The 288,358-nt window shown below is 36.4% G+C and overlaps 1 protein-coding gene and 2 long non-coding RNA genes across 7 annotated transcripts; 2 read left to right on the top strand and 1 right to left on the bottom strand.

Annotated features, from left to right (window-relative positions):
* The first annotated feature begins 63,485 nt into the window (after positions 1 to 63,485).
* On the top strand, positions 63,486 to 106,200 carry LOC148052173 (uncharacterized). Its single transcript, XR_015699015.1, has 4 exons — positions 63,486 to 63,725; positions 95,702 to 95,780; positions 97,426 to 97,508; positions 105,046 to 106,200. It is a non-coding gene; the product is annotated as an uncharacterized LOC148052173 (long non-coding RNA).
* A 62,443-nt stretch (positions 106,201 to 168,643) lies between these two features.
* On the bottom strand, positions 168,644 to 170,452 carry LOC148052172 (uncharacterized). Its single transcript, XR_015698920.1, has 3 exons — positions 170,408 to 170,452; positions 169,581 to 169,739; positions 168,644 to 168,772 (listed from the first exon to the last, which is right to left on the bottom strand). It is a non-coding gene; the product is annotated as an uncharacterized LOC148052172 (long non-coding RNA).
* Positions 170,453 to 172,520: 2,068 nt separating this feature from the next.
* Positions 172,521 to 285,021, top strand: LOC148052171 (uncharacterized). Of its 5 annotated transcripts, XM_087733725.1 has the most exons (6): positions 172,525 to 174,788; positions 175,267 to 175,821; positions 181,290 to 181,403; positions 255,896 to 256,038; positions 279,073 to 279,224; positions 284,428 to 285,021. In XM_087733725.1, exons 3-6 carry the CDS (start codon positions 181,333 to 181,335, stop codon positions 284,443 to 284,445), a joined length of 384 nt encoding a protein of 127 aa, XP_087589851.1. In that variant the 5' UTR covers positions 172,525 to 174,788; positions 175,267 to 175,821; positions 181,290 to 181,332; the 3' UTR covers positions 284,446 to 285,021. The 5 variants fall into 5 exon arrangements, 1 of the variants encoding a protein (XP_087589851.1); XR_015699096.1 differs by lacking the exons at positions 181,290 to 181,403; positions 255,896 to 256,038; positions 279,073 to 279,224; positions 284,428 to 285,021 and adding exons at positions 176,214 to 176,431; positions 177,468 to 178,341 and having other exon boundaries at positions 172,532 to 174,788; XR_015699098.1 differs by lacking the exons at positions 181,290 to 181,403; positions 255,896 to 256,038; positions 279,073 to 279,224; positions 284,428 to 285,021 and adding exons at positions 176,214 to 176,431; positions 177,566 to 178,340 and having other exon boundaries at positions 172,532 to 174,788.
* The last annotated feature ends 3,337 nt before the right edge of the window (positions 285,022 to 288,358 follow it).

The following is a 288,358-nucleotide window of genomic DNA, read 5'->3' as shown; positions in this document are numbered from 1 at the left end:
GAAGTTCAGTGAGTCTTAGACACGTGAATAATTACAGTAAGTTCTTACAGGGATTACAACTGCACCATAAAGTAAACCATGTATTGGTTAATTCTCTGCTCTAATGTGATCTGGGCTGATCTGGTTGACTTGTATGTAGTTAACTGCTTTAATTATCACGCTATAGGAAATTCTATAGATTGTGGTAAATCTTTTTTCCAAGGCAAAGCCAAGATTGACTTTGAACTATAGTGGTTAAATCACTTCCCTGAGCTAGTGGAAACTGGATTTCCATCCATGTGCCAATGAATATTTATACAAAGTGGAACAGAATCAACAGGAGTAAACTTAATACTTTCCATTTTGGGATATGCTTGTGTGTGTGGTTAAGACAAGTACATTCGTATAACATCCGAAGAGAGAAGATGCAAGGTACAGGGCTCAAGAGGATCTAAGGTTTGACTCTCATACCAAGTGACAAGAACATATATCTCTCTTTGTGAATCGAAAATTAATGATTTAGAAATTGATGTCTCAAGTTTCTAGCTGGAGAACTTAGAAGCCCAAATCCCACTTACCTGAAAAGAAAATGAGGATCCTAGGAGATGAAGTTTCTTGAAAATGGTATTTACATGTGTAACTCGCCTTATATTTCTATAATACTCTACCGGCATGATAATTTACCTTGAAGTAAATTTGTTGTCTATGCATGAGACTAGAGAAGACATGCAAAGATGGTGACTCTGGAAGCCTTGAGAACTGACAGTATGTAAAGAATTTTTTTAACAAAATTGTATATATCCTGAACTTAAATTTCTTTAAAATGTATTCAGAATTACAAATCACTGCTAGAGGACATTGAATCTGTTCTATCAGTGCTAGCTCCCATAAAACATACAATAAATTGTGAGTGCCTAGGTATTTATTTAGAATCGTTTTTGTTGATGTCACACTGAGAAAGGCTATAAGGAATGAAATAGAATGCAGACACGTATACCTAGCAGTTCAACAGGCAATGCTATTGGCTATAAAGGAGGATAAAATGAAATGTTGTGACCTCTTATGAAGCTTTACCACCACTTCAAGTGATGGACATAGTTCATTCAGCAGTTCAGAAATTCAGCCACAAAGTAGGAGATGGGTAAGCAAAGTTCAGTAGGCACTCCATATTATGAAGGAAAAGGTGAAAAAGTTATTCTCAGTGGTATTTAGGACTGCTATTTGTACGTCGCCTTTCCCTTTCAAAGCTCTGCAGCTTTGCAGCATCTGGAGTAGTCGCAATATAGACTACCCTACTATGAAATAAATAAATAAATCATAAGGGAGTTTTTCACTGCATATGGTTTGCCAGAGGAAATTGTCTCAGTCAATGGCCCACAGTTTATTTCAGAAGAATTTGACATGTTGTTAGGTCTAAATGCAGTGAAGTATGACAAAGTTGCTTCATTTCATGAAGCATCAAATGGAGCAGCAGAACATTTTTTTTCAAACCATTAACCAGACAATCACACTAACAATACGTTATCAGAAAACTGGTGTCTGTTTGGTTCTTTTTTTTTTTTTTTTTCCCTTTTTTTGATACAAAAAATCCTCTGTATGTCACAACAAAGGAAACATTTAGTTAGTAGTTTTTAAATGCTCTGAGAAGTCCTAAGGCTTGTGCTGTTACCGTACCACAATGCTTGTGGCCTATTACAAGCAGTGGTAACACTGTATTTACTGCGTAACCAGGGTATGTAGGGTTAGAAGCTGGAGTCACAAAATACTGGCCTTCTTGTTAAAGCTCAGCACCACCTGAATGGAGAAGGGGTGGTTTTCTTCCCTTTCTCCACTCATGCAGGTTAGAAAATGCTTAAGAATTTGAAATTCTGAGTAAAGCAGAGAGGAAGCTGAGCTGAGAGCAACAAGTCTAATGAGCAAGTGTGTCAGCCAAGTGATTTCTTACAAGGCTCTGAAGAGTTTGCTTTGCTGCTTTTTCATTCTGACCTGGGAAAGTGCATTGGCATTGCTGTTAAAAGCTATCACAAAGACTAAAATGAATGAGGAGTAACGATTACTATTTCATATTGAGAACAATAGGCTTTTGGTGTCCTATAGGGATGAATTGCTCGAGTGAAGATCAGGGTATCAATATGTGACTTACTTCTCTACCACTGATATATTATGTGGCTGTTTCTATTAGCCATATAATAAATATTTCGATCTTTTCTCTTATTCTTGGTATTATCTAATTAGATTGAATGGCAACAAAGATTGGTTTTTACTGTGTGCCCACATGCTGCACAGTACTATGGCATTACAAAGAGCCCCTAACAATACAGTAAATAACAAAATAAAGATTAATACTCTAAGCTGTCCAAATATGCATGCAAGGTGTGACAAAATTTTAATCAACTCACTTAGGGCTTTTTAAATTGTAAATTTGCTTGGGAATAAATTTTGAGTAGTTAGACTTCTGAAAGTGACTAGTTAGACTTCTGAAAATGAGAAAGTAGGCCTCACAATGTGAACTATAATCAATGGCTAATAAATCTTTCAGAGCTACAATTTCAAATGTGAAGTTTTATTTTATTTTCAAGCCTTCCAGTGCTTTTTAATAACTTTTTTTCTTTTTAGGTTTTACTTTACTTGTGATTGGATTTTTCCTTGTATTTTGGAATTGTTTATGACTTGCATGACTCAGCAGTGAAAGAAAAAAGTCTGTTGATCAATTTTAGAACGTTGCAGCTGGGAGATTCTCATCTGGTGTAGTTTGTCATAACTATACGGAAGTAAACATATCTGAGATAATTTATACTGAGACCTACCCCCTGTGTTTCAAAGGTAACATTTTCCTGCGTATTAAGGCGTAGGTTTGCTGAGGGGAGGGTATCAGAGAGGCCAGCCTCCTCTCCCTTTCTCCCAGGAGTGGCACATCTGTTCCTCATCACACAATATAGCTGCACAGCTCTGCACAATCTCCTTTCTCCTCTGCCTTCATACCTCTCATTCACGTTGTGGCTGCATGTGTCTGATATATTGAAAGCACTGAAAAGCTTAGGATATTATTAAAAGCTTTTTGCCGAATGATGGTTTTGAAAATCATCTCAGTGTATCTGTATTCTGACTACAGACAAATCGGTCAAAGAATAGTCTCTGAGTTCTTTGGGGAGAACTATCACTGTCAAGTTCAGTGCTGCTGGTAAGGTCACCAAGGAGATGGTCTTAAATGACAGTGTCATGAACTTGCCAACTGATTCTTGCCAGCTTGCTGGGATTCTGGCCAAACCCTTCAGCATGATGGACAGGACAAGTACAGATGAAGCCTTTGCCCTGTTGCAGCTAGAGAATGGCTGATGATGAATAGAAATGACTCCCAATACAATGTATTACATTATGTTTTATAAGCACGACTGAGCTGTCTCCAACTTACTCGTGGGCCTGAATGACTTTCCTTTAAATAAGTGTTCTTAGCAGACATCCATACTGATGAATGTGTATTTTTTGCCCACAGGCTCCTATTCACCAAATATGCAGATTCTGTGTTTGCTTTGATGCTATTTGGTTTGGTCTGTGTGTTTTTTGTTTTTTTGGTTTTTTTATACGTTACTCACTATTTGTGGTCACTTCAGCTTTTGTGCGTTTAGTTCTATTGGATTGTCTGTTTTCATGGTACATAATTTTAACACATATTCCTCTCCGTATTTTGAATATAGAAAAAATCCAGTTTACAAAGGCCATTTCAGGATACACTTACTCAGGCCAAATAGTTCTAAATTTGAATCACGAAATTTCAAAAGAAATCCTATTCTCTGTTGTTGAAGTAGTTCAGGTAAACAAACTCAGAAGAATAGAGCCCTACTGTAGGATAACATTTAAGAATTTGTAAAGAAACAGTCATAATTTTATAGTACATCTTGAACTCCATTTAATCGAAGTAATTCGTTGGGAAAAAATACGGACAGTCATACTCAGGAGATTTATTTCTAGAGAACCTAATTTAATACAATGCTGAGACTAAAGCTACCCTCTCTCTTAACGTGGGCATGTATTTTTTGTTAATATTAACGAGTTGTGTGTGCATGAACCAAAGATGCCTGTATCCCTAAGTGCTTAACTGCTGTATTCAAAATCATTCTTCTCCTTACAAAGGATTTAATATTAGGATTGTTCAGAATTATATATAGCTTGACTTTAGAAAATAACGTTGGATATGACTTGGCTGTTATTTAGAAAAAGAAAGTTACAAGAAGTGGTTGAATAAATAAAAGACAGTCATTATATATGTAGGATCCCTGTTAGCTTCCTTCCTTGCAATATTCTCTAAACTTACACTAAACAGTGTATGCTGTGGAAGAATCAGTTTATCCATGTTTTTTCTATTTTTTCAGGAATTAGATTTTTAAGGATTTCTTATTATTCTCCGATACTGAAAAGTCAGAAGATAATTCAGGTTGGAAAGGACATTGGGAGGTCTCTTGTCGAAGCCCTTGCTCAAAGCAGGGTCAGCTGTGGGCTCAGACTAGGTTTCCTGGGGCTTTATCCAGACAGATTTGGAAAACTTTCAAGGATGGAGACTGCAACAGTATACACAGAAATGTCCAGATGCAGTAATTTCAGTATGATAAATATATGCTCCAACTGCTACAGGCTCCCCAGATTAACTGTACCTTTGGAGCCCCACCTTGAAAGGTTCTTGCCTGCTCTGAGGCAGGTCCATTGGAAAGCGGTTAAAATTTACATCAGTTGGTATCTCCTAGGTGCTACAGGTTATCTGAGCAATGTGAAATCCTGGCTACTTAGCTGGATCCTCTCAGGATGTGGTTGTACTGAAATGCGAGGAATTGGACATCTTTATTCCCATTAAAGATCAGATCAATTAGCATGTGGTTAGGCTTTTAAGTCAAGAAGTACATGCAGTTTAGCAAAGTGCCAAGTGATTGAATTGATTGGGTTTGGCACTTAAACTGCTGGGAGGAAGAGATGACTTTCTTATGTGCCTGATGAGGACATATTATACTTGACAAGCAAATGTCAGTACCAGTATAACTACCAAAACAATCCTTGCACAGAAGATGTTTATACAATATATTTACATTAATGCTAGTAACAGTAAAAATGAGGATAGTGATGAATACAAGCTCCATCTGTAACTGTAAAGCAGTGGCTATATAGATTGGCACTAGTTCAGCTGTCTTCAGAAATTTTAGTCCTTTCATTAAGAATGCCAGAAGCAGCCTCAGTAGAAATGTTTACATTTTTATTTCAGAGCAAGGTAGCCTCACATTGAAGATGCTTTTGTTCCCACCAAAGTGTGAGGAGCAGCAGAAGTTATTGAAACTTGCTCATTTCTAGAAATGAACTACCAAATATTGGAGATATTTGAAGCTCTTGTTAGGAAAAGTTCCAAAGCTAAAGATTTCAGTACTGGGTTCTGCAAATCTTAGTCTCTATGTCTTCATCCTCTTACTGCTTAACCTGATAAAGATTTGGGTCAAACATTTGTCTCATTTACAGTAATGGAGTTCATGACTGTTTGTTTTATAGGAAACTAGCAAAACCCTAGTATAGCATCCAGAAAGAAAGTTAAATAGGTAGAAATAGTAGAAAATGAAAATGCCTGCTATGTGCGGCATTGGAAAGATACAGAGCAATGGTTTAACATTCTGACTGGATTATGACTAGCAGCCATTATGGTGTATTATTAGACTGGTCTTTGAAGCAACTATGGATTTTTCAAGCTCTGTTTATTTTGCTTTGTCATAAGCTAAGGTTTAGCTCTTACATTTTCATAAAGGAAGTTGCAGTCCACTTGAAAGTAAATAAAATTATGAAATAGGTTTTCTATGAGGGGAAGAAAGCAGGAATGTAATCACCAGTACCTGACATATACACATATACTCTGTGTTTCTCAGCAGATGTGTTACTGAATTGAATGGCCAGACATTAGCATTTTTAATGTCTTCTAACAGCATACGACAAATGTGTCATGAATAATTAGATATTACTAACTACTGAACAGTGCTTAATTCACTTACCTGCCGGTACATTTGCCCTTTCTATCTGACAGCTCAAGTTGAATAAATGCTATCTCTGGCTCTGAACCACCAGCTGCATAGGGCAGAAAGGTCAGTCTTTCACATCATAGAGTGAAAGCTCTTTACACTGAATAGTAATGCAGCTCCTGAGTCTGTACTATTTGAATGAAACTGCCTGGCTGGTCAGTGGTATGAACTGGTACTGGACTTTGCTCTCTGATTAGATGGTTTGCTAGCTTCATGATTTTAATGCAGGTGAGGTGTGAATTAACTTCAATGAACTAAGAAAAGAATTCCTCAAGATACATATCTATAACTATATGTCAGGAAACTTCTTCTTGCATATTAAACAATGCAGTGGCCAGGTCCTCAGCTATTGAAGACTCCCTTTCATTGAAGTAAAAAATCTCTGCTCTTTTCTGCTATCTATAGCCTTATTTGACTGCATTGTTTGGAATAGCGTCCTGAACTTCAAGTCTTTAGATATACTAAAGCCTACAAGCTCCTGTAAAAATGTTGATGTGACTATAGTGGATGTGTGTGTGTTTTTAAAGATTTTGCTGTATTTGTTTTAAATTTGTAAGGTTAGGTTTACAATATTGCGCTGGCTTAGAATATTCTTCACACATATCTCTAAGGCTACACTAGCCAATAAAATAAAATTTACAGCTGGAACAGAATTGATTACCTTAGCATCCTTTGCCAATGTTGTCAACAATTTACATTTTAGGCAGAAAATAAGGTCACATTAAGGGCCAAGACCCTGCTTCAAATGCCATTGAAATCAATGGGAACTTTCACACTGACTGCAGAATACTTAAAGGTCAGGCTCTGAAATCCAAATTCTCATGCTGGAAAGCTGCCCAGTGCTCAGGGTTAGCCACTGAACAAATAGGCATGAAAAGAAACTCACATCCTGTACCAAGCAGTAGTACTTTAACTGTAAGGCTTAGAAGGAGGCAGCATTTGCTGTAAACAGTGGAAAAAAGGGCAGAGAAAGTTTTTTATTTAAAAAAAAAAGAGATTAATGCCATTTTAAAAACCAGCACCTAAGTATTATAGTGATATTTGGATTTACTATGCTAAGACAAAAATCAATTAACATAACTTTTGTTTGTTTCCCCCATTTTGCATAAAATAGCATAGTTTTTCTTTTAACATAAACTTCTAAGCATACAAGACAATAAATATATTTGAGTGTATTTGAACAAAAATACATAAACATTACAAAAATGAGCAAACAGCAGTTGGATAAGAAAAGGAACAATGAAATTTTTCAATGATCCAGTGTGTTTGCTGTGATTAAAGGGAAAACTGGAAAAAAGAAATATTTTAGGGGAAAAAAAAAAGCATAGGTGATTTAGACTGCGGAACATCTCAATGTGTAGCTCAAATTGCTGAATTCCATGAATGAAAACAGAGGTTGCTAAATAGGAGGAACAGTTAAAGAGAAAGTGAGATGGCAGGATCTTCCACATGAAGGCCATAGTAGAGATTTTGTGATGTCACATCTTCCATGTCTGTGAGAAAGCAATTCGTAGTCCTTCCTAAAGTTAAACCTAATTTAAAGCACAGTGAAGTTGATGTAGTGGTAGAAAGGTCATTTTTCTTTTACGAAGCTGTCTGTTAAACTTTGCCTTTCTCAGCATGTACTATCTAGTCTCTGTCATTGCTTCTTAGCACAAATGCTTTGTGTATATGCTTGAAAGATGCATTTTGACAATAAGATGGGATGGGAGCTTTTGCATCTGAACTGAGGAAACAGGAATTAAAGAAGCATTAGAATGTGCTTCTGTGCTGTCCTTTCTGCTGCTGAGATGCAGTAGAGGTGTTTCTCTTCAGGGGAGCAGGTACATAATAAGAGAAAACATAGTGACTTTGCAGAAATAAGTTGCCTTTTTGTCACGGGAAGATGTGACAATGGGGGACGAATGAGCAATTATTGTTCATTCACATCAAGAGAAGTATTAACCAAATTAGAAGATTACTTGTTTTCTAACTGCTGTGAATGCAGTTAGCACACGTATATAAATATATTTATGTTATACGGCACAACTCATGTTGTGTTGGTCTTGATCTGTAAAGGAGAAATCCTGAGTTTTCCTTCCCATCCATTTGGTGATTGGCTGTCTCTGTATTTAAAAAATTGGAAAAAATACTACTTTTTTTTTTTTTTTCTTAAGTCGGAATTTTCTTAAGGGTCAGAAGGAGGATCCGGGAAACTACAGGTCTGTCAGCCTGACCTCGGTGCCGGGGAAGGTCATGGAGCAGATCATCTTGAGTGCAATCATGCAGCATATACGGGACAACCAGGGGATCAGGCCCAGCCAGCATGGGTTTATGAAAGGGAGTACTGCTTCGCTAACCTGATCTCCTTCTATGACAAGGTGACCCACTTAGTGGACGAGGGAAAGGCTGTGGATGCTGTCTACTTGGACTTTAGTAAGGCCTTTGACACTGTCTCCCACAGCATTCTCCTGGAGAAGCTGGCTGCTCACGGCTTGGATAAGTGCACTCTGCGCTGGATTAAAAACTGGCTGGATGGCCGAGCCCAGAGAGTGGTGGTGAATGGAGTCAAATCCAGTTGGCAGCCGGTCACAAGTGGTGTTCCCCAGGGCTCAGTGCTGGGGCCGGTCCTGTTCAATATCTTCATTGATGATCTGGATGAGGGGATTGAGTGTACCCTCAGTAAGTTTGCAGATGTCACCAAGCTGGGTGCGAGTGTTGATCTGCTGGAGGGTAGGAAGGCCCTACAGAGGGACCTGGACAGGCTGGATCGATGGGCTGAGGCCAACTCTATGAGATTCAACAAGGCTCAGTGCCGGGTCCTGCACTTGGGTCACAACAACCCCATGCAATGCTACAGGCTTGGGGAAGAGTGGCTGGAGAGCTGCCCGGTGGCAGAAAAGGACCTGGGGGTGTTGGTTGACAGCTGAACATGAGCCAGCAGTGTGCTCAGGTGGCCAAGAGGGCCAATGGCATCCTGGCTTGTATCAGGAACAGTGTGGTGAGCAGGACCAGGGAGGTGATAGTGCCCCTGTACTCGGCACTGGTGAGGCCACACCTTGAATACTGTGTTCAGTTTTGGGCCCCTCACTGCAAGAAGGACATTGAGGGGCTGGAGCATGTCCAAAGAAGGGCAACGAAGTTGGTGAAGGGCCTAGAGAACAAGTCATAGGAGGAGCGGCTGAGGGAGCTGGGATTGTTTAGTTTGGAGAAGAGGAGGCTGAGGGGAGACGTTATTGCTCTCTCCGACTACCTGAAAGGAGGTTGTAGGGAGGTGGGGGTTGGTCTCTTCTCCCTAGTAACAAGCGATAGGACGAGAGGAAGCAGCCTCAAGCTGCGCCAGGGGAGGTTTAGGTTGGACATTAGGAAAAACTTCTTCCCTGAAAGGGTAGTCAGGCACTGGAACAGGCTGCCCAGGGAGGTGGTTGAGTCTCCATCCCTGGAGGTATTTAAAAGACGGGTAGACGTGGTGCTTACGGACATGGTTTAGTGGTGGCCTTGGCAGTGCTAGGTTAACATTTGGACTCGATGATCTTAAGGGTCTTTTCCAACCTTAATGATTCTATGATTCTATGACTCTGTAAGTCTGTGGGAGTCATCTACCCACAGGATTATGTGGTGCATATATTTTTTTTTTGTTTGATCTGCAGTGGGAAATGGGGAGATACTATATTTATATTATGAATGCATGAAGTTCAGAGGCTAACTGTAAAAACTATTTCCTATCTTTTTATATAAAAAATCATTTCAAAATTTTTGTCATTCACTGTATCTCACAGGGTATATTAATTCATAAGATGGTCTTAAAATTGCCTATTGTGAGTTTGTGTATGTATATGATGATGTATTGATGATAAAGCAACTTACCCATTTCACTAATTGTAAACTGCATGCTGTAACTAAGCATAATTAAAAAGGAGCAAAGATAAGGAGTTTCTTTCAACATCACTCACATGTCTATTGGGTTGGTAAACTCTTCAAGACTGGGATTATACCTGCTCTGTTGGTTCATTCCTGTGCTTTTCAGTGATAAATGATATTTTTACAGTTAAATAATTCATTTTTTTATTTCTGTGAATATGTACAGGACTCTGATCCAAACTGGTTGCTCAGCATTTTCATCGTCATTATTATCTGGAACATAACTTTTAACATATGTTTTAACCACTCTTGGCTCTTAAAAAATGTGAAGTCCATCCAGTGACCATTACATTGGGTAGTTTTTGTGCATTCACTGCTTCTGTTGGATATAGTACCAGCCGGGCTAATGTGTGGGTGATCGTGTCCTCTAGATGTTTCCTAATGACACTGTATGCATAGGCTATCCGTAGGAGTGATTCAGCTAAAGCTTAAGATCTATTGCCTGTTTTACTTACAGAACTTATAACTGGAAAGATCTCTTGTTTCTTTCCAAACAGCAGCTGCTCTTTTCTGCTCAGGTATGTGTCTGCTAGTCAACTTGCTGTGTTGGTTTCCATATGCCTGAAGCTTTTGTAGGGCTTCATTATCATTAGGATTTCCAGAATCCTCTCTGTCTCTTGCAAGGAGGTAACAACGTCAATATTTTCTCTTCACGATATAAAGGTAGTCTTCCTTTTTCGGTAGCATGAAATGATGAAAGGGCTTTCAGACAGTCTGTGTATTCAGTCTCATAAATTATTTAGACATATTTGTGTGTTATTTTACCACGCAAATACTGGGCTCTTAGCGTATTTATCATTATATTTTTTTAAATTTTCTGATGTATATTGTGGTATCATTAAAACTTTTCAGCAGCGTTGAAGGAACTCATGCCTGTAGCTAAATGGAAAAGTAATATGGTCATTTCTTTGCATTCACAATAAATTTTCTATGCTGTTCACCCCAAGGCTCTTAGTATTGAGTGAAATGCACTCCTTAATCAGACATGAGACCTCATTGTAATTGTAAATCTGCAGTCAAAACAAAGCCTTGAGAGTACTTGCAATATAACTGTAATATGTTCCAAGTTGAACAGTTACAGCTCAGTGTTTAGATTAATATGGAGTGGAAAGGCTTGATCCATACCTGCAGTACACAGAACCTCAAACTTGGTAATTGGAATGGGCATATTACTGTGGATTGATCTTACAAATTTTTAAGCTAGCCATTTTCTTTGCTTACATATACATTACAAACTACGCATATAAACAGTCATGCACGTGAATTTAAATGAGGTGGCTATCTCCCAAATGTGTTGGATAAAATACATATTTTAAGCCTCCAAAATTAATGTTGCGAAGGATTGAGAAGTTTGGCTGGTCAAGTGACCAAGTCACGTAAGTTTCTCATCGCAGGGAAACAATTTCTTCTGTAAAATGGTCTCTGGAAACTTGAGGAGTGTGTTTGGAGTTTGGATAAGATGAGTTTTGAGGAAAGATGGCTGGCTGACAGTTAAGAAAACATTTGTTGTCTTCTGTGTTTGAGTACTGCACAAGGTGGTTTCTTAACACTCTGGCACTGCTGCATGTACAGAATATTTTTTTTTAAAAATTAGATAAAGATTTGTTAGTAATTGTTGCATTGTGTTAGTAGGAATGTTAAAGTTACCAATACCTTGTCTGAGGAAAACCTAGATCAAAAATACCACCCTCAGAGCAGGAGAACTGTAGTTGCAGGCAGGCTTCAGAACAGACAGTTTTCTATTTTATATTTTGCTGTAGGCATTCACAGGTGCACTTTGACATGAATTGAGATCTTGAAATTTCTCATCAGGTTATTTGCTCCAGTTCTCCTTTGGCCTCATTTTATTCAGCGTAGTTGTTAACCTGTGTGCAAAGGGAACATGATCTATTTGCAAAGCAGCAACAAGAAAGAATGATAGCATTGCACAACTAATCCATTTTTCACACATGAAAAATACATGGTATCATGATGAAGACTGGGCCTGGATGAAGCAAGGAGGTTCATCAGCAGTCAGGTTTCTATGCCAGGTTAAAACATGGGTAGTAATAGCTTAAAATCACAGACACCCCGATGTTCACCAAATTCATGTTCCTCATCTGTTTCCATTTATTATAAGGAACACGGATGTCTTGATTAGACAGGTATATAGGTCTTGGTAACTACATACAATTTTACCAATGCCTTAAACACAAGCATGCATTACCTGAAAAGTATGAAAAGTAAGAAAATGGGCCTTCAGCCCAGTGCTAAAACTCTGTTTGTGGCTTTACCTGTGTTGTCTCCATGGCTACCCAAACCTACTATCAACAATGTTAGCGTTCTCCATACATATTTATTTTGAGGAAAGCCAAAATTCACAAGAACCATTCTGGTTTGTGTTCTTCATCCATCTCAGATTTTATTTTAGAGCAAACAGCCTCCAAGTAGAAGAACCAGTATCCCTTGAGAAAGAAAGCAGAGAAAGGGAATAGGAAAATATAAGCAAATGGAAATTGCCAACAATGGGGGGAAGCACTTGGTGAGAGCTAGGGAAAAATAAAAGGAAAATAAGAAGCAGTAATTCCTCAAATCTTGGCTCAGTGATGCTTTCTGGATCAAAGGATATTACAGAAATCCATCTCCTGTGATTAAAAAGACTATACTAAGATAAGGAGCATTTGGGGGCGCAGTTGGTGCTGCCGAATATTGCTGACTAAATCTTTTCTCCTAAGAATGAGAACAGTAGGCACTGATGGTTTCCAAGAACTTGAAAAAATAACCTTTTGTTTAATTAAATGGGGAAAGTTCCTCAATGAAGCTTTCTTATTTGATCTGAGCTTTTCTGTGGAAGAACTGACTATTCAAATGACTGTCATTATTCACAACTATGAATGGTGATGATCTATACAGTCTTCACCTCACTGTGGTCAGATAATCACAGAAGGATGCAAGTTTGAAAACTCTGGAGGTTTCTAACTCGATATTTCTATTTTTTGTGGTTTATATTTTTTCTTACCTTAATTCTTCTTTTTTGAATATATTTCAGATTTCCAAATTATGACAAAAAGGTGGCGTACCTGTAATGACTGCTTATAAGAGCAGTATAGTTTTAAAATGCTTTATAGAAGAACTCTAAGTAGTGCCACATGGTCTAACATCATTGAAATTAATTGTCTGTATTTCTTGTAAAGCAGTTCTACCATGCTTTTCCAGATGCACCTGCAGAAGTTAATGACGCATTCATGAGATTCCATTACACTGCTGTAGATTTCTGTCATGAATGCAGCAGAAAATGAACCAGCCCTGAGTAACAGGGGGGCACATTTGCTGACAATCTTTTGCACTCTTAATGAAATACTCATCTGCTGCTTACTGACCTGTTTCCTACATCCTTTCTTATCTGTAGCCCTGTAGCATTTACTATGGGTTACTGTGTGAATTTACTAGTTGCTTCTCTAACAAATGTAGTGGTCAAGCTCTAGCTTCACACTCTTGTCTCCCATTATTTCCCTTTTTACACTTTAAAAGATCAACGGCACCATTTATACTGTTCATACTTCTCTTCTGTACTTCACTTGCTCTGTAATTCCTATATTTACAATAATTCAACAAAAACATTCACTGCAGAAGCACAGAGGTCCCTCTGTCAATTACTGTGTGGTTTATATTGATTTACGCCAGCTGAAGTCTTGGACTAATATTTTAAATGTACAAAATGTGTGTATCAAGATAATGGAGCATATTGTAGCTGGTCTGTGAAGGTGGATAGCACAGTGAATATCGCTCAAAGAAACCTCTACATCTCTCTTGCTGAGGACCAACAACAGTGAAACCCAAAAGCCCTTAAATTCAGAAAGCGCTAATCTCTCACTGATCTCGAAGCACAGTGGGATACACACTTTCATCGAGTGTTCTGAATACTGGTAAAATAGTTGGGAAAAGGAAAGCTTCCTTATTTTACAATAAGCCACACAGCAAACACTGCCCTAAAACCTGGGTTAGAGGCAAAGAATGGTCTGTGGAGTAAAAATAGATTTTAATTTTGTAGAAATACCTTTGCTCCACAGAATCCCCAGTCATATGCGCTGTCTCTGCAGATCTACAGCCACTATGGATGTACGCGCCCTACAAGATCTCTAGCGCAAGGCTAGTGTGGCTGCCAAAGACTGAACCGTAACATCAGTCAGTCACTTCAATGGCAACATAATTAAGTTGATATGAAGCACTTAACAACAGAAGTCCAGACCCCATGTTTGCAGGGATAATAGTCCAGTTCCACCACTTAGAATTTCTAATTTCACATTGTTGTTATGCTTTCAGTCTGTTACTATTACAGGACAAATCGATCCAGTTTACAATCCACATATAAACACATGTAAAGAATAGAACACATCTAAGCACATTAAATAGAGCTAGATTTTAAAGATAAGATTTGGCTGCATTAAATGTATTTCAGTACCTACGTGCCATGCTTTTATCCTGTAGCACCTTGTGGTATATGTTATTTCATGCAAACATAAAATAGACTGTGCATGCATCATAGCATTAAGGTCTGAGGAATTATCTGTAGGTTTGACAGCTTTTCAAAACTTAAGATAGTATAATTCAAATTTTAATTGGTTTGCAATGAAGTAGTTGTTTTGAAATCTTCTTCCTTCTTAATAAATCTGTAGCACAGCTCTCATGAGGAGGCTTAAGGAAAAGTACTTCGTGGCTTTTTCCTTATCCCCAGAATCTTCATGCATAGATGTACATCTGCATCAATTGTCTCATCTCCAGACTAATTATCTCATTTACATATTTCATGCTTTCTGCTTAGAATGCTCCATGGGACAGCCAAGATTTAAATTGTGTGCTGTCAGACACAACCGGTTAAGGGGGGGATGCATTTTTATTTTATTAAATATTATTATGAATTGCATGGTACATTTAGTATTAACAGTATAATATATTATGTAGTGTTTCATATTAAATATTATGCTAAAGAATTGTTGCAAGGTAAAGCTCCCAGAACTTAAAAACTGCTAAAATTAAGGTTTTTGTGCAATCTTCCCTGGTCACCTCTTCCACCCTCCGGGTATTACTCCCCCTGCATTTTGAGAGTCTTGAGTTAATGAACTCTTTTTTTTTCCTATTTCATTTAAGATAATAGAAAGACTGTCACTCTCACACCAGTTACGTTTTGCAGATGCCGTGCCATAGAACTAAAAAATTGCTCACAGTAGAATGGCACATAACAAGTGAAAATACAGCAAGCAAGTTCTCATAGCTGTAGGTCAGTCACACCGCATTGAAGATGTAACTGGCTCCTTTCGTGGTCTGATGCTTAAGAAGATAATATAGTTGAAGATTGCCTCAATACATAAATTTCAGTGTGATTCTGGGACCCTTGATACCACCAAAATGCCTAATACAAGTCTCCCCTTAAAAAATAGTGAGCCCTTGAGGTTTCCAGGTAAGCGGGCATGTTGCTGTTGTATCCCCTTAAGATTATGCGTCCTAGTACCTTGAGTGCAGGTAGGCTGCTTTCTGAGGTTCCCTCAGGAAATCACGTACTCCTAACTATACTGCAAGGTAGAAGCCTTGGTAGTCTGCTCGGTGCAGGCTGTGTGACTGTTAGACATTCTTCTTTACAGGCTTCTGTAGAGTGAGTTATTTTACATGCAGAGTGCAGAAATGTCATGGTTCACTGACCATACTGCTAGCCCACTTCCTTGTATAGCATGATTAATTTGCTATAGGATGAAGCAAATAAGCACCCTTGACAGGCAGGATGTGTGTCCTTTCAGTGACTGAAACAAATAGTTATGCCAGTTAGTACTGACCTTTCAGTTTTACTGAAAGGCAGCTTACTATTGTTCCTTCATTAGAGGACAGATATTGGTACTCTTCCTCTGCTAAGTACTGCTAAAGAACAGCAGAATATGGCCTGTAATAAAGCGTAGACCTCCACAGAGATGGTAGGTGATCCTTTGTGGTCCTTTTCTCCCCTGAATTGTACTGTCAGTCATTTTTTGTTTGATCTTACTTTGTACTTTACAACTGACCCATAAAAAATAGTTTGACGATAAGTGAGCAGAGACATTTCTGAAGACCACCTGTCTGCAGACATGATGCATGGATTGCTGTCCTTAAAAAGAAAGCCCCATCTGAACTGCTTCTAATAAGGAAATCTCAGATTCACATAGACGGATGAGATCTATATGAAATCAATAGGCAGCCCCTGAAGCCACTGCACAGAAGAGGCCAACTATTATGCATATTTATCTGCAGCTCTGGAAAAAGAATTCTGCTCAAAACAGCATCAGTCTGAATAACAGAGGTAATGAAGAAAAAAGCCCAAAACAACCAAACAGCCCCCCAATCCCCAAAACAAATCACAAAAACATTTTGCAACATGTAGCTCATCAAAATTTTGAGAACTATTTTCCTTTACTCGTCAGCACTATGTATAATGCTTTATACTGCCCATGATAACAAAGAGGGCGCTCAACTGCTCTTTAGTGCACTCTCAGATTCAAGGTGTGTGGAATTCAAGTATTTCATAGTGCTTATTTATGGTACCTTCACATAGAGCAGCTTTTTCACATTAAAAAAAAAAAAAAGTGTTGAAACACAAACACTAAATATTTCACATCCATAAAATTGCAATCAATAAGTTAGTAAGATCACAAAATGATATTTAATAGCTCAGCTATTGAAATCAGTATTTTCATTCCCTTCCACATTCAGAAGAGCTTATACTGTGCTCATCCCCAACCAACTGAAACTATAAATATATTAAACACAAAATCAGCTAGTTATTATCTAGGGTGTATTTTCTTTTAACATATATAGGGCCTTAATAGCCACAATATGCATTACTTCTGGTATTCACTCTATTTCAGTAATTCTACCCAGCAACCATGTTTTCTCCATCTACATTTTAACCTCACGGTTGCCTTATTCAGACTTCTTATGTGCTCAGTAATTTCCATCAAGAAAGAAACAAGAATTGCCAGGGCCTAATGGCTTTAACTTTAAATGTCCTGTTTAATTACAGTTTCCTTAGACATTTACACTGTTTCATATGTATTTTTGGCAGCTCTAAGAAAAAGGAATTCATCTAGTAATAGCACTGAAAGGGTATCTATTTTTAGACTGAATTTTGTGGATTCCAGTATTTGAACCTGTGAAAGGCTCTCTCTGTCCTCATAAATTCCCATCTCTATATTTTAGTTGTTATTTTTCAGTTATAAAAAGAATACTTTCTATACGGCATTTTACCCTTAAGGGAGTATGTGCCTAATAGACAAAGGATTTTAGACATTATGATGTTCAAATCTTAAATGCAAATATAAATACTTTTTAAATTACCTAACGTTTCTTTGTACACTTTGTGAAACATGCCAGGTTTCCCTCTGTAGTCCTAGACATACTGCAAATTATATTCCTGAAACTGAAGGCTTCTAGACAACAAAGTAATATTTTTTCTTATTTTTTCTTCAATCAGAGGGTCGAATCCCCAGATCCTTAATCAATTCATTGATTGTATTCAGGTACAGTTTCCATTTAAATGAGTGGAAACTAAGTCTAGATAAGGATGTTAAAATTTGGCCTGGCACTATCTGCCCCTCTCCTGAAGGGAGTAAACAGTAAATCCATATTGTTTCTGAAAGGAAATTACTTGCCACTAGTTTAGCTCTATCTTCTTAGAAGTCAATAGTAAATCTTGTATTGATTTTAATGGGAACAATTAGGTCAGTTCTGAAATTCTGAGAATCTAGAGTAACTAGCCTCTGTAATGCACTTTAGTGTCTTCCAAAATAAGCACAAAATGCATTGTGAGTCTTCCAAATGCAGTGATTCTTCAGGCTGGATGGAGCTAGCTCTTGTTAAAGCTCAGTAATTCACAACTTTGTAATTAGTACAAACTTGGAGTTCCCTGAAGTGAATGCAGAGAATATGGTTTTAGATTACGTCCTGAGCTGCTATGCTCTGCTAATTTGGAAGCACATGATAATCATTCCTATTTTAAAAGTTAATATTCTTATCATTCTAAGCAATTGAATAAAATCACATTACTTGTAAGAAGAGCTTTCTAAGATAGGAGCTGGGATGCCGCAGTAATAATGAGCTTAGTAAAAATGCTTAGACTAAACGTGATCTCACAAAAGCAAAATGTGGCATAAGGCTAATTTATAAAACTGCCTCGTTAACTGAAATTATTTGTAGTTTGTCAAATGTTAAGTTGCTCAAATCAGTTCTTTGTAATTGAATTTCACAAAAATTAACTTAGTCTGTTGTAGTAAAGAATTTAGTAGATTGTATGTTTTGTGTATTTTCTCCAAATTAAAATTAAGTCAATACGTGGCTAAGTCTTTTGACAAATTTTGCTTTTTTTAATATCTAAAAAAATTGAAAAGTTAAACTTCTCTCTTATTTGCATTACACTTAAAATTAATTTAAAGCTTAAGTGAGCTTGAGAAAACCAGAAGTCATCAGAAACAAATTTTGTAGGATGGTATGTATTGTCATGCTCATTTTGAAAATGAAACAGCTCTGCCTGATAATGGTTTTGTGCTATTTGCTCAGAGTTTGTTTAAATTGTATTTACTCTGTTTTTCCAGTCTTAAATGAATCCACACATTTATTTTCTGCCTGACCTATAAAACTTTTATAATAGAAAGAAAACCCAGTTTTATCACTGTCCTACAAGACAAGCTTCAGTAAATTTCATTATAACTGTATAGCAAAAATGATGGCTAGTCACAGACCTGTGCGCAATAAAGATTTTCCTGTGTAGTGCATAGGTGACTTTTAAAAAGCACTTAGGATTCTAATACTCGCTAATGTCCTAACTTGCTATTAATTCATAAATATACTTTTGCCAATGGTATCTGTTTCTCAAACACGCATAAAATGTTGCTTCTAGGCATGTGTATGAGCATCTTCACTTCTCTATGATGCCTAAGAAAACTGTGTTTGTGAGATCCGTACCTTTTTGAGATGTCCCTAGGGTTCCTGTAATGAGTTTGCCTCCCTTATTATGTCTGCCGCAGAGCCACACTATGGGAAGGAAATTTCAGACATCTACTGTAAAAAGCACATCACAGTGTCTGGATTAAGGAGCTTTATGCAACATATAAAGTTGTACTGCAGTACAGCATCTTTTAAATAAAAGTAATCTGAAAGTAAAAAGACAGAGGTTGAGGAATTTGAAATTTTTTCCCAGTGTAAGATGTCACTACCCTATAAAAGATACTGTGTTATCAATAACGCGGTCCCTTACTACTGATGGTTTTTGTTAGCATTAGTAAGAATAATAATATTATCAGATATAATGCTTATTATTACATGATTTATTATGTAATATGGGGCTTTAGTTATAAAATCTAATCTTGTTCAAATATGACTATGTCTAGACTACCATCAATACCACTAGACAGAAAGAAAAAACAAAACAAAACAAAAAAACACTTCTAAATAAACAGTTCATGTGAAATGAGAAAATACAAAAGGTAATTGAAATTGATGTTTAGTTGTCTGGGTGATGAAGTGGAACAAGTTCCTCATCAGGGAATGTAGTGATAGGACAAGGGGTAACAGTTTTCAACTGAAAGAGGGTAGATTTAAATTAGATAGTAGGAAGAAATTCTTTACTGTGAGGGTGGTGAGGCCCTGGAACAGGTTGCCCAGAGAAGCTGTGGATGCCCCATCCCTGGAAATGTTCAAGGCCAGGCTGGGATGGGGCTTTGAGGAACCTGGTCTAGTGAAAGATGTCCCTGCCCATGGCAGAGGGGTGGGACTAGATGATCTTTAAGGTCCCTTCCAACCCAAACCATTCTATGATTCAGTGCTATCACTGAGAGGAACCGTAGGCCTTTGTGGGTAACCAACCATCCTGCACACACACTCGGTGCACTAAGCTCCTTCACAGAGTCTCTAAGGGTACAGCAGGTATCATTCAGGACACTGTTCTGTCCCTAATTGCATCATGGGTGACATTTGTGGTCTGGGAGCCTTGAAAAAAAACGTTTATTTTATATCTCGTAAGTTTAAATCACACTAGGAAGATCAGTAGTAACGTTTTTGCAGAAGTCGGTTCAAATCTTTTCTTTACTGTTGAACACTGTAGCACAGGGTTCAGTTTTGGACAATTTTTTAATAGTGGTTGATGTTCTACCCAATAGATACGATTGGCTTGCTCACCCAATTACAGCATCATCAAGTTGTTGTATGCAAAGTTGTTAGGCTTTGTAAGCATTTGGTAAAAACTGTAGCCCCGTATTTTGTAGCAATATTTTTCTAATTGTACTCTTGCCTAAGTGTCCATGAAAGATGTAAATATCTGTGATTGCTTCTGCAAGTAAATAAAACATGCCTAAATAATAACCATGAGCAATAGAGGGGTGATAATTTAACGGCTGTTTCTTTAATAACCTACAGTGCACAAGCAAAAATATTTTTGTTCCTGGGTACAGCTGCTTAGTCAAATCATGGGACTTTTGTGCATTGTAAGACAAAATTGAGAGTTGTGTGGTGCTGATTCCCAAGTGGTGAGTGCAAGAGCCTCTTGTGAGAGACAGCAAGAAGCGGGAGACAGGGGTGGGGAGCACAGGGGTTTGGAGTCCTAAGACAATATTAAAAAAGCAGATAGGACAGCTTTGATAAAACAAAAAATTTCATTGCTGCTTTGAGGCTGTTTTGAAAAACTTTGCTGTCACCTCAATGGAATTCAAATAATGCGGAAATAGGACTTTTTGGGATTTAATATTTCATGTGGAGTTTCCTCTGCACTTCATTGTGAAGTAGAGACTATAGAATCATAGAAATAGTGGAAAATGTACATCTAGAGTTATATTCTTCAAAGAAAGATATTTCAAAAACTATCAAAATAATTTTAGATCAGCTGAAAACTTGCACATGCATAAGTAAATAACATTACTGAACTTTATCTTGATGACTTTTTTTTTTTCCTGTAGGTCTACTGTTCCCTCTTGTATATATGATTAAACAAGTAATCAATTATATTTTTGTCAGGTGAATCTGTGTTTTATGTGCGTTCTTCCAGGCAATTTAGGCAATAGTTAACATTTCTTGTTCACTTCTTTGCATGAAAAATGGGCTAAATCTCTGATCTAAAAATGATAAGCACAATGTTGGAATGAAATAGGATCCTTAAACAGATATTTAATGAACTAGCAAGATTAGGTAGTAACAACAGCAACATTTTTGGTAACAGTGGTGCTCTTCCAGAGGCTGTAGTACCTCTTTAGGTCACTGAGTGAATGTAGTAGTGCGTTGATGCACAGTGCTGTTACCACGTACCCACGGTAGCTCAGCTCATTCTGCCCCGAATGACTTTTGCATGCAAGAGTCTGACGCTTTCCAGTTCAAGAGGGAACTGTGGTTTGCAACAAAAATAAAGGACTGAAACTTCGGTGGGAAGAACGCTTGACAAACAAAAGCAAAGGATTGCTTTTTGTAGCCATAAATAATAATAAGATACATAAACAATAAAATGTAGTTCAGTATCATTTCTGTTTTGAGCAGGACATTAGTGGCCATCTCAGATGGACAGCCTGGCCAGTGTGTGTCACTGGTGTAGATGGTACTACCTGTTTTCTATACCATATTCAACAAGGGAAAAATGCCTTTTAGAAAGAAATGCTGCTATTCTGAATTCTGCAAACTGTCAGCCTCTGCTAGCTATCTCTAAGTAATTATCACAGTCTCACAGAGAACACGTGGGATCTGTGGTGCAGCAGTAGAAATTGGGAGATAAGATGATTATGTGCACTTGATTCGATAGACTAACCTGTATAGAGTTTCTAAGAGAAGGGTCAAACAGCTGTTTCTTTATAGATCGTCATATTACATCAAGTGCTGTAGCAATAACTTTTACATTTTTCTCCTTCACTTCTAATAGTACTGCTTACAGAAAATTCCAGAAAAACAAAACCCAACTCCTTCTCACTGGCTATACATTTATTGTAAATCCTTATTGCACAGTGAGATTTTGTAATAATAATTATTCACCATGAGATTTTTTTCTCCTCGTCTGTTTTTCAGTTTTCTGCATTAGACTAAACTGTGATATTACATTTCACAAGTGACTGAATTCACTGACAATTTACCTCTGAAAGCAGGATAATGGGAGCTACAAATGAACTGAACAATGACATTGTTAAAGGGAGGAACAAAGTATTTTATAGCATCATTTGTTTGAGATGAAAATTCTGGAACAGAAAACGTTACACTGTAAATTAAAAAACTATTATCAGGGTAGGAACTGATATTAAATGCAGTAATTTGATTTGCATTTTTTTTTTCCTGGGGAGAAAGTAATCTGAAACGTATGATTTGAAGACTGCTATTAAGCAATTTCGCTTACATTACAGAATATCCCATCTTCAACTCAGAAGAACCCAAATGCATTTACTCACTGCAAATTTTATATAATAGAAAATACTGATTAAAGGAAGGTAGTATGTGCTAATGTATGGTCACTGAGATTTATGAAAATTGAAGTGGGTGGCTTCAGATTAGACAAGAGTTCTATTTCATAAGATGTTTTTTATGTTTATTTTTATCGTGACAATTCAGCTGCTACGTCAGAGCTCTGCAGTCTGTCTGAAGGCAGAAATGCACAGATGGATCTACAGTTTTGAGTTTCATGTAAATGATATTCAGGTCTGACAGTGTCCTTCTGTTATCAAACAGTGTACAAGGAAGCTTAACTCCCCCCCCCCCCCCCGAAGTTGCTGACTACTAATGACCCTCATTTCTGAATTCCCATGTTAAATTCTCTTTAAAAAACCAAACGAAAACAAAAAAAAAAAAAGCAAACAATAAAAGTAGGTCAGATACTTTAAAATTTCTCAGGAAACCCTTTCAATTTAAAGGTTTTACATAAGTATATCTCTAAATGCCATAAAGATAGATGGACCGTACTAATATATTCCTTACTTGCAAGTATATTCTGTCATAGTGTATTGACCTTCTGCTGTCTCAGGTCAGGCCTCCGTTGGGGACTTTAATAATCTTTATTGGTGAGAGTGTTTGTATCCCCATGAGGCTAGTTTTGAGGTCAGCATTTATAAGGAAAGGCTGCTGAAGGAGGAATAAAAATAATCATTTTTTCATCAAACCAACACTCTAGTGAGTATGAATAAATAGGGGCTGAACATTGTTCTACAGCTCATTAGGAGAAGGGGAAAATAGGTGAATGACAGAATTTGAGAGTTCTAAACTGTAGACTGTGCAATTTACTATTTCATCTACCTTTCAAATCTAGATGGAATGGAGATTAGATAATAACTGGGAATAGTTCTTTCTGTCCATCTTGGGACTTCCTGCCAATGCTGCAGAGTGCAGTCATTCCAGTAAAACTGTATGTAATGGTTTTAATCTATTCTGTATGGAACTTCACTTTAAACAGATTCTTCTCTTTAAAATATTTAAATAATATTCGGCGTGTTCATCTGGGTGCCTGATTAGGAAGAACCTTTTCTTTTCAATGTAAATAGTCTTCGTATCAGTGTTAGAGAAAACTAAATGTTTCACTAACTAATTATTAAAATGTATTGCATCTGTAGTTACTTCATCAGGATTATACATTATCTGATAATTCCTGAAAAAAAAAAGTTGTCAGCGTCCTTTTTTTTTCCCCATGACTGTGTGAGATTCAATGTCAGATGTCAACAAATGCTGATGATGACTAAGAAAACAGCAGAAAGATTATAGTGAAGTGTAGGTCTGGGATATCAAATGAGACTGAAGGAGCAAAAGGTCATAGTTATAAGCAATTGGAGATGAACTACAAAAGAGTAAATTACAAAAAAAAAAGTATTTACATTTGATAGTGGAAACAATTCATATTACAGACTTATTGATGTGGAATCAATTTATTTAAAATAGTTTTACAATTAAAGGGTAAATTTGAAGCAAAACTATAGACTAAATTAGTTGAGAACTCACACATCTAGATCGCAAACATGACTCCAGATGGTTGGGATATGAGTATGGCTTACCTAATGTGTATGTATGGAAAAAGAGTCTGTTTTAATAAATTTTCAAAGGACACAGCATAGTCACTGGAAGAAAAGGAAACAATGTTAAGAGAAACAAACATAGAAATTAAATACCTTTGATTAAGCTTTCTTAATCAGTCGATTCACTATAGTTCTTAGTGAACTTGCCTTTTTTTCAGGCAACACAAAATTTGCAACTAAAACTGCTTTGTGAAATTATGGGCTTAAGTAAAATGCATCCTATATTGATGACAGAGGAGCAAAAAGTGAAGGACTTCCAGGCCAGACCCCCAACCTATAAAGATCTATGTCCTTAAGCTTGATGAAGCTCGTGTACCACTGCTGTGGCTGTTTCATGACTGATTCCAATCTGTGGTCCCCAAAAGTAACAAATGCGAACTACTGCAAGGTAGCCAGGGCTTACTGCCAGGGCTAAAACGTGAGATTTGTTCGTGAAGCACAGGCCCTGACATGCAAAGCAAGAGGAGTAATTCCATTTTACTCTGCAGGTAGCTGGTCAGTAAGGGGACGTAGGTCTCACTCCTACAGCAAATGATTTCATGGCATAAAATATGTAGAAGTCTTAGTCTCATCCCTTCCACATCCTATACTCAAGACCTAAACCTACCCAAAGCAAGCCTACCACCTTTTTTTCCAGTGCCTAAACCAACAACCAGTCTTTAACTTGTTTTTAGTTCTAGATGAGCCCTTGTGTTGTGACTAGCAATGAAATAAAGTGAACTCTGGATCTAAGGGCACAATATTTTCAGAAATGAAATCATGGCTATCTGATAAAATCTCTGTTTCTCCATAAGAATTACTGGTGGAAGAAATGCTGCTGTTCAGTGGTGGATTTAGTTTGTTAACCTTAGTCTTTGTCTCCTCTGTAATTACAAGTATATTGTTTGAGCTAGAGTTGAGGAGGGATTGCTAGTTGCTTCTTGGCTGAACTTTCTGCAGTTACAAGTGTTTTTGCTGAAGACTGTCCATTAAATGATAGAAGACATTGTAGTGGATGAAAAACAACAGCATAATTCTATGGTTCTGAAGTAAGTTTTTAGTCAGTTGGAGTTAAATCCCAATAGGTCTTCCAGATTACTTGGCTTGCTGTAAGTGAAACCAAAAAGAAATGCATGTAGAATTTTCTTTTGCTCAAGTGCAAAACAAGCAAGAGTTGGCCTATTTATTAAAAAAATAATGGCTATTTCCAAGAAATATGAAAATGTTCTATAAACATTATATTTTGTTATGTAATGTTATTGGCAATAAATAAAAATACTGTATAATTATCCTAAGCTGAAAGCACAGAGGTAAGAGATCCCTGACGAAAACATGGATTACTGGTGCAAATTGCCCAAATAGGTATTTGGTTTTGCTAAAACAAAACCTCCGGTAAGACCTGCAAGTAATGAAAATAATATTTGTTCTCGGACTAAAAATAGCACTGCTATGCATGTATCATGCATCCACGATAAGCTATGAAAAGACTTTTACTCTTGTACTATGCTATGTCTATTTATCTTCACTATTTGTTTCTACAGGAACATAGATTATGGTTCAAAATTCTTTTGAATAGATAGCATTTTATAAAATATTTAAATGTTATGCAGAACGTGGAAAAAGTAGGAAATAAATATTTTGTGAAATTTTGTATTTTAAGATGAGCTAGAGTTCTTTGCAGCTGGATTTTTTTTCTTAAATGGATGATTGTCTTTATGATCTTTTCACATGAATCATAGCAGTTGTCATCTGGATACACCACTTTCATGAGCTTTTGATCAGGTCTGTGAATATTCTCAGCCTGTCTTGAGTTCAGATGTCATGTATTACTGAGAACCTTGTCCAAGCAGATAACTGCCACTGCATATTTGGTTAAAAATGTGATGTGTTAAGAGGCAAGATTCCACCCCCCCCCCCCAATAAAGTGATGGCTTTTTCTGTTCAGATGCATCATCTCAGTTATTCTGTGCTTACAGACAGTACAGGCAGTTTGAAGTTCACATATACCAAATGTCTAATATTTTTCCTTTTCCACTAGTAAGAAAAAAGACAGGAGCACAAATAAGATCAGTCTGTATTTTACAAAAAGAAATATGTTACAGGGTGTCTGTTTCATCATTTAGTTCCTTTTGCTTGTAGAGTTCTGGATTGCTGAGTGTTTGCAGAATACTTTTATCTATTAGAATTGTTATCGCCAGTGATGATATCTGCTTTCCTAAATATTTCCCAGGTCCTGGTGTAATTTTGTTTGTTTTTCTGGGGAACCTTTGTAAAATGGTTCAAGCAAACTAGTAGTCTCTCAAAAATTTTATATTTGATGTTTCCAATTTTCTTTTTGCTACTTACATCTTACTTTTTAAAAGAATCAGATGCTGAGACACAGTCTTGTATTATTCTCCCAAACTTCAATTTACCATTGAATAAATGAGTACAGAATTGACTACTGTAAATGTATTGATATTTAGCCAAGCTTTATCATGTAAAGATCTAAATTTGGGGGTCTAGAGATAGAAAGAAGCATTATATATGCTTAACTACGTTTTGACACTCTTTCTAAGGTATCTGCTTTTACCTGCTCTTTATGCAGGATATTGGTTAGATTGATCTTATGGATTATCTTCTGTACTTGTTATTACATTTTTATATTTAAAAACATTTGAAACAGAAACCAAAATCCTAGTGTTTCTAGTAGTCTTCTTTTGGTAATAACTATTGGCATAAACCAAATATGTAGGTATTACATACATATAAGCCCCTAGAAGAAATAAATTATTGTTGTACATCAGTAATGGAAGCCAACTTTGAAATATGAGAAGAAATCTCTGTTACTGATGTATAGTTGTTCTCTGAAACATAGGAAGAAGGCAAATGAGGATGATCTCCTTTGGCTCCGTACAAAAAAGGATTAAATAAAGTAGGAATCTTCAGTGTAGAAAAGAACTGACTGTGGGGTCACAGAGTGTAATAAGATGTGGAACTGTTTTCCAGAAGACATTAGGGATGCTGAAAGTTCCACGGAATGATAGTGGCTGGGAGAGCACTAGCTGCTGGGCCCTGGTCATATGCTGCTGTTCGTTCCTAGAGACAGAATGATGGTCTAGAAGGATCTTAGGGAATCACTAAAATCGTTCTCAGGTTTTTAAAACAGAATCACTAATGCAAAAAATTGCTCACCCCAAAGTCACCAAAAAAAAAGAAGAAAAGCCCCAAAAACCCAGCAGCAGAAAAATTTGTCACTCTTTTGGAGGTGTTACAAAATTAAGCAATATGTGGACATTATGACCAGCTTGATTTATATATTCTAGGAAACATTGGGCAGAAAAGTCACAGAGACAACACATTACTCGAAAAAAATTTCTGACCATTCAAAATATTTCTGTCTTAAGATACTGAAATGCAAGAAATCTGAAATACATTGTTGACTTTATCAGGTTTTACACATCTGTGCCCCAAGCTATTCTCTTTGCTATATGAATATAATCTCGCAAACATATTTCTTAGGAAAATCAATGTATCTGAAAACAACCTATTTGATTATTTAATGTTGCAAATCCCCAAAGATATCACTGGTGTGTGTATCGTTCTAATTCTCTCTAAACATAATGTTCACACGATTAACATTTTCACAGCTGAGGTTTAATCTTGTGTACACCCATTGCATACATGGACATGACCACCTGCAACTCACTGTGGAAAATGATGAGGAAGTTCTTACTGAGAAAAATATTCTTGAGAATACGATATTCTGTGTACCAAGTATCAATGAGGCTAATCACATAGTCAAAAGAATTGGTTAAAGTGTTTCTTGTTCTTGCCGTGATCTTTAAAAGGTAGAATTAGTGTACTTTAGAAGAGGTATTTTTCCCCACTGCTTATATTGGGAAATGCTTATAGTAAGTCACGGGTAAGCAATTAAGGATTGCAGTAAAACACTGAAAAAAACACATTCATCATACAAACACCACATAGTTATCAACATACTGCTAAATAGTTGCAGATAGTTAAAGCTATCAAGTTTTACTGAATGATGTTTGATCATTGAGTTAAATTCAGTGAAATCAGTGTTATAAAATTTCTGCCTTTCTAGAAATAACATGATTCTTCATTGATGAAGTTTTTTCAAAATCATGCCCAGTTTTTCGAATGCTTTAGTTAGTGACAATGAGTAATAATGCTTTTGGTTATATTCATTAATACAGTTAGTCTACTCTTAATCTAATGAAGTACAGCATTAGAACAGAAGCAATAATTTCTATAGGTTTAAAAGTATAAAATTACAAAATGTTGATTGACAAGAATTCTGACAGCAGAAAATAAAGTGACAAACATGCATATAAATCCAAGAAAATTCAAAGTCTCCTGCAGTATCAAGTGCCATGGAATTCCTGAAACAAAAAAACAAACAGTTCCATAAGATAGTAAATCCGGATCAATGTGCAGTGAGAAGTCAGACTTTTTTCCAACCAATTATCAGTCTTTTAAATAATACTTATTTCTGGCTTGGGAACAGAAGTTGCAATGAGCAACTGAAAGGTAACATCTGTCATCTGAGTAGGTTCTGAACCTGGAGGCTGGTCTGTTACTTGGAGAAAATAATGCACCTCCACAAGAAAGAACCAGAATTGGTTTAGATTCACCCATTTTACTGCCTCAATGGCAAATTGAGGTCTTCAGGTGGAAAAGCATGCAGAGTGTTCCATGGCCCACACCTAACAAATACTTCTATTGTTACTTTAATAATTCCAGTAATCACTTGAATATATGAATATGTATTGTGATTAGTTTTGTGATCATATTTAAGAGCAAAGATGCATTATTCTCAAGATTATTGTAGAAGTATTCAGCGCTTTGGAACAGTGGGAATGGATTAAATTGCCTATGTGTTAAACAAGAATTATAAGATACTTCAGACAAATATGAATAATAAAATATGAAGTAGAACTATTCATTCCTGCATGCTCTGAAAATTTAATTGTGAAGTCTACAAGTTATGACTTCTGTATTTTATTCCTTGCTTTGCTATCAAATTGATACATAGTGCCAATAGCCGTAGAGTCTAATTCAGGAAAATGCCTAAAAGCATTTCTACATTTAATGTCACGCTAAAGCATAGTGCTAGGCTGAAGTGAAATCCAAAACTTCTTTTATGCCTCCTCTACAGCTTTTTCCTGTGCATATTTGGTAAGAAAGGTACCTTAAAAGCATATAGTCTGAAATTTAGGAAAAAGCTGTGGGTTTGCCTCTCTAAAACTTACTCAAGTTCCTTCAGAAAATGGATATCTACTACTGCTCATTGCCAAAATCTACTTCTAATGATAATCCTAGTAATTACACAATATGAAAAGTAATGGAAAAACCTTGAAATGTGGACAAAAATAATTAAGAAACATTTGTCTAACTTCTAATCTTCCATCTAGTAACTTCCTCACTTAACCTGGGAGCTGTATAATGTGGTACAGCCAAGAAGTGCTTCAATAGTCCAATATAGGAAAAGTAGCAGTAAGGCACATGGAAACTTCATGGAGATTCAATGCAGCAGGCTACGTGTGATCATTCCTGCTTCCTGGCTGAGGGACAGTGGCTTATCAAAACAGTATAACGTGCTCACAGGCGAATATCTGGCACTGCCTTTGGAACAGTTACCAGCTAAATGTCTGCTGGCCACCAATGATTTATATGGCCCACTGATTATCTGACAAAATAAGGAGTGATTTCCTGTCTGGGAGAACAAAAAAAGTACAAAAGTACACTCCAAAAGTACACTGCTCTTGCCGGGAGTGAGATAGGTAAATGAAAGATGAAAATTTTTCTCCACTTAAAGATACTTAAATAGAAAGGCAGAATTTGGGGGAGAGTCATCTGATTCAGGCAAGACTCAAGAGAAAGAAAGCGTAGTGAGCACATTCATTGTGAAGATATTTATTTCTGTTATCCAGCATGGGGAGCAGATTGCTTTTTCAAGCTCAGACTCCTTCTTTATTGGCTATCGGTAACTCAGGAGTGGAAACAGCTGAAATATAATTCACCCTACAAATTAAATAATGATTCCTTTTCTTGTAGCTTAATGCTTTTCTGTACTGAGATTTCGACGTTGGTGCCCAGTGAATGAAAACTGTATCAGTATGAGTTATGTTCCTTTGTAAACAAGGTTTGTCAAGGCAGCCTATCTAAGTAATAGACAATATACAGCACAGAAGAAAGAGAGTACTGTTTTTACTGTGTTTAGAGGTATTCTGAAGTGCGCTATGCAGTGTAACTCTTCTGATTCTGCTCACCATTGATATCACGCCAGATCTCAACAACATCTCCAAAATCTTAAGTTAAATAAAATATTTCAGCCCTAAAAAATAACAATACCTGTGTAAGGTAAAGAAGAGAGAAACTAGGCTTTAATTAATTTATAAAGCCTCCACAATGACAGTAAATTTTGGGCAAGAAATGTAGGTAGTCAAATCACGGTACACAGAAAAACAAACTGATCTGCAGCTAAGCTCATTTGACCTGGAGAAGGTTCCTTTTAAATTCAGACCTAGTGATTGTGTGATCTTTAGCATACAGGCCAACTCCAGCCAGGTGGTGAGAGAATTTGATGTGCAGCTTTAGCGGTTCTTACTTACTCACGTAAAGCTTCTCATAGAAACACATAATTACATAGTTTAACTTTTCATGGCTGCAAAGAAAAGCTTGGTAATATAATCTTAGGCCTAAAGATAAATGAGAAAGAAATCTTACCTGTGCTATTTTAAAACCAGTCTCATGATAAGAGTATTTGCAGTTTTGGAAAGCTTTGGGGAAGCTGACTTGTCACTTTTTTGACTGTCACATCTTAGAAACCTCTAACTACACACTTGTGACTTCCATTGCTGTAAATGTTCTGCACATCTCACCAATATAACGATGGAACACTCGTTTACAGCTTAGTGCAGTGTGTCTAAGAAGAGAGAAAAAAATCTTAATATCACAGGAATTTATTCAAGAGTTTCTTACAAGGAACTAAGTTTTTCACAAAAGGGTCCAGCTGTCTGGTCACTTATGCTTAAGCCTAATCGATATATTAACCAAGCAGCCAAGTATCTTAGATATGTCCTAATTATAAAGTAGATGATATCTCTTACTTGTAACTGTTTTCCTGTAAACCATGTTTATAATAGACTCCAAGCTTTGTTTATCACAATGTAGCATGAATCACACAATAATAAGGATGATTCTCAAAATGAATTGTCTACGTTATAAAACTGGATGGTACATGTAGGCCAACTTATTAAAAACTGAAAGAAAATACTCATCTATTAATCTGGGGAGCTATAAGTAACCCTCTGTCCAGTTACTACATTCATATGGTAGTGTGACCCCAAGAGAATTATTGCCTGCCTTAATCTGTTCTGAAGAAGGAGATTATAAAGGTAATTAAAAAATCCTAATGATAAATTCCGTCACAGGTTTTTTTTGTTCTCATAACAAGGTGCCCCCAATGCCAATTTCTGTAACATAGAAAATCTGTTAATAAGTGCAAAACATTAGCAGAATTGAGTGCAGACAGTTAGAGGCAAACAAATTTCAAATGGCAATGTATTTGTAAGACAGATCATGGCAAGAGATCCATGCGTGTATTTCTTTTTCTACTTGCTTATGTATCCTTTCACTGGGAGTCAAAACAATATTGCAGTTCATGCTGTATTAGCAGTTGCATCTTAGTTCTTGGATCATATATTTTCTGTTCTTTCATCCCTTTATAAAATGAGTTAGTTTAAATGATTTGAATAAAGAATACAAAGAACTTTGCAAATTAAGCAAAACAAAAAAATTTACCAAGACCAGGTAATCAAAAAGCCATTTTGATGTGAAATGATAACAGTTACTTATTTGGAATGCTACTAGATCAGCTGTCTTTAAGAGTGTATTTAGACTTTTTAGAAATTAAATCATTTAAAATTAGTAATGATATTTAGTTAAATGCATTGCAGGCATGAAAATGAGGCAGCACGTTATTTCTCAAAAAACCCAAATTTTTCAGCTATTCAGAGTCTTAATGCTCATATAATGTGCTAAAACCCTGTTACCTTCATTTTATTATATTGTAGAAACATTGAATTGGAACATCCAGTCATAATCATTTTTCTTTCAAATTGATCACAGCTTTGAAATTTGTGCTGTGAAAGTAATCACATCATAAGAAAGACAAAAAATTAGGTCATTTGAATAAAAAGGAAATTATCATACAACTAGAACACATTCATATCTCTTCTTGCATACAGCCTTTCAGGCGAAGTTGCACATATAGCATTTTTGTATTCACTTGAATGTCTTAAGTTTTAATGAATTATGAATGATATTATAGCTGCTATTGCCTTACACAGCACTTTGAAAAATGTTTCTGATTACGGTGACCTGTGACAGTCCTCATTAGTTTGTCACTGGGTACTCTCTTGAAATTAGGGATGTGACAGGGTTCAAATAAATATTAGTAATACATAATAGAAAGTATTTGCTGTCAAATGACATAAAATAATCTTTTCTAAGTGAATAATTTATTTCTGATAAAAGCACAGAAAGATAGCTTTTCTGAAAATCAGAACTGATGACATTGCAAACCAGGGATCTGATAATAGAAACGCTTAGGTCCAATCGGCCTATAGCAGCCCCTAGGAGGAGTACATAGAAAAAGAATGATGTCAAAAGAAACTACATCCCTCATTCTGTGTGATGCTTTCTCTTCAGAGCTGGCACAAAAGAGAGCTCCTCTGTACAGCCCCCGTTAAATCAAGGGTGAGATCCCTATAGCCTGGTCCCTCAGTAAAATGAGAAGACAAGATAAAGCCAAAGATAAAAGTGCAGAGCAATTTATATCTATCAAGATCTGGTAAGAAGAGTCACTTTACTCCGAGAGAGGTTTCAAAACTTTACTTTTTGCTAGCTAATTTTGCAACATAGGGAATAGATATAATTAGAACCCATTTTGTTGCACTGTCTCACTGCGAAGCATACTAGGTGGTGTGCACTATATTTCTGCAGGCTTGAGGGCACATGCTGTTGATGTTCTGAAAAATAGGTGCTAACTTTTGACAGGTTCTCGTCAAAACATTTACAGTTTTTCTGCAGCAACAGGTTATGTTAAGGCTCTCAAACCTCGTATACACATATAATGTGAATGCCTATATACTTAAAAAAAAGAAAAATTTAAAGGTAGCCAGCTAAAAAGAAAAAAGAAAGCCCCCAAAATGCAAAAAAAACCCTCCCCCCAAGTCCTCAACTCTAACTAGTTCTCTGTAAAGTGTAAAAAGGAGGAGCAAATCTAGCAAAATTTTAAATTTGCAAATATCTTTCTTTCAGAGATTTTTCTGAGAATACATTTTAAGGGGAAAGATCCTCCAATGCAGAAGGAAGATTCATAATGAAGTTTCCCAGTTATTTGTTCTTCCATTCCTTGGATAGCTGTGATGAATGGATCGTTTTCAGCTCTTTCTTGTTAGTAAACCATCACTAAAAGCAGTTCTTCTATTTAGGAACATAGGTGCTTACTCTGTGGTCTTTTTAATATATGTACAATGGTCTGCTCTGATTTGCTAAGCATTTTGGTTTAGGATTGAGCTCAAGGAAAGTTTGATTTTTCCCAGTGAATTACAAAGGAAGTTTGAAGGCTAATCAGTAATATTTTTCTGCATTCTGATAAAACAGAGGCTTTGTGCTTTTATTTCTGGTTAGTAAGGGCTCTTTAATATTATTGCAAATTTTGAGCACCACATTTTATACTGAGCATTTGGAATTAATCCAGGGAGAAGAATAAGAACTGTCAGTAAAAACATGACTTCTGGGGAAAGATTTGGAGACCTAGGTTTTAAGGAGGAGGAAAGCATGTTAACAGCCACTGATAACCTGAGAGTTTATTATAACATTTGTTATACCATTATTTTTGGCAACATTATTTATAACATGAGTTTATTGTACTCACCTGAGAATGAACTTTTCAAGCAATGAGGAAAGCCACCAAGACCCAGTGTATTTACAGCCCTTTTTTGAGGGTTGAGAGATACAAAGAACAAGTGAAGCAGTATCTGAAGTGTTAGTACCAACCTGGAAAAAAAATAGACAAACTGCTGTTACAAAGGATAAGAGCTGCGTGAAATGCCCAAGAGGTGGGAGAAGAGAGAAAAGAGAGATGTACTCTTCCATGTCCTTTGACCGGCTCCTATTGCCCTAAAGGCCCCTGCTGCCTGCCTCATTAGCAGTAAAGTGTCTTCTCCAGGGCCAGGCTGGGTAGGAGTAACCTGCAGACATGACATTGCATATTATTTGGTTGTCTTTTCTTACCTGGTGGTTCTTTTGTTTTACTTTCTAGACTATTTTTAAATGCTTTTAAACTAGTAGAAAGCCTTTCATTATCTCCTTGCTCTGAATTGTGAGACAGAAAAATGGACTCATATGAACTCCATAGGAGATTTATAAATCTAGTACGAAATTAACTATTTAAGCTATGTGGCAGAGCATTAAAAAAAGCATGAAACTAATGGTGTCTGTTTGGAAGAAAACCCAATCCAATTCCCTTGTTTATGTGCTCGTCCTAAGCAAATTTCATTTTCTCTCTACAACTCACCTTTTCATGTAAAGACTAGTAGTACTACTGTGGTAAGACGCTTTGAGATCTAAGCAGTCACCTGTAGGTTGTCATAACTGCACACTGTTCACTGCAGGCTATATCCTGACCAGGTAGAAGCCAGCATACCTTCCCTGAAGTCAGTGGCTTTATACTCACGCGTGCTACTCGAAGTTTCTGTCTATCAAAAATCATAGGAAGCTGAGAAGAGCTGATAAGCATTGCATTCATTCAATGTACTCATACTCAATTGCTGAATTTTAAGGTAGTCAAAAGGATATGAACAAGGCATCTGTTCAGTGAAACTTCAGCAAGAGATCAGGATACTATATGGTAGAATAATATCAACACTTTATATTAATTTGTGTTTTTTTTAAAAATTACACCTGTTTCTAGATCGAATTATCATTCACATTTCATTTTAAATATGCTTTATTATGTAATATTGCTTTAGCTTAAAGAAACTGGCTGAAGATAGTCCAAAACAAAATTCAAGTGTTGCAAACTTTTTGTATTATCAATACATAATTCAGCTGTATCCAGATCTGTTGTGCCATTGCTCCTGCCTTCTCATCATCACCTTCTCTGGTTAGACAGAAATGTCCAATGAGGATGAAATGTACCAGTGTTCCAAGTATTCCCCATTGCATGCTTGCTGAGTCATCTCATAAGCTGACTGTCTAAAGGGGGAGATCTTCAATTAAGACACCACTATGGACAGCTGTCATGAAAGGTAAAGTTAAACTTTAAAACTGAATAGCTACAGCTTAAAATAATACTCAAGTCCTCATACTGAGAAGTTAAGCCATTCATAAATTTCACTGACATATAAAAATAAACATATTAGCATATTATTTTAAGATGCTTTGGTTTATCCCATTGAAGGAATCAGAGCAATGACTTTAGAACAGCTTGAACTACCTCTTCTACCTAAGGAGCCTTGACTGCTATGTTTTGAAGCTGACTATGTTTTTTCTTCAGAACATCATTTCCTGGTTGCAACAAAACTTACTGGCATTCTCAAAATTCTCCTTCTGCTGTATTTATTGTTGTCTTTCATTTTAGCCATTCTTCTATTAATTAAGTTGTACCTGTCCTGCCAAATAAAATGGGCTAGGAACCACTCACTGGCTTTAAGACCAAGTAGCATGGACATACCTACATCCAGCTGGCCTACAGCCAGCTTCTTTTACTGAAGATTTCTCTTTGCTCTGATTAGAATATGCTAAAAGAGAGGTAAGGGCTGTGCTAGCAGGTTAGCAATGCCACTAATAAGAGGCCCAGAAACTGGACTATTTTACTGGCCTTCTTTTAGTTAGTGGTGGCCATGTGGACTTAGTTACCCTTTACCTCCCGGAGTAGCCCATATTTCTACCAGTAATCACTTGAAAACTTCTCAGCTGTGTCTGCTTTTCCTTTCCACCAAATACAAACCCCTTTCTTTAAAAGACCTCTGCTCAGAGCAGGACTATTTCTTAGAAAGGCATAGAATCAAAAAATAGTAGAAAGAATTTTTTCACAGTCAGTTTGGGAGTCTGGAGGGTTTTTTTCATTTTTTTTGTTTTATGTACACTAACTTCTCATCATTAAACAGGTTAACAAAATTCAGAAATGGGGAAGTAAGAATTTGTCCTATTGATGGGTAGTATTTACTCAATAGTTCAGATTAATAGGATGTTTATCTGTCTGTTTTCCATTTCAAATTCTTACTATAAATATATTTTATATCTACAGACCTTAGAAGGGCCTTCTGGTTATTACATTTTTCCAAAACAGAAGCCTAATGGTATTATTCCATTCACCCATGCTGCCAAAATACACAAATTAAAAATCTTCCTGCTTGTCTCCCGTGACAGCGCCAGCTTAAGATAAGAATAGGACTGCAGAAATAAGCCCTACTGTCATCAGTATTTGATTTTTTGTCACTCTATACTGTCCCATTTCCCACATCAAAATACCAGGAATATTAAGTGTATACCAATTATGTGGAAAATGCATAATGCCATGTTGCCTTTGTGTAACATACCTTTACTTCAAACTGTGTAAAAATTCTGCTACATTTCGATATGGCATCTGTTGCACAAAAGGGCCGGAGGCTTTTGTCTGTTTGCTCCACACTGGCTACATAGATGGGGAAATCCTTGCAATGTGGGAACATGCTGAGAGATGAGAGATCTCACCCTGAACGTATTTCCTCTATATAAATCATGTGCAACTTGGCTCGTGTTTTAGTTCAGCCATCTAGAGAATAACATCCTTTTATTTTTCAGTCTTCCACTTCAAGAAATGAAGTGACAAAGAGATCAAATGCACATGATTCTTAGCTTCCTCGTGTTCCTTCCTCTCAAATCCCAAAAGCCTTTTATCTTGCTTTCAGAACAAGAAGGAAATAGCTCTATTTTACTTAATCCCTCGTGTACCTAAAGTGGCGAAGAGTAATTCACCTGAAAAATTATGAATGGGCTATTCACATTAGAAAAGACACCTACAAAGACGTAAGAGATACCTTGCTTAACTTCCCGCTGAGGTCAGCTTTTAGACTACAGCTTTGTGGTTGCAGGTGAAAATAATACTCTGTTCTGAAAAATGTTTTACTTGTGCAGTAATGACGATTGCTTTTTACAGGTCCAACCTGAGGACAGGTTGGCATCTATAACTCTGGGAACAGAAATCAGTTTTGCAGATTGTTCTCACAATTAATAAATTATAACCTTCCTTTTATTTTCCTACCTTTCTTGCACTTCAGATGAAGTGTGCAGAAATCAACCTTGGTAAACTTAAGCCACTGTCATATGCTGCATAGATCTGAAGCTGAAGCAAACCACCTTTTGCTAGGAGCCTTTTAGAAATAAAATAGGAATTAAAATAGAATTAAAATGCTCTTCTGAGAAGAGCATCTCTCATCTAGAAATGTAAATAAGAGTCAGATCCCTGATATGCAGTCTGTGTCACGGATTTTCTACTAAACAGATGGTGAACAAGCTTTTCCTAGCAGGAGATACTTTCATTGAGCCTCATAGTATAAATAAAATATTTTGTAATAAAATAAAAGATTTAACATAAGAAAAAGACCGAAGTATTCTTTCTGTTTAATAATGAAAAAGAATTATTATTTTCAAAAAATATTTGAAGAAACCTCTTGGTTGAATCTGTACGTATTCTGTTGCACAGTGTTAACTAGTGCATTTTCTACTTCTCTTTGCTTTATGGCAGGATGTCTGTTACCGTATATTGGTTATTCCTGTTTCTTCACTAATAAATTAAATTTCTGTTTGTGCTACATCCTGATCAGTAGGAGTGTATGTGTGTAGGGTGGAATTCATTTTTTCCCCTACCGGATCTTCTAGTACCACCAGTCTCTCTACTGTATAAATGACTGTATTTGCAAATGTGTTTGCTGAGAGTGGAATATAGGAGGTGTGGGCTCACAATGTGTTAGGAAAAGACAAAGATACTTCTAGAAATGGCTGTACAAGATCAAGATACTAATGGTCTCCAAGTGTTTGATATTGTTTCTCTGCTCAAAATTGCTGATACTACAGCTGAATTAGCAGAAAAAAAATTATGTGTGGACTCCCCATCTACTTCAGTGAAAAGTGAGGCAGCCTAATCCACCAACAAATATTATTTAAGGCTTTCCATCTCCATGTGTGAAGAAATTTGTAAGACAATAAGAAATGCCTCTTGTTGCTCTTCTAACAGGACAAATTAAAAGAAAAGCAGGTATTTTATTTTGAGAGAGCTTGTTTTGTTTCTTTTTATGCCCAGTTTTATGTGATAACATTTCAGAGGGGTTGAGTGCATAGCTAATTTTAAGCAACCAAATTATGAATTTCCAGGCCGCTGACATATAATTGCAGTTTGCTTTTTGAGCATTGTATGATCAAGGATTAACATGTGTGACTGGAAATACATTTTCATTCTCCAAAGTGTAATCAATGATCCTTAGACTTTTTCTTCGAATCAGAAAACCTGTGCGAATTCCAAACGCTGTGTGGAAGTGCTGGTCAGCATTTGCATTCTGTGAATTTGATAAATAAACATAAATCAGTAAGAATGCGTAAAATCAATTAACTAAACAAACCATGCATAGCACTCCAAAGATGTGATTCTCAGTGCTGCAAATGCAGCCATCTGCATCTCCAGTTATGTTTACCAAGATAAGGAAAGTTATTTATACGTTTTAATGTGCAAGGTATTTGCCAAAGAGTAAATTTAAGTTTCTGTTGAAATTAATGAGAGAATTCTTGTTCATAATCACTCATGTATGTTTTGACTAGTGAGAAGTCCACCATTTCCTGGTACTAACATCTACAGTAACGCATAGTTCAAATTTTCAAATGCAATTAGAGAAATTTGATTGGGGAAACAAGTATAACATTAATTGACTTTTCTGTGTGCATTATCTGGTTTCCATAAATAGAACCGGTAAATCTGTCTGTTTGAAGACCATTTTAAATTTAAACCTATACAAATGTAGGGAAGGAAAAGTAAAACGTGGGAAGGCTTACAAAGCAGTAGATACTTCACTGTGTTTTTTTGGTTCGCTGAAAAGAACAGGCATAAGACATTGATTTCAAAGCATCATATCCTCTTTCTGTATCTATTGGCATTCTTTGGACTTGATTCACTGTTGTCCTGCATCTTAAATGAAAATTTTGTGGTGCAGCTGCATAGAAATAGTACTTTACATCTGTTTAACTCTAATGTAAATGATTAAACAAGCAACTGGTTAAACACAGATTGCAGATACTCTGTCAGTCTGGAACTGAGGACATGAGGAGATGATCATCTTTTGACTTAGGCACGGAGTTGCTAGTGATTGTGACAGATGTTCCTGAGGACCTGAGATGGAAAAAGTGAAGTGTCCGTCTCATCTGGCTTCAAATCCTGGTGACCTTCTTTCATTTGACCCTGACTTTGTGAGCTGGTGAAGTAACTGCTGTGAGAAAGCAGCAGTTGTCTGCGTGTGTCTTCCATGCGTGCCTGCGACAGAAATTACCCAGCAGCTGGGGCAGGCCCTAGGCTAACCACACTTCGGGGTAATGGCGCAATCAGAGCACAGCGGAGGTTGCCCACCAGTTTGTTGCAGCACCACAGTGGTGAGCAGCAGCTGAGAAGAGTGGTGAGCTCCCGGGCTGCCTCACAGCTCGTCGTCTGCCATAGGGGAACCAGAGAGAAGCTGCAGTCCTGTGCAGCATCTGGGGAACTCAGCCGAGGAAGCCTGCCTAGCATGCCCTCAGGAGCTCTGAGCCTCATGGCACTGCATAGAAACAAAGTAATAAGTGTTTAGGATAGTTAAACCTCCTTTTTGAAGATTCTTGTCTGTAGCTCATGATAGTGTTACCAAAGGAATGATTTCTCAAAATCTAGATAGTGTAGTTTCACTGAACCCTCTATGCATAGCGAAGCTATAATTTAGCTTAGCTCTTTCAGAGGTAAAGATGAGGACATATGGAGATTCAGATTTTAGAGTTTCAAAAAGGAACTTACTGTCAACAAGACAAAGATACTAAATGGCTATCTTTATAGTTTTAACCTTTTTCTTCCCTTAAAAAACTCCTAACTCCTTCTAAGCAAATAGTCATTACAGTAGGACTTCTAGAATCTTTCATGTTTTTCTCATTTGACCATTTACTCTCTACCAGAGAACTGAACACAAGAAGTCTCTAGAAGGCATATCTTTATTTTTTAAGTATTAAAAGCATGCAAGGGTGTAGTGACAGGGAGAAGTCTATTACTTAGATTATTCAATGCATTTTGGTAACAGTTCATTGCCAATGTCATTTTCAGCCAGTATTTTCAAACATTTTAGTATAATTCTTTCTTATTTCTAAAGTGGTCTAATTATGTTTACATCAAAACTTTGTGCAGAAATTAAATATACTTCTTAAACCTTCAACCTTTTTTCAAAATCAAATCTCTAATAGTCTTACGTTGCTGAAGCAGTATACAGATGATGTGAACCCTTTCTGAATAAGTGTAAAACTGTCAGAGTGACCATTTAATTAGGAAGGGGACCCAGCATACTTCCAAATTCATAGAAGTATAAATATTCAAACTTCTAGAAGCAGCACAGAAATCTGTGTGTCAATGTAATCTTAATTTCCCTAGATATCAGGGTTTGAAATAATTTAGAGCCTACAGTAAAACTGAGTTTTGAGAAGTACCTTAGAATCCTTCTTGCATGCATTCAAACCAGTAATGTTTTGGTTTAAACTTTTGTTTATTTTTATAGGCACGCTGAAAAATTGTTTATGTTTCTGTAAATGCTGTGTTTTACAGGTAATGAAGATATGCCATACAAGTATAAAATAGAGTACAGTACAAGTAATTTACTTAACATAAAATGTTTCAACACAGAGCCATAAGAATAAACACGAGGCTTTTTTTTTTTTTTTTTTTTTTTTAAAGTCACAAGGCTAACTTACAGGAGTAGTTACAGTTAATAGATTTTAAGATTAGTCAGGTACATCTCCATCATCCACTCACACTCCCAGTAACGATCTGGATAAAATGTCTTGTTCAAAGATATGACAATCCTCAAGTATGCACTTGTTTCTTTTTTTTTTTTTTTTTGCATTATAATTAGATAATATATCATGCCTACAACAGAGTAATATTGCAGGAGAATAGAGTAGGTAGAGGTATAGGAAAATACTCATTCACTGATTTTTGTTAGGTTTTTTTAAAGTAGTAAATCTGCAGTAAATTAGGGCCCAGCATTGGCATTATGATCTCTTTGCTGTTTTGACTTGAATTTGGAAATCCAAATAATGGAGCATTTTAATTAGTGTAGTAGTCTATACTTAAACACAGCAATTATTATTGTTGTTGTTAACCTTCATTATAGCCCTTGTGACAATGTAGGCAAGGCCTGTGGAACAAAAAGAAATATCACTGTCTTCTTGATAATTGAGTATCCTTGTACATTAGAAACAAAGGACATTTCAATAAATGGTAAGGAATCAACATTGGGGAAAGTCTACAAGAAAAATACATCTTTTTTTTTTTCATGGGGAAAGGAGTATTAAGTGTTTACATCTACTTTTCTATTGGTTATGCTTTGTTCATGCATCTCTCAGAAGGAAGGTAGCAAAGTGTGCCACATGTACTTTACCAAGGAATGCTTTAAAACTGGTTTCTAATACATGTAGGGCATTTCACTGGCCTTTGGGGGGAGTTGGATTAAGAGAGGGGCTGTGGCTTGTCTGGAAGCGGGTGTTTCATATAATGACATTTCCCTTTAAAGTATTACGGTTTTTTTACTTGATTCACTAGGCACTTCTCCTTAATAGCAAAGGGATTTTTAACATGCTAAAAAGGATGTCTTGACTTGGAACATTTCACACAGACATTTATTGGGGGGCGAGGGGGAGGAGGAGGAGGGGCTGCAAAATAAAATATGCTTTAAAAGCAAAATAAAACAGTCAACCAGTCAACACAGTACAAGTGAAAGAGCAAATTATGTATATATGTGAAAGAGTCATGCCTGGGTTTTTTTGGGTGAGTGCCTTTTTAAAGGATTAACTCATATGTTCTTATGGGCTGGTTTACCATTGCTTTGAATAATTTTAATCACATGCAGGGATGAAAAGCATGCATAAACCACAACTTTTCTGTTTTGGTTTATGTGGACTCTCCAACAGTTATGCTTCTTGGAGGTTATTGTAAACGTTTTCTTGAACTGTTTGTTTTTTCTGTGTCAGACACCCTGCTGTTCTGTATCAGACATCATTTCTCAATTTCAGATAAATAACTGCATGACAGAATTTGATCAGGCATTGCAGTTCTCTCCTCTGTTGCTATGTATCTAAAGCACAGTATGCTATTAGCATTAATAAGCCATAGTGTTAGATCATTTATTAATAAATAGCTACATATCAGTAAATAATAGCTTCAGTCAGAAAGAGCTGAATCGATGAGAGTTTTTTCATGTATTTAAAAAAAAAATCTTATTACGTGTTTTGTATATGGGAAGTCTCTTGAGCAAGCTTGCTTACCTGATTATCTTATATGAGTGGTTTAGGTGGCTATTTCAAAAGCACTGTAAATGCCGAGTATATTACCCTTCATCTATGGAGTTAATCCTCATAATTCTGGAATTTTATTAAAGTCTTGATCTTGAAGAGACCCTTGTGTCCTTGAAATCTGAGCAAGCTATTCAACATTTTTTCCCACCAAATATGGGTTCATTTTGCTGATCCACACAGAGATAAGCCAAGCCTATGGATCTGAAGTCTTTAGGCCCCTGGTGTGACAGTCTGAACCACTCCTTGTGCTCACCATTATTATGCATGGGGCATGAGAGTAATGAAGTGTTTTGTATCCTCTTTCTACATAAATGTAGATATGACTGAAAAGGTTTGTAACATTTTGAATCTTTTCCTTCTCACACTAAATTAGGAGAAAGTCAGTGCTGAAGCTCTTAACGTATTAAAATTGCTCTTTTGTAATCAATCATCCGGTTCAGGAAAAATCTTTGACATCAGAGGTGTGATGTAGGTGTGCTAAGAAGGTAAGCATCAGTGTAACTAAGCACTATTCACCCCCCAGTTTTTTCAACTTGCTGTATGTGACAGGTCTTTTTTATTTCTGGAATTCATGAGGCATCTTATATGAATGCTGGGGGCAAAGAGTGTCCTCATATTAAAGGAAGAACACAATCTACTGGTTGCATCTTGCCCTCTGCTTAAGAGGTCTGAAACAATCATTCCCTACTTACTCAGTACTCCCACTAATGCCAGCTAGAATTATTATTCTGTCTCACATACTCATCACATGATTACAGTACGCAGTGAATGATCATAGTTTGCTAGCAGTAACAAGGTAGTCAAGCCAGATACCCTTTATGAATGTGCTGCATCTTACAAACAGTGAATATCCCTGTATCACTTTCTCTCCTTTAGTATTCTCTATAAAAAGTCATCTATCCTGCTATTTCAAATTGTAATTATTAGGAAAGAATTGGCTTGAATAATGCATGACCTTATTAGCTGTAAAGGGTAAAAGATACAGGATGCATAGTTACCATTTTCCAGAAATGTGTTTAACTTAAGGTTTATGTGGAAATAATGTTGCTTGTTTTGTTTTGATTCTGGCATCAAAAATTCATTTATTATTGAGCTTTGTTTGACATTCCTTCAGGTTCAAACTTCTTGGGATTCTGAATATAATCACAGCAGATATGTGTACATCTCTTATTGCTTGGCTGAGCACAGAAGACTTAGAAGCAACCCTAGAGGAAAAAATCCGCTCCCTTGATGCATTCTTTAAAATCATTAATGCTTTCTGGCTGCAGCATGGAAGCGGGTCGTGCTAGCACAGCAATGTAATTAACCTTCTTCATAAATTAAATGTGCAAATGTGTTATGTAGTACACAGAATTTGGATAGAATTATTTCTACTTCAATGTAGGTTTAGTTGGGAAAAAATAATTTTCTAACAGCTGCTCTGTGGCTTGAGAATTTGAAACAGCTTTTACTCTCCTTAAACCAGCTATCAAGTACCTGGGGCTAAGAATAGCTAAATGTGAAATGTAGTCATATATTATTATATACAGGATCAATATTTCAAAAGGCCATCTAAGCTCTTTGAGAAAAGAAGGATTTGCCATTTTTTCTGTAAACTACAAAAGAAGCATGGCTGGAAATACTTATTTTTCTCGTCACTTAGAGCTTAGCAGACAGGCTTCTGTGTAATGCAAAGATGGCAAAGGAATAACTAAATTATTCATGTAGCCATCATTAATTGGGAAGGCTCTTTAGCAATTGTGGAAGGGGAAAAAGTCTTGTGTAATCCATAAAAGTAAAATATACCATAAAACACAAAATAAAATAAAATTAATAGCTTATATGAAAGGTGAGAATTTGCTAACCATTTGTGCATAAATTTGTGAAAAGCATTCCCTTTTCTTCCTTTCCTTAACGACAAGGGTGAGCACATTCCATATCTTTTGGAGAGAAAAAGAGTTATTTCCTTTATTAAAGAAATGTGGTTGTTCCTTTGTCTTACCTATTTAAAGCACAGAAACATGATGTAAAGGCAACGGATTGAAATTCAAGGAGCTTTACTAAAGAAGTAACACACGGTGCTAGCTATAGATGCCATTAGACTGCTTGCGTACCAGGAAACCACTGCAGGTCGTGAACGCGTGCTAAAACTCTCAAAGCAATGAACTCTGATCTGAAAGATCCCTACGGCTTCTGTAGGTGGTTTTGCCCGAAGGGATACATAGGACCCAAAAGATGGGGAGGAGTTTCTGGGAAACAAAAGCTCATTTATAACATGCCAAAAATTACTCCAAAATAATTCGGTATGCTTGTTATCACTTACGTTGTCCTGAGGTGTGGGCTGGCCAGGCTCCCATATGGGATCATTTGTAGTTCAGCCTTCATGTAAGTTGCCTGAACGCTTTCTTGTTTGCAAAGAAAAAAGGAAATAATTTGAGGAGTTTGTGGCAGAAGCAAAAGTACAGCTGGAAGTGTGGCAACGTAAATAGTTGTATGAGAGACTTAATCAGCAATTGATAACCAAGTAGGAAATCAATGTAGCTGATGGTGTGAAAATTCATATGGCAACATTTTGACTGACTTCTGTAGAAATCAACAATGTGACATGAAAAATCATTAATTATTGCTTCTCTTATAATGGGAAATAAACACCATTTTCTTGAAAAATCCCTCCAACAGCCTTGTTTAATTTGATATGTTAAATGAAAGCTGTTGTGGGCTTTTATAAAAGAAAGAAGTGCAGTGCACACTTAAAGGGAAAGCATTTAAATACTTCCATCATTGAATGTAGAGGTAAAAATTTCCCCTAAAAGGGTCATGCAGTAATTTTTTACTTTGTGGGGCATGATAAAAACAGGGGAAGGTTTGCAGGAGAGAAAATACTAAGTGCTGGATGCCATACCATGTTAAGATCATTTTTCTTCCCGTTACTGAACATTTAAAAATTTCCTTATTCTTTCTTTTCACTTTTCTTTCTTTTCCTTCCTGTAGATTTGTTCTGCTGTGTGCATGTTGCTTTTTAGAAATCAGTGATTTTTCTCACCTATACTCATATATTTTACAAACTAATTACCTGTATTGTGGGACACAGAATTTACTGTTTCTTGAGTTTATGACTAACGTCAGAAAACATGTACAGCTTGCCAAAACAGAGAATGAATCGAAAGTTGTGTTACGAATCGAAAGTTGATTGACACTGACAGCAAGTTTAGGAATACTCGGGTTTGTAGTTTTTATACTACAACAGTCTTAGATTTTTGTTAAACATCAAATTAACTGAAAACTAATTCCAAAGAAGTCCAATTAGCTTGCTGCATTTTAAAAATAAATCCTAATACTACACTAATCTCTATTGCTGTAGTATTTCTTACGGAATTGTCTTAGTAGTTTCTGAAATGAAGAAATAAGGAACAAGTAGTAAACCCCAGCTGTCTTGGCCTTCTGAATGAGCAAATTAATATTTTGGAACTAATAATTTTGTAAGAATCCAACATAAAATACTACTCTCAAAATTTAAAAGTTATCCCCTTTTATGTTACAAACACCTAATTCATGACTGATGTGGAGGCACAACTTTTGTCTATGTGTCTTCTATATAGTCATTCATGGTGGGGCATGGGATTGGTATTTACGTGCCTGAATTTTCCTCCTGCATACGTAAGACAAATAAGATGTACTGAAGTGTTTTCAATGGAAAATATTCTCCTCCCCATCTGCTTAGGCAAGCTCTTTGCCCTAGAACTTTGATTTCTAGGTTTAACACTTTAGTCAGGATGTGTTAACTGTGAATTCAAATACATGAATCTTCCTCTTGACTAGTTTTTATAGGAAGCCTGGACAACGCAGATGGTATCTGGTCATCCATTCAGGAGAATTAAAAGGGATCGAGTACGATGGTTTGCATTGGCTACAGAAACTGGCTTACTTAAAAATTGGCTTACTGTCCCAATAATGATTTTTTCATTACATAGTGAACAGCATTGCAAAATAAAGAATGATAGTTTGGTAATTGTATGTGTGTGCAAGCAGGATGTTATCACTGTTGAATGTTACAGGCAAAAGGTAGATCAAGAAAAATCAAGGGACCGCATGCTTATTGCTTTTATCCTTGCAGGGAAGCAAGTCATACCTAATAAAGTATTTCTGGCTTCTTAGAAGGGCTATTTAGCATAGGCAGAACACCTGTGTCTAGTTGCATCTGCTGCCTCTGACACGTATACCTGTATTCATCTATGTGCATTTATACCACACTGATACTGTTGGGTACTACAGTATCACGAACGACACTTCATCATGCTGTCAGGATAGTAAATACACCCAAACTAACCGTGATTAAGATGTGTCAATATTTGAATGATAAATGTCATAGGAATTGCAAATTATTACCCCCTGAGGTATTTACCTACTGTCTCAGCGTGATTTCAGAGAGCTCTGAGCCTCTGTTTATGCTGTCTCTTGGATCAGTTAGTCTGTATCAATTCAAAAGGTCTGTATCACCTGTGATCCCATGATACCTTTTGTAAATAGGATCACTAACCCCGATATGCTGCCCAAATAACAAGTTCTAATAACAGTCAGTCAAGCCAAATTCTCCCTATATTCCAATGTCAGGTATAACATTCTTCACTTCCTCCTGTGCTGTTTTCCTTTTAAACCTCATGAAAATGAAAGCATTCAGGACTCTAAGAAATCAAACCTTATTCCAAGCATTGTTTTTCCTCCTTTTCCCTGGTCTTCCAAGAGGTGTTGCAAAAGCCAACTTGAAGCTCACTGCAGACTGATTTGCTGTCTGCCTAGACTGAGATTTCAAAGTCATTAAGTTACTTAGCCCTCTTATCCATCACAATTAGAGTTAGACACCCAAATATCTTCATGTCTAGACATATTGATGGGAGATATAGTCGCTATTCTTTCATGGAAGATTATAGTTAATTATTAGGATTAAGGCATTAGCATGCGTATTAGAAATCACTGCAGTCGAAGAACCCCTTTATCATCTGAATTTGTAGTAGATGCATAGACAACTCGTCAGTAGCTGTGTTTGCTCCTATGAAAAACTGCTTCCTTTTCTTAAAATGAGGCATGTAGGACACAGCAGCTGATAACAAATGTCACTCTCACAGCAGAGCAGGAGAGATACATTCCAGGTCTGACTGTAAAGGTGGAAAAGCAGCTGAAAACAATAGCTCAGTCAGGCTAAACGGAAAATGAGCAGGTCTGGTTCTGAGTTTTGAGCATATCTGGATGTTGTAATACCAATTCTGCATTTATGCATTAGTATGTGTATTAACATAAGGGCATTGCTCTCCTTCCCAGAATCTCAGATGCATTACTTCCATTCTATGTTCCTCTCTGTATGGCTTTGCATCATGGAGTTGAATAAAATCACACAGTTTAAGGGCCAAGATCCAGATCAGTTCCTGCTCACTTGGAAAGCAGATAGTCTGAGACCATTTAAAAATCCGTCACAGGAAAAATAGCCTTCTTTCAAAAGCAACAACTGAGAGTTAACTTTCTGAGCTGCTCTGCAGGCAGAAAATCTGTGAGGGAGTTGACAAGAAGAAAGAATGGGGCAGTTTACATGTTGCAGGGCTTCCATCACTCCACAGACTCTTTAGAACAGGCCGGCGACTGGAGGCAAGGACAAGAGAAGGCTGAGAAAAATGGCCAGTGGTATAAGTAGATTAAGAGCCACCTAGTAAAGACAGACATCAACATTCTGTGAGAATGAGCATGAGTCCTAGTTGCAAAATGTAAGGTAAGAAATGATCCTGTGCATGTGCAACATGGAGCAGGCCATGGGATGATTACAATGGTAATCAGATCTTGTAAGCAGGAGTGAAGAGCTCTGCGGAAAAGAAAATCAATTTACAGGGATTTTGTAAAGTTTTCAGTGTTCTTAATGTTTGTTAAAAATATGTTTCAATAACAGCATGTTTTATTGTCAATATCTTGTTGTAGGATTTTGCTGGAGTACTCTATTCATCTCTGAGTTAAATATATATTAAATTTTCAGCGTTTGGTGCCAGTGTATGATATAACAGCCGCTTTGAAAGGTATCATTGCTGTATATACAGTCTGAACCAACAAGCTGTATGCATTTAAAAAACAAACAAACAAACACACAAAGAAACAAAAAAAAACGCTTCCTGGTGTTGGCGGGAATTTCTTAGCCTTTCCAGCCAGGTCTTTAGTACATGTAGCCAAGTGTTTCTGCATGTACTGTGGCTCATGCTCTAATTCATTCCTGTGTGAAGGATTTTCATTAATTGTAGTGCTTCATGACTTGCTTCTCCTTCATTTTTTTCAGGACGGCACTTTCTTACTTTGTTTTGCCTGGGTTCTGTCTTTGATAGTGGTGTGACTTTAAATTAGTCTCTGGCCTGATTTAGAAGCATCACTTTCTGAGTTCTTCAGTTTTTATTTAATGCATGCTGTATGAAATACTGAAGTATAAAAGGGATAGTATAATGGTATATTACTGGCTTTTCTTAAACCTTACACAATTACATCTTATATCTGTACTTTCTCTATGAAAGGAAGCTGAATTCCTGTAGAATATGTTACGTCAAAGTTCATTAGCATTTTTGCTCTTTCAACATTTTATTATCCATTTTAATCACCAACTTTCATGTTCTTAGTTTGATTACCACAAAAAGCAAAGCCACTTTTAAAATTGTCATGTCTGTAATGGAAACTGATATTCTTGAATAAATATTCACAAAATGTTTGTTGCGTAAAATGTACTAAATATAAACCAAATGTAATGGCAGTCTGAAGTGTCAAAGAATGAACTACATAAAGGGGCTGTATTTTGCGAAAAAATCCAGGCCATTCAGATATTAACAGCCCCAACAGTAAACAAGCGGTACCATGTTTCTTGTCCTTATAAAATTACAAAATTCGTTAGATTAAAAAACTGCTGTTATCTATGAAACTCTTAAACATTTACTAAAACGCTGCCTTTACAGATATTGCACATCTGTGTTAAAAAAAAGAAAACAAAGACTGGTGTCGTTGTGAGAGAATGGGAAACAAAAATACCAAGCAGTACTCTGTTTTTAACTATGAGCTTATTCACAGTTACGAAGTTTAGCAATCTATAAAAGGTTTAAATCATAGTGATACCCTAAACACTTTTGTTATACTCGGTCATGTTCCTCTACAAAGAAGTTATGTTGTATCCCCCTCACATATCACCCTGCAAATTTCAATGAAAGCCATCTGTACCAAAAGATCTTCAAGCATAATAGAGGCAAAATAAAATTTAATAAAGTGTATAGTACAAACATGAATAATGAAAAACTTATGAGCTTTGTTTATATTTGGGCACTTTGAGATGTTAAAATAATCTGTATTTAATATATATAACTTCTTAAAATATCACAATGGGCATTCAGAGGGAAAACATCTTGGTATCATTAGCTGTTCTTGAAAGAAAAGATATTTTCTTAGGTGCATGATTCATATCTATAAGTAACTTGAAATCGGAGGGGGATGGGCATATTTATTAAGATAACAATGAAACTCCTAATTTTCTTTGGTGCTTTGAAGAACTTTCAAGCAATATGGTAATAGGGAGTACAAAGTTTTTACTTCATGCTTGTTTGCAGCTATAACTCTTTCGTGAGATATAATGAGGTAGAATAAAAAGGAAAACAACTGCTGATACTTTAATAACCTGTCCTGTAGGACAGCTGGAATTTCAGAGCTTTAATTCTGTATATTATGCAAAGTGTGAAATTCATGAAGAATCTGCCTTTCTGCCCTATTCTTGTATTCCTCTATTTTTTTCTTCTTATATTTTCTTCCTGTACCTTTCCCATCAGGCACAGTCCACGTGAAAGATTGGAAATTATCCTCCCTCCCTTAAAGAGAATATTATGTAGTATGCTGTTGTGCTGGTCATAAAGTCCTTTGCTTAGATTGTCGTCTACAGAGGTTTGTGTAGCTTTTGAAGTTCTCTTAGATGTGGAAATGCTTCACGTATCCTGCATACCTAAGGTAAAAGCATTGGATTTCCACTCTCATCTCAGCATTTATTATCATTTCATACTTGCAGAATAAATATGTCCACAATCTACCAGGCAAGCTCTAGCTGCAGGTATGTCAGTCAAAACCAAGAAAATAAAAACTGTAATAGAAAAGATTTGTTCAACTATATTGGTGTTCCTTTGATACTCTAAGACCTTTAATATGTGGCCAAATTAGCATCAACGGAAGTGGCTCTTGAGTGCATTCTGCATTTTCTCCGTGAATGTGATATGGATGTCATTTGACATGTGAACTCGAACTAGTGAAATGATTCTATATTCTTGTATTTCTGTAAGAAGTAAAATCAGTCTAATGAAAAATTAAAAGGCAGAGGAGTCATTACAAATGGGTTATTTGGGGTTGTCCTTTGAAACAAGGATTAGGAAAGCAGATTGGCACAGAACACAAATACATTAGTCACAATGTAATTTTGGGGATAGGCTTTTCATTGTTTATAAAAAGATGCCTTGTTTAATAGCAAAAGTGAAGACGCAGTCTTGCTTATGGCAGACAGTTTGCTTCTATAAAGCTCATCAGTACAAACAGCCACAAGGGCCAGTACTCTAGAGAGCCAAATGAAAAAAAAAAAAAAGGAAGTGGAATAAGAAGACAACCTGGGATTGCCAGGTAAAATTGACCTGGACGCATCATTTTACAGCACAACCCCTAACAACCAATTTCTATGGTTTCCCCCTCAGTTCAAAATAGCGCTCAGAGCACAGAGTTGCAGGGAAGATCCAATGTTATCGTTTCCAACATCTGCTATAGTAAACCCAGTTCAATAACTCTTAAGGGTTCATTCTGATTTGGATGTAAAGCACACACATTCAGGGAATTCAGAGTGCACTAGTGAGTCCTTAGAATGTCGAAGCAAGTTTTACAGGAGAAAAGAAAGGTTCTAAAAAAATGTGAAACAAAAAAGAATCAAAACTTTTAATTTCAACTGACTTTTGTGTTGTATATATGATCTCATTTTGTATCTGCATAGCAAGGTTATTATTATACTGCAATACATTAGTGTATGAGATCACATTAAAGCTGCAAAAATTAAAGGTACAAAGAAAGATGCCACGTAGATTCCATCCGCAAGGGAAGAACAGTCTAAGTAGGACCAGTATAACTAGAAGTGACTGGAAAACTCCAGTAAAGGTTTACATCTGACAAATATAAATGTAACAAAATGAAGAAAGGAAGAACTAAAGAAAGAGAGAATTGTACTCAGCTGTATGAAAAATTACAAAACTTGAGAGAGAAGCCTGTTTTGGGAACTCGGATGTACAGAGCTGACAGAGTTCCTCACTTGATTTCTTTCTCCACTATGATATCTGCCCTTTGAGCTTCTGCATATCCTTGGGCTTTCAGAGGTTCAGTTTATTCAATAAAATAAATAATATGGTGCATTTCTAACTAGGAAAATTACAAGGATGTAAGCGTATATTTACAGCACTGAAGAGAGAGATATTAAAGGGACAAAGTGGTAGAAGTTTCAGGAGCTTTATAACAAAAATTGACATGTGCTACTTGTAGTCCTGATGTTATCTTGCTGTTTCAAATTCAAGTAGAGATAGCAGCTGTAAGAAAATGTGAGAACACGCTCATTCTTACACAGAGATGGCATTGTTTTCCTGTAGTAAATATGAACTTACTAAACAAGATCATTTTAAAATTAGTACAAGATGATGTTGCAGATACAATCTTTAATAGAATAAAAAGAGATTAAATGTTTTGCTGAGAATCTGAAAATGCTCTAGGGACAATTTCTGTCCTTATTCTGCACACACAAAAAATAGTTGGCAGAATGTAATAGGGGGTTATTTTTCATTTTATAAACAACACATTAGATCTTGTGTTGTTTAAGAAAAAGTATATTGTAAAGTAATGCTGTAAATATTGCATGGTGTTATTCTGATCCAGTGTGACAATGTAGATGCTATGAAAAGGAACAAGAAAAACTGCCTTTTTAAGCACTATTTATCTTCCTGCTTTTGAATTTTTTTAATATTTAAAGCAATATAAAGCCATTTTCTCATCCTTTAATCAACTTTCTAGCTTTGAATATTTGTTTTTGTTTTTTCCAGATTTATATTTCTAATATTTTACTATTGTTTTAGGTTGTCCACTGATTCTGCAGCTACTTGTGCAATAATAGAAAAGAGCTTTTTTCTTAAAAAAGAAAAAAATCCTTCATCTGGGTCTGAGATTGTCTCTTTAGGTGGTATTTCTTTCCTTCTGCTCTCATGAGCATCCATTGAGATGGATTATGAAAAATACCTTGCTACAGTAGCAAGACTTTTTATAATGAAGGTAATTTTATTTATAACAAGAAGAGAAAGCTTCTGTTTAGTACACCTAACTTTTTTTGGTCCAAGATCAGGTTTAAAGTATCAGATTTAACCTCTCTCTGAGGTTAAAATCTCTGTCAGTCTCTTTATCTATGTAAATAATTCTCCTTGCCAACATAGTCAAGTCTATTTATACCAAATCAGAGACATTCAACAGATAGAAACAGTGTTATTCCATTGTCACTTTATAATTGTTGAGACTTTCTGGTTGTCTATTAAGAATATACTTGTAAGTGTGTGACATACTCACTTTTGTCCCTTACGCGGATACTTACATGTATGGGTATGGTCTCATTTACAATACAGGTCTCTTTTTTAATACTTTGCTGTGGTGCACATAGATATATGAGGTGATATAAACATTTTTACATCAAATTTTGCTTCTATTCTTCACCACGTAAGTACCTGAAAGTCTGTGTGCATGTGCGCACACATTACAGATATCTTTTCTTTTCTTACAAGGAATTAGATAACATATTGGTGTTTTGAAGTAGTACTTGTGATTTATAATCAGTCAAGAAATCGTAGTCCGTTAGTCCGTGTTAAACCATTAACGTTATATCATTACATCAACAACAGTTGTTCTGTTTTTAACAGCAGATATTTGAGTAGACTTGAACACTTTTCATTTTCATTTCCTTTTTTTTCCCTGAGTTAATGAAATATTTTGCATGCAATCTTCTAATTTAACAAAAAATCTAGCTATAGAATAATTTCATACATATATCTTTTTAGAGTTTACCAAGACTTCATAATAAATTCAGGGTAATGTATAAATCACTTTCACAAGAATGTGTGTACAGCATTTTATTCTTACACCTAGAAATATTTAATGTGCCCTCTACTAGCTGTTTTGGTTTTTTTCATGCTTCTTAACACCAAATTATATTGCAGATTGACAGAAAACCTCTAATCAATTTTGTATGTAACCAGCCATTCTTTTTATTGTGTTATGTATATTATACATCTGAATTTAAATAATAGTCAAGAATATCATCAGGTGATAATGATGTCTGCTCATCCTTAGTTATTACTTTACTTTCAGAGACAAAGGAGAAATAGATGTTTGGATTTGTGGTATTGACTCGTTTAATTGGAAAATTGGATGAGTACCTTAAAGTTCACATTTTTTCTGTATATAAAACAGCTTTAAAATGTCTTCATAAAATGCCCAATGATCCTGAACCTCTTCTTGTTTCTATGACAACCTGACCATGTTATAGTAGTAGGCTAGAGATCCTCTGAAGCTGCCAGTGACTTTATTAAATATTTTGTTTTAAGCAGGGAGGATGACACTGATTTCTACTGGATGAGCTCTTGGACCACTTTTGTAGTCTTTGGTTTTAAATATGCTGCTTTGTAGCATCTTGGCTATTTCAGTATCAAACATCAAGGAAGAGAAAATACAAAATTAATAAGGCTCAGCTCATGATACTTTATGCACAGAAAAAGTAGTATATTCAACTGTTTTTAACTAACAGAAAATCAGTTGCCCGGACACTAATAGTTGTTTATTTCTTCACATTAGCAAAATACTTGTCTAAAAGATACAGCTACTTTTAATTAAATTTCATTTTGTGAGAAATAGGTACTGATTCTTCAAGAAGAATGAATACCTGCAGACAAATTTGGCAATAACAGGTTTTCTACTTGTTTTAGTATGGCTTTACTCCAAAATATTTTTGTTTTCTGTTTTTTTTTTTTCTTTTAATCTTCCTTTTATGAACAATTTGCATCAGTCGAAGAGGTTGATATTATTACGCAATAGTGAATCTGCAGTCTGTATGAAGAGGCAATGGAAGAAAGAGATATTGGGAAGCCATATAGCTGCCAGGCCTCTAATGATAGCATTGTTTTTATCAGAAGCATAGTTTGAAGGCTCAGGACAGGTGAATGATGGCACAGCACCATGTCAGCTAAGCATTCGTTCTTTACATTAAATGCTGCAAAATGGAATAAAGAGTGAAATTGATGGATAGTTCCATTGGAATTTACTGTCACTTCCACTCATTTTGAATTAGTAAATCATTCCCGTTACATTTTTTCCCCCCACTCTCTCAGTGCAGAAGTGAACTGACTGAGAAGTGTTTGTGTTTCATTCCGTCTATTGACGCATTTTTGAGACATAGTAGTAATACTAATAATATACGCCAACTTAAATGCATACATGACACATGCAGAGAGAGAATCAGATCCACAGTAGGTGAAAAATGAGAAAACTTTATTGCATTTACAGATGAGTGTTCCCAAGACATAAGTCCTACAAAATAGCAAATTTTCCCAAATTGTAAGAACCTAAAAAACCTAGCTCCTTTAGCAGGAACAGAAGAGTATTGCTATTCTTTTTTTTTTTTTTTTTTTTTTTTTTTTTTTTTTTTTCTTCCCTCTTCCAAATTGAGCTTCATTTTTGCCAGATTGGCTTGGGTCAATCTATATTCGCACTAGATCATTACAAACTGGACCTCATTTCAGTAAAATGAAAAAAAAAAAAAATGTTCAGAAAATACAGGAGATTTCTGCTACCAGTTCAGCAGGTCTGGTTCTGATGAATAGCATTTCTATTTTAGAAGGTAAATTAAAGGCTGAGCTCTAAACAGGTAGCCATAATACTTGTACATATCCTAGGTAATTAAAATGTACCAAAGTTTGCTGTTCAGAATATCACATGAAGGACGTTGGGTTATAATCTGGTATACAGGCTACTCTAATTATAAAAGGTTGTAAACAAGACATTTTAAAAAATTATTGGTATTATGTGTAGTTTCATGACCCATATTAATTTCCTTGAATGCAGCTACTGAACATAATTTCTGTTGTTCCACATTAATCAAAATATGCCTGCAGTTAAATTGGTGAAGTGTGCAAATAAATGTTCATATTAGTAAGGGTGTTAGTCACTGTTTTCAGTCTCTCAATCCATTGAGAACAGGTAGTTTTATCTATGATAATGGGTTGCAGAGGGTACCAAATTCACTCTCTAATTGACACAAAGTTATGGGAGCAGAGACAAGGAAATAGCATTTTGTTAAGACAATAAATGTAGATGGTGACAGAAGTTATAAATATTTAGAGCTCTGGCCTAGTCCCAAACAGCATCTCCATGTTGCTAATGGCTAGCTAATTCAGTACTTTGTCTGTGCTGCCAAAGAATGACAATTGAAGGGAAAATTAAAATAAGAACAGGCTCATCCAGTTATGTAAAGATGATTTGGCCAAAGAACGGCCAAATAAAAATGTTTTCCTAGTTTATTAGAAATAAGAGTAAAGGTGTCTGACAGAGATGGAATCCCCATACAATCTGTGTAATATCAAGAAAACTGAATTAAATGGTTCAGACCATGGATCTCTAAAATCTAACAGTCCTTCAGATTAATCAGAAATTCTTAGAATCAGAAGGCCAAATTTCTACAGAATACTTTCATTTTCATTCTCCAGTCCAGTCCTACCCTCTCTCTTTAACTTCACAAATATGTCAAGGAGCTCTTAAGAGCTGAAGAAAAACGGAGCAGTACTATTGCTTCAGACAAGAGTGCTCATTGCTGGCTGCTAGCAGCTTTCCAGGGTTTTAGAGATGCTCTTCCCAAAGAAGGATAGAGCAGCTTTGTTCCTTCAGGGTACAGCCTAAGCATATTTGTGTACTGTTTTTACTTATTGTCAGTAAACAGGTATAATTCACCATATGGTGAACCATATAATTGACAGGGTACAACACAGCACTATCACTTGTAAAACAGATTTAGTTGTCAGAACAAAAGTCCTCCAAGATAAAATAAAAAATAATAGTAGTAAAAGATTTTCTATAGGATTTTCAAATATAACATGCATGTTGCTACTTTCTCTCAGACACTTAGATAAAGTCAAAGTTAGGAGTGGAAAAAAATCCCAAAACATACCATTCTTCTAATTTTTCTCAGTGTTCCAAAGTCCTCTTTCTCAGGAACAGGGCAAACGTCTCTTGCCAAACTGAATTTAGATTCATCACACTAAACAAGATTAGGCATATGAAAAGAAATTTTCATGTGACTTCCAACATACTAAAGCAACCCATACAGTCAAGGTTACCACAGCGTAGAACGCTTCATGATGATAGAACTAGGAAAAAGAGAAGATAAGGAAAGAAGAAATACAAGAACTACTCCAGGAACTAGTAATGGAAATGGACATGCATGCATAAAATTGTTCAAGGATCAATTTGGATTTGTAGGACTGGGGATACATCTTTTGGAGAGTAACATTTTTGCTTATTTCTTTAATAATCCTGTCACTGTGGAGTGAGCTGTGTCTCAGGACTTTGGTTCTGCTGACATCAAGGATAATGACAAACATTTAAATTGCATAAACGCTGCACGCGGAAAGCAGTTTGTAGGATATCCAACATAGTAGGGGAAGGTGAATTCTGGCTTGCTGAAGTGAATGGCAGAGCTTCCAGTGGCTTCAGCTAAAGTTCATTTTCACCTTTGACTTTTCTACAGCTTTCACAAAAAAAAAAAAAATCCAATATAATTGCTTTTGTTTCTTAAAAGAACCAGCAGAAATCTTAGTTTCCTTCCTGTGTTTTCTCAAGAGGCAGAATGGAAAATTCAGTTATACTTGAAAAGCTATTTTTGTTTCCAGAGAAGAAGAAGAAAGAAGGGATAAATATTTTTCCAAGAGCAGTGAGGAGCAATGAATGTCCAAGCCTCAAAACACTAAATAAAATTGGGGGGGGGGGGGGGGGGGGGCGGGTGTTGTTTGTGGGCTTGGGTTTTGGAGGTTTTGTTCTTTTTTTTTTTATTTAGCTTTTTGTTAAGGTCATATTTTCAGCAGGATCAGAGAAGAGAAGCAAGATAGAACTTCTTTATTCACAGATTAAAAACAGCTGCAAAAAACTGATAGTTTTAAATTGGCATTTAAAGCATGAAACAGATAAGACTTAAATTCTGTGGTTATGCTGAAATTCACGGAAAGGACTTTCTTTAATTGTCTGAAATGATGAAATAGGGATTGCTGACACTGACAATAGATTATGTTTTCCTCCAGATATAAACGTGGCTCATTTCTGCCCATTTGGCTTTTGTTCAATCTTTATTGCAGAATAACTCAGTCATTTTAAAAACACTGAAGTGCTTGTTAAATTAATCTAAACCATCTGAATGTTGTTTTGTTAGACCAGAGTTCTAAGCATGCAAGCACCATGTTTGAGGGGGAGGCATTGTAGTCTTTTGAGCTTATGCAGCTGTGCTATTCCTACTACAATTACCAGCAATTCATTTCAAGGAAAACAATGTTTTTGTGTGATATGGACATAAGTCATCTCAGGAGTGGAGCTCTTCGTCAGGAGGAAGGTGCTATTGGATGGCCTTTACTTTCAGTTATTATTTGTTATTTACCTGGTCTGAATTTGTAACCGGGCCCTAAAGATATGAGAATATGTAAAGAGGGGTTTTAGAGCTCTCAGCAGGGTAAGTAAAGTTATTATAAGAATGATAATAACAGATATTATAAGAGGGTTGTATTGTAAGAATTGTAACAGCCCTATTAGCTGTTACTGTTCCTCACATCCTGAGTCCTTCCTTGGTGGCAGCTACAGCAGCAGGGCCAGCTATGCATGAAGCTGTGCAAATGAGATCAGCTGCTTGGACATCACCTTTCTTGAACAGCTGGTGTGCATTGCCACTGGGAGAAGACATAATCAAAGTGGGTAACGGGGCCATAGCTGTCCTTCATTGAGACAGTTTTCCTGCTTGATTTTTCTGTTCCAAAAGCCTGTTCCTGCCATAATGATCACACATTGTTCCAAGAACTGCTAGCACTATGCATTGGCATAAATTGAGTAAGAGAGTAGTAATATTAGTACACAAATACTTTTAATAATGCGTTTTTAAAGCCATCCTTTAAACTTTTATATTCTTAGGAACACATCATTTTATAAGGTATGTATGTGTTTAGTGATTTCTAAGATGACTTCATGATTTTGGGAGTTTAATTCATTATTTTTGTCATGTGGGAACATACAAGAGCGGGTGAACCTAGTTATGCATGTTTTTATCAGCCACGAAGCTCAGCTAAAGAATGCAATTGCAGTACAGATTGGCATAAGTATACTAAAGTGGAGCTAGGTAGCGTGGTTAATAGCAGTAGTAAAGGTGTTACTGATCAAGCTTCAGACTGGTGACTTGGGATGCTTGGTTTTGCCTAGGCTGCATGGGATGTATCTAGTTGATTTTGTTATTACCTGTACTAGCTAAATGAATGCTAGTATGAGTGTGACTGATTGCCCTATATTTGTTGTATGATTATAGCTTAAGATACAGAAACTTGTTTATAGTCCTAGAAAGGCAAAACTCAAACATGCAATAAAGTAAAAGAAAATTGAATCCTACAAAGAGTAAAGATACACAGAAGCAATTTTGCAAGTTAGTTATAAGGAGTAATACCTGTCATTACAAACCAACAAACATCTTATTTTAGCTTTTTTCCACCTGTTCATTTGGCATTTGCTCTGGTTTCACTTTCCCTTACTACACTGGCAATGTCTGGGCTCAGTGTTCCAAGGCTGCCTTTTCACTTCATTGTCTCAAATGAGCCAATTGTAAGCTTTCTTTTCATGGCTTTTGAACTTTTTAACAGGAGAGAAAAAAAAAAAACAGCCAACCAAACAAACAAAAAAACAAAAAACACCCTTAAAAATCTTTGTAACAGGCTGATGTGATGAATATACGGTGGTACAAAAATGTTTACAAAGATCTGCCTACTATAAAATGAGCATTCTTGAGCTTCTGTTCAAACCAAAGCAATTTTGCATTGTGATCATACTTAGAGAGGCAGTTAGAATATAAAAATACTGAATGAAGTATTTAACAGAGGGCTTGGGCAATATAGGCATGCTTGGATTTAGGGAAGTGAATGATCCAATTGATTTCAAAGTGTCATGAACCTGTACCTTCAGAGTGTGATATAAGGTCTTTTGAAGTCAATGTAAGGGAAAAAAAGGCCAAAGAAGGGGCAATCCAACTTCTGTAACTCCTATTTATACATATACCTATGTGTACCATATTTTATTTTAAAATATACATTACCTAAATATTTATACTCTTCTCTAGATAGTAGGTGTATTTTACCAGCAGCATTATACTCTCTGGCCTTTACTGGTTCTCCAGAGAGTTTTGTAATATTCACAGCTGTCAGTTTTTTAGGCTATCTGTTATTTTACAGCATTTTAACACAGACTTTAAAACAACAGTTAAAGCTTTGATTTTTGCACTTCAGATAAACAGCAGCTGTATTTTTAATTGACAGGAGCCATTATCTCCTGAATTGCAGGGAAAAGCACCTATGTTACATGCTATACAACTAGAGGGCAAGGTGAATTTAAATGTCACCCCCTCTAAAGAGATACCTTTGATTTCACACATTTTACAAGATATAATCATATAAGATACCTGACATGAGAGCAAGTCTTAATTTTAAAATGTAAATCTACAAAGTTTAGTGTGAAACACTCCTCCTATTCTTTATTCCAAAGAAAGCTATCTTAGTAGAGCAAAGTAAAATGAAACCTGTGAATTACTTCCTTTCTTAATACCACACATAATTCATATTTGAGACAGATTGCTGAACAACATAATTGAATTGGAGAGCTCTAGAGTATTCATAAAAGAAATGCATGAGAACTTCCACAGTTACATTAGATATATAAAATTTGCATAAACCTGCACACTCAAGATCATGCACTGCTTGAAATTAAAATTACCTTTTTCCTAAGCTGGTTATTTCATAGCTGATAGTTCAGAAGTAAAAATATGTTTTGTCTTCAAGAGCTGACTTTCCAAATGTCCTCAAGTGGTTCGTTTACTAACATAATCTGGTACAATCCTTCCTATTATTCAGCCAAATAAAAAGTTTACAGGAATAAGGACTAAGATGTAGGGGGAGCTTTGAAACTGAAAGTTGTGAACTTAAAACCCCTCTCACCTTGGATCTGAATACAACAGTTGGTGAAATTCTGACTCTTTGACATAAATTCCAGAATTCTTTTATTTTACTAGGACCAGGAGATTTTCATGAACTGTGTGACTGGGTTCATAATTTTACAGACCATTTCAATTCTTTCATCTTTATTATAGTATTTGTATTGCAGATAATGTAAGTATTAAAAAAAACCCAAACTCCTGACCCCTTAACTGAGACTAAAGCTTGTAATGAATTTACGTTAGTATTGCAAGCATGTTTCCACATCAAAAAAACTCAAGATACTGACATGTTGAGTATGTTGCATATGGAGCTATGGCTTTATGAAACTCTAGTAATTTTGTAAGAATTGTTTGTCTACTTTATTGATTTAAAACAGGGGAGAATGTAGTTTGCCCATCAAAATGGGGATCCAGCTAGCCTATTATCCTCTGTGAGAAACCCATGGTGCACCGCTTTTTATAACAGCTGGTTTAGAGAACAGTATCACATCCTATAAAAGAAATGCTTTAAGAGAAATTTTCTATATATGAACGGTTTCAAGTAATACCATTTCTTACATTATGTTCCATATATTAGCATTCTATAAACTTATGCAGCTTTTTATAAACAGCCTTAGCATGTAGAACCAAAATCTAAACACTCTGCTCAGCATTCTTTCTGCCAAAATTAAGCCATTACAAGTTGAACTTCTGCATTTACTGTTGCATTTTCAGTTCAAAGGTTATTATTTCTTTGGTAATTGAGTTTTACTGGGTTTGCATAATTTGCATTAATTACAGTAGTTAATGGTAATATTACTCTGCTAAGCATATCTTCTCTGTCATGTACCCAAAAGCTGAGCTAGTGACAATTCATTATGAGTATTGGAGAGGACAGATAATAAAATATGAATAGCTTATAAAAACTGCTCTTAAGTTTGTCAGTGATAAATTTTAATGGGGACAAATAATTAGAGCTGCTATTGCGGCAAAAAGGGTTTTACAATTCCGTTTGCTTCTGCCTTCTACATTGAAAAATAATTGAATTTTTTCATAATCCATAATACTTTGGCTGCCCAAGATCTATATTGAATACTGATAGATAGAGCTAGAATTGGAGAGACAGCATGTGTTTTCCATATGTTTTTTCTCCACAGTGTGTTCACAAAGGCTTAAGAAAGTAGTAGGGTAATACAGATATAAGCATGGCTTACCCAACATCTTGTTGGATTGGCATGTAGCAATAAAGGTGGCGTGTATGCACTGACATGTCTTCATCCTTGTTTACATGTACCAAGTCTACCATACCTAAGTATTTCCAAAGTAATAAACTCTCTGACAGCACAGTCATATCAAAATGCTCTTGCATGCAGTCAGATAGAAGGTATTTCTTAAAATCCAACAAACCTTTTGAACATATCCACACAGCACAGTTGCAATTTTGTAGTCTACACTGCCACGGTGTATTCAGATTCACACCTAAATACATATTTACTTTTGCTTTTTGCTGTCTAAGGCATCTTTAAATCCCTCCCATTTGCAATTTCATAAAACAAAAAGAGAGAGACTAATTGGAATATTTAGATGTTGATGGTTTGTACTAGGATCCTGAGTGGGCAGAGGAACGTTGAAAAAAATTGAAAATGGAACATATGAAGATAATGAAAAAAACAGAATGTAAATGAAGCAGCTGAGGAGATAGGGAAAGAGTACAGGATCTGTGCAGCTGGTCTGAGTGACTAATAGTAATTAGACTAAAGGAGACAGGTAGTGAGGTAAGTCAGAGGCTCATAGACAGAAGAGTCAAAGATTTTAAGCAGGTAATGAAAGTTGAATTGAAGTCACCCATACAAGTCCAGAGCCTTGTTTTCTTTTTTAAGTCAGTTAATATTTTTTGGCTGTTTTTTTGGGGAGCAGAATATACTGCCCATGGATCCAGAGAGGGTATGAAATGCCATTAATTCAAAGAATTCTTTGTTAAATTTCTCCATGGCTTCTCTAAAATTTGCTAAGCTACTACATGGGTGGACTGTGCTAGGGGAATTTGGGTCTCTTGACTACATTTTTCTGTTACTTTTCTGTTATTCTATTATAAAGTCATAATAGTATCTTGTTTACTGTGTTTCATTTTCTTGATTTTCCTATGGGTTCCTTCTGCTGCTTTAAATATTTAAAACAAACACACTACCTTGGACATATTTTATGTGATTGCTTTATTCCTTTCAAGAGAAAAACTATTGTGTGTAAAAATTTTGTGAAGCTGGGTCTGGCAGCTAGAGCCAAGCACGATGGGAGCAGGTGCTCTACAAGCTTTTGCATACAGCTCTGCCAACAGAGCTCACTTCAGTCCAGCCAAGCTCTTGTCATCTCATTACTGGCTCTCTCCTGGGCAGCCTGACAATTAGGCCAGCTTTCCTTTATGTTGATAAAGAACAAATTGGACTAGATTGGAACTATTTAACTCATTACACTTCTGAAACACATTCACCTGAACTTTTAAAGGGTATTGTCATAGCCCTGAGGGCAGCAGTAGGCCTTAAATGCCCTGACCAGCCTCACCTGGACCTACCTCCCCTTCCATACACCCTGCCCTTCATCTAGAGGGTATCCATTTGAGCTCAGGTTCTTCTCTTGTCTGTGTCATAGGTGTGTCTGTCTCCTGCATGGATCACAGACCTATGCTGTAGCCTTGTCTCTAGCCTTGCCTCCTACTGCTTCTGGCTAGGCTCCCTGGGGAGCCCTGGTCCATTCCCTCACTGTGTCTGGGACTGCCTGCCATGCTCAGGCTCTGTGGAATGGTGCCAGCTGGTGAGGGCACAGCCTGTGCTGCAGTCACCCTTGGCCCCTGCTCGTCCTCCTTCATGGAGCTACCCTGTTTATGATGCTTCTTGAGAGGTATGTCTTTAGAGGGTCTCCAAAAGTTTGCTATAGTATACAGAAAGCTCAGAAATGCTAGAGAATTTATACAGCCATCACTGTGATCTGAAAAAGTGGAAGAAACTTTCTACAGACAAATAATTGCTGCATTTTAATTTAATTTGTAATCCCTTAGGTAATTTTGAATGCATAAGCTTAAGCGACCAACTCGGCATTGTGGAAGAGCCCTGTGGCTCAGGGCAGAAACTTAACCCTAATCCCCTTGTTCCTAATCTGCTTAATTTGTGAAGTGGGTTCTTATGAGATAACAGGCAATTAAAAGTTGTTAGTGTTGATTTTATAGATGATACCTAGAACTCATGCAATATCTGTCTAGTTCAAGTTATCTGTGTTCACATCTACTGAGAAAACAGGCATTGTAATGCAAGAAGGAAAAATATTTCTATGATACTTGGTCATATGTTTCAGTGCCTTTAATGTAAAATAAACTTGCCTCATCTTTTCTCATCAAACTCTTGTGAAAACTAAAAAAAACAATTACTAGAAGAAAAATCTCTTAAGTCTTTACTGCTAAGGTAAGCTTGCATTTGTCTTTTGGCTGCAGAAGGACAGAGGCTGTAAATGATACACATTCACACTTTCTGTCTCCTCTTTCTCCAGTAATACTTGCTTCCTGCAGCACGCTTCCTTTAAACTTGGTATATTTTGTGCTTGGCAATTATACCCTCAAGAAATTAAAAGCCTTGGAATCTGAATATGCACTTTTTGCTCAGTCTTACAAAAGTTCATGTGCTCAAGAAGGGAATAAAAAATTAGGGCAGTACTTCACAGCTAATAGTTTTGGCATTGCTACATATGTCTACTTAGTCTCACCTTTTAATATGAATATGCTTAGTCCTTGCAACAAAAAGAAAATGGTGAAATAAAACTAATCCTCATGTTTATGTGGCCTTCCTGTATCCCTTCTCAACATTGCTGGAGAGACTGGTACTTCATAAACTGAATTCACTTTCATTCTCTGTAAAATTGTACATTATTTGTTTAAGAAAACACAGAGAAAATCTGAAATGGTAGCAAATCCACACCTGCTATCCCAGACCGAAGTTTGTTAATTAGCACAAAAACAATGTTTCCAAACTCAAGTGTTCAGAAGTGCACTGTGCAGAGTCTCTAGCAGGTGTTCATCACAGGAGGTGCCTTAATGATATTTCTTAACTAGGTTCTTTTAAACCATTATATTTTGAAATTTCTTACCATTATTGATTTCATTTCTGACAGTACAGTTTATTGTAGTTCATATGAACCAGTGTATAGATGTAAATGCAGTCAATTTTTTTTTGTCTTAATTTCCTCTTGAAGATTTCATTTCTAATCAAAACTATCCTTTGTAAACCTTACCTATCTTCCATTTCTTTCCCCAGAGGCCTCATCTGAGGTCCACTGAACTCAAAAGGAACTGTTTCACTGAATTGTAAAGGCTTTTAATCAGCTTTAAAATGCTGCTTTTAATGTAGAAAAATAAACATCAGTATTTTTTCCTTTTTTTTTTTTTTTTTTTTCTCCAAACAGCCCTGCAGTTACTTTGGATGTGCATTCACTGAGACCATACAGTGCCCTGTTGAATTCAGTTGTATGTTGAGTAATTGAAGACAATTATTTCTGTCAGGTCAGAAAATAACCTTCAGTGGATCTCTGCTGTTCTATGTTGAACTGCTGAAAGTGAAATACAATAATTTTGGTATTTCAGTAGCATTTTACTGTAGCATAAATGAGAGCAAAACTGTTTTTCAGTAGGAGGTTTTTTGTTTTGTTTTTTAAAAAAACAACCCTTGGAGTTGCTTATAGACCCTGAGAAAAGAAACTGCACTTGTAACGTTTTAAAAACCATTGCACTATACTACAATCTCTGTTGCAGCATAGTGGATCTGCAGTTGTCTTTTGTGCTACAAATGTTTAATTTGGAGCAGCTGGCATGCTAGAACCATGATTGCACAGAGAAAGCCCTATGTAAAAGTATAAATAAATAAGACCTGGTGCATTTGCAAATACTATTATCCCAACTTTATGTCAGAAAAATCCAATTCATAACACTTTTGCATGGTCCCAACAACTAGGATGTAGCTGGCTTGGGCAGTCTTTCTTTATACGCTTTTTATCCAAATCATTTTTTCAGGTCTAGCTCCGTTATGTGGGAATGCAGTGCCCTACATGTTCAAGAGGATTCTACAGCACGCACAAAAAAACTAGGGAAGAGACACAGAAAAAGCAGTGAAAACCCATTCAGAACAAAACTCTGCAAGCTTAATTTAAGATGTAAATAGTTTGCCTTCCTTTTATGTCCAAAAGAGTATAATTACTAGTTCATTTAGAAGGCTGCTGCCACTTAATTGCCTACTCACAAAGTCATGGTTAGTATTGTGTACTGCTGCTTACCTGACACCTGCATCTCTTGCTGGAAGAAAATGGAAAAATAAATCTGAAACATCTAGAGAGACTGCAGAAGTCATAGTAACAAAGAATGTGCCTTTAAAGAACTCTGCTGAGTTCACTGGCGTGCTTGAAAAGGAAGAATACTGCATGCATTTACAACATTATTTGATCTGCGTTTCAAGGGCAGAACTACCTATCATCTGTTATTTACAGTGAGATCAAATGTTCAGTGTGGCTGGTAACAGTAGTAGGCAGAGACCATTTTTAGTCTTAAGAGCGTTTTTCTTTCTTTTTCTTTTGCCTTTTTTTTTTTTTTTTTTAATCTGTTGGGTTTTGGAAAAAAGACAGTAGGGGTTGGAGGGTGAAGAAGATAATGATGACCGTTATATCAACTGTTTTAACAGGGATTGAAACCTAAAGCTTTTTTGTTAAACTAAAATAAAATTATTTTGCTAGCCTTATGGAGGTGGGGCGGGGGGAGAATCTTGAAAATGCCAGTGCCTGCCTACAGATATCCTGCTGTTAGCCCTTCTGCAAAACATAATATGCACACTATTAGGATTATCTACAATGAAGTGAAAGTGGAATAATTTAAAAATATTAATCAGTCCCCTACCAAGTGAGGTCTTGCTCCGCTTCATTCTCTTTGTTTTGAGCTCCTTCATAGTCTATTCTACACCAACTATTAAACTTTAAATTGGAAGACAATTTATTGAGTAATTGTTAACAGATTGTTATTAGAATTCATTGATTTGAGGATTCCAGGTCTATTTCAGACTGGAATTTTCAACTGAATTGGAAAAGGAATACCTAGTTCATATAAGCCCATCTAAACATTTGTACCTTAATGCCATTTATGCATGATGAATATTGACTCTTTATTTGCTCTGTTATTTTACATAGCATATCTGTGAAGCATTGGCAGAAAAAAAATTGACTTGTTTCTAGCCTGCTGTCAAGATTTGGGTTTTGCTGTTTTAAGACATTACTAAACCTAGATCTTTTTTCTCTTCTCTCTCTTTTTTCTCTTCTCTCTCTTTTTTCTCTTCTCTCTCTTTTTTCTCTTCTCTCTCTTTTTTCTCTACTCTGTCTTTTTTCTCTTCTCTCTCTTTTTTCTCTTCTCTCTCTTTTTTCTCTTCTCTCTCTTTTTTCTCTTCTCTCTCTTTTTTCTCTTCTCTCTCTTTTTCTCTTCTCTCTCTTTTTCTCTTCTCTCTCTTTTTTCTCTTCTCTCTCTTTTTTCTCTTCTCTCTCTTTTTTCTCTTCTCTCTCTTTTTTCTCTTCTCTCTCTTTTTCTCTTCTCTCTCTTTTTCTCTTCTCTCTCTTTTTTCTCTTCTCTCTCTTTTTCTCTTCTCTCTCTTTTTTCTCTTCTCTCTCTTTTTTCTCTTCTCTCTCTTTTTCTCTTCTCTCTCTTTTTTCTCTTCTCTCTCTTTTTTCTCTTCTCTCTCTTTTTTCTCTTCTCTCTCTTTTTTCTCTTCTCTCTCTTTTTTCTCTTCTCTCTCTTTTTCTCTTCTCTCTCTTTTTTCTCTTCTCTCTCTTTTTCTCTTCTCTCTCTTTTTTCTCTTCTCTCTCTTTTTTCTCTTCTCTCTCTTTTTTCTCTTCTCTCTCTTTTTCTCTTCTCTCTCTTTTTTCTCTTCTCTCTCTTTTTTCTCTTCTCTCTCTTTTTTCTCTTCTCTCTCTTTTTTCTCTTCTCTCTCTTTTTCTCTTCTCTCTCTTTTTCTCTTCTCTCTCTTTTTCTCTTCTCTCTCTTTTTTCTCTTCTCTCTCTTTTTCTCTTCTCTCTCTTTTTTCTCTTCTCTCTCTTTTTCTCTTCTCTCTCTTTTTCTCTTCTCTCTCTTTTTCTCTTCTCTCTCTTTTTTCTCTTCTCTCTCTTTTTTCTCTTCTCTCTCTTTTTTCTCTTCTCTCTCTTTTTTCTCTTCTCTCTCTTTTTTCTCTTCTCTCTCTTCTCTCTCTTCTCTCTCTTCTCTCTCTTCTCTCTCTTTTTGAGAACTTACAGAACCAGAAACATTACTAAAGAGAAATCTTTTCTCTATAAAGATAAGTTGATTGCCTCTGAGGTTTATGAGGCAAATCTTCCTGTTTTAACATGAAATTATTGAAAGAGCAGTGCTGGCTTTCTCATGTGGGGCTTGTCTTGCTTTTGTGGCGCTGATGGTCCCTGATCCTGGCTGGTGGTGCTTCCCAGATGGTGTTCATGTAGATATGAATCAAATGCTTTTGCTTGCTGCTTTATCTGTTGGTATCATCAGGTTTGGAGATGCATATATTCCTTGTTCTCTCTGTTTCCCTTTCATGTATACAGAAAGAAGTAATGAGCATTTTGGGGTCTGCTTGACAAAATCCAATACACATTCTGGGATGAAACTGTAGGATGTATAGAACACTTAAGAGTGTGTCTGTACAGCTATTTGATTTGAATTCAGAATTTTAGGGGTCCATAAGGGAGAATCAGAAATGCTTTGCGGAGACAGCCTTGCATCTTATGATCCTTTATGTGTGCAGGCCGGATTTGAAGTTGATTTAATGTGCAATAGAGAGCAAGAGGAAAACCTGACCTAGTTACAGAAGAACAAAGAAGAAATTAAAAAAAGTTTCCTGATGCTTCCTGGCTCTAATGCTTACACTTACGGGTGTGACTTGCCTGAAGCAATTAGCTTTAACAGGCTAGAATCCAGAACGATACTGCCAACTGGACATAGGTGGTTATTTGTAACTCTGAAAATTAGGCAATCAGAAAATCTTATGAGTAAGCCTAAGGGTGTAAGTTACCTCTTCCAGAGTAGGTCCATGAAACTTGGCAAATCAGGAGGAGGGAAGAACAAAACAAATAAGCAAAGAAACCACAGAGAAACCACTCTGCTTGTCAGAGATTCAGAAAAATGCATTTTATCCCTCCCCAACTCAATCTTTGATGTTCTTGTCAAATACCATTTTCCCCATCATTTGTTACTTTTGTCTTATCCTAAGCTCATCTGCCTTTCACATTCTTCAGTATAATATTACTTTCAGCATTATTTTGATTTTGTGAGGAAGGCCAAGAATTTCTATGTGTGAATAACTTCAGACATGTAGAAAAAATGCTTTTCACGTTATAAAAAGTTGTAACAGGATATACTGGAGGTGGAATTGATTTCTTTAAAAACTTCCACTGAAATGAACATCTCTTAAAAATTGACATGGTCACATGTGTGCCCAGATCCATTAGCACTGGTGCTTAGCTCAGGTAGGAAGCAAACCCATTTTAGATAAAGCAAGTTACTAGCAAGCTTTGTCACTATTGACTGGATCTTTTAAGGTGAATCTATGCCAACTTTTACATGTAAGGTAGCTGCAGAATGCATAAATGACATTAGAAATGCCATTTCCCATCGCAAAATAAAGGCTCTGCAGAATCATTAGCCTCAATACTGTAAAAGGAATAGAAGGGTAAATTCTTCACTGCTCTTAAATGACAGTTGTTGTGAAAACCTAGCAGATTCTGACATTTTTTAATTCCGCTATTTTTGAAGCTTGCATTTTGTGACTTAACCTCTTTCCTGACAACCCCACAGGGTCATTTTAAAGTGCATATGTTAACTTTGCAGTCCCTGTTCAAAATAAAAGCTACTGATCAGTACTACTTTTACTCTGATAAGCAAAACAAGTCAGCTTACTCCTTTGTAAGATTCTCCAGTCTAAAGGTTATCTTTTTAGCTTATTCTAGTTCCTCCAACAACCAGCTGAAGAAAAAAGTTTAAACTATTTCAGCTAAAGGGTAATTCTTATTTAGTCCAAAGCCCTTAGTCCTTTTTGCCTTTTTTAAAGGTGCATCTTATTAATGGTTCATAACCTTCACATGACGAGCCGGTCACTCAAAGACAACTTTCTCCTTTGTTCTTTCAGGTTACAAAGTTCCTGGATTATTGCTGAAGCTTTTGTCACAGCATGTTTTTTTTATCAGTTGCTGTTATTAATTTTGTTGTTAGTACGTGACCTCATTTTGCACTGTTGAATTTCATTCGTTATCTTTAGTCCAGCTGCCAAAGTCATCCAGTTCTTGCCATGTGATATCATTATGATGTTCTATATCGAGCTTGCCTTTTCCTAGCTTGAGCAACATAGTAATCATGTAATCATACTGGCTGTTGGGGACAGCTGCCTTACTTTAGATAAGGCTTTTGCTTGCTGTGACTCACAGGTGGCCCTGGCTTGGGGTAGGGATGGTTTATGACTGCACGTTACTTCCTTCTCTTTTGTTTCACGTTACAGTGTGTATTTTTCTGCAGGAATGGAAGATGGAAGCTGATGTTCTGGGTTATTGTATAGAAATCAGAATTTAATGGAGATAAATGCAGAAGAATGAATTCTTAGAAAAATCTGAAAAAGGAGGAAGTGCTAGAATACAATGACTACATAAACCCTTGAGAACACTAAGCAGCAAAAGCCCTTAAGGTGTCAGCACTTCACAGAAGGAACAGGATGTTGGCATGAATCCCAGATGCGTAAAAACAAAATTAAAGGAATTACAAGGTACTGGTTGGATCTCAGCAAGAGCATTGCATGCACTAATAGCTGTGTGAGAAAAGCTGTAATTGCTCATGGTATCTAACCAGTATGCTCTTTGGCTCAAAGACTTAAATTATGAGCAGTATAGAAATCGAGCTTTTTTCTTGGAAGTAGTGGTGAGTGGGGAAAGTCTTGGAATTTGTCTACTTAACTGGAGTTTTAAAATGATCAGTGGGGTTCCAATAAACTTAATCCAAGCAAACTCTTTGTATTTGTAAGAAATGAGTAAGATGACAAAACTACAGACATTCAGACACACATAATTAAAAAAAAAAAAAAAATCCTTCACCAATAAAGAAGCAAAAGTCATGTGGAATTGATTAATATTAGTCTGTCAAAGTTGCTCCTGTATGCTGTGGAATTCTGCTCCCTTACCAAGGGCTCAAATGTTGGCAGTGAGATGTTGAAGTATGTTTGAGAATCTGGGCTTCTGTGCTTCAGACTCATAGGAATTAATTGTCTATAATGAAATCTACATTTTCAGGTGGGTGACATTTAAAGACATACATTTCCACCAACTGCAGTGAGAGTATCCAATCTGGGTTTAAGTTAGCTAGTGAAATACAGCAACACTTAATTCTGGATGAGGGAGCTTAATGCCTCCTATTGGGAAATCTGCTCAGAATCTGAATGAAGGCAGGTGGCTAGTCTGCATGGAGGGACTACAGTGTATGCAGTAAATGAATCTGTGGATTAAGCTAGTTCTGGAGTTTACTTGAAGTGTAGTCTTCACAGTGAACTCTAATATGGTAACTTTCTTGGCTTTTCTAAAAATCTGATGTATGAGAGCATGTGGTCTACCTCTTAAATACTAAAAGCATGAAAGCCCAGGGATCAATTCGTAGCTCTCAAGCCTTGTAGCACGGGACTGGGTTGTGTCTTCGCTGTTCAGTGTTGGTTTCTTCTAGGCTGTGTACACATTGTGTAGCACTTGGTTTTTTAGTGTTCTTGGGATATAGATCATCCTGAGGCAGTTGCTTTTATTGTGTGTTTGCAGTTCAGAGTCCCTGAAAAGTGAGGACTGTGCTGCAGCACAAGGTGTCTTTAGGGCATGATCCCAAGGTTGTGTTAAATGCTGTGGGGTATGCTATGAGGACATCTAAGCATCTGTTGGAAGAACCTCACGCATGTCAACAAGGGGAAGTGCAAAGTTCTCCACCTGGGGAGGAAATAACCCCTTGCCACCAGTACATGCTGGAAAGCACTTTTGCAGGGGAGGATGCAGAGGTCTTGGTGGACAAGTTGAAAATGAGCCAGCAATGGGCCCTTGCAGAAAAAAGGCTAGCTGTCCTGGACTGCATTAGGAGGAGCGCTGCCTGCAGGTTGAGGGTGGTGTTCCTTCTCCTCTACTCAGCACTGGTGGGACCACACCTGGAGTACTGTGTCTAGTTCTGGGCTCAACAGCGCAAGAGAGACAGGGCTACTGGAGAGAGTCCAGGTACAAAGAAAGTCAGATATTTGCCTGGGGTGATAGGACCAATAAGGCCATTGGTGGCTTATGCCAATCATCAACATTAAAAGCAATAAATAGTGAAAACAACAGCACTTTGAGAAAAACATATCCATGAACATCCAACACAGTGCGGAAGGCTGCACCCAAGGTGCACCTGCTATGTGTAGAAACCAGGCTGCTAGCCAGGACTCTGATGCCTCAACCATCTAGAGTAGTTTCCTGGTCTCCTGAGTTCATAGTACTCGTTACGATGTGACTGGAGGCCTGTATTGCTACCACCTCCTATACTGATCTTGCTTAGTAAATAGTCATAGATTTTTGTCAGTAAGTGGTGTGGTTCTGTCCTTGCAGCTACCTCAGCCCAAAATTCCTACGTGACAGATACCATGCTGACAGAAATGTAACTCAAGACTAAACATTGTTTTACTGTGTATATAATGTTCATACTGAGGTCTCTGGGAAATTCAGTTCCATAGGACAAGAAAATAATTTCCTGCCTAGCTCTATGGAGTCTGTTCATGTTTAGATTTAACAATAAAATATGACTGTAGCAATTAAGTTATCCTTAGAGCATTTTAGAAGCATGCTGTTATGTCTAGCAGAGCACTTCGACTTTCTTTTCTTTTTCTACAATTTTTTAAATTTTGAATTTGGATTTGTTAGGACATGACTGATATAGTATAGCAAGAGCAAGTCTATTATCTGTAGTATGAACGTATTTACGCTTTCTTCTTGTAGCATTTCTCTGTCATAAGTGTGTTATGGGCACACATTACAGAACAGATTGGAACCAACAGATCTCGGTTGATTCCAGCAAGTCATCTTTATCATGTATGTTGTGCTTGTAACAGCAAGTACTTTTTTGTAAAGAACACTCACATTCTAAGAAGAAAGGGGTGGAAAGTAGTTTTAGGTACTTTTTCAGTTGCCGAACTGACCAATTAACAGATAGATGATGACTTTCAATGCCATTAATTTGGAACTTGTTGGATACTTATAGCAAGCAATATTAATTAAGAATCATTCCCATTTTCTGTTTACAAATCTTACATACGTAAGCCTTTTCAGTTTCCTCTGTAGTACTCACATTTCTTTTAAGATTAATTTTTAACAAATATCTTTTCCTCTTTATTTGTAAACTGCTTGCTATAATAAATGAGTCGTGTTCATTGCTGGTATTATGGGATATTGATTTTGCTTCTGGAGTGGTTTACTCAGGTTTTTTTTGAGTAATAGAAAAATGATTAATCTGTGATAACAGATCATCCTTAAATGAATGATTGAAAATAACAATAAAAAAAATCAGTAGCTTTTTGGATATCTGCTCTTATTCTCAACATTGCTAAAGTCCATAGTATGAAGAATATGGACCACATGAAATTATCTGTGCCTGTAAACACTGGCAGAGTCTACTAGTGTCTTCAGATTACATTCTTAGCATCTGGTTTAATCAAAGTTAACTTGGAACAAATACCATGGGAAGATAAAAGCCATCATTACAGTTGACCTTTGTGTAATTTCATTTCATGATGACTTTTTATTCCTTCAGTTCTAACTATGCAATTAAAAGTAAAAGAGAGAAAGGGCAATCGGTTTCCTGCCAATAACCTGGGGGTCAGAATTTGAGGCAAATTAAATAATGAACAAAGTCCCAAAAGCAGACCCGCATTGGAAATGGAATTTAAGAACTAATAGAAAATATTCATACAAATATGCACAGGAAATGGAGGTACTTTGGAAAAAACAGCAGTCTTTCAAATAAAGGTACTGGCACTATTAGAAGACATAAATGGTAACGTAAGCCCATCTTCAGATGTTCCACATGTAGTTTGGATTATAGTTTTTAAAATCACAATCAAACATCAAGAAAGAAGGATTTTTGTAACAAATCACAGTTCATGTGTTTTTCCATAAAATCAAGAGTTAGATATTATCAAGGTCTGTAACTTGCAGCTACAAGCCCTATGCGCTTGATAATTTCCTTATATAGGGTAAACAGAGATAAATACAGTTGCTTAGCTTGAGTCCTAGGAAATCATGACCTCAGTTTTAGGCTATACAATATGACAATGGAAGAATGTTGGGAAAATACCAATATATTCACTACCTGTTTTGTGTGTGTGGTGTGTGTTTATTTTTCAGAATATGTTCCCTTTTGTGTGATTACCAGGGTTTACAGTGCAAAGAATAGCTGGTAGCAAATAAAGGTGTGTTACTTCTTAAGTAAAAATAAACTGAGAGAAGACAAGGTATGTAGCAAAATGTGTTTATATGGCCATGACAAAATAATCTTAATGATCAAGTTTTTAACATACATGAAAGAGAACAGCTCTGTTATCTTCAATGAAAATATATGAGTTTAACTGTCTGACTTGATTTTTGTAACTCTAAAATATGACCACATACATGTAAGTTTGATTTTTAGTGAAGTTTCAGAAAACTTAAGCATGTGTATTCAAAATCAGCTCAGATCCTAGGAAGTATCAGCTCAGATCCTGGAGATCAGTAACGAGTGGCATTCCTCAGGGGTTGGTATTGGGACTGGCACTGTTTAACATTTTTGTCGGTGACATGGACAGTGGGATTGAGTGCACCCTCAGCAAGTTTGCTCATGACACCAAGCTGTGTGGTATGGTCGACACGCTGGAGGGTAGGGATGCCATCCAGAGGGACCTTGACAGGCTGGAGGGGTGGGCCCATGCGAAGCTCATGAAGTTCAATGAGGCCAAGTGCAAGGTCCTGCACATGGGTCGGGGCAATCCCAAGCACAAATCCAGGCTGGGCAGAGAATGGATTGAGAGCAGCCCTGAGAAGAAGGACTTGAGGGGTGTTGGTTGATGAGAAACTCAGCGTGACCCAGCAATGTGCGCTTGCAGCCCAGAAAGCCAACCATATCCTGGGCTGCATCAAAAGAAGCTTGACCAGCAGGTCAAGGGAGGTGATTCTCCCCTCTACTCTGCTCTTGTGAGGCCCCATCTGGAGTATTGTATTCAGCTCTGGAGCCCCCAACATACATGGGGGACATGGACCTGTTGGAGTGAGTCCAGAGGAGGGCCGCAAAGATGATAAGAGGGCTGGAGCACCTTTCCTATGAAGACAGGCTGAGAGAGTTGGGGTTGTTCAGCCTGGAGAAGAGAAGGCTCCGGGGAGACCTTATGGCAGCCTTCCAGTACCTGAAGGGGGCCTACAAGAAAGCTGGAGAGGGACTTTTTACAAGGGCATGTAGTGATAGGACAAGGGGTAATGGCTTTAAATTCAAAGAGGGTAGATTTAGACTAGATATAAGGAAGAAGTACTTTAGTATGAGGGTGGCAAGGCACTGGAACAGGTTGCCCGGAGAAGTTGTGGATGCCCCATCCCAAGGCCAGGTTGGATGGGGCTTTGAGCAACCTGGTCTAGTGAAGGGTGTCCCTGCCCATGGCAGGGGGGTTGGAACCAGATGATCTTTAAGGTCTCTTCCAACCCAAACCATTCTATGATTCTATGATAAGTAGTACATCTCAACTGAAACTAAATTAGCTAATGCTGAGATACGTTCTGTTAGATTTCCTGAAACTCTATGCTAAATGGCTTTAATGCTTCTGATGTCCAAGTTGGTTTTCTATAGAAGTTGCTGTGTACCTGTACTTTGAAATGCATTTTGCCTGCTAGAGTCACAGATGCACTTAAGCACTTTGGAGCTGATTCTCACTAAAATTTAGTGGATTGCATATTCATATGACAGCTTGACAATTTATTTACATTTTCAAAACATTTAAATTCAAATCCTTTAAAAGATTTAGGTAGTTAAGTGTCTTTCAGAATTTGTCATAGGTTGCTCAGGTACTTAAACTTCTAATTTTTGCCTATAGAAACAAGTATGTCAGAGTAATGCTCATGTTACCTTTTTGGCAGACATCAAGGCATGAAAGAGCATAACAAGCTGTCAGTTCTTTGGAACACCAGAAATTCTCAGGACTGAAAGATCAGTATGGCCTTGGTAGAGACTGTCTTGACTATGCTGTTTATTTTTATAGTAAAGTGGGGGTATCCAGCATGAGAGCCTCGCAGCAGCAATCTTAGCATGAGTACCTTTTCTGTGGAGTTTTTTTATGCTGGATTGGCTATTACAGAAAATTTGTATCTATAATACAGATATGCTGGGAATTCAGGTCCTCAGAATGGCCTTGATCAGATTGCTCTGACTGTGTATATGTTCCTTAAGTCTAGTATCCAATTTCCAAATTAAGTCTTCCTCTGTTGAACTTGTATTTTATTTCAAGATATTTTCTATGTGTAACCTAACATTTGGTTAAGGGGAACAATACACTATATTATGTATATTATATTCCAGGCATTGTTGAAGACTGATGCATCTCCTTCATGGAGACACTTAAAGAAAGTGCCACAGTGCAGTTAGCTGGACCACACCAAAGGGAGCATGAAATAGTAAAGGGTGTGAGCATCCAAGTCCTTGGGCCACTACCTGCAGAGGTGTGCTAGAAGCAGAAGTGGACTACCGTGCAGATGCTGCTGGACAATTATTATTCCTAGCCTTTGTAGTGAATGTTCTTACAGCTATAATGCTTAGTTCTGTATAATAATCAAAAATTTTAGCTTGCATTTAGGAAAAAGAATTAATTTTCCATAGTCAGCAAGGGAATAAAAGCTTGGAAATGTAATAGCTTCCTAATGGTTCAGAAGTAAGGTAAAGAAAAAAAAATAATGTTTTTTTATTCATCAAGGCTTAGCAGCCTGAGTTATGATTTCCTAACATTCAAAGTTGACAAAACTTATTTAAACTAAAACTTATGGTATAGTAACTGGTATAATAGCTAGTCAAAGCTTGATTAAACCTAGTAACATCACTATGAATTCTGTCTGGAATGCAATAAACATTTGTGGTCTCAATCATCATCACGCTACAAAAGCTTCTGGGGTGTCCGATACAGAATTTATGAAGACCTTATTGAACAGGATTTAACTAATAATTCTTGCAATGACTTGGGCACAAATTTTCAAAGTATGTCTAAAACTAAAGCCTGCTCACAGCCTTACTTAAAACTAGGATAGTTCAATCTCAAACGGATTGAGTACAGAAGGCAGCATGCCACTCTCTTTATCTTGCAAAAACTATGAGGCATAACAGATGGAAAAAGCTGAAGTACTAGATACTCTTTGACTTCAATATGGCAGAAAAAATGGTGTTAGCTTGTCAGTAAAAGGGTGAATTACCATACGGCAAAAATTTACCAGTGGTGTATGTGTATTCATCTTGAGAGGGACTGGGGTAGAAGAGGTTGCAGCTGAAGAACAATTGGGGGATGGAATAAGAGAAAAGGAAGAGAAATTCACTTACTGTTGGCTGACTTTTTCCCTGGTAGATCAGAATATGGCTTTGAGTATGGCTGTATTTTATTTTCCAATGATAAAGAAAATATACTGTATAATGCCCTCCTGATTTCTGGGATACCAGCATTTGTGACTGTGCTCTTGCAGAAGAGGTTTTTGAAGGTCATAAACTGGAAAATAATGCTGGATTTTTTTTTTTTCCAAAATATTTGTAGCTTTCTCCAAAGGTTTTCAATTATTCTGATAACGATGCTCTTTCTGTCTACCAAACCCTGTCTCTAATTAGAGATTCAAATATTCTAAATTCCTGATTGCCTGTTGGTCATTCCACTATTACAAGGAAATGTAGTCTCTGATAGCCGTTCATAAATAATAGAGGGAACATTAATATATTTTTATTGTAAAAAGACATTTAAATGCAGTCATACCGCTACCCAAATTTGATTGGTAATCATGCCCACTAGCCTTTTAAGTTTGTTAACTGAAATAAGTGTGGTCGGTGTGCTTATTTATTTGGTGCAGCTAGTATAATGGAAGAATACAGCTGATGTCGTCAAGAAATACTCATAACCTTCTCTATCACTATCCTTAAATGAACTGATGCAATTATTAAAAAAAAAACCTGAAAATATTAATTATTGCATTTTTCCACTTTGGATAAACAGGGCAGATTGATCAGGTGATTTTAGTTATCATATTTTGGATTAATTTTTTTTTCTAGTAGATAGCACGTGACCAAAAGTATACAGTAACATTAACAGTTCTATAGCAATGTACCATATGCAAAGGAGGAGGATATATTAAATTTTCTTCTTGGTTCCTCTGATAGCATATTTGCTCTGGCGTAATGGAACATTATCATTAGTAGTGTGATACTCTGATGATGAGCACATTACATGATGTGAAGGTTAGAAATTGTCCTTATACTCCAGATCAAATAAAGGAAATAGAAAATGTACCAAACTTCAGGTGACTGTTTCCACTATTCAGACATACAATAATATTCTACAGTCTCCCAGTGACTAGAAATGGGTTTTTCTTTGTCTAACGCTTTGTTTCTTGAGCATTTTGGGATTACTTTGAACATCCATGGTATATTGGTCATTCCAGCATAAAATTTTGGGTCTTCTACCTAACTCAAATGAAAATGAAAAATTCAGTCATTGTGTGAATTTACTTTCCTCAGATGAGTCTTTCCATAAAGCAGCTCAGTTACTCAATTGTACTGGATCAGTCTCTGCTTATCTAAGACAGCTACACAGTGAACCACACCTCAGATAAGCAAAAAATAAGCAAAAACTGGTTACATGGCAAACAACAGTGACCAAAATTATTCATAATTTAATGTACTTTCATGTGTTTATTTAAAGGAAGAGATTACAAAGCATTTGTGACGGCCGGGATTTCACAAGAAAGAGATGCTTTTGTGTGTTACAGATTCTGGTGCCCTTATTCAGACTGAAAAACTCATTACTGGTGATGGAGGGAGTCAAAATGCACATCAGAAGAATTTGGTCCTTTAATCAAAGTTTAATTCAATGGAAGGCTATACAATGACACGTAACATTAACTATGTAAAATGTACAGTAATAAAGGACACTCAAATCTTGAGACTATACTTCACTGGCATAAGGTGAGGTTTTTTCAGTTGTTTTCTTAATATAGTAGTTAAACTGCTTCTGACTTGTGCCACTGTAACTGAGACTAGAATACTTCAGCTTTCCAAGCAACCATAATTTGACATCACTGCATGGGTTATCTCACGATTTTTGAGTAGACCATGTGGTCTTTGTTATGGGTTGTCAGAGTACTGTGGTCCTAATCCACTTTATGTTAGTGCAGCTAAATGTAAATTAATTTTGAAGTATTAATCTAGACCTTAAGGTCGTTCCAAAGAGAAATTATACAGAAGGTGCAATTCCGTTAAGTGGCTGCATGTAATGTACTAAAAAACTAACATTTTGTTTATGTAAGTATCAATTATTCTGTTTATTACAGCAAACTAAACAGGATCAGAATAGCATTTGTTTGCAGAATAATATGATATCTGGTCTACTAAATTACCTGGGGCAAGCTGGTGTAAGTCTTTTCAATTCTGCTCTTTTACCAGCAGAGAAGATATCAGTGGGAAGTACAGTTTTGTCATAATTACGTGACATGGCACTGCTATAACATAAAGTTCAAACACACCACCAGGGATGAGTCTGATTATCCAAGCCCTAAATAATTTCATTTAGATTCAGTTCAGACTAAGTCATGTTATCAGATTTCTAACAAATGATAGGATGGGAGGTTTCTTTCAAGTACCTGACAATTGAAGGTCAGCTGTTGTCCTTTTGTTTTATACGTCTATGAAACACTTTACAGTATGTTGCCATAATCCCAAGTGAAGAAAACTTGTGCCTGGGCCTAAACGCAGGTCCCTTTTCCTACTGTGGAAAGGGAACAAGGTAGAAGGGAGAAAAAGAACACCTCTACGCTGTCCTGAGACCAGGAAATGAAGTTTTACTTGGTTTTTATGCTTCATCCACCACTCATTGACATCTGCAATGGCCAGAACACTGCATTAACACTTGCATTTACTGCCTGAGCTGAATGCTGTGCACCATGGGAAACTCACAGAACTTAATCAGCAATCAAGATGTATAGCAAATATGTGGAAAGCAATTACCTTACAATAATGCAATATAATAAATTAAGGTCATATTGACTACAATGAATTTGAATAATTTAATGCCACTGAAAACCAATATCACATACCTATTGAAACATTCATTACAATAAATTGTTTAGGCTATGTAAAAAGCTTATAATTCAGTTGTAAGTATTAACAGCCTCTATTTCCCAGACAGACAATGATTAGAACTGACAATTTTGTATGTAATATGGAAATTATATTCTTAATTGCAGTGAAGATATAGAAAACAGATTTATACTAGCAATTATGTATTACAATAAGGTATAGCATACAGGACAGTTTCTAAGTTAATATTGTTAACAAAATTGAATTCAATATTTTTTTTTGGAGCAGCAGTGATGTTTTTTATAGCCTGTTTCTGTTTGTTTTGCTGTAAAAGTAAATAAATAAAAAACCCATAGTTGGCTTTAACACAAAAGCAAGCAAGAACGAACAGTGATAGTATGGTTAGTGACCTAAACAAAGAGGTTTGTATTCAGTTGAGGTTTTTGATAAAAGTTTTGTATTTCTAAGGGTCTTACTGTGTTTGGGCCTCAGGCCCTCATCTGAAAAAAGGGAATGGTACAGTTTCTTTCTTTCTTTCTTTCTTTTTTTTATTATGGGCTGCTTTGGATAGAGCTTGTCTTTGTGCAGTATAGCTACAGAGTGGTCCAATGTTGGCTGTTATACTCTAATAAAAAATGAAATATGCTTTCTTCAAACTTATTTAAACTTTAGATACAAGTAAAGAAAATGTTTTTTTTCAAATGTTCTAGAAGGGATAAGGTAAGTCCTATTTCCTGGACTGACCTTGTTGTAGCATGACACTTTTTTAAAGTTACTGACACATTGTACTGACTCATTTTTATATTGTGTTCTCAAGAATTTCTGGTGATATGTGGACAACAGTAGATATTTCCTTCATTAAGCACTTCAGAAAGTTTATCAGGATACTTAGTTCCTTGATTTCTTGGTCACCTTTAATGGCTTTATAATTGCAGATATTATAATGGTCAACGGGTTGCCCTTTGTCATCCCAGGAGTAGATAAATGTTTAATGTTGGTTCTACTCCAACTAGAGTTAAAGTAGAAAATTGATATAGTTTCAAACCTAGGCAGACATTGATTCTTGAGCATTTGGGTGATTTATAAGGTTTGCTAGATATGGCTTAGTAAGGCATAACATCAAAAGAATACATTCTGTATATATGTTTCACTTCTGGTATTAACGTATGGAAACCAGCATAACAAAATGCAGTTCAAGACGTGAATCTTAGTTACTTTTTACAGCTGCATGGCATGTAGTGCAGAGGATCAGAACAGTTGTTGTAAGCTGTGAGTTCCATACATATCCCAATAAGTCAAAGTGAGCACAGCTTATGTTTCTGAAAGGCACAGAGAATTTTGGAAACTCTGAGATTATATGAAAGGAATATTACTTCTAAATATATGATGTCTCTAAATTATTCCATTATAAAAACAAAAAAGAAAAACAACTAGAAAGATAATCTGTCTCACTGCCTTAGCACTTACGTTATGTTTGTAGTTGGACTATGCAGAAATCAGTCTTTATGTTCATTTTAAGCACAACTGGCACTTATAATTTGTTATTACTTTTGTGCCTTTGTATTGTTCAGGATGCAAATGTATAAAACACGACAGTATCTCAAAGAGCATAACAGTCTAAATATGTAAGAGAATATTTCAAAAATTAAATTAATGCACAGAAAAATTAGCTGACTTAACACATTTGAACTCTAATCTTCTGGACTCCAGCCTACACTTCACCACAGTGCTTTCATCCTCAGAGTTTTTGGAGGTATTACCATCTGATGGTTATGATATGTTCAGACAATGCAAGTAAACCCAAGTATGAAATGGGGGCCTTACAATCCCGAAGTATAAGTCTGCTTCTGGTGTAGGCCACCTGTAAAATTCAGAGGATTTGGGGAATGCTTGTCCCATTTCAGACTACATTCTGAACTACAATATGAAGTATTTCCCACAGATATTTGAATTCCTGTATTTATTGCTCTTAAAAAGTATTGCGGTGTTTAAATTGACTTTGGAACTTTACTATAATAAAGTGCAATAACTAGGAGTTAAAAGTATATTAAAAAAATAATTACAAATTTGATGTTGATGGAGACAGTGTGAGATCTTGAGGGCTTTTTCTGTGCTTTCTAGATGCTAAGGTTTTTGAGGGACAGAAACTGACCAGTTAAAGCAGAGATTTAGATTCCTGTTTAAAAAAGCAGATGTTACTTAAGCAGAGATTCTAGTGTATTCACATGTCAGGGTCTAGAAATGTAAAAATGCCAGATGTCATAGCTGAAACTCTTATACTGATAGTATCATTTGCAGGAGAGGAAGAATAAAAGAATGTCAAAGTGGGTCAAAGAGCACCCGACTCTAAAGGCAGGTTCTCTCAGAGAAAGATTAATTGAAGCAAGACAATTGGAAAGATTCTCAGCCTTGTTATGTTGCCTTTTCTAATATAATGATCAGCCAGTTTCACCTCCCTTTTCCATACTAGATTTTCTGTAGGGACAATCCTTTGGGGAGCAGCACAGGCTGGTGTATCTCTGCAAGGGAAAGTTATTCAGGAACTGAGATCATAGGGAGCCAGGCAGAGCAGTGCCCTCACTGACAGGGACAAAGTCCCACAGTACCTGAGCAAGGCAAAGAGCAGACATGGTGAGGGTAGCCAGGTACAGCAAAGATTTCAGGGATCACCAGATAAGTCTCTGGTGATAAGGCAACTCTGAGTTTAAGCCTGAAAGTAGTCCATGGGTCAAGATCAACAAAGTACGTAGTACAGGATCCCAGGTAGCCAAACCTTCAGGAAGTGGAAGATGCCCTGACACTAGATTGTACAAAGTTGACACATATGCTATGTTTGTTTGGTCACTATATAATTTTTTTTTTTCTTGTACCTTAAGAACTCATGTGCAAGTGCAGGAAAAATAATATTTTTATTAACAAGTTCACAATCCTGTTAGCCAGCCAACCTACTATTTCCTTATAACTGATTGCCTAACAAATCTTACTTTTGTTTTGCCCCTTTTTTTTTTTTTTTAAATCAGTATTATTATTATGAATAAATAGTGGAGTAGAAATTCTGAGATTTTCATAGCTGAAGCTGACTATGGATTGTTGAGAATAACACTTATTTTAATGGAGGTGTCAGCCAATATGACATTGTCATGAAGAGTAAATGTGTTTATGCATCATCAAACTGTCATTTTGACAATGTGGGGTTTTTTTTTGCCAAAGAGACACTTAAATGTCATCGTAAGAAAATATATGAAATGTATCTGAAGTAGCTCTGCATGATGTAATTTTCAAATGGAGGCACTTAGCAGACTCATCAAAACTTACAAAAACACTGCAAGCTTTTTCGGGAACCTTGAACTTGCACAATGTTTTTCTATGTCTATATGCCCAAAACATACCTACACACATGTGCGTGTGTGTACATGTATATATACATACATGTATTAAACTCAAATAGATGACACACAGATCTGAAGACAATTTGTTTCCCAGGTTAGAGGTTTTTAGATCTCTCTGTTATATTAGATGACCCTTTCATGTTTCATCTCATTTGTCATTATTTTCATTTTACTAACAATATCTTCATTTTCTGTACTAGGAATATTATTGCTATAACAACAATCTCCACTAGTGTTTATGATGGACATATACCGTAATAACACGATTCCCATTCCCTTTTTAATTATTTAGTCCTTAATTACTTTTAAAAAATCTTTCCACAGTAATAATTGTATACAAATCCATTACTTTGTGTAGCCACATTAAAACACAGTTCTGGTATAGATTACACTTTTTCTTTTTTCTTTAATTAAAAGCAAGATAAAGAGTACATCTAGTAGACAACTTTGGGTAAAGGCAAGAAACAAAAAAAATTATGTCCTAGGTAAAAAGCAATCATCTCCTCTGGATTTTTTTTTTTTAACTTTTCTACTAGAAAAGTTTTACTTCTCAAGGAAAAGTAACTGCGCTATGTGCTGATCTCTTTAATATGCATTAGAGGGTTTGGAATGATCCAGCAATAGAAGCAGTTACTTAAGTGAAGAAAGAGCATGTTTAATTTATCATCTGATCTTATGAAATTTTGAGATCCATATCAATGCTGACAGTCTGACAGCACTATAACCTACTTTAAGATTGGAGGGAAACTGTCAGATAACACTGTCTGTCATCTATCACTTACTATAATCGCTGTAGTAGAGAATCTTCCCAAAACCTAGGACACTTATATTTTTTGTAGTATCTGCCATTATTTGGCAAAAGTCACAGAAGTTCTTTGCAGATACGCATGAATTTTAATCTTGTTGCATTAGAAGCACTCTTTTACCACTTTCAAATTCTTCTGTTTAAGATGTGGTGAATGACACATATTGGTGCATCAGACTTGCTTCTTGAGTGTGTATGTATTACAATATTTAAAACAGACGTTAATTTGGATACCATTTACAATTATTGGAATTTAAGTTACTATTTTCATTGCTTTTTGCACTTCATTGTGCTGGATACAAACCCCAAATACCTAACAATTGCAGAATAGCAAACATGAACAGCAAACAAGATGTGGAGTTTTGTAGATTAGGAATACACAACAAATGACAGCCACTATCCTTGTAGCGTAAAGTAGGAAAAAAGTACAAGTAAACAAACTGAAAGTCATTTGGTCAATGCCACACAGCTATTAAGTACAAATGAAGTGACCTGGGAAACTCTGTAGCTGTGTGTCATTCACTGTCTAAAATGCAACATTTGGTGATTAAATGTGACTTGAACTTTTTTGGCCAAATCCTCAAACACAAATTTTCTTAAATCCAGAAAAGCATTTTGGCACAACCCACTGTGCCTCATTAGCCCAGTGATTAAAGGAACCCAAGCAAGATATGACAAAGATGAGAACTGAAGCTGACTTCAGTGTTGTGCTCTCAATATAGGTCTGTTCTGGAGTTGATCAGTCACGGCTTTAACAAAGAACAATATTTGGGATCTTGAGATTTTTATTTTCTTAGTGACTTTAAGATTGTGCTTCTTTCATCATACCTTAGGATAAAACTGAATGGGTGTTTATTAATAACATCCCTATTTTATGAGTTAGGAAATAATTTTGGAAATTCTGATGTTTTCAGTTCACAGAACAAAATAATTCCCAAATATTCCTGAATATCTGAGCACACCTTTTTTATTAAGTATTTACTTCATTTTAAGAATCTGCTCAGTGCTTTAAAATATACTCTGAAAGTGCTTCCCAATAAAAATATCAGTCAGAATAGGTTATTCTCTTCCATTGTGATCTTCTGAATAATGTAGGTCATCACAGGTGATACCAGCATGTGATCTATAGGTTGTGGCTGAAGTAGTAGATACATTGTTTTAAAAGGGGCAGCTATCCCAGAAAGGGGATGAACTTTTACTCTTCATGCAAGAATCTGATACTCTTGATGCAAGAGGCTCATGTTTTCATTTGAGCCAATGAGGTCTGTTTAAAGGTTACTTAAAGCTCTTGTCTAAAGATATTGCCTTATACTGTGGTGACATACTTATGCAAATATAACTGAGCTGAACGAAGACTTAATTTTGCTATATCATAGGAGTCATATAAATGGTAATAAAGGGAACATATTGTGCTTTATTTTTCTGGAGTATGTCTTGGAGTTTTCACACAAAAATAATGAAGATGTCCCAAAAAAGACAATTTCATATTGAAAATTAGTTCAGTAAAACAAGATCTCCTTAAGCACAAATAAAGTTAAATAAAATTAAATATGAATGGAATTTGATTAACACTTGTCAGATAGGGAAAGGAAAAAAAAAAGAAAAATTTCTTCATTTACAGGAAGTACTAAACATATGGACAATGAGACGATTCCAGTAAATTAGCAGCCTGGTTAATTCATTAAGAAGTCATCTCTTGGGTAATTGCTGAAACTGAAAATGTTGACAGCCTATTATTGAAATCTCCATAGGAAGCTAATGTAGAGTTGAGGAATTTTTCTGTTAAGCTGAATGACTCCCTAGAGTCAGAGAAAAGAAGAATGTTGGCTGCTACCCTGTAGTTTTCCAGGAAAGTGATCTTTACCATTAAATTATCTGAATATAAGGAAGAAGTTTAATTTATAAAAGGCTATGTTGACATCAGCCTGAGATCTAAGTTTCTGAGCAATGGGATGCTAGAAATCTATAAAGCTTTGTCTTTGAAAAGTTAAATTGGATTCTATGTCTATTGCCAGGAATAATCACATGTATCTTTGGTTTGTTTGTTTTGGTTTTTTTTCTAAAAAAAAAAGATATCTGTGAGATAACTACATGATAACAAATGCTGGGATTGCGCAAAATAGGCCTCTCTATGAGTAATGTGAAATCCAGCTATGCTCTTAATACAGCTAATTTTTATTGTTACCATTTGCATTAAGCAGCATCTAGCAGCCAAAGCCACTGTGATAGATACTGTATAACAGAAAAAATACTACAGGGAGGGGTTTTATATTGTGTTATTGATATCTATCACAGCTACGTGTTTCAGTTTTGTGTTCATCTGATTCTTTGTATTGTTGCTATATATCTTTTGGATTGCAACCTTGACAGTAAACCACAATGTAGGAACCAACTCCTTAATTGGAGTCCATTTGAATTTGGAATTGGAGTCCAATTTAAATTTCCAGATCCATAAGTACAGTAGTTGTCAGAACAAAGTTTGAAAATCAATATATTTTTCTGTAAACAATGCAGTTCTATCTGATACTGTAATCTTCCATAGTATTAATCTTTAATGATCTACTGTGTCCACATTTCTCTTAACCATAGGTCTATTCAGAAAAAATAACAAAATAGTTACAAACAGTATCCAGTATCACATACGCACACACAGAGCCTTTTTTTTTTTTTTTTTTTTTAACACCTACCAAATGTCTTCAATGTCTAGGAAGATGCTTTGTGGATTTAAAAAAAAAATCAGTAAATTGGAATTAAAAATATGATTAAATAACATCTAGTATTGCAGTTTAAACAGGAATTTCTTGTGTATGTGCATTACAGGATGATCAGGTTTAAGAGACTAAACACATGAAGACTTACTGCTAGGGTTTTTTTCTTCTGAAGTTATTCAGCCCACTGGAAGGTAATCTCCCCAAGAGGTCAATATTTCCCTCAGTGTGCTGATTGAGTTAGCCTTCCAAACATAAATAGAAGGAAATAAAAACCACAGACAACTTGCAAATCCAACTAGGCCATAAATGAGTCAACATGTCCATTAAGATGCATTGACTTTCCATCTATTTACATTTATAGGTAAGTAGAGATTACAAACAGGGAATTGTTAAACAGGTGACACTATGCACCACACTACCGTACGGTAAGCTATTCTTGCATACTACTTCCTGAGACTTCATTTTTGGTACTATTGCCATGAAACAAATACAATTGTATCTTAGATGATGTTTCACGAAACTAGCATCTTGCCAGGAAGAGTACTATTAGTAAATTGAATGTATAATTCAGAGTATGAACTTCATAAGATTGTATATCCTTATTTCTGTACATAAGCGTGATTATCCAAGCCTTTTCCATCTGTAATTGCTATTAGCTCATGGTTCTAAAACCTGTATTTGTGGAAAAAAACTTAGGAATCTAACTAACTCCATGGGAATTATTTCACAACTTCAATGATAATGTTTTGAGAAAAACTGTGGCCTTGACAATCAATGGTTCTTTCCTATTCAATGACTACACATAGCAAGGCCTTACTCTTACAATGGCACACTGACTACATGACATTCCATCTAGTCAGAATTGGTACCCTCTATACTTGTCATGTTGGGTCCAAAATCCAAAAGCCATATGTGTGTAACATGTGACATTAACAAATAGACATATTGCTCTCAGAAGGCCTTGGTAGGTGAAGGAAAAAAAAGTCATATGTAACACTTCTGAGCCTCAGCTCTTGACCACATGTAGGTATTTCTGGTGTCTCTGTACCATTTTTACAGGTAATTAGAAGAACTGTCTGGTTGTCTTCTCATGTTACAGCCCTGAGTCATTCTGAACTATATACAGAAGGCAGGGATTTGTTACCTGACCTGATGTGGCTGACGTACAGCATTCCCAAACTTAGCATCAGTCCTAATGCCTGATGTAGGAACTGAATCTTGTCCCATAGCTTAAAGTAGGATGTGTTCCCTTCCTTTTTAATGAAAGCTGGCTATCCTAGCTGAATGGATAGTGATTAAATATTACATTCCATGAAATAACCAGTGAAGTGATTTCAAATGCCTTAATTCGAATGGTGAATTATTTAATTCCTAAGAAAATGAGTAATGAATTGGCTGTCTATGTATGCTCAATTACCATCCAAAATTCAGAATAAGATCTTGTTAATGATTTCCTCACCTCCTTGCTATTCACATTTAGCAAAGGAGTGAAATACGAGTTGTAAGTTGAAATGAGTAGCACATACCCAAGTTGCACGTGCCCTCCTGGACACTGCTGTACTGAATCTACTCTGATGTGAAGGAGAGGAAATAAAACAGAGTGGGAAGAGGCACACATCTGAACTGAGTGATGTACATGAATGATGCAGTGATTTCCTAGTCAAATAACAACAGAAATAAGAACATTATCTAGTAATTATTGCTAACATGCTACTAACAAAATACAATTCTTATATCTTGCCTTATAGCTCATTATATTCTAATCTAGTACCTTCTGGATCACTATGTGAAATTCACCGCAGGAATAACTTCCATGGATTGCACTTAGGTATTTTGAACTTGATTGCGGGATGTTGCTTTCTAGTTCGGGATTTAGTGGTTTAAGTGGTTTTAAGTGATTAACATTTCTTCCAAATAGTACAATATCTTAATTTTTACAGGGAAGAAATATTAGGAATTAACAACTGCGATACAACCTTAAGAGGATCCAATCTCTCCTGGATATAGATTTTACTGAAATATGCTGAGCTTGAAAAACTAAATAGAGGGGAAAAAGTACTACTTCTTCCTTAAAAAACAAATATGATTTTAACTGTATGCCTTGTGTTAGAAATCGTGAACCTGTATCATACTTCTACTGAAAAAGCTTTTACAATAACTTTATATATGTTACTGGCTTTGCTACGAGTAGAAACACTACAGCTATCCATAAGCTACTATCAGACAATCCATCTGCTGCATACATGTAAAAATCTTCGAATGAGAAAAGCAGCACAGCTTTTAAATGGGAGGCAATGTAATGCTTGCTTAACTGCACTCTGTGGATTTTCTGTTACAAAATGTCCTGTAGTGCAATACTGTCAATCAGTACTTAAATGGGGACATTAATTAGCTCAGAATAGCTGCTCATTTTTGGTTGATTATTGTTCCAAATGTTTTATCTTTAGATAAATTATTCATGAATTATTGTGGTCATCCTTTCTTTGGTTCTAAGGAATTAATAATATCTGACAAGTGACTGATCTTATGAGTTTTCTGCATTGATCATTGTGTAGTGTTTTGTATTCCACCAACTCATTTCACCTTTTCTTGAAGGAGATGCTGACATATCTGGGCAGGTCATTGTAAATAATCATTACACAGTAAATGCTTTACACTTGACAGTGTCAGCTTGAATACTTTACAGGATCACTGTCATCTCACCAGGAAATGTGAGAGAAAGAAGATAAGTTTCCGATAAAGTATGCCTGAAATGATATATTTTCTTGGATTTCTGCTACTATGCCTGAAGATCTCTTCTAACGGGACATTTTGACCTTCCCACTTAAGAGGGGAAAAAAGTGTTGCAGTTATATATTTAGATCTGTGTGGATCAGGTACGTAATTTCCTTAATGGGTCCACTAGCCAAAAGCAACATGAAATTTTTGTAATGCAGACATAAGTTTTGAATACAGCATAACATTGTGTCATGATAACATAGGGAAAGAGTATAAGCACATCCTGCTTTTAAGAAGTGGCTCTGTTTAGTACGCTAGTTAGGGAGCATGCGTTAATTAAAATTAGAATTTTGCAGTCCCTCATTTAACTAAGGAGAAAAAAAAAAAAGAAAACACACAAAATCCCTCAGAGCTTGGTTTGCTCTAAGCAGCTCTATGTGGAGTGTGTTCAGGTTAGCTACCTGTCCGTTATGTTTTGGATCATATCCTGCATTCTAAATGGGCTGTAAACACCTGATTTGTGTTCTTTCACCAGTCTAGAAGCAGCTCACTCTGATCATTACTAAGAAGTGATAGTTCTTTTTATGTATACTAATACAACTGGGTTTCTCGTATCAGTGTGAAGACAACACATAAATTTTTTCTACTATTTTCTATAAATATGTTTATAAATTAATATAGATGGTGATAGATACAAACTAATATAACAAAAGAACCTGGCAGGGAAAATAAAAATATTGTCTAAATGCTAAACAGTGAGTAAAGATTTCTTACCCAAACATTGTACTTTGATCCTACAATTTAATTAACAAAATTTTTCTCTAACCTTCCTGCATTAATTAGTGTACTGGCATAAAATAGTCTTCCTAGGTATCTTGTAGATTACAATCAAGAACTCACATCTGTTGCTCAGAAAAATGTAAGACAATATCTTGGTTTTATATACCTTTTCTCCTGAGGTTATTTCTACCAGCTAGCTCACTATATGTAATGGGGTGGAAGGTGCAGGTAACATTAGTTAGACCACAACAACACACACAAGTACAACTAGGGTTTTGCATGTCTAGTCAAATAGGAACATTAATCCATTAAATTTTCTTCCAAGTAAAGAAATTAAATAACTACATAATTCCCTTAACTCAGTCTCACTATGAGATAATTTTGTCTTCTCTGGAACTGAATAAGGAAATGCAGTAAATGCTTTGCACTGAGTTAGAAGGTAAGTTGATCAAAAATAATTGGCTACATGCATGACTTCAGTATTTCTTGGCTGTAGAATACGTAGTGAATTCTGTGCCTTTCCATAACACTGTGCTCCAAAAGCTGAGCTTTAATTTTCTTCTAGCCCATTTGGTTCTAGAATAAATGTTTCTAGGCTGGGTGGCTCTGTTTTTTTCAGAAATTCTTTAATATATTTTAGAGCATCTCATGGATAGATACAGACTTGAGCTCATTTTGGAAGGCATGATGCTGTGCTAATGATACTTTAGCATAATAGTGTGCTAATGTGACTACTATTTGTGGATTAGAACTCGCTTTTGTCTGATCAGCTTGGATGATGGTTGGTAAAGTACTGATCTGTTCAGTTTCATTCATGTCCTTACTCAAAACATGATTGTAGAAATTTCTTCAGTGAAAAATCACTAATTTAGGAATAAGGGTGGCTAGAAAATAAGTCTTCCTTTCAAGGAAAAGTCAGTGTTCTCATATTTATTTTTATTAGAACAAAAATGAGTCTTTGACAGCCTTCTTGGGCATCAGGCACACAGGATAATTAAGAATTCTGTCTAGACAATAGGGACATTGCCAGTTCAGGGTTGTGCTCCAGTTGATTCAGCACAGGACCTTGAATCTGGATCTCAGGTGTAAAGGTGTACTAACTAAGAAACTTTATTTCCAACAAAGTGACTTATTCCAACTGAACAGAAAGCTTTAGGCGACCAGATCTAGTGAGTCCAAGAGCAGAAAGGTTTTTAGGTTACCAGTTTAGCCCCGACAGCCAATTGTCTCCTTGGCTAGTTTAAAATGGAGAACATCATGTTTTTCTCCATCGGTCCTGAGCTCACAGCAAAAGAGGTCTGACCTACATTTACCCCAGTAATATATAAGTGGCCTTTTTTGCTGAAGTTCTTGGCACACAGAGGAATAAAATGACTATTCTTTTGAGGCAGCTTACTTTTAAATTCTGAAAGCTGCTCTTTCTCTCTTCTGCCTTTTATTACCATTTTCTGCATTTTAAAGGGCAAAGCCTCATCTAGGAATAGTTAGACAAGAAAGTGAACTTTCTATCATAATGCAAGTAGTCAAATTCACACCCCCCCCTTTTTTTTAAACTGGAGATAAAGGCCATTTATTAAGGACATGGAAGACCAAATCTGACTGTTAATGTGGCTTTCAATCCCTAAGATTATATTTAGATGTCTTTTTAATCTAGCTTCACACCTAGGTACCACTTAAAGTTTTGAAGTCTTACTTGGAATTTTAGTAAATAGCCCTAATGCTGGTCTGTTCAGTGTATTCACATTGTGTTCCAAGTAGCCTTGTCCAAACATGGGTTTGAGGAAGCCATGAAAGACTTCCCTGCATGTAATGCACAGGTACACGTTACGCAGATTAACTGGCTGTTACCATCTGGAGGACTTCTTTACTTGAGTTTCTGCCTTCAGATTTCAGCCTGTTGCAAATGCTTGTGTAATGATGCAGTTATTTCTATAATTTGTATTGGAGCATACATTTTTCACTCCCAAGTGCCCCCAAATCTTATTAGTTGTTTAATAAAATTGATGGGAAACCTAGGTTACAAATAGTGTTGATTTAAAGAGTTTCTAGAATGAAGAGACAGAACAATTCAGTTTTATTGAAGTTCATGCTAGACAGTGCTTACTGGATGAAGTAGGCCTATGCAAGCTTGGTTGATTGCCAGTACATAGAAAATGAATTATAAGTTGGAGAACAAGAAGACTTCAAGTCTGCATGTGAAATTAGTTACTTTAGCTTGTGTTATTTCTTTAAAGTTACCTAAGGAAAGTGAAGCATGAGTCTTTTCTAGTTTTAATGCAATGTTGACATCTGTAATGTTAAAGTTTGCTTAAATGTAAAGGTCTGGTGTGAATCCATAACAGTGTCATTCCACACATACTTCAACTAGGCACTGACGGTTCAGCCTCCAAGGAGGAAAAACTTAGGGAGTACTCTGTGGTTTGAGATGATCAGAGCATTGTGATCTGTTAGATAAGAGATGGCCTAAGAGAATATGAGAAGGAATCTTGTGAAATTAGGAAAAGGTTGGGGGATGGGGAATCGGATAGGCAAAGTTTGAGAAAGGATTGGACAGGTGACTGATGAGTTTCCATTGTTGGATGTCAGTAGAGACTCTACAGACTGAATGTACACTTGTAAAAGCTGTACTTCTTTTTATTACGTGAACCTGCTCTTATCTTGATGTTTCTGGTTTGGGAGAAAGAAGGCATACCTAACTTCCTTACACCAACAGGAATGAAATGTAGTTTGGGGGAATGAATGAATGGCTTGACTCCCAAAGGAAAAAAAGTACTGTGCTATAGAGAAGAAATGACCTTGTATTAGAAGAGTATATATATTTTTTTTATTTTGTTATTAATAAGATATTTTTTGACCAGGGATAAGTAAATTGCTAGATGACACTGAACAAATATTTTGCCCTGCTTGAACAGCGTAAATACACTTCAGTGGAAAGTCAATTCATAAACATCTAGCCTGATAGCAGAAAGATGCACAGCATTTTCACATAGGTCTGCCTTTCTACCTTTCTGCCTGAAGATAGGAAGGCTCTACAGAGGGACCTGGACAGGCTGGATTGATGAGCCGAGGCCAACTGTATAAGATTCAAGGCCAAGTGCTGGGTCCTGCACTTGGGTCACAACAACCCCATGCAACACTACAGGCTTGGAGAGGAGTGCCTGGAGAGCTGCCTGGCTGAAAAGGACCTGGGGGTGTTGGCTGACAGCCGCCTGAACATGAGCCAGCAGTGTGCTCAGGTGGCCAAGAGGGCCAATGGCATCCTGGCTTGTATCAGGAACAGTGTGGTGAGCAGGACCAGGGAGGTGATAGTGCCCCTGTACTCGGCACTGGTGAGGCCACACCTCGAGTGCTGTGTTCAGTTTTGGGCCCCTCACTACAAGAAGGACATTGAGGGGCTGGAGCATGTCCAAAGAAGGGCAGCAAAACTGGTGAAGGGTCTGGAGGACAAGTCTGATGAGGAGTGGCTGAGGGAGCTGGGGTTGTTTAGTTTGGAGAAGAGGAGGCTGAGGGGAGACCTTCTCACTCTCTCCAACTACCTGAAAGGAGGTTGTAGCGAGGTGGGGGTTGGTCTCTTCTCCCTAGTAATGAGTGATAGGACGAGAGGAAACGGCCTCAAGCTGCGCCAGGGGAGGTTTAGGTTAGACATTAGGAAAAACTTCTTCACAGAGAGAGTGGTTAGGCGTTGGAACAGACTACTGCCCAGGGAAGTGGTGCAATCACAGTCCCTGGAAGTATTAAAAAAATGTGTGGATGTGGTGCTTAGGAACATGTTTTAGAGGTGGACCAGGCATTTGGGTTAACAGGTTGGACTCGATGATCTTAAGGGTCTTTTCCAACCTTAACAATTCTATGATTCTATGATAGGTCAAGAAACCAAACGAAACTGAAGTGGGATGGGATTTCAAACTTGTGGTTTTTTTAGTTTGGAGGACAGGTGTAGTTCTTGAATGAAAACAAGCAAATAGTCACTTGGAACAGTCCTACATTTAAGTCACTGTCAAAGAGGATGTTCTACACTCAGTTCTAGAAGCAGATTGCATGTTGTTTTGTGGATAATGTTGCTGCCAGAAACACCAACCCTTATGCTATGTTGCCAAAAGTGCTAATCGACTGTAAGTATGATATTTTGCTTGGGATGTAGTGCTAGCTTCTGTTACTTGTACCTCAAGGAGGTTTGTCAAGAAGTCTTCTCGACACAACCACCTGCTGTTAGTCTATTTAGAACGCTGGAAGTGTCACCTACTTTCAGTCAAGTCCAGCTTTGATGATAAAACAAACTATATGGCAAGAACAGTAAGGTACTGTCAGATTAACATTAAAACTGTGGTATATTAGTTTTTGCATGGAAATCTTGATGTAATTTCCATTCAAACAATGGATTTGTTTCCCCTGGGGACTCTATATCCAAAATGTTTTTCATGGATCTTTGCACAGAAGTTGAAGTTATATTATATGCTGTAAAACAACAAGCACATTTGCAGTTATTTCAAACAGAAAACATTTGGAGAGCCTGCTAAAATACAACATTTTGTCCTTTGGGATTTAATTTGCTTAGAAACAAAACATTCCCTTGAAGATAAATAGCAAGAGGCATGGATTCTACTAACCGGAACAACACTTCCAAATTAATTGAAAATGATTTCCTAAAACTACTGTAACACTTCTACCAATTAAAAATATGTCCTGATTGGAAAGTTTGGTGCTGAAGAATTATAGTTCTGAAAACTTATTAAATTAACTTTTAATTAAGCTATTTTATATCAAACTACTTTATATCAAAGACAAATGCAGCATTACTTCAAAGAGTTCATGCTGAACATGAAAATCATTAACATTTAAATAAAGATGTGCCATATGGTTAGGCAGAAACTGGAATGCTCTCAGACATGGGGGCCTTCTGCTTGCAGCCTCAGAATTTGGAGTCTGTTATAGTCTGGAAGGAAAAAAAGCTTAAACCTTCCTGGTTTTTAAATCAGAAGGTACTTCCTAATAACTTAGAGTGACTGCATTTTCATAATATTTTAATGATAAAATATTTTCATACTAATAGCAATAGGAAAAGCAGTACTAAAAGCAGGTATGTTTTCCCACAGAATATATATGGAAGATGAGAAACTACTTTAAAGAACGTTAGAGACCAAACCCCTGCGGAGTTGGATGTAGGAATCTCAGGTGAGATTGCTACCGTAAATAAACCCAGATTCCCATAAGATAGACTAGAGGGAGAAATATTAAATCCCTGTTTTGTTTAGTCAAACATGATTTAGCTGCTCATAATAAACATAGTGCAATCGAATGAATATAGTTCATGGTCATTTTTATTTTGACCATCTGTCAGTTGTGCTGCTAGGTTTTCCAGGAGTGAAAAGGTGGTTTAATCATTCTCAAAAAAAGTTGTGTTACAAGTCTTGACCTTATGGTTGTTTCACATTCTGCTAACAAATCAGCTGAAGAGGGTAGAGCTATATTTCAATTCTTTGCATGTAAAGATTTTGCTAAATACAGACACAGTCATGTAACTGTAAGCCTGTCTTCTCAAAATGGGATATAATGGTGTTGATGATCATGCACACATAGTATCCAGTTCTTCAGAGAGTAACCTATCTTCACAAATGGAGAGTTGAGGAAAAACAGTGTATTGATCTCAATTTAAATTACAGTAGTGTCTAGATTATTTTAGAAATTGATTCTATAATGTTACAGATTTTAATCAAACATTTCAATATAAATCTATTATAACAGGATCGGTTTCCTGTTTTGAAACTGCTTTCCAATTTTTCCTGTAGCAGAAATGATAAAACTGGAATTAATTATTCTGAGGAAACCTACAATGATTTTTTTTCCTTCCTGAGTATTGTTTTAAGAGCAACTTCTTTTTTTGTGTGTCTTTTTTTCTGATGCCAGAGCTTAAATTTTTTGGAGTGCATAATTTCCTGGTACAGTAAAGAAATCATTTAAAGTATAGAAAAATAAGCTGTGAGGAGATGCAGAAGCAGGTGTTGTAACTAATAGCATTTAACTTCTGGCAAATCACATGGCAGACCTGTGACTGAGGATAGCATGGCAGTTGAGGGCCCCCAAAATAAAAACAATAATAGTCCTCTAAAATCAAATAACTGTTTAAGGTATAAATATACCCAATATTTTTATTTATTTTTATTTATGTTAAGTCACTTTTTTTTTACTTGTGCACGGCTTTGCATTTGCAGGATTTAGCTGGAGTCTGCAGAGACAGCAGTGCCAACATACAAAGATAAAAACAATTTTCCTGGTATTCCTGAACTGTCTGGAATTCGGAAGAACTGTAGATCTTATGAGACTGACTGGTCTCAGGAAGTATGGGCAATTCAGATAAGCTTTGAATAAGCATCAAACATTTTGCTGCTCACTGCTTATCTTCAGTTTCAAACTCTGAAATTTTTTAGGCTTGTCTGTCACAATAAAAAGGGAAAGGAGGCAAGGTGCTATCATGGTCAAAAATTTGTACAACCATCAACAATAAGAGGTTTCTCAGTGCTCTTAGACTTTTCCTGGCACTTGCACCCTGAGGGTACAACTGAAAGTAGAGAGAAGTTTGGTCTGTGTTAAATTAACAAAAGCATCTAAAAATATCAGCTCTTATCTCTATAAGTCTTAGTCGGTGGGAGGAAAAGGTAAGATTTCAATTAACTGGAGGTGGAATGTTGGTCCACTCTGTTTTCTTCCTTGTTTTTGATTGCTTCGTGTTTTCAGGATAGTTAAACGTATTTAGTAGTGGTTACCTGAGTATTAAGCAATTACTTTGAAGTGGTCCTAAACTGAACTTTCTTCCTGACAGCTCTACTTTGACATTTTGTAATACGGGAATCTGTCTGAGTTGACGCTTTGTCAGAAGCAAGTGCTGTAATATTTAGTTCTCAGGTAAGCTGCAGTGATGTTATTTTCATGATGCTTCTTTCTTATATCAGCTAAACTCCTGTTAAACCAAATTATGAACCATTTTCATTATTTTATTTTTGGTGTACCTCTCAATTGTAGTGAATGTGTTTAAAAAACAACAAACAGTATCACAATCTGTTCGGAGTTACTTGTCGGCTTAAAAAAAAGCAATGTAAACAGTTCAATGATATTTATGGTAAAATTGTTGTGGTTGTGTTTTCCTGGTTTTGTGGTTTGTTTGTTTTTGGTTTGGTTTGGTTTTGTTTTGTTTTTTTAAATGTTTCCTAAATAGCACAACAGGTATTTGAACTTCAGGTTGTTTATTGGTACAGATGCTTTTCCATGAGTGTACTCACTGATGAGTCTACTTCCTTCACAACAGTTTCACTGATGATAATTATGGTGGACTCAAACTGATCAATAACTTGTAGGCATGTTTTTAGTGGTCATTATTCTAAATCCATTTAGACCATACTTCCATGATGGTTGTTTTTCCACGTGTGCTGTAGAGTCACAATTATGAATGGATAACTCAGGATATTATGCCAGAGGTAGGGAATTTTCAGAGAGGTCCATACTTAAAGATCATCTGAAATTCTATTAAAGCAAATCCTTTTGTTTTATGAAGTCCTCCTACATATGTCTGTTGTCAAGTTTCGCTACATGAAGAACATGCAGCATTTGTTACTTTCTTTCATGTTACATGGCTGCAATAATTTTAATTTCAATTTAATTTTATTCTAGTTTGTTTTTATTTTTTGTAGAACTGCTGCTATGGGTCTGAGCCTTATTCTTTCTTCCACGCTTTGCCTCATGTTTTACATACTAGCTTAAACTCTTACAAAATCCAGGTCAGCAATTAGACTATGGAGTCATGAAGACAGATAAATCCCTGTCAACAAAAACTTTAAAATCATTGTTCTGGAGAATATTTTGGAGAATAGGGTCCTATATCTAATCTTCATAAATTTTATAATTTCTACAATTCGTTTTCTCTAGTTTTCTAAGTCTCTGAAATTACAAGGGTTAAAGTTGATTTTATTCCTGTAAGGTGATGAAACAGGGATCCAAGGGATATTTTAATAATAAGGAACAAAATTTACATCTTTTGAGGTTCTTAAATGCAATTTTACAGTAATTTTCCAAACATATTTTACACTATATTTTTCTATGTAGATTAGATTTATTTCACTAAGTCTAAATAAAACCTATTCATCCTTGAAAGCAGGCAGTAATATGTATTTATAGATAAATATATAAATGAAGAACTCATCTGTATGTAACAAGTGTTATGCTGAATATGATTAAGTTCAGTTTCCTTTGTAGAAATAAGCATATTATTAAAAAATGCACTGTTTTTCTTGCACTTGCTGTGGAAGAGTAATTTAAATCTCCATCATAAAGACAAAGTGCAGTAATATGTGTATTATTACTACAGTATCAGAGGAGTTATACCAAAAAGTCAATGTATGAACTGTACTACTAGCATTAATCCATCCCTCCCTCTTGCCCTATAAAAAAAGGAGAAAAACAAAATGTTTAGATGTTAACTTTAAATAACATAAAGTGAGAACTCTTGGAAGTTAAATTCCTTCACCTTTTACTCCTCCATATTATTTATACATTATTATTATTATGTTAGTCTTTCATCTTTTCTTGAGTAAAATAAATAGACCAAAATGCTTCAGTCTTACAGGTTTTCCAAACCGTCAGTAACATCTGCAGTTGAACCCTTCCAATTTCTGCAACATTTTCTTCATTGTGGACATTGGACACTATTCCAATAGCAATTATATCATGGTAAATAAAGACACAAGATAGCTGTTTTAAATATACAGCAAAAGCTTACATTTAGCACCTTCTACTGCCTTGTCACATTGTGAATTTAGGCTCGTGACTCCCAGGGCTCGTTCTGGTGTTACTTCTTCCCAGTACCATCTCCTATCCCTAAAGAACATAAACTATTTTTTTTATTATGTATAAGACTATATATTTAGCCATTAAGAAAGATTAATGTTTTTTGCTTGTGCCTGGTTTACCAAATAGTAAAGATTGCATTTCATCGTGATTGTTCCATTACAGTAATCTCTGTCTCAATCTTTATGTATCTGCAAATATGATAGTTAGTTATTTCATTTATTTCTAGTGAGAAAGTCACTGATCAGAGTATTAGTTTGGCCATCGTCAAAATCCAAACTTCAGGGAACTTGTTAAGCGACATCTAATGAAAAGTAATATCAAAGTCTTTAGGGACCTTAAGGGATTCATGATATCCTAAAGCAAATGTTTTGCTTGAGGTATTTTTTTGTCTCAATTGGTTTGTTGTATACATTCAGACACCATTCCAAGAGATTGGTGTTTACAGTATGACAATGTTAGTGATCGGGGTGTCATTGAGAAAGTTCTTCTAGCATAATGTAAAAGACAACTGTCAAAGACTGCGCAGCTACTCACTATTGCAAGTTTATGTCATAACTGGATCCCCCTTAAATTTAAATGCTTATATCTAGTGTGGGTTTTTTTCTGTACGTGGTTCTTGCAGATGAAATTTGTAGCAACTGGCTGACATAAGTTACTTATTCCTCTCTAAGTAACAAATAAAGTAATAATAATAAAATAAATAAGAAAGTAATCAAAAGCTGTCCAGACTTAGTGGAACACTAATAACATTGGGGAAAAAGACTAACAAATCACATACAGACTTAATACACAGCAGTATTAACTGATATAACGCAAGTTATAATATATTTTGCAAATTCAAAGTTAGTGACTCCTATATTAAATTACAATAAATATTAAATAGAATTGATTTTTTTGTCTGAATTACATTTTCTCATTATTTAATTTCTTTTGAACTGATTTCATCCTATTTCCAACATTTCATGAAAATGTGATTATAAACACTGCATATTTATAACCTTCTAGTTAAAATATAATTAAGCTTGAGGAAAAAACCTCTTCTGCATAGCAAAGAGAACAGTATTAGCAGTGGTAATGTAATGTAGAAGGTAAAGTATTAGGCAGGTGGCTATATTCCAAGATCTAAAGGATCGTTATGACTGACCTATATTATTTATGTCAAGAATATTTCACCTTAACTCCATTACTTCTTGTTTGGTTAGAGAATTACTTTTAGTTAAACGCAAAGTCTTCACTGAAACAGTACAAATGGTGAACAATATACCACAGCTGTGGTGCCAGTAGTTATTCTGCCCTGATTTTGTCAGGTTATTATTAGAGTATTTTTTTTTTTAAGTGCCGCCGTTTGTGAATTCAGTTAGCTTCATGTACTAGCAGTTTAAATCAGTGTAAAGGTCTCTTTTGGTAGATTAAATAAATTTTACTAAAATAAATCCCTCTCCTTTTCTCTTTGTAGGTGATCTCAGTTCTCTATTTTGTCCTCTGAAGATAGTAATCTATTTACCCTGGCGACAAGTCCTGTCAGAACCTCCTTTGCTTAGAGCTTAATTGCTCTAAGGAGCACTTGAAAGAACTTGAAGGGCTCCTCTATATGCTCATTCCTTTTCTTATTTAACTTCAGCAGCAGATAGCTGTGAGTATGCTGACAAGTTTAGAAGCAAGTACAGAGCTCTAAGGTCTACTAGCACAGTTTTCAAGCCAGGATAAATACCTGTAGTAGGGAGAGGTGGTAGTAGAGGTATCTTTCCTTTCCACTCTGCTATGTCATATGGCTATTCTGGGCATGTGCGCAGAACAAAGCTTTGTATATAATAAAAATGAGAGGTAGGCTGTCACAGGGAAAAACTGCTCAACTCGTGGTTTACAACAAATAAGAATTGGAGCAGCTTAATGATTTATTAATGACATGTTATTAACTGTCTATCAGTGAGCCAGTCATTCAGGATAGCTACAGTAGCACACACAAAATGTTAATGAAGACCTACAATTTTCTAAACGCTTTATAACTACTCCTCAAATGTTCTAGTCACACACTGACTACTATGTGCAGGCTCCCTCTCTTGCAGGCCATGTGAGTTGCAAGCACCTCTCTCCGCTTTTGGGGGTGCAGGTTCTCCTATTTACATCCGTCTCCTGTTAGAGCTGTGGGTGCCCCAGCTTTGTGTACCCTGCTGCTCCCTAAAACCTGCTAATCCACATGCTGATAAGAAAGGCACCACGGTCATGTACACAAACCCAGGTTTGGGTCCCTGGTGCCTGCACCCTGCATTGTCACTCCTCTAGCTGGATGTAGGCTGCTTATGGTTTTCGAGGGGGAGGATGCTCTTCCTGGCCTAATTGGAGGTTGTGGTGTCAGTGGGGTGACTTCTGCCAGTGCCAAACCAGGTTTAGATGGCTGCTCTGGTATCCTTTTCTCACTCTAAGATTCCTCACGACTCTTGCAAATTTTGATGCTTCTAACTCCATTTTATTTAGTCAAGCCAAGGTGAGAAATAACAAGGTTTAAGTTTGCAACTAAGCATGGTTTAATTCCAGAGAAAAGAATTTGTACTCTCCTGACGGAAAGTAATTTCATTTGTAAACTATCTGTAGGATGTCAAGCTCTCAAAATCATGTATCACTACTAAACCTTTTACAGCAGAGACAGTAGCCCTGTGGGTGTTCACCTCAGAAAGCTCAGCTTTATTCACTGTGTGAAAAGTTTAAGGAAATAATAGTAACTGGACATGTCAAAGCATGACTCCATTCCAGAAAATGACAGTAAACCAGGCCACTGGGCTGTAACGAAGCATGGCTCCCAGGGTGTTTCTTTGTAAGGGAGTGGGGGGAGGATGGGAACAGGCTGACTGAAAAATCAGAAAGCATTAGAAACATTATATGGAAATAAACAACAAAGGAAGTATTTGCTAAATCATAGTGTCTTTCCTCAATGGTACTTAATATCACTCTGGGAAGCAGTCTTCCCGCTTTCTTCCCTGGTGTACTAATAAACAAGACTGACAATTCTTGGAATTGTTCTTTATAATAATACTTAAGCTTATTTATATAGCTTTTGTGGCTCTGCAGTCCAGTAGCATTGATAACGTGGGGCTGAACCCATAGTATTTCAATAACTGTCTGCCTTCTGCTAAATATGTTCTGCCACCTATATGTTCTGAAAATTTAAGGTATTCACTGAAATAGGAGGTTATAAAATAAACTATTTCTTTCACTTAAAAAAAGAAATCCAGAAACTTGCACCAGATCGTTTATTTTCCAAAGAATGTAGTCTCATACCTCACTTGTAGAATGAGAGGTAGAAAGACTCCAAGGGACATACTTTGAGTTCAGCGGTCTTTCTGCATATAATCAGTTACAAGATTGGAGGCTTAATTAAATGAGAGATGTAACAGGTTAAGTGAAACACCAGGAGAAAAGAGAAAGACAGCTGTAATGTAAACACATTTAATTTCCAGTAAAAAGTTTAAGAAAATTCTAAATGTTGCAATTGTATATTCCTTAGAATAAAGGCATGACTACTCATGAGTAGCAAATATTTGTCCAAGAGTGTGTTGTTGCAGCAGCTAATTACTCTTAAGTTTTAGCTTGTTCTATACCCATGATGTTTTTGATTAGCAAGCCTCTGGAACGTTCCCAATAGAGAGGACTGTCAATACTGCTGACATGTACCTTGTATTTTTCTTACTGTTTGCAGTTCTCTTAGTAATAATATGAAGAGACTAGAAAACGTATGCATGTATGCTAGAACATGCTCTGTTTGGCACTTTTTTCTCTACTATATACCAAGCGTTTGAAAAAGGTTATTAATTTTTTGGGGGCTGGCATGCTTCTTTTGTCTCTGAAACTATTCATTTTAACCTGAGAAGACAGAATGGTTTTAGCAGCTTCCTTAAAACTGTCGTAACTATTACACTCTCCAGAATTTGATAAATCTAACCAATTTTTTTCTTTTGTGATAAAACTGTCTGCCTATGTCTATTCTTTCTTCTGCAAATCTTGAGCTGCCATTTTTCATTTGCCTTTCATTGGTGATGTTACAAAATTGCTTATTAAAAACGATTCAGAAATAAATTTGTGTAATAAAAATTCTAAAGTGTAATCACAGATAATATTAGCAGGGATGTGAAAAATGCAATTTTTTTTTCTGTCCTTTCATATCTTCCTTTCTAAAGTGCAGTAAATTGTTGACCTTTACTACTTCAAAAGACGAATTTGGTTTTATTGTGTACCTTTTATCTTGATATCTTGTTGACTATAGTACAGCATGAATCTTACTGGATAACATAGTCTGGCTTCCTACCAAGAACAAGCTATACCTTACTACAGTTCATTGCAATGTCTGACTGCTTTGGAATAGAGGAAAAGTCTCTTGACAGATGTCCTGACAAAGCAATAATGAAAAGGTCATACCACATTTCCTGCAGCATTTATCTTGTTTCTTTAGTGGCTGTGTACCGAAAACTAGATCCAATTATATCTAATTAGGAACACCAAGTTCTGCAATAAAGTTAAGAAACTATTAAACACTTTTATCAAAATTATTACACATTACATTTGAAAATTCTAAAACTGTTAAATAGCATCTTGTCAATATTACTATTCAGATACTGTCTTAAAACTTTTTCCCTTTTCTAAAGATCAAGGTCACAGAGCTCAGCAGTTCTTGTTTTATGGGGCCTTGGGGCCATTTTGAACTATTACTGCTTCAAGAATTGTTGATTATGATTGAATACTGGAACAAAAGCACATCATAGACATTCTCAGCAAGTCTTCCCTGACAACATTGTCAGCATATGGAATAACAAATGCCCAATCTTCAGTGACAATTGTGAACATGCTTGCTTATCAATTATTTTGTCTTCCCTTAATAAGCCATAAATGATTAAAGACTAAATCTAAAAATACTGCATATTTGAGTAAGTACAGCAATTATGTTTCATTGGTCATAATGATTCTATGATTTTAGACAGCAAAGTAAAAATAACTGATGATGATAAAGAAAATATTTTCTGTGTTGATATACAAGAGTAATTTGGGTAAGTTTTCCAAAAGCTATTTTGAAAGGTCACAGAAGTCTACAGAAGTCTTTCAGATGACTTAATGAGTTTTGTTAGACCCATAGCTGTTAATTACACTGGTAACAGTGTCATCGTTGTTATGGCACCAGTAAAATAAGGTGCTTAATTGTGTGGTTTTTACACTGCTTAAAAATTGACTTATTTTGCTTTGTCAGACCTTTTCTGCATAAGCAATATCAACAATAAACTTTTGTTACATTCCAGCCAGCTCCATATTTTAAAATGTTTAGATAGAAAATTTGGTCCGAAGTCAAGCAGGAGTCAGAAGTCACTAAGATTGTTCCCATCACATTTCTTCTAAATTGGAAACATGGGTTCTGATTAGTACATTTGGAGAGAACCTATGTACAGTAGATCTTATTTTCCCTCTGCATTTTGTAACAAGAAGAGGTGAGTCAAAGTACAGTGTTGTATATTTTGTAAACCTTAATTGCACAGTTGCAAAAACTGGCTCAAAAATAACTTTAGTAATTGTTCGACTAAATGCTTACAATTTTCTTTCCCTCTGTTTTGTCTTCTAGTGATTAATGTGTGATATACACAAGTGGATGACAGAAGTTCTTCCTGGGCTCAGCTAGCTTTTTTAAAAAAATCCAATCAAAATACACCAACTGAAGGAACAAAAAGACCTTTCAGTCCAAATCTGTCCTCAAAGGCCAAGTTATCAGAGTCAATATCCCTCATACAAATTACTGTCTTGTATATTCTTATATGTTCTATACTTAATATAGTATACACTTAAATCCTACCCACTTATATCTAGTGAGAAAACTTTTTGTTACTGAAATAGCATTCCTCTAATAACACAGATGACATAGCACCAGGACTGATGAACTTGACTTCCATTAAGAAGCCCGCTGGAGTGGAATAGTTATACACGCAACAAAAAACAAAGCTGGTGAAAAGACGAAAGTGTAATGAATGCAGCTTTGATACAGTCTCTTAGTTGTTCTTATTATTCTTGATAAAAAGCTTATTTGGTTTATTTACAAAGTGCTTTTACTTTTAGTGATGTGTTTTTATAATCTGAATCACTAACGATTTAATTATAAATAATTTATATTTGATATGTTTAATTATAAGAAGAAACTGAATTTTAGGACTGAATGATTCAATGTAGGTGAGCCTTATACGCATATCTATTTTTATGGTTTTTGATCTACTTAATTGCTTTCCTTATTTCACTTTGTTTCCCGAATAGTTTTTCCTCTCATATTGTGCTTGTTCCATCTTTTGTCTAAATACTGATATGCACTGTTGGGGGCAGGGGAGGAGGGCTGCACAGCAGCCTGGGTAACAACAGCTGACAAGAAGTGATGTGAGGGGTAACTGTGTGACTAGAACAACCAAAACTGCCTGAGAGGATTTGCCCAAACAGTGATTCTGCTGAAGATGATGACGACCATCATCCAGATTGAAAAGCAATTAGGGAATTACAAAAAGACTTTTGAAACAACGAAGAAGTATCTTGCAAAGAAATATGAAAGATGCATGGAAAGTATAAAACAATTGTGAGGGAGCTTGGAGTGAGAAGAGGATAGCAGAGCAGCTGTTCAAATCCATTTTGACACTGGCAGAAGTCGCCCCAGCATGTGACTTCTGGGGCACCCACAGGCATTGTGTGTAAATATGGGAACCTGCACTGCCAGGAGTGGAGGAGTTTTACAGCTGTGAGTGTGTGTATGTGTAATTAAAACTTTTTATCATTATTTATAAAAGGATGTTTAGAAATTTGTAGATCTTTATTTTTAACATTTTTAACATCTTTATTTTAACATTTTTTCAGTGTGTTACTGTTTTATCTGCTTTATTGCTGAAATTGTGATCCTTGGTGATCGGTTCACTGTTTACCAGTTAATGATGTATCATTAATAAATCAATAAACCACTTCAATCCCAATCTGATTTATGCCATATGAATTGAGTGGGTGTTGTGGTTTAACCCCAGCCAGCAACTATGCACCACACAGCCGCTCACTCTCACTCACTCCCCCCCAGTGGGGTGGGGGAGAGAATTGAAAGGGTGAAAGTCAGAAAACTCCTGGGTTGAGATAAGAACAGTTTAATAATTGAAGTAAAATAAAATAGAATGGTGGTAGTAGTAGTAATAAAAATATAATACAATAATAATATACAAAGCAAGTGATACACAACACAATTGCTCACCACCCCCTGACTGATGCCCAGCCTGTTCCCGAGCAGCAATGCCTTCCCCCCCCCCGGCCAACTCGCCCTAGTTATATACTGAGCATGACGTCATACGGTATGGCATAGCCCTGTGGCCAGTCTGGGTCAGCTGTTCTGGCTGTGCCCCCTCCCAGCTTCTTGTGCACCGGGCAGAGCATGGGAAGCTGAAAAGTCCTTGACTGGTGTAAGCACTACTTAGCAACAACTAAAACATCAGTGTGTTATCAACATTATTCTCATACTAAATCCAAAACACAGCACTATACCAGCTACTAAGAAGAAAATTAACTCTATCCCAGCTGAAACCAGGACAGTGGGGTTTTTTTGCTGGTACATATTGTATGTAGAAGCTTTCTTTGAGCAAATCAAAAATTACAATAATTAAATTATAGATGATTTGAGCTTTGCAGTATAGTGACATTTTTTTCTATTTGTTAGAAATCATGAGGTATACCTTGTGGAAGAGAAAAAAAAAAGTCATTCTAAAAAAATTTCTCCCTCCTCAGACATCTTAATTATTTGACTTGCCTTTTCTGAAAGTCATGATTTTCATTATTGTAACTGTTACAAAGTCTATTCCTAGAGGAATAAGTACGAGGGTTATAAAAATGCTAATTTAAGCTAGAAAGTATAAATAAATAATAGATAAAGTATAAATAATTCTATTATTATTTTTTTCTCTAATGCTGCAAAATAGGGACTAGATTCTTAGTAGGGAAATTGCTTAATCCAGGCTCATTTTATACAATTGAGGGTCTAGCCTCATATACTTCAGTGCTTTTCTGAGTCAGGTCCTTGAAAGTCTTCCAGTTCTCCAATACAGGTGTTCATTGTGCTCTACTGAGGTATAAACAATTGAAGAAACAAATCATATAATGGTACATAGGCTTATTACACGTCAAGATGAATTACAAGAGAGTATGATGACACCAAAGTGATGAAGGATTATGACTTTATATGCTGCTAGTGCTGAACCACAATTATCTTAGCCAAGAACAAGCAATTATTCAGAATAAAACACAATTTGCTATAAATGCAGAATACTCAGAATATATGGGGTGTAAGTCTTTCACTGATGTAAAATAGTTTGCCTCAAAGGGTAAGTTTTCGGAATCAGTGTGACCTTTTCATTTTCCTGAGTTATCATTCTGTTCCTGTAGCATGGATAATTTTTTCAAGCACTTTAAAAATGAGTCTGTAGAGACAGAAACTGTCTTGAAATTTTACTGTAAGCCCCTCTACTTTCAATAGTTGCGATTTTTTTGTGTCATGCAATTTTTTTTGTGTTGTACTCTCCTGCGAATTAGAAGGCAATGATTTAGACTCAGTGGGAAGGGCCTGGCTAGACTGTTCCCCTCAACGGTCTGGTCTCAGGTGTGTTTGGCAAGGCTGCCACAGGTGGCTGGTGATGGGCTGGCCATGAACTGCTACATACCAGTTACAATAGCTTCCAGCTGGCCCTGTGACAGAGAGAACCAGGAGAGAAAAAAAAAATTACTCACCAGAGAAGTATATGGTGCCCTGTATTGAAGGAGACTGCAGCCATTGAATGCTCTCCATACAGAAGGAATGGTTCTCTTCTGAGGGAAGTGACGCCAGAGTGGGAACTCCCCTGAGGGAAGTGCTGCCACAGCAGAGCAGGGACACTCCTGAGGGATTGCCGCTAGAAGTGCTACCGTGCCAGAGTGGGAACTCGCCTGAGGGAACTGCCACTAAAACTGCTACTATGCCAGAGCGGGAACGCTCTTGAGGGAAGTGCTGCCAAGACCACTACCATGCCAGAGCGAGGATACTCCTGAGGGAAGTGCCTCCAAAACTACTACCATGCTGAGGGAAGTGCTGCCACAGCTGCTGCCACAGCAGAGCAGGGATGCTCCTGAGGGAAGTGCTGCTAAAACTGCTACCATGCCAGAGCGGGAATGCTCCTGAGGGAAGTGCTGCCACAGCTGCTGCCATGCCAGAGCATGGATGTTCCTGAGGGAGGTGCTGCCATGCTGGAGCAGTGACACTTGTGAGGGGGCCATGGCGCACTGCTGAATACACCAGTAACAGAGCAGTAGAAACCTTTAGGCATCTGTCTCAACTGCTACACCATCTGTCGCCTCATCAGAGGAATTTTCAGTGGACTGGCAGCAAAAACGAGGTAATTGGAGAATGGGCAGATGGGAGGATAAGGTTTTGTCTAATCATGTTCTGGTTTTCCTCAATACTTGAATCAGTTTGTGTTGGTGGGCAGTGAATTAACTGACGTAAAACTCCTCAACTTTGGATGGATTGCCTTGTGATACTTGGATGAGACTTGATACAGACTTGATCTAAGCATTACCTCTTACGCAAACTCCCTGTTTGGATTGTCCTGGCAGACACTAAGTAGAATGATCCAACTGCAGTTACTGGGCACTAAGAATTTTCCTTGAGAACTTGCATGGAGCTGTCAGGGTGCTGTGAATGCACATCCCAGCCCTTTCTAGAAAAACAAAACTAAAATTGTATACATAGCAAAAATAACTTACCTATCTCTAGATGTGGCATTGTCAATAGAAGAAGTAGTGATCACCTGGATTTGTGATGGGACCAGAACACCTCAGCAGAAGATGGAGGGCTCCTGTAAACCTGGGGTCTGCAGAAGTCCGAGGTGCAATGTGTCCTATCTCACAGATACTGCTAGAGAGCCATTTTGCAAGTTCCTCTCCAGTCAATAACACAGTGCATATAACTAAAATGCCATCACTTGTGGTGCCTGTTAGCTCCAGGTGAAAAGTGGGTGTACTCTTTACCTCTGTTTGTCTTTAGGTGTGAGCATTAGAGGTTATGACTTAAGAATAAAGGGTAATTCAAGCAGTGGTTCTCAGAACCTTAGAAGCACTAAGCATCCACTAAGTCAGGTGAAAATCTATAGAAATAGGAAGTTAGAAATCACGCTTTAGGAATACCAAATCAGCTTGATAGGTTCATGATAGACACACCAGAAATTTTTTTTCTTCCTCAGTGAATTTTGTATTGGGAGTGCATGGAATTTGCATCAGCTGCTTAACTTCAGCATACTGTGTAAACAGCTGTCACAGTGTTACTGCAGTGCTACTCCATGATTGCAGGTAGCAGGTAAGAGAAAATAATATTTCTGAAGTGGCATTCTCGTGGCATGTGTAATTTGATAAAATGTTATGCTGGAATGAAAATAAGTCCTGTGGTTGAACTAAATAAACCCTTTGTCAATGTATGGTTCAGGTATCCTAGTCATACGTATGAGTTACATGGTTGATACATAAGACAATACAAATATTATTTCAAAGGAAATAAAGTCCTAAGGAATAATATACTAATAGAAGAACTTACTCTGGACAGGATTTTGTTGGCGTATGAAGTTATGCTTGTATAAAATAATACTTTAATGGCTTGTCTATTGTTTTTATTTTCTTAAATTGGATGGTTAAAACTGAAAGTACCTGTAATGACTGTACAAGAAAAATCCCCAGAATTTGTAAAGTGATTTTTTTTCCCCAGGTGAAAAAAGATGTATAGAATAAATTTACCATTTACAGTTAGCGTTATACTGTCTAGAACAATATTATATGGCAGCAGTTCAAGTACTTCATCATAGTAAAAAGAACTCTTTGGGGACATATATATGTATTATGAAACCTATGAAATTTTGATGTCCACAGAGCCACAGTGATTTTGAGATGGGACTAGGCCCAGATGTCTAACTTGTATTAATATTCACTGAACACAGAAATAACTTTAGTTTCAAAACCAAATGGTAATAAATTGTTCATACTGTAGCTGTCACTGTAAGTGGTCTCCACAAATAGAGTAGCCTCTCATTAAGGGTAATATCTGTTACAGCTTAAGGTACGTTTAGAATAATTGGTAGGGCAGTTCTATTCCATTACTGCAGATATGTATGTGGACTGAACATCTTTGATCTTTTGCAGTGATTTAAACACAGTTGTGCTGACTTCAGAGAAGTTCTAGTGTTGAAGTTGGAAAGGGATTAAGGCTTATTATTAATAGTCTTTAAAATATTTTAATGAAACTCAGATTGACTGTTGTATTTTTATAACCTTTTCATCCCTTAACATATGGAAGGAGCACTACAAATCAATCTTCTATTCAGACATTATAAGTAATCAAAATAGTTTTAAATGGGTCCTCCCCCTGCCCCGCCTTGATCATGTGAATGAATTCTGAGTGCAGGCATGGGAGAAAAATGCAAAGTACACTTGTCTTTCATTCTAATGCTTCCTGACCAGAATATTTAGGTGGTGTGCTTATTTGTATGGTATCCCATTTTTCATGTCGTGACAATTTACTATATTGTCTCAAAATAGAGGTTTTAGCAAAAGGAGCTCTTTGCTTACTCAAATATTATTAGCTATATACTTCAGGTCACGGTGCCAACTGGATTTTAAATATGCTGGATTACAGTGGAACTCATGTGGAAGTACCTGTGATGGTCACATGAATACCACATGAATTCTTAATCATCTGCAGGTTATAGTTGAATACTAAATGAATTATTAAGATAAATGTAACTGTATTGCATCTTTGTGATCAGGGCAGCTGTGTGAGTAGAAAAGTAGATGCGTCCTTGATAAAAAAAGTCAGAGAACTTACAAAACCACAATACAGCATATGTGCTGAAGGAAGAGCTAGACTAGCACATTCACTAAGCAATTGTGGGGAAAATGAAAGCATGCAGGCATGCTGCTGGCATATTTTGTGTGTGTGTGTGTGTCTGTAGGTAATAGAATGAGATATGGAATATCACTTTAAAATTTAAACATGCCATCCCTAAAAATGTTCATCAAGGACAGAGAGCTTATGTTGTCATTTATTTGTACATTGTAAGTACATCATCACTGCAGGGTACAGAGAGAACAAAATGAGAAGAAGAACAATTAGTCTTGCCTGGTTTTAGAATTATGTCGCTAATGAATTTGTTCAGGACAGCACTTGTGGGGGAAAAAGAATGGAAGCCATGGTCAAGGCGCTAGGTGGTGAAAATATAGGGAGTGTTAGTCAGCATTACATGATGCCAAGTGGGGGGAATTCTGGCTCTGCCAAAAAGCTTGGAGACTTCCTATTAATTTATTTTATTTTTGGTGTTCGTTACATAAACCAAAGCTCACTGGTGTAACTGAGAAACCTCCTACTGCAGGGTAGATCGGACTTGTCTCATGGATGAAATCCCACTGTGCCGATGCATTGTCCTTTTCCAAGCAAGTGGAACAAAAAAGATAAAAACATTTTCACTGAAGAAAACACAATGAAACCATAAAAATACTATCTTGCTGTTAGTGTATTTTTCTGCCTATTTTATAAACTCTCATAACCCTTCTCCTATGCACAACAATGAAACTTAATGTCCAAGGAGACACTAAACTCTGTTTCGTTTTTGTAAGAGAAACAGGTTCACATTTACTTTCAAGTGATCTTGGTTGCTAGTAGTGTTTGGTGATTGTATGTATTTAAAACTGCTAAGGTTCTTTTGCTTTGAAACGAGCATTTGTGGAGAGTTTTGTGTATTCCAGCTCATCAAAGGAATTTCTCATTAACATATGTTGTACCTGAACCTTTGAAGATACAATGCTTATTAGATCGGCGTTGTATACACATTTCATTTTTCCTTCAACTACCTTTATGTTATATTAAACTGTTATTCATGAAAGTGATGTTCTGTACTTTCAGATTTGGGAGCAGGACTGATTCTGAGGAGAAATTTGGGACTTTCACATTTCATTTCTTTAAATATTTTTTGAAGAAGAAAAGTTTATTTTTAATGCTTGCCTTACGATCAGGTTCAAAGCTGTAGTTGAAATACCAGCAACTTAAACATATATCTGAAATATCCATGGGTAATCCAATAAGCTGCCTTTCCACCCCTACAAGGAGGTCGAAAGTTCAGCTTTCCTTATTACCATAAAAAGAAAATTAATGATACTTATTGAGTGCTTAACTGATCAATATTACAATAACTTTAATACTGTCTTTATCAGGATAAAGTTGCAATGTTAATAGTAGCAAGAGTTACACACTTTCATCTATTACATAGATAGAAACGAGTAATTAACGTGCGGCTGTGTTTTGCGACTTTTTTCAGATAAAACATATTACAATTAAAGAGTACCCATAGCTACTCTAAATTGTTATAGCTCCATCGGCTTTGACAGAACAAATGTTTTGTAGATTTTCTGTCTCAAGCCCTGTAACATCAATTTGGCAAGCTCTTCCTAATACAGCCTGCAAAACAAAGATCACATTAATGTTTATTCTTTTCAAATGGATTAAAGAGACTCCTTGAAGTTATTATTGGAAACAGATCTTCATTAGGTGTAAATTGCTTTAACTGTAGAGGTTTTATGGACTTCAGCATTCTATATCAGCATTGTATCTTGTTCTTAACACAGAAATTTCAAGCCTGCTGCAAGTTTTGGAAAGTTGAGTTGCTGATGTACTAAAAGATGCTACAAAGATTCCTGAACGCATTTGTTTAGCCAGTTATTGTACATACTTTATACAGTGAATTAGAAGGGAAATTTCTGTATATTATTGCAGTTCTTATCCATGTTTTTTGAGGAAACTTGAAACTGAACACGCAAATTTATAGATTATTTTAGATTGATAACATATTGATTGGCAGAAGAAGTTTTGTGCCTTTAATAAATTGACTTTATCTGTTAGTCTGTCCTTACCCTGAGTTACACTGTTGCACCAAGTTTTATTAGTATTTCCGTAAGGTGCTTTTGACTTGTTTTTAAAAGCCACCTCTGTTAGGCATTTAACTCTACTAGCCTGAATTTGTATTGCTAGTTCCTGTAGAGTGCCATAGTGTAGTATGTGAATGTCACGTGAATAAATGTATAGCATATATGCTCTCTATAATGATTAGGATTTTCCAGAGTTTTAAATTTTATTTTCTCTGTGATTTTAAAAGGACAAGATTTTTCAGAAGTGCAGAATATTTATCCCCTGAAAATTGTTTCCTCCAGGAATTTTTATTTAACTGTTTTTTAAAATCTTGACCCGAATGTATAGAGTTAGCTTGTACCTTAACATTGTATATCTGAACATAAAGTAGCAGCAACATAGCAGATCAGATCAAGTACGAGTGCTCTTAATAGTAAAGATATGTGGTGATTCTCTTGTTATCTGGTTTTGCTCTTAATCTGTATTATCAGACCTGGCAGTTGCTGCTCCTTAGGTTGTAATATCTCCAAGAAACTCCCTCTTTTAAAAAATAAATTAGCATAAAATAAAATTGAACTTTTTAATGATTTGCAAGTTTATGTAAATGACCAATTTAAAAAAGAACTTTATGTAATCGGACACATTCACTACTCAAGCCTAACATTAAGTGTTCTCTGCAAATCTTATTATATGCAATTCATGAGAGTGTAATTAACATATTAATTCATATGCAGAGAGCCATCTAAATGCCAAAGTATTTTTATTCAGCAAATTCCTTTCCACTTTTGAATTGGTATTGGAAAAAAATGTGAAAGAAAACTTCATAGGGTCAGAATGAGAGGCATTCAGACTCTCATGAATAACATTTTTTTGACTGCTTTTAGCAGATGCACTTTCAGTTGTTTCTGTTTTCAGGACTATCTGTAGAAACAAATGCAGATTTTTTTTCTTTTCTTTTAGTATCTCTGTTTTAGCATGACTGTTGAGTGGAAAATATGTATGATTAAAACAACTTAGTTCTGAATTTAGCTGGACTTTGCAAAGAGAATAAATTTCAGTTAAAATTTATTGGTCTAGTCTCTGCTTCTAATCCTGTACTGTAAAGGTATCTATACAGCCTTGCATTATTTTAAGAGCACACTTAAGGCATGAGCATAAGAATAAAATCAACCTGAAGTAGATCCCCTGATATCTTTGATCCCTTTGCAATCAAAGCTATAAATCGAAACCCTGAGAGTAGACTCCAGCTAGAAAAGAGGAAGGAGTCAGATAAAGGACGGAATTTTTATGTAAAGAAAAGTATAGTATGCTTCTGTATCCAGTTCAATGATTATTGTTAGTTCAGATAATACAAAAATGAAGAGGGGATCTATGCTAAAATTCTCTGTATTTTCAAATTACTTTGTTTTATAAGGTTCTAACTACTTTTTTTGTTTTTCTGCAAAATTACAAAAACTGCTGTAAAATGCAAACAGAAAATGTTTTGAGAAATGTTTGTCAAAATAAGAATAGATTATATTAGACTGATACAATCTATTTTAAAACTTTGATTTTCAAATCACTTTTCTAAAGTCTGAACATACAATGCTTAAACCTGTTGCGTTATCTAGCTATGACTAATAACTAAGAAAAAATAACTCCACCTGAGATTGCAGTATCATGTGAAATAAATATCTACAATATTTTCTACTACTTAATTAGCTTAAGTCATATATTTAGACAGATCATAAGACAGACAACTGGAGAGGGACAGCAGACTCACATATTCATGAATTTTAAACCTCAAGTCTGTAGATATTTGCACACTAATTTGTTCACATTTCTGGTTTGTAATATTAAAAACAACACTTTAAAAGTTTCAGTGTTTGTACAAATCCAAATATTTTGGCCTAAAAGAAGGTGTCAGAACATGAAAAACAAACAAAAAACCCAAAGTGCTTGGAATTTCCTTCTGTAACCCTTCAAACAAAAGGAAGTACACTTCTCTCGGTCTTTGGTAGACTTATTTTTGTGTTTATATAAGACATTGCTATTTGAAGTCTATTATTTTCTTTTTGCTTTTACCTTGAGTGACTGGGATAGTTTTTTCCCAAGTGACCAGCAAACATTCTCTTTATTTCCTGTTTTTTAACATGCATGTAAGAGCAAATTTTAAGGCATGTTTCCAGAGACTTGAACAACCAGATAACTGTTCTTTGAGTATTTTTTTCTTTTATTCCTGTTTTCCCTTTGACAATTGGTTTCTTATCACTATTGAGAATATAAGATTTTTCAATGCAATTTCTAATCAATTTTTTTCCCCGCAGTCTTCCTTGTTGTTTCTGTACACTACAGGTTAATACTTAATTACAACTTCATGCATTAATTTTCCAGAAGTTTCACATACATGTAATAAAGGTGTAGGAATAGGTACAGGAAGCCATATTTTCTAAGTTTAAATTGTAAAATTAAATATTTCAAGGATTTGAATAAGGTATTGAGGACAAAATGATGGGGTTTTTTAATATATATATATTTTATTGTAGTTTTCATTAGAAAGATAACTGTGCACAACGTTCTTGCAAAGTCCTGTATTTAAAGATGAAGATTCTGGTGTTGAAAGTATACATTTTAACTACCAGGAGGTTCTGTTAAACTGTGACTAAAAGGGACTGAGGGGAGCATGGAAATATCATCTTGTATTTTTTGTTGTTATTCCTTTAGCCAATACTTTTCCGATTTTACATATTCATACAAACCCAGTAGCTGAAGAGGAACATACTATAAATGGGGCTGTCAAAAGTAGTTTGTCAAGCAACCTGATTATTTAAATGCTTTGATCTATTCTCTTACCATTCAGAGTTTTATAACCTTATAACCTTTTAACCTTATAAGTTAACCTTAGAAGTTATCTATCTAAATCACTGATCATTTTTGGGTAAAGGGATTTCCTGGAATTAATATTGACAAATAAAATTATTAACTAGTGTTACAGTGATCTTGGTGAGCGACAGGAATATTATACGTTGGTTAAAATTGGAATCTATTTGCTATGCATTCTGAACAGATCAACAAGCATAATCTGACCTCTGAATAAGCAGGGAGTCAAATATGTGGGGGTTTTGTTTGTTTTTTCTCAAGGCAGCCAGTCTGGGTGACTAGTTTTATCTTCTGTGTAGTCATAAATGTCTATTGTGTAGTCCAATGATTTACATTGGACTACATGATAGAAAAAAGGGCCACTGATAATTTTGGAAAGAACACCTGATCACAATGTTATAAAAATTTTCCACTTGTTATTTGGTGTATGATGATCTGGATTAACACATAATTTAGTTTGATATTCTTTTAAAATCCTTTTGAATTTGTGAGTGATTATTTTGAGCGAGCTGTCCATACACAATTTTGTGTCATTTTTCCATTTCTCTAATGTCCATTATACTTGGTCTTTATGGATTAACTTTTAGAAATCCAGGTCACTATTTACCAGTCACTATCAGCTGGAGTACTAAATGAAGGTGAGAATAGACTTTGGCTTGAGAGCTATTGAAATATATTTCAGTGCTGGATAACAGACCATCTATTGAGGCTGCTTGATGTCATAGTTTACCGTAGCTTCAGCACTGACATGTTTCTGTTGCCTTCTTTCCCTTCATTCCTCCCCTTTGGTCTGCAGAAATTGTATTTGGATTTTTTTGGGACAGGCTTTGAAAACTTGCTCTTTCTTTTTTGTATTACTGTTGTTACCCACGCTTGTTGCCCTCAAAAAAATTTAGAAAGGAACCGAATATGAACATGTCATGTAGCGGCAACAGGCAGCAGATCATTGAACTTTAAATGCCAGAAAGGAGAGAGAGGGAATCCTGATTGTTCATTAACACAAGGTCAGACTGCTAAAATGACTCTTTCATTCCTTTCTTCTTGCTACTGTGGATGGTCAGGAAGCTTAGCTAGTAAATGCTTTTGACATTACATGCTTCAAACTCTGCTGCTCTTGAAAGCAAAAACTGTAATAAGCATCTTATCATCCTTCCTCCTTCCATCCTCAAATTACATATAATATTCAGGGTCAAAATTGAGAAATGCCAGATATAAATTAGTGTTAATTTATTGTGCCCCCTTAACGCATGCTTTAGTTGCATTCCACACTTTACTCCTTAGCAAGCCCCTGCCTCATTCAGCACACAAAATAGATGTAGTGTGGGAAAGAATGAAAGGTAGAGTACTTTAAATTGATTGGTTAAAATTTCTCTAATGCTTTGCACTGAAGAAGTGAAATAATAAAATGGAAAAGGTTAATTTGGCCTAGTAGAAATATTTAGCTTTGAATAAAGGAAAAAGTTGCATGCAATTTGAAATAACATTCCTGGAGTTAATGGGAGACAAATATTTGTGAATAATCAGTGACTTCAATTAACCATGTGCAGCAAAATTCTTGAATGTATATGTTTCTATGATGCTAAAACTACTTAGCTGATGGTTGTATAATTTTTATGGTTCTTTAGTGACTAGCTCTGGACTAAAGAATTGCAGTTCTAATTATTATTTCTACCAGAAAGCCACTGTGTCTGATAACAAGTGTATGCAGAATTGTCTGTTACTTATCTGAGAGTTTGTGTGTGGCATTCCTAATATGCACACATCAGTTTACATACATACTAAACATCTGCATTTCAGTTTTTCCCAACTGTCTTTTAAAAAATTCTTTTAGTATTGGTACTTTTGCACTACTCTCTTGGTCAGTTTTGTCATCATTTGAGAAAAAAAAAAAAAAAAATCCCCCAAAAAAACAAACCGCTTGGTGATTTCAATAACATACTACTTGAAGAAATGATATCTAACTTTTAGCTATTAAATCGCCTTGTAATACATGGCAACTGTTGACCCATAAAATCGCCTTTATAACAATTTATTTATAAAATAGCAGGCATAAAAATACCTGTGTCATTTTCAAAAAGTTTCTTAAATGCTATGTAAGCTAGAACCTGAAGACTGCACTCATTTGGATGTTGTGAAGATGTTGTTGTTACTATACCTGCTCTAGCTGTGCCTAAATCTAATTCAAAAATGGTGGCTAATGTCTGTTCTAATTCTTCACTTTATCCACATATCTCTTACAGCATTCATCAATAAGTGTGTTGATTTGTTTGTGTCCACTAAGTAATGAAGTTAATGTTTTGATTTAAATCAAAACATTGGCAAATTTAATTATTGCATCCTCTTTTAAACTTTTTTCTTAAGTTTCATGTATCATTTTCTGGAGAAGGTATTTCCATATGTTTGGGGTGGTATAAGGAAAAATTGAAATATTTTAATACATATAATAGCATCTCCAACCCTAACTTGAGTAAACAAGCAATAAGAGGAAAATTCTTAGAGCAAATATTGTGTCAAATGTAGCTATTGAAAAGCAGAAGTTGCAGGAAGTTCAGCTATTAAATGTCTTTTTGAAAATTACCCAAGTAAACCTTATATTTAGATGACATATTTACTTTTTAAAGTGTATGGGGTTTTTTCTGCCACTTTCTAAAAGGACAAATTACTGTCTTTCAGGACATAGTGAGAGCCTGATTATAAATCAATCCATTTCTTTCACATTTTAAAGCAGGCCAGAAGGAGAAAAGACCAGCTGGGTGAATGTATCAGTTCAGTTTAATTCCTAGGCTTCTGCTTCCTTACTGTTGCAAGCAATGTATGTTACAGGAAGCATGAAGGAAACTTATTCTGCTCTTGCAAAGAATAGCTCTACCCTTCAAAAAATAATCCCAATAAAATCCCTTCTGGGGTGTGTCATGATGTATATAGTGATTTTATACATAAGTATTAGAAGTCTGTGGAAATACTATCTTTTCTAAAAACTTGTGCAATTGTTGTTGAGGATATCAACAGCTGCTGGTTTGAACTTTGTGGAAGAAAACGTTTTCTTCCACTTAAACTGCATTTGGCTATTTCAACTTTCCACTTATTTCACTGTGTAAAAATATTTGGTCAGTAGTATTTATGATTCATATGGTGACTTTCTCCTTTACCCTATCCATGGATATTGTATGGGTAAATAATGTTCTTCTGTTTACTAGCCTCCACTCACGTTATTTAAATTATTAAGGTTAATTTAAATTAAAGCAGATTGCTCAGGACCTTGACTATTCAAGTTTTTAATATCTCCAAGTGTGGATACTCAACAGCCTCTGATCAACCTGTTCCATTGTGGAGCACACATGCTAACAATTTTTTTTCCTTCCTTAAACCAAACTGGAATACCTCATTTTCCAACATGTTTCTGTTGTTTCTTGTCCTTCCACTCTGCACTGCTAAGAAGTCTGGCTCCATCTCTTTGTAACTTCCAACAGCAGTAGAGAGCATTAGGATTGCACCCTTAGCTGCCTTTTCTGAAGGCTGAACAAATCTTTCTCAGATTTTCCTTGCGTGTTATGTGCCCCGTGGTCTATTGTAAAACTCCATCACAGTTTTCATTATAAAAGAAGCATGTCAAATAGGAAAATTACTTAAAATTTAGCAGCTTTTGGTGAGTGGTATGTGCTACTTATTTTCCACTTGTGAGGAACATAAAAAATGCTCGGACAAGTAAATAGTACCTGATGTCTTGTGTAGGAAACAAGTCCATTCTAGTCTATAGATTGATTGCCTCTGCGTTCCTGTCACTGTACTGTCAGTGGACAAACTGGTGGTTTGTGGGTCTTTCTTGTAGTATCATCACTTGAAAATGTGGGAAAATTTTTGAGTAGCAATAAAATTGCCGATTTTTCATTTGAAAAGTTGACTAAAATACATAATATTCATTTTTGTTTTAAACCCAAGCTCCTCTGTAGAATAAGCAAGGTTGGATTCTACTATTCCAAGGATGAGGAGAAAGGGGAAAAAAGCAGGGAAGAAATAGAGGGTTTGGGTACAACCTGTCCATGGAGAGCAGTGGAAAGGGAAGAATTCTGGAGAGCTAAGCTCATTTCTTCTGCAACTGTAGAAATAGGTAGATAAAGATAACCACTGCTGCAAAAAGAAAATGCTTGCCCTCTTCATCATTCCTTCCCATGGAAAGAAATCCTGACACTTCCCATGGAAGCAACAGCAGCAGCCTGCAGACAACAGGGTGGCAACCCTCCCAATATGCTTCTCAGTTTGTCATTCTAGACTACCTATTTTGCCTGTGCCTTGTCAACTCTCCATTATTCCTTTTGATACTGTTTTGTTTGCTCACAAATTCTCATTTTCCAGATCACAGCAGGATTCAAAGAGAAAACGGGTTTGAAGCTGATTGCAAAGAAACACTTTGAAGTACACAGCATACCCAAAAAGCAAGCCCTTTTCACATCTTTGCCTCTGGCCCCACTCCCAATAATTTTTCTGATTCCTTTGCTTTCTGCTCTGCCTTTGTGTCCATTCTTGTGTCACGCAGTTTCATTCACAAAGTGATACACTCTGAGCAAGCAAGCAATGTTCTAACACCTGTATTTATCATATTAGTCCTCAGGGAAGCCTGTAGTGCCTCTCAATTTTACTCATACTTTGCCAGTCTGTTTTCTGTTTCATGTTGCTACTGTCACAGCTGTCTTCTTCCAATTGCTTGTCATGAAAGAACATAGGTTCTGAGTCCACTGCTTGCTCTTGTACTTGTTAACATAATGGAATTCCATTCATAAACTGATCAATCTCCATCTTAAAATGTTAGTAAGTAATGAGTTTGTAAAACGTGTTACACAGAGGTGGCTACATCCATCAAGTTGAGTGAGTTTTTTTCAAGTAGTCTGCAAGCTATTTCTACTGGAATGTTCTGCTTCTCTCCCAAAGTACCTAAGTCTCCTGTCGTTCAAGATGTAGGTTGACTTTTGAGTCACAGTGTAGAAAATCAAGTGTGCTCCTTTTAACTTTTTATATCTCTTTACATACTTGATTAATTGGCCTTATGGTATGCTTTCCAGGGTATGGAGGTTTATATATATATGTATATATCTAACAGGTTAAATTTCCTTCCCAAAAGAAGGAAAGGATAGGGGGAAAAAGCTTTTTTTGACTGGAAGAATTCCTATTTTGAAACAAATTTATTTTCTTTCTTGATGTATTTTAGCACTCTGAGTTTGGAAACAGCATTTATATTGTGCCCACCTTATGTGGAATATAGTTGGCCAAAGTACAGTATCCTGGTGTACTTCCCTTTCTGTGTAGCAGTTGTGATCATATTTTCTTTGACAACTAATAGATGAGACTTGAACTACACGAGCAACCATGTCTTCCTTGTTGCCCTTCCAAAACTGTTACACTTGAACATCACAGTTTGGCTAGGGAAGTCCAGGAGAAAACAAGAGATGCATAATTTTTCTTGACTGGAGGAGCTATAAAATAACAGACAAAAGACATTAACCCAGTTGTGTTCAGAATGTGCTTCTTGACAATTATTTGATGGTGCTTTCCTGCCAGATGTGGATGATTGGGTATTTTGCCATTGTTTTTTATTTTGTTTTGTTTTTTGTCTTCTGTCATATTTACCATCAAGATAGACTTCTTTGGACCTTGTAAAATGTGTGAGATGGCTCTTCTGTGACAATTCTTATTGAGCTTGCCATGCCAGTCTTTGATTTATGTGAGAAATAGCCTATAATGGTAACTGCTGTAGAAGACTAGTCTGAAGTAGATATTAGAACTATCAAGAAAAAAGTCAAAGAATTTATTTCCAATTTCAAGCTGGTTAAATAAGATTTATGCTCAGATTGCAATTTCCTCTCCAGCTGGCCTACACTTTAACCTTTATTAAGTCATAGGAACATACACAAGATTGTGTCAGGTTCAGTGCAGGAGACAACTTTCACTCCTGGGTAGTTGCTTATGGACTGATATTAAGAGTGTTGATAGAAAAACTGCAGAGAAGAAAAATGTTTACCCTTTCCTCCATCAGTTCTATCTCCGGGTACCAATAAGAAGGACAGTAGTAAGAGTGATTGAAAAACAACACTGAAATCACTCATACAGAATGATATACTTTTGTGAAATTCTGCCAATTAATATTTAGTAGAAGGATCTAATTTCAGTCTTACCATGTATCAAAAAATCTATATTGGGATAATATCTAGGTATAGACATTTATTATCTGAGAGATTCCTTTGTGTTATTCTTTAAGAACAAATATCTTAGTACTTGAAATAGTAGTGTTACTTGAGTTATATGTCTGCAGATCAGTCTATGTAATGTTTTAGTTTTTTGTAATGGTTTATAGTGTTAACATGCTGCTACTTCAGCCTTCCAGAGCTCTTCTGAAACCCTGAAGTCAGACATGAGGAAAATTTGTCCGTTTTATGTTAATCGGTCCAGATCTCTAGTGCTGTCTTAAGGTCTCAAAGATGTTTACAGGATCTAAAGAATAATATTTCTAAATAGTATTTATAAGTAATCCCCTGCAAATGAAACATGGAAATCTTGTTCCAATCTTGTACTCTACAACAGCAAGTGATCGGCATGTGGGGAGCAAAACTTAAATCAGAAAGTGTTTCTGGATTACACTTATTTCTTAAATAATACACTAAGTTGTCTGACTGCATACCTCAGAGCTTGTTCTGAAAAGTGGAGTCAAGGAACTTCTTATATTCTTCTTGGGAAGTAACTTGGGAATGTCTGCCAAATCTGTGTAGTCTGGTTAATTCCAGTGGAAACACTACACCTCTCAGAAATATATTACTGGTAATAGTATCTGGTATAGCTGCTAATACTTTAGCCTTTTACAAACAAATGAACTACAGAAGAGTTACATGAATCTTCTTTGCTTCTCTTTAGTTTAAACAAGAGACACCAGGAGATCAACACTGAATGAGAAACTGGTAGTACAAATTTTCACCTTTGTGTTAACCACATAAGAAGGTTCTGTTGTGGAAGGTGAGAGAAAGAATTGGTGAAGAAAAGGAAGATTAGGTAAGAGAATTATATGTCCTAGTTCCTGCACAAATACCCTTTCTCTCAGAAAGCTGATAAACAGTCTCTGAGCCAAAACGGTTCTCCCAGGGTTACACCTATTTCATATATGTGGGGTACTCAGAATCAACTTATTACTGAATTTACTGTACTACTTGGGTTTTTTTGGTTAATTGGTTATTTTTTTTCCTCATCTTTACTACATTGAGTCTGAAATAGAATGTTTAAATCTATCTCAGGAAATATTTTCCAAAAGCATTTAGTGGGTAATATCTAAGAATAAATAAGTTTGAGGCAATCATTAGCTGCTCCAGACAGTTCCCAAATGGAAAAGAAATTTTCGTTAGAAAGAAGAGATCTAATCATTAAAGTTATATAATGCAATTATAAATACTTTGTGAATCTTGAGTTCATGGACTGTGTGCCTTATTTACTAATGAGCCTAATTAAAAAGATCCCTGAAGCAAAAAAAAAATATTAGGGAAGACAACTGTTAAAACACTGTACAATTGCCAAAAAAAAATGTGTTAAAAAAAGTGTTAAAAAAGCTCTACTTCAAGTCTCCAGTTCTGGAAATAGTCCTAACTTTTCGGATATACTATTCCAGAAGAAAAGTAGTTGTACAATTATGCATCCAGTCTGTATTTTCCAAAAGTTTGGAGTTACTGTGATTCATGCCTCAATGCTAGATTTCAGATGACAGTAATTTTTGGCTATCTTGATTTAGCTTAATCAGATGAATGACTCCATAACCTCTGGCTCTTGACTCTTCTAGCCTTTTATGATTATTAGTTCTTCCCCATCAACATATTGATATGTCAGCTCCTTTGCAGCACTTCTTGATGGGTTTGAAATACTTTTAGTCAAATAATTCATTAATCTTCTGAGTATGATACTTCTGCTTCTGTTTAGCCCAAAACTGTGCAGATATTGTCTTTTAAATTGGTACAAGAATATGACTGTATATCTGAAAAGAAAAGAAAAGCATTTTGCCTGTAGTCTCTACCTTACTCCACCCTTATCGCACTATTCTCTTTTTAAAATTCTGGAGGAATTCCTAGGACTAACGAGAGGGGCGTAATTCAACTATATGTGTTGCATTTAAACTATTCTGCTAGGGAAGTTAACCCAATAGTCAAGAACTTGAAAACTAATTAACAAATAGCCTACTACTGTATTTAGTATGTTTTACAGACATTGAGTGCGCCATCTGAGATGTTTACTTGCACTGTTTAACAAGTACTTAGGACTGTTTCCTTTTCAGTATCTGCAATGTCAATTCTTTACCAGCACATCTCTGCTGTTTAGGGATGTGCTGTGAGTAGTCTTCCATCTCTAGATATGTGTCCAATGCACTAGTGAAGTTACTTTTTTTGGGGGGGAGGCGGACGGGGGCGAGCGGGGTGCCATGCAAAAATCTATGGACTATGTTTGAGCAGCAAGCAATGATGACATGATGTCATGTTTTAGTACATACTGCACCAACTTGTCTGAAACATCTGGCACTTCACATTTGAAGTTAACGGGATCAAAGTTTCATTGCTACACTTACTGAATTTGGGAAAAATTTAAAAAATTCAGGTATGTCACACTCGGTGCAGGCATCCTTCTCGTTTTACCAATATGGTGTATTCTGTTTTGTAATGTTTCAGAGTGCCTTTGAATTGGAGCAATAAGGTTGAGAATAGAATTTGTTTTATTAACATAATGAGTTTTCTCAAATTATGTGCCTGGCTCATCTAATACTGTGCAACAGATAGCTTGTTTTTTTGTAACATGTCATTTCATTCTATTGAAAAACAAATTTAATTTTTCTTCTGGTAGTCTACATCAGTTCATATGCTCTTCTCAAGTGGCATTAACAAGTCATGTTTCTCTCATGTGCCTCTATCCTCCTTTTGACATTAGTTTTTGAATATATAAATACCTTTTGACATTACTGACATCAAGCCAATTTAATATTCTCTATTACCAAACAGAATGCTGCAAAAATATCTAGTTTCATAACACCCCAGATATTGCAATTCTGCACTTTTTGTTCTACTAACTAAAGTATGCAAAACAACATGTTAAAAATGTCTCTTCATAAGCAAAATGAATTATACTTTGTGCTACCAGAATTAAACTTGAGCATTATAACAATACGTAGATACTAAAAATAAAAGGGAAGCTAAGCTTTAAAATGTTTCCAGTGGAAGTCTACTACATGCTCCTGTGACTGCAGAAGACCCTTTGTCCATTAAAATGATCTGATTCCACTGTGAAAGATAGCATAAGATTCAGGTCATCTGGGTGACGCTGAAAAACTTCAGAGCATTTGCTGTTCTTTGGACCTGTCTTATTACACGGATGCATCTGCAAAGAATTATGCACTTTGTGTTCTGTGTTTTGGTGGAAATCACTGTCACTGAGTTATCTGAACTAGAGGGAAAGAAGAAAACTTCCCTTGTCTATCCAGTTGTCAGTCAGCTTTCTGACTGAACAAAATACAAATATGATGGAATTAAATTAACATGTGCAGGAAGTATTGTAATACAGACTTTTGGTTTTACATCGTGACTAAGTTATATGTTCCTTTAAAAATGAGAAAAATGTGCCATTATAACAACATACCTTTTGCTTCATAAAATCTATGCCTTTGAAACCATTTCTGTAAAAGATAGTTATGTGCCTTTAAACATTCAAATGCTTTTCATTGTTTTTGACCTGCAGTTCAACCACAGCTAGAATTTTTATAATTAAAATCAGGTGATACTGTTGTTAACTCAATTAATGGCAATTTACATCACTAAGAAGTGACGCTACCTTGTTCCAGTTTTCTTACTGGGAGAAGATTAGAACCATATATATAGAAATATATATATATATATATATATATATATATATATTTCTATCTGACCTAGATACTGGATAGTCTGGGGCCTTTCACTCACACTTCCAGGGAATGAGAGAGATTCAGTAGTAAGCTGCTAGACTCAGAATTGAGATCGCTATGTGGAATATCACCAAATAAGTTATATTTGAATTGCTTTAAGTATATGATCCTAATAATAATTACTAAATGTTTCAAAGCCAGGAATGCATTTTCATTCCTAATGTTAGGTTAGGAATGTTAGGAATTGCTAAATGTTAGGAATAAAAAATAGTTATCAATAGTTTAGAAAGTGCCCGAGGCAGGGACGAATATAGCTTTGGGCAAAGAAAAAAAATATTTTCTTTAAAGACTCTATTTGTAGTAGAAAAAGAATATTGGATTTTTTTCTAACTCTTGTAACTATATCCTTTCACTATATCTGAAGAAGCTGTGGTGCCTGCAGTCTCACTAATTCAAGTTCCTTACCTATTCTTACCAATCTTATCATGCGGTGGGACAGGAAAAAAGATTTGTGGTAAATGATGTAGTCATTAAATTGATTTATTATAAAGCTGGTATGTTTAATTTGTTAGTCCAAATAAATTTAGGGTTAAAGAAATGAACTAAAAGACCCAAAGGTGTATAACTTTGCTATGTATATCACTGAAAGTAAATACTTCAAGACACTGTCTTTCAGCAGTTAGCCAGATAAGTGGTAGCCTATTTTGAGTGACTTTTTGTTTTTCTTTTTTCTTTTTAAAATTCTTTTCCTTTAAATTACAATGGATTCAGTTTGGTAAACTGATTAGTGTGATATATGGATTTGCAGGATTCATCTATGAGTAAGCTCTGTTTTGGTGTACTAATCATCCTCAAGCCTGACTTTATAAAACAATACTGAATACTGTGCTCATGAGTGAGTTTGATATGGTATTGTTACCCCTTTTTTCTTTACTTTGCATGTCATCTAGAATAACACTGTGAGAAGAAATGCACTTCATTTCACTATGCTAAATGCAAATGGATTTTTATTTTTTTACTGGCTATTAAGTTAGAACATGGTTTTATAGAATTAACTAGCCAAAGAGCTGGTAAATTTCTGAAATGTATTTTAATTCATCTGAATATATATTTTCAGGCTTATCTGGTTTCTGAAAAAGACTAGAGGCATGTTGGATATATTTTCATGCATTGATTGCAGTCTTGTGCCAATGTACATGCTTAGAGAAACTTCCAAATTTATTAATCTTTTATAGAAATATTTGTATAAAACTTGGTTTTTTTTCCTGAAAATGCTGCTTGAGCAAGCAAAAAGTTAATCCCCTTAGGTAACAATATGCGTTTCAATAGATTTCATAGGAAAACGATGAGTGCCAACAGAGATATAACTGTATAGCTAAATGGCAGAGATAATATACTTTTAAAGATATATTCAAATTCATGTGCTGTAGACTTGGGATTCATGCAAGCTGTCTTCAAAAATACTTTGGCAATGATAAACGCTTTTAGAAATGGTAAAATTTGCCATTTATGACGAGCTATATTATGAAGAAGAAACTGAATAAATAACACTCATTATTAGTCAGTAGAACTGGATTATTTGAGTAGCATCATTCAATTAAAATACTCAGTATTCAGAGTTCAGTATTCAGTGTTCAATGTTCAGTATTCAGGAGACAGTTGTATCTGTCTGCATTTTGGCAAAGTTGAATAGTTTTCCTTGGATAAGTAGTATTTACAGGTTACAGTAAAAGCACCTTCTGTTAGCACATATGCTGATAGTTCGTTATAATACTAGTTTGTGGAGCACATAAAGAACTGAATGTGTACGAATCACTACTATTCTCTACTGTGCAAATCTTTAATGTGACATTTCCTGCGCTATATGTACCGATGTTATGTTCAAACACATGAATCTCAATGTGAACAAAACCTGAGAAGCTAATGTATGTTTCTTCTTACAAATTGGCTTCAGTTCACAGACTTTCTGTAATATCCTATGGTCTTCAAGAGACTGCAGTTTGTGTCAGTATGACCATATGGGTTGCAAACTTTAAATAAATAATAAAAAACTTTAAATAATAAATAAGATTTGTTATTACTTATTAGTAACAGCCTTCCATTAGTTTGAGAAAACAAAATTTGTTTTGTATAAAAGGAATTTTCATACTGTCAGAGCTTACACAAATAACTTTATCAAGACCACAAAATGAGTTTGGGGGAGCTGAAAGAAGTATTCAGGCTTCCAGTTAGGCTGTGACTGTCTCCAGAGGCACAATGATATCACTGGAATACAGATGAAGATGAAGACAAGAAGTAAATGAATCCTTACTATTTAGACATAGTATAGGTACTTCTGACTGTTGAAGATAAATGTTTGCATAAAATTTTGCATTTAAGGGTTTTTCTTGATAGTTTTGTGGTATTTTTCTTTACCAGGGCATTACTCAATGACAGCAAGAAGCTTTTTACACATGCTGTCTTAGAGAATGTAACTACCTTCTGTTCTCATAGTCATCACAAACTAAGTATTTGATTGGATCTGGCAAGAGTAACTCATCTTTACTGAGAGGGAAAACCTAATCTCAATTGTTTAGTTGTATATTTTTAATAATGTGAGAAAGGTGAGACAAGTTTATAAAATATACACCAAGGTAATACATGGTTGCATGGGGGAATATTCTTCTGTATGATATGTCATGTGAGATGCATTTAAATGTTCTTCATTATTTTATTTCGTTTTGGAAAGCCATTTTTGTATCCTTCAGGTTTTCTGGATTTTTTTCCCCTCTCTAAATCTATGCAAAATGCATATGGTATGTTTTATAGGTTAATGTAGTGGCTTTATTTGTCTTTTTAAGCACTAAATTAGCCCTTTCAATTAACATCTTCCAGAAATAGGATTATATATAATATTCTTCATGCCAAAATGTAAATACTCTGGGATTTCTTATTGCTATAATCTCTATCATAATTTTGTGATCTTGTAGCATAGCTGGAAAAATGCATGAAACAGTATAATCCCTTTGAAAATACTTTTCTGTAGAATTGACAGTGTGTATTCTTGATTATTGCTAAACATGAACAGCAATATAGTAGACAGCACTTCAAAGTTCATTTTCCCATAAATTATTAAATTTGTTATCTTTTGAAGTGTAATTTTTTTCTGGGAATTTAACACATGATTTTTCACAAGGCCCAAATACATACTTGTATTTTTCCTTATTAAAATATGTTAATCCAGTAATATGATTATACCAGTGGACAAAATAACGGAATAGCATACACAAGTCTTCTCCAGGACAAGGATTATGCACAAGTATTTTGAAAAAACACATTAATGAAAGCTTATACTTATGTGTTGTCATGAAATTATCTTACTTATGGGTTTTGTTTGATTTCTGAATTACTAAATGTCTGCAGTCAACTGCTGAAGACAGCATGTTCAGATAATATCCAGCGTGTTACACATAAGACACCAGCTGTATGTTTTTTGTACATACTTTGCCTTTAAGTTCAAAGATTTTGCTTCTAGCAAAAATAATAATCTCTGTCACCTCTTTCATGATTGACTTGGTAGATTTATGTAGCCTTTTCTGGGTTATGTTTCTCTGAGTACCAGGGTAGCATCAGAGATAGTACCTTGCAGGGTATGCTGTGAGCAGATGAGATGCACAGTTGAAATTCCAGTAACTTTTCAATAGTAGACAACAGAAATTACTCATGAAGAGCTTGCAGTTTGATCCTCAAGAGCAGAGTTGAACTTGAGAAAGAGGAACTCACTTGGATGAAAAGCACCAAGTAGTTCTTGCCATAGGGAAATAACGTACTACTATTGTTGTTCTGGAGATGCATCTCCTTATAGGCTGTGCCCTGCCCATGTTCTGATCTGTTCCTTTTTTTCCCTGCAGAAAATCATATTACTGGGGAGATGATAAGAACCAATAATGCATCTCTACCCAGATGAATCTGAGAAACAAGTAGAAGGGAAGTCCTGCTCTTGTGTACACACACATGCACAGACGCGTGCTCAAGCAAACACACAGATTGCTGATTTAATTTAAAGGCATATGTCTACTGTGAGACAACATATGATCTGAATTAAAATTCACCTAATGAGCGGTTTAACGTAACTCCAAAACAGAGTATGGAAATTGTCCTTTTTCTAGCTAGAAGTTTCTAGCTAGTAAACAGACAGCAGGAAAAGTGGAGTCTAGCTTTTTTGGTTCCATGAATACATGATAAAGATTTTTCACTACAATAGTCTTAGTTGTAAGGGGAATTCAGAATAATATATATTATTACCATTTAACTAACAGGGAAAACATGAGGAAAATCTTTTGTAAGATATAACCAATCTAGTAAAAGATTATTTGCTGATACTGGTTCATCATTAATGGACCTTCATTTCATTTGAATGCTGGTTGTATGCATTTAGTTAAAGAAGTTTAGAAGTTATGTGTTAAAAATTGGTTATATTAAACTTAGTTTAACTTGGCTAGTAAAAAAAGAAAAACTGTTTATCAGAAACAAGTTCACTTAGAAAACTCATTGAAATATTTGCAGACTTTTTACATTAGTCATTAATTGACACTGTTCAGGAGCTTTTCTAATAAAAAGAAGAAATTTGAAAAAATTAAAAGAATAAATAGATCAATTAATCATAAAAATGAAGAGACATAATGCTATCTTGAATATGTTTCACAACATTTTCATGTTTTAGACTTTAATGATCTTGATCAATACTATAGGAGTTATGATTGTAAACTTTCTATTACTGAAGGATACAGACAGTCAAAGCTGCTAAAAAAACCCACAAGCTTTTATAGCTAGAATGAAGTGGCAGCATGTAATGAGCCTGCTGAGTGCTTGAATAGTATAGAGTTCCACAGTGAAATGCATCTTCCAGGCATTATAAATCAATTTGTGCAATGGAAAACAAACTACAGGCAGTTGCTATTTGGAATTTATGTATTTTTATTCTTTTGTTGCTGTCTTTACAAACATAATGGGAAAATCAAAAGAACACATTATGTCAAGTAAACACACAGAGGGCCTCTAGGGCAGTCATAAAGGTGTTTAAATAACCATCTCAAAAGTATGCAATTAGTAGAAATAAGTTGAAAAATATATTGTACTTATTCTATGAATACGCTTAAACCAAACAAACCTTCTGATCAATCAATATAGCCTTTATTTTTTTGATCCTAATGTCATGAATGTCAGTGAATTGGCAAAACTATTGACATACTATATTTCTGGCTTTACTCTGTGACCCTTTACTTATCAGCTTTACCATCAGTCTGCAACTTATGACCCAACTGAATTTTCTTCAGCATTTACAATATTCAGATGCTTGGAATTACTGCTTCATTCTTGTTTATGTCATGTGAAAGAGAACTATGTACAAACAGGGACTTTGTTTCACCTACTGACTTAAATTTTTCAAGAGAATTCTCAGCTATTGCTATAAATAACATTTAAATGTAATATACATGTCTGTAGTTTATAATTTCTCTTTCTCAAAGAGAAATAAGCTACTGCATTATAGTAGCTGACTGTATAAGCTATTGCAAGGTGAGAGGAGACAAAAAATGCACAGTTAAGTGAGAAATTCATGGAGGAACAGGAAGGATGAAATCTTTTAGGGACCAGAACAGTAAGTTCAGGTTTAGTTCTTCTCTTAAGTGGTCATGAGTGTCTCTAAAATAATGGATGCCTAGTTGCATTACTCTAGTCAAAATTCCACAAGTTATAGATTAAATGTAAGCTTTATTTTTAAATTACTCATTAGATATTCAGTATGTCTATATTACGTTTCAAAATAAATCTGTTGAAGTTATCTTGGTTTAGATTTGAGGTCCAAAGTAGTATTATGTAGGGAATATTTTTCTTTCAAAATGTTCCAGAACTGATAATATTTACTTCTGGTAGGATTTTTTTATATTTATTGTGAATTGTAGGGTAACATGTGAGTCTAAATATTGCCTTCAATGCTGTGATCTTGACTGTGCTGTAATCCTGACTGATTGTTGTCTTTAGAAGACTAGCTAGCACTATCCTCTGATCACTACTTCAAAATATGTAGTGCAGGTGTTCAGTACTGGAAAACTCTTTCTTGTTCTAAAGGCCTGCCAAGCCCAGAAATAATTGCAAGTTTTATCAAAGTGAAAGAACAGAGTCTTGTTATATATTTAATCACCCTTGTTTAAAAAGTAGAAATTGAAAAAATACTCCATAATGTTACAAACTAAACATGATGGTAGCCAGTGATAACTCATTGTAATTGACACCTTATCATGGATAAAACCGTATCTTGGACTGTGTGTGACTATTTCACTAAAAAAAAAGTACAGCACAACAAAAATTACTCTTGCTAGAACCTTTTTGCCTTGGAGAGGAAGGCAATATAGAAAACATACCAAGCAGTGATGAGGCTCACTCACTTAACCCTAACTCGCACTTCATTTTCAATTACTGTCACTCCCTAGAAACTGAAGGGTAAAATGTCGATACTAAGATGGTTTCCCTGTCTACCAAGCTGTCTGTATGCAGCCTGAAGGAAGGGGTTTTTGGATAATTGTATGAGGTAATTGCATTGTGTTACATCTGAGATACAACTGCAGATTTCCTGGGAGAGGTAAGAGCAAGATAGTTGCTTCCTTGGACAGATTTAGAGCAGAGATTTGCCTCTGATTTTTCCCTTCCCCGGGTGAGTGTCTCTAGAACAACTATCTTACTATTCTGTGATTGCTTGCTTTCTGGTTTGCTGATCCAGAAGGTCTTTTCTCAGTGTTTTATTTTTGGTGGTCTATATTAGTTTCAAGAAGAAGTTTCCATTTCAATCAATTAATGTTTTCTGTAGTTAAAAAAAACACTTTGTAAATAAAAAATATAAATCTGCTTGCTTTCCACACAATGTTTTCAGAGCTGTTGGTAGGGCTTTCTTTGGTATTTTTGGTATTTTTTTTAAACGTGTCTGAAATTTCTTTAGCTAGCAGCCATGTTTTAGATTTGCTTTGTAAGTCTGTTTTTAACTATCACTTACCTAAGCTGAACAGCTTAATAAAACAGGGTATTTCTGAAGCTAGTGGCATTGTTTAGGTAAGGAGAGCTGTAAGAGAACAATGCAGTTATAACAAAGTGATTTGAGAACTGTGCTGAAGGCAAAGAAATTGAGGGTAATGAAATCCATCAGGGAGGTGAAAAGGAGATGTGTATGCCTGAGGTTTATGTATTTCCATGTGAAATGTTTTGAACTTCAGGATTTTTGATATGTATGACAGTGGTAGGTTCATCAGATGCTAGGGAGAATATGTTAATGTACTCTAGGTACAACATGTTCAAAGTTGGAACCCTAAAGGTGAGACATGTTTTTATAGATTTAGGTATTCAATGTGGAAAACTTTGGTCTTAGCATAGTATATAGTTATATAATATTATACATAATTATTTATGGTATTCAGCTCTCATCATATGCTCAGAAGATTATGTCCAAACAAGACAGTGAAGGACAAACTATAGTTTGGAAAATAGCAGTATTTCTATGTATTGTGAGCCCTGCTGAATAGCTGGTCATAGATTGTGTGTAGTTATTCTCATTCTCTCTCTCTCTCTCTCTCTCTCTCCCCGCCCCCCCCCTTCCCCCCGCCCCACCTCCCCACCCCTTGTCTCCTTTGTCTAGCAGCAGAAATTATATTAAATTACTGCTGGACTGTGTGTTCTTTTTATCTTTCAGTGCTGTGTACATAATATTCTAGTAATGCTTTTGAAAATAGCAAATCAAATGTACATTATTGTATTTCTGTGAAAGAGAATTTGAAATTTTTTGAAATGTAATGGACTTTTATTTGACTCTCTCGTAGGAAGGTCGTATATTGTGTAACATCTGCAGAGGCCAGCTGACTCTACTTTTGTCAAAACAGGCAATCTAGTGGTACAGAAAGATCCACTGAATTCTTTTCAGAGTTTGTCAGGAGGGTTAGGATGGAGCCCTAAATTCCTTATGAAGTGAGCACTTCAGTAGATGGTGTACACATGAATGGAGCGCAGGTAATTCATAGCTCTCTGGAACAGAGTATACCTGATCAACCCTGATGCACTGGAAGAGTTGAGGGAGATAGAAAGGTACACAGACAAAAATATTAGTGAATGTTCTGGAGTGGTCTATCCTCTGGGCTCTCAGCATTTCTCTTTTCCCCTCACCAACGCACCCATCTCATGGTACTGAAGCACTATAATATCTTGAAGAAGAAATAATTGTCTGGCATCAGGGATTACAACTGATAGGAGAATGTAGTACTGAGAGATTACATTTTTTGACATGCATAAACAACTAGATTTGTGATGTCAGCGAGAAGTTTGGTAAAAAATCTAAAAGATCTTAGCAAGGGAGAATCTTAAATAGTCATAGTGTGCATGGGTACCAGCTATATGTTCAAATAGCACAGTAGTCTTGAAAGCAAAATTTAGCTTGCTATCTGGAAGGTAATGGCAGTGTAGCAGTCTTTGGAATAATGTGTTCCTGTCTCTGATGCAAAACCTTGTGCCTACAAGACAGACAATTTCAGTGATATTTGAGAAAATATGGTAATGAAGGGGAATACAGATTTATCAGGAACTCAGGAAACTGTCATATAGGTGAGGTCTCTAAATTCCACGTAAATAAATGAGAAGAAAATACTTAAATAGTAAGATGATTTTTAAAGCAAGTTCTGGATGAAGGCCCTTGGAACAAAATAGCATGTAGTACAGGAGGGTCTGCAGTTTCAGGATTAAGTTATAAATCCTCTGTATCCTAGGAAAAAAGTACAGGACACAAGTAATAAGTAAGCAGACAAAGGAGTAGGAAATAGCAAAGAACATTTTAATGAAGTTTCAATTATGAAAGGTACATGTAAATAGACTTCAGCATATGTGTACTTCTGGATAAATGCTATATACCTGAAGACTATTCTCCTTGAATGACTGAATTAAATTGGGTGCATTTAAGTTAGGATAGAGATAAAACAGCCATCGTGATAAGAATGTTTGATATAATAATTCCAAAGTAGAAGTTTCATTGTAACTTTGTGGTGGTTTTTACAGTTCATGACTGGCATGATATATTAAAACACAGTCAGCTAAGATAGTTAAGGCAACTGTTTCAGCAGTACTATAGAATCTCTATGGATTTAAATGTGGTATCCAAATACAGAGAGAATTACATCAGGTCTGTACTTTCTACCATGCAATGATGATAACTGCAAAGAACATGAAACACAAAAGAGGAAGAAGGTTTCAAAGTATAGTAATAATGGGAGGCTTCAGTTAACGTCATAAATCTTGGATAAATGTCATATCAGGACAGGATGCTTGCTTCTGTCGTATCTAAAATTTGAGTCAGTGCTTTTTGGAGCAATCAGTCAGAAAATCTTCAAGAGGAGGTGTAGCACTCAATTTAAATCTGATTCAAGATGTACTAGAGATCATAATGGACTTAAATTTAACATCTTTATATAAGAGAAGCAGCCAGGTAATTTCATTCCTAGAGCATTTTTAAGACAAGAAACTACTTAAAGGAAAATGAAAAGAAACAGATAAAAGGTTAACCAGGTTGAAGATTCCAGATGGCAAAGAGGTTGCTTAAAGTCAATGTATTTGATATTATATTGGAGTTAATGTATACCGCAATTTAGCAAAAAATGCTCGAGGAGTGACAGGCCAGCAAAATTCATCCGACAGGTTAAACAGGAGAATAAAGGTCTTCTAAGGTAAAGTTTAGAGAGTGAAAATCATTTCTGGAAAATAAGAACAAAAAACTGCATCAATTCCGGCAAATTCAAAACAGAGCCTTAACAGAGTCATTGAAGAATTATTTTGAGGATGAACTTCTTAAAGTCATAAAAATTTATAACAACAAGTTTTTTAAACATCAGGAGCTCTGCTAGAGATTTGCATTGCACACACACACGCGCGTTATAACATATAACATGTAATGTTATAACGTATGTTATATGTTATGTTATAATATGTTATGTGTTATGTTAGATATATAATGTTATGTTATAAATATATATAGCTATGTACAGCATATATGTTATAGCTATATATAGCACATATATCTAGCACATATAATGCATATAATTTTATATATATAATAACATATATGTTCTATATTATAATATATGTTATAATGCTAATGAAAGCAAATTAGAAGCTTGTGGGAAGTGGACATAGTATTCCTATGCTTAGTCTTGATTGAACTATCCTGACCCATGAAGGGCTTTTCTTCAACTGCAAATCTTGTCTTTATCTTTTTGATGTCTATGTTAATAATTTTTTACTTCAGTGAGTACAGAATCAGATTCTTAATAAGTAAATGAACAGACCTCATTTCTAGAGGATAATTTAGATTTTTTCATTCTATTTCTGCTATAGGATTTTATAGCCTAAGCTAAAGAAGATCCCATCCAGTGATAGTAAGTCGTCCCATTTGCTTTGGAGGCAAAAGGACATTTCATGTGCATCAATTTCGATACTGATTTGTGCCTGTGTATAAACCAGTGAAAGGCTTTATGTCTGATTTTCCAAGTTATTTTTATTCTCATTTTTCCAAGGAATTAATTACATAAATTGTTTCAAATTTTTATCACTACCTCTTCTGTGTCACCCTGATTTGCACAATATGGTTGGCAGTATCCTCAAAACCAAACAAAAACATTTCACTGGTATTGTAGATAGAAGTACTTGTCAGTTTGTATAAGATAATGTAATAAAAAGTGTATGATGGTACTAAGGCAGGATAATATTTTATAAGGCAGAATATATGAAATCTAAACAAGTACTCTGAGGAAGTTAATGAATTATATTTGGTCCCTCAGATTTTTTAAAGCACAGTGCCTGCTATTTTATTCTGACATTAACAGGAAATTATTCTGATATTTAGTAAAATACTTTCTTCTTATGCTCAAATCCTCCTTATTTTAAAATACTCTTTTTATGATCTGCTGTGACTGCCAGTGTCTTGAGATCATACTGAAATTAAAAAAAAAAAGACTTGTAACTTAATGAGATCTGGGTTAAATTAATTAATTGTAAGACTCTGTTTTGTATGTTTCTAAGTGCCTATGTGTGAGAGCAAGAAAAGACCCTAAAATTACCCTGTCTGGCAGCACGTGAAAGCTGCAGAGGTATTCCAAAAAAGGTATTTTATGGAGATTCTCTAAATGCTTTAGAACAGAAAATGTTGGCTTTTCTCCACTGTATAATGTTATGGGCATTCTCCACCTTTAATTTCTTGGAGTTCAATTTTTCAGCTCCATTTAAAGGCCATAGAAAATAACGCAGAGCTGAATTCTGATTGTTTGCTTTTTAATTGAGGGAAATGATGAGTGTTAGAATCTGATTTATCCTGGCTTCTTGAAGGATCTATGTAATAACTCTCACATTTTATTTTGAGAGGTAGTTCAGTTTTCTGTATTACTTATTTTCTTCAGTATTCATTGGATTTTTCATTAGTGAGAGTTTAATAAAAGTAAAAATAATTTATTTTCCAGGACTAAAATTCATAGATTCTTATGATAATTCAAGTTTAGGAGGAAATAAATTCTGTTTTTCATGATAGAGGAGTGAAATTAGACTGGTTTAGTTTTATTTTGACATACAGCTTTGCCATCAATGGCAGTTACCTGTTTTGCAGTCTTCAGCCAGAATAAAGAGAATGTTGCATGCAGAAACCGCTGTATGCATTAGTGTACAGACACTTCAGATGGACATCCAGTTGGTGACAATTTCTCCAAAAATGTAAGAGAACTTCCCACATAATGCTGTCCACTTGGCATTTCTGTATGTGTCTTCTCAAGCTTTATTTTCTGGGCGTCCTTTAAATATAATTCTGTGCAAGTCCTGACGAAGGCGTAGTCAGCCTATCTTTTAACATTTAGTCCTCACAACATACTTCTGAAATAATAGAATTGCAATTATTAAGTTACGGATTTTATTTTGACGGGTCCTGAGGCAGTTTCTGAATTCCTAAAGGGCACTAGCAACATTGTATCTATAGTACACCACAGAACTGTTCATGCCTTACATTACATACCAAGTAGTAGCACTCTCAATATAGATGTTGAATAATTTTGAATTTCTGCCTGCCTTAATATCTTGCAGCGCTCTCCTTATCTTAACCTGTGTTAACACAGCTAATGCGATCTGGTTGTAATGTTGTTATGGGTGTTCTGTATTCTTGGCACACATGGAAATCAAAGGAAAGCTACCATAGCTTCCTCTTGATCAGAATTTTGTCTAGCAAATATCATATTTTCCCCATGGATTGTGTCATGAACATCTGTGTACAAAATATTTTCTTGAATGGTGGAGAATGCTAACCTTGCCATAGAACATAAGTTACTCATTCCTTGGTCATTGTAGTGCAAGTTTTTAATACTATACCCATTCTTCCTTGTGACTGGAGAATAAGCAGGAAGTCTCTGATACCAGTCCTAGTACGAATTCTTTAAGAAGACACACAAATACTGCAGATTCAAATTAAGACAAAAAGTAAATGACCTGATTAGACTTCTCCCACTTGCTTATGTTTGTGAATTTTTGCTATAAATACATATACTAAATATGTTATTGTGAAGTGTGTATTTAAAAACAGTTTCTGCTAGTATTAGGAAACTAGTTATGCAGGTCAATGTAAATCATCCATTTAGCAAATTACAATAAGTAAATGGAAAAATATTTAGAAGCATTAGTTTTTAAAAAGAAAATGATGACTGTTTGCACTCCACAAAACTCTCATATTCAAATAAAAGAATTCTGAGTTTTCCTTCCATTCACTGTATGTTGTATAAACATACTGTCAATGGGGTACAAATAAAACTCAGAGGACGAAATATATACAATAATAGGGAGATAATATATATGGTAATGGGGGAGATTGCTTGGAACTTCTCCAGACACTGCTGTAGTCTTCAGTTGCTGTTATTTACAAAAAAGACTATTGTTGAATGGTTTTTTTCCTCTTCAACCCCCCAAAATCGGCTTTTTCCAATGTATTATTAAGATTTTGAGACTTTTGTATTCAATGGCAACAAATACAAGTAAATTGCTTGAAAAGAGATGAGCCAAAAGAGAGATGACGATGAAGAAAAACAACATTTTTTATCTTAGAGAATGATTTATGAGGTAATATTAAGAAGAAAAATACTTGTAATCTAGTAAGTGATATCCAAGAAGGAGCAACAAGCTGAGCATAAGGGTGAACACTTCCATGAAGATTAAATATATTCACAAGAAATGTAATAGCATAATGGAGTGACAATAGACAGTGGAATTTTAGGCTGGCTATCATTGTATTTCTTAGCGCATCTGTTTGATAGAATAAAAAATGATGGCTTGATTTAGCAATCTCAGGGAGTTCAAGTTGGCAAAGTAATGACCTGCCTTTGATGGCAGTTGAATATTGAATGAGTTCAGTAATTCCAGAAGTTTGATTTTTTTTTTTCAATTTTTACTGCTGTATTTCTTCCCAAGTATTAAAAAGCCCACCTGTTGTATATTCTCCCTTATGAACAAAGTAGTTTTCAAAATTATTGGTACATTAAAAATAAACTTGAATAATTTGAAAAGATCAGTATTTAATTTTAAAACAGCAGTTTTAATTTTTAGAAAGTGTTCTATAAAGTTATTGGTTCATATTCGATTAGAGTGAAGACGTATGGCCGGCCACAGGAGGCTGTGATAACAAATCAACTTTGTTCTTCAAAAGATATAATACTGGTAGATTTTTATACCCTGTTTCCTGCAAAAGCCTGATAAGCCCAAAAAAAGACTAATCCATTTGCACACGGAAAATTGTGAGAAAGATAGAATTTGACTTTTAAGTCAGGGAGTAATTTGAACAGAAACTTACTTTGCATTTCTGTATATGCATATATTTTTTCTCATTAAAATGAAACAGGTACAAAAATGTTTCTTTGGATTATTTGCCCTTATTCAGTTTTTCAGTATGATTGAGGTCTATTATCTGGAGAATCTCATTCTTCAAATGCTTATTTTCAACCTTCTTTTCTTGTCTTTAATTATGCTTAGCCATTGTAAAGTTTAAGTCACTGTTTGCATGTGCTGAGAGATACCTGAATGGAAATTAGCGTATGTATACAAAGTATTATTATTATTATTACTACTCTACAGTAAGCTGTAGATTCCAGCTGAATGGTGTTTGTTGAACAGTTGCCATGTTTTTTTCCAAGAAATGTAATGGGAATCCATAAATATTCTCTGCTCTCTAGTTAAATCTCTCTCTCCTCCCTTCCTGTCCTGCCCCCCCCACCCCCTGACAGCTTTTGAAGGTTCGTTTCTGGACATTAGCATTCTATTTATAAACATCCAGAGTTACTAAGTTTTGCAACCAGGGTTATCTTTGAAGAATAATATTTTCTCCTTCTTAGTCTGTAATTATTCTATTTACAGCTCTAGTTTAGTAACCATTGAAGTCAATTAGACAATTGTTATTGATTCCATGAGGTTTTGGAACAAATCTTGAGGCTCTGATGAATAAGCATGCTTGATTAAGACAACTTAAACATGCGTTTTTAACTAGTACAGTCAACAAAGCTTGTGTACATGATTAAAATTAAGCAGTCTTTAAGCACTGAAGAAGGAAGAACTTAATCATATGTGTAACTGTTTTGAATGCGAACTTGGTAATGATTCTTAAGAGTTTTTTGAACAAGAATGTAGTAATGTGGTTTTCAAACCTTGGTTCAACTTCAGTGTGTGTTTTACTGATTATGCAGAAGCTCATTTTCCCTTGGCCTGTTGCTATGGCATTTTCTTTAAAGACCCTATGCTGTTTCAAATGAGTACATGACATGTAAAAGAAAGAGGCACCCCTGGTTATTCAGGAAGACAATCGCATGCCCTCAGATTTATATATAGATTAAGAAGGTTCAAGAAGAGGGAATAAACTTTGGTTTTTGTCTTCCTGAAGAAATGTCATCTTGTAAGAGTGGAGGATATACATTGTCTCAGGTGTTTTTATGATGGAGGATAATATCTGAGACAGAATTTAATTTTTGGTATTCTGTCATACAGCTTTCTTAGTATTCTTCTAGTGATACAGTTAGCCCATATTGAAGTCATTTCAGTACCACGCTAACAAAGGTCAATTTCCTGGGTTTTTTTCCTCCTTCTTGTTGTAGGCTGTAAGTAGTCCTTTGCTGTCAGTTGTAGTTTAACTGTTCCGATACCCTTTGTCATTTACCTAAGAACTGTTAGAATTTTAAATTATTATTGTAATTATTTTGGAAAACAATCAGGAATCAGGTTCATTGCCAGATTTATAATTAGATCAAAGATACTTCATTTAGTGTGTTTACACTATGGAGTATCATGCACCATTGAGGAAGTGTGGAGAAGAGTTGCTCGTAATTTATTCTACATTTTATTTTCAACATAAAATACTAAACCAACTGAACCATAAGCCTTAGGTGAATAGATTTCTCTATTTGTGGTATTTACTGCTTGGATAAATTAGGTGTACATAATAACCAGCTGTCAACCTCCAGATGTAATACAGTCAAGCTGTATAAATTCTGCAGACTCAGACACTATGACTATCCCTGATGTAGGGCTAGGTGGGATGCTGTAAATAATTTCATACTGTGTAACCTAATTTCATGCCAGCTTTGTTTTTATTTTCATTTTTCTAGTAATTTAGTGAAAAGCATGTTTTATTAGCAAAGTCTGATTGCAGTGAAACTGCCAGAGCTCTACTTTTTGAGAACATGGAAGCAGAAGAAACCAGAGAATGTGAAATTTCAACTACAGTGTTTGCAGGAAATGACAGAAAATTAATGAGTGAAGAGTCCTCACTTCTAATAAAATGCTTAGCTCTAATGCAAATATTACAGTATCAGTAATACAATCTGGGGTTTTCTCCCTTCAAGTTTGTTGCTCAGGGTAATGATGCAGTAAGGTCTTTTAAGAGCCTGAACTGCTCACTAATTTCAATGAAGCTGATGAATAAATTGGATAGTATAACTGACCATCACTACAGCTTTTATTCTCTAATGGGAAAGTTTCAAAACCCTGTTAGATATTTGAAGGCTGTTGATGGGTAGAAGGGGAGGAGAGAGGATGAGAGAAACATGGGAGAAAAACCTTGAACTCCTTGAAGCTTTGTAAGAAAGCAAAATGAGAAAATAAGCAACATACTTTATCAATAATCTTTGGACTAGTACATTTTTTTCTCTTTAATAAAATGTTAACAAAAGGTGATTGTATTTTGAGAGAGAAAACAGTTGTAGAGATGTAGGTCTTCCCAGTTTAGGCATATCAGGTTGCACCTCACCCACTAAATAGGAAAAAAAGTTTCAAACTGATACATTAAATGGGCTTGAATGTCCTCTAATGCTTCACTAGTGAAAACAAGATCACCAGCTCAAATCCAGCAAATAAAATGAAAGATAAATTTCAACAGCTAGCTGTACATAAATGGTGTAACAGCAACTTGAAAACAAACAAAGATAAAACAAATACATAAATTAATAAATATTTTTTAAATTTCATTAAAGAGCAGCCTCAGCCTCTGCAATCATCTGAGAAAAAAAGACGTGTATGTGCTGTTCATAGGAAACTACCTGTAAATTGAGTGACTGGAAAATAATAGCCGCAGCAGGATTAAGATTTGGATTTAGGAGGCACTGGAATATAAACAGGTCATTTGAATACTTCAAGCAGATTATTTACAGACATGTTTTTTCATATTTTGGGGTAGCTTTACTTTGTCAACCTGGATTTACTGGAATGTGAAAACATTGCTTAAAAATGGAAAGTGGCATGGAATTTTGGACAAACTAAGCAACAGAGTGGTTACCTCAAGTCTCACAGCTTGTGTTGATCTTTGTATTGCTATGCTTAGTTTTATCAGTAGCTGAGACAAGGCTTCATGATCTACAGTTCTGCTTTTGACAGTAGTTTAGATAGCTGAATCGGTCATTTTTATGCCAATTCAAATAATAACCTGATGAAAGCTGCAAACCTTTTTTTTGGAGTAAAATACTGAGTTAAATTCATGATATTATTAAAAAATGTGATTTTGTTATCAATATTTAATGACATTTTTAGGCACCTTTGATAGGTACATTACAAATCAAAGTGTAATTTTGCATACTTTGGACTAAGTCAGTTTTTGTTCAGTTGCTGCTTTTCACTTATCAGAGAAATAAGAACTCTCTGATGAAGTATATAAATTGAGGTTTGAAAGAATCGATTCCAAACATTACTATTGTTGTTTTTTCATGTGATAGCAATAACTTACAATATGAATTGCTAAACAGTGTTGTGTTAGATAACTTTTTTGTTTCAGTCTTACACTAAAATAGAAATATGGCTCTCTAAAGAAAAAATACTACAAAGACCTCAGTCCTTTATGTTATTTCATTTGTTTCCATGAGTAATTCCAGCAGAAAATCTAAGTCAAACTGGTCCAGATAAAACTCACTATTTCTGTTCTAACTAAAATAAATCAGAATCTGTAAGTCAGTGGGTACTTCCAAACCAAAATCAGCTATCAATTTGATTAAACTTCCCCTGTTTAGAAGGGTGTGATATAATGTAGTTTTCCAAATTAGTGTGTATACTGCCTATTTTCAAGTACTTGTACCTTGAGACTCTGCCATGCTGAAATGGAAGTAAAATATCAATTCAAACTTCAAATAACGTACCGGAAAAAAAAATTGTCGGATTTGGGGGAAATATGAAATTGACTTTTATGAAACCAGTGCCTCTTAATTTTATTTTATATAGTAGTAAAAAAAAAAGCAAGGCTAACGGCAGGCAAAAAAGACCCCATTGAGTAAAATTTTTAACATAAACAGTTTTGCTGACAGGTACAGATTTCATTAATCAGGTTCAGTTCATTTATCAGTTTGAAGAAAAGATTTTCAGTCTGTATCAGATATTTGCTAAAGTGTAAGAATGCGGAAACTCAAGTGACTTTTTTCATGGGGGAGCTACTAAGCCTGCCAAGGGAAGAGGTTTCAGACACTGCAAGATATGGTGGGCAAGAGAGTCATAACACAAATTTGGGAGCCTACACTTCATGTAGAGAAACTCTGTGACTGTAGTAAGAACAGTGTCATCTAGCCAGGCTTCAGAAGGGATGGGAAGAACTTTCTAGGGACTGGAACGGACTAGGCAGAATTTGCTGCCACCTAAAAAATCATTTCATTGTGTGGAAAGAAGTTGTGTGTTCACAAGGTAGGATATAGTAGGCAGGAGGTGATTTGTGTGCTAACATTTCTAGTTCCATCTTTTGTAGGTGTTTTGAGTTCTCTGTACTGAAAATGTTTCTAGTTTTTATTTAAAGTAGAATAAGCTGTTCTGCATTAAAAAAAAAACCCTCTGATATTTTGATGGATTTTACTGTAGAGAGAAGATCTAAGTACTTCCACTGCAAGACTGTGGGCAATTCAAGGTTTGATCAGAAAGAGTTAGGCACTTAGCTTGATAACATTTTTTTTTTTTTTTCTATCCTGTTACTCACCTTTCTACACCTTTAAGTGCCTCATAACTTTTATGAAGCTATCCACTGGAAGATTTTAGAAAGTGTACCAGGCTACTAAAAGCTGACATGCAATACTATCCTTTCTTACTCTCTATTTCACATGCTAGGCAGCTTGATACCATTCTTGTCAATTTTTCACCACTCTGCTTTAGTGTAGCTCTTTCCCCCTCACATAACTTCCACAGGTTGATGTAAAGGTGCCTTCCATCAACTTTAATTCAAAAGGAAGTTCTCTGAATTCTGAACAGGTCAAAAATCCCTTAGTATGTCACTCATGGTTTTATATCTTTGTTCTGGCAGAGGATTTTTTGGTTTTGGTTGTTCCCCCTGCCCCCAGTTCTACAAACTCATTTTTCAGATGTTATTGTTCATGTAACGAGTAATTAATTTTCAAGATTTTCATATCTTTCTGACCTGATGTAGTCTATTACGGACCTGACTCTTCATTTAGTCATGTAGTTTTCTGGGCTTCTCTCCCTTCCTCCACTCTAATGACTCCATCTATACTTTTGATTGCTCACCCACTTCTTACAAAGAAAGTTTGCCTTATATAAAACATATTTTATCCTAAGTTCTGGTTAGGCTTTACTTTAAAACATAACTGAAATACCCTTATTAAAAAACTAATTACCATATGACCTGCTAGTACTTAATAAAAGGCTGCCAAAGACATTTGTCCTCACCTTGTGCTTCAAGATTTCTTTTACTTATTAAAATCAGATGAAATATTTCTCACAGTTGAAAATAGTCATGTTGAATCTATGATTCTCTTTCTAAGTAATCGAGTTAAGATCGAGATACGTTCATTCATCTTCATGTCTTAGCCACTTTAAATTTATATCTATTTTTCAAATCTTTGTTGTGGACATAAATAAGGAATTAATTTCTGATTTTTAACAGTGCTTGCCATAATATGCTGTAATGTCTCCAGGTTCACAGAGGAAGGGGCTTGTTTATATGAGTCCAATTTCTCTCAAATGTTTAATTTAATACATTACTCTTTGTATTTTGCTCTGTAGTTTTTCTATAGAGCTCGTGTTCAAGCCTGACCTTTCAACACTATGAAGTAAGACATAAGTATAAATTCCAAAGGGTTGTCAATCAGTGTGATACTAAAATATTGCAGAGAAGAAATTACTGTATACATTTTAGAAATCTCCTCAAAATACTGTAACCTGTGCTTTTATTGTAAATGCAGTTGATTTCATCTAGCTGTAGCCATGCAGTGGCTATATTGCAGAAGGGAAGCAGTATTGATCTTTTTTATGTAAGCCTGTACAGAGTCTACAGTATGAAACTCTGTGTGAATTCTGAGAAGCTTAAACTCGAAAACAAAAATAAGCCAATGCTGGAAGAATGTAACCAGAGTGTAGTATAAGGATTAATTTTTAGTATAGGCTCTAAATTTATTGATACGTTCCATATATTTTAATGCTTCATGGAATTTAAACATTTGTCTGCAAAACTTTCATCAAATATGACATAAGAATACATTAATTAAGAGTACTTACAGAATTAAGTCCACTGGAAAAAAATCAGATGTGGCTTAGATCATTGTCTTGTTATTCCTTTTACTTCTGACTTTGCTCAACTGCCTATCATGAGGTTTAAGATTATTTCATCATATTACAGTAGTAGAAAGTAATTGCCAGTTAAGCAGAAGGACTGTTCTGCCAAAGTTTACCATAAAAATAACAATAAAAAGGAAGTGTCTGCTGTAAATCCCTCATAGCAGGAATCCAGATAAGCATCAAAATTTTACTATGCCTATGCAATGCTTGTTAAAACATTTTCATGTGCTTTAATTTAATAAGTGCACATCTAATTGTATTGTTCTCTGTTTTCCTTGTGCCAGCACAGACACTCATCTGTCCCTACAATGAGTCAGTACAGAAATCTAAACCAGTAGAAAATTACCTTATGAGAAACAGCTGATCAGCTGATCAAGTGGAATACCCTTCTTCTGGTTTAACTCTGTCTGCTGGATATTCGCCATATCACACAAAGTGCATTGGCCAAGGGTTAGGGGCTGGAGCACATAAATGTTTATGGAAATATAGACCTGTATCTTGACTGAAAATTGAATCTAACAGGAGAAGGAAAATAAGTAAGGTGTGAAGGACACTTGCTTACCAAAACTTCAAATCACCGAATGGGAAATTGGTTTAAAGCAATAATGAGAAAAGTCCATGTTTTACCGATTTCTTAAATTCATATACACATATATGCATAAAGATATGCAATTATACATGCAGAGAACAAACTGGTTCTGTGTCTCTATGTTTCATAATAAATTTTTCATTAGGATAGACTCATTCCTATGACTGAGAATTGTTTCTTAATAATGCTAAGGTTTATGGACAGTAAGGCAAGGGTTGGTGGTTGAATAGTTTGAGCTTCTTTGTTAGTTTTAAAACGCCATGATATTTAAACTTGGCCTTCAACACTGCCAACAACACCTGGCAAAGGAGTTAGTTACATTTAAAACACTGCCAACCTTCTGACTCACTCCAGAAACAGGCCATCATCATCCTTCGAGAAAGTGAATGAGGCGTGAAAGAACATTTTACAATTAAGTTATTTTTGAAGGGGGAAGATGAGAGGGAGGTGGAAGTAAATATACTGGTCATCATAACAGTCTTTTAATCGGACCATATTTTTTAGCATTACTAATAGCTAGTATACGATGCAAATTGCTAACTATGCAAATGTTAATAGTGTGAGGGAGAACTACAAAGAAAATATTATTTCTGTTTAATTCTGCATATGTGCCAGGAGTGTCAAGGCCAATAGACCTATGTGATTTTGACACAGACATTAGTTTCAAAGATGCTGAATTTTGCGTTTCTACATGATTTTATTGCATGATTTATATGGGGTTTTTTTGCAGATTAAATTGTAGGTATATGTTTGGAATTTGTGCAGTAGTATCTGTCCCACATTTTCTCACAACATAGGTGATTTCTGTATATTGGTCATTGTTTTAGAAAAGCACAACAAGAAATTTATAATAATCAACATAGTCCTAATTATTTGAGTTACTGTTTGTGTCAGAATAGGCATGTAAGTTATTCCCAAGCAGAGTTAATATGTGGTTTGACTGTCAAACAGAATAGATAGTGCTTCTGTATGCCAAGTTTAAATACTTAATGAACTCCAAGAATGGGAAGAAGATTCCATCATGTCATAACTGACTTAAACTAATAACTTGCACTTTGAATTGGAGACAATACTAATGTTCTGATCTACTATACATCTGCAATTACTACGTAATACTACACATGGATTATATTATACATGGATGGTCTTTGTTTTTCTAACAGACTTAGCTGCTCTGCTGAGAGAGATCTCAGGAGCAAAGACTATTTCTTCTAACGGTATTGGTCTCCAACAGAAAAATGCAAAGCATTGTCCATGTTTCAAATGTAGAACTGTTTGTTTCTTCAACACAGTAGCAGCCAAGATTTACACTAGTAGTATAGTGTTGCAATGCTATTAGTTAAACAACACTTTCCACACATATAAGTCTTAAAGCAGGAGTGTTTATGGTGGTAGGGTATGATGAATGATAAATAACAGCCCATATTTCATACACTATTTTAAACTTGAATGCTCAGAATGCAAGACAAATCATCTGTGTTTAGCACTAGTTTTGGTTTCTTGGGCATTTGGATCAGATTTGCAGACAGTCGGGAGCTTCTGATAAGAAGGAGGTTGTGGCTCTGTAAGAGGAGGAGAGGAGACAACTGTGACCATTGGCTCTGCAAACTCCACAGAAACTTGCACAGATTCTCTTGACAACTTGAACCTCTTACTCTGACTGTGTATGTACAACATAACCAAAACATTGACTGGACAAAATAGTATATTTCCATCCTCTTTATGTATGATCCTCAGTATTGAAAAGTCCTAAGTATACTCTATTTCTTGCAGAAGCAGCCAGCATCTGAAATGTAAAATACGTGCTTGTCATATGAAACTGTTGAACTGATGAATAAATGATGGTACTTGTATATCTCCACCTATGTAAATTGACAGCCACTTCACACACCCATGTATTTCTATTACAGAACTAGAACAGAAGATCATGCTGGCAAATAATAATACTGAGGAAGTGAAGAAGTGTATTTGACACAAGTCACAAAAAATGTCCTGTAGTGCACCTTCTCTCTAAAGCACAGAAAGTATTATCTCCCCAGAACTTGGATACTTCCTAGGAAAATATGACCTCAATTTAGCAACTGAATTTTTCTCTGATTTGTAACAGTGGGCTGCATGTGTCAGAAAAGATGGGGAGGTTGACAGTGTTTTGTATGCAGTATCTTAAAATTATTATATGCACTACAATATTGCTAGGTCCCTTCAGTTAATGGCTGCTTCTTTCCTGTTTGGGCCCATTTTTACCTATTTTTGGATTTTTATTTTTTTTTTATTAGGCTTGTTAATACTCAGTATGTCAATGTTTTGCTTTTGCATTTGTCTCTCAACCTTTGTTTTGCTAGAGTAAATTAGTTCTCTTTTACTGTCCTGTTGTACAGTAAACTATTTCTTGACATCTTACCAGAAGGTCCACTGTGTACTTCTGAGGGTCTTTTTTTCTCTTCTTCAACCATAATATGTTATATGTATCCGTAGATGGAATAGATAAGATTGTCATAATTTCCTTTGAAATGAAAGTAGAGAGCCCTTAGATTAGATTATCTAGGTAACTTGTTGAGTGGATGTCTATATTCGCCTGTACTTTTAAACGATTCTAGTGGGACTGACTGCTTACTTGCTTTTGAAAAATCTCATAGCCCATAGTGCTGTAGTTTCATTGTTAGAGCTAGCTAGCTAAAGCTTATCTGAGCATGTTTGTATAAATTGCTCTAGTTTGCAGCATGTATATGAGTAAGATTTCCTTTAGAGATCCTCATTAACTTTTGGAAAGATGCAAATTGTTATGTGCTTAATACTCTTTGGAAAATGGCTCTTCATAACTTTTACAAATTTAACATTTGGAATTGAAATGATTACCTCATAATTCTGTATAAGCTAGAGGGGCTCCAAAAGCATTTGGTGTACCAGTCACAGCCTGAGTCTTCTGAGAGAAGTTTACTGACATAGATTTAATTACCGACTTGAAATGAAAAGTATTGTTCTAAATTTTTTGCACATAGTATTTCTCCTTTTCTTTCAGACATTTTTTATGGGTTAGTGGAAAATTGAATAGCAGTTTGCATGCACACATAACTACACATACTAGAAGAATAAATTATATGTAATTATATAGATGACAATATGATAATAAGTAATCAATGAGTCCGAAGCTGCTCTGTATTAGACATTCCCTGTGTTTGTTCCGTCTAAGGAATCTGGCTCAGTTACTTACTTTTAAACACGTATTTTCTAAAAATCTTAATTCATAACTCATGTTCTTTTCTAGGTGCCAAATAGCAAGCATAAAACTTCTCCAGAGCTCTAGTAGAAAGCTATGCCACTTCTTGGTGTTTCACACTCTTCTCTGTTCTTAGCTATCCTTGTGTGAACTCATTTCATATTGATTAACCTAATATGTCACTGTTTCAATCTAAGGCATTATGTCTTCATGTAATAAGGGACTATTGATTCTTTTCATACAGTCTAATGAAACAACACAGACGAAAAAATATTGTTACTGTTTCACAATACTTAAAATTGTGTTAGAGACGGATTTCAGTAAGCAGTTGACCAAAAGCACTAGGCAAGTAATGAAAACCTACATTAGGAGGAAAAAACCAAACTGCTTTCCAAAAAGATAAGATACACAGAAAATATTTGTAAAAAAATTTTTAACTATATGTATTTTCAAAGCCAAAGATCCCTTTTAGCACATTTTTTTGTCTTACAGATTCAGATTCTGGTCACAGGATACTAGTAAAGGTGTCTTATGTGTGAATGAAATGAAACTAGTGATATATAATAGGAGTGTATAAAAAGTTAATTTTGATTTGAGAACTCAACAATATTCCTTGTATTTCTAATGTCAAGCAAGAATTGAAAACAAGAATTGACTTTCTTTTTTGCATCATGCATTTAATATAACCTGAGGAAATTTCCCTTCGTTTCAATCTGATATTGGACAAGGTTGGGAAGTTCTTATCTATCTAATCTACCTTTGTACTTTATAAATACAATAGTTTTTTATTAGTGTAGCATAGCATTGTGTTAATTGCAAACTATAAGGTAGCAGTTCAACAGAAGATCAGGCCTTGTACAGATAAAAACAGGAAACATTTTAATTTCCTAGACAATTTAGCATGTCAGATTTTCTTTTGAAATCTTTAGTCTTTTGTTGGTCAAAAAATCAGTTACCATTATTGCCATCATCATCACTATTATATTTTTTACTAGATTGACTAAGCATTCACACATTTTTTTTTTCCCTTATGGGAAGTATGAAACAAATTTAACATTATTGGCCAGCTACCAGAGTTTAATGAAAAGCCAAAATCCTTAATTTTGTGACTGAATTCCAAAGAAATGTTCAGTATATTTCATATGGCCTAGATATAGCCATAATGTGAGTGGAAAAGAATGAGATTTTAATCCAGCTGTATAGATAATTGCAGGCAGTGGTGTTTGTGATTTTCCCCTGGAAAATCCATACCGAATATACTAATGGTCATCAAATCCTTAGAGAGTTTGAAATATCAGTAATTAAAAAGATGGTATTCCTTATCTTGGGACATTTTTTCCAGGCTTCTAATACATATTTAGTAAGCTGTTTCTTCTAGGCCTGTTCAGTTAGATTCTTACATGAGTTTCAAGATTTCAGCGAGTAAGCACATCCTCCATGGACTGTCTATGGCATTTTAGGCACTTTTTAAAAACACTGTATTGCACTTACTATGCTCATCAGAAAGTCTAGCTTAACAATTTACAATGACATTTAAAAAATCTTATCTAAAACTTTCTCCTGTGATAGAAGCAAAATCATGAGACTTCCAGTTGGATTTTATCAATGTCAGTTTTATAAGATGCAAAAAACTTGTAAAAAACCCATTGTTTATCTGTATCTTTAAGCATCTGAATATATGTGTAACTCTTACGATCACTGTGTGTCTTTGTGTGCGTACAATAAATAATTAGGTCACGACTAAATGACAGCAGGTCTCATCTTCCATACTTGAAAGTACTGGTAAACAGTGCGGCAGTTACACCAATGAAACTCACATTTAACTCTCCAAGACTGGTCCAGTGAAAGATATGGTTTTTTCTATGCTGCCTCTGTCTGAAAAATTTAGTCTAGTCTTTAACTCCAAAAGCTGCCTTTATGTGTCTTGTTTCTGCATGGAACTTTATAGTATACTTAAGATTTGAGTTCATTACTTAATCTGTGGCCTTTTGGGAATAATGGATCATCATTAAAATCCAAGACTTTCTGGAGTTGTATAAAGTTTTGAGCAGAAACATCTGCTGATCCATACTACATTTATGTATGAATAACTGTTGGAAGCCAAACTAATATTCTGCAAACTCTCAGGCATAATTTAAAAAAATCCAGGTATCTCTGTGAAAACACAACCAAAACCACTTTTTTGATATGATCACAAAGAGCAGGATAGAAGAATTTCATCCCTGATGAGTGAAATTCTCTGAGACAGTAAACTATTAAAAGCTGCATTATAATTCATTACACTAAGACTGAAGTAGGAATAACATTATGATTGTAAATGTTGTGTATATCTAGGCATAAATTTCACTTCAACATGGTACATGAGGTGCATGAGTGACCCCTTCTCCTGAAGTTGAGCAAATATTTAAATATTTTACTAAACTTGGCTTCATTGCTAAGTGTTGTGTGTAGTAAGTGCAGAGCAGACATAAAACAGTACAAACGTTTAGATATACTTCAGATTGAGAATTAGGCCTTAAGAACAAACTTCATGCTTCTCTTATAATACATTTATTAGGTTTGCACTTAGTTTTATTTAGATTTCTGGGTGTTGTGAGGGTGTTGTGGTTTTTCACATAACAGTATCAGAAAGGGTTGTCTGTTAAAGACCTTAAACACATCAGCCCTAATCTGCACACAACCAGAATTGTCATTGTGCTCCAGCTCTTTTGTTTCTCTAGCAATGCACAGCAGATACAAAATCTGCTTAGTTGGCTAGTTAACCAGATTTATAGCTGGTTTGCAATGCCAAAATGATGGTGAGTGTTCTGCAATACATTAATACATACTGAGAAGTTTTCTTTCCTTTTTTGAATTTGTTTTAAAATGGACTCCTAAATTTGTTTTACATGATTGCAAATCCAAACAGGCCCCTTGCAATGACTATAGACCATTGGTGTTTCTGGATTAATTTCACCCATTATTTTTCATTTCTGTGTATTTCAGAGATATTTCACCTTGCAATGCAAATGATTTTTGATCATTTAAGTTACTTTGGTTTCTGCTCTGAAAGTCATGTGGGTAGGTCTTTGAGACTAATTTTAAACCATTATTTGTAGCCCTGTTAAGCAGCAGGAAAGAGGATAAAGAAGGTTAGCAATTGGTCTCTGTCCAGCGCAAACTGTTGAAATTGATTTGGCTTCAGGCTGAGAGTTAAAAGCAAGCCAATGCATTATAGATGGTGGATCTATACTACATTGTGTTAATATACACCAGGGAATTTTTGCCTTCCCTGTTTGGCACTCAGCTTTAAACCCCATGGTCTGATTCTAATTCTTCTTTAGCACATTCCAGTGCAAACCAGTAATGGCTCCATTGAATCCACATTGCTATCAGAGCCATACTTTTAGTGACTATGACTTGTCAATTAGGATAGCTAAGTGATGTCTTTGCCCCTTTTTTACCTTTGCAAAAAGGACATGAAATCCTTTTGGATTTGCACTGATCACGGGAGAATTCTGCTCTGTTAGTAGAATGTATTCATTACAGTGGTTGCAATGAAACAGGCTGTTTGAGTCTCCTCTTAATAGAAAGTTGCCATTTATTTTTGTATGAAACATTTATTAACCTACAGCTGCTGGTCTTGCTCCAGTGAAACTGCTGAAGGTTTTTTAATGCCTATTTTGAAAACCAAGCAAGGCTATGTTAGTTCTGATAGTTGGATCCTTGTGGTCTTTTATTGTTTTACAATTGGATCTGGTCAAACATCCTGTCTGACATGTCTCCAGATATCATTTATGTGTTGCAATTATTTTAAGCTTCTAGACTTCAGAGTGAGTACACACACTGCCATTGAACTCAGGGAAAATGTCTAGGTTTGATTCAAAGATATAGATTGTCTGTATAGTATTCCCTCCTGAGAGCTAGAATTTAGTCCAATTGCTTGTTTTGTACTCTGTCAGACTTCCACTGTCAGATAAATGTTCAATAAAACCTTTCACAGAGTCTTGCTGAAGTTGAGAATTCTAGTGTACTAGGTGGCCTGCAGCAGCAGCATGAGCAAACAGACAGAACAAGATATGTCTAACCAACAGTCTCATCCCACTTCAACACAGCTTAGTTACCTCTAAACAAAATATTTTGAGTATTAGAGGCCTTATAGTCACTTTAATATGGAACTTTCGCCCAACTAATATATCTAGTTTGTCATCTCGAGGTGTGAGATGTGCCTCTGCTGCTCGAGTTACAACTATTTATAACAGGCTATGGTTAGACAGTCCCTAAGGACAGTCCCAGTCCCCCTTAAGTCTTTCTTCACTCTGAACCATGTACTCCTTCCTTCCACTTCCCTCCCTTTGTCTGGGCCTCATCTCTTGTTTCATCTTTTTGGTATGACAAATGAGATCATTCAAATGGCAGAAAGCTAACTCAGAAAACTAAATATGCTAAGAGAGGGAGAGAGAAGGAGAGGATATATGAGAGAAAGGATTACTCCTTTTAAAGGGCACGGATTATTAGATCAGTTCAGCTATTTAATCCTTATTAATGCTTATGACCTTAGCTTCAATATACAAACAGGTTTAAAGATAATAATAATAATAATAATAATAATAATAATTAATAATAATAAAGGCTGTGTGAAGCATTTAAACCTTACCATTGATTTTAAGGATTAGAACAGAAGTTGTTACATATCAATGAACTTTCTGAATAGAGACTTCCTTAAACTCATGCAGTGCTCTTTCCCCCTTTTTGAGATTATATAATAATTTTCCAGAGTTCATGGAAACAGGGTTTTCCCATTAAGGTTTTGATATATGTAGACACCCATTTGTTCAAGCTGTTGAAGAAGGCTCAAAGGAGTTTCCTCACTCATGAGCCTCCATCAACTGTCACAGATATTTTTGAGGTGACTTCATTGCCAACGTGACCTGACAACTAGTCCTCAGTCCAAGTTCTTATGTTTTAGAATAATTACATGTTCAGTGGAACTGCACTTAAATCTGACCAGGGGTTAGTAGCCTTATGACAGAAGCTCTTAGGAACTGGAGTTCAAGATAGAATAATGAAAGCAATGATCATCTTTCTACTGAAGTTTCCACTGAAGTCTTCAGTCTTGCGTGTATACATGGTGTTCATAGATTTGAATGGAATCCATAAGGATTGTGAATGTGAATTCCACAGATAATCTCACAGCCCTATTGCATAATTATGCCTATTTCCATAATCATCCCAAGCTTTTATAAACACATTGCATTTCATCCTTATTTGCATTTTAAAAAGTGTGGGTTTTTTTAAAGGAAGCATGGAATCCTTTTACATGATTAGCTAAAAATCCATCCTTAAGAGAAACCTTATTACCATTACTTTGTAAATCCTGGAATTACTATTATAGTTGTTGTAAAGGGCCCTCCTTACTTTAAGAACCTGGCATTAGGACAATGTGTTTTCCATTACAATGACAAGTACATATAAAACACAAATCCCACATGAGAGTCTAAGCTGTTTGAAGGGTTTTAGTGTGAGCCACTCATTTCTAGGAGGCTGGATTAACAATTGGAAAAGATGTTTTTACTAGAGCACTATAGCTGGTACATTAATGTGTATCTGCATGTCAGGAATACAAAGTGTATTAAAAGGCCAACCTTTTCTACTGCATATGACAACTACATAGATTTCTTCTTACACTGAGACATCGATGTTTACTACTTTCAAAAGGCATTTTCCCTGAACAAATCCCACTGGATTAACTCCTCTCTTCAAAAAGAGCAATACATCAAAATTATGTTATCCTACACAGAAGAGAAAGAAAAGCTGCCTTTAGCTACTTCTTCAAATCTATGTTTCTGGATTATGTTTTTCTGGACTTGCCTCTCCTCTCACCTGCATGCTTGTGAATCAGGACTATCTCAGAAATCAATGATACTACAGCACTCTAAATGCGGTGTAAGAAAAGCTTCAAGGCCTGTGTGTATATTCATACATGCTACTGAAAACTTCTAAATACTTAGTTCTTAATGCATAGAACTCATAGCCATTGACTTTTAAGATTTAGTAGTGTTTCTGTGGAACTGATTTAAGACAGATTCTATCAGTCTGTGTTTTTTAAATTGATGTATTCACATTTGACAAAGACATAAAGACCCATATCGTTTTATGTAACTAGACAAAAATATTATTCTTATGCCCAAACTTGTTCAGAGGTGCTGCAACAATAAGGTCATAAATGTGGATCTGGTGAGGGGGCAACTTTAAACTTAACCTGTGATATTGTCCCAAAGCTGAGGGGATCGTGATTATTATTTTTTAGTTTATTAAGAAACCTATATCGGAGAACTGAGTTTTGAGTATTCAGATCTCTGAGTCTTTGTGATCTATAGTAATGAAGCAGATAACAGGCTTTTTCTACCAGCGGCCAAGTAGTAATCATACAGACAATGGATGAACTTACCCTATAGTAATTTACAGTTTTTATAGTTTCAAGATTAATTTGCAAGCCAAAAAACCCAGAAAGTACTTTTTAAATAAAAATAACTCTCTCCTTTGTGTAGTGTAGTTATTTGTGTCTATAAATTATGCTCAGATGTAAATGGACATTTGAGAGGTGCTGTTTTTTGCGTTGGAAATACCAACATTATCATCTTTAACACTCAACATTTGATAGAAAGTTTAATATATGTGATTTAATGACACCAGACTTTATGACATGCTTTGTCTTAATATTAAATATTGAATACCCTTAGTTACAGTTGGCTTTTAGGCAAGAGCTGGAAAAATATGCATTTATTATTTTGTTTTTTCATTTATAGTTTTAAAGACATTGATGTAATGGTAATTAGAAGTTTAAGAATAAAGCAAAAGCTGATCAAATTATCCTCCATCTCATGACTTGCTTTCTAATGTTGATGAACAATATGATAGTTTGCTTGAACCACCTTTAAACCTATACTGCTGAGGAAAATTGAAATAACAAATAATGTAAACACTGAATAAATTGTAATTAACCCAATGAAAACATTATATGATTACCACATTCTCTTGAGTCACTTGTGAGGAAATCCTAATAGTAAAGGAATATTTCAGAGGAAAGAATGTTTCCAGTAGCATTTGCTTAAAAAATTATCAAGTGCCACAGGAATATTTATGCTTACATGCAAATTCAACTGCTCAATTGCTATGACACAAATGTACTTCCCACATTCTTGCCCCAGGAAACTCAAAACAGACCTATCCCTTATTAAACAAACATACCAAACTACTCTTTGATCACACCTAATGTGTATAAAATGCACGAATACAGAGAGGAAATTTAAATGCCTGATGAGCTGGACTCAGCAAAATTTTTGCCACACTGTCTTCTTTACAGATGTGGTACTAAGATGGGTAGGCTCTTCAGTCAATAATTCTACTGCTTCATTGCTTTCCCTCAGCAGTAAGAGGACAAAATGCCAAATACCCTGTTTTTCTCTCTTTTCTGTCCTCTTTTGTCAGCCACAAGTCTTAGCTAGGAGTAGTGTCCACTACGAGTTTAAAGTATATGAACAAAAATGTTTGTGCATTTCCCTGTCAGCAGCTGACTCACAGTGTAGTGCAAACCATAGAATCACAGGATCCCTGAGGAACCTAGTCCAACCTCTTGCTCAGTGCAGGATCAACATTAAGTTCAGATCAGGTGGGTTTGGGCATGACTTCCTTGAAATCACTGGAGTCACACTGACTTACACACCAGGCTTTCACTAAGAGGCAAAAGATGCTGTGGTAGGTATATTCTGCTGCTGCTGTTTGTTAGCTTTCTCATTTCACTGCAAACCTTGCCTGTGTTTTGGCTTTGGTCACCTTTTGTTCATGTCATTCATAAGCAATTCATTTACCAAAAATGCCCCCTGAATTTTTAATGCTTTACCTTTGGGCAGTAAGATTGAGCAATCTGACAAAAGTATGCTTTTCATTGCAGCTTTCAGACATCAGTGTTTGCCATTGTTACCCCTTGTTAGCCCTATTATTAAAAATTAAATATTTGATTCTTTATATGTTCTGTTCAGATGTTGCTCAAAGACTTGGCTCTTAAAAATCCTTTCGTATTTATATAAGCCTCTACAATCTCCTCTTAACCATCTTGTCTGTCATTTTCTAATTAGCTTTAATAAAGTTTAAATTCTTCTGCAAGGAGCTGATCCTTAGCTGAATGAGTTCTCACATTCTCATGCTGATGAAGATTGGGTAGTTTCCTATCTGGCTTCTTTGTCATTAAAGGTGGACACAGTATTTGTGTCCCAGAAGCAGAAAATTATTACTGAAGCAGCAAGTAAACAAGAGAATTTACAAAGATGTTCCTTCTCAAGGTCAGGTTAGGGAAAACAGAAGATAGCAGTTCTTGGTTTTATAAAAGACGGGTTTTTAATCTTGTGCCACATGTAGTATACAGATGCCTGAGGAAGAGTGAAAAAAATGTTATGACAAACTACTTTGCTGTTTGCTTTAAAACAAAGAGCTTTCTGTTACTTTTCAGCTAACTAAGTGCCAAATACAGCAACCACGTATGAAAATTAACACAATCTCAAACTGGCTATTGGATTTGGAGTTGTAGGATTAAAGTTGCTAAAGGATTTGGAAGTATTTATAAAGTTGCATGTTTTTGGAACAAGAAGCGTGTTATCTACACACTCTTCAAAAAGCAATAGTAGCAGTGTGAATGGAGGAAAACAGTATAGAAAGCAGCAGAGATAATAGAAGTATAGCCCTCATCTGAAAAATTTTAACTTTATTTATAGTGCTAACTTTATTTGTATTGGTATTATTTCATAAAATTTCACTGATAGATTCTACATTTGTGTTGAAAGTTGGAGCATGTGAGACAATTGCAAATAAGAAATTAGAAATCTACTGATGCTTTTACTGTAGCTATGGACAAATGACCTATTCTAGTATTCTTGAAGTGCCATGCAGTAGTAGAGAGCAGATTTCTCTTATCCTCAAAACAAGGAAAAACAAACAAACAAACAAACAAACAAAATCCTCAAAACAAGCCCATATTCAAGCCACTGTATGAGTAATTCTGTTTCATATCTGTTAATGGTAAATCTCATTAGAAATCAAGTGGAATCAAAGGCTTTACTTTTTTATTTATATATTGATCCAAATTCATTTCTGATGCAGGTGCCTTGATTTCAGGGCTTTTAAATCAGTTATGCTTTCTCGCTCAGTGAGAACATTGGCACTGCACCAGAATGCAGGATTTTTTAGAGAGCTTTGCTGTCTTACTGGGTAAAGTGTCTTTTTGTGACTTCCCATTTGGCCAAGGCAAGGCTGCTTTTGGTAACCAAACTGTCTACTGCATCGGCTGTGTAGATTAACTCAGCATAGTTCAAAAAATTTTTTTTCCAGTATAATTTTGGTCACTGCTGAGATTTCATGGCATAGTAGGTAATGGTTGGTAATAAATTTCTTTAAAAAAAGATGGCATCAGGTATTTGCTGCTCAGAAACCTGTCTATTAACTGATATTTTCTTGTCTTTCTTGTCTGCAACAAGTCTGGGTAGAAAAATATCTTGCTCATGTAGTTTTGTTTAAGCAGCGCAACAAGTATGCAATAGTTTAGGATAAGCGATAAAGAATAATTTACGTAGCTGAAAGTTTCAGGGAAACTTGGAGGCAACATATGGTTAACATGTAGAAATAAAGATAAAGACAGAACTGATGACTTCTTCCAAATGGTCATTCTTGTTTGAATTAAAAGAATGTATTTAAAAGTAGTAAAGTTTCTATACAGTTTGTGTCCATTTATAAAAACTGTTAAGCATAAATGTGAATTTGACTTTGGATATCTCTAAATGTAAATGAATATAATGTTATACCATTGCCATTAGTTTAAAATATGTTGTTCTGGATTTGTTTTTTACAGCCTTACACTGTATCAGACTGATTAAGAAAATAATCACAGATAAAAAAAATACATCTTAATGTATTGGGTTTGCGTGGCAAGGTTTTGGTAGCGGGGTGGCTTCTGTGAGAAGCTGTTAGAAGCTTCCCCTATGTCCGATAGAGCCAATGCCAGCTGGCTCCAAGGAGGACCTGCCGCTGGCCAAGGCCAAGCCCATCAGAAATTATGGTAGGGCCTCTGGGATAACATATTTAAGAAGGGGAAACAACAAATCCTGCACAACTGCAGCCAAAGATACGAGTGGAAATATGTGAGAGGAACAACTCTGCAGACACCAAGGTCAGTGAAGAAGGAGGGAGAGGAGGTGCTCCAGGCGCTGGAGCAGAGATTCCGCTGCAGCCTGTGGTGAAGCTGATGGTGAGGCAGGCTGACTCCTGCAGCCCATGGAGGTTAATGGTGGAGCAGATATCCACCTGCAGCCCCTGGAGGACTCCACACCAGAGCAGATGGATGCCTGAAGGAGGCTGTGACCCCATGGGAAGCCCGCGCTGGAGCAGGCTCCTGGCAGGACCTGTGGCCCTGTGGAGAGAGGAGCCCAGGCTGGAGCAGGTTTGCTGGCAGGACCTGTGACCCCATGGGGGACCCACGCTGGAGCAGTCTGTTCCTGAAGGACTGCACCCCATGGGAGGGACCCATGCTGGAGCAGTTCATGAAGAACTGCAGCCCATGGGAAGGACTCGCGATGGAGCAGTTCATGGAGGACTGTCTCCCATGGGAGGGACCCCACACTGGAGCAGGGGAAGAGTGTGAGGAGTCCTCCCCCTGAGAAGGAAGGAGCAGCAGAGATAATGTGTGATGAACTGACCGTAACCCCCATTCCCTGTCCCCCTGTGCCACTCCAGTGGAGGAGGTAGAGAAATAAGGGGTGAAGTTGAGCCCGGGAAGAAGGGAGGGGTGGGGGGAAGGTGTTTTAAGATTTAGTTTTTATTTCTCATTACCTTTCTTTGATTTGATTGGTAATAAATTAAGCTAATTTCCCCAAGTTGAGTCTGCTTTGCCTCTGATGGTAATTGGTGAGTGATCTCCCTGTCCTTATCTCGACCCATGAGCTTTTTGTTGTATTTTCTCTCCCTTGTCCTGTTTAGGAGGGGGAGTGATAGAGTGGCTTTGGTGAGCACCTGGCATCCAGCCAGGGTCAACCCACCACACTTACTGTCAAAGGAAAAGGTTGAATCTATCGATTATAAAATGAAATTGCAAGAGAAAATACAAATATGTAATAGAAATGTTTCAATTTTGTCTAGTGGTGTACTCAAGTTCCCCCTTGATTGCACAGTGCTGGGGCACAGGGAATAATTTTCGGATAAGTAAGTGTATTTAAGTCAAATGAAATTCTAGAACACAGTGAAGTTATTGTTGTCATTCAAATGCTTTGCCTACATAATAGCATAGCTATTCTTATTGTATAATATATGGGCCAATTTTGATATAACTACTTACATTTCTGAATGCTTTCTTATTTTTCAGGGGATGTCCATGTCAGCAGCTACAGGATTCCAAGGTCATCTCATAGTCTAGTAAAAATTATTAACCATGCCAGAGATGAAAATATGATTAATGATTTGGTTATTAAATGAGCTTTTGTTAGGAATAACCTTTTCAGTGTTATCCATAGTAGTTATCTCCAGTATCCCCATGTCTTGATGAACATGATTCAGAAAACCTTGTTTCCTGTCTTTGCAAGCTAGAGTAAAGTTTAGATCTTACTGCAGGATAATGATGAATAATTAAAATCCTGCTGGCCTCAAAATGAATGTGACTGACCATTTTTAATCTCTGTATGTGGTGTGAAGCACTAAATACTATTGTTAAGGGGAAAAGTATCAGCTTAAAGGCATGTATTAATGCCATGTTTCTCAGTCTTTGCCATTTTGTTTCTTTTAAAAATTTTGATGCTTTATGTAATGAAGTGACAGAGCACTGCTTGTCTAGTGTACTGCTGTAGCGCACGTTTTCTGCACTCGGCCATGAATGCAGCTTTCCTTCTGAAATGCTCTGAATTTGCTCAGTCAAGGTTCGTACTTTGCCAAAGCAGAGTTGAACAAATCTTACAGAGCAATTATAGTATCAGCACAAAGTCATATTCTACCCAGTAAACTTGACAGCCAACCTGGAATACATTAAACAGCATTGGTCATCGCTTTGAAATATCTGACAGTTAAGTTTACGGAGTTGATATTAGGATGCTGTGAAAAATATAGTGTCATCCTACATTTTTGAGAGATCTTTATAATGTGGAAGAGCACATACTATTTCAAGAAAGAAAAACCTTACCAAAATCAGCTATAATAAATATGATTCCGTTCTTTAACTTCAAGACAAAGCAGAACAATAAGTTAAAGATTTTCAGAATTCAGATGACTATATTAAAAGGGCATTTATTAGAAGATGTGTTTCAGGACAGTCTAGGAAACATTCTGTGAATGAATGAAAATCAAAATGGACTGAAATTGAACAAGAAATAATAGCAACACATTATTTCTTTTTTAATCTTTTTAATTTCAGTGGACTGAAATTCTAAAACGATGAAGGGAAATGGCTGCTGCAGTGTAAGAGTTATGATTGCCAGTTGCAGAAAGGTTAACTTAAATTTGAGAGTAAACCAGGCATAATTGGATGCCAAGTTCAAGGTGGGTTTTTTTTCTGTTTAAATATTTTGTTTTACAAGTTGCTTATAGTTCCGTTTATTCACACCCATGTAGTGTCACATAGAGATAGTTTTGCTAGGTTGGTGAAAGACACTTTGGTTGGCTTAAGCAAATTAGACCTGCTGAGCAGAACTGTGCTGCTTCTAGCTAACCTGTTTGACGTTAGCTCAAGTGTGTCACTGAAACTGGTACCCTTTTGCAATACGCTTTTTTTTTTTAGAAAAATGTCTTTATAAAAGACTTCTCAAGAATATATTCTCAGAAATTTACTTAATGAGAATAACTCTGTAAGAGAATGACAACCTACAAAATGGTCTGAGAACGACAAGACATGGCATATATAAAGCAAAGTTTGTGGAAAACTCGAAGTCAGCTTTTTTTGTCTTTTTTGACAACTAAGATACACTCATATTTCTAATAGCTAGGTTAATCTTTGGTGAGTCAGTGGATGTCGCCTTTTGACAGCTTATAGAGGCCTTGGATAAAATACCGGATGTGTTAAAATCAACGACAACCATCCACGTTCCCAGATTTAATCAGTAGGGTCATCTGAGTTACTAATCCTGGCACACTCGATGCTGTAAGTGCATCAAGATGCACGTGCTTGAGGGTGTCACCCTGTAGGCCTGTAACAAAGACCTAAAACAGAATGAAACAAGGCCAAACCTGTAATCAACCTGGCAAAGGGAAGCAAGTTCCTACTTTGTTTCTTGCAACAATAAAGAAGACTATGAAAAACCTATCTGAGAAATTTGCTAACTCTAAGCCTGCTCAAATAAACGTGGAAGTGTAAATAGTAATGGCTCTTACAATGTTGTAATACGTTAGTAATATGTGTAAATTGGAATGACATCTCTTTATTTGCTTTACATTGTGTGTGATAGGAAATGTTCAGGTTTTCCAGTCTCATGTATGTTTACAAATAAGGAATGCAAGTGTACTTTCATGTCAGTATGAATTAGAGGCTGTCCCACTGAAATGTGTGAAAACCAGTGTATATCAAATGGGAATTTGTTTTGAATAACAGAAAGAAAACCTTTCCAGAGTCCGTTCACTTGCAGGTGATATGGAGCAGTAGATTATTTTAATTATGTTACTTTTTTATAGGCAGTAAACCACAAGGGAAATTTTGCTACCCACTCTGTGCAGTTGTTCCTGAGCTTCAGCAACCGATCGATTTTTAATAAACTGATATTGAAGAATTTTGCTTTTAACAAATACACAGTGACTAGGAAATATTAACTGTATAGCCACTGCTTAAGCTAAGCACATTAGCAAAGCAACAATTTTCTCTTTGATCAGTATTCTGTTCCTGTAAGTATATTAGGAATAGTTCTGTGTGGAATTTTGTGATGTTAACTACTTTGGATTCAAATGTTTTGCTTTATTGTTGTGTTTATTTTGGAATATCACATTTGCCTTTGGGTGTCAATTTATTTGCACCTAAGAATATCAAGCAGCCCAGGTCACTTAGTTCTGTGTTGAAAGAGGGCCAGACAGTGGCTATGACTATATATATATTTTGCTATTATAATAATGTCTTTTTTCTAAACAGATATGTGCTTGTTCTCCCTTTTCCTGAATAGGATAAAAACTGTGTTGCTACAATTCCAAATGTAAAATCATGCATTCTGTTTCAATTTGGGGTAAATTAACGGGGATCTGGTGCTATGCTATCCATGCATTCTTAGTGCTTGACCTTCTTGGGGTTTAGACAAACTGAGCATATCCAAGGCTGTATTAAAGGGTATGACAAATTAAAATTCCCACTAACAGCTCTGCCTCCACCAGTTTTCCATTCATTATTCTCTTAGAGAAGATAGAACTAGCTAAACTTTTCTATGCAGGCTATTTCTGACAAATATCTTTTCTATTTAAACTGCATTTTTAATAAGAATATCAGTTTACATCCTTGATATTCATGACTGAAAATAAGCAGTAGACAAGAATGGCATTATCAAAAATTAATTTTTCATTGCATATGACCAGATTTATCTCTATTTTACAGTAACTTTAACTAATGGAAATTAGGTCAGGAAAAAAACGTTTTTCCATAATACTTTGATGATTTAGGGACATATTTTAACTTCTGAGCAGATTTTACTCAGTGAAGGTCAGCTGTTCCTGACTGAATCAGGGAAGCTGCATGTATGAATTTTTGAAAGAAGAAAGTACACAAGCAAAATCCAGTGTTTGCTTGCAATGTTACTTCTAACTTCATCTGCTGCCGATATGTTGCTTTAATTGTGTACAAGCCCTGACTTTCTCACTTCTGACCTTAGGTTGTCTTTATTGATTTTCTTTTGACTTGTCTGCTTAGTTAACTGTCACTCACTGCTGAAAAGAGAACTGTTTTTTAAAAGCTTCTTTTAATCTTCAAAATAGTTACAACAGTAAATAAGTTATCACAGCTACAGGTTAAAAAAAATACACCAAAAGTCTTAAAGAGGCGTTAGTTCTGTCTAAAGCTCCATTAGCTCATAGAAATGTTGAATTGATAGAGCTAAGGTTTGCCATTGACAAATAAAGCTTTCAGGGAGCCTTTAGTGTCTCCTTTAACATCAAGAACAGTTAAATGAAAATCATTTGCTACCACATCTGAACATGCAATTTAGCAAAACAAAGTACATTTTTAGAATAAATTCTTTTTAGGTAAAATGCTTAGGTTTTTTGCTACTAGTATTAATGGCTGCCTAAGGTTCAGAACAATGAAGATCCAGGATCAGTGAATTAAAATTAAGTATAAGTCCAGTTTTTGTTATGTAAATATTCAGTCTTGTTTCAACATATGTAACTTTTCTTTGACACTTTCTTTCAATGAGATAAAATGGTTGCAAAGTGTTAGAAAGGTGGTTTAGTTTATTAATAGAAGAATGTTTGCTGAGAAAATTCTGCTAAATACAATCCTCTGTCTGTAAGGACAGTTATAGAAATCTTAGGGAAAGTAGTGAAAAATGCAGGCTCAACTGATAGGAATTTATGTTCCAACAAGTATAAAGACTCACACTTCAGTGTTTGCATCTTAAATTTCACTCTGCCTTGCTTTATTTAACTGATACGATGTTCCTGATTGCAAATAAATGTTAGATTTCTGACATGTGTATATATATCAGGTTATTATTGATAAAAAATACAGTGATTTTTGTCATTACACATGAATCCAGTCCCTAATAAAACCACAGCATTTCCTAAGCTGTGTAAAGATTATAAACTGCATTTAGATGCTGTTTTCTTGTGCAAGTTACTTTCAAGACAGAGAAAGAAATTAGAAGCATCATGTAACAACACTGACTTATATGGTATGCGCCAATTTTTGGTGCTGCAAATGGTTCAAGGACTAAATATACTGCTTGATGTAGTGCTGACTGAGTGTGTCTGTTCTTTGATATTTGAATGGCTTTTGCTAGCAAACAGTTATGCTGAATTTAGAAAGGGCAAACTCCCAGGAGTACTGTTATGACCAGGAATGTAGAATAATTTCTGACTTAATCTATCCTAAAAGAAGGGAATAAAAACCACAGGGACTTTATTTTGTAAAATCTAGCTAGGAAATAGATTTGAAATGGCAATTTTCTAATATAGTCAACTCCAGAGCAAAATATATATATATAATCACATGCATATACTTAGGTATTTTTTATAGTTTGAGGGATCCTGAATTAATTTTTATCATTCATTTATATTATACTGAAAGGGAACACACAATATTTATACACCATTTTCTTTAGCCCCTTTGTCACCCCTTTAAAAAAAAAAATAAATTATTTCTGCCCAAGTAGCTAGTAGTATCTAAACCATTTTATAAAACTGTCTTTAGGCAGAAAACCATCAAAAGAAGTATAACAAAGAAAAAAAATTTTATACTCTTACTGAGAATAAAGATGACTGAAGCTTAATCAGAAGACAAGTATTTATGTCCTTCTATGCTTATCAGAAGAAAATGCTTACCCTCTTAAAACAAAAACAGCCGAACAACTGATTATGCGGGCTTTCCAAAATGGAAGCATGTTTCTGGTAAATTAGTTGGAATTCAGGAGATGTTAGGTATGTAGCTCGTTTATATAGTTATGAAGAGCGTTGTAGGTAATTATTCACTATTCTAGTTGTCCAACATCTTCTAAAGCCTGAAAATAAAGAATTATTCTTGCAAGTTTTCCCTTGTGCTTGCACAGAGACCCTTTGATATGGGGAAGAAAAGCCCATCAACAAGGAGAAGTTTGTAGAACGGGTACGTTATTCCCATATTTTGCTATTCCTTTTACATTTCTATATTTTTTCCAAATATGTCTTGGTTCAGTAGATTTTATTCTGATGCTGACCATGTGCCATTTGCACAATCTGAATTTTTTGTTTGGTTCAACAAACGGGATCTTTTGGGACACACTTGTGTTTTATTGATGCTGAAGGGACTTACACATATGCCTCAAGTATTGTACAGCTGAATGGAATCAAGCGTATACATAAAGTTAAATATGTACTTCTGTGACTGCTAAACAGGGTGTGCATAAATATCACAAATCAACTTATATCACTTTGTTCCAGATTTTCTTCTTTCAGTACCTCAGATTCTGTCTAGTTCTTAATTTTCTGGGAAAATTATGTAATTACTATTTTTCAAAGAGATATATGTATATGTATATGTCTTTCAAAGATAACATGTAACTATTATCTTTCAAATGTATTTTTCAGTATTTTTCTTTTAAAGCAATACACCTTTTTTCATTATCCCTCTTTTATTAATGAAACATATCATTGTATAGACATCACTATTTTTACACATACAGAATTGCAAGCTGTTTGGTGTGGGTTTTTTTATTAAGATCCGTGCTAATGTTTTCTAGGCATTTTGGGGTTTTATTTCATATGTCATTTACATATATTGTAAAGTCATGAGAAAATACATTTATGAAGCCTCCAGTGCAATAGAGCTAGAACTTTTAATTCCTACCACACTGGAATTAAAAAATAATATTACAGATATTTTTATATACTATCCAGTATTAGGCATCTGATTTTGTCAGCTGTATCAGGTGACCAAAACAGCAAGATAGAAAAACAGCGCCAATAGAACAGATTATATTAATTAATTTAAAAAAAAAATAAGTAAACCAGCAAACTTGAACTTCTGTTATGAAATTCATTCCTAGTTCAAAACTCTTGTTTCAGAACTTAAAATTAAATTCTTTCACAAGTTCATTTTAAAGTTTACTTAGACTGCAGAAATAAATACATGAAACAATGTGCATGTTTATCGTATATATAGTTACAGTTATTCTGCTACTCAATGTTACACGAAATAACCCTAGTAAGACACAAAAATTAGATAATTTTTACTTGTTTATATTTAAAATCTGGATACAGATATTCTCATTAGTGTGGTCCTGTGGTCAGTTCAGCCCATATAAAGTACTGGACATGTGTGTGTATGTAGGGAGGTAAAAGGAGAAAAAAAATTTTGATCACCGGGGTGGAAAAGGACATACAAAAAAATGTGAAGGCCAAGTTAAAATCTTCTCAAGTTTTTGGTACAGAAGGAAAGGAGAAATAAAGTCTAAGGAAAGGGAAGAAAATTATTTAGTATTCTATTAAGATTCCATAGAGATTATTAAATTACCTCTCTCTCTGGTTTTAGGGGAGTATAAGATTAGCGTTGTAGTTTAACCCCAGCCGGCAACTAAGCACCACACAGCCGCTCACTCACTCCCGCCACAATGGGATGGGGAAGAGAATCAGAAGGGTAAAAGTGAGAAAACTCGTGGGTTGAGATAAAGACAGTTTAATAGGTAAAGCAAAAGCCATGCGCACAAGCGAAGCAAAACAAGGAATTCATTCACTATTTCCCATTGGCAGGCAGGTGTTCAGCCATCTCCAGGAAAGCGGGGCTCCATCATGTGCATAACGGCTACTTGGGAAGACAAACGCCTTCACTCTGAACGTCTCCCCCTTCCTCCTTCTTCCCCCAGCTTTATATGGTGAGCATGACATCATATGGTGTGGAACATCCCTTTGGTCAGTTGGGGTCAGCTGTCCCAGCTGTGTCTCCTCCCAGCTTCTTGTGCACTCCCAGCCTGCTCACTGGTGGGGTGGGGTGAGAAGCAGAAAAGGCCTTGACTCTGTGTAAGCACTGCTCAGCAATAACAAAAACATCCCTGTGTTATCAACACTGTTTTCAGCACAAATCCAAAACATAGCCCCATACTAGCTACTATGATGAAAATTAACTCTGTCCCAGCCAAAACCAGCACATTCTCCACCCCTTATTCCATACCATTTATGTCATGCTCAGGTCTCACGCTATCTAATGCATTCTCATTATCCACCACCTTTCCCATCCTTTGATATAATACGCAGATCTCATTCCCTTAGTCTATGGACCACCCCTGTGAAATATCTGTAAAATGTCTATAAATGTCCACAAAATGTCCGCTGAGTTCATTTAGTCCGTGACTTTGGGCTCCATCTGTTATGGCGGTCACTCAGGACAGGAGAGGTGGTGTGTTGTGTGGAGTTACTGGGCAACAAAGCCAACTCAGGTTGGGTCACTGCTGCACTTGCACTGCTTCTTTTAAGGCTTGTCATCCATTGGTTTGGATGGTTTCTGCTATGGTAATTCCTATAACATGCAACTCAGAAGATGGGTTACAACAATTTGAAGGTGTATCCATTACAGGCTCCACCCCTGGTCCCTTTGGGCCAGGTTATAGGGTTTAACATTGCAATGAACTCCTCCCTTACCCCTGCTCTGGCTTGGACTTATCCACAGACTGCAGTCCAAGGTAGTACCTGCTCCAAGTGGAGCCTTATCTATGAGCTACAGTCTCCCCAGGGGTATACCTGCTGCGGCATAGACTTATGCACAGCCACAGTCGCTTTGAGGTGCACCTGTTCCAGCGTGGCCTTCTCGGTGGGCCACAATGCCTTCAGCGACATACCTGCTCTGGCATGGGCTTATTCACGGCCACAGATGCTTGGGGGTGTCCTGCTCCCGCGTGGACTCATCCACAGGTCACAGTCCCTTCAACTCAAGTTCACACTGGAGTTCCAGCCTGTCCAGTGCAGCAGCACAGAAACAGCAGCGATGCCCTGGCCACCTGCCAGCCCAGGCGCATGGCCATTGCTGTTATCAAAATGTTCCCAGGCACAGCAGAGTAACACTGATTTCAGCACAAATCCAAAACATAGCCCCATCCTAGCTACTATGAAGAAAATTAACTCTATCCCAACCAAAACTAGCACAATTAGAAATAGTTAATTCAGAAATTACACATTTAGTAAATTGAAATGCAACATACATTGCTTGTAACACAGTAGGGAATCTGTCTACAGAAATAATGTGTCTTTCCTGGGAGGATGCCAGTATTGGTTTGAGCCTCAGCATCTACAAATGTCTTGAAAAAAAGAGGCAGAACATACCCTGACCGATCAAGACAATGGCCTGGAAGAAGAGTGAATTTTGTAATGAACAGATACAGCGCTATCCAGAGTATATAAATAAACACATAGCAGCCACGGATGTAGGCATGACAATAGAAATCATTAGAACAACAATCTTCTGAGTGCTGTCTGCTTTTGTTTAAAATTCTCAGACTGAGAGAAATGGCTACGCTCCTTGTGCAATGTCAAGGGAATTATCCTCTGCGCAGGAAAATCTGAGTAATTTAACCAAAGGGAATTATCAGTGCACAAGCAAGCAAGATATCTTAGCTCCACCTTTTCTCAGTTCTGAATTTCTTATTGTACAGTACTGGCCAGCTATTACCTCCAGCTGGGATCCATGTTTCTCCCATCCTCTCTTCAATTTACATGCTTACATCACCCTTCACATGAAAGATGGCTGGAGGGACTGCCTCTGCCTTTCTGTAGTGAATAAAGATCTGTTACAATATTGTTCTGGGAAGAGATGACTGTGATAATTCCAGGGATTGCTCGAGTATCTGCTCTTCAGGTTTCAAAACCTTAAGCAGATTCACATCAGACAGTGGCTAATTTCAGGGCTGTAGGGGATACACATTTTTGTCTTGTAGCAGTAAGACGCCTAGGTCTATTTCTGCCTCCACCTTTAGATGCACTGGTTCCATCACACAGTATGCTATTTCTGGACAGAGCTTTCCTGTTGTCCTCTTTGGAAATTATATTGTATCTAGGCGTGTAATCAAGTTCTTTAGTGTGTGCTTTATAGGTTTTTGACCATAAGAATTATGACTTAACAGAGTGCTTCATTTTTCAAGATATCATTTATTAGATCAGAGTGAAAAACACGGAGCTGGGTACATGCAGAAGACACAAAAATAAGAGGAACCTCCCCGTGGTATATGTGTTTAATTTTAGTAGCAGTTGCCTATAAATAGTAACTTGCTTACTTTAACTCATAAAGATGTAGTTTATAGGGAAAAGTTGATGGGGTAGTAGAAGAATATATGGAGATTCATTTTAGTAATTATTGGTTCATCTAAAGATAGCATTACAACATAACCTGATTTGTAAATGGAAATAAACTAAAAATAGTAAGTGTAAAAGAAAAGTATATTCATACACTTGTCCTTTTCTACCTACTTCAGAGCAGCAGCTCTACTTATGCTGTGACCTCCCTTTCCCCTATCTGCTTTGGAGCTCCTTTTCTGTCTCCTTTGAAATGTATAGAAATATTCCCATTGGGCTAAAATAATTTTTATTATTTAAAGAATACTCTATATCAAATTAAGGATTTACTTGACTAGATCTCTGCTTAAAATTGCAAAGGAGTCACTTCTGTGAAATGAACACATGTAAAATGCCATGAGATTATTGATCTAGAGAGCTCTGTAGAATTCCCTTGTTTTCCTTCAGGGAAAAATGATAAAACTCTATATATTCTATGTAAATATGTCCATTTCATAATTTCACTAAATTCCGCAGCCAGCTTGCAGAAGGTGCAGTGGGACTGTAGCTTTCATTCTGATGCTTGTATATACTACTGACACAAATTTTGAGTTTTACTTCCTCTCTGAGAGGTTAAATTCTTGTCTTGTGCATGGACTGTGATACAGGACTACACTGTCTTGGTTCCACTATTGTACAGACAGAGAAGAAATCTGCAAATGTCTTGTATCTAACAGTGTGTTTTTCTGATCTAGTGTGTTGGCTCAAATCTGCTGGTTGGTAAACTGGTGAAACAGCTGCATCATTCTTACCTGTCTGTATAGGAAGAGAAGTTTAGAACAGCCTGCATATCCTATCTGCAGTTGGACTGCAAACTAGCACAGTTCTAATCTACAGTTACTAGTTTTATAAAGCCTGCCCAAAGACTTGAAATGAATGAAAGGACTCCTATTAACTGTCATAGACTCTCACTGAGGACTCCTGCAGTGCGAGAGGGATTTTATTGAAAACTAAAGTCAACGAATGAAAGTGCAAGTGAAATTTTCTTATTTCAATATGATGCACAGGAATGTCATTAGAGTGCTATACAGTATTTTTAATTCTACAGCACTGCTATTGAAGCTAATTTCACCTAGTAGAATAGTAGTAATAGTAATCCTTCACTATGCCCGTTTCCTGTGTTTTCTTTCACTTTCTTGTCAGTGATCACCCTCAGCACTCATCTTGGTACATGGACTGTTACATAGAAATCTATGCAGAAACTTTCATATTAAATATATATTTGAACTTCTCACTAACCTTGTCTGCTAAAATACTCCAAGACTGCAGGTAGGCATTATTTGCAGCAGTCTGTTCAGAACTCCTTTTACCACCAAAAGATGAGAAAATCTCATTAATGGCCCATTCATCATACTCATTCTACAACCAGTAGACCCCCTTTATAGCATTGTAACAAAATGCAGAACAAAACAGGATCCAAAATTGTAGTAAGATAAGGGCTGGCGACCGGAAGATCACACGCTGTACGGAAAGAGTGAAAGGTCGACCCTCCCTTGTCTCCGCCCCTTATAACATGACACGCCTACTGCTGGGAGTATGAAGGTAAACTACTGCGCAATAAACGAGGGAGTTGAACACCCACACTGCATGTGCTGACTGTTCCTTCCCCAGCCCAGGTCGGCTGGAGATCCGCCGGTATAGCCTTGATATGTAACGAACGCTACATAGTGGTGACCCCGACGTGATCGGCTGCAGGTAGCAGCGATGGAGCTCGCAGAACTCGTAAAGGTACTAAAGTCGGTAGCGACGGAAGTGGGCGAGGATGGGGCGATAAGGAAAAGGCCCACGGGCGACTGCATCCAATGGATGCTACTCCGGGGAGTGCTCGGCGCTCCCACAGAAGTTTTTGGACACCCCAAATTGGGGGAAAATACGCAACGAGCTGACAGAAGCGATCATAAGTAATGTTGGAGGAGCCAGTGACCGGCTTCGCACCTGGGGAACAGTAGAAAGGGTGCTCAAGAAGGGGTTTGCAGCAAAGCGGTGCTGGCTTGCCGCACGTAGCGCGCTGATGGGGCATGAAGTTCCTGGGAACGAAAAGCCAACGGGTTTAGTCTCGGAGGGGACACAGGCTGGCTGGGAGGGAGCACAGCCGGGGGGGGCTGACCCAGACTGGCCAAAGGGCTATGCCATACCATATGACATCATGCTCAGCATATAAAGCTGGGGGAAGAAGAAGGAAGGGGGGGAAGTTTGGAGTGATGGCGTTTGTCTTCCCAAGTAACCGTTACGCATGATGGAGCCCTGCTTTCCTGAGGATGGCTGAACACCTGCTTGCCTATGGGAAGTAGTGAATGAATTCCTTGCTTTGCTTTGCTTGTGCGTGCGGCTTCTGCTTTACCCATTAAACTGTCTTTATCTCAACCCACGAATTTTCTCACTTTTACTCTTCCAATTCTCTCCCCCGTCCCACCGGGGGGTAGTGAGCAAGCAGCTGTGTGGTGCTTAGTTGCTAGCTGGGGTTAAACCACGACAGTTTTTTTTGGCGCCCAATATAGGGTACAAAGGGTTCGAGATAACAACAGATTTAATTGGAATGTGCTAGATCGAAGTTATAGCAGGTATTGCTGTTTAGCTATTAATCGGCAGGTTTCTGTGCTTGCCACGGGGCTTGCTTGCCTTACTGTATATTAGAGTCTAATGCTTGTTAGTGGCTGCTTTTTGCTTTCGCTGCTTGCTGTACTGCTGAACTGCTTATCATCTTACTCCACTGTGCCTGGGAACATTTTGATAACAGCAATGGCCATGTGCCTGGGCTGGCAGATGGCCAGGGCATCTCTGCTGGTTTTCTGTACTGCTGTACTGGACAGGCTGGAACTCCAGTGTGAATTCGAGTTGAAGGGGTGGCCTGTGGGGCACAGACGGGGCCGTCGTTACTGGGGGCTGAGCCAACAGAGGAAGGGGAGGCGCAGGGAGGCTATGGCGTAGCGGGAACAAAGGAGTCGGGAAAGGTGTTCCCGTTACGAGTGGGGAGTCTAGAGCAACCGCCCATGGAACCTTCGGCACCTTCTGCACCGGTGGATCCGCCACCTACTCAATACCCCTGGGGCGAGTTGCAACAATGTGTGGAAAGGGAGCTGACTGATAGGTTGCTGGATTGGGTCCCGGCGGCCAATGTGGAATCCCAGCGGTATTGCGAACTACGTGAAGGAAGATGGTGGGAAGGAGAAAAGGAGGGCAAGACACCATCACCTTCTGAGGACGCCCAGTTGCATCCCAGTGATCGACGGGTGCTGGACACACAGAGAGCAGAGCGCAGGAAAAGATCTGAGGAACAAGGAGAACCGGCGTCACGGCTGATGACATCTAGGGGGGGTGGTAGGGCTCCCCCGGCACTGCCAGTGATACCTGAGCTACCAGAGGGACCCCTTACCCCTGGGGCAGTGGGAAAGCGAACTGGTATTACTTTGCAAGATGCTCGCTCTGTGATTGTTGCTTATCCTGTGTGTTCCAAAGGTCCCCTCTGGGAGGCAGGGGTAAACCCTCGAGGGTTGCAGCCCAACCAAATATGGCAGTCTGATGTTACAATTTACAAACCCTTTAATCCACGTAAGTATCTGCATGTTACAGTTGATACCTGCTAAACAAAATGCTCTCGCAGTTATTTTACATTGGCAGGACTTTATGGCGCAACTTGGCATCCCACAAAAAATTAAAACAGATAATGGAGCGGCATATGTCAGCAAGAAGACAAAGGACTTCTGCGCACGCTGGGATATTCAGTTGAGTCATGGTATTCCCTACAACAGTACGGGCCAAAGCATTGTAGAACATGCGCATCGCACATTAAAAGGGTTACTCAACCGACTTAGGGAGGGGGAAAATATAAGCCCAGGAACAGGGGTTCCCCTTCCCCTTGACCCTCCCTTATTTCGGGCACAGCGTCTGTTGACGACGGCACTAATTACCTTAAATCATACCATTTGAGGGAACACCTATAAAACCCAGACTGCAACCCAGGCACATTTCTGGCTCGATGAGAACAAAGGGCCTTACCCTTTGGTTCAAGTACGGGACCTGCAAACCCGTGAATGGAGGGGCCCGTATTCCCTCCGTTGTCTGAGACGTGGGTATGCCCTCCGTTGTCTGGGACGTGGGTATGCGTGTATGCAAACTGAGAAAGGGATGCTAGAATGGGTACCAAGTCGAAATATTCGACCGTATAAACATTAATCAATTTATTGAGTCTTATCTTGACAGGTTACCATTTCCCTATGCATCCTGATGGTGTGGGGGAGCAATGAGGGAGCCGCGACGAACTACTGGCTGGATTGGGCAAAATCCATGAACATAACGGATGCGTGTCTGTATATGCCGGCTATTGGACAAGCCTCTACCTGTCTATTGTTCACCCCCTACTTCGCTAGAGATAAGGAGGACAGTTGCTGCCACAAGTCAAACCAGAGCTCCACTATCCCAGGCTTACAAAACTGGAATGTTAATAATGCCCAAACTTTTAATAACTGGGCTCATAGTCTTGTTATTTGTTCTTGTCCTTGCTATGCTATTACCCTGTCTATTACACTTAATTAGGTATTCTATGAGTTGTATATTAAGAAGTCTCACCACATATCGATTATTTTACGTGCAGCTTCCCCAGCGAGATCCAGAGCTACTGGAGCTAAGGGAGGGGAAATGTAGTAAGATAAGGGCTGGCGACTGGAAGATCATGCGCTGTACGGAAAGAGTGAAAGGTCGACCCTCCCTTGTCTCCGCCCCTTATAACATGACACGCCTACTGCTGGGAGTATGAAGGTAAACTACTGCGCAATAAACGAGGGAGTTGAACACCCACACTGCATGTGCTGACTGTTCCTTCCCCAGCCCAGGTCGGCTGGAGATCCGCCGGTATAGCCTTGATATGTAACGAACGCTACACAAAATCTCACCCGTCATCACTGGACATTATTTAAGAATTAGCATTAGATGCTGTGATTCATGGAGCAGATCATCTTGAGTGCCATTACGCGGCATGTGCCGGACAACTGGGGGATCAGGCTCAGCCAGCATGGGTTTATGAAAGGGAGGTCCTGCTTGACTCACTTGGTCTCCTTCTATGACAAGGTGACCCACTTAGTGGATGAGGGAAAGGCTGTGGATGTTGTCTACTTGAACTTTAGTAAGGCCTTTGACGCTGTCTCCCACAGCATTCTCCTGGAGAACCTGGCTGCTCACAGCTTGGATAAGTGCACTCCGCGCTGGGTTAAAAACTGGCTGGACGGCTGAGCCCAGAGAGTGGTGGTGAATGGAGTCAAATCCAGTTGGCGGCCAGTCACGAGTGGTGTTCCCCAGGGCTCAGTGTTGGGGCTGGTCCTGTTCAATATCTTCACTGATGATCTGGATGAGGGGATTGAATGCACCCTCAGTAAGTTTGCAGATGACACCAAGTTGGGTGGGAGTGTCGATCTGCTGGAGGGTAGGAAGGCCCTACAGAGGGACCTGGACAGGCTGGATCATTGGGCTGAGGCCAACTGTATGAGATTCAACAAGGCTCAGTGCTGGGTCCTGCACTTGGGTCACAACAACCCCATGCAACACTACAGGCTTGGGGAAGAGTGGCTGGAGAGCTGCCTGGTGGCAGAAAAGGACCTGGGGGTGTTGGTTGACAGCCACCTGAACATGAGCCAGCAGTGTGCCCAGATGGCCAAGAAGGCCAATGGCATCGTGGCTTGTATCAGAAATAGTGTGGCCAGCGGGACCAGGGAGGTGATAGTGCCCCTGTACTCAGCACTGGTGAGGCCACACCTCGAGTCCTGTGTTGAGTTTTGGGCCCCTCACTACAAGAAGGACATTGAGGGGCTGGAGTGTGTCCAAAGAAGGGCAACAAAGCTGATGAAGGGTCTAGAGCACAAGTCTGATGAGGAGCGGCTGAGGGAACTGGGGTTGTTTAGTCTGGAGAAGAGGAGGCTGAGGGGAGACCTTCTCACTCTCTACAACTACCTGAAAGGAGGTTGTAGTGATGTGGGGGTCAATCTCTTCTCCCTAGTAACAAGCGATAGGACGAAACGGAACAGCCTCAGGCTGTGCCAGGGGAAGTTTAGGTTGGATATTAGGAAAAACTTCTTCACCGAAAGGGTAGTCAGGCATTGGAACAGGCTGCCCAGGGAAGTGGTTGAGTCTCCATCCCTGGAGGTATTTAAAAGAAGGGTAGACATGGTGGTTGAGGACATGGTTTAATGGTGGCCTTGGCAGTGATAGGTTGACGGTTGGACTCTATGATCTTAAGGGTCTTTTTCAACCTTAATGATTCTATTATTCTATTGTATGATTTTGACAGTCCAGATTTAAAGATTAATGAATTAATGTAATATTTACAGGGTGGGGGGAGGGAGGGGGTTGGTTGGTTGTTTTGGTTTTTTTTGGTTTTTACCATGGAGTACTGAAATGAAGATATTCCTTAGTTCTAGCTTCTCGATATAAATGAAAGGAAATACTTCAGGCCAGTGGAGAATTTTCATTCTACTACCGTTAATATTATTTATATTACTTTTGAACATAGAAGCAAAATCAGGATGGAATACTCTGTTATCTTACACTTGGACTAAAGCCATAACCGGAGGACAGACACGCAGAAATTGCATTTGAATGTAAATGAATATTAAAATAAAACTTTTTTTCCCTTAACCTGTTTACAGTAAGGTATTTATTGTAAATGAAGTAAATGCTGGCCATAGCTCATTATTTGCATGATCATGCACAGCAGAAGAAACTGAAATATTTTTTAGTTTTCCCTTTTTGGTTCTCCACATTTGCTTGCACAGATCTAGGAAGAGGAGTGAGTGCTAATAAAAACTCTCCATTTCCACACTGTGACACATCATGACCAAGATACACGTTGTTTTGGGAGTGGCAATGTGCTGCTGCTTATAGAGACATTTGCAACAGGGCCTTCTGCTGCTGAATTTGAAAAACAGAAACATCCGGAGTGCACCAAACCCAGTCCTCAGCATTCATATGTATATTAGCATATTTGTTTTTATTTTAGTTTAAAGCACACATCAGCTAGCTTTCTTGGTATACTGTCTTACTACTTGTTGCCTACAGTGTCTTAACATTCTTTTCTTCATTTGGACATAATTTGACAAACACTAATCTTTTGAATTAGTTTTTTTCTGTATCCCAGCAGGTTCTTAAGATTAGAGCTTACATAGAAGACTACTGTGTGGAACATACTCATGGTCATGCTGCGACTTGATATAAATTACTCCATGTTGTGTACTGTACCCTCTCTAGCATTATACCAAACATAATCCTCTGTAAAAAAACAATAGCATGAAGTGCTTGAAATGCCTCCGTCTCCATACTTTCATTTTTACACTGCAGATATCTATATTGTGCAAATATGCATATAAAACCTGATCTTGCACTCACTGAATTCAGTGGGAATCTTATAAGGTTCTCACTGCAAACTGCATCCTCCAGTAGGATATGGTGTAGATAAGAGTCCTTGCTCTTATTGCTGGTATCATATCTAAATTAATTTAGACTAAAATTATTTAAATATATAATAGTATGGGAACTGAATTCTGACTATATTTTCATTAGTCCTATTGCTTTGCATGTTGAAGGTTCTAGAGAAATTAATGGACATATCTGGCATAGGGGTGCAGTACGTGATGCAGAGATCCCTGAATCTGTGTTCTTATAAAACACAAAATACAGAAATATTTGTAATACAAACAAAAATATGTCTGTATGAGTATGGCTGAATTAACCTAGTGAGATACCTTAGCTAATGAAGACTCTAGTAATGCATTTGTATGGCTAGTTTACTTCGAGTTCAATGGAATGATATAGACAGGCCTACTGAATTTCTCACTGAAAGAAAGAAATCTAGACTGATCTTGCATCCTAGCTATGGCATTTGAACGCTTCACCACTGTTACTTATCTACTATCCCTTTATTCTAGGAGATAAGGAAGTATTGTTATTTCCATTTCAGACATGTGATTAAGTAAGATATAGAAAATAACATCATCCTTGTAATTCTTTGAAATTACAGACACATCTAATTTGAACTTTTACTAATTACAACAATATGGCTGGAAAGCAGGAAAACACAAATCTTATATGTAATGTGCTGGATAAAAAGGATATGCAAAGAGCCATTAAATTTAGATTGGTTGCAAAGATCTGGAAAAGAACCGACTTTCTGAAAGATAAACATGCACAACATCATCTCCTATTAAATCACATGTCAGTGAAAAGCTAGCTTCATCACAAAGTCAAGTGCTGACAATTTCTTTTCTTGGTGTTCAGAAAGAAATGTTGTCTATGTATTTACCAGAAGCATGAAAACAGACACTTTTCTCTCTCAGAAAAGGAAGTAGAGAGGGGTCTATGATCCCATTCCGTCTGTTACACCAATTAACAAATTAATAGCCTTAGCTAGACTCAGGGAGCAGGAAAATAATACAAATGATAGTCTTAGAAACCATGCCTCTCCCTGACTAACACACTAGATATGCCCATATGTGGATTTACCTTAGTCTTCATCTATGGATTCTCATTAATGTTGCTCTGAAGATGCAACAGCCTGTAGTAATCAGAATTCCTGGAAAAATATAATAATACCTATGAGAAAATCACATGGTTTTAACGCCTATCTAGAAATCTTTCTCATTTTTTTCTTTTTAAGATAAGAAAAGGATATCAGCATTGTAATTAAATCATATGTATTCCTTTGAACAATATTCTTATGTTGAAAGTCCCATGTAAATAATTTGTCTGAGTTCATGGCTTCTTAATGAGAACAGTTTGAAGGTAGAAAGTGTAGCTCATACAAATTAGCTTTTGGGAGAAAGACCCTAATTTGGGGTAAAATTCCCTCTTAGTTGATTATATGTTTTCACTGGAGTCCTTATGTTTCACTAACAGAGACCCAGTAACAAACAGTTGTTGTTCAGTGTTATGAGAAACATGAAGCATTGTACTACAGCATCATTATTCTTGTCTTCGTGCAAAATCGGTATCATTTGGCTATTCAGTCTGCATGAAGAAATATCTGTCAGTATATGTACATTAACTAAAGAAAAAAGATGCCATCTATAAATGACATTTTGAGCTACTTCCTACTGTACATAATTTTCAGTCAAATTTCTCTTTTATTTTCATAGGCTTGTATTATGACTATGTTTTAATATCAAAACTGGACTATAGCTAGGCCAGATGAACCTATACACAACCATATGTATTTTTCTGAATTTGGTAATGGAGGAGCTTATTAAAAGTGAAATTCTGGCTTTAGTTTAAGTTAGTGGACCACCTGTTACTGCTTTCAGTAGGTCTAGAATGTTATTATCTATATTTAAGGTTATGATTACTATATGTACATCCAGTATGGAAGTTTATGAGCACATTTTAATGGCTTTTATGGTAGAGTTAGTGCCATTTCTACCATTTTACAGATTAGGAAATGGAGAGAGAAAGTAACATGTCAAGGTCCTGCCAGTAGAGACAAAAACAGTGCTAAGTCCCATATTATCAAGTCCTCACTGGCTAGGTCAGTATGCTAAACCTTTCTGCACCTTGTTTAACAAAAATGGGGAAAACATCTTGCAAAAATAAATGTCTAAGTCTCTCTCAGCTTGGATTATTTTGAAACACTGTTCTTTTCCAGACATTTAGAAAACAGTAGGTGTGTGATTCCCCAAAAAATGACTTAAAAATCTACACTTAACAACTAAAGAAATAAGTGATTTATGGCACTAGTGTGTTTATAATGGAACTTGGAAATATTTAGCCAATTTTAAAAATACATTTTTATTAAAATATCACGGTTAAAATGCTTTTAAGAATGTAATCATAATGTTTTATTAGGGATGCTTGTGTAAGTAATGATTTCACATGGTTATTCACTAAAGATTTGGTATGATCTTTTTCTTGATAATTGTAAGTTTTCATTTTGATTCATGAACATATTTTCTATTAATGCAGAAGTTATAATGACAGGTGAAAGAGTGTTTTTAGCCCTTGAGTCAATAAGTCAGGGCACTGAAGTCACTAATAGGCCTTAATTGCCTTGATGAGTCTCACCTGGGCCCCACCCTCTGGCAGGAGCTCCTTTGAAGTTTGTGCTTGAGTGTTCAGTCATTCCTAGAGCTGCAGTGTAGGTAGGTTTGTCTTTGTCTCTAGCTGCTGTGTTCTGGGTGGATATCAGACCCACATTGCAGCCCCAACTCCTGGCGCTCCTGACCAGGCTACTTGAACTGCTCTAACCCCAGTGCTGTTGGTGAACTGTTGGCTGCTCTCTGTGATGTCTGGCCCATGGGTTGCCTGCAGATCCTGGCTCTGTCCCCTCTTGTGGAGCAGCTCTGCCTTTTCCACTTCCTGATGTGGTAAGTCTTTTCATATAAATTTAAAAATATGTGAAATAAAATAGTTTGTTTATGTTATTAGAGTTTAATCTAGAATTTTGTTAACGTTAGGACAACCAGAGAAATCAAAAGGATTAAAAATATCATTACTTTGGTACAGAGACTACCACCTGGAAGATGCAAAACTTATGAGTGTTTGTGAATTGCTGTGGTTAAACAGCTGCTTCTGATTTGGTGATTTATGTGATATAGCTATTTGTGTCCAAAAATAGCAATTTTAGTTCTGGATGTCTGCATTTAAAGCAAGGAAATAACAGATTTGAAGTATAAACACTGTAGAAATTGCTGAGCATTTGCATATATTGTATAAAAAAAAAAAAAATCTGTTAAGGAGGTGTTGTAAAAGAGCCATGTTTTTCAATTATCTGCTGAGGATAAGGGATTATGTAACCTGAGACTCTGAGCCTGGCATAAAATGCAGCAGCACAGTTGTGTTTTAGGAAAAGACTGAGAACATCCAAGCAGGATTTTTGATAGTTGGAAAAAAACCAACACAATAACAGCAACAAAAGTTACCTGAACTAGATAATATTTTTTTTTTTCTTAAAAGGAATGCAATCTTTAGTGGTTTTTAGTGTTTTGGGGTTTTTTTTCCCTCCTCCTTAAAGATGTATGAAATACAGGTTTTAATATCTCACAGACACAGGATGAATGTGAATACAGGAAAGCAATGCAAGAGAAACTTAAAATGAAAGCTTGACTGCAAATGTGTTTATTGGTTTTTCCCTAATCTTTTTTGTATCATTACTATAAGATTAAAAATATTTTAACAGTGGTTGTTTCCTTGGTTCTAAACAAGCTAAAATCTTTGTATTTAACTTATGAAATCTAACTACTTAATATTTGTGCTAACAGCCATCACTTTAAACAAAAGGTCATAGAATATTTTAAGTTTTACTTTGGTATGTTTATAGAAGGAGCTATCACTTGGTATAGTATAAAGGTCTGATTTATATTAATGGTGATGCAGAAAGCTCATTTATTGTGTCAGATTTCTTGAATTAATTGCTAATTCCAAATTCATTCCAGTAAAAATGTAGTTTTCTTAAACTTCAGAAGTCAGAATAAAAAATTGGTATAAACTTACAAATAGCTGTTGGCTTTTTAGTAGTATCTACAGGAGGAGTTAATTAGGTTCTGCTGAGGCTAATTGTGAAATAAATGGTTCCAAAATATGAGAGATCATGAGGGTATTTTACAACTGTTGCTCTGAGCAGCTTATCAAAATTGTTAACTGTGGTACAAAGAGCATGTGTGTGCTTCCTTCTGTTTGTATTTCCTAAACTGTTCACTTCATATAAGCTGTTACACTCATAATCATGTTTATGGGCAAAGGGAAACGCATATGATATGTGAAGTCAAGAATTTCTTTTTAGTGTAACTGAAATTTTCACAGGGTAGTCATTATTAGTCTGGGTCTCTCTCTTACAGAAGGGGAAAGAATATGTCTATGCAGGAAAAAAAGTCTCAATACTAATGCACTTAGAATTGTTATACATGCATTTTGTAACTTTTTACCCCTTCTCCTAATATTATGCATGACCTTGCCCTGCTCCTCTGGGTCCTAAGATCAGCAGTTTCATTCTGGTGTTGGTAGTGGAGGTGTTAGAGTGAGCCATCAGTATCTGGAGTCCTTCACTGAGAGGAATATGGTGGTGGTGATTTCCTTTTTTTCTTGGTCTTTATGCCTTTCTATACATTTGCTAACACGTTTTTCTACCTTACTTTTTCCTTGTTGATCTGCAGCACCGTGTTATATCCAAATTTACTATATATGATGCCTTTTACATATGTTAGATACTATTTGCTCTCTTTGTTACCCCTAAAATAATTTTTCCCAGTTCTGCATTTCTTTAACCACTGATGTGAGTTGTTTCTAGCCATTGGACCTCCAGTGTCAAGCCTCACTTACAGTCATCCTGTGCTTGCATTTCTTTATGCTTCCTCGTGTATCTCCAGGCCTCAAGGCCTCTGTTGTCATACCAGGCCTGTATTTCTTTATACTACATCATAATGTTAGGATTGAAAAACATGGTGATACTGTACAAAGGTAACTGTAAAACAAGTTAGTGGTAGACACCTGCTTAATTAGAAAAATTGCTGTTACAGCTAAACCAGGTGAAACAAAGCTGCAGGAGGCAGGTGAAATAAAGTTCAGATAAAGTGCACCTGAGAAGCCTCTGTTAGGAGGCCTTGCAATCTCAGTACAAAGCTTACCAAAGAATTCTAAGGCTTGCACCTGACAGCACTTTCTTGAGCTTCACTGGAGGTACTGGACTGTTAAGACAAAAATCTCACTGGAATATATGGATGGGATCAACAAAACAATGTTGTATTGCCAATAATAAGACTAGGATTTGAGCTGTGATTTGATATTGCATTCCCAAGTTTAATAGAGTATGTATTCATACAGGTATTATTTTTGTGGTATATTTTTATTCATTTAAGGTAACACTTTTTTTTCCAATTATTTCACATGTGGCCTTATTGGGCCTGGAGGTATATCAATGGTATTTTGCTAACTATCGGTGATTGCTTCTCATTCTTTTGGCTAAGAATACATGTGATCATTTCAGAAGAAAAATACAGCCATATTCATTGTTATATGATTTGGTCTGAGCTTCTGGCAAATATGTTTCTGTTTGCAGCCTGCCTTTCTCCACAAGGAGCATTTTGCATATACTAACTGGCTGGAATCTTGGGCAGAGCTCTAGCCCAAAGAGACTACAGGGCTGCTTTATAGTATAGTTTATGCCCTGTCACAGTAACAGGTGCCATAGCTTCTGTCAGACAGCCACAGAATTACCTTCCTCCTTGATCTGCCAAGCTTCCCTTTCACTATGTCCTGATTTCTCTAGCAAATTGTAGACTGAGCGCTTGGACTTTAACTTAACATGACTGGACTGATTTCATGAGGTCATATTGATCAGTTCTGCAAACCTGCCTTCCATCTTCCATATTTTTCTTCTTTTCTTTGTCTTGCCACTTCTCTTCTTCCTGTTCTTTGCTATTATGCTTTTCTTTGCCTGCCTTCTCAGCCATGTTTTTCAACTTGAAGAAATGAAAATAAGTCAGTAATATGGGGACATCTAATGTGTATTAAAGCTCTTCATTTTGAATGCTAGAATACCAGTTTGAAAGTTGCTACCATGTTCCATTTTAATATCAGTAGAGGAAACAACTGTTTTGAGACATTCTAGGTTGTGTTGTTATAAGTGAGCTTGTTGTTATTGTTTGTCTATATGCTGACTTTTCCTCGTTGCTTTTGTGGATATAAGAACTGAAGGGTACAAGGCTATATGCTCTGGGAGTTTCCTGAGAGACAGCCACAATGAACTGTATTTATTATAAAGCCAGAGCCCTTTTTACCTTTTTTAACCTAAAACAGAAGCAGCATATTTCTGCATAACAAAGGAGAAAACATTTATGAAAGAGAATAAAGACTTGATTCTTTGGATTAAGAAATGTTTTCCCAGCCTTGTACTATGTTTAGTCTAGGTTTTGATTCTAGCTCTGCATGTTATTGGGGTATCTTTGTCTATGTTTTCTTTAAGTGATTGTTGTTAAACTTGCTGTCCCAAGTGATTTTGAGAGACTGTGGAATTCAATTATTAGGGAGAATTTGTCTGGAAAGAGTTATAACACTTTCTCTCTTTTTTTTTTTTAATTATCCCCCTTAATGTTTAAGAAACCTGCATAAAGGATCTAAATTTTAATAGATATAAAAATATAAGGATAATCTTACTTGTTTAAATTAAACATTCCCCTAGCCCATTGATCTTTCTCAGCCAGGTGTTAACAATGATTTCCCAGTGAAAAATGTAAGAATGGGGATAGGATACACTGATTCTTTCCAAATATGTTCCTGGTCTCTAGAGACTGTGGATAGCAGATGTTCTTTTTTAATTTTTGTTAGGTCTGGATGGGTTACACTTCAGTGTTTGCTTGAAAAACTTGAATCCATCTAAGCTTTCAGCATCCACAGGGTTCTGTTGTTGGTTTGGGTTTGTTTTTTTTTTTTATACTGGGGGGGTGGGGTGGGGAAGGGAACAAATAATCTTTACTATCTTTTCCAAGACCACTTGTAATTTGGTGGTTTGGGTTTTTTTGTGTTTTTTGTTTGTGTTTGGTTTTTTTATAAATCTGTGCCATGCTGTTCTGTCAGTCATTTCTTCTCAAGCTAAAATGTCCTATTTTATTTCATTTGTCATTGCATGGCAATCATTTCCTATTACTGATCATCCATGTCGTTCTTCTTTAACCTCTTCATTTTCACTATTTGTTTTTCATGAGAGAATCGGAGCTGCCACAGCAGGTAGAATTAAAGTGATCCATGAGTTTGTATGATGGTGTTATTGCATCTCCTCTTTTGTGCTCTGTTTCTTTGTAAATAATATCAGTGAATAGTGTTTGGTTTGCTTTTTGACCATTACTGTGATCAATTTTTTTTCAGTAGAACCATGTATTTTAACTCTTGAGTCTCGTTTTTGAGTGGTAATGTTCAGGCATCATTGTGTAGATTAAATTGCAGTTATCTTTTTCCTATGTGCCTTACCTTACAAATATTCAATTACATTCAACTTTGACTTTTGTTTTTATCACCAAATCACTTGTTATTGTGAAGACCCTAGTGATTTCTACAAGCTTTTGCAAGATCATTAGGCTACAAATCAAGAAACTGAGCCATGAGCAAAACACATGGATTTGAGCAAATAATATCCTCTCCCCTTTCCTTGAACTTTCCATGTGTAAAATGAGCTAATCATAATTTGCCTTTCAGCGTAATCCGCTGTGTATCTCAATGAACTTTCTGCAATACTGTTAAAGTAGTGGTAACTATCACTTGCCAAGTGGTAACTATCACTTGCTTAGTATGAACTTGCATGATGCATTTCTGACCAGGATATGTTCCATCTCTCACTTGAATGCCTAAAATCAAGAAAGTGCTTGTGGGTTTTTTTTTTTTTGTAACTCATGTGGATCTACATAGTGTCTGTTGTTGAAAATAATTAAGATCCTCAAATGTTATAATTTGCCCTACCAGCCAGTTGCTGGCTGGATAACTTGTAAATGTTGAGACAGACTGAGATATTATTTCTTCCTACTTGGCCGTTTATTTAATAGTATTTTTATCTTATTTGTATACAGCATTAATATGAAAATATCTACATAAATATAGATATCTTCAAGTATGGCTTTGTCAGCTTTTTATAAAGCCTGGAAATCTTTAATGGGAAATACCAGCAAGGGTGACTATGTAAACCACTTGACATCTGTCTGTATTTATAAACATAGTTTTCATTTGCTGCAGTTTATTTACTCTTGGCACATATAAATGAAGTGTGACAGACACCCTGTGGCTTCTATTGATGAGAGGATTAATAAAGCTTGTACTTTCATTATGACATCCTAAGCCATCAAGCATGAATACCTCAACAGTCATTATTCAACATTGACACATATTGCATTGGTAATCAGAAATGACAGAAGACAAGAAGCTGGCAGAAATACAATTTTCAGTGCTCTCAAGAATAATCTGTGATTTAATGTGTCCTTAATAATATATAGCTGCCGACTTTGTACACAGTTTCAGACTCATTTTTAGCTATATCAGTTGTGCTTTAAGGGCACGTTAAAAAAATCTTCTTTGTATACGTGTTTTGCTGAGATGAAAGTGCTACCTAGCACCAACATGTTGTTACCTGATAATGCAAACCATCATGGCATTGGATGCTAGAGCATCTTTTATGGGTTTATTTCAATATGTAGTCTTCATTAAATACCCTTGGCAGGCCTATGTTTTTCCCCACATATTAACAAGGAACAATATGGTAACTTCAGGCAAAGTCCTAAGTAACTCCTGGAATGTCCCAACAATGCCTGTAGAAAAGAGTTCCCTGATTTCAGTCACATAGGAAAGGGATTTAATGCTGATGTGTCTCATATGTAGATTCTTAGGTCATTTGAATCATTCAAATTACTCATCTAGGTCATGTGGAGGCAAGGAGCATACCAAAGCTCTCTGTGTTTTGGCATCTAGCCTAGGTACTCTACTGTTTCTTATTTCTGCTACATGGATCAAACCTTTCAGTAGTGTATACAGGGCTAAAATCCGGCTCTTTCTCCAGAGTGCTAATCCTGGTAGTGTCAATAGACCTTTATTGTGGATTTGGTGGTAGATGTTGACTCCTTTTGCAAGGAAGATGTTAAACAATTTTTAATTCTGGAAACCGAGTAATAGAATCCTGAGAACTTCTATTTCTGGTCTGTGTTGTGTATCTAGTCTACTGCTGGGTTGCTAGGTAGTCTTGTCCAAACTACTTCCCCTCTCTGAGTGGGGTTTTCAATGGGCTGTGGTCCTGTCAGGAAAACTCTGCTCTGTTCCATTGTGGGCTCTCTACAGGCTGCAGTTCCTTCTATCTGCTCTGGTGTGGCGTCCTCTATGGGCTGCAGTGAATACTTCGTCTGACATAGGCTCTTCTGTGGGTTGCAGGACATACAAGCTCTGACACCATGGAACACCTTCTCTCTCTGACCTTGGTGATCCCTCTCCTGTTTTCTGCTCTTTTTGTTCCCTCCTCCTCTCTGTGATTTTTTTTTTTTCCCCTCCCCCCCCATATATGTTTTCAGAGGTGCCACAGACTTGGCTGATGGGCTCACATTTGGCCTGTAGTGGGCCCATTGCAGAGCTGGCTTGAGCTAGCTGTCTCTATCATGGAGCAGCCCCTGACCTCTTCCCACAAAAGCCAACCCTGCTACTGAAACCTTGCCACATACACCCAATATACCTATACAGAAATGTATAAATCTTTTAACAGCAAATACTGGAGAAAAGTAGACCATCCATAGAAGAACAATGTTACCTGCATGAGTACTTTGAATTCAAAGATGCTGTTCCTCCTATCCCAAACACACAAAAAAACCACCAAAAAATGAGAGGACAAAGCACCTATACTACGTTCTCACGCAAATTACAATGTATGCAAGTTATGTCATGCTATCCAGGTGCTGAAATTTGTTGAGTATCTAGTGTTCTATTTGCTAGATATTTAATGATTTCCAATTAAGTACAACCCTCTTTTGTATGTGCTACCCATACTTGCAGTGTAATAGTAGCAGTCCACAATATTACCCGCACTTTCCTCTCAAAGGTCATTGAAGAATACTTCATAATCTGGAAGTGCATCCTTGTAATTATACCTCGAAGGATATTCCAGTGAGGTTTTATTTCAGCTATCCCTTTGTTAATGTAGATGTTTGACTATTGGGAACTTTTTACATGGAACTGTCTTTTGTGCCTCTGCTGGAATGAGTTACTCGATGAAATATAGATGCATGTGCAGTCTAGTCCTATAAATCTGAGTGCTTTTATGAAAATATAACAAATCACAGCTGAGAATTCATTTTACAAATAATAAATTGCAAATATGAAGCTGTTTATTGATAACTTATTGTAAGTTATAGGAACCTCCCTGTTCCCAGCCCCTACTCCCCGCCCACCATTGGCCCTAAATTCCAAAGGAAATTAGCTTATTTCTATTCCTTTGTCAAATTGTGTTGAATATGCCAAAGGGAGATAAACTGAATACATTTAATAGGAAGTCAGACTACAATCCAGAGCAGACTGGTGTTGTAATAAGCTATGATTTTCTTTTTTCTTTTTTGACTTAATCAAAGAGGTTGCATAGTCCTTTAAAATAAACATTCAATACCTTGCAGGCTTGTATCCCTAGTAGTTCTGTGCTAAAATTAGGTTTTAATTTGGTCAAACTGTTCTGTTCTGTCCATTCTTTCTGTTCTTGTTGATTCATGCTAACTACTGTTGAGCAGGGATGGGATCCACCTGACTGACTAGGGTGAAAGCATCTCTGGCAGCATATTTGCTAACCTAGTGAGAAGGACTTTAAAATAGACATGTCGAGAAAGTGTTGTCCCAACCTGAAGAGAAATGAAGGCAAGGAGGTAGTGGCCAAAAGATAAAGTGGTGGAAGAAGCTCTTTCTACGCCTTCTGTGTAAACAGCGCAACTGGAGTGCCTCTCACCTGTCATTACACAAATGCATGCACCATGGAAAACAAGTAAGAACTAAGTCTGTGCACAGTTGCAGATCTGGATCTAGCTCCAGTTCCAAGCCTTGTTTAAATTAATGGATATCACTGATGTGCTAGGAAAAAAAAAAAAAATCGCTATTTTGTATCAGACTGATTACTCTGTATATGGGTGTGTTGTCTTTTCCCATTTATTGAAACTGAGCTGAGAATAACTGGGCTCAAGGAATCAAATTATGTGAAGTTGGGGTGATTCTTATTTTTTAATGAGACAAGCTACACTGGAGTTGCTGCTGCTAGTGATGTCTTAACATGCTTGAGTATAAGAAACTCACTTTTATTGTTCTCTTTTTCTCCAGTCTATGCATTTAGTGTTTTACATACTTATTTTATAGATAAACAAATGCTACAATTTACTCCTCCTATCGTATCATTTGTTGCCAAAGATGATCATTATTTGCCACCTGAATCTGGAATTGGTTCTCAGTTTGTTATTCAAATTTAGTAGTGTAGTGTTTTCCAAAAATGTGTCCATGCACACAATTATAAATGTAGCTATACTGAATTTTCCTTTTAATCATGTCAAGATGCCTTCCTTGTCATCAGTGGCTGATGAAAGTGTTAAGATTTCTCTTTATAATTAGGTAGAGTTCTTCTCCTCTATCTGGCAAATATGTAAGAGGAGGCTTTTTTTCTGTTTATACAAAGCTCTGCTAGTAACTTGCAACAAAGAGTGAAGCCCCTTGCCCTGTAAGAAGTTATGAGTTATTAGAATTATTCCTTGAAGTTCAGTGGAATTCAGATGCAGAGCTATAATGAATGACATATCTAGAAGATATCCTTTTTATGCACAGTATGTAGCAAATTCAAAATGTCCATAATACTTACTGTTACATTTTCATGTTTTAGATTAAGACAAACAACAGGCTCCAGAGAAATTATATTTGTACTTCCTCCTTCTAAATATAAGCATGTTTAAATTAGATTAAGGAAAATAGATCTCTATCTGGATTTTTAAGTTGATATGTCACACAAAACGTCAATTTATTCTAGTGACAGAAAATGAAGATGAAAAGGTGGGTTGATCTTTATGAATGCTGACCAATGGAAACCTGTTTAGTCAGTGAAACAGTATGGACTTCACCTTGTCAGCTTCATTATCTGGGATTTTTTTTAACACAATGACTTGTAGATAGGAAAAAAAAAAAAACCACCACAAACACCTAAACCCTCGTAGTATTCAAAATGGTCAATAGTAGTTTGTCATTGATTTCAGAGGGAAAAGTGAAGTAAAGCACAGGCAGTCAGAAAGAGTCAGTCAGATGAAAGGTCTGTGTAGGTTTCACATGTGGTTTGGGGGGGGGTACTAGTTTTGCAGCAAGTTTGATTCATTTAAGTACTGAACAAAAATGTTCTGTTTGATTTGATTCAATATATCACTGGGCTGTGGAATATGGGTTGTGATGTAACCTTTGCTAAGAGATACACAAGTCACAGATGGGAGCTTGCTGAAAAAAATTAAACACTGTTTAAGCAATTTCTTATCTGCAAGCAATGAAGCAGGGAAACAACAAAAAGTTGTGTCTGAGACATGTGTGAAGTCAATCAGGCTAAATGTAATTTAAATGGTGTTATTGAAAGGGTGAGCCAGAAAATGGATAGTTAGTCCTTCAAAAGGGAAATGATACTCGAGTGGTGATGGGAGAAGGTAAATGAGGTCTGTATGTCTGAAATGAAAAAACTGGCCTTGCAGTAAATACTCGTCAACACTTTTGTAGGAACAAAGTTCTTGTTCAACATTCTTTTGTGAAATTTCAGAATTTAAGGTTTGTAAATATAAGATTTTTCTTTACTGTACTGTGGAAAGGTTGGTTTGTTTTGATTAAAATTGTACTTAAGCAGAAACTACTTCCTAGTGTGATCTTGAAACACAGCTTCATTCTACACTGCTGGAGAGTTGACCTGTTTTGTAGGATCCTTTTTTTAAAGTTTTATTATTTATAAAAGAGAAGTAGGTAGAATCTGAAAACTGAAGCTAGCTAGCAGAAGGGTCTCTTAAACAGAAAAGAAATTTTGACTTTTTCTTTATGAAGTTAAGGAGGTATATATTACTTCTTCCTATTTCTTTTTACACTAGTACCAAAGCATTCAGCTACTAGTAGAAAAATAAGTACATATCAACCACACCATTATGTTCAGAAACAAGAGATTCTAATGAAACTAAAATTGGCACATCTACATATAATAAGAGCCCCTCCAAAGTTTTATAATTGTTTTAGAATTCCAGGTTTATCACCATCAGTCATTATTTATTGGTCCCATTCTCTCAGAAGCCATGAATGAGTGTGTAGAGCCTTCCAGGAAGCTCAATGGTAGAGTCCAAATCTGAACGGGTAAGTGGTATTATTTTAAATAGTGGCTAAATATTGAAAACAATGCAAAGATTTTTTTAGATGGTATTACAACAGAAAAATTATTTAACTTTTTATCTAGAGCTAGTACTGGACTTTGTATTCTACCTTGATGTTTGGACAGATGTCATCATCTAATTGAGTGCAAATGTAAAAATGAGCAGCCTGAATTAGACTGAAAGATCAGAATGTTGTTATATAGTCCTGTCACTGAGTCCATAAAATACATTTTCCTGAAGATTTAAACTGTACCAAAAAAAATATGGATGAGAGAATCTTGGGCACTGCTGGATAGTAAAAATGAAATAATTCTATCTTCATGAACTTTAATTGCAAGTAACAACAGTACTATTGGTAACAAATTGGACACTAGTCAAGATATTGACCCTTGTAACATCCAGCATAACTTTGCTGTTATCCAAACTGTGAATAACTGGTGTGCTCAGCTGGTCTGAGGATGGCTTTTGAGAATGGTAGGAGTACATGGGAAGATAGTTCTTGAGATTTTTTAACAGCTTGAGTTAAGAACCTTCTCTAATCAATTTTATTTTTAAATGAGGTACATAGTCATGTAATGATCACGGAAATAAAATAATCATTCTCACTTTTTTAATTCTGGGTATAGTAATCAAGTATAAAACAGTTCTATTTAAGGAAGTTGGTTGTATCAAGTCTTCTTTCAGGTATTGTCGTGGTTTAACCCCAGCCAGCAACTATGAACCACACAGCCGCTCACTCACTCCCCCCCAGTGGGGTGGGGGAGAGAATTGGAAGGGTGAAAGTCAGACAACTCCTGGGTTGAGATAAGAACAGTTTAATAATTGAAGTAAAATAAAATAGAATGATAGTAGTAGTGGTAGTAATAATAATAACATAATACAATAATAACGTACCAAGCAAGTGATATACGACACAATTGCTCACCACCCCCTGACTGATGCCCAGCCTGTTCCCGAGCAGCAATCCCTTCCCCCCCCGGCCAACTCGCCCCAGTTATATACTGAGCATGACGTCATATGGTGTGGAATAGCCCTGTGGCCAATGTGGGTCAGGCCCCCTGGCTGTGCCCCCTCCCAGCTTCTTGTACGCCATGCAGAGCATGGGAAGCTGAAAAGTCCTTGACTGGTGTAAGCACTACTTAGCAACAACTAAAACATCAGTGTGTTATCAACATTATTCTCATACTAAATCCAAAACACAGCACTATACCAGCTATGAAGAAGAAAAATTAACTCTATCCCAGCTGAAACCAGGACAGGTATACAAACAGGAAAGGGCTTCCTCTAGCTTCTGACAGTATGTGGCTCAGGAATTAACATCTTCTGTCAGGCATCTTATCTTCATCATTGTGCTTAATAGCTATAGGTGGAATTTTTTTTTGCTCTTTATATGTTCTCACATGGATATCCAGTCAAAATGAGTTACAGAGGTTAATTGTGCATGAAGTAATTTTTTTCCCTGTTTTAAATTTGCTGCAAGAAAAGGTGATCTTTTTCCAAGCTAAAGAGATATAGTTTAGGTTACTGTAGAGGCAGTTCTGTACCTTTAACCATTTAAATTTTCACATTTTCTGTGTTTGACTTTGTGGCTGTGGAAGACTGACTGCACAATGTATTCAAGGTACAAATTTGCAGAATGGCATAATAATATAGCATGTTCATAAATCTCTACCCGTTTGCTTATTCTCATGATTGTTTATTGAATATCTTCTGCTGCGTTCTGTCAGACAAGCACCAAACTTGACAAATGAGGAGAGGAGTCCTCATAGAGATCAAATAGGTTATTCCAGCATTCAAAACTGAATTATTGAGACCAAAATTCATATGAAAGGATAATACAGGGTGCCATCAGATGCACTTGTCCCTATCTCATTCTTCTTGCTTAAGTCTGAATCAACTGAAAACAGGCAGATTTGTTTGTTCTTACCCTGGCTAACCTCTTAGTGAAGTCAGTGGAATAAATACTCAGTTGATGTAAATCACTGCCATTCTTGTTTAAGTTCACTGAAATCACCTGGGATTCATGTCAGTAATTTTGCCTTGTCTGCCTGAGTTGGGACTGCAAAAATCCAGCAATAGATAAAGTGATATTATGGCTTAGGTATTTTTGTTCTCTTTTGGCATTTTGTTTGGGCAATAATGTTTCTATTACCAAGTTTATCCTGATTTGGGGAGGCCTGTCGTGCATTCATGTAGCTTTCTTTAAATACAACATCCTTCTGTAGTTTTTCTTTCTTGATTTTTGTAGATCATGCATATCAGTCAATTACACAGCTTAAGGTAAGCTAATAATTTGCTTGGTGAATGGGCTTTGTATATGTGTGTGTGGTATACATCTGTATGTCTAATAGTATGTAAGAAAAACTGTACAATCTCTTCCTCGTAGATCCTTGCCTATCGCCCTTGCTGTTCAGATCCTGCTATTGCAGCATTCCTACTGTACATTCTTTGAAGATTTAAATTTGTCATTCCTCAAATACAAATAACATTTTACTGAGGTTTGAATTATTAAATAAACAGTATTCATAATAACTTGAGCGCAACTCTTAAATGGGGATTTTCAAACACTTCTGAGCATTAAGTAATAAATTCTTACAGATCTATATGCAGGAAGGTATTTCTTCATTCTTCTAGTAAGTTTTCATATTTTAGAAAGTCATCCAGGAAGTGTACAAATTCACAGGCAAAATAGGACAACTTGAGTTCTGATTTCTCACTACTTACGAGACAGACATAATCCTTACATACTTGCTGTCAGAAAATGAGGATGTCATCTCTGGACATAAACCTAAGTTTGTCCCTATATCTTTTCTTTGAATAAATATGAAAGCATAGAGAAATGATAATATAGTCTAAAGAAAGATTCTTATACAAAAATGCACATAAACTGCAATCGTGTCAACCATTCCAAAAGACTTTTTACAAGGCTGTTCAAAACTATTTGCAAGATTTATTAAGTTGGAGGTACATTGCTGAATATAATTCATCATATTTTGTGTCTGCAATTTTTAACGGTTGACTGTTGAACCTTTACAATAGACTAAACAGAAAAGGCATTTTGCTTAGGCACTTTCCTTCTGATAAAGGCTTAACGAAAGGTTTCAATGAAGCATAAAAGCCCCCACAACCCCATCTGTAAGCATACATATGCACATGGTTTGTATTTCTAAGGATAAACCATATTACCATGATAATGCACTTTCTTGCCAAAATTCCAGGCCTTTAATATGCATAGTTTTAATTTGCTTCATAAAGTGAGGAACTAGGGAGAGCTTGTGGGGAGGGCAATAAGAGTTCTAAGCTTTCCACAGTGCAGTTCAAATGGTGCAACTAAATGTTAACTAGTATTTGTGATAGTTTCCTCTGGTCCCATCCCAGTTAGAACAGTTTGAAACAGTGAAAAGCATATAGTCTAAACCATATCTAACTTCTCTTTTGCCATCTGTACATTGTGGAGTCTTACGTATTCTTGTGCTAATTTGCTTTTGATTAAGATGACCTTTAGTCACAATCCTGAAAGAAACTGTGTCTGAATGCAAATTCTTCTCAAATGAAGATTCTGATAAGCAACCTGTCAATACTCATTCCTTAGTAATGGAGAATATTTTTTCCCTAGATATGACAGAAATCACTTTACAGAACAAATTCAAGCTTTCATCACCAATGAAACTCATTGATATATTGTGATCTGTCTTCACTACCACCATGCATACGTACTGTCTGCTACAGCAGTGCTAAGTAATTATTTCTGGAGACAAGACCTGAGCAGTGAAAACCTAGGCAAAGTCAAATGTGATATAAGGATCATGCCAGGAGCAACAATGTAAATGATTGGACAAAATGCATCTGGTAGATGGGATGAATAATGAGTGGGAACAAATAGAATGGAAGACAACAGGAAAAAAAAGCATAGATAGTTGCTCAGCTGACCATTAAAATCATAGAATCGTTAAGGTTGGAAAAGACCCTTAAGATAGAGTCTTAAGTCTTAATCGAGTCTTAATCAGTCCAACCACTGCCAAGTCCACCACTAAACCATGTCCCTAAGCACCACAGCTACACATCTTTTAAATACCTCCAGGGATGGGGACTCAACCATTTCCCTGGGCAGTCTGTTCCAATGCTTGACAACCCCTTTTGGTGAAGAAATTTTTCCTGGTATCCAATCTAAACCTCCCTGGTACAACTTGAGGCCATTTCCTCTTGTCTTATTGCTTGTTACTTGGGAAAAGACTGACCCCCACCTCACTACAACCTCCTTTCAGGTAGTTGTAGAGAGCGATAAGGTCTCCCCCTCAGCCTCCTCTTCTCCAGACTAAACAGCCCCAGTTCCCTTGGCTGCTCCTCATAAGACTTTTATGCTCTATACCCTTCACCAGCTTCATTGCCCTGCTTTGGACACGCTCCAGCCCCTCAATGTCCCTCTTGTAGTGAGGGGCCCCAAACTGAACACAGTATTCAAGGTGCGGCCTCACCAGTGCTGAGTACAGGGGGATGATCACCTCCCTGGACCTGCTAGCCACGTTATTTCTGATGAGAGCCACGATGCTATTGGCCACCTTGGCCATCTGGGCACACTACTGACTTGTATTCAGCTGGCTGTTGACTACCATGCCCAGGTCCTCTTCTGCCAGGCAGCTTTCCAGCCACTCCTCCCCAAGCCTGTAGCGTTGCATGGGGTTGTTGTGACCCAAGTGCAGGACCCAGCACTGAGCCTAATTGAACCTCATATAGTTGGCCTCGGCCCATTGATCCTGTCTGTGCAGATCCCTCTGTAGGGCCTTCCTACCCTCCAGCAGATCAACGCTTGCACCTAACTTGGTGTCATCTGCAAACTTACTGAGGGTGTGCTTGATTCCCTCATCCGGATCGTTGATAAAGATATTGAACAGAACTGGCCCCAATACTGAGCCCTGAGGAACACTTGTGACTGGCTGCCAACTGGATTTAAGTCCATTCACCACCACTCTCTGGGCCTGGCCATCCAGCCAGCTTTTTTACCCAGCAAAGCGTGCGCCTGTCCAAGCCGTGAGCAGCCAACTTCTCCAGGAGAATGCTGTGGGAGACAGTGTCAAAGGCCTTACTAAAGTCCAGGTAGACAACATCCACAGCCTTTCCCTCATCCACTAAGCAGGTGACCTTGTCATAGAAGGAGATCAGGTGAGTCAAGCAGGACCTCCCTTTCATAAATCCATGCTGACTGGGCCTGATCCCCTCGTTGTCCTGTATGTGCCATGTCATGGCACTCAGGATGATCTACTCCATGACCTTCCCTGGCACTGAGGTCAGGCTGACAGGCCTGTAGTTCCCTGGATCCTCCTTCTGGTCCCTCTTGTATAGATGAGTGTCACATTTGCAAACTTCCAGTCAACTGGGACCTCCCCAGTTAGCTAGGACTGCTGATGGATGATGGAAAGTGGCTTGGCGAGTTCCTCTGCCAGCTCCCTCAGTACCCTTGGTTGGATCCCATCCAGCCCTGTAGACTTGTGAGAGTCTAAGTGGTGTAGCAGGTCACTAACCATTTCCCCTTGGATTATGGGGGCTTCATTCTGCTCTCTGTCTTGCAGCTCAGGGGGTTGGAGAACAACTGGTCTGACTATTAAAGACTGAGGCAAAGGCGGCATTAAGTACCTCAGCCTTTTCCTTGTCCTGTGTCACTATGTTTTCCCCTGCATCCAATAAAGGATGGAGATTCTCCTTAGCTCTCCTTTTGTTGCTAATGTATTTTAAGAATAATTTTTTTCTTGTCTTTTACAGCAGTAGCCAGGTTAAGTTCCTGCTGGGCTTTGGCCCTTCTAATCCTCTCCCTGCATAATCTCACGACATCATTGTAGTCCTCCTGAGTTGCCTGCCCCTTCTTCCACAGGTGGTAAGCTCTCCTTTTTTTCCTGCATTGTAGCCAAAGCCCTCTGTTCAGCCAGGCCGGTTTTCTCCCCTGTCGGCTCGTCTTTTGGCACATGGGGACAGCCTGCTCCTGTGCCTGTAAGATTTCCTTCTTGAAGACTGTCCAGCCTTCCTGGACGCCTTTGCCCTTCAGGACTGCCTCCCAAGGGACTTTGTCAACCAGGCTCCTAAACAATCCAAAGTCTGCCCTCTGGAAGTCCAAGGTAGTAGTTCTGCTGACCCCCTCTCCTTATTTCTCCGAGAATTGAAAACCATCATTTCATGAACGCTGTGTTGAACAGGATTTTTCTGGCATACTGCATGTTACATGTGCAACTAGATAGACATAAAATTTATCAGTTTCATCCTCTACATGTGCATTTACAGTACTCCTTTTTGCCCATTTTACTTCAAGGGATTGAATTTAAATATAAAAATTAGCACACAGCAGGAAGGATCAAGGTAGTTTTCATCTGTCTTCCTTTATAAAAGTCCTTCAAAACTGTATATTTGGTATATTTTCCATCCTGTATTTGTTCAGTTCTAGTTCAAGTATAGAGTGCCAAAACCAGTTTAACCTCCTTTGTTTTATGTTTCTGCTGAAACCAGTCAGCAAATAGTGTGAAATTTTAAAATTTGGTAGCCTGAATCTCTGTGTTGCCTTATGGGCTCAATATAAAAATTTTAGTTATTATTTAGAGAGTGCTAGGTTAGAGAGTGAGCGGAGGATTCTGGTTTATCCGGTTCACACAGCCGGTAGGAAATGCTGCTATCCTGTTTCCCTAGAGTTTATAAGGAGTGTGAACAGAGGGGGATGCATTGGGGGACAGCTCAGTCAGGGCATGAGTAGGAGGTGGAGGTTGATTTCATTTGCAGTACATGTCAGCTGGACACAGGAATTGTGTGTAGAGGTATAGATTGTAAAAAATGAAGACAGTCCAATGCTTTCTTGTTATTGTCCCACTTCAGTTCCTGTATCGCTATTTGCTAGTTCTTTGGTAGTTACTTTTAACTTCCTTGTAGTGTGAAATGGGACTCAAATCTGAATGTTGTCTTATTTTCTTTATCCTTGCCTTCCAAAAAGGGAGGCAGAAATTGCTGTCTCTAATAGAAATTGGCCGTGGTGATAGCATCAAAATGAAGTGGAAGATGGTGGTTCAAGCAGAAAAAAAGATGATGCAGAGGATGACTACATGTGCAGGAAACATGTGTAGCATTGTTCATTTTTTACGGTATCTTCTGCAGTGTAATAGCTGCTGAGTATTCTGGCAATGCTTTTGATCAGCTCTGTTTAAGATGTTGAAATTGTATTGCAGGGTTGTGCATACGTTTACTGCAAGATATGTGATATCAAGTGTTCTTTCACCCATTATGTCATGAAAGAATCTCTGGCCCTCATTAAAATGTTTTACTCCTACTCCCTAGATGTGGCATATTCAGGAACTGCATTTTGGATACAGTTAAAACAACCTGCTCTATGTGACAAGACTGCAAACTCTGGTGACTGACCCAGCCCCACTGTGTTGTCATTCATCCCTAAGGCTCTCTTCTTAAGAGCCTGCTATTATCCATTAGAAATAGTGACAACAGACAACTTGAAATCACCCATTTGTGTCACCAAGTCCCCAGAAACAAAATTCAAAATGCTCTGGGAAGGGTAATAGCGCAGGGGAGTTTATGGAATACTATTCAAGAAGTCGACATTGCAATTTGCACAGGGCCCCATGAGTGTACTTTAAATCCTTGTTTTGTCTAGATCTTGCCTTTCTGATACTTATGAGTAGCCTGAATGCTTAAAGGGAGGAAAACATCAAATTAAAATGTATAATCTATATTTCTGGGTGCTTGCCTTGCACACTGACACAAGGGAGAGAGAGAAAAAGAGTGTTATCTATTGTTGCGTGCTGTTGCTGTAGAGAATAAATTACACTGGAAGATTTTTGACATGAGATAAGCAAAGGTGTTTCATCATCATATAAGAGAATCTGTTTTTAAAGATCTTGCGTGTTCCTATCTGCATCATATATTAGATGTAGAATTCCAGAAGTAGATGCAGACTGAGATTTTTTTTTCTTATGTTAGTGATACTTTTTTCTAAAAATATAATAGTTTGAAATTGAAACAAGGGAAATGCAATGAAAATTGGAAACTAATGTGTATATGTTTATAGCATACAGAAGCCATGTGTCTTTAAACAGAGCAAATCTATTTACCATTTTGGGTACACTAACACAGTTTAATAGACTTATAACAGTGATAATTGATCTTGTTTGCTGGACAAAATATCACTGGCAATGATTGGGACAAAGAGTGGGATTAATTAACAGTATTCAGAGGCTGTTTATTAAATAAGTTTTAGGAGATAAACTTAGGTAGACTTCTGAGCTCAATCAAAGCTTTGGTGGGACTGCTGTTTTTGTTGTTTATGACTGACATGTCCAATCACTTGATCTTCTAGCAATTGCAACTTTTGAAAGAGTAATTTAGCCCAGCTGTGGTGGAGTGTGTGTAGGAGAGTTGTATGTGAAATAAGCTGTTATGACTTACAGTAATGTACTTTGCTTCCATACCTTGACTAGTCCTGTCAGGTACAAGAGCTCTGTTTTTGAAAGAATGTTTCAGACAGAATAGACTAACCCAGGTAAGCTTATTGCTGAGCCAAAGATTGAGAGTGCATTATAGGGGGAGAAAGAGAGAAGTTCGGGGGTGAGGGAGGGAAATCAAAGTGCTGTTTTACTGTGGTGTCACTGATGGTAATTACTGAGGGGATCAAAGAAGTAGAAGGTCTCAGCCAGCTCTTGACATAGCTTATGTTTTTTGTCTACTGCATTGTTTCTGTGATATTCTTATGAAATTATTTGGGTGGACATAGACTTCAGAGCATCATTAGAGCTTTCAAGCTGCTTGTTTCATAAACAGCCCTTGTGAAACTGCTGAACTAACTTCCTTTTGTTCCAAAATATAGTTAAAATAGAAAGAATCATCAATAAATCATATGTAATAACTGTAACTTTTCTTTATAGCACAGGTAGCTAAAGCTTTAGTTTATGCTTTGGGGAGAAAGTTTGTGTGGTGGCAATTTCCACAGTCAACCTTGCAAGATTTACCTTTAGCTTACTTCTTGAAATCAAATGTGCAGAGAAAAACCCGAGTTGCCAATTGTACACTCAACGTGTACATTCTACATTAGAGCCACTAGTACTCTATTTATGATTATTTCATGCCAAAAAATATTTTAACTATAGCCTATGATATCTGCGGCTCACTTCTATTTTTCTTAAGACCTTCTTTATTCTGTTGCTGTCTGTACCTGTGTATCCTTTAGCCTGTACTACTTTGTCAAGTTTCAGATTTTTGAAGCACAAATCTGAGTTAGGTCTGTCATCCCCTAACATAGTTCTGTTTTGAATGTAGGCTAAGTATATGATGATAACAACAGTTATCAAGATTTGATAAAAGTGTTCATCCTGATGCATCGACGGTTTTGACAAACACTCATTAAATGATCCTGAAAATAAACTTTAGGCTTGGATAACTGAACTTGATTTTATGCTACTGCAGTATCATCCTACCAGGATGATCTTGTGCATGATCCTGTGTTTTCTGTCTCTCTAGTTTCTATTTAGTTTTGATCATTACAGTCTTTGGGTTTGTATTTTAGCAGTGCTCAAAGTTTCAGTTGAACATTTAAGTGTGTAGCGGGAGCTGAGGTCATAAAAGTCTGCAGAACAAACACTCTGTTAACTAATGTCTAATTTGAGAAGTACCTTCTTGGTTAATGGCAAGTGAAATAAGTTTGAATGATGCTGTTTCATTTTACCAGAAGTCTGAATGGTCCCTTTTCTCTGCAGCTTTACGTTAAGAAAGTGACAGAAGTACTATTGCCAACCCTGAACTAGTAATACAGTGCTATAGCAGCTCTTTGCAAGCCTTAATGAAGCTCAGGCATGTTCACAACAGTCCGACTGAAGTCCCAAGACTGCATTTACAGTACTTATGCAATACACATTGTTAAGAGGAAGATTTTGCTTCAGTTCATTGACAATCCTTCTGTTGCAGGGGGACTGCATTGCAGTAGGGCCTTCTTGCTGGCAATGGAGGAAATTCACTATTTCCAAACATGGCCTGTGGATGTGTTTTGTACAATCCATGAGATATTTAAAAACAAACTTTACCATAATGAGGTGATAGAAAATGACAGGTATATAGCTGGTATAGTTCTATTGCTGAATGTCAACTCAGAACTGTAGTATTTATATCACTGGAGAATATGGCACTGATATGCTAAGGCCCTGAGTTGCAGTGAACATTAAATGTGTGATAGTGCAACAGTGTTCTCTACAGTTACACAAGGCAGTAGGAAATAAAATTTGGGTCAGCTTTTCCTGTCAATTACACCAGTGTTTCTGGACTAACTTTATTGTCTTACATGTGCCTTAAGCCAGGGTACTTGTTACTATGGCCAAGTCTGAATTCTCAGAGGTTACGATATCCAGGTTCCTAGTCTGCCCCTCTGTTAGGGTTACTGCTGTGATAACAGAGCAGGCTGAAAGCATCATCTCTGTATCTGAGCTTCTCTGATCCCATTTAGCATATTAACTCACACTGTCATTGAAAGCGCATACCTCTGTAGAATATGAAAAAGCATGTTCTAATTTGCAGACTTGGGTTAATGCAACAATAAAGAGCTAGGATCAGTAATATCTTACATGACTACATATATTTACTCTGTGGATGTGAGTCAGCCTTCGGAATAGAACTTGTCCTCTATTCTACAAGCTGCGCAAATTTTGTTGCTATACAAAGCAATGTTACAGAAGAATGGGATTTGATAGAGGTCTAAACATCATTGCAAAAAAAAAAAAAAAGAGAGAAGATGAATACTGGCAAACAGTACAAACAGGTGAAAAAGATTGAGAACAAAAAGGTACCTTAGCTGACTGAAAAAAATAGCGCTTGGAATAATGGTGCAAATGAAATGAGAGAGGAAGAAGGACTGGTAAACAATTACATGTGATTATTGTTGAGCTGGGCAGTTTTACTTTCTCAGCACACAGATACATAATGATATGGGAGTACTGCTTTAGTATGTTCTATCTACAAAGCACTAAATGTTGAAATGATATATGTATCTTCTAGGCAAATATTCTAAAATGGTAGTAGTGCAACCAAATAGCATCATGATGCACTCTAGTAAGGATCATTGACATACTAATCCCATGCATGAATTGCGACAATAAAATAATTTGCCTGAACTAGAGATTGTCAATTAAAAGAACAAAAAATATTATAGAACTTCCAGGTTCTAGAAATTGTTCTGGGTTTCCACTGAAAAGAAGCAAATTCCTCCCCCCCGCCCCTAATTGCCAAATAATACCTAGTTTTCTCATTAAGAATAAGTAACAGAATGGGGGAAAAAGCATTCCAATTTTGTAATGGTTTCACTTATAAGAATTTCAGCATTATAAACTCTAAGTATTTCTTTCTGATCCTTTTCTTTCTGAAATTTACAGTTTGTGAAATGGATGCAAATACTGGTTATTGCTATTGTTTTATTTCTTTCTAGATACTGATGTGTTTAGCTTTCACATTTTAGTGAATATTGCTGTGCAATTCAGGTTAGTGACTGGTGAGGGACTTCTTAGGCTCCATCTAATCTGGATTAAATCTTGAATGGTTTATGCATGCAAATGGTGTTTCTATTGCTTGTATAGTCTTTGCTTGACTTGAAGCTTTCCCGAAAGCTTACTTGCATCCTAGTGGTTTTTTTGGTTGGTTTTAATATGATTTATTTGTGAGCTTATTTTGCAAGAGTTTAATTACATTTCATGTCCTCAATTTACCTGATGTTATGTGTAGTGAATTCATACAGTTTTGTCTCTTATTTCTGACTTAAGGATTTTTTTCTTTTAGTTTTGCTAATCACAAAGAGCGCTTTGACTTGATTCTGCCCCCTCACAGTCTTAAGGAGCAAGACTGGTATTTCAAGCTTCCTGCCTGTGTTGGTTGCCTTGTAAGCCTGCAGCAACACCAGATTTTCTGCACGAGGTTGTGAGCTGTGCTATCCTGAGACTTGCTTCTGTTTCCAGTAGTCACATGAAGGTTTATGTGTTGAAACTGAACTTTCCTTGTTACGGTCCTACCTATGTTCCAGAAGGAATATACAGATTACCATGCATAGTGTGTTTCTGTGTACTTGCTGGAGTTGCAGTTTCAGTGCTATTTTGCAAACTTTGTAAGCAAAAGATCAATCCCTTATAAAAGCCTTACTATAAAATAATGATACATTATTAATTGGCTTTGAGTAAGTGGATTTCAGAGTACTTATGTAGTGGGCAATTTACTCTTAAGAAATTTGTTTTAACTATGTAAAATTTGAAAAAACTTTAGGCGGATTCCAATCCCCACTCAAAGTCAAAATAGAGTAGATGCTATTGAAGCTTTTTTGTTGATAATTTCCACATTAAGTTTAATTGGTTTTTATATAATACAGATTTAAAAGATAAATCTCATACTACTAAATAAAATCTTAAAAACTCAAAGCTGGGGAGGAGAGGATGTACTCCGATGGACTCTGCTCCACCTGGGCTGCTTGATGTCCTGAAACCTAGGACTAAGCAGTGTTCACAGATTTTTATGGTGAGTTTGATGCAATCAAGATAAATTGTTTTGTGTTTTTTTGTTTTTACATCCAGAAATTTTGGGGTCCCTGAACGTGCCCTCACAATTTACATAGTGATTAATCTGGGCTAATGTAGCTTCATGACATAGAAATTGGTATTTTCAACCATCTATAGCTATGAAAATAAATATATGGGAGCCCCAGGATCATGTGGTTCCTTTGTGATGAGGCTGTATCTGTTGTAAATCAGGCTTTATCTATAGTTGCTTTGAAGGCTATTGAAGGCCTCATTTCTTGAAATGTTGCAACTGCATACATAACAACCACCTGCTGAACATTCTCATTCAATTAATATAACAGCCATCATTATTGTTTTCTCCATCTTGTGTTCAGAAGCAGCATGCAGTCAGAATATTCCACACAAGCTTTTTTAAAAGTAGCCATATATAACTCATTCTTCATAAATATAGCTTGCATTAGACCACAAATGCAAGCTTTTAAAGTTCAAAGAATAAATAAACATTTTGATGAAGCAAATTTAGCATAACTTTAACTTTTTATGTTAATGATCAAAAAGAATTCCTAAAGATTTCATAATATTTTATAAATATACAGTAGAAAACCAGCATCTCAATTATCAAAACAGTGATTATTTGCCCCTTTTCTTCCAGACCTGACCTCAAAACTCAAGTTAGTATCTGTTCCTGAATGCAACTCAAAAAAGAGTCTGTAGGTTGGGAGGCAATACCGTTTTCGGGAGGGCTTTTAAGAAAACAAAAACACATAAGTCGTGAACCCCTCATGCAATAGCAAAATGCCCTGCAGTATTTTTTTCAGCCAGCAGTGTGCTAAATACAGAATTTAATTACATCTTTGGCAGTCGCAGTCACTTAATTTGAAATACCAACCTCCCCAAAGGCTTCTAGGAATGATATTTCTTTGGGCTTCTGTAGTTTTTTTGTTCTTCACTCAGAGTGGAGAGGGTATTCTATAAATGATTTTCTTTTTAACTCGTTAATATTTTCATTCATAGAAAATATGTTAATTTGAACTATGTTTTAAACAAAAAAATATAAATAATAGCACTTGTCTTTTGAAAGTTATAATTTCAGTATCTGTAGGACTGACAGAATTGCCCTTATATTTTGCCAATAAAGTGCATAAATGAAAACTGTGAATGAATAAGAAGATAGATAAATGGAGGACTAAGAAGAAAACCTGACTTGCAGTATGAGAAATGATCAGTCAGAAAAGATTAAAAAAATCTGTACTGTTTAGTATGTTTTACAAATATGTAATATAGGGAACATTACACTGATACAGGACAGACAGACATCTGTTCATTTATATACTGAAAATGCATAAAAAGAAAAAGGCAGTTGTAATTTTTACATAATTTCTTTCAAACTTAAGTATAATGCTCTAAAATATGAACTGTTTTGATTGTTTTTTTTGAATGGTAAAATTTGTAAAAACACTATAAAAGTACCAGAACAAGATGGAGAGTAAGTAAAGTAATTCTTACAGGCTATTGCGTTTTTCCAGCTAACAGACTTTTTTTTTCCCCCAAAACTTATCTGCCTTTATGCATAGTCTACATAATGCAGAAATTTGTATTTTTGTCTCTTAATTTATTCTAACCTTCCCATTATTTAGTCTGCCCTTGCAACACTTCTGAGAAATTACTAAACCCTGTGAAGCACAGACTAGACTCCCAGATCAGGTTATTTTTACATCAACTGTCTTTATTAGACAACCCCATTAGAACCTTGCCGGTGACAAAGGAGGGAAACATAATGCCATCAGCACCCTTATAATGCTACACTCTCCAAAAGTTACTGGCATTAGTAAACTCATCTTACTGCCAAAACCTTTTAAAACAGTCTACAAGCTAATTACATTGACTTATAGAACTATTTGTACTAAGCAATTCATTTTACCTTACGTACTGACGAACAAATTCTACCTTACGTTTAAGCTGACTGCATTGCTGAGATACCACCCTGAGCTAATTTTCTATCTATTTTTGTGTCCCTTAAGGATCTCATTAACACAGTAGAGCAGTCTCTATCAAATATTCATACCCTATAGTAAACTGAAGTAATATCCTCCTCTTCATTGGAGTTTGATGCGGACACATGTTCACAGCTGGCATTACTTGCACAGATCCACAAATTCAACTTTTACCAGTTGGAGCTCTGCTTCATAATATTTTACATGTTGCTATTGTTTTCTAAACTTTTGACATGCAAAGATTCTGCTTTATAAAAATGAGCATCTTCCCAAACTGCAGCATGTGATTACATGCATTTGTATATCTTTTCTGCACTTTCTCTTCAGTAGGTTTTTTCCTGTTCCAAGAGCTTTGTGGAAATATGTCATCTTATTTCATGTATAACTCGGGTGCATTCATCAGTGATATGGAAACCCGTGATCTTCTGAGAGGTCCAGAAATGTGTAAATGAAGTGGTTATAAGAAATAATGCAAAATAACCATGCCTGGAACTTGAGTAGAAGACAGTACCTATCTATTTATGGACAGTAAAAGTGTGTGGAATTCAGTTATGTACTTGTATTGGGTTTGCATGGCAAGATTTTGGGGGGGGGGGGGGGGGGGGTGCTACAGGGGTGGCTTCTGAGAGAAGCTGCTAGAAGCTTACCCTGTGTTTGATAAAGCTAATGCCAGCTAGCTCCAAGATGGACCCACCACTGGCTAAGGCCAAACCAATCAGTAACAGTGGTAGTGCTTTAGTGATAACATATTTAAGAAAGGGGAGAAAAAAAAAAAACAAACCCAAAACCTGTGCAACTGCAGCTGGAGAGAGGAGTGAGAATGTGAGAGGAACAACTCTGCAGACACCAAGGTCAGTGAAGAAGGAAGGGGAGAAGGTGCTCCAGGTGCTGGAGCAGAGATTCCGCTGCAGCCTGTGGTGAAGCCGATGGTGAGGCAGGCTGACTCCTGCAGCCCATGGAGGTTAATGGTGGAGCAGATATCCACCTGCAGCCCCTGGAGGACTCCACACCAGAGCAGATGGATGCCTGAAGGAGGCTGTGACCCCATGGGAAGCCCGCGCTGGAGCAGACTCCTGGCAGGACCTGTGGCCCTGTGGAGAGAGGAGCCCAGGCTGGAGCAGGTTTGCTGGCAGGACCTGTGACCCCATGGGGGACCCACGCTGGAGCAGTCTGTTCCTGAAGGACTGCACCCCATGGGAGGGACCCACGCTGGAGCAATTTGTGAGGAACTGCAGCCCATGGGAAGGACTCGCGATGGAGCAGTTCATGGAGGACTGTCTCCCGTGGGAGGGACCCCACACTGGAGCAGGGGAAGAGTGTGAGGAGTTCTCCCCCTGAGAAGGAAGGAGCAGCAGAGATAATGTGTGATGAACTGACCGTAACCCCCATTCCCTGTCCCCCTGTGCCACTCCAGTGGAGGAGGTAGAGAAATAGGGGGTGAAGTTGAGCCCGGGAAGAAGGGAGGGGTGGGGGGAAGGTGTTTTAAGATTTAGTTTTTATTTCTCATTACCTTTCTTTGATTTGATTGTTAATAAATTAAGCTAATTTCCCCAAGTTGAGTCTGCTTTGCCTCTGATGGTAATTGGTGAGTGATCTCCCTGTCCTTATCTCGACCCATGAGCTTTTTGTTGTATTTTCTCTCCCTTGTCCTGTTTAGGAGGGGGAGTGATAGAGTGGCTTTGGTGAGCACCTGGCATCCAGCCAGGGTCAACCCACCACAGTATTTGACAATGTTTCAGACTACAATTTCAGGAGCAGGCTCTTTGAAGTAAATGTATCTGATTCTCATTTGCATTTTTTTATATAAAGGTGCCATAATGCAAATAAGTTGAGATGGCCTACTTACATGTTTGAAGTGTGTATTCCTGTATATTGCTGAATAAGATCCTGACTCAGCAGTTCATTGACTTCAAAGCCCTTCTTTTGAATCACTCTGAGTTTTTTCAGCTTCTGTACTGTTTTCAACCTGACCTGTCAGATATTCTTTTTTGTCTGACCACCAATTGTTAATAAGAACAGGCTTGGGGTTTTTCTTTTTTGCTTTCTCTTATGTGTTGGAGTCTGATGTTACTTCATTATTTTATGCCAAGTTCATTGGTAAAGTTAATTGAAAAAGGTATCTTTTAGAGAAGGAGTAGCAAAACACAGATTAATATGAATCATTGCTTCCACAGGACTTTTTCTGTAGGGCACTGTAAGTGGATTCTGAAACACGGAAAAAAATTACTTGTGATAAAATTTATCTATCAATTATGCAATGGCTTTGTGCCTTAACTATAATGACAACAAAATCAAATCACAGGTGGTGCCCTCAAATAATATAGTAATAAAAATTCTTCCACTAAAGTCATTAGTGCTGTTGGATGAGAATATCATCTCTCTAGTGTCTCCTAATATTGAGGCAGTATAGTCAGACATAGATGGTAGGTTGTTTTGAGGGCTTCTACATGATGTGATGACTGTGGTTGTCAAAATGGATTTTAAGGCTGTCAAAGAACTCCTGGTGTACAGAAAAATCTTTTATTGGAATTAAAGAAAACACTTATTAATTGTATATGCTGATTGTACATGACTTACAACATACCTCCTAGAAGAGTTTGTTTTACACTAAAAAATAAGATTTTAATTTTACCATGTTATTTAAGCTAATAAAGAGAATACCATAGTTTAAGCAGTCACCCTGCTGTAAAGCATTCCATTTGAGCGACAGTCACTTCTGAATAAGTTCCGTTTCTGAAGTGCTCCTCTTTGTTTTATCTGTTCCTATTGGTTAGGTTTTATAGCTCTTTCTTACCATTAAAATTATACCATTTGAGACTGTTATTTATGTCTGTTACGCCAAATGCACAAAGCAGGCCTGGAGTTGACATTTTGCCCCCATTTCATTTCAGTAAAATGGCTGTGAACTTGAAGTGTGTTCTTCCAGGGAGAGTATCCCAATGTTAGAGAAGGCTCAGTGCTTTCTGAAGGGGTCACACTGTAGCTTTTTTCCTGGCGTGTATGTGAAGAGAGGTGATGCCACCTCCAACGCGTTATCTGTTGTGTCTTCTATCTTTTTGGGTGCAACACACTCTGCTATTTCTGGAATTCTTTCGGGGCGATTCAAAGATGTTATATAAAAGATTCCTGCAGAAAGGTGTCTTTTTGTTGTTCACTTTTTTTCCGGTGGATAAGGTGGTAAAGCCCTAGTTCATGGCAAACTTTGAGTTTAATGTGGAATTTTCCAGCTCTTTGACAAGAGGTGGAATAAAACTTTGTAGGAAGTTGGACCTTTTTTGCTATTGCACTGTTAGAGTGAACCCCTGAAAACAGTGAAAGGGATGGCTGAAAACAGTCTGAAATGAAAAAAAGGAATGTAACATTGTTTCCTCAAGTGTAAGACATTTATTGGATTATGCTGTACAAGTTGCTAAAATAGGCAAAAGAAGAAATATTCAGGAAATACTCATTTTGGAAAAAGCAGCTGTGAGAGGACATAGACTCTCTAAATATATTGTTGGCAATATGGTAGTGTTGAACAAGTAATACTGAACACGTTAAGCTTTGTTTACCTGCATGTAGCAATGTAAACTGCCATGCAACAAAACTATTCTGCAACGTGATGTATCTTACTGGAATGTTACCTGGAAGCAAACTCTTTAATTCCAGTCTAATGTTTCCTGTGAAGTAAAATATGGAAATTTGTATGTAGTTCACATGTCTGTCTCCATTAAAAAAAAATGGAAAACAAACAAAAAGATGAAAATGCAGTAGTAGTCAGTCACACTGCATAAATTCCCCCTTCTTACTGTGCTGTTCTATAAAATAACTTAATGTACCTCATGAGATTTCATGAAAAGTCTAACCCTTTTTCATTCAAACTGTCGCTTCACAAAATTAGCCATTGCAGAAGCAGCAAGTATTGCTGAGTAGCTGTCTTGGAATATGATTTTTTTTTACATGGCAATTGAGGATTTATCAATATTTTTGAGATAGATCACAAAATTAGGTTGTTTAACTCTTAGCAACACTTAAGCATCAGCCAACTTAACAGAGCGATTCAATGGAATTTGTTACAATCAAAATAGTGACTTAAAGATTCAAGAACGGCAAGGGTCACCCGAAATAGAGCAGCATTGCACGCGCAGATGGCATTTAAATCACACACACAGACTGACAAACAGCTCTAAATCAAATTGTACACAGACAGACAAACAGTTCTGAACCAGCGTGCACACACGCACATGGAGGTTAACCTGCAATTAAAATTTGATGTTTCATGAATTGCTCACTTGTATGTGCCACATTCATCAACGGATGGTTGGTGAACCTCGTGAAATTGTCGATGGATGATCTTTCAATCCTCCTGCAGTCTACCCTCAGAGGTGTCCGAGCTTGGGGTGATACTGGGTCACACAGCCTGTTGTGGTCCTGGAGAGCTCAAAAGGTCTTGCTTTTCGTTGCTATTTATAGGATCTTGAGGTGATTGGCTTTGCTCAGTATTTTCTATTCTGGCGTACAATTCAGGCAGCAGATGGCCCAGGTGTGGCCAGAAACTGCCTGATGCCCAAGCCACTGTACTTGTGACCAAGATAACAGCACAATAGGGCTTATCCTGAGATCTCAGAGTAGCCCAGGGAGGGGTGCTGCACCAACAGAGTAGCATGTTAGAATGGTCATTCAAAGCCCTTATTGAAAAACAGGGCCATGAATGTGAATTCCTTCCTTTCTCCTCCATTTTTACCTACTTATATGCACAGATATATAGAGACAAAAAAACCCGTTTCCTTTAGTTCTATGTGTACCGGGGTTCTAGGTGCCCAAGCGATGTGACCTTTGACCACAGGTAACTAGACGCTATGGACCTAGTTATTTGATCTGCTGTCAAGGAATGCTCTATCTGCCTGTACCTGTGATGCCATCCTTTATTCCAGACTCTCGGGACTGATCCTGAGCATGCAGGCCTGTTAGCCGCACCAAATTGCCCACTCCTTGGGCAATAATATAAAATCTGTTTTTTGTAATGAAGGTCTTGAGAATGATTTTAGAAAGTTATGGATTGCAGCAGGAGGTGGGGAAGAGGAAATCCCATTGATCTGGGACCCAAGAGCAGTCATGTGCCGTGAGACCCCAGTCTCGAAATAGGAGATTCCCACTCTCAGGGTCATCTTTCCAAGGCCTTGTGACTGGTGAAAGGAAGAATTTTTGAATCGGATCAGGCTGCTCTGCTAAGGCTGTTGAATTATTGTGTCTGAAAAGGTTAAAGTGAGTAACAACTGCATTCAATGTTCAAGGGGCATTCATTATAGAAAGCTTTGCAACTACGAGCTAACCTCTACCCCGTGGGAGAACTTCTAGCAAGGGATAGGCAGGATCCTCAAATGGAGAACTGCTGGCACTGTCAGAGAGAGAGCAAGACCTGCTTGCATGTTATTGGATATTGCCTTGTGATTCAAGATTCTAGGATGAAGAGATGTAACCAACTATGTGAACTGTTGGCTGGTATGTGGGGTTCTAGAAATTCTGGGTGCTAGTTATGTTAACTAACTTCACGTGTTAGTTTCATAGTTCCTCAATTTAGCTTTGCTAATACTTTACAGATTCTGACTTTTGTCTATTAGATGGTATTTCAGTTAATTGTTGTTAATCATTAATGTAAACCTTTAAGGCAGTTGCAGAATCTCCTGCTGTTTCCCAAAGACTTCCAGTGAAGTCATAAGAAGTTTTAACTGCAGCATGCTGGACACACAGTGGTATACAGATATTTATCTTGGCACATTGTAGCTTAGGTAATAATGAAAACATTTGCCAAACATCTTCTGGAGAAGTAAGTTATAAGGCCCTAGTTGAAGTTGAGAGACCAAACTCCTCTTCTGGGGCTATCTTAAAAGCAGAATAGTATGAATGAGATGTTAATATCCCTTATGTAAGAATATCCCTTGTGTAAGGAGTGCAAGGGCAATGGTAAATGAGTAGATGTGAGCCTTTAGTGTTGTAGGCATGCCGCACATTCCAGTTAACTTCCTCCTTAGCAAGTTTCTTTTAAGAAAGCCATGTTTTCCATTGATATCTTCCTTGTGCGCTTTAACCAACCATAAACTGCATAGGGTGTTTCTTCAGCACATCTTCAGTCTAGCTGTAAAATCTTTATGGAATGATTTTTACAAATAGGTTAAATAGATGCATGAGAAATCCTTGACTGCTTTCTTCAGCCATGTTTTACTCTGGGGGGTAATACCAGAAACTAATCTTGTTATTGCATAAAATGAGCAAGCTAAATAAGATTATGGCTATTGTTCTCCTCTAATTTCAAACCAGGATAGTTGCTAGAAGTACCTCGGTTAGTTAAAGGTGAGTGTAGGAAAAATGTGCTCAACTGTTACCAGAATGGTACAGATAATTTATATCTGAAAGTAAACAGGAAGTTGCAGGACTGGACATGTTCTGTGCTACGGAGATTTTCATTTCATTTTGTGAGAGGCAGAAAAGAAAGATGGATAGATCTCACATTATTTTAAAACACTAGAAATTACTTCCAAATGTGTGACCAGCTGAACAAACAACTGTTGTATTTGAAAAACCGATCTAGATTCCGATTTCAGTTACTGTGATGTGAACTCACAGAAATTGCAGTGACTGTGTTAGAATTGCTCTGGATTGAAAACTGAGTACGAAAACAATGATCTGGCCTGCTGTGTATTTGTAGGGTGTGCTTTTTAAAGGTAAATGTTATTTTGAAAACTTATAGAAAAAATCTTTGTTTATCAGCTGGGTGTTATACACATGAAAATCCTTTACTCCATGGCTAATAGTTTTATTATAATAAATTTTGAATAAGCAGTTCTTGGTTTATACATGGAAAATATTTCTGGAATCCCTGGAGGGGAAGGTGAATCCAACCAATCTACCAACAAGCAAACAAAATGTAGTTTAGTTCATAATTCATAAGAATACAAGATCTTATTCTGTTTCTGTGGCTAATAAATACAGTCAGGAAGTCTTTTTAAAAATGACAGTACTGCAAATGCTACTGTCCTTATGGTGCCAGCTTCCTAAATTTGAATTTGCTGTGTCAAGAATGAGTATGTCTTTTCTGGTTTGAATGCAGATGATATTTGCCAGATATGATCTGAGTTGTCATTATGTTCTTTCAGGTTTATGTTGTGACTCACCTGAACTCTAAAATGTGCTAGCACAGAACTTGAATAAGAGTGATGAGTAAGGAGCATGTATTGTATAAATAGCTGTTTTGAAAATTGTCAGAATGTATTGTATATTATAGTATGTATACCTCACAGAAATTTATGGTGTTGTAGTTTATCTCAAATCATGTGCACTGAGGTTTCTTCAGTTTTTAGGCTTTTCAAATTAAGAGTTTTGACTTTTTAAAAATGAGAGCGATGTTGCACCTCAGGCCAGAACCTTGGCTTGTTTTTGTTTGTTGAAGAGCTTTACATATGTGAATGATAAGATAACTAGCACCAAGAGAATTTAGTTTTTTTCCAAAGGATTAATGAAGTAATTTACATCTGTTCTTATAGTACTTAGATCTCTCTATAACCTATTTGCACTGCACAGTATGCTATATCTGTTCAAAACCCTAGAGCTGAAATGTAACTTGTGGAAACTGTCCAGTTACCTCCTTTGAGTTACCCAGGAAACTAGCTGTAAAAGTGAAAATTAATGTAGGAAGAAAGGTTCATGTGTCATACATAAATCATAACAAGCACTGTGGTATCCATGAAAACTAGGTGCTTTCCAATAAACAGGTACTTTTAAGCTGTGCTTGTCTTGACTTAAGACCAAATTGACAGCATGGACACTAAATGGAGTTGATGTCAGAACATCTTAATCCCAGGTATATACGCAGTATGATAAATAACTTCCCTGTTCTGCTTGGGAGATAGTGTGGTTTGGAAGGAAGGTCAAGTGGGTCAGCACAGTGGTTCCAGCCATGCCGCACAGAGACAGGGTGCTGCAGGGTTCCTTCTGTTTCTACTCAGGTACTCAAGGTCTTCCTTAGGGTCTCTTCTGGGTCTCTCCTAGAGTTACTTCTGACCACATCAGTTATAGGATTAGTTAGAAAATACTAAATTCTGACTTGTTCATTTTGTTACTCCTATAAATCTGACTCTACACCTTCAGATTGGAGACCTGAGACCTAACTGATGGAGACGGTTGTAATGTTGATAAAATTAACAGGTAACACATCTGTACTGAGGACAAAAAAAAAAAAAAAAAAAAAAATAACAACCACCAAACAAACTAACCAACTAACAAAACACCCAGACTGAGAACTGAGGCAGCATAAATAAATTCCTATATCTGGCTAATTTCTTGCTTATTCACAATGTCTACTTCCTTATTTCCTGCATTGTTCTATACATGGCTAAATCCAAAACACTTTATAAGGGCACAGAATTCATATTTCTGAATAAGCAGTGGAGCCATTTTCAGAATGCAGTTTTCTGTTTTATGGTGAATTATGAGGTGCCTACCTGAGAAAATGGCTTTTATTTCTATCACAAATCAATATTTGTGTAAATATACAGAGGATAATGCTCTGCCCTGTTTCAAAGTTTATCTGAACAAAGGTCAGGTAATCAGAGCTGGCATAGTTCTGTTGTAGGTTCTGCCTGTTCCTCAGCAAGAGGAACACTCTGTTATTTCATATCATATAGTCCTTTTAATAAACTGTAAAATAGCTAAATGTATTTTTTCTTCCTACCAGCTGTCGTGTGTTTCAAGACTTTTTTTTTTTATTATTAGAATCTTTTTCCTCATTTCAGCCTTAATTTACTCCTATCTGATTTACACAATCTGGTCTTGATTTGATGTACTTTATCTTACACAGTTCCTCCCTGCTCCACAGATTTTCTTCCATGTATTTCATACTGTCACTTCACTTCCCTAGACCAAGTATAATCTTTTTGCTTTTTCACTTAAGATCATTTCTCTTTCTTCTAATTACCCTTGTTGTCCTCTGCAGCTCATCTGTCTTTATTACTTTTTGAAGAAGCATTCACAGTTCATGTTGCTGAAATACTTTTAAATACCCTGAAATTAATTTTTTATTTTTTTATTTTATTTTTTTAAGATTTCTGAAGAAGTATGTTTGCAAAAGGGATTTTTGCTAATAAAAGTATAAATATACTACTATGGGTCAGGGAAAACTTTTTCTCTTGAGGAAGAGTATCTTAATTCCAAGCAGCCTCAATATCTTCACTGGTACATAAATGTATATTTCTTAAAGCCAGAAGACAGGACTAGCGTGGTCATCTTAGTCTGAACACTGTTAGAAGCTCATTAGGGGATTTCAACATCAAGTCCCTATGTTATATTTGAGATCTAGCATAAAATTTCCTAAAGCATCCTCATAATTTTTTTATTTTAAGATTAGAATTATTTGGAATATCTGTTGCCTTAATTCCAGTAATTATGATATCTCATGGTGTTTATTAAACATACATTGCATGTGTAAAGTAGATGTAGCTGCACAACAAAACAGAAAATGTCATGTAGCTTGACAGCATGATTCACTCAAGAGTGCACAGCTTTACCTGAAGCTGGAAGATGTGCTCTGGTCTGAAGATTCCCTACACTAATAATAAGTCATGTACAGAGCAGCTTTGTAGGCCTTCCACAATATCTTCATTTTAGGCTGGCACGTAGGAGAATAAGAAGTAAGTAGCAGTGGATACAGGCATTTCTTAATGGATGCAATAAGTATGAGTCATTGCATAGAAAATATAGACAGGCAGGATCAATTCTACAATAACTTACTTGGGGAGATCTAATCATTGCTTGGTTTGGAAGTGCGTTGCTGCAGTAACGGTTGCGAAATAGCTATATTACTGCACCACAGCATGTGAGAAGAAACCCATTCCTCTAACACTGAAAGAGATAGGGATGGTTTGATTACTTGGATGCATGAAGATATGAGGCTATAAAAATATTTGACTGATAACAAGAAAATACAGTTTGCATATGATTATATGTGCAATGTGAGAATTTATGTTACAACTGGAGCAGCACCCACAGTATCAGAATTTATACTGGACTAATCTGTAGTATTTAGTCATTCTCTGTCCTGTTAACACCCCAAATCAATGGGAAGTTTTGTCTGTCTAGGGAAAAAACCCTACAGCTTTGTCTCACATGTCATAATGCTGTTTTTCAGTATGCTCTGTTTAAAACATATATGGAAAAACTTCTTTTGCTTTGAGATTTCATTTCAGAAGGATACAGTCAGAAGTGCATTTTGTACTGGGGTTGCTGTCAGGCCACTTTTAAAGATGGGCCGCTGCCCCTGGGATTACATCCTCACATTACTGTGCTTGGGAGAATGCTGGAGCTGTACCCAGATTATCAGTAGTGTGCATTGTACTGAGAAATCCTAAGTCAGCATCTTGGTAGTGTGGATCAGTGTTTTGAATCAAAATTAGTCTATATCTAATTCAGCTGCAGATTCCTTTGGCGTTTTTGCCTCTGCTGAAATGAAGACATTTTTTGTTGGTTTTGTTTGGTTGTTATGTTTTGTTTGTGTGTTGTTTTTTTTTTTCATTTGCTGTTTTGTTTTAGTCTTTGTGTTTAGGAGGTATAAAACAGTAGTGATTTTTTTTCTGCTTCTTCCCTAATTTCCCCCTAAATCTACTTATTGCAATGTACCTTATAAGCACCTCATTTGCAGAGAAGATGATGTAGGAAAATCATGTGCAATGTAGATAAAACATTTAAAAGAAAAGCAAATATTTAGTTATGATTCATTCAAATTTGAATCTAACTCTGCCTAGATGTTTACTGGTTGAATTTAGATTTATATGCTCTATAAATGAAATAAGTATTTTGCCCCTCCCCGCCCAATATTTAATACTCTTATAATTTCATTCTCAAGCTCAATTAAGCAGAAACAGGAAACAGATTATTATGTGACTTAAATACTCATAAAAAGTTTTTCTTACTAGAAACTTCTTTCCAACAACAGTTCCTATTACTTTCCATCTCTATTATTACTTAACAGTATTTCTTCCTATTTGAGATAGTAATATGGTTAGTGCTGTATTATTACATGAACTTTTTATTCAGGTTTCCTTATACTTAAGAGTATTCTTTTGCGAAATACTATTTACAAAAAAATTGCAGATCCACTGTAGTGCTTTCAAATGAAAACAGTTGGTAGTTAATGGCTCTGTAACACTTGAAACACCCCTTCCCCCCCATTTAATTACTTCTAAGGCACTGCTAAATCCATTAGTGAATGCACTGATGGGTATGCAGGAGGAATGGCAGTATTTTTTAAAAAAATTTGCAGTTGAAATTAAAACTATTTTTTTCTTATTCAGTACAAAGTTGGATGGGGAAAAGCATAAATTTTTCTTAAGCATAGATGTATTTCTTAATGAGCTCATGAAACAAAGTTTAAGTCGGAGTACATTGTCCTGTAAATCTGAGAGATCCAAATGGACAGTGACAGCTTTTCCTGAAAAACAGCAACAAAAAAAGTGTATTTTTTTCGGATGTTGTCCTTATTGTCAAATTTACAATGAGAAAGAATAATTAAACTCAGTAGGATTAATGTTCTAATTAAATTAGGGCAAGAAATTCTGTTATCCCATGACACTTCCATGAGATGCCTCTTATTCTCATGTAGTTTTTAATAAAAAAAAAAAAAAGCCTAAAAAAAATGCACTGAAGGAAACTTAAAGACCCCATAGTTTGAGAGGTTCAAATGAGATGGGGGAGAGTGCAGATTACATCCTAGCAAGGGGGTTATGGAATGAGTTCCTCTAACCCACCGTGTTTTTATTTTTATACTGAATGTATGACAACTAGGAGGATTGGTAAGACAGGCAGTTTGTAATAGAGGAATGAACACAGGTGTGAATATCAGCAGTGAAGAACTCTTACTATGTCATATTTTGGTACCAAACAAATTTGGATAGACACTTTCCAGTCTTACAGTTTGAAAACACAACTGGTCTGAAGGAACAAATAATGTAAAAAGTAATGCAGAAAATACATAGATAGCAGAGGTTACATCTATGGCACATTTACTTGTTAATTGCATGCTTTGCTTGATTTTTATAGGTTTGAAAATGTTTATCAAACATTCCCATATGTATGTGACATGAAAGGCACTGGTTTTTGTAGGAAAACAACTGTGATGTGAAGGCTGGCATCATTAGCACATGGGAGAAGATATCTATGATTGCCTGGAAGAACTGTTTAATTATTTTGCTGAATTTCTTCCTTGCTCAACTGAGATGGCAATAATACCTTCTTCCACCCACCTTACATACCTAAAATATATATTTTTTTTTTTCTGTAAGATGAGGGGAAAAAGTGAATGTTTTCCTTAATCCTTTTTTCTTAACTAGTTGCTGTTCACTGAACTGTAAGATTCCACACAGTAACTGAAATGTAGTGGAACAAGTCCAGATCCTGGTATAAGTATAATGACAGCAAGAACAGAACTATATACTAAGCTTGTGAGATATCTTACTAATAGGTGTAGTCTACTCATGCAAGTGAAGTATCTCAGGAATATAACATTGAGGAAAGATACAAACTGTTCAGTATATCAGTTACATCAGCAGTGATACAGATGGGACTTGAATAGGACTGATGCATTTTCTAGTTTTCATACTGAATAGCTATCAGAAATAACGTATCTGAGTCTGTCTTTTGAAATGAAGGCAATAAAAAGTCTGCCTAAATTTCGGGAACAATGTATTTCATTTAGGACAATACAGCAGCGCAGGGTTAATACTTTTACTCTCCAGGGTATCGTCATAAAAAAAATACACTCATTTGCTTAGGCACAGAGTCTCTAAAGCAGTGCTAGTGGGAGAAGATAGGGTAGTTTCATCAGTGCATCTTGAATGTTACTTTTACCATCTTCCATTTAACCTTTTCCATGATATCTTTTATGTTTGTTCCTATAACACTGTCCTGGTTTCGGCTGGGATAGAGCTGATTTTCTTCCTAGTAGCTGGCATAGTGCTGTGTTTTGGATGTGGTATGAGAATAATGCTGATAACACACTGATTTTTTAGTTGTTGCTAAGTACTGTTTGTACTAGTCAAGGACTTTCCAGCTTCCCATGCTCTGCCAGGTGCACAAGAAGCTGGGAGGGAGCACAGCCAGGACAGCTGACCCAGACTGCCCAAAGGGCTATGCCATACCGTATGACGTCATGCTCAGCATATAAACTGAGGGGAGCTGTCTGGGGGGAAGCGATCACTGCTTGGGGACAGGCTGGGCATCAGTCAGCGGGTGGTGAGCAATTGCATTGTGCATCGCTTGGTTTGTATAGTCTTTTATCATCATTATTATTATTATTTTTCTCTTCCTTTGCTGTCCTATTAAACTGTCTTTATCTCAACCCACAGGTTTTACTTTTTTTTTTTTCCCCCCCGATTCTCTTCCCCATCCCACTGGGCAAGGGGGAGGGTGAGTGAGTGGCAGTGTGGTGCTTAGTTGCCAGCTGGGGTTAAACCATGACGAGCACCACTCCCTCAAGTGACATCAAGACCATGGTTACTGTTAAGACCATCTAAGAAATTAGAACTGTGACTTATAAAAACATGGGTCACTACTGTAGAAAAATTCCTCCAAGTCAGTTTCCAAGAGCTATGTTTGGAACAACTTTTCAGTTCTGGATCCCAAACAAGAACTGAGCTTGCCATGCACTTTGCCTAGTCTTCCCTGCCATACTTCTCAGTGCTTGGAAACGGTTGGGTTCTTTGGGAAGGTGGCAGTCGGAGTTCTACTTGTTCTGTTTCCGGCATAGAATATTATTACTGCTGCAATTTCACTACGACTAACTGTAGCAACAACAGCCAGACCTTCCTCCCTACCATCTGCATCTTCCTATGCAGAAACAAGACAAAAAGGGAAGAAAGACAGCAGTGTGAGAGCATTTGTGAGCTGTACCTAACAATTACTGCTTGTGAAAGCCTCCAGCTGTGAGGGTATTTGTGGTCTGTGGTGCATTTTTCACCATGTTTTATCAGCACTTTTCCATTCATAATTACAAGTTATCCCAAATGCTGTTTCAAAGTGCAATTGCTGGTTATTTAGAGTGAGTATGAGCATTTGGATTTAAAATACTAAAAATCTCTTCCCATTCAGAACTTTGTGCTAGGAATTTCAGAATTATCCAGGACAGTGACAGTGAATTCCTCTTCTTCAGCAGATTTGCCTCAACACAGTCCTACAGAATCTTCAGAATTACTGGCTTGCCTGAAATGTTCTTTTACATCTGTAGTGCTCAGGTTTTTAACCTAAGAAGTGAGATGTTTTATGCAGCTGTTGTTTTGTTAGTAAACCCACTGTCCTGAACCTTCAGGAATAACATCTCCTAATCACATAAAATCCTCTGCAGCCTGATGGAAGAGTACATCAAAGTTGACGGTGATGCAACACATGTAATTCCTTTAGTCTTGCCCCTGCTCCAGGAAAGTGAAAGTAGTTTTGTTGTCTATAAGGAAACCAGGAAGACAAGCATATAGTTTATATGCTATAGTGCCATCTAGAGACCCCAGCAGATTGGAAAGTATGTAGACACCTAACTTAGATTGCCTCTACCTCTGGAATGTTGAAATCTATCACTTGATAATTCCTATTCTATAGCACACTCTATTCCCTTTAGGAGTAATCACCAGCATATGACTTCCCGTAGATTAAAGGGGGGGGGGGGGGGGGGGGCAGGGGGGAAGGCAGCACGAAATTATAATTTTCCTTCTCTTTTACTAGGTGCTCTGAACTTAATTTAGTAAATCATTCTTCCTGGACATGCAAGTCTCCCCAAACTATCATAAGCTCTAATTATTGCCATCTATTATTCCTATGTTTTCACTGAAATTTCCTTTTCTACAGTTGTTATAGTTGCACTGTACATATAGCTGCAAGATTATGGTGCTTATCTCTCTCTATGGACCATGCAATTGCCACTTACTGCATTTACTTTCAAGGAGACATCCATGAGTGATATAGCCACCTATCTCCAGAGTCTGCATACTTTGTCATTAAGAATCCCATGATTTGCAATGTAATAATGAAGTCACTCTGTGTAATACACCTCATTATTACATACATGTTTTTATCCCTACAAAATGGCTCAATGTTATTTGTTAGTGTACTAACCTGAGAATACCAGAGTGTATTAAAGTGATGGGAAGAAGATAATAATAATAATGATTATCCCTTTGATTATAGTATTCTGTCAGACATTAGGAATTTTGTAGGAGAGGGACTATCCTTTGGAAAAGACTAGCCAAGTACTTAACTTCTGTGTATACAGATGTATTGTAGAAGACCCAGAAAGCACTTTAACAATACTTACAGTTTTCCTCTGGTACAACTCCCAGGATTTTAATGTAGTTTTTCCAATTTTGTCTGAAGAACTAAAAAAGGAAGAAAGGTCTTTGAGGTGTATAAATCATGGGAGCGTATAATACAGTAATGAACCTATAGTATGAGAAAGTGGTGATATTCCCTTCACTGTTGTCTGATTATCTTTGCATAACTACATAGTCTATAACAAAATTATTTTCTTGGGAGAGCTGTTAGAGACAAAAAATGCAACAGAAGGTCAGAAGCTCAGCTGTTTATAACCTGAGCAACTGTAACATCAATTTTAGCTGCTGAAGATTATTTCAATTTGTACATATTGGTGAAAAATACTAACTTCTCTTTCCCTTTAAATTATGTCACATGAAACCTTCATCCACAGTGATTCTTTCAGTCCACTGAGAAATTGTTCCGCAATTGAATTCAACAGTCTTGCCACAAACCACAGTAAATAGATTTCCCCCCACCCCATATATTCCTATGCAGTCAGTATGATCCTTACCTGCAGTACTTGTTGAGGTTTATTTAACACTTATGATGTTATTTAATGTTTGTAAAGCAGTCTATACATGAAAGACATATAACTGCAACACAGTAGTACCTGCTATTATTAGCTACCACTACCTATTGTGTATTATACACTTTATTTGGTTTTGGACTTTTTCTAAAATCCCTTTTATTCTTAATATTGAAGTATTTTTCAATAATCTGTCCTGTGTCCTCTTTCAAAATATATTTTGTGTCATTATTGTAACTGCTTAAAGAATCACCTGTACATACTCTATGGAGATTTGTTCACCTAAGTTATTTGTGGTGTACAGCGTTTTGTCAGGTAAGACATCTCTGGAGGGAAGATAAATGTCACTGATTTTTCAAAAGAAAAAGCTCAGGAAAGAAGTCTACTCATACTATACTGATTTTAGTAACACAGCATGAAAGATATTTTTACATTAAAATAGGATTGTAGTCTTCTATCCCTGTGCAAGTAATTGATTTAATAATACCAAGTTGTTCTTAGAACAATTCAATTTTAAAGTTGAATGTAAATAAGGTCCCAATAAAAGGAAATGTCTATTTGTTCAGATAATGGTAGTATGTATTATAAATAACCTGACTTCTTCTGAACCCAGCTATTGTAAATAAACTGGATTTATTTACTTTCCTTAGAGGAAAAGGGCTGTATAAATAGCCCTTAAAAATGCTCACCATTTAGACTTTATCTTAGGAGTCATGCTAATACTTTATTTTAAATAGTGCTAATTATGTCACTTCATTTAATCCATTGAAAAACAGATTTCCCTAGGTGCTTCATGACTGCTTTAGTGTTAATTGCATCTCTGTCACTAGACCATTGAAAATAAAGACTATGTTGCAGCGGGTGTCACAGAAAATATTTTAAAGCAACTAGTTCTTCAGTAAATATTGTAATATTTAATTGGATTTGGCCATTAAATTATCAGCAATAAATTTTAACTGAGATCCTAAAAGCATATGTTACTAGTAACAACTAAGGCTGAGTTCTGTCTTGCATTACTTGTATAGCTTCATTGTATACACATTATCTCTGTTTTTCTCAGTTCTATTATTTTTATAACAGTCAATGTATTATTGATAGGGATCAGCTTTGATTTGTATTGTTAGGAGAACTGGTCTTTTGTATTCAGTAAATTGGGTAGATACATTTTTGAGTACAGTGTTGAGGCTTGACTATTACCAGATGCTCCAATTACTTATAGGAAGTGGTATGCTGGGTCTTCAGCTCTTGCTTTCTGTGGATAATGGAGAAGCAAAGATGGTATTAAGCTACTTCTGTGCTTAGCCTGTCCCAGGCCATTCGGTGTGCCAGCTGGGGTGTCCGGAGGCTGTTCCAGCAGGTAGGCTTGCACAACGATATGTGAACAATGATATCTACTGTTGAAACTGTCTAAGTGATGTTAGTGTCTAAGGAGGAAGTGTGAGCTGTGCACTGACAATGAACATGTGCACAATAGAGGATTCTTATGCTCAGCGTCAATCCATACACACAAACATCCACTGTATCTTGGTAGCTTTGTGCTTGGGCCAATGTAAAGCTACTCTAACCGACAGTCTGACACTTTGAGTTTGTAATCGTGAACTTTATTAAAACCTTTCTATATCAAGAAGGTTTAGGAATTTTGTTTTAAAGCAAAAACAAACAATCAAAAAACAAAGTAACACTTAATTTATAACTCTTGAGATCTTAATCTAGGGTAGCATACCTGGGTATTTCTAAATTAATGCTTCACTACATTCCTGAGTCAGATCTGTAGAGTACCAGTGGATTAACTAGTCGTATTAATAGACACAGATATACTGTTGTTGTAGGTAATTTGGTCAGCCTTGCATCTGATCCTCTGTTATTTTGTCTTGTATGACCAAGTTCAATTCTACTAAGTGGTACAAGTATGAGTTGGCAGCATTTATACTCACTGAGTTCTGATATTAATGGCTTGGAAGGTATAAGGAAATGGAGAAGGAGACTTAATGTCTCTCCTAATCTTCCTTTGCTCTCTACTCTGTTCTTTGTAATGCCCTTCTCTTCTTTTTATCTCTTTTGATAGTCATGTGCATGCACAGAAAATTGCACTCCAGCATCATATGAAATGATGTGAAACATTAAAAAGTTAATAGAGAATAACTTCATGCTCATGACGGTGACAGCAAATGTGACACATAGCAATACTGTATTGTAACAGATGTAAAACAAAACGAACAAAACCCACGACCGCCCAAAAACCTTCTTTGCTAGTGACCTCACTGACTATAGGATTAAATCCAATGATTGTTAGACATGAGGAATCTTTTTGTAAAACACAATTTTACAACAAACTACTGACAAATAGAGCTGGTAGTAATTGGATACATATTTATTCAGATTTCACTGTAAACACCTCATATATTTCCCAGTTTACTTTTGTCAGCAAATTTTATCCTACTCGGACTCTTTGAACCAAAAACTGCTAATCAACATGATTTTAGTTTCAGAAAATTTAACTAATGTTACTTTTAGTTTATGGCCAGGAATGCCTTGTCAGGAAAGTGAAATGTCGAAGAGGTTCAGTCAACTCAAATTTGACTTGGCTGTTTTAAAATTACATGTGCAATTGTTTATCAAATTGTGGTTTCTCAGGCAACCTATTCAAGCCTTTCTTGTAGCTTCTAATATTTTTTTGTACTATGAAATATAATTTTATAGCTATTTACATGCTATTCTCAGTGGAACACTTTACTTCCAATAGACCCCTTACCAAATTTGTAGAATAAATGTCATTAAAGGCACAGCTTTTTGCCTGACACCTGACACGCCCAAAATGTTGTATTTCCATGGATTAGAACTATATTTATATGAACTCTAAAGTATATCATTTTTATAAAATTGAAGTTAATTTACAGTCTCACAAATGTTTTTCTTCAAACCACAGGCAAAGTCATTGGATATGTTCTTTAAACAAATCTTCCATGGGCTAGAGAAGTAAAGCTCTACTCTTTGTTCTATCTATGAATCTAAATGTAAAAGTAGTTTGACACTTAACATGCTCAAAAGCACCTGAGAATTGATAGTCACGTATGGAATATATGCATACAGAAGATGGCTGGAAATGCCAGTATGTTCAGAGATAAATATAATGCAAGCTCTAATTTGGAGAAATGATTCTTAAAGGAGTCTGCTGGGAAACATGCAGATGTGGCTAAAATAAGCCAGAGGCATGTAGATCATGTATCATGTAGATATCCATATTCTAGCTGTGCAACACCATTTAAGTCACACAGCAGTTTGTGCTTTGTCTCTCAGGTCAGTCTTTAAAAAAAAAAAAAAACCCAAAAAAAACCCCAAAAAACAAAAAAAAGCCAAAAAAACCACCCCAAACAAACAAAAGGCCAAAACATGCCACTTAATTTCTCTACCAGTTTTGTTATTTTGTGGCTTGTCTTCAGGTCTGAAGAGACTAGTGAGAGAAAGGACAAAGATTTGGAGATTTGGTGCAGTTCAGATGATTTATATAAGGTACTCAGACTAAATTACTCAGCTTTTTCCTTTACCCATAGCTCCCCCATTCTTCTCTGTTCTTTCTTTGCTGGTGCCTATGCATGCTATATATTTCAAAAGTAGCATAAATAGCCTGTAATACATCTGGCAAACTAGTTAGTTCCTGTACGTTGATGAACTATTAAAATGATGAAGTCCCCACTATATGTTTCTAACATTAATGAGGGAAAGAGGAGTAACTGGGTGACTTGTTACATTGCTGGTCACAGTCTCATCAAAGTTGTTTTTTGGTTTTTACTGTTTCTGGATAGAATTATACATTTAATGTCTTGAGTATTGTGTCTTTATCTTTTACAGCTAGCATTCTGGTTTACTTGCCAAATTCATTGTAGGGATCATCATAACATTTCACTTTAAGATATACAGGCATGACTTTAGATATTTTCAAAAATACACTCCCAACATTTTAAATAGGGTGCTTCCATTTGCTCCTCTCGATCTGATTTTGCTTTCAACTTGCTTGATAAATTTCAACTGTTACTTTCTACTGCAGTATACAGGTAGAGTTTCATGTTGGGCATAGCAAAAAAAGAAAAAGCAATAAAGTTAGAAATGTGCATTACATTATGTTAGAATATAATTAAAAGTATGACTGACACATTTGCAATGTTCTCTAGAGAATTTTCTGAACACTTCCTGTTTATTTAATCACTTAGACGTCTGCAAATCTCAACACGGAAGTTTTTACAACAATTTTTTCTGAAGTGATCTAATTTTGCTCCTTTTAAAGAAAGCTGGGAAGTGTAAAAGCTACGCTGTTTAGCATGTCACAATATTCTCCAACAGTACAGAAACAATCTGTCATACAGACTGTCAATATTCCCAGCTCTGAAGGAACATATTATACATTCCCCATATTTGTGACTTTATTGATCTTTTGTCATTCCCACAGAGTGAAACTGATATTCTCTAACAAAATGTAATTTGCTGGAATAAACAAGCAGTCAAGTGCTGATGAAAAGAATTCTAGGAAACAGCCACTCCATCTACAAATGAGTTACTTAGGCCGATTCTGCTTAGTTGTCTGCTTTGTATGCACTTTCTGATGCTCACAGTCCTTATTAGCACTGTGCCTTTTAATTAAAAATAACTACATTTTCACTTATTAGCCTCGATGTTCCCAAGCTCATTAATTGGAATTTTCCAAAGTTCTGATAGGAATTAGTCATCTAACTTCTACTGAATTTTAATGATATTTCGATACATGCTTGCAGCCATAAAATATTTCCTAAAAGAGACTGTGATCTGTTGTAGCTGTTTGTATGTGTCAAGTGTGCAAGTTCTTTGTGCTGCTCAGGGATGAACTGCATTAAGGAAACTGGATTTTCAGAGCTGATAGTGGGCCATTAGTCCAAAGAATTAGTAAATTACTGGTTTGTAGGAAAATTGAGGTATTTATTTTAATAACTGAGACTGCATGCCTTTGACCTGTGCCTAACAGCCTTATGAGAAACAAGCAAAACCCACGCTGGTTGTTTTATATTACCAAGCTGGCACAGATCATACAAAATGTTTTCTTTGTATCAATCTTTGCAGTACTAAACTGTCCTGTGAACTTTTTTGATATTAACTTGTATCCATGCGTGCTGAAAAGAGAAGGCCAGCACATTATGTAGCATCCTGATTTGCCCCTTCTGCATGCAGCTCTCTGAACAGGAGGGAGTGGCCAGCCTGAGTCCTGGACAAAGTCTGGGTTTGTTTTTTGTTTTTTTTACCATAATTCATACATAATTTTAATTTTGTTCCTGGAATAGGTCTTGTACAAACTACCCTGAAAGAGTACCTATTCTGACAGTGTCTAGCTGTTTATTACTGTGCTTTTTCAGAGTGATTAACAGGAATATTGCAGATGCAGCAAAAATGTTTTGCCTGACATGTGACAAAAGTTAGTTATGATTGTTCCGCATTAGGAACAAGCTTGTTCCTGGCAAACTTGTTCTGCTGATGAGATGTCATGGGAGTGAGAAATAGAAAACAGTAAGGAGAGGCTTACCTGTTTCTTCTCCTGAAAGAAGCTGTGCTGGTTTTGGCTGGGACAGAGTTAATTTTCTTCATAGCAGCTAGTATGGGGCTATGTTTGGGATTTGTACTGATAACAGTGTTGATAATACAGGGATGTTTTAGTTACTGCTGAGCAGTGCTTGCACAGAGTCAAGGCCTTTGCTGCTTCTCACTCCACCCCACCAGTGAAGAGGCTGGGGGTGCACAAGAAGCTGGGAGGGGACACAGCTGGGACAGCTGACCCCAACTGACCAAAGGGTTGTTCCACACAATATGACATCATGCTCACCATATAAAGCTGGGGGAAGAAGAATGAAGGGGGAACATTTGGAGCGATGGCATTTTGTCTTTCCAAGTAACCGTTACATGTGACGGAGCCCCGCTTTCCTGGAGATGGCTGAACACCTGCCTGCTGGTGTGATGTAGTGAATGAATTCCTTGTTTTGCTTTGCTTGCATGCGCAGCTTTTGCTTTACCTATTAAACTGTCTTTATCTCAACCCACGAGTTTTCTCACTTTTACCCTTCTGATTCCCTCCCCTATCCCATTGTGGGGGGAGCAAGCGAGCAGCTGTATGCTGTTGAGCTGCCTGTTGTGTTAAACCACAACAGAAGTAAAAATGGAAGATTGCTGGTATGTCTTAAAAGTGATACAGCTAAGATAGTATTATAAAGCTGAAGAAAAGAGAAGCACTAGTGAAAATGTTTGTTTGTTTTCCTGCTATAATCTGAAGACCCAAATTTTAAAGACTGTTTTAAAAAAGTAGAGAAAAAATAAAATATTTTGATGCCCATATTCATTAAGGGTTTTAGGAATTTAAATAAAATTAAAATACATTGTCTTTCATGGAAATAATCCCACTATTTTCTGTAAAACACTACAGTGTGTTAACTCCTCTTAGTTTATTTATGTGAAGAATATTGTGCAAGTTTTCCATTTGCTCTGAACACAAAACGCAAACAAATATAAGAGAACAACATAAACGTAACTATATTTTTGGTCCTTTTGGGCCTTCTAATTAATAGTATTACTGTATTTTATTTCATCATTACTTTTATTTAAGTCCTTTTCAGGCTTCTTCAGCATTATTAGATTCCTTTGTTTGACTTTTTTTTTACAATATATTTGTATTGCTTTTTTGTCATTTAACATGAAACACCTTGAATTTTTAGAAATGGCAAACAACTGGTTTCTCTGCTAGATTTTTTTTTTCTTGGTTCTCCTCCATATCTAACAACATTCTTGTCTCTCTTAAAGATGTTTAGTGTCCAACAGCAGAAATACGACTCTTAAGCCTCATCTGTTTGTAACTGCTACAAAGCCCACTGTAATTGATTATAATGTGTTTGCGTTCATGTTAGTTACTCTTTAATCTAAGACTAAAGAAACCCCAGTTTTGCACAGGCAAATTCAAGATTCAATCTAATCAATGAATGCACAAGCCCACTGTTGTTTTCGTTTATTACTGTTAGAGGTATCTGCAACATTAGAAGAAATCTTACCATCTTATTTTCTTTCCCTATAATTGCTGAGGGTAGAGTGGACCTCAGGAGGTCATCTAGTCTCCGTATGTCACTTGTTCAAGCCTAGCCTCTAGCCATCTCTTCCTTTTTGCATCCTGTAGCCATTGCTCTTGCCTCCATAAGGCCTCCGTGAAGATATTTAAGACTAAATCTAGGATCCATTTATATCTGATGTCTTTGACACAACTCCCTTGTAAACACAAAGGATCATGGTGGAGAAGAATGCAAAACATTGACCTGTTGCATGCGCCTTCCTAAACTGAAAATTCATGAGATTATATTCTCCCATATAAAGTAAAAAGGAAGTAGGAATTTCTGTATTTTTTCTATTATCTTCATTTTTCAGTTAATATTTATGAAAAATGCAGCCTTAGTACAAAGTACGCTTGCAAACAGGGATACGGTGTGTTTCCCCAGGAAAAAAGTGTGTTTGGGATAGGCAATGGAATGAGCCTGTGTTCATTTCTTATAGCTAAGTGCACTGATTTAGAAGCAGGACACAAAACCCTGACTATAAAGAACTGATTATTTTGTAGGGACAAGTGCTATGAAACATTTTTGACATAATCTTAAATGTTTAGATGCTGTCTTACTTCACCGTATATACCTGTTACGTTTAATTTCGTACAGTTAGGGCAAACAGGTATTCCTTTAGGCTTCTCTGGGACCACAGATATCAATTGGAACATAAAGGAAATTGAACAGTCACTGCTTATTTTTATTATGCTGCCTATTCCCACATTTCCGTTGGTAATATTTACTTATTGTTACAAAGCAGATTGTGAGTTTTGCTGGTATATTTCTGCAGATTTCTCTATTTGATATGTGCGTTAAGCAATATCACTTTCAATAAACAAACATGTATACTTCAGGCAAACTGCAGCAAGAAGAGAAAAATCAGCTATGACTTGATTAGATTTTGTTTTAAGCTAAAAGCTGAAATTTGATTGAGTCACAGCAGGGCCAACTTGAAGAATCACAGCATGCAAGGAAAACATAAGGATTTGATCAGATTTTTAAATGAGCGTTATTCAGAGGTTAAAGGAGCTTTCATGATAAACAAAAAAACCCCACTCTCCCCCAAAAACCCAGAAATAATCTGTGGGTATTTACTGTAAGGCCTACCGTCATTCTCTGGGCCAAGTGTAGCTTGTCCAGCCATAAATATTGTCCTCAGTGAGCTCTGAATTAAATGTGCAACAGTACCACTATGGTGTCCTGTCTGTTTCTATGTTTTCAGTCGTCTTGTCTTTGCTTTAGTGGTGCATGTTAGAATCCAGTCCTATTGCAAGTTGAACTAACATATATTACTGATGTATTTACTCAGATACGAAGATAAAAATGAAAAAAAAAAATTAAAAAATTAAACTCTAAAGCAAATTTAAAATCATTGTGGATCTTGTAAATAATAAGAATTCCAGGAAAGAGGACAACCGTTCTAACAGACTCAGCAAATGAAGGCACCAATTTGCCATGCTGATTGCACTGTGAAATTAAGTAAAACACACAAAAAAATCATACCCAAAAATCATATTGCCAAGTCAGGGAAATGCAGTTGAATTTTTCAGCGTAAAGGGAGGAAATCTACCACAGTGACTGCTTAATTACATCCTTGGTGGTCTTTTAAGATTATGATTCTAATTTTGAAGTAATTAAAAGATGATGAAGAGATTATGTTTTTTTTAAAAAAAAACATAGACTTTCAGTAAAGCTAAACTTGAGAAAATTGTGGCTCTACTCAAGTGGAGTTTTCTTTTGACTTTTATGAAGCCATGAGTTCATATCTAATTCTTTTTAAGAGGGGCTCTACAAATGTTCTCATGTAATCTCTTTTCCCAAGCTTGTTTTTTGTCCATGCCCCAGATGTATAGAAGTGTAGAGAGAGCAGTCAGAATGAGAGTCCATAGTCTGACATAAGGATGTAGAGCAAGTATTCAATAGGAAGTGCCTGACAGGAAATACTTGAGAATGAAGAGAGATGGAATTTTCCATCACTACCTTGTTCAGTAAGGGACAGGGCTCAGTAAAAACTGCCTGGTCTTTATATCGTTGCAAGTTGTCTTGACCAGAGAGATGTTGACACAGTGAAGGATTTTTTGATAGTATGGTACAAGCTCATTAAATGCTTTGCAAGAATTACACACATCAGTACATTAGCCATAGAGTTCTGTAACTTTTTTTTTTGTGACAAGTACAGATCCTAACTTATAATTTTTGTCGCTTTGTACAAAATCTCTTGATTAGGTTCTTCAGCCATCCGCTGTAGGACAACAATGTAGGAAAATGTAAGGAGAAAGAGCAGGGTGTTGGTTTTGGCATTTTTATGAATTGCAAACATGTGTTTGACTTCAAAGTGGTCAGAAGTCATCTTTTGCAAAGTTAATTAAAAAAAAAAAAAAATGCTCCCTAATGAGTAAGACACAAACCGTTAAAGCATTAAATTAAATTTGTATACTTTGTCACAGTTGGCATTCTCCATACAAGAAGGTTAAGAGGAGCTTGTAGCTGGGAAGATCCTGAATGATCTGTCAGCCTGAGAGAATAGTTCATATGTTGCCACTTTTGCTGTTCCTGGGTGCAACACCACTAAACATAGATAAATTAAGTAATTTACATTCAGAGTAGTTGGAGTTCAGTCCAAGGTAGTCAACTAAACCCTTTCTTCCTGTGGGAAGACAGAGGGTACCTTTAGAGCACAATCCATACTAGAATTGTGATAGCATTGCTTAAGCATAGGGACTTACTGGAAATTTCATCAAAAGAGGCTTTTTCTGTTTTGACCTGAGAGAAGGAGTACTCTTGCCAAAAACCTACCCAGCTAATGTGAACAGAAAAGGAAAAGTTTGTTCAAATATATTAAGCAACAATATCAAAACCTGACTTCTGTGGAAAAAAGTCCCCGTGCAGTACTTTACCCTGAACCTCCAGTTTGGGAGCAAAGGGATCTGATTGATTTCATAATAATACAGCTTTGCACGTAATAGGTCCTAATATCAGCAACAGTCTCAAAGTCTGTTGACACTTTACATAATCCTGGATATTATTCTTTATTGACACTCCTTTTTGCAGGTCAATGTTATATCTAATATTTTTGGTAAAATACTTTTTTCAGTAGTTCTGTGCTTTCCGCATGAGCTATTATCTGTTCAGAGCTTAATCTGTTTTTCTTGGAATGCAAAAAAAAGAGACTGAAAATTCATGCTTGTCTTATCAGTACAGTTTTACAGCCACAGGAAGGACTAAGTCTCCTTAATAAAACTTCTGTTAGTTAATGATTGAAATGGCAGTTGCTAAAAAGTCTGCAGATAATTTGATTGTATGAGAATGGCTGCTATCTGTGGGAGCATGCTGTGTGATATTTAAAAAAAAAAAAAAGGGAAAAAAGAAAAAAGGAAAAGAGAACACGAGGCAGAGAGTAAACAAGAAATTTGTGACCAGATATGCCTTAATGTGCATCAAGTTTGCCCCCTATGGAAATTTTGAATGCAAGTGAATAGAAAAGGTTTTAAATATTGGAGACTCTAAGACAATAGATGTTTCTGTACTTTATATTAGAATAAGCATTATCAGCATTAGCACAAGGATTTCTTTAAGTGGCTGAATGGTTTCAAATCCTGCATGCAATAGAGGCACCAAAAGCTGTATGCATTTGACGTATACGTATTACAGGAATTACATTGTTTCAAGTAGTATTAGTCAGAAAAATGGGAACAATGCACTGGTGAATCAGAGTTGCTTGTTCTCTTCATGTACATACACAGATTTGTGTCCAGGCAACTGAGGCACCAATCTAGACATAATTCATTTATGCATAGATTCCTGTTCAGCAAAAGTTTTAAATATCTGAGCAGTCCTGCTGAAGCTTTTTTTTTTTTTTTTTGACCATAAAGTGATTGATGCTCAATGTAGTCACTTGGGTATAGTTGTTTATAGTTTGTCATTTTTCAATTTGGAACATAAAGTAGCCCATACACTGGAGTTGTTTACCTGTTTGCCTAAGTTATTTGCTTACTATGGTTTACTTTTTTTGCCTAAGTCAGAGTTATATTTACTTTTTCAAAATGTTATTTTTTAGCTTTGTTAATACTGATTTGTAGGATATTATTTTTAATGAATCCTAGATTTCAAAGCATTCTTAAGTGTATGCTTAATGGCGAATCTTTTGAAATTCTTCATAGACATGTGGGACATTGGATATCCTTTTCAGAATTTGCATTGCAATCATGATATTAGAAATCTGAGTCTAGTTTTTTAATTGTCAAATAAGGCATATAATTTGCATTCTCTGCGACTGAAAAAACCTCCGCTCAAAAAGCTTGCATGATAATTTTCTTCACACTATAAAAACAGCTTCTAACCTATGATTGTGCACCTTACAATGAGAAAGATTTAATTATTAAAATCTGATTAAATGCACTCTTATTACAGATTTTATAAAAGAATGCCATAAAAAAAATCTTTGAATAGAAAAGATTTAGGTAAACCATTTTATCATCTATTGTCAAGCTTTTAATGTTTCCTTTTGTTATCTGACTCAAAGAAATTTTCTGTTCTGATTTTCTCTTTGTGAACTTCATAAGCCTTACTAAATGTTGGGTCACCAGAGATGGAACCTTTAATTCATTTTCCTGCACTTTGAAATAAGAAGGTGAATGCTTTTTTTTTTACTTGTAATATAAGTAATGATGAAGAGATAGATATGAATCCCAGAATCTGCTGGACTGTCTTTCATCAGTATTTACATTTTACCTTCAAAATAAGAAAAAAATCCTGAGGTGTTTTTAAGAAATGCCTGCTGCCTATTGCATGGCTGAGCTGTCTTGTGGTACATCATATAAATGTACATGAAATGACGTTTGGGAAAAGTGGGTGATTGAACTGTGAAAGTTACTGAGAAAATCTATAGTAATTACCTCTAACTTGCATTTTGTGCCAGGATATCAAAAAAGTAGTGTCTTGTTTCATTTGTAACTTAAGCATTAACTGCTTTCATCCTAAAAAGAAAAAAATATTGTGACTTTGACATTATTTTGACAATTCAAAATGTAATTGTAGTCTTGAAATAGCATTTAAAAAGGTAGAAATAGGAATTTTTTAGTAATAGTAAAACAATATTTTTAATTCATAGGTGAAAATGCCTAAAGGCCTCTAGTTTCTATGAACAGACGTAAACAGAAAACCATAATTTAAAATTATTATTTCCTGATTAGATCCAACACAATAATGAGAGTGCCCTGGTTTCATGCTTGTTTAGCATTTCATCAACCACAAGAATAAATTTATCGCATGATCTGCTGCAGAGACAGAAACCTATCCTTTAGTGAACTGGTGATATTGTCTTTTGAGAAGGAGAGATGAAATCTATTGGTTGTCCTACAGTGAAACCACTTTAAAAGGATCTGAGAACATAGAAGTAATGTAAACAATGCAGTTTTCCAGCAAAATTTTAGATGCATGAGTAGTTCTTATTTATGTGACTAGTTCGGCTGACTGCATTAATATTACCGACGTGGAATAGGGTTCTTTTAAAGAATCTTAACTGAAGTAGTAAAACCTTATTCCATTGAAATCAAAACATGAATTCTTTTCTGCTTTTTTTTAATTATTACGTGAGTTATACTTTTGTTATAGTTCAATGTGTTCCAGTCCTTTCAAAAACCAGTGTTAACCACTTTTTCCATTGATAACTTGGGTTTCAAATCAGTACTTGAATGAACATATCTATTGGGTCCAGCTGAGCATCACATCAGTGTGACAGAAATTCACCAGAGTCAATGGAAATTTGGTTACCTAGGCCTAGAAGAATGAGTACCCCAGAACAACTTGGCTGAGTAAGGAAACAGGAGGTCTCAACAGGAAGTGTGAATAGGGATATTCTTCATAACAAATATGTTTAGCAAAATTACAAGTGTGTAATATCCGAAGGCTTCTCTGCATGGAGCCCTTGAATTTTTTAAGGGGGAAAATGTACAAAACATCATTTATCTGTATTCGTAGACATGGAAACTGGAAATGAAAAAACCTCTGTTTTTATAACTCATAAAAAACTTTTCATAATTTTATCCTTAACTGGTGGACAATCCAGTGTAAAACTCCTTATTTTTATTAGTACAATTAAGCTGTTAATTTCTCCAATAATTAAAGTGAAGGCTAAGGAAAGACGAGAATCATTTTACGTGGGCGGACAGATGAGATGGTGTTTAAGGTGCCAAGGTGTAAAGTAATTTAAAAAGTTTTGAGCTGAAAACATCTTGGTTTGTTCTGAATATACAAGGTGAGCTTTTTGGTCTGGCAAAATGAGCAACACCATTTAATACCCAACTCTGTACCAATGTCAAGGTATCATTTAAATGAGTACAACCCAATTTTGAGATCAGGAATGTTGAGCAGGAAATAGCAGTTTATATTATATCATTCTCTCTCATGTCCACAGTCCTGGTTCCCGACAAATAAGATGCCCTGCAGATTAGACAATCTTTGCAGTTATGCTAAGCTGTACCTGATTGTGACAGCCCCCAACAAGCAGCTGGAGATGTTTATGGAAAAGCAGTCCTCTTAGTCTCTGTTAAGTCTCTGACCTAAAGTCAGAGCTGGGAACCATATGCTGGTTCTATGCAAACTTGGCATTTCTTTGTGCCGGTAATGTCATAACCAGCAGTTTGCAGTGGCTTGACGTGCAGCTTGCATTGTAGGAACTGTGCAGGGAAGGCTGAGTATGTCAGCAGGTCTCACCTTTCATAATGATAAAAGTTGTCTTCATTATGTGAACTTTAGGTGTATGTGAATTCTTAAGCACCTCCTTACATTGTGGAGCACCCTAGATTTGAATGACTTGAGAAAGGATTGAGTGTAGCTCAGGTTTTTACAGGATTGCATGCTTGTTTTGTATTCTCTAATCCAGATGTGTCTATTTTTATTATCTAAGATTTTTAAATTAGAGAAAGAAGAAAAAAAAAAAACCTCTGTCTAAAGGAAATCAGGAAATCACTTTTTAGACAGCTTGGTACTATGAGCTTTGTCCTTGAGAGCAGCTGAGGCTTTTTAGACTGTAAAGACAAAATTACCTGTAACAGAAAGTATTTTTAAACACTTGTTATTCCAAGGTAGGCAGCTGCTCACTGCATGAGTCCTTCACTCACTGCTGTGCTCAGCAGTTAACTTTCACTACTTAAAGACAGTAGGGCATGGAAGATAACACATATTGTTTTTCTATTATTCTTTACTCTCTACTCAGTATTATCAAAGTGACTGTATTTTGATAGTAAGAAAATGATGTAAAACCAACTGAATGTAGCTGAGTTGATGAAGTTTAATCTCCAAGAAAAAACACTTCATTCTTAGATTAATGTTAATACAAACCACCCAGAAATAAAACTAGGAGGCTGTTATTTGGAACAAGAATGACCACCTATCTGGGTGTTGTGGTTTGACCCCAGCCAGCAGCTAAGCACCACACAGCTCACTCCCCACCCCCCTGTTGGGATGAGCAAGAGAATCAGAAGAGTAAAACTGAGAAAACTCGTGGGTTGAGATAAAGACAGTTTAATAGGCAAAGCAAAAGCCATGCGCACAAGCGAAGCAAAACAAGGAATTCATTCCCTACTTCCCATTGGCAGGCAGGTGTTCAGCCATCTCCAGGAAAGCAGGGCTCCATCACGTGTAATGGTTACTTGGGAAGACAAAATGCCATCACTCCGAACATCCCCCCTTCCTTCTTCTTCCCCCAGCGTTATATACTGAGCATGACATCATATGGTATGGACTAGCCCTCTGGCCAGTCTGGGTCAGCTGTCCTGGCTGCATCGCCTCCCAGCTTCTTGTGCATCTGGCAAACCATGGGAAGCTGAAAAGTCCTTGACTGGTGTAAGCACTACTAGCAACAACAAAAACATCAGTGTGTTATCAACATTATTCTCATCCTAAATCCACAATACAGCACTATACTAGCTACTAAGAAGAAAATCAACTCTATCCCAGCTGAAACTAGGCCACTGGGGTATAAAACAGTTTCCTTTTTTAACTAGAGTATTAAATTCTCTCCTTTTAACATGCTCTTTCAGTTCTATGGAATGCCAGCATATTGTGGTAATAATAACCAGTTCATATTATCTTCAGTAACATTCCTAGTTATAGAATTCTAGTCTGGCAGTCTACTTGAATTTTCTTAACTAACAAAATAAGAGCAAGTTAGAATGCCATCAAAGTAGGAGTTAGTGAGGGAAATTTGGAATACTAAGACTGAAGGAACGGCAAAAAGTATCTCTGGGGTAACAAAAAAAATTAGAAAAATACATAAGTATGTAGTATTTATAAAGTATATTTAAGTTGCTATGCACTCTTATTAAATATTGTGAAACTGTAGAGGTTGGGAGTCTTTTACTTTTTGCTTTCCAAAATCAGAGGATAAAAATGATTGTAAAAAAATTGTCTCAAGGCAGCATTGGTTCCGGCTGATAACCTTGCAACATCTTTCTTGGTATCTTTCAAAATCTGCTCTTGTATCACCTTCAGAAACCTGCTAAAGATTGCTGACTTCTGTGCTCCTCATGAAGCCTAACATTTGATCACCCAGTTATTAGTTTTACCAAAAATATAATTTTTTGTATTTTGTAATGCAAGTCTATTTCCTTAAGGAAACTCAATAGATTTTCAATATATAAAATAATTCTGTAATCAACATGGTATCCCAAAATTTTACATGAACACTCATGTAGTATTCAAATTAAGAAGCATGAAAAATTTTCAAGTAATACACTTGTCAAAATGTTGATGTCATAACTCAGTTTCAGAGAAATGTTTCAGTCGTTTAGACAATCCAGTATAGAAATGTATCATCACTCATAAATAAGGATTTGTAGCATTATTTAGAAAGTTCAATGATCTCTTCAAGAAGTTTGTATGTTTTTTTTAGAGAGCAAGCTATCTTATTTTTTTATAAACTCTTTATTAAAGACAAGGAATAAGCTCTTGAATAAATCAGTGTCTTTTAAAATTTTTATTATACCATCAGCCTGCTTTCTGAGATCCTTTCAAACACTTATGAGGGGATATTATCTCAGTTCTCTTCCAGTTTTAAAAGTAATTTTTTTGATTGAACAGTATAGAGTGTTCTTAAGTAATATGTGTCTATATGATTTCTTAAGAGCAAGCTAAGGTCATGAAGTAACTTATTTGCATTCCATGGTTTCTGTAGTCCTTCGTAGCTCTTGCTTAATTGAGACAGTGAGTGTTAGTTTTTTCCAGTTTTCTTTGTCTCTTCTATGAATATTCAATCAGAAATTAACAGTTTTATAAGTCGCATGGAGTATATTTCCTAGAAGCTCATGGTCACACAAAGAGTTAATATTTAGTCCCACGCAACCTGCTTGAGCAGGAGGGTTGGACAGGATGATGTCCAGAGGTCCCTTCCAACCTCAACTATTCTCTGATTCTGTGATGCTATTTAGTCACAGAATCATAGAATGGTTTGAGTTGGAATGGACCTTAAAGGTCATCTAGTCCAACCCCCCTGCAATGAGCAGGGACATCTTCAACTAGATCAGGTTGCTCAGAGCCCCATCCAACCTGACCTTGAATGTTTCCAGGGATGGGGCATCTACCACCTCTCTGGGCAACCTGCGTCAGTGTTTCACCACCCTCATCGTAGAAAATCTCTTCCTTATGTCTAGTCTGAACCTACTCTCTTTTAGTTTAAAACCATTGCCCCTTGTCCTATTGCTACAGGCCCGGCTAAAAAGCCTGTCCCCATCTTTCTTGTAGTCCCCCTTTAAGTAGTGAAAGGCTGCAATAAGGTCTTCCCAGAGCCTTCTCTTCTCGAGGCTGAACGACCCCAGCTCTTTCAGCCTTTCCTCATAGGAGAGGTGTTCCACCCCTCTGATCATTTTTGTGGCCCTCCTCTTGACCCACTCCAACAGGTCCATGTCTTTCCTGTGCCGAGGACTCCAGAGCTGGATGCAGTACTCCAGGTGGGGTCTCACCAGAGCAGAGTAGAGGGGGTAGCTAAAGAGGCTTTAGGATGATTTCTGGGGTTGCCCTCCTTTCAGACAGGAACCCACACTGGAGAAAGCAGCAGCCGTGTGATAGTGATTCACCAGAGTGCTTGGTCATATGATATATTCTGTTGTAGCAAGTAGTTTCTGTTAGAGCTAAAATAGCTAGTCCTATGCATATATGAGCACAAAGGCTATGTCCTTCTTAGTAAGAGGACACGCAAATTTATTATAATGATAAATCTCTTTAAGCCAGCTTCTCATGATATAAAATTCTCTGTCCCCACAGTATATTCTTCTGCTTCATCAACTTGGTTATCCCAATAAGACTCTGAAGCTTTGAGAGTATGGGCTGTCTGTTTCACACTATGGAACATGTTGGTATGCCTGCAGAAGATGGTATGGCTATAGCCAGAGATAATTATCCCTACCTAAAGGATAACCAGTTCCTTTCAAGTTATTTGAGCTAGATTGTTGACTTCCTCTCCTTTCCTATATCTCCTCCTGTAAATCATAGGATAAGCTGTGATGATTTACAGCATATACCTTCTCAGTAATGATTTACTATCTTTCTCTATAATGATGAGTCTTGATGTCTAAAGAGAAAGGCAGTTAAATACCTGTTTGCTAACATGTTTTCTGTAGTCAGCATTGTCAGCTGAATGTGCTTCACTTTTCTGTGGTCAATTTGTCTTCAGGAAAAAAAAAAAAAAAGCTTAGCCGTGTCCCAGTAAAAAGATTTTTCTTTATATGCCGCTTATAAAATATGACTGTCATTGATAAAGTCAGGAAGCATATTATCAGGTATCAAAGAACAGATTTAAAATGACAAAAAAGACCAAGAGTGTAGATAAGTGATGCTTATCTAGTGCAAGAATTTATAAAAGTCTTGTTTATCTATTGCAGTAATGGGGCTTTTCAAAGCCGCAATCACCATGCATTTTTTTCAGAACGCTGTGGGGTAGAGAGGTGTTCTTTCACTGCTGTCAAACATGCAGTGTTATTACCAAACCTGTTCTTCAATATTTGCTTTTGTATCATGTCTTGTAACACTGAAGTTATGCAGTTCAAGGGTTTTTTTATATTTTTGTTTAGCTCTCCCTTTTCCTGAATTCACTTGGTTAAACCCTCACCTTAAAGGTTTTGTTTTCTTCTCCATCTGATTATTCAGAATGCTCCCACCATATTAAGTGTCCTTTGTTTAGACATTTGTAAGGAGGTTCAACCAAATGAGCTGCTTTTCTTCCTTATAGACACTGGAATAACAAAGTCTCTCATTCATTATTAAGTGTGATTAGATCTGATTCACTTTACAAAAGTTAGACTCTTTTTCCTGACTTGCTTCAGCTGTGAGGCAGGGAAACAGCCATTTGAATTGAAGAAGAAAATGAAATTTGGATATTTTTAAAATTTCATCTTCATTTACTCGTGAATTGTTTACTGGAAGATCTGGTAAATCAGAAAATAAATAATTTTTATTTTTAAAATAATCCCAATGCATGATCAGTCTTCTAGAAGCATGTTCTTGTTTTGCTGGGAAATGTTGCATATTTACAAGAGAACTTGCTTTACCTGGTTACTGTAAGTTGGGATAATTATATTATGCAGTTTGGGGTTTGGTTTTGTTTTTTTAAAGTCTGCGATACTTACAGCCTCAGGTTTGGAACAGTTAAAATACATGTGCCATTATATTTCTTTGTTTCTTTGATACTTAGAAGAATGTAGGTTAAATAGCATTTACATGTTCTTAGCTTTTTATGGCTGGAGTACAAAGGGTGAATAGATGTCTACAAACAGTTGAGCTGGTTAAGAATGAAGTAAGCTTATGAAGTCAACAGAAAAGAAAACACTGAGAATTACTCTTTTTTCATTTACATCTTTTGACTTCTGAGAGACTATGAAATACTTTCTTTACAGAAATAATAAAAATGTTACAGCTTTACCACCTCTAAAGTGGAATACCTGAATTGAAAGTCAGGCCATTTGAATTTTGGAGGTGACAGACTAAATCCTCAGCTGAACAAGTGCTTTGTCCAGTGTGCACAACTTGCTTACTAAATAACTGTAGATTTTTATCTTTTGAAAGAATATATTTTCTGTATTTCTGAGTATAAAAGATAACATTAAAAATTTACCTCCACTTAAATCACTATTTTCCTTGTCGTTGCTGATAAGCAGTACTTTTCTTAATGTAAACAGTGGAAAAGGAACAGATAGCTACTAAACCAGGAAAGCTTCAAACAGGCAACTTGTAATATAAATGTGTTTGGGTTTGGCTAGTAGGAAAATGTTTGTTGTGTTTTCTGATATAAAGTGATTCCTTTTGTGAATAAAATATTATCTGAAGGAAATTGATTAATTCTCAGGTGTAGTAAAGAAATCTGTAGGCTATGGAATTGGAAGCATGAGAAGTTTAAATTTGTGATATGTCCAAGGCAAAAGAAAACACTCCGTGTAAAACCTCTGTATGCTTAGGACTGAAGCTTCCATCCACTCTCAGGTAAAAGAAGGGTAAAAAATTATAGATAGCTGGATGAATGTGCTCTTAATACAGTGCAACAGGCTTCAAAAAAGGAGAGATGTTTCTCAAGGCAAGTTCTTTGTAAAACAACAGTAAAAATATAAGTAAGTAAAAAGCTCTACATACCTTTGAGCTATGAGTGTGGGGTTAGTTGGACAAGGGTGATTTTCAGGTAGTTTAAAATTATAGAAACCTCTGTAAGGCTCTCCCCCATTACACTCAACAATTTTAATTGGTACCTTTAAGTGAGTGGTCTGAGATACTAAGAACCACTATTTTAGCAGTGCAGTAGCCTCCTAACTCCTGATCTTTGAAGCTGGCTTTTAAACTGCTTGCAAAGTTTGTATCATATTCCCATCAATTCTTTTGTGTTTACCAAACACTCTACATATTTTGAAAGAAATTAAATAGAAGCTATGCCTAGATCTAAGTATAAAACAATCCAGTTTGAACAACCTAAACACGATATTCCTCAAAACAGAAGCATTTTGATTTTAGAAACCCGCAGCACTTGATATGGGTGTAAATTAACAAAGACATATGAAATAAATATATGAAAATTAAATAGAACTTTCCTACTTACCAAACTCTAGCAAATAATGTTTCTAAAGGTAATTTCCATGGAAGTGGAAACTAGGTGTTTTGCCCTTTATGATAGCTTTGTGGTGGGTGAAGATAGACTAAAATTTGTTTAGGTTTTTAAATTCTGCATAGCTTAAAGCTGCAGGGTCTACCTATAAGTTGATATTAATGTTTATCATATTCTGAAAAAAAATATAACTGAAGAACTAGTGAAAAACATGAGTCAAAATACTGAATTATGAGCAATGAAAGTAAAGATGATTTTTCCAACTTTTGTCTTTTTTGGTAGTCAGAGTCTTTACAGTCTTTTTTTTTAGGCTTTATTAATACCAATTTAGCTTGATTAATATTTTTGGTAAAGGACATCACTATTGAATATTTTATGCTTACGTAATTTCAATTAAAGAACCAAAACCACCCCCCAAATAAATAGGCACTGTTAAAACAAGTCTTTGAAGTCTAAACATTTCTGAAGTGAAAAATGAGGTGTAAACTGGCCTCCACTTAACCTTCCTCCCTCCCCAAAACCAAGATATCTCAAAACTTTTACAGTGTCAAATACCTCCAGGCTTCTGTCATATATCACAGAAAATAATACATTGAAGAGAGAACCCTCTTCTCACCTTGATCTATAATATAGTTTCTGGTTTTGCAATTCACCTTGAAATAAATGTCTTTTTTTCTTTTCTTTTCTTCATTTTCCTTCTTTTTTTTTTAACCTGTCACTGTCTTTTGTAGACTCATGTCCATATCACATTGTATCACAATTTAACTTACTTAGGGTTTTTTAGTTTCATTAGAGAGGTTAATGTTGACTTTGGGCTAGAAACCAACCATATTCTTTCTCTTAAGGATTTATTTTGGTGGCATGGTGTAACTCTTGTGCACTGCATTTTTCTTGGGTTCACCCTTCTGTCCTCCAGTTTTCAAGAATATCAGCTTTAAAGAACTATCTCTTTTTAGTAAAACTTGTATCAAATATTATTCTGTAGTTGTTCAATAAGTTCATGTTCATCAACTTGTTTTGTTCTACTGTGAATAATTTCATTAATTTTCAGACACCTACATACATTGACATCTAGATGTTTTGTACATAATAACAGATTATATATTTGTTGTTATCCAAATCTCTGTCAATTAATTTAATTATTCAGTGAGGGATAAGTTATGTGATGTTTACAGCTACCTTTGATGGCCAAAAGAGTACAAGAGAGTTTGAAGATACCCAGGAGAAACCATAACTATTCAAGGAGTGTTTTATTGAACTCAGAGACAGAGTGAGTGCTTGTTAAAATAAACAGCTCATTTAAATAATCTTTTCTTATGGTCCTGGTATGGTGTCTTGAGCTGCATTGAGTAAGACTACCTGAACGGTTTGTTACAGTTTTGCTGAATTCTTATGACCAGCTGGCCTGTGGTTCTGCATGATGCCTCCAATTTATGCATGATATTTGTATTGATTATCTCAAATTCTGTACAAAACATCTAACTCTCTTAACAAGAGAGCACCCTATGTGACCATTTCTTCATCTGCAGGAGCTTCCTTCTGACAAAGTGTCTTCTACTACAAAGGGCAGAATTTGTTTTCTATACCAGGAACTACCTCAGGAAGCTGCTAGGATACCCAGGTTCTCGTCTCAGAATGTTATCAACGCATTTAAGGATTCAGGGAGTGCCTATCAGTTGGTTTATGCTTGGCACAGGTTGCCTGGGGGAATCTCTGGGACTAGCCCAAGTTCTTACCTGGAGAACTCCTGTAAAAGTTGCATGCTTTGCTGTGAAGTGGAAATCCCATGCTTTGCTGTGAAATTGCCTTTCCAGGCAATGCTACAGGCTTGGGGAAGAGTGGCTGGAGAGCTGCCTGGTGGAAAAGGACCTGGGGGTGCTGGTCAACGGCTGGCTGCATATGATATACCAGTGTGCCCAGGTGGCCAAGAACGCCAATAGCATCCTGGCTTACATCAGGAATAGTGTGGCCAGCAGGACTAGTGATCATCCCCCTGTACTCAGCACTGGTGAGGCCTCACCTTGAGTACTGTGTTCAGTTTTGGGCCCCTCACTACAAGAAGGACATAGAGGTACTAGAGCGTGTCCAAAGAAGGGCAATGAAGTTGATGAAGGGTCTAGAGCACAAGTCATAGGAGGAGCGGCTGAGGGAGCTGGGGTTGTTTAGTCTGGAGAAGAGGAGGCTGAGGGGAGACCTTCTCACTCTCTACAACTACCTGAAAAGAGGTTGTAGTGAGGTGGGGGTCAGTCTCTTCTCCCTAGTAACAAGCGATAGGACAAGAGGAAGTGGCCTCAAGTTGTGCCAGGGAGGTTTAGGTTGGATACTAGGAAAAACTTCTTCCCTGAAAGGGTAGTTAGGCACTGGAACGGGCTGCCCAGGGAGGTGGTTGAGTCTCCATCCCTGGAGGTATTTAAAAGACTGGTAGATGGGGTGCTTAGAGACATGGTTTAGTGGTGGACTTGGCAGTGCTAGGTTAATGGTTGGACTTGATGATCTTAAAGGTCTTTTCCAACTTTAACGATTCTATGATTCTGTGAAGTCAATTAGGGTTTCAGTCAATCACCTTCTCTCAGGCTCATCCATTGCCTAGCACAGAGACTAGCTGCAGAGTTCCTTGGATCACCCAAGGAATCCAACGTGCTGGATGTACACATAGACATAGCCCTGATACCCAGCTACACTGCAATAGGACAAAGTCAAATTTCATCCTTATATTACAGTTACAACTTAAATTCTGTAGATTGTGCCACAACTTTAATTATAGCTCAGCGAAACACCTCTCCCTTACAGTAAAGCATGTAAATTATTACCTTTCAGATAATTTATATATTAAAAAAAACAACCAAAAAACAGTTTTTAAAAATGTTTCTGACTAGGAACTCCAAAATATTTTCTGCAGTGTTCTGATGATAGATTTATAGTATACATTGTGTTTAATACAGTTGCTATTATATTTGTATTATGGTATGATTCAGTTTAGTTTCCCATTGTGTGGACTGTGCTTTCTGTAAAGGGTTATGATTCGGCCTACTTGCTGACAAGTGTCTAATAAACAAATGGTCACAGCATTTCTCCATAATGAGATGGACTATCAGATTGATATCCTGAAAAGTATTTAAGCCAGACCACAACAGAGTGGTGTCAGTTTTCCAAAAGTCCGTTTAGTTCTTGTGGTTTTGTTTAAATTTTGTTTCAGAGGTTTAATAGTTTGTGGATTATTAGACAAAGAAACTCGCGTGTTCTTTTCTTGTATGTCCAGTACTGCTCCTTAAAAATGCCATTGCATGTCTCAATGGGTGACTGCACCATAATAATTCAGAAAGAGAAGAGGAAGGAACATAGTACAGAGACTAGTAGTGTGCATTCGAAGAAACAGGACGTTGTTTAAGCTTGGATGTCTTGATCAAAGAGCTGTTTAATAACAAGCTTCTGGAGCTTTCTGTGTTACTGTTCATCATTTACACAAGTATCTTGTCCTGGGTGATATTATTTAGGTAAATTTTAATTTCAAACCCTTACTTAAGCTGACAACATAATTTAAAGTAAGTTTTTAAAGAGAGAGTGGACAATCATCTTTTTAGAACTACTTCAGGTTCAGCATTAGAAAAGTATGTGTATTTCTTTGGATGATGTCCTAAGAATTTAACACTTCTCTGTGAAATTCTACTGTGTTCTTTATTTACTAGAATATCCTGATCTAGCTCTGTCATGTTCAAATCTTTATTTTTACCCTATTGTATTAGTACTAGGCAAAATCATTGTATATATGAATTGAAAATGCTAGAAAAAGTGCCTGACTTTACTATAATGTTAATCATGTAATAACTCAAGCAGGTCTCGGCATGAGTAGGGCTAATGGGAAAAGAAGCTGCTGTGTTGTACGGGTTATATAATCTACCTCTAAGATGTTCAACATAATTCTGATTGTAAATAGAGAACATTTCTCAAATAAATCTGCTGGGATCATAAGAAATTTCACATTGCCTATAACAATACATTGGAGAAACTGTCGTAGGATATCAAAACTTTTATATCTCCATGTAAAGCACTTCCTAGGTAATTTCCTAACCTTTGCTCCCACACGTTTGCTGACAGCATTTTCTAGTGCTAGCTCTAGCTACGAGCTAGTACTTTATTAAGCTTTCAAAAAAAAAAAAAAAAAAAAAAAAAGGGCATGAAGAAAAATTGTTTACTGAAGTGTGATATTGTATTTCTGTGTGCTTGGATACGATTCTTCTCTCACATGTATGCAATGTTACCATCTGTCACCATATTTTAAGGAGTGATTAATATCCTTCTCTAACAGAAAGAGCTTTACACTCCTCAACCACACAAAAATGCAGTGATAGGAAAAAACAGTAATGTTTAATGACATGCTACTGTATTTATTTCCCTATAGCTGTTCTAAATGAGAAAAATGATTGTATAGAATACAAATCCTTATTAGGTGTGTCTGCTTATAAGATGTGGGTTTACTCAATGTGAAAAGTGACATTTTAAACTTGATAGTCTGATTTTTTTAATCTAATCTGACTATAAAAAAGAGCTATTATGTATTCCAGGTGAAAACAATTTTACAATTTTCATAAATTACCACAGTTCTCAATAATGCATTGGAAGTTTTAGAAAAAAAATCAAACAAAAATGAACTCAAAAAAGTCTGCAAGCAAAAAAACCACCAAACCAAATAAACAAACAAGCCCAACAAAACCCAGAAACAGAGTAGAGAAAGTAAAAACATTTTGACTTACATTTGTGAAAAGATTTTCTGTTTGCCATTGATTTAAAATTTAATGGTTAAAAAATGGGTAGAATAACCTGAAAGGAAAATGGAACTTTCTTTTTAGTCAAACCAAAACATTTCATATGAATTCAAGACTTTTCAGCACTACAGATGCTTCAGAACAGGCTGTTTAGGTAAACATCTATCACTTTTATAATCAATATCTGTCAGGAACCACGAAATAACAGTTGACTTTAAGCTGTTTCCAGTCTGTGATTCTGTTGAAGTAAATTTCTTTAGTAGATTTTTTTCCCCACTTTCCAAACAAGTACTAATGAAGAATAACAAATAACAGCAAACAAAATTTTTTTGGTAGGCCCATTTTTTTATCTCTTTTTTTTAGTGTTCCACTTCACCCAGTGGCAACGCTCTTCCTAATGCAACCCACATGGCTGTTGGCTTTCGTTTCTGCCAGGGCACATTGCTGGCTGATGTTTAACCTGTTGTCCACCAGGACCCCCAGGTCTTTTTCTGCCAAGCTGCTTTCCAGCTGGTTATACCCCCGCACGTACTAGTGCATAGGGCTATTCCTTGCCTGGTGCTGGACTTTGCATTTTTCTTTGTTGACCTTTATGAGTTCCTCTTTGCCCCTTTCTCCAGATTTCTGAGGTCCCTCTGAATGGCAGCACAACCATCTGGTGTATCAACCTCTCCTCCCAGTTTTGTATCATCTACAAACTTGCCGAGGGTACACTCTGTCCCATTGTGCCGGCCGTTAATGAAGATACTAGATAGTACTGGGCCCAGTATCAACCCCTTGCATACACCACTTGTGACTGACCTACAGCTGGACTTCATACCACTGATCACAACTGTTTGAGCCCAGCAGGTCAGCCATTTTTCAGTCCACATCACTCATATTTGAACCCCAAATCCCAGGGGTTGTGAAGTTGTGATAATGCATTGTATACAGTCCCAAACCTGTAATGTATTTCCACATCACAAGGACCTGTTTATTGTGGCTCTACAGGGATGAGTCCTGCATCTGATAGAGCTGTGTGCTCCAAGGGGTTACAGACACTACATGTACTGTAGTTCCCTTCAGCTGCACCAAGTATTTGAATACTGTAATGCAGTTCTTCCAGCATGAGTCATACGCAGGTTGCAACTACAAGGCTAACGTATATGTTCCACTGGTTTTTACACACTTCATAGAGAATGCTGTATAGTCACTTTTGTAACTGCTTAGATGTGCATCTTCTTTACATGGGGAGGGTGCCTGAAAGAGAAGGCAAATTCAATGTATTTCCTTCACACAGCTGAGTTTGTAGTTGTTTGGATGTGAATCAGAGCATGTAAGAGTTGCTGGGGTTTCAGTTTTATTTTTTCTATCTCTGATTGTAAGCTCATTATGTTAATTAATTACTTCTCTTTTCCTCAGTAATTATTTGTTTCTGTTCCTTTTATGACCCATGAGTCTCATCCACTATTTTTAGTTTCCTATAATATATATATATATATTTATTGTTTTCAATGTGCATACACATTTTGTAATTTTGGTACTGGTCCAAATCCTCAGTTAGGTAAGCCATATGTTCAGTAAAGCAGCTTCAGAGTACAACAGATTGAGAAATCAGAATCTTGAACTAGCGTTCAGCTTACACAGTTGTTGCTGCCTATCCTTCCCTTATTTGGATATGTTGAAGTCCAGGGCACCTGTGGGTACCTGATAAACTGTTCTTCACAGTTCTAAAACTTTAATGTCTTTAGCTAGTAAAATTGGCCACTAAGCCAATAAGCATTTGTTGTTATTTATCCATTGAAGGTTGTTACATGTACATAACCAACTACAGTTATGCGTATCTTGGTGAAGACTAACTCTATGCATTGGAAATCAGTTCCCAAAACAGAAGGGTTTCTGGACTGTTAAAAGTATTTTTCGTATTCTTCTAGATTCTTCAGTGTTCAGAAAAAAATGAAATGAACAAATATTTGTTTCCATATCTGACTAAGAATAGTAATGAGCCAGAGGCCTGTATACTTGAAATGTGGTTAAAATTGATTGATTAAATAGATATTAAACTTCTGAGCAGGTTTCTGGTAATTTGATGTCTGTATTTCAGTAGCTATAAAAACTCAAACTCCAGCCAAGATCTGGTCCCTGACTCTCAGGTTCCACAAAAGCTCAGAGTCAGGATAATACACCCTGCTCTGATTGGCTAAAAATTAAAATAGAAGAAATGAGAAGTAGATGATGGAAGGGAGAAATAAATTCAGAAAGGAAATAGCTGTAACAGCATCCAAGTCTGTGACTCCTGATCAAGCAGCTGTTTGTTAGCATGTGCTTTCTTCCTCATGAAATTGCTTAGTTTTTTCTACCCTTGTAATTCTAATGTGAATGCAGTGATGCTGAAGTATGTCCTGCTTGCCTGTCTCTTGTGAGTAGTCTCATTGCTCCACATTGAGCAGTACGATTCCTCCATTTTGAAATACCCCTTCTGAGTACCATCATGTTTCTAATTTTCATGGGACATGTGATCTTAAGTGGCTCAAACTGGTCAGCCAGTAAACTATGGCTTGTATCAATTAGGCAGAGAGGGATGGCTGCTTCTTTTACATAACTGCTTTTACATAACTGTTGACTGTATTTTAAGGCAGAAATGTTTCTGAGTGATAACGACTTCTGAGGTTTCATGCTTCACGTGGCAATTTGGAAAACTTTCAAAATTATATAAAATGCAGACTGACTCCTGCTCCTCTTTATGTCCATATCAAAACTCCCTGGTAGACAGGAATGAGTTGTTCTGTACAGTTCTTCTGCTGTAGATATTTCAAAGGTAAGTCCAGTGATGTGGGTTACTCTATTACAAGAAAAGGATCAAATTCAATGTTAAATTAAGTTTTAAACTGCTGTTCAAGATATGATAATAGATGCTGTGAGCATTCGCTGGAAAATAACTATTTTATCATTGCATGTCTAATTTTAACTTAATTAGCAGTCTGTCTTGGGTAAAGGCTCTTCAGGAATCATTCCTTAGCATGGGTTATATAAATCACCACTTTTTTTTATTGCATAATTTTCTGTTGTTCTTGTCAAACTTGCTCTGAAAAACTTTTACTGCTGAGGTAATGGCCAATGGTAAGTACTTCTTAAATAGAAAAAGCAGAGAAACTCTTGTGGAGTGCTGAGCAGTTTCAACTTCCTGGGACATCAGGAGCCTTGTTAAATATTTTACTGACTACATAGATGTGGAATAATACCTCTCTTTTTAAAATGCAACCATATTACCTAGAATATGAGTGCCTTGTAAAACAGGGTGCTCACCTTTTGATCTCCCACACTAACGTAGTGCATGGTAGAGAATACTTTGGCACTCCTTGCTGCCAGAGACAGCAGGCGTATTGCAGAGCTCAGTATATGGAGTGCAACTGGGATATAGCTTAGCAGTGCTGACTCCATCCTTTGCAGTTCTCAGAACATGGAACTGAGTGATGGATGTGACACTTTTATTAGACACTCTGGTGGGTCACTGTCCAACAGCATAAGGGAGAGACGAGAAGTCTTATCTATCATCTGGTCTTATGTTGTTTCCTTTGGGAATTTTGATGAATAAAAATAACGTACAACAAAGAACAAATGGATATCACTAATCTCTCTTCCGGTCCCAGAGCAGCAGTGATTTCAGTAATTTTGCAGAAGCCAAGCTGAGTTTCTATAGCATAAATTTAATTATGTCCTGTAAATTAAATGAAAGAAAAGGCCTACGTCTTCATATTTTGCAGCCATTACCCGTGCTCAAAGTGCACAAGCAATAGTACTATCCTCATATTATTGTATATATGCATTAATTTTAGACTGAAGTTATTGACTAAAATAATGCAAGGTGAGGAGAGAATGAACTCTATGTTTTAAGACACCATTTTATGAGACAGGGAGCAGTTTGATTTTCCTAGCTAAGGACAGACAACTATGACCGTTTTCCAGATTCTGCACATTTTTCCTATGGTGTCTCTTCTCTAGTCTCCTCTCTGCCTTGTAAGCTGAGGCGTGATCAGTGGTTTTGAAGAAGGTGACTGCTAATCTCTTTCTTCTCTTCAGTTCATTTTCCATTGTCCCATCCACAACTATGTGACTGCAAATTGTCATACTTCTGTTATAATCCTGAACCAGTACTGGGTGTTTACAGCCTTCTACTTCTCCTTGATGCTTTATGGTAATATTAAAACAGGACAGTGATTAAAGACCTAACCTTAGGCCCATAAGAAAGCTTAATCAACCAAACATCTCTCTGTCAAAGATGTGCAGCTGTAGAAGGTAATGCAGATCTTGACTCTAGAAAGACGAACTATGATCCTCAGCTTTAAAATTTTGTTACCTATCCAAATGTAGGTGGGCTGCAGGCAGCTCATGCTACCCAAGTAGATCTTTACTTTCCTGGTGATTTCCAGATGCAGAATGAATCCAACGTTTCTTCTATGTGGATAAAGTATAATAATGATTAACTGCATATATATTAGAAGCTTTTCAGTAACATGCCTCTGCTTGAACAACACCAGTCATGTGTAGTTTCTGTAAAAAAAAAACAGCAAACAAAAATGATAGGGAATAGCCATTTGATGAAAAAAAAAATCTAGATAATGGGTGATTTGTTAAATCTCACAATTTTATAATTGCAATTCCAACATAAGGGCAAACAGAAGTGCAAGAATCAGCTCTCTAAGGACACCTCTTTACCCGTGAAAAAGAAGTAATTTTTAAACTAAAGGGTACTTCATTAGTATCCTTAAATAGACAAAGAGGATAAATAAAGGCTATACAAAATATTACAGGACTCTTTAATTAATAATGAAATTTAGAGATCCTTGAAGCATCTTTGATGGCTTTGTTTGCATTGAAGAACAAGAAGAAAACCTCAGGAAAAGTAACAGAAGTGGATCCCCCCAAGACTGGAAGGGGGAAAGGGGTAAAACCAGGCTTGCTAGAGATAAGGCTGCCCAGGGAAGTTGTTGAGTCTCCATCCCTGGATGTACTTAAAAGACAGGTGGATGTAGTGCTTAGGGATGTGGTTTAGTGGTGGACTTGGCAGTGCTAGGTTAACGGTTGGACTTGATGATCTTAAAGGTCTTTTCCAACCTAAACAATTCTATGATTCTAAGAGGCAGAATACTCTTAAGTTGCTCCGTGTAGTGTTATGGCTGATAAATGCCCTAGGAAGTTTCTGAATTATGGCAAGGACAAGAATTTGATTTCATGTAGATTGTAGTTTTACTTTACAGATATTTTTCTTATAGAATTTTGTTTCTAGTTTTGTAATCAAGAACCCAAACCATTGTTTGCTAGAATACAAAGTTAAATGCGTGCAAGATTAAGATATGTGCACATGATTTGCTACAGTTATGCGTCTATTTCTCTAGAAAATGTCACCAAAGTAACTAGTGTTAAAGAAAATTTCCTGAGCAGTCTAAAGCCTGCGGCAATCTTGGAAATCTTATGTGTGGAAAAGGGAGCATGGAGGATAGCGTTCATCTGCAAATATCACTTTGGAAGTAGTGGCATGAAATGCCTGGACATAGAAGTCTCCCCGTCGTTATTTATCAGTTTTAGATTGGATGTTAGGAAAAATTTCTTCCCTGAAAGGGTAGTCAGGCACTGGAACAGGCTGCCCAGGGAAGTTGTTGAGTCCCTGTCCCTGGAGGTATTTAAAAGACGTGTAGATGCGGTGCTTAGGGACATGGTTTAGTAGTGGAATTGGCAGTGTTAGGTTAATGGTTGGACTCGATGATCTTAAAGGTCTTTTCCAAACTAAATGATTTTATGTAATTCTCTTATGCAGGGCCAGAGTCATGGAGTCAGCACAGGATTTGTGTTACTTGTTGCATCAAAGCACTCAACAGCATTTGTCTTCTAGAGAATATCCTGCACTTACCTTGCGTTCTGTGTGAATGTGGTATTTACGATTGTAGAAATAGGTGCGGGTTTTTTCCCAGTACAGCTAGATAAAAAGGATTATACTCGATTTTTTTTTGTGTGTGCAAACGTAGAAGAATTTCTGTCATGAGTTTTATTTTGGGGGAGGGGGGGAAGAAAATTCCATAGAGTTCAACTCATGTTGTCCATAAGGTAGAAAGGCAGAAGGTTTGACTTCTTTATCACATAGAATATTTTAGATTAACAACATTCTTTAAATTCCTCTGAAATTGAGCTTTATATGATCTATCAAATAATTTCTTTTCAGAAACAGTATTTTATATGTCTGGTATAATTTGTACCTCTCAACCTCATTAAAATCCAAGGTTATCCTTTTTTTATGGCCAAGGGACTAGTTAGTGAAGGACAAAGTAGTGTCTGTCATTTCAATAAAGAAAAGTAAAAGAATCCTGCAAGTCATTTCTACTGAGAGATCTAATTGGTATATAGTAGGTCTCATGAGTTAGCATTGTTACAAGAATTAAAGGACATTGGATCAGCTAATTAGGTTTTATACAAAAGTCTTTCTGACAGAATAACCCCCAAAAATTAATTGGAAAAATATCTATTTGATAACGTTATACTAGCATATTCACAGGACTTCCACTAACTTCCTTCATTTCATTTTTTTAACTTTTTTTTTGCTTTCTCAACAAAACCATCTTCAATTGCTATTTATTCATGCAGTCTAAAAGGTGCTGATGACATATTACTGGAGGCATATGTGTTGTATTTGGGATGGGCATGTTTTTCTGTTAAATTTAACAAATGTTAACTTCTTTTATTGTGAAATTGTATCCATCATTAGAGGTGGATTATCATTACAGTACTTAAAATTCCTTCACAAATGTTTTTGTGGTTTAAAAATAAATACGTAAGGGTACTGTGCATTATTTGGTTTCATTTTTTTTGTCTGATTACATCATTGAAATTAAACTTTTAAAGTACTTCTGCAGAATTCAAACTTTTCATCTCACTTCTATTTCCTTTAAAAGGAATCTAGTATTGATAAAATTAAAAAATAAAAAAGACAGTTAAAGTTGCTAAGTGAGAACAGTATGCTTATCTGTCACATAAGCATAAGCACTTAAAAGCAAGAAAACAAAGTTACAAGACAAATCCTACTCTGCCACATAATAAGACATTTTTCTTATCAAGTATCTGTATGAATACTTTGTCAAAGAATAGTAATCTTCAGCTTGCATTTTGCAGTTATTAGTTGTATAATTTTAATACAAATATATGGTATTTGATTTTTTTTTTATAAGCATACGGGCTAGGATAAGCCAAAAAAATCAATTAATGTGTATTTTTTTGGGAAAAAAAAAGTATAGCTGTTTTCAAGAAATGATATATGCAGTATTCAAAAAAGGGTATATAGTTTTATTAAGTTGGGGAGAAATCATATATTTCAAATTCCATTTGATGCTTACACTATGTCACTAATGTGTAATTATGTAATTTTTTACGTTACTCTTTCAGATGGCTTTTGTTCTGTCAGTATAGACTGTGATGACTAGGGGAGGAGCAGCACTTTTATTGTATGGCTAAATTCCATTGATATTGTAATAAATGTGCATTGAAATGTTTGATCTGAGTATTGGGTTTGTGTTTCTCATGTGGACAGTAAAGGATTTAAGATGTCAGTAACTTCCCATCTCCTTGCTTTTAAGCATAAATATTTTGTAAATGATGTGTTATCTAAAACTACTGTTACTTAGGAACCTTAACTGATTTTTTAAGGAAGGGGGGTTTGTGTTTAGATTTTCTTTTGGTTTCAAAATTCCATGATCTTGTATTGGATTTTATTGTTTGGGGTTTAAGTTTGGAGTTTTGGGGGTTTTGTTCTTTTTGGTTTTTTTGTTGGTTTTTTTTGTGTGTGTGTCTTTGGATTGGTAAAAGAGATGTATTTTGAAACATATAAAATGTATGGTAGAGTAGATAGAAACGTCTGCTATTAATTAGACTTGTAACAAGTGATCAGAAAAAGAATATCTGAATCAACATCTTTAAATTGGTGCAGAAGAGAAAGAACAAGAAAGGATTTTCTTTATCCATCTTTAAGAAATACACAGCCACCTTTTTTGATCATGAAGATTGTTGGTAAGAAGGGGATAGATTTTTAGAGTTTCCTTTTGTAAATCAATTTGATTTGACATTGTGACAAATGCTTGTCGTATTATCACCCTAAAACCATCTGAAGACAGAGCTGGTGCAGAACTTAGTGGCCTTCTGATCATTAGATAAGATCAGGGTTTTCAAAAGGTCTTAGGAAATAGGGAGCAGGGCCCATTGTTTTCTAAGGTTCCTTTGAAAAATTGGTGCTGAGTCTATAGTAGTACCTTAGCTTTTTTCTAAGCTCTGGACGTTGGTCTGTCTTTCCCCAGTGGTACTTACCCGTCCCTGGTCTCTCTTCTCTTCACTGTTATGTTGTTGTCCACATAAGTATCAAGCTGTCAGTAGTGTGTGCTCTACGCTTGAAGAAATCTGTGAGCAGGTTAAACTCAGGTATTTTACTGCCACCAAGAAAAGCTTTTGGATAAGGCAAATACTGCGGGACTGGTGATTGCAGCAGTTGTTGACATGGAGATGAGAACTCTTGAAATAAATGGGAGAAGCAAATGGGAGAAGCAAAATGAGAGCAGATACAGTATGCCCTGCACTTTTGCAGCTGGCATCCCTACCTTCCCTAAAACAGCTTTAGCTTATTAACTTTTTTGTCAGCTGTAACAGATAATACTTGTTTTTATTTGTTTTACAGGGATTTTTATGCTGTACTCTTTGAAAGGCTATGGGTTGCTGGCCAACAGGGTGGGAACTGCCTCTGCATTGTTCTCCGTGCCTTCCTGGGAGAACCTGGACCCGCACAGACTGCAAAGCTGCTGGCACACGTGGTGTGGCTGGGTGAGTGAGCTGAAAAAGCGGAGGGAGGAGGAAGGAGCTTGTAGTGTGCGTTGAGACATCCTGGCAGGAACAGAGATACAGTGGCAGTCACACCTCAGATGTGGCTGAAAGAAGGACTTTCCGAGGTTCTTGGGTAGACTGCACTGTTCTGTAATTCCAGTGTCAAATGAGGAAATCTGAAAGGAAGGGCCTATTCTGTGGTCGCAGCACCTTGAGGATGTCTCCCCCTCCCTCCACTTTTGCTTCATTCCAAGTTTTTTTTCTCTAGTTCAAGAAGTTCATGTCTCTAGTCTGTCATCGTGAAACTAAGCTTTAGATTTTCAACTTTGGTGAATCTGATGTCTGTAAGGAAAAAAGTGAAGGCACAGATATATCAAAGCTAGGGATTACTTAAGGTCGTTGCATCAGAGAGACTTTCTCCCATATTTGAAGGCTGTGTGACAATCTGGAAGACAGGGAGGACTGGAAGCTCTCTCTGTTTGCATAGCTCTGCATATCTGCAAACTCAAAAAAATGTTTTAAAATTGATTGTGTCCACATGTAAAATATTTGAGTTCATTTAAAACTTGCAGTAGTTTTATTCATTAGTCCTTCTGGAGTATTTGGTTAGTATCAAGCCCAGATTCCAATCCTTTATAGAGTTCTGACTGGTGATAAAAGTCTTGAGTCCTGAGCAGGAGCTGAACTGTAGTCATATTTAGTCCATGTGAAAGTCAAACAAGTAAATGACTTGTACCATTCCTTTTGTCACAGGTAGTAAATTAAACTAGCTGCAAAATTAATTTTGTCCATCTGTGAGAAGGAAAATGGGTCTACAGCTATTTTTAAAAGTTTATGTAAGAAGTACTAAGGTAAAATGACTAAATTAGTTTTAGGATATGAATAAATTCTAAGCATTTGCACAACAGATTATAGCATACCTTTTCTATCAAACATTTCAGTGATAACAGAAAAAGAAATAAGTGTCAGTATGACAGTGATTCAGAATAAGCTGTTTGCAAGACAATACAGAGACAAGAATTGCTTTTAAAAAGCAGGTTTCTCAGCTTCCTGCTGTATTATTTTCAAGTTAGTGCCAAAAAGGCAAAGTTAATAAGTATTGCCACACAAACTGTATTTTATCTTGTCAAACTGTTTAAGTTAGATCACCTTGTAAAACCAACTATTATATTATCAGTTTTGTCTGCCTACTCTGAAATGAATCATCTTTCAGGTATTTTAACAGTGTCATCAACAACTTGTTTTCTGTCACCAAGCAGGTTCTGTGTTACAACATGCTAATACAGCCTGTGGAGAAAAGTTGTGGTTAGAGTTAAGGACTCTCTTTTTCTCCCCTTTCCAACTCCTGGAATTTAATTGAAAAATCTCCGGGTTTTCCAGAATGGCATTTTCATAATGTCAGAGAAGCTGGAGAATTCACTCTTCAGCTGTAACTGGAAGCAAGGGGTGTACATAAATCACCATTTTTACCCCTACTTCTACCAAGAACTTTTGACCATTTTCCTGCAATACTCATAAGATACTGTGTTAGTGTGAGTTCCAGCACAGAGAAGGAACCCATGTTCTTTATTATACAATAAATACGAGTTTCAGTTGTCTTTACTGCATATAGAGGGTCTTATCAGCTACTGTAGCATATAAATTATCTTACTGTTGATGTAGTCCCGATAGCCTTTATTGTAGACTCCAGAATAGGCATTGTAATTTGCCAATTCCTCTACCAATATCTTAAAACAATACTTCAGGCAATGTGTTTGATGCATCATCTTAGTTAACCATCTACTTGCTGATAAATTAATTATTATTTTATAAATAGATTAATAATTTTTCAGTTATCTATAATTGTTGCTTTTTTATAAAGGTCAAGAGGTTCAGCTTATAACAGCTGCCTTCCCTTGAAGAAAGGTTTTATCTAGTACTGTTTTCTATGTGTATATTTATAGAATCAATCTTAGAGTGCTAAACTGTGTGACCTAAGTCCAAAAGTGTAGTTATGCACTTGCTTAATTTTAACTGTGTGAGTACTTTTGTAGATTTCAGTGGCAATATATAGTTGTTTAAAGCACACAATTAAGAATAAGTACTATAGTATGGTATAGTGATTGATGAAAAGTCTGAGTCAGAAGCTTGTAAATCTTATGAGTCTTTAAAAAACAAAAGTTAATTTAACAAAAAAAAATAATCCTACTTAGGGAGACTGATTTTTAAGTATGCTTTGTTGATGTGTTAAAGCTGATATTAGGGAACCTAACAAATTAAAAGGCTAATACAGTCCAAAAACATTGTATGAATTGGTTTGATAACACATGGGGGAAAGAAGAGGGGGGGGGGGGGAGAAAAAAATCCCACCCCCCAGCTCTGAGCTAGTGGAGTTGTGTTGGGTCAGGTACTGGTGGTTTTTTTCTTTTTTCCAAAGTCTGACCTGCTGCCCACAGCTTTCTCACCGATTTCTTTATTCCAACCCACAACCTGTGCTGTGGGATTAGTGTCTCTCTTAAATGAAGGTTCACAGCCCAGTCTCTGTGCTTTGTCTTTGGACATTCTCAGCAATTGGATCTTTCTTTCCAAGCCATTGACTTTGTTTCGCATTGTGCATTCAGTCCCTTGTATCCAGAGCTTTGCTTTAGACTTCCTTTCTTAATATTGGTCTCTGCCACTTTGCACAAGGCTTTTGTCTTGGACCTTTGCCAGGTCTTGCTGTGGACATAGCATCCAACTCCTGATGTGACAATATGGCCCTGTCATCAAGACTGAAACAGGCCCTGAGTCAAGTTGCAAGTCTGTCAATCTCCCAACACTTAGTTCTAATGAACAATGGTGGTACTTACCCCAAATTTTCTTTGAGTGTTCTCAGCACAAAGCACTTGTTAGGCCATTTATCCTAACATTCAGTTCCTTTCTATTGTTTTAAAAAGTTAAAAACATTGAAGACATTTCCTGAAGTCTAGCATTCCTGCCCCCCCTTTGGGAGGTAATTATTTGCTAAGAATCATCCATGCATTTGAGTTTGCACAAGACAAAGGAGTCAATCATCATCTTGTTTAATGGTCGAGGAAATATAAAGCATGACAGCCTCAGAGACCTAAGAAAAGCCCCATGTCTAGAGAAATGTACTATTTTTCATTTGTTGAGTAATAGGCATAACACTTTTTTTTTTTTTGCTGTTTTTGACATTACCATATATTTGGACACTGCCGAAGAAGCTGTTTGGCATGTTCTGAAATGCACAGAGGTTTATGCAAGGCACTATAATGCAACGGATTGTTTTGCAAAACTTAATTTCTGCCATCTCACTCGTTTATAATAGGAATCCTGAATGTTTTGTTAGTAGTGCATGCAGGCTATTTGCATTTACAGAATGCTCTAAGAAATTCAAATATTTACACTCTTGGCAGTGCAGTGATCTGTCACTTGGTGTCAGCTCAGGGAGCCATTTTATGAACTTGCGACAATTTTATCTGTAATACTTCAGTTGGCAAGAAGTCTTGCTGGCCCACATTATGATTCCCTTGTGTGTCACCTTGTCATCTTAGAGCATCACATAATAATGTAGCTCTTCTTGCTCTTTTCCCATGACAGCCAGCTGAAAACTCCTTTCATCTGAAACATGACTTCTTCAGTGCAAATGGTCAACTTAGGAAATGCAAAATGTTTTACATTTTCTTCGACAACTATTTTGTTTTCTATTCATTTAAAAATTGTTTTGAGCTTTGACTAGGAAAATATCCTGACTAACACTCACTGGTGAAACATTTAAATGGTTTAAACTATGGAACCATATTTTAAGTAAATTCACTAATCTACATTTGACTGTACTAAAACAATCTTGTTCAGTAATACAAGCTGATATGCACTGCTTACAAAAAAATGCAGGTTTCTGTAAACTTTCAGAGTATCTGCAGGTATCTATGTACTTGTGTATCTCTGTACAGGCTCTGGACTATGCTTCTAGACTCCTCGTATGCAAAAGGAAAGGGGAAAAGTAACTGATCTGCACTCACATCAGGACTGAACTGAGGTTGCACATAAAGCCTGCATATCCCCATGTCCAGTCTCCTGGGGTCTGGCTTTTGAGACAGTTCAGATGATATGGTAAAGGACCTGAGAGAGAGCTAAGACAGCTCCAGTAGCTGTCCTACAAGCGCCACAGTATTATGTGCTTCAAGGACAGATTGGGTTTCCATACAAACATATGACTGAGAGAAGCATTGATAATTGTGTTGATCATGCAGGAGTAGTACAGGTACTATTCCTATACTTGCTTCTGCAGGTACAAGGTACCAATTATTCCAAATTACCTAGAGGTACAGAGGAGGCAGTGTTGTTATCTTAGTGTAGTATGGTACAAAGCAGCAAAGCTTGCCACGTGTTCAGGAGGTAAAGTCTGCGCAAGTCTATCGAGTAATCTGAGCTACTACCTGCCTTCCTGGGAGCCCTAGGGAAGGACACTGATAGGGTACCAGTCAGTGTGAAGTACAGTGTGGCCTAATGTGAAATCAGGGGCTTGAAACAGTACTTCCATATTCACATGCATAATAACTATTCTCATGAGCAATGATTTGTTGGATCAGAATTAAAAACTGCAGGTGTAGCTTTGTATCTAGGGAAGACTAATCTGTGTTCTTCCCAATCCTAAATATGTTAATAATGTGATTTTTTTTTTTTTTTTTGCATCAACATGTAAAGATGCTAGTGCATAATTTGCAAGGAATATATAACAGATAGTCTTGATCTTTTAAATTCCTGGAGACTGGAACATCATTGTATTTTTATATAAGGGATTGGTAGCTAGGGAGAAAGGAGGCCCATTTGGTTAGGAAATGCATCTCCAGATAAAACTAAATTGCATTTAACTTGGTTGCTTGAATGCTAGTAACATATGAGACAAAAGACAACAATAATAAATAGATTATTTATGCACATATTTTTGGTGAAGAAGAGAGAAGGAATCAGTTTTGGAATTGTTTTTCATTTGCAATGCTTGTTGATCTCAATGGAAACTAAAATGAGATACAAATTTAAAAGAACCTTTGTATGTCTTACTTGTAAAAGCTTTATTGAAGATGAATGGAGAGAAAATGCTCATAGAAATAATGCAGTTTTTAGGAGAAACATGCCATAGCATGATTGTATACTGAAGTGATGTTAAGTAATTTTTTTCTTATACCCCATAAAAAATGCAAAAAAAACCTTCTCTATTACATTACCTTCTCTGTCCTAGATACAGGTTCTAAGAAAGAAATTTTGGTAATTTCCCAACTAAGAATTAGGGCAAAAAGTGAGGAGGAAAGAAAAATGGCTTCTATTCTCTCTCCTGCTGTGCATCAGAAAGAAGGCACTCTAACTGTTTCCCTATCACATATGTGAATCTAGTCTATTGAGACACAGGAGATGACTAAAAGAGAGGGACATATCTTTGATGTCGTTTTCCCAGTCTACAGTCAGGGACCACCAGGCACCAGTCTGATACAAAATAGCCACTGGATCAGGAAAACAAAAAAAATGATATAGAGAACAAAAGTTTGCTAAAGTCATCTTTAAGTTTCAGCTTCTTAAATAATTTGAGCACTTCTCAGGAAGTCCCAAAGACTTGTTCTTCTAACTCTATTGCTAGATAAAAAAAAAAAAAAAGCAGATAAGAAAATAATGCATTTTATTTCAAGATGTTTATATTTCTGTATTTCACTTCAAATTCTGCACCATTATCAGTGGTAGTTTGGCTATATGCTGTTTTTTGAACACTGCAAAATAGTCATTAAGTCCATACACATACTTCTACACTCTCTTAAGATCAAGAAGATATATATATATTTCCAACAGTTATACCATTATGTTTTCCATTGTGTAAATAATTAATGACACACTTAAGGCTAGAATTTTTCAATGATAGTGAGTTAAAATCTCATGGAAGTTCACTGAGTTGAGCACTAAACTCTTTTACATCTGTTTTTATATATTACAGCCTGATTGACCAAACAGACCATAATAAACTTAGACTGTTATGGTGAATTGTTCCAGATTGATCCCTGAATACTCATTAGATCTGACACAGTTTGCACAAAAATCTATTTATTATTAAGTGCCTAAATGAAGTTGCAGGTTTACATGATAGGCTCTAATAGAGCTAGAGGAGATATTACAGCCAATTTCATTAATTTATGTATTTATTTTAAGGTTGGTAAATAATAATTGCCCCAGAATTGAATGATTCACCATGGTACAGAAAGAGCCAATTAGCCCTGCATCTAAAGCTTGAAACAAATCAAAGAAAAAGACCCTTCATTGACTTCTGTGGGCCTTCATGTTCCTTTTCATTCTCAAACAATATGCAGAAAATTCTAAAATTTCATAAGTGTATAAACATTTCCCATTTGATGCCTCCCAAGTTAACTTGGGAGAAGGAAAATCACTTAATTACTGCACATCATGACTGTACTAGAAGGTACAATTATAGTAGTGTATTAATTGATGTAACACAGTAGATTTTGGAGCTATAACTCCTGATTTTATGTTGGTGTAAACTAGGGCAGAATCAGGTCCACAGAATGTGTATGTAGGCCCCACTTTTTGAAGCATCTGGTGCTGGCCTTTGTCCCAGATGAGCTTCTGGACCACAAGATTCAGTGACCCCACTTTGGCTCAGTGAACTCAGCCCCCATGCTCTTATAACAGAAGATATTTGAGACACATGCTAAGGATTTGGTTTTTGACAGGATGTGAGCTACATCCTCATCATTTTTTATGATGTCATGTTAGGGTTAACACGGAACCGTGTACTTCATAGATTGCACAGATGAAAATGAAGTGTCAAAGGTACATCAAGTGTCTAAATAAACACCGTCCTTCTAAAAAGTATCTTCCAATCTCTCTCTTGAGAGTTGCAGTTATTTCACAAAAATGCACAAGCCGTTGCCCATTCAGCCTTAGGCTGAACTGGGTGAATTAAGAAGTGATTGTTGTGATGAACAGAGTCCTCACTTTCCCAGAGTTCAGAGACAATACAGCACGGTACAATGCATATTTTCCTCAAATAAACAGGTAATGAACCCTGAAGGAGGAACAAAATATAAGCAGATATTCAATGGTTAGGTATGCCCATAACAGAGTACCAATTTTGTAAATTGTACGGTAGTTTTGTTTTCTGCATTACTGTGTACTTGACATTGAGAGGAGATAAAACATAATTTACTTGTTGCCTAAGGCAAATTCAGTTAAGCTCCCTATCAAGTAAAAATTCAGTACAATATTGCCATTGTTGTTCATGTGCTTTAAATGTGATGAAATATATTCACCCCTCAGAGTTCCTTCGTGGCAGACAAAGTCACTTGAATATTTTCTTTGAAACTGATGATGCACTGTAAGCAGCCATTTTAATGGGTGTGAGAATTTATCATGAAACTGTTTCTTATGTTGAGGCTTTTTCATTTAATATTTGCCTATATTCAGTATAATGGATTTTCCTTGATTGTATCTAGAAGGGGAAAAATGTTTTTACAGTAACTAATGGTCCTTTTTTTTGTAATTGTAGTCAAATTGATATTTTCTTCATCCTGAAGTAGTGACAAGGACCAATATTGACAACCGATATTGGGAAGCAGGACTACGAAAAAGGCAGAAATATGAAGAAAAATAGGAGCACTGGTCAAAAAATGTCAGCTGTATCTTCCAGTTTTAATCATAACTCAAAGAGCTAGATTCTAGGGAATAATGAAAGGTGTAGAGGGAACATACTGCTAAGAATACTGTGTGTACCCAGTAAGGCTGCTGCAATATAGGGAGGCAGGTGAACTGACTTGTGATTGGGAAATAAACCCTCTGAAGCACTAGAATTAGTGAGAGAGCTGGAATGATCATGAAGATTGGGGTACAGTAAAATCTAAGAAAACAAATAATTTTATAAAATTAGGGAAGTAGTTCTCTCATGATGTCTGTTGTCAGGATAGGACATGTTTCCCTAGTAAGGAAGACTAGGGATGCAACCTGAAGGGTAATTTTCACTTTTTCACTTCTGTGAAATAAAGACCCAACCTCAAATTTCTTAATATCTATCCACAGAAAGTGACAAAACAAGATAAGGTTGTCCAGTCACCTTGAAGTTGGCTGCTGCTAATCTTAACAGCTTGACTTATCCTTTGGGCCTTTACCGCCTCTGGGGCAATTCATTAATGTCACCAAATATGTTAGCCTGCTCTCTTCCTTTTTATGCCATAGCTGGTTTCAGCCTAATTCAACAAAAGATTCATGAGAGGATAGCTATTATAATGTCTGTGTTAAACAGTATCCAGTTTGAATGCAGCAGTTGAAAAGCTGAAGCAGACTTAACAAAGATGCAGTTAGTTAAAAGTGCTGTGCCTTTTCTCCTGACAAAGCTTGACAGCTGACTGCTGATTAAACATTGCAGTCCTTACCCCGGGAAGCTCTGAATCAGGCTAGAATTAAGAAAAATCTTCAAAGCAGTCAGAACTTCAGAACTGTGCTTTACAAATGGGAGATGCTGGGTATGTAATCTAAAAAAAAAAAAAAAAAAAAAAAGAAAACGAATAGATGACACAATTTCCAGATAAGCTTCAGCATAGGCAGCTAACTTTGGCAGGCAAAGGATGCTCTTTCTGACTGATACTTCAGTGTAAAAGTGGTTGCTGCCGTTCATCATAGTTAGGGTACTGATGATGTTCTACCTTGTGAGAAAGGTCCTTTTAGGAAGTTGGTCCGCTTAGAGCTCATTGCCTAAATGACACCTAAATAATAAACTTTAAAGGTGAGTTCTTTTCACTGCTTCCAATATCTAGTGTATTTGTTATTATGACTTAGTGAAGTATAAGAAAACAATATAGAAAGCAAGGGAAAAATGCATTTTTTTCTCCAGCTTACATTAATTAATGTTTTTAAAGGGTACAATGACAAGAAAGTGAGGGGAATCAACTGATAAAAATTGAGGGAGAAAAGTGATATACCTGTAGTAATGGCAAGGGTATCAGCAATGTCATGAAGTTAATAAAAAATATTGCTGCCATTAACATCACAGAGTGTGGGAAAAACATGTGAAAATAGGACTTCAGGATATGTTCAGAATCCAGAGACAAATATCTCATTGTGGCATTGGATTGATAATTCATTTTTATTCCCCGATGAAACTGCATTTTTCTCTTTCAAGTGAATATGAGAGCTATTAGTATTGGCAAAAATGGGGATTATTACTAAAATAATGAGGAAAAAAAATCCTTATTTTAATCAAAAAATACTCATTCTAATAAGAAAAGTCCCTGATGCTGCACATAGTGTAATACCTTCTCTGTTACCTGCAGAACTGGGTTTGATGGGACATTGTGGTCACAGGCAGAAAAAGGACTTCTAACACATCTTTATTTTAAAATTAATATGCCTCAAATCAGTTTACATAGAACCAGCAAATAGTCAGTTGATCCACCTAATCCTTCCCAATCTTGTCTGCTTTATGTAGCTAATTGGATCAACTTCCTGTTGCTGCATCTACTGTTCAACTTAAGGGTTATATATTTAAGTCTTTTAAATAATTAATTTTCTTTGAAAGGCGGACTGTGACTCTGAGGCTCAAAACTCAAGGATTGTTAATACCTTTCAGGAATAGATGTACAAAAGTTATTTTTGTGACCCACATACCCTAAATATAGCTTAAGCATAATGAGAGCTAAATGAAGAAAACAGAAGTGGAATAAGCATATCTTTGAAACAGAACATACTAATTTGGTAATAGTAAATGTCATTCCTTAAGATGTACCTGCAGCAGCCTGTGGAGCACACATTTCAAAGGGAACTGGCTTCTTGTGTATGAGGATTTTGAAAGACCCCAGCGAAAAGTCCTGAACTTCCCAAAGCTTCTGGCTATAAGCAGGTGAAATAGGAATTTAAACCACAGATCCCAGCTGTTGAATTACTTCATGCAGCAAAAAAAGGATGTTAGTACTGATGAACTGATGACTATAGTTAAAATACTTTCACTGATTTTTTTTCCTAACTGAAAGCTTCTTTGTTTGTATACCTTTCTCTTCTATCTCTCTTCCTGATAATACAGTTCAGCTTCAGTTGCTACCTGGGACTTTTCTCCTCACTTACAATCATGTGGAGTTAGTTTTTTTCCTAGTTCCCTTCCTTAAATTTTTTTTGTGAGCTTTGTCCGTTTTACTTCAATTAGTATCATGAGCATGATGATTTAACACTCATGCAGCATGGAACTAGTTTGAAAAGTCTCAAGTATATTGTTCTGAAGTATCACATTATATATTTTCTGTAGACATTAATTTTAATTTTTAAATGTAGAAAGTTAAATTCCAAACAAAGTAACTTCTTCTGATGTGGAGAAAAGTTAATAGCTAGCAAAATGCCATGCAAATTCAGCTTTTCTTTTGCCTCAGAAAAATGTCTCATTTCTATGCATTTGCTCTTATTATTTAGTACAGCGTAGTTTTCAGCTTAAAAATTCTCTATTTTTGGATTTTGTTCAAAATTTGTATTAATTTTTACTTTCAAAATAGTTTTGGTGTATTGAAGATATTTTGCTAAAAAAACAAAGAGTTTTTTTTAAAGGAATTGTGATATGATGTCACATATTTAAAATGTTAAGTAAGTCATGAAAGAGCTCACTGCATATTTTTAAGCTCATTTGTGTGGCCAAATGAGTAAAGGAAACAAGTCTAGCCTATGTAATGAAAGGTTCGAGTCCTTAGAAAGATTTCTTGCTAGAGGGAGAGTCAAGGCTCTATAACCAAACGAAAGAATAAGCAGAGAAAAACAGTTCTTCAGTCAAAGTAGCTGCTGACTTTCCGAAGATACAGCAAGTAAAAGAATGTGGATTCAAAGTACCTGTTTCTAGATGGGAAAGATTTTTCATACGCTTAAGTCAAAATCCTCTGGCCTCCTGCAGAGGAATTCATGGTTCAAAATAGAGTGGTAATCAAACACCCCTGTGCACAAGAAGCCTGGAAGCAGAGTCCATGCAAGGTTTTGTGCAGTGTAGTATATAGAAATCAAAGATGAAAATAGAATAGAGTAAATATTCTGATGGGGTAAGATGACAAGATGGGATCCAGGAGGAGTACAGAGCATTGGACAAAATCTGATGCAAATTGAGTCTGTTTTACCTAGTATAGACTGGATAGCAATTCTACTATGGCTACTTCATTGTGAGGTTCTAGTTTAATTCTGCAAGTATCATGGGTATGAATCCCGTTTCCTTCAGAGGCATTCAAGGAATCTGATTCTGAGATGTATTCCCTACTGCTGTTTTGCTGTTAGGTGTGGGGAATGGAACATCATTCTAGAATTTGACTCCGAAGTTAGGTGGGAAAATTGCTGAATATTGAAAGAACAAACAAACAAACAAACTTGCTGTGCATTTTAAATTATAGCTTCATCTTTGTTTATTCAGCTTTACTTTCTGAATATTGTTATTATTGATTGATTTAATAAATCTGCAATCAAAATCAATAGCCATGCCCTTCAAAGCTCTGTTTACTGGGAAAATAAAAAAGGAAAAAGATTATTTGGTCAGTGTAGTTTCTCTTAGTTTTATTGTCTCTGTACAGGACACAGCAGAAACATATGAGTGAAGAAAAGAGGAATAGAGTTTATCATAGCTTTTGGAGCAGTGTTTCCCTTTGTAGTGAAGACTGAGTCCCAGTGGCTTAGCTCTAGTTTGGATTGGTGTATAGCTGATTTCCCTAAAGCAATCTCTGAAGACGCGCTCTATGTTCAGTAAAGTGGTATTCAAGAGGTTACCATGGTATATGCCTTCTAGTGCAGGAGCTAGAAATCTCTACCAACTGCTTAGACATGAACACGTGTCTTAGGAAAACTTAACAGCATTTGCTGGATTTGGTTTTGCTTCTTATCCCTGTCCAGGGTTGCTAGCAAGGGACTAAAGGATTACAGTGACTACAGTGATGGTGGATTGTCATGAAAAAAGCTGGTATTGTCTTTGTTAAGCTCCTTACAAAGAGGGAGAAGATTTTTACCTTTTCTCCCTGGGCCTTCAGAGATGTATGAACTGCCCAAAGAAAAAACTAGTGTGTAATTCCAGCAAACAGTGGCACATCTCTCTGTCCTCTCGTTGCCTGAAAGGTTTTGTTCCCAAATCTGACGAAGGCTACATAGTGGGTTTGTTTCTTTGTTTTTTTTTTTTTCATTTTTTTGACAAACATCTCTTATAATCAATATTTTCTCACAGGTAAATGATGAAATCTGTGAAGTGAAAGAGCCGAGCAGTTAGTTGAGTGTTTATGCTCTGATATGGTATAGACATGTGCTTCTCTGTTCCTCCCTCTCTGTCATGTTACTCTCCATTTTCCCTTGGTTCAGTTTTGCCTATGTAAGTTATGAGAAAAATGCATCAGTGATCCTAATCTTCAAATTCTGACAGTTGGACAAAATCATAATACCGGGAGATTCTTTTAATTTCCCTTCTGATTTCTGAGACTTGCCATTTGTACTTTCTGTTGGTCTCTCCAGGACCACCAGAAACAGAAAAACCCCTTGTAAGTTGATGACTTACTGTGGGAATCGTATCAATTCTGAGAGTGACAGAGTAATGACAACTGGAGGTGTGCTAGAAGAGTAGCAAGTGTAAATAAGGTAAGCTTAAGACATTGCTGATAACTAATTAAGAAATTAACTGAAGGACAACAAAACTAGAGGCAATTTTTACCAAAGAATAGCCAAAAATTTTTAGCAATATGATTAAAAAATTAGAACTTTCAAACAACATTTTAAAAACGTGTATTAAAGATTTAAAGATCTGATTTCTTTTAAATTTGCTATCTGCAAGTTTGTGTTTAATTATACTTGCCATATATATCATACATTTGTTTAGCATTTCTTGCTGTTTAGCGCACTTGAGTCTTGGTTGATGGCTTGTTTTTGGATGGTTTAATACTGGGAAAAACCCATAATATTTATGATAGCATAAATAATATGAAGGGTAACTGTTTTAAATTAACACATGTAGGTTTGCCCATGGAGAAAAAGATTTTTTTATTCTATTTATTTATTTATTTTTATATTTATTTTATTTTTATTTATTTATTTTCTATTTATTTATTTATTTTCTCCCTAATTCAAAACTATTTATTGCAGTGTTAACCAAAACCCTTGTAAACTGAGGTGTATCAGATTGTATTCTCATGTTCTTATATTTCTCATATGGCAAAGTCCTTAAAGATCCTAAATACCTGTCCCTGGTCCTTTAAAGACTACGTGAAAGGCAACACCAGGAAATGAATAGTTTTAAAGTTTGCTGGTTCTTGTGGGATTCATATGAGCTTAGTAGACCCATAATGTTGTATGTGTTCAAGTATGTGTAGCTCTCTTGTTTTAAAATATAAATAAAATCTAAAAGCAGGATGTTGAATAACTTTTCACCCCAACTCTTGTAATCACATGGCTACTGCTGTTTGGAGTTGTGGGGTTTTTTTGTTTTGTTTTAAAAAACGGGGGGGGGGGGGGGAAGACTTGGTATCTTTGTGAAACAGCAGCAGCCCCAAAATGCTGAATAGATCAGCGCTAAATCACATATAGTTTTAATGTCATCGTGATAAGTGACTTATATTAGAATTCAGCTGTGCTTAATTGCTGGATTGCAAAATTAGGGGTAAATCCATGATTTGTCTCACTGTCAGTCTATTATGGTTATCAGATATCCAATTCCCTCCAGCCGAAATAACATTTTTTTCTTTTTTTTTTCTCCTTCATTTAGCCATGACTCATGGCTAGATATACAGAAATGAGGAAACTTCTTATGTTCTGTGGAGATTTTATCGCTTACCTAGATAAAAATCTATCTGTAGTATTTCAAATGACCTCCTTTGGGCTAGAAAAATATTTCAGAAGAGCAAGGAAGTGGAGACTTACTGACTTTCTCTGCGAAGAACTTTTCCTGTAATTGTTTTTATTTTGGGCCAATGCTCTTAAGTGACAGAGGGATTTCATTTTACTGATAAAAGTATAGAGAAGAACATTGAGAGTTAATTCTATCTGGTGATACCATTAACTGATAAAAAAGCCCATAATCTATTGATGATATATAATTATCAAATAACCCATAGCATGGTTTGCACTATTAGTTTTGAGAAGATTATAGGTGATATTCAAGCAGAAAATATTAAATTGTTTCATTTCATTAAGTTTATGTCTCTGTTTCCAGTATTAACTGACTCAGAATTTGATGAGTTTAACAGGATTACTATCAACTGACTGTTGTTATTGGAACACGACCATGTTATATGTCTACTTTTATAGTTGTGGGTGGTTTTTTTGTTTTGTTTTGTTTTTTTAAGTTGACTTGATATTGTGCTGTAATAAAGGGTCCTTTCACATTCTTGTAAAACAGTGAAACAAATCAGCCAGGACAACAGTAAAAAGAGAAAAGCCTTCCAGGCAAGACACGTTCTTCCTTACTTTCCTTCAGATCTATTTGAGCATCTGAAGAGAATAATCATATCCTTGCAGAAACCAAAGCAGATTCTGATGTGGATTACTGACTCCTAACAACTGTGACTTTAGGTAAATGTGACTGTTCTTCATTTCTGTACTTTAAACACTGTTTTCATAGATTTTTCTTTTTTACCTTTCTTGTGAAACCTGGTTGAATTACATTCTTCAATGTTTTCTTATTCCTTTTTTCTGAAAAGCAGGGGAAAGGAAAATTGGGTTTAATTTATCTTGTGCTTACAACTGAACAGGATTGGCTATAGCAATTTAAAAGCTGGTAACTCAGACTCGCATCTGAACGAAACAGCTTAGAACCTGCATCTGTAACACAGCATAAAACTCCGTGATGTTGTATCAAATCAGTTTTTGTATTTTGTTTGTAGGTGCAGTTTGAATAATCTCTTTTTTTTTTTTTTTTTTGGGGGGGGGGGGGGGGGGGGGGTGGTGGGTTAATAGAAACAAACCTTAATAAAAATTAAGGGAAAAACATGACTTTCTCTTCTTGCATCTTAGTTCCATGAACTAATCCTTGTAATGCATTTGTGATCTACAGCATTTGCTATCATAGGAAACATTTTATGTGAATTTTGAAAGACAAAAGCGTAATTATTTATGAAGCACTCAGTGCAGTTCTTAAAGAAGAGTCACAAAGATTTTCTGTAGAACAAGGTCGCTACAGCTATGCTGTGTGGAGGGAAACCTTAGAGAATCATTTGACACTGGAAGCCTTCAAAGGATGTGGACCAGTAAACAGAGGGGAATGAGAGAAATTGATTTGAAGGCTAAAAAGCAATAAAAGAGAATTAAGATGTGAGGAGTTGTGGTGGGTTGACCATGGCTGGATGGCAGGTGCCCCCCAAAGCCACTCTATCACTCCCCTCCTGTTCTGGTTTCAGCTGGGGTAGAGTTAATTTTCTTCTTGGTAGCCTGTATGGGGCTGTGTTTTGGGTTTAGGATGAGAACAATGTTGATGATACACTGATGTTTTGGCTCTTGCTAAGTGGTGCTAAGCAGTTGCTAAATATTTGCGAAGTAGTGCTTACACTGGTCAAGGACTTTCCAGCTTCCTATGCTCTGCCGTGTTCCCGGGGGGCTGGGATGGAGCACAGCAAGGGGGGCTGACCCAGACTGGCCAAAGGGTTGTTCCGTACCATATGACGTTGTGCTCAGTATATAAGCTGGAGGAAGAAGAAGGAAAGGGGGGACATTCGGCGTGATGGCGTTTGCCTTCCCAAGTAACCGTTACATGTGATGGAGCCCTGGTTTCCTGGGGATGGCTGAACACCTGCCCAAGACTCAACTTGGGGAAATTAGCTTAACTTATTACCAATTAAATCAAAGAAAGGTAATGAGAAAATAAAAACTAAATCTTAAAACACCTTCCCCCCACCCCTCCCTTCTTCCCGGGCTCAACTTCACCCCCTATTTCTCTACCTCCTCCACTGGAGTGGCACAGGGGGACAGGGAATGGGGGTTACGGTCAGTTCATCACACATTATCTCTGCTGCTCTTTCGTTCTCAGGGGGAGGACTCCTCACACTCTTCTCCTGCTCCAGCATGGGGTACCTCCCACAGGAGACAGTCCTCCATGAACTGGTCTATAGTGAGCCCTTCCCATGGGCTGCAGTTCTTCATGAACTGCTCCAGCGTGGGTCCCTCCCACGGGGTGCAGTCCTTCAGGAACAGACTGCTCCAGCGTGGGTCCCCCATGGGGTCACAAGTCCTGCCAGCAAACCTGCTCCAGCCTGGGCTCCTCTCTCCACAGAGCCACAGGTCCTGCCAGGAGCCTGCTCCAGCGCGGGCTTCCCATGGGGTCACAGCCTCCTTCAGGCATCCACCTGCTCTGGTGTGGAGTCCTCCAGTGGCTGCAGGTGGATATCTGCTCCACCATTAACCTCCATGGGCTGCAGGAGTCAGGCTGCCTCACCATGGGCTTCACCACAGGCTGCAGGGGAATCTCTGCAGGGGAATCACCTCCTCAACCTCCTTCACTGACCTTAGTGTCTGCAGAGTTGTTCCTCTCACATCTTCTCACTCCTCTCTCCAGCTGCAGTTGCACAGGTTTGTTTTTTTTTTTTCTCCCCTTTCTTAAATATGTTATCACAGAGGTGATGATGGGGGAAACTTCTAGCAGCTTCTTACAGAAGTCTTCCCTGTACCCTCCCCACTACCAAAACCTTGCCACGCAAATCCAATAGAGGAGTAAAGGATTAAATAGAGAATGAATATGTTATAATCAAACATACAGTAAAAAATAAACAGGCATGGAAGACTTTAGGATGTGATGAAAATGAAGTACAATATGATGAGAGAGAAACTCTTTCCAGAAAAAAAAGAAAAACAATAGTATTTTTGGAGTCATTTAGGATGGTGACTTTAGTTGGTTGGCTTTGAAATTTAAAACTGGAAGAAAGCTCCTGGGTTGCTCAGTCTAATATCCTTCTATCTTAGGCAACTGTGTCATGTAATCCCTTTTCTAAACTGTCTTGGAGTCCTCCTATTCCTAATGAGAGACTGCTAGAATTTAATTTTTCTGATAGTTAAAAATGTTGTAACATTCAAACTAAATACATTCATGGCACAGATATGCCCATTTTGTAGCATCTCACAGCTGTGCTAATCTGTTGAAGTTAGTTGATGTGCCACAGGTTATTTCAACTGAATGCCTAATGAGAAGTAAACAAGCCAAATAAAAGGATATTAGCTATTGATGTGAAAGAGGCGGTTTAACTGCAAAGGAAAAAAATGGGGAGTGTATGTTTGCTTTTAATAGCTAAAAATCAAGTATTGTGATTTACTGCTTTATTATTCTTGGGGTTCTTTTAACCTTACTTAGTGTTGCAGGATTTCTAAAAGGCTACTTTCAAAATAAGAGATTCTGAAAGAAAGAAATATTGTACTTGTTTCTGGTTCGTATATCTCTGATAGAGAGATACGTTCCTGAAATTATTAGGAACAAAGAAATAAGTGGAAATTAGTTACTTTTCTTCTTTGAAAGTAATAATAAATAACTAATGCTGAAAATTACTAATTTCTTGAATATTTTTTGTTTAGTTCTGATGCAGTACTGGAAATCTTTTCATCTGATTTTATTGTACTGTAATTTCTTTATTTTCCTTGTGATTTCAAAATTCCAGGATATTCCTGAGAAGTAAATGCCAACATTTTGATAAGTGAAAAGCATCTGTGACTCAGCAATGAGGATATCAAAGAATCTTTACTATTTAACATGATTTGACAAGACGCTGTGCTGGTGGACTTTCAGTAGGAATTATTCTGCCTTGCTGAAGCACATAAATGTACAGGAAACTTTGTATTCAGGACTTCACAGTAGCAAATTTCAGTAGCATCTAGAGTGTTACAGCCCTGGAAGTAACAGAAGGGGCATGCTGTTCCCAAGTAACTGTTGCTTTTTGGAGAAAAGTTTTTCTATGGGTTTACAGAGTAGCAAAGACGAGAGACAGAAATTGCCTTAGGCAAACCTAGGAAGGTGTCAGAAAGGTTTTGGAAAAATGTGGAGAATTGTCTGTATAGCCTTTAGGATGCTGCAACCATAGGGACAGATGTGACTGCAGAATGAATTGAATTTCTTGGTTACACCCTGGCTGCTTTGGAAAATTACAGCAGTGCTCCCTATGCCAACATAAAGGTGCAACAAAATAATTTGATGGTATTTTTTTTTCTTTAATTATTCATTGTATAGTAAATAGCTTACAAATATTTTCTTAATCTGTGAGTTTTCAGCACATTAGTACTGATTTTATAAATATATTCATTGGTTCACTAGGTAGTTTGGACAAACATCGGTAAAAAAGTTATCTGTTATAATTTTCCTTAGCCATCAGTTACCTGTGATATAAAACTGGGCAGCTGAATCAGGTAGTATTCTTGCTGTAAGTGAAGTGAAGGGCTGATTACATTTTTTAGGAAAAATAACCCAGGCATTAAGTTTAGCAGAGAATGTTCAGATTATATTATTAATTTGGGTAACTGGAAATATTTAAGATAGGCAAATATTTTCAGATACTAAACAACAGGTGACAGTATTCACAAGCATTAAGTTATAGACAGTTTATTGTGTAGAAGTAAACACTCTGTGCCCACAGGGAAGTATATTATGCAGCTACATCTACTGAAGATATAGTTAAAATTTTCTAATTAATTTTCTCTAAAAAAAATCTAAACCTTTTAAAATATTCTCTGAACCACCTGTATTATCAATTGAGACAAACAAAAAGATTTTCACTGCTTTCTGTTGCCAAGATTTCTGTAAAATTTTCTGAGTGTGCTATTTCATGATCATTCAGATATTATTCTCTTTGCAGCAGATAATAGTAGATAGTCCAGTTTTCTTTTAATTTTTCAAAACAGATGCAGGAGGGAGATAGGACTTAGAAAGAAGGATGTTGTGGTAATAGTAGGATATATTATATTGTAACAAATATAGTCAACAAAGCAAATGAGTACCTTACATGAAGCTGGGAATGGAAGAGAGGTTTCCAGTAGGATTCCTCTAAAGAAAAGGGAAAGTTTTAGAGCTGAATTTTGAATAAATCTTTATATGTTTGGGGTTGAAATCAGTAGTATAAAGACAAACATCTGACCAGGAAACAATGACAGAACATCTTGGATATCCCTCACAGCGTGAGATTCTTTTTTCATCCTAATGCCTGTGTTCATCATCATTCAATTTACTGCTATTTCATTTACCAAAAAAAAAAAAAAAAAATAGTGTTTCATGATTAATCTTAAGATTTTTCTGGCTGCAGTATCTGTGTGTCAGCATAATCAGACAGAACAGTTATAGACTGTGTCTAAACAGATGGAACATTAAAATAAGTATGAGGTTTAGTTGTACATCATGCTAGAAAAGATGAATAAAATGGCATGAAAGCAGATGTGGCTGTTGGGTGTTCTACATGGGACTGAGCTGCTTTCTTGTGCTGTTGTCTCTGGAATCCTTTAGAGGATTTTGAGTGAGATTTGTATCAAGTACTTTAACAGCTTAAAAATAGGTTCTTTCCTTCTTTTTTTTGCTAGACTGATTTTGACAAAGGTGAATCACTCTCCATTTTCTGGTAACAGCTTTCTGCTACAATCCAGGACTGAACACTTACCTTTTGTAAGTTCTCTCAAAATATATGCTATTTAAAAACCTTAAAATCCTATAGCTTTGGCTAAGTTGTTTACACTGGTATTAGTATAAGCTATATGCAACCTGTCCAATCACAGATGTTTAATTTACATTCACCTGTCTTGCTTGCTTGTAGTATCTGTGGCTATCTGTCATGCATCTATGTGCTGAAAAGCATTTACATTTTGAAGAGCTATATAGTGAAATTCAGCAGGTTTTCTCATTGTTCTTACAAATTGCCACTAGCATACCAGCTGTATAAATAGATCATCATTTCAACAAGTAGGCCAAACTGAAAACAAATACTAAACTCCGAGTTTAAAGAAACAGAGGTTCACTAGAGGAAAAAGAAACTTAACAAAAAAAAATATGCATCTTCGTCCACTTTTTGTGGTTAATATTAGGATCAGCTGGAAAAGACAAACTCCTGTTAAATATGCAGATCATCAAGATTATTTTTTTTATTTTAGTGCTTAATGCATGATCCAAAACTAAGCAACAGTAAGTGCACCATCTGGATAGTTAATGATTCCAATCTTTTTTGAGTTCTGTTACCATGCTTCCCAGAATATATTTTTCTCATTTATGTCTCTTTGTCAGTCAGTGTATAGTTGACCAGTCATGTGGTTATTTAGGACTTCATTTTTGTGAGGAAAATTATAGATAATGTTGATTGCTTGCAGAAAATTTGTAAGGCTGTGTCTCTTCTGTGCATTGTTAACATTTCAGTATGTGCCACTTAAGTTTTTTCAAGATCTTCCAAAAACTATGGAAAAATTAAGACAAGAACTGGGCTTTGTATGAATCTCTTGTTGAAAACTCTGGAAATGAGGTATGATGATTCCGGTCCTGGTTCATGACCCGTTGTGTTGTGTTCACTTAGTTCAATTGAAGTGACCTCTCTAAGTTTCCAGGGGAAAGGATAGCTTGTAAATATCACTGAGATCACGCCATGCAGAGCATGATGAGTTTTGATATATTTTCCTCAGCCATAGTCAGGTTAAAATTCTTCTCTAATAGCAATGGGAAACAATGTAAGCAGAGTAACTGCCACACCGAATAAATAGGAGATATATAAAACACAGATGTATGATCAAAAGGTGGCATCTTTACCAGTGGTAATGTCTTTTTGCACTTTATGTATAACAACATAAAATAGATCTGGAAGAGAAGGTCCATGACTTTTGGATGCTGCATCCAGGGTTGTGTGATTCACATTTAAAACTTCCCTCGAAGCTCAACCAAAGTGTACACAGAAATTGGATTTGTTGGAATCACAGGTAGAAGATAGCGTGAAGAATTAGATGCAAGTTTTGTCCTAGAATCAATTCACATTTAAAGACATTCTAAAAATGAATTTCTGAAAGCATGCCTTTTATTTTGCGTGGAGAATGATATTCTGAGTTGACCTGTGTAAGCCACTAGACCTGACAGAATTACTTTGGGAGTCTATCCCATTAACTTTCCCCGATCTTTCTTTATGAACTATTTGTGATCCATGTGCGGTGCACTTTGGCTGCTATGCAGACATTAAGACTGTTACTTATATACAGACTATGTATTGTACATTACCTGCACGCTTGGGATTCTGTTGATCTCTGATGGTTACTTGTTTGTGTATGTTGCAAAAGAAAATTTCCTGCATTCGCTACATACGGTTGTCAATACTTTTTTTTATTAGTGTAGTGTATCAGTCTAATAATTCAGGGAGTTATGTGCCTGAGGATTAAAGAGAAATGAATAGAGAGAAAGGTCTGACAGTTTGTTAAGAAAGGAGCTTGCTCTCTTATTTCAGACCCATTAATTACTTCAGGTGCTAGCTCCTGGGCACTTAGATTGTTGTTTGGCTCTGAAAGTTTATCAGAATAAGAAAACAAAGGACCCTTTCTGCCTATCAACTGTAATTTTCTTGGTTTCAACTAAACACACTTTGTGAAATGTTTGAGCTAACTTTTTATTGTGTGGAAAGGTCACACATGACTAATGATGAAATGACAGGATGAATTATATCACAGTTTAAAAATGTAATTAAAATGGGGAATTTTTTAAGCCCACGGGCATTTTACTGCTACCTACAGAAGCAGAAAAAGTGTATTTGCCACTAACATATCATTTTTACATGAGAGATTAAACCTGCATGCCCATGGCCTGTGTTTGATTTTGCTAATATCTTTTCAAGCTGAAGGAGGAAAATTTGATAACTGTTTCTCTTTTTTAAGATACATTTTTGCCAACGCCTATGCAGGTATTTAAAATATGGTGTTGTGGCCTTTTTTTCCTTTTTTTTTTCTTTGTTCTTTTTTTAAAGGTATTTACCATTTCCTGCAATAGTAAATGTGCAATCCCTTAGCCACCAATCCTTTTAATAAGTGAATAACCTGAATTTGAAACATGAGGGTGTACCTAATACTTTCAGCTATAATCTGAAAGACAGTAGTTTTCAAGAAAAATTTTTAATTTTCAGCAGTAACTACTATCTGAATCTGGTAAACATTTATTTCCTCTCCTGCATTGATGAACTTCAATAAGAAAGGATGTGAATATATGAAGAGTTGTGAGAGTGTTGTTGCATGAGGTCCTCTTATGTACTAGATTGTGTATATACGTACACATATTCTGAAGTATGCCACACCACAGTGATAATTCAAAGTTAATTTAAGAAAGCCTGAAATACTGTACTGTTTTAGAGATAGAAATAGAAATAAATATCATCAGATGTGATCCCCTGAGTTTTGACTGAAAAAATTAAGATGATTGGCTAACTGGACAAAATAGATGCTGATTGAGAGTGTCAGCCCTGTGTGAGATTTCAAGTATTGAGTCATTTTTATAGCTTGTATAGTTGACTTGCAGGCCTCTGTAGAGATATGCTAAATCAAAGCCAAACTGAATGAAGTCTCTGGAAGTACTCTTGTATTTCTGCCATCCCAGACCTGTATAATAGATAGTTTTATAAAAAAGCTTCACCCCCACACTTTGAGAGGCATTGTTCAAACCTGTGTAGGGTATCTAGTTTTTCCAATTAAAACTGTCTGTGTTTCCTCAAAACCATTTGACAGCTAGCCTGGGACTTCCACTGCTTTGAATGATTTTACCAGTTCCAGAGATAACGCCTTTGTCTTTAACGTGAAAAGACCTGACAAAGTTTTTCGAAATATTAGATGCTCTGAGAATCACTGGGATAGATTTCCCTCCACCTAATAACATGTGCTATACAGGCTTAAGCTTAAGTGAGGAAATTGCAAGTTGCCATGTATGAATGAAAACAAGAATCAGAAGCAGGGATGGAGGCTGTCTGCAGAGGTGGCAATAGTTTGCTAGTGTGGCAGACAACTGGGGATATGCTGTGATTATTATTTTTTTTTTTTATATGTGTATATGAATGACTACAGGACTCATTTTTTGTTTACATGCTCTTCTGTTCCTTGTTTCCCTCTTAGGAACCTGTCTTCCTGGCCAGGTGGCCTTACATACGTTAGGGATTCAAAACTATCCCAGCCCATTCCTTCTGGGCAGCTACAGAACAGCCAAGGGGAACAGTGCAGTGGTACATGCTTGGGGAGAACAACGAAGGTTGCTGACTCGTGAGCAGGTGAGAGGAAAGGAAGCCTTCTATCATGTATACTTCTTAGCTATACTCAGAGTAGACGATATCAACCCAGGGACAGCTCTACCCACCTAATCGCCTTTATAATTTACATATGTTGTTTTAGTTACATATATATTTCTTTTGCTAAATCTATACTTAACTATCAATGTGTCTAATTCTTGAGTCTAGTTTGATTAACAAATCAAATTTCTGTCAGTGATGTTATGATTATGTCATTATTTCTACTTAATCTTGCACTTAACAACTAACAATCCTAATTAGTAGTTAAATATTTTAAATTAACAGACATATTGTCTTTGATTTTGTTTTCCTTTTTCTCACCAACATTTGTACATAGCTTTCCTGTGAAGTAGATCATTCTTACCTCTTAACACACCTACAATTCCTTTATTCATATCGTGCATCTGATATAGAAATAGAGGCAAAAGAAAGCAAGCAACTTGGCAAGTGCAGATACACTAGATTTGGAAAGTATTCCTAGCAAGGGCGCAACTACTGTAGTCAAAACTGTCCTTTTACTAATAAGCATATTCTGAATCCCTCATGGGTATATTTTGTGTCAGCAATATGAGTTTTCTCAAAAGAACTGCAGCGACTTAATTTTTCTTACATCCATATTAGAGACTCTAAATTTGTCATGTCACTGTTCATCTAGGTATGCAAACAAAGCCTTGTAATCTAAACATGGCCTGAGGCCAAGAATATAGGCAAGGTAGACAGAAACATCAGGGTTGTGTTCTCAGTAAAAATATGTTATCCTAAAACTTGTGCTGGCTCTTCATTGGACAGCTCCAACACCAGCTGAGTTTGGGGCAACAGAAGCTTGTGACTAATTGAAGCAATGTGCCATACTTAAAACTTAAGATAATCCTGTGTTGCCAAAATATGTAGATCAGGGTTCCTCAAATGGTGGTATTCTGTTTGTATGCAGACCGCCAGTACATTTTACCAGTGATTTCTGTCATATTTCTGAGCAGCTTTCTCATTTTGGTGTTCTGATCCCTGAGAAAACTGTTGCAGTACTGAGGAGAAGAAGCCATGCAGAATGCAAAGGTGTGTTGAAACAAGGTGACATGAGACAGGACTTCACTTCTGAATAAATCTTACTAAAATTACTCCATGGACCTTTGTAAAAGTGATCTTAGTAGCCTGGTTTAAATGAAATACCAACCATTTGAAATGCCTTCATGAAGTATCTAATGGATTCAGTTGGTTACAGACTTAGGGTGAATAGTGGAGTAAGTTTGATTTGCTGTTCCCTATTAGATGTCTTAGAATCATCTGTGGGGGAAAGACAAGCTGTAACACTAAGAGGTAGTCTAGAGCACATACTAGATTAACAAAATAAGCAGAATTTAATAAATGGAAAAGTTCTGCTATTAGATAGAACTGACAGTTATTGGAATCATATAGTAAAGCTATTCAGTTGGGGAAAAATCATAAATAGCCTGCTGTTGCCTCTAGCATTTGTTGCTTTGGATTGAAATGGTTCCTCAGAAAATTATAAAATATATTAATGCATAGAAATGACCACACACAAAAACTATTTTTCTTGGCATGCTGTTTATAGCCTGAGAAAAAAAGAAAATAATGAGCTTGGTGAGCTAAGTGACATCTATATTTTAAATATTGCTGTTCCTGTAATTTTTTTCCATTTGGCATGTTCCTTTGTTACTTAGGAGAAACTAGAAATGAATACTAATTAGGGGCACAATGAATATTTGATGTATACTACACTTTTCCTTCATGTTTTTTTCTTCCAGATGTGATACTTTCTCATAATGGCTTATATTGTTCATCATGACTAAATGAATAAGTGTTTTTTGACAGTACCTGCCCTAAAACCAGGCTAACATATACTGTCATAATGAGTCTTGTAAGCCTTCTTCCTTTTATTATAAGATATTTTGTCCCCAAAGGATACTTGAATGATCTAAAGGAAAAAAAAAAAAAAAACAAAAAACAAACCCAACCTGGAAAACTTATAAGAAATTCAATAGTGACAAATGAAAGGCAACACACTTGGATAGGAGTAACCAGCTTCACAGATACAGGATGGGCAAGAACAACCTAGGTATCTTTTCAGCCTTGTTTTTAGCTCTATGTTTTTTTTTTTTTCCTTCTTTTAGTAAGAAAAGCCTAAAACACTATAGCATCTATCACAGGTTTTTATTGCCATACTTTATTTTAGCAATTGGAGAATTCAGAATCCACCGAGTTCTAATTAAAATTTTGGGAGGCAATGAAAAGGAGGATAATAATTTTCACTAATAGTGTGATAGCTAAATTTTGTGCTAATGTTTCCATTACAAAATCTTTTTTAGAGTTTTATTCAGCCATGAAAATGTTATAAGATGAAACTCTACATGCTCTCAGCCTAGGAATATTTAAAAAATCTGTTTAGCAGCATTGCATGTTCTTCTTTTCAATAAAGCAACAACAATAATTGGAAGCTTTAGCATAGTATGCACTCAGTGATCTCACAACATCACTATTTTAAGAGTTTTAATATTCTGTGAAATAATATTCTGCTTGGAAAAATGGAATTTATAGAATTATCCATTTTTACGTGCTCCCATAGACAAGTGGATTTTTTTCTACACACTGACTGCTGTATGAGACGTGTAGTATGACAGAGTGGGAAGGAAGCTGCTGTGCCTGTCTGCTAGATATACAAAATGCAAAAATGGACTGCTGGTCTTCTTGATCTCTTTAACCTGAATGTGGTTAGGAAAATGGAATAATATTGGCACAAGTTGGAAACGGCCTAAAAATGGTTTGAGCATTTGGGCCTTCCAATTTTGGTAGTTAGGAACAGGAGTTTATTACACTCCTTTTCTTGCTCTGACTTGTGATATATACTTTAAAGCAAGATCCATAGCTTATGTTGTGGTGGCTTCACTCTGTGCCTTCTTTGGGAATAAAAGGAGAAAAGGTAATGAATGAGGACAGCCTCACTTCAGATGAAGGATGATCAATGCCTCTCCCCATCCCAGTGTACATAACTGTGAAAGACAGTGGAGGAGAAGGCATTTTTTGGACTATGCTGTGTCCAAGAATCACTTTCTTCACACTTGCTATCACAGACTTGCTTATTTCCTTATAATTTAGAATTAAATTCATGATGTCTTTACACCTGAATGTCTCTAAATGATCCTTGCTAACCTATAAGACAAGCTTTCTCCTTATGGATTGGCAGATGGGGAGGTTTGTTTGAGCGTTAATTTTATTTAATAATATATGTTTAGTCTAAATTTGGGAATAATACATCTTATGTGACTTCAAATTATATGCAAGTGCTCAGTGTGAATGAGTGGGTTTTGACAGTAAAAACATTAATAGCAGAAATCTCCAAGTGAGCTAGTTCTATGAGGTTAATAAATTCTTGACCCTGTCAGACTTTCCTTGGTAAAGCTATTGTTCCACTAAAATAGTTTTTCAAATAAACAGAAGTTGTCATAGTTTTCTTCCATTTTTCAATTTTTAATATGAAGTAATATGCATTGACCAATACTTTGATTAATGATAAAAAATGGAATTTGAAATAAAGAAGTCTACTCTTACCTGAGGCAGTAGTTATTGCTTGTTTTTAAATTATGAGGCAGGAAATTTTGAAGTTTTTCTTTAAAAAAAGAAAACAAATAGTGGTGTTGATATAGAAAAAATCTTTTTAAATTGCCACCTGACATTTCTCAATCATACAAATGATGTTGGAAATCTTTAATGTTAACTCAGCTTTTTCAACTAATTTCTTAAGATATATTTCTATAAAGTATTGAGATCGCAGCTTTAGAGATTGAAATCCCATGATATCTTTATACATTTTTATATATCCCATAGTACACAGTGTAATATTAAAAGAGAAAATGAATATTGAATTTAAATATGAATTTTAAATCTGCTGCATTAAAATCTGAAGGTACTTTTTTGTTTCTGTAGTGGTGGTTCTTTTTAAAAGGGAGATTTTGTTAAAGCACAATAAGACTACCTGTCTAGGTTCCATTATTGTTTTTAACCTGAAAATGGAACTTTAGGATGGATCTAAGGTACTTGTTAGAGGAAGCAAATGGTCTGAGATGGTCAATGCAGTTGCATCTTGTACAATGGAGTTTCACAGTTCCTGGAACATGATCTTTACAACACAGGAAAACTTAAATGATTGGTAGAGTTTGCAAGACAAGTTCTCAGAATTTTTATTAACTTGTAAAACCAGTTGCATTTGCTGCATCTGTCACAAGAGCCCATTTTGAATAGTGCACAGAAATGTTAATTCATACATTTAAATTTAGTCCTGTAGATTTTTTTAAATCAAAGACCATATCTGGTACTTTCTATCACAGAAGACCATACCAGGAACTAGAGAATGTTTGAAGCTGCTATATGTAGTGTATAATCTATTATTGTGACAAAAATAATGAAATTCTACTGTTAAAAGAGTACAGGAAAGGTAAATGAATGGTCCTACTGATAAGATAAACTGACAAATAAAGTAAGAAATGTTATAATTAAAGTAGATGGCTTAGGGATTATTCAGAAGCTTATAATATAGTGTTATCCCATAATGTGCACAATGTATGCTACAAAAACCCAACGGCACTCCCAGGAAGAAACTAATAATCTTGAATGACAACCCAGGAAAGCTTTTAAGATCTGGGATGCTTTGGACTGGGGCTTTAAAATTTTCCAGTTACAGGTATTTCACATTGCAGTTTTTATGTATTTCCTTAGACAGAAAGTTAAGTTTGAATAAGACTGTTGGACTAAATTTTTAAATCATTAAGTGGCATTTAAGGTCAATATGAAGATCTAAATAAACATAGCCTGATTTTCTGTTGTTTATAAGAATAGAAGTTTTGATTCTCATCATATCTGAAAACCAAGTACCTTCACTTAAGCGTCTGTAGGTATATGTGGTTTCAGATGTATAAATTCTCAAGAACTTTAGTAGAGCCAAGTGATGCTGTGGGGAAATCTGAGCACAGAGCAGCCTTGCTTTGTCTGCTGTAGATCACCATTTTATTACAGCACCTAATGATGAAGCCAGACTGTTTGGTAGGATCTGCTAGTGTCTTTTTTCTTTGTTATTACACACTGGATTACTGTCACACTCCTCAGTGAAACTGAGGGCTTGTGTTAGACTACTGCATTTTGAAAGGTCTAATCCATGAATTGTCTCTCCTTGCAGGACAACACCACTGAGTGAAAGCAAAATGTTCTAAAACTGACTTCTAAAACCAAAAGGAGCAGCCTTATGTGGAACTGTTCAAATGCTAAACCAGCCCTAGTGACAATAAAGAATGCAGGGTAGAATCACCTTTTCTTCAGGACAAACTTGCAAGCTTTTTCTTTCATTGAGCAGTTTTTTTGCGGTAGCTATTGCTAATGCTCTGTTGCAGTGCTGTAACATACTTTTCACCTAAACACATGCTCTTCAGTCATTTGTCATTTGTCATCTGCCATGATGCTGTGATTTGTTGGCATGTGCAGCTTTGATGGAGCTGTCATTACTTGGCACAATTTGTTATCATCCCGTGTACCTTCAGATCACTGTCCTGTCATTTTAAATGTAACCTTGTCCTTGTGGAAGGAAGCTACTGCTTTTCTAAGTTACTGGTAAACTTCCCATGCACTATTCCTTTTCCAGATCCATCAATCGTACACTTCATAGTATTCCTGAATCCTTACCAGAAGACAGAAATTCTTCTTTATATTCCTCTGCTTCTTTGGACACACTCTGTTAAATAAATAAAACTGTAGATAAGGATGAATTCCTGAAGTGTTTTGGGCCACTCATTTTATTTAACTATGGGGTTACTCGTTAGTCCAATAGGAACATTATTTCTTCCCAGTTATATATAAATAATCAAACAGTAGCTGCTTTAGATAATTAAGTCAAATAGTACTTGAGTGCTGGGGATCAGAATACTTCTAGCAGTCTGATTAACTTTTCTGCTTGTATCATAAAATCTCACTTCTCTAGGAACTGTTGTCAGGAGTACAATTTTTACAAGGTTGTTTCACTCAAGACCCTTGCTTTTAATGGGCATATGGAGGCCCAGAAGAAGAAGTGATTGTTATAATTCTTCAAAATATAAAATACCTAAAACATAGGGGACAGAAAGTCCCCATCTTCTTCTTGCAAACCTTTATATGCAGTGTTCCTAGGTAAACAGGAGCTTTTAAAAACAAAAATGGATGTAGCTGTTCTAAACGGCACAGGCATTTGTTTCTATTGAATTGTATTTTGTATGATGGCATTTTTCCAGTCAACAGTCAAGCTCATATTTTTATGAATTCATGCATAAATCACATGTTGATTAGAAAACCAGTGCCTTACATCTCATACTTTAACCAGTTTTAAACTAAAATCTAACTACAGAATAAAGAGGAGAAAAATTAAAGTGAGGTTATACTTTGAATCCAATGGAATGAAAGAAAAACTGCTGTTTCTGAGTTAACAAATATGAAATTTCATGAAAGTACAAATCAATCTTGCTGATTTGAGGAAGTACAGGACATACAAACCAGCTGTTATTTCTGCCTAAAATTAGGACTACCAATATTTTATGAAAAGTAAACTTTGATCATGTCTATATTTAACTCCACCGGTAGAGAATAAGTCTTTGAGAATTTGTGAAAACTTATAGAAAAAATATCATAGAACATGATTCTTCAGTAATAGTAAGTCCTGCCCTGTTCGTCTCTTCTGTCTCTGAGCACTGAAAGCTGGCTCTCTCCTGTGAAATTAAATCTTTCACTGACTGTCATTGCTACAACTATTCATTTTAAAATGGATAAATATTATATATATTTACCAACATAGTGCATCCATATAGATACATGGATATAGAAAGATATAGATATATATGTATTATGTTGGTATGTCTTTTCACTTTAGGCCAAGGAGCATACAGAATTATTAGGTGACTATTAGAAAACCATTAGTTTGAATTTATATGTCATATTAACACCTAACATTGAGTGTCCTAATTATGATATTTAAGGGACATAAATTCAACTGAACACATAAAACCTGATGGCAGGATCAGCTCCAAGCTATCATCTCAGTGCTTGCCTTCCAGCTAACTCTGAAATTTGCTGTAAGCCCAAAACAACCCCTGCATAGGTGTTACTCTAATTACATCACGAATAGCCAATTGAAGTGTAATGAAACACAGCTCAACCCTGTGTTCACAATGCAACATCAGCCTAAAATCAGCCCCCACAGCCAGAATGAAAGGGGCTCAAAGTCTATTCTCTCTGCTTAATCTCTCTCCTGCTCTGTGTCTTCAGTTCTTACTGATACGTTCACAGCAAAGCTGGTTAATTTGTGTTGTAAGACTGTCCTGAAAACATCTCTCTTGTTAGAGCTTCTTGGGTAGTTCATGATAAGTACATGTCAGGGAAGTTCATAGCACTAAAGAGCTTATAATCTAGGTAACTATAACCTTTAAAATAATTAGAAGTGTAAAACCTGGAGTCCACAAATCAGCTCTTTCTCTTCATTCAGATCCTTATGTTTTCAAGCAGGGTTGTCAACAGTGGTGGCTACCTCGTGTAGTTAATAGGGAGTATGTTCTAAAGTATCTAGTTTAATTTTTACTGAAGTCTTAGAATAGAGTGAGATAGGAAGAAAAGGTTGTTTACAATCAACTTTATCATTTGCTGATTTATGTGAGGTATTTCCTTTTGAGTCTTGATAATGGTCTCTTACAGTAGGGGCTTTGAACATACAGCATGTGTTGGGGTATTTTTAATTTCTGTTTGAAATGGACATGAAATAAATATGTAGTCTCATTATAAGAGAAATGGAAAATAGATTTTTACTTGGAATGGAAAACAGCCTTGGAAGTAACTAGTATATCTTGATTTGTGATTTCCTTTCTTCTTTTTTTTATTGTAGGTTTATCTGTTGTTTTCTCTGTCTTATTGTTTATTGAAAGCTTTATAATTTTTTTTTTTTTTTCACTTAGCTGATAAAGGTGTTACATCTCATCGTCCTTTAGTGAGTGTCTTGTTTTCTCTTGGACATTTCATTCTAGTTTCTTTTTTAAATACCTTCCCTTCTTTCATTTGTCATCTTTCTTACTAACTTCAGGTTACCTGTCTCTTTTCTTTGATAATGTTCATTTACTATTTATCTCTCTTTTCACTGCCTTTTGGTTTCCTGGTGGCTTTGGTTCTTGTTGTCTACTCAACTGCTTTTGATTGCTTTCTTTTTATTATTCCGCTTCCTCCTGCATCAACAGTATCTTCCTCCTTGTTCTGAACTCTATGGCTATTCGCAATATTAAATAATGACCTGTTGCAGTTGTAGGTTCCTTTGAGATGCTAACTTCTCTTCAGGACTCTGGTATTTTCCCAGAATGTTTCTCCTGTATTTATTTTACAGACAATGGTTTGGTGTTCATGAGGGTCAGATAATTTCTTTTTGTCCAGTATTGATGAATTGAGAATTCAGTGAAAAAATTCCCTTTTGTAATCATCTTACTGTAGCCTATACTGTGCTTGCTCTTTGATTTTTCTGTAGGCCATATCTTCAGGGTGATGAAAATTAGTACAACAGGCAATCCATTGAGTCTTGTAGGAATGGAAACACTGCAGTCCTTTAGAGGGAGGTTGGATTGCTTGTTCATACTTATTCAATTACAGAATGGTGGAAAATCAAACCGTCCCTTTGTCATCATATGTGTATTAAAATTATGCGTGTGCCATCTTTGTTAGAAAAAATGAGCATAATATTTCCAACTGAAAGTAACTAGAGTTAATTGTTAATTGCTAATTATTATAGAGTCATATTATTGTCTTTCCTACCCTAGGAATGATTTTAAAATCTTGATTTTTATACGCAGTGTATATTTCTATGAGCATAGAAATCTGTCTTAGTAGTTTAGCGTTCATCTTATGTATTTTTTAACATATTGTGTGTAATATGCTCACTGAGACACAGTCCTCCCTAGTGAATTCTTGTAAACTCCTATCTTCACAAATAACAATATTATTTGTCCATTTGCTTATTGCTTATGCCAATAAACCTTATTATATTTTTTCATAGAGAAGAAAAAAATCAGTATCAATTTTCCATATCTTTTCCCTCAGAAACTCTCTTCATGCTG

The sequence above is a fragment of the Nipponia nippon genome, unplaced genomic scaffold (genome assembly GCF_047370975.1).
Source record: "Nipponia nippon isolate SJK-2023a ecotype South Korea unplaced genomic scaffold, ASM4737097v1 scaffold_5, whole genome shotgun sequence".
Classification (NCBI taxonomy): Eukaryota; Metazoa; Chordata; class Aves; order Pelecaniformes; family Threskiornithidae; genus Nipponia; species Nipponia nippon.
This window is presented reverse-complemented; position numbering and strand designations above follow the sequence as displayed.

Coding starts and splice junctions, on each gene's coding strand:
- LOC148052171 (XM_087733725.1), top strand. CDS start 181,333: ATGGGTTGCCTGCAGATCCTGGCTCTGTCCCCTCTTGTGGAGCAGCTC. Junction 181,404..255,895: donor CTTTTCCACTTCCTGATGTG/GTAAGTCTTTTC, acceptor TTTGTTTTACAG/GGATTTTTATGCTGTACTCT. Junction 256,039..279,072: donor GGCACACGTGGTGTGGCTGG/GTGAGTGAGCTG, acceptor TTTCCCTCTTAG/GAACCTGTCTTCCTGGCCAG.